Genomic DNA, 288,358 nt, shown 5'->3' on the forward strand with positions numbered 1-288,358 from the left:
AATTGGCATGCAGGAATGCATTCCGCAGCCCGCCTACCAGCGCGGGTATGAAAGGCGGAAGCAACGCATGCATAGTGCTTTTCGCTGAGGAGCCGAACGGTGTCCAGTCCTCCGCGAAGGTACAGCAACATGGCGAAGGGACGACACGTCTCCGTTCCCTGTACTCAGGGAACGAGGGTTACATACGTAACCGAGACGTTCCCTTTCGTCCTGGGAACTCCGACGTGTCGTCGGGGGAGTTCCCTGACGAATTGGGATCCCTAATAAAACGCTATGGTGCTGGCCCCTTCCAGCGCCCAGCTAAGCTACCCTGCAGCAGTTTCTTGTAATAAGTTGCGGGAGCTAGCTAGGAATCACACTGCTGTTCCACAAGACCCGCTCAGTGGATATTGGATAACACTGGGAAAACGTGCCCTAACCCAAAAAAAAGGGAAAGGGAACGCTGCGGAAGCCCCAGCCTGCCTGAGGAAGGCCTGGAATACACATATGTACTAGCCCAGTGGGATAGTGAAACATATGGCAGTCCCTGAGGTGGTCCCATCCTAGGAGTGGGAGCGAACTCAACAGGGACGACAGAAAGAGTCTGCCAAGGGGAAGACACGGCTGAACTGCACGTGGCATGATGGGTCACAGTAGAGACCACTAGAGAACACCCAGTCTACTAGCAACTCGATTAGAGGTAGCAGACCTGGCGCTGGCGGTCCGCTACGCCAGGCACCGGAGGGTTGATGGAGGAACTCACGAGGCTCACCAACGTTGGCGCCAACGGAGCAAAAAACGCACGTACCTGGCCGAAGCGCAGGGTGGCGTAGCAAGCCGACACAACCTATTCCCTCGCACCACTGGCCGTAGCGAGCACTCGGGAGGAAACAGGTTCCACACGCAGGCTATAAAACCTAGCGAACGTGTTCGGTGTCGCCCAGCCCGCAGCTCTACAGATGTCTGTCAGCGAGGCGCCTTGAGCCAAAGCCCAGGAAGCGGCAACACCTCTAGTGGAGTGAGCGCGCAACCTGGGAGGACAAGGCTCACCCAGAGACTCATACGCTCGGGTGATAGCATCCACTAACCAGTGAGCCAACCTCTGCTTGGAGACAGCCTTCCCCTTCTGCTGGCCTCCATAACAAACAAATAGCTGATCTGAGGTCCTAAAGCTTTGCGTTCTGTCAACATAAACCCGCAGGGCGCGGACGGGACAGAGAAAAGCTAGAGCTGGGTCTGCCTCCTCCTGGGGCAGCGCTTGCAGGTTCACTACCTCATCCGCGAAGGGAGTGGTAGGAACCTTGGGCACATATCCAAGCCGGGGTCTCAATACAACGTGAGAAGGCCCGGCCCGAACTCTAGGCACGATTCGTCGACCGAAAAAGCTTGCAGACCCCCGACCCTCTTGAAAGAGGCCAATGCCAACAGGAGCGCTGTCTTATTGGACAGGATATTAAGCTCCACTGTTGACAAAGGCTCAAAGGGAGGACTTTGAAGAGCTCTGAGCACCAGAGCTAGGTCCCAAGAGGGTACAGGGTGCGAAACACGAGGTGGATTTAACCTACTAGCACCCTTAAGGAATCTGATGATCAGGTCATGCTTCCCCAAAGATTTACCCTCTACTGCATCGTGATGTGCGGCTATTGCAGCAACATACACTTTGAGGGTGGAGGGAGACAGCCTTCGCTCCAACCCATCTTGCAGGAAGGAAAGCACGACTCCAATCGAGCAAGTTCGGGGGTCCTCCTGACGGGAGGAACACCAAGCGACGAACAGGTTCCACTTCAACGCATAGAGGCGCCTCGTAGAGGGGGCTCTAGCGGAAGTGATGGTGTCTACCACTGCCTGTGGTAGACCACCTAGAACCTCCGCGTCCCGTCCAGGGACCAGACATGGAGTTTCCAGAGGTCTGGACGCGGGTGCCATAGAGTGCCCCGTCTCTGAGAGAGGAGGTCCTTCCTCAGAGGAATCGGCCAAGGGGGGGCTGTCGCGAGGAGCATGAGTTCCGTGAACCAAGTCCTGGTGGGCCAAAACGGCACCACAAGAAGGACCTGCTCCTCGTCCTCCCTGACCTACACAGAGTCTGTGCAAGGCGGCTCACTGGGGGAAACGCATACTTGCGCCGGACCCGGGGCCAGCTGAGAGCCAGGGCGTCCGTGTCGAGGGTGCCCTCGGTCAGGGAGTAAAACCACTGGCAATGGGTCGTGTCTGGAGAGGCAAACAGGTCTACCTGTGCGGCTCCGAAGACACTCCAAATCAGCTGGACCGCCTGGGGATGGAGTCGCCATTCTCCTGGCAGGGGAGGCTGCCGTGAAAGCTCGTCTGCCACACGGTTGAGCGCCCCTGGAACATGAACGGCACGAAGCGACCTCAGATGCTTCTGACTCCATAGGAGGAGGTGGGAGGCGAGTCGCAACATACGACGGGAGCGTAGACCACCGGGATGGTTGATGTACGCAACGGTCGTAGTGCTGTCCGTACAGACCAGTACGTGCTTGTGTCTGAGAAACCCCTTGAGGCGACACAAGGCTAGGCGTACTGCTTGCAACTCTAGGCAGTTGATGTGCCAATGCAGCTGGGGTCCCGTCCACAGACCCGAGACTGCATGCCTTTGTACGTGGCGCCCCACCCCATGGCAGAAGCATCTGTGAAAACCACAGAATGCCTGGACACCTGGACTAAGGGCACTCCGGCCCGAAGAAACGCAGGATCTAACCATGGGGTGAAGGTTTGGCGGCAGTGCGGGGTCACTTTGACCCAGAACGTGCCGCTCTGCCACGCCCACCTCGGGACTCGATCGTGACGTCAGCGCTGAAGCGGTCTCATATGTAACAGGCCGAGCGGCGTTACTGCGGCTGCGGCTGCCATATGCCCCAGGAGCCTCTGAAATTGTTTCAGTGGAACCGCTGTCCTGCCTCGAAAGGACCTGAGGCAGGTGAGCACTGACTGGACGCAGACCTCCGTGAGGCGCGCAGTCCAAATGACCGAGTCCAGCTCCATACCGAGACAAGAGATCCTCTGCGCAGGGCAGAGTTGCTCTTGTCCCAGTTGACCTGAAGCCCCAACCGGCTGAGGTGCCGAAGCACCATGTCCCTGTGATCGCATAGCGAACGCCTAGTTCTCTCACGGGAACAATGGCCACCTCCGCGACTTTTGTGAAGACGCGGGGCGACAGGGCCAGCCCGAAGGGTAGGACCTTGTACTGACACGCTCGGCCCTCGAAAGCAAACCGTAGAACCGGTCTGTGTCGAGGATGAAACGAGACATGAAAGTACGCATCCTTCAGGTCGATTGCTGCAAACCAATCCTGGGAACGGATGCATTCGAAAATGCGCTTCTGCGTGAGTATTTTGAACGGGAGTTTGTGCAGGGCCCGATTCAAAACTCGCAGGTCCAGGATTGGCCATAACCCACCGCTTATATATTCCTTGGGTCAAATATGGACTTATTTTTTGGCTGAAGTAACATCAGGAGTCTTTGAGTACATATAGAAAGTTCAAGATTTACTATTATTTGGCAAAAAATATATTCCTTGGGTCAAATATGGACTTATTTTTTGGCTGACGTAACATCAGAAGGAGTATTTGAGTATGTATTGAAAGTTCAAGATTGACTATTATTTGGCCAAAAAATATGTTCCTTGGGTCAAAAAAGGTACTTTTTTTTTGGCTGACGTAACATGAGAAGGAGTCTTTGAGTATGTATTGAAAGTTCAAGATTGACTATTATTTGGCCAAAAATATGTTCCTTAGGTCAAATATGGACTTATTTTTTGGCTGACGTAACATCAGAAGGAGTCCTTGAGTATGTATTGAAAGTTCAAGATTGACCATTATTTGGCCCAAAATATGTTCCTTGGGTCAAAATATGGACTTATTTTTGGCTGACGTAACATCAGGAGTCTTTGAGTATGTATAGAAAGTTCAAGATCAACTATTATTTTGCCAAAAATATCTTCCTTGGGTCAAAATGGACTTATTTTTTGGCTGACGTAACAATAGGAGTCTTGAGTATGTATAGAAAGTTCAAGATTGACTATTGTTTGGCCAAAAATATTTTCCTTGAGTCAAATATGGACTTCTTTTGGGCTGACGTAACAATAGGAGTCTTTGAGTATGTATAGATAGTTCAAGATTGACTATTGTTTGGCCAAAAATATTTTCCTTGAGTCAAATATGGACTTCTTTTGGGCTGACGTAACAATAGGAGTCTTGAGTATGTATTGAAAGTTCAAGATTGACCATTATTTTGCCAAAAATATGTTCCTTGAGTAAAAAATTGACTTACTTTTGGGCTGACGTAACAATAGGAGTCTTTGAGTATGTATAGAAAGTTCAAGATTGACTATTATTTGGCCAAAAATATGTTCCTTGTGTCAAATATGGACTTATTTTTTGGCTCACGTAACATCAGAAGGAGTCTAAGAGAAAGTATAGAAATTTCAAGATCGAGGGCCATATTTAAGTTGAGTAGGTCAAAAGGGACCTCTTTATGGCTGAATTAACATCAGAAGGAGTCTCAAAATGTATATAGTTTAAATCCATTTGAAGACCATTTTACCAGAAATAAGTTTGAAAGGTCAGATATGGACATCTATATGGCTTATGAAGCATCATCAGGAGTCTTTGAGTAAGTATTGAAAGTTCAAGATTGACCATTATTTGGCCAAAAATATGTTCCTTGGGTCAAAATATGGACTTATTTTTGGCTGACGTAACATCAGAAAGAGTATTTGAGTATGTATTGAAAGTTCAAGATTGACCATTATTTTGCCAAAAATATGTTCCTTGGGTCAAATATGGACTTATTTTTTGGCTGACGTAACATCAGGAGTCTTTGAGTATGTATTGAAAGTTCAAGATTGACTATTATTTGGCCAAAAATATGTTCGTTGTGTCAAATATGGACTTATTTTTTGGCTCACGTAACATCAGAAGGAGTCTAAGAGAAAGTATAGAAATTTCAAGATCGAGGGCCATATTTAAGTTGAGTAGGTCAAAAGGGACCTATTTATGGCTGAATTAACATCAGAAGGAGTTGTGGTGGCGATTTTATGATATTCATTGATCTTTAGTAAAATATGGATGATTCAAAGTATGTCACATGTGTGACTCTCACTTGTAGTGAGAGAAGATTCTTTTTATGTACCTGGGGAGGCAGAAGGGAGAGACACTCCAGAGAACAGACGAACGAGGACCTCTGACCTAGATGTCAGAAGGCCATTTGGTGAAGGAGGGCTTAGGAGTTGGCCCTGGTGACGAATCGAAACTAGTGTTATGGCTTCCTGGTCTATGGAAAACGTCTCGGTTACGTATGTAACCCTCGTTCCCTGAGTACAGGGAACGGAGACGTGTCGTCGGGGGAGTTCCCTGACGAATTGGGATCACGCTAGGGAGACCAAATGCCTACGAGAGAATTAAAACGAGCCAATGAAAATTGGCATGCAGGAATGCATTCCGCAGCCCGCCTACCAGCGCGGGTATGAAAGGCGGAAGCAACGCATGCATAGTGCTTTTCGCTGAGGAGCCGAACGGTGTCCAGTCCTCCGCGAAGGTACAGCAACATGGCGAAGGGACGACACGTCTCCGTTCCCTGTACTCAGGGAACGAGGGTTACATACGTAACCGAGACGTTCCCTTTCGTCCTGGGAACTCCGACGTGTCGTCGGGGGAGTTCCCTGACGAATTGGGATCCCTAATAAAACGCCATGGTGCTGGCCCCTTCCAGCGCCCAGCTAAGCTACCCTGCAGCAGTTTCTTGTAATAAGTTGCGGGAGCTAGCTAGGAATCACACTGCTGTTCCACAAGACCCGCTCAGTGGATATTGGATAACACTGGGAAAACGTGCCCTAACCCAAAAAAAAGGGAAAGGGAACGCTGCGGAAGCCCCAGCCTGCCTGAGGAAGGCCTGGAATACACATATGTACTAGCCCAGTGGGATAGTGAAACATATGGCAGTCCCTGAGGTGGTCCCATCCTAGGAGTGGGAGCGAACTCAACAGGGACGACAGAAAGAGTCTGCCAAGGGGAAGACACGGCTGAACTGCACGTGGCATGATGGGTCACAGTAGAGACCACTAGAGAACACCCAGTCTACTAGCAACTCGATTAGAGGTAGCAGACCTGGCGCTGGCGGTCCGCTACGCCAGGCACCGGAGGGGTGATGGAGGAACTCACGAGGCTCACCAACGTTGGCGCCAACGGAGCAAAAAACGCACGTACCTGGCCGAAGCGCAGGGTGGCGTAGCAAGCCGACACAACCTATTCCCTCGCACCACTGGCCGTAGCGAGCACTCGGGAGGAAACAGGTTCCACACGCAGGCTATAAAACCTAGCGAACGTGTTCGGTGTCGCCCAGCCCGCAGCTCTACAGATGTCTGTCAGCGAGGCGCCTTGAGCCAAAGCCCAGGAAGCGGCAACACCTCTAGTGGAGTGAGCGCGCAACCTGGGAGGACAAGGCTCACCCAGAGACTCATACGCTCGGGTGATAGCATCCACTAACCAGTGAGCCAACCTCTGCTTGGAGACAGCCTTCCCCTTCTGCTGGCCTCCATAACAAACAAATAGCTGATCTGAGGTCCTAAAGCTTTGCGTTCTGTCAACATAAACCCGCAGGGCGCGGACGGGACAGAGAAAAGCTAGAGCTGGGTCTGCCTCCTCCTGGGGCAGCGCTTGCAGGTTCACTACCTCATCCGCGAAGGGAGTGGTAGGAACCTTGGGCACATATCCAAGCCGGGGTCTCAATACAACGTGAGAAGGCCCGGCCCGAACTCTAGGCACGATTCGTCGACCGAAAAAGCTTGCAGACCCCCGACCCTCTTGAAAGAGGCCAATGCCAACAGGAGCGCTGTCTTATTGGACAGGATATTAAGCTCCACTGTTGACAAAGGCTCAAAGGGAGGACTTTGAAGAGCTCTGAGCACCAGAGCTAGGTCCCAAGAGGGTACAGGGTGCGAAACACGAGGTGGATTTAACCTACTAGCACCCTTAAGGAATCTGATGATCAGGTCATGCTTCCCCAAAGATTTACCCTCTACTGCATCGTGATGTGCGGCTATTGCAGCAACATACACTTTGAGGGTGGAGGGAGACAGCCTTCGCTCCAACCCATCTTGCAGGAAGGAAAGCACGACTCCAATCGAGCAAGTTCGGGGGTCCTCCTGACGGGAGGAACACCAAGCGACGAACAGGTTCCACTTCAACGCATAGAGGCGCCTCGTAGAGGGGGCTCTAGCGGAAGTGATGGTGTCTACCACTGCCTGTGGTAGACCACCTAGAACCTCCGCGTCCCGTCCAGGGACCAGACATGGAGTTTCCAGAGGTCTGGACGCGGGTGCCATAGAGTGCCCCGTCTCTGAGAGAGGAGGTCCTTCCTCAGAGGAATCGGCCAAGGGGGGGCTGTCGCGAGGAGCATGAGTTCCGTGAACCAAGTCCTGGTGGGCCAAAACGGCACCACAAGAAGGACCTGCTCCTCGTCCTCCCTGACCTACACAGAGTCTGTGCAAGGCGGCTCACTGGGGGAAACGCATACTTGCGCCGGACCCGGGGCCAGCTGAGAGCCAGGGCGTCCGTGTCGAGGGTGCCCTCGGTCAGGGAGTAAAACCACTGGCAATGGGTCGTGTCTGGAGAGGCAAACAGGTCTACCTGTGCGGCTCCGAAGACACTCCAAATCAGCTGGACCGCCTGGGGATGGAGTCGCCATTCTCCTGGCAGGGGAGGCTGCCGTGAAAGCTCGTCTGCCACACGGTTGAGCGCCCCTGGAACATGAACGGCACGAAGCGACCTCAGATGCTTCTGACTCCATAGGAGGAGGTGGGAGGCGAGTCGCAACATACGACGGGAGCGTAGACCACCGGGATGGTTGATGTACGCAACGGTCGTAGTGCTGTCCGTACAGACCAGTACGTGCTTGTGTCTGAGAAACCCCTTGAGGCGACACAAGGCTAGGCGTACTGCTTGCAACTCTAGGCAGTTGATGTGCCAATGCAGCTGGGGTCCCGTCCACAGACCCGAGACTGCATGCCTTTGTACGTGGCGCCCCACCCCATGGCAGAAGCATCTGTGAAAACCACAGAATGCCTGGACACCTGGACTAAGGGCACTCCGGCCCGAAGAAACGCAGGATCTAACCATGGGGTGAAGGTTTGGCGGCAGTGCGGGGTCACTTTGACCCAGAACGTGCCGCTCTGCCACGCCCACCTCGGGACTCGATCGTGACGTCAGCGCTGAAGCGGTCTCATATGTAACAGGCCGAGCGGCGTTACTGCGGCTGCGGCTGCCATATGCCCCAGGAGCCTCTGAAATTGTTTCAGTGGAACCGCTGTCCTGCCTCGAAAGGACCTGAGGCAGGTGAGCACTGACTGGACGCAGACCTCCGTGAGGCGCGCAGTCCAAATGACCGAGTCCAGCTCCATACCGAGACAAGAGATCCTCTGCGCAGGGCAGAGTTGCTCTTGTCCCAGTTGACCTGAAGCCCCAACCGGCTGAGGTGCCGAAGCACCATGTCCCTGTGATCGCATAGCGAACGCCTAGTTCTCTCACGGGAACAATGGCCACCTCCGCGACTTTTGTGAAGACGCGGGGCGACAGGGCCAGCCCGAAGGGTAGGACCTTGTACTGACACGCTCGGCCCTCGAAAGCAAACCGTAGAACCGGTCTGTGTCGAGGATGAAACGAGACATGAAAGTACGCATCCTTCAGGTCGATTGCTGCAAACCAATCCTGGGAACGGATGCATTCGAAAATGCGCTTCTGCGTGAGTATTTTGAACGGGAGTTTGTGCAGGGCCCGATTCAAAACTCGCAGGTCCAGGATTGGCCATAACCCACCGCTTATATATTCCTTGGGTCAAATATGGACTTATTTTTTGGCTGAAGTAACATCAGGAGTCTTTGAGTACATATAGAAAGTTCAAGATTTACTATTATTTGGCAAAAAATATATTCCTTGGGTCAAATATGGACTTATTTTTTGGCTGACGTAACATCAGAAGGAGTATTTGAGTATGTATTGAAAGTTCAAGATTGACTATTATTTGGCCAAAAAATATGTTCCTTGGGTCAAAAAAGGTACTTTTTTTTTGGCTGACGTAACATGAGAAGGAGTCTTTGAGTATGTATTGAAAGTTCAAGATTGACTATTATTTGGCCAAAAATATGTTCCTTAGGTCAAATATGGACTTATTTTTTGGCTGACGTAACATCAGAAGGAGTCCTTGAGTATGTATTGAAAGTTCAAGATTGACCATTATTTGGCCCAAAATATGTTCCTTGGGTCAAAATATGGACTTATTTTTGGCTGACGTAACATCAGGAGTCTTTGAGTATGTATAGAAAGTTCAAGATCAACTATTATTTTGCCAAAAATATCTTCCTTGGGTCAAAATGGACTTATTTTTTGGCTGACGTAACAATAGGAGTCTTGAGTATGTATAGAAAGTTCAAGATTGACTATTGTTTGGCCAAAAATATTTTCCTTGAGTCAAATATGGACTTCTTTTGGGCTGACGTAACAATAGGAGTCTTTGAGTATGTATAGATAGTTCAAGATTGACTATTGTTTGGCCAAAAATATTTTCCTTGAGTCAAATATGGACTTCTTTTGGGCTGACGTAACAATAGGAGTCTTGAGTATGTATTGAAAGTTCAAGATTGACCATTATTTTGCCAAAAATATGTTCCTTGAGTAAAAAATTGACTTACTTTTGGGCTGACGTAACAATAGGAGTCTTTGAGTATGTATAGAAAGTTCAAGATTGACTATTATTTGGCCAAAAATATGTTCCTTGTGTCAAATATGGACTTATTTTTTGGCTCACGTAACATCAGAAGGAGTCTAAGAGAAAGTATAGAAATTTCAAGATCGAGGGCCATATTTAAGTTGAGTAGGTCAAAAGGGACCTCTTTATGGCTGAATTAACATCAGAAGGAGTCTCAAAATGTATATAGTTTAAATCCATTTGAAGACCATTTTACCAGAAATAAGTTTGAAAGGTCAGATATGGACATCTATATGGCTTATGAAGCATCATCAGGAGTCTTTGAGTAAGTATTGAAAGTTCAAGATTGACCATTATTTGGCCAAAAATATGTTCCTTGGGTCAAAATATGGACTTATTTTTGGCTGACGTAACATCAGAAAGAGTATTTGAGTATGTATTGAAAGTTCAAGATTGACCATTATTTTGCCAAAAATATGTTCCTTGGGTCAAATATGGACTTATTTTTTGGCTGACGTAACATCAGGAGTCTTTGAGTATGTATTGAAAGTTCAAGATTGACTATTATTTGGCCAAAAATATGTTCGTTGTGTCAAATATGGACTTATTTTTTGGCTCACGTAACATCAGAAGGAGTCTAAGAGAAAGTATAGAAATTTCAAGATCGAGGGCCATATTTAAGTTGAGTAGGTCAAAAGGGACCTATTTATGGCTGAATTAACATCAGAAGGAGTTGTGGTGGCGATTTTATGATATTCATTGATCTTTAGTAAAATATGGATGATTCAAAGTATGTCACATGTGTGACTCTCACTTGTAGTGAGAGAAGATTCTTTTTATGTACCTGGGGAGGCAGAAGGGAGAGACACTCCAGAGAACAGACGAACGAGGACCTCTGACCTAGATGTCAGAAGGCCATTTGGTGAAGGAGGGCTTAGGAGTTGGCCCTGGTGACGAATCGAAACTAGTGTTATGGCTTCCTGGTCTATGGAAAACGTCTCGGTTACGTATGTAACCCTCGTTCCCTGAGTACAGGGAACGGAGACGTGTCGTCGGGGGAGTTCCCTGACGAATTGGGATCACGCTAGGGAGACCAAATGCCTACGAGAGAATTAAAACGAGCCAATGAAAATTGGCATGCAGGAATGCATTCCGCAGCCCGCCTACCAGCGCGGGTATGAAAGGCGGAAGCAACGCATGCATAGTGCTTTTCGCTGAGGAGCCGAACGGTGTCCAGTCCTCCGCGAAGGTACAGCAACATGGCGAAGGGACGACACGTCTCCGTTCCCTGTACTCAGGGAACGAGGGTTACATACGTAACCGAGACGCTCCCTTTCGTCCTGGGAACTCCGACGTGTCGTCGGGGGAGTTCCCTGACGAATTGGGATCCCTAATAAAACGCCATGGTGCTGGCCCCTTCCAGCGCCCAGCTAAGCTACCCTGCAGCAGTTTCTTGTAATAAGTTGCGGGAGCTAGCTAGGAATCACACTGCTGTTCCACAAGACCCGCTCAGTGGATATTGGATAACACTGGGAAAACGTGCCCTAACCCAAAAAAAAGGGAAAGGGAACGCTGCGGAAGCCCCAGCCTGCCTGAGGAAGGCCTGGAATACACATATGTACTAGCCCAGTGGGATAGTGAAACATATGGCAGTCCCTGAGGTGGTCCCATCCTAGGAGTGGGAGCGAACTCAACAGGGACGACAGAAAGAGTCTGCCAAGGGGAAGACACGGCTGAACTGCACGTGGCATGATGGGTCACAGTAGAGACCACTAGAGAACACCCAGTCTACTAGCAACTCGATTAGAGGTAGCAGACCTGGCGCTGGCGGTCCGCTACGCCAGGCACCGGAGGGTTGATGGAGGAACTCACGAGGCTCACCAACGTTGGCGCCAACGGAGCAAAAAACGCACGTACCTGGCCGAAGCGCAGGGTGGCGTAGCAAGCCGACACAACCTATTCCCTCGCACCACTGGCCGTAGCGAGCACTCGGGAGGAAACAGGTTCCACACGCAGGCTATAAAACCTAGCGAACGTGTTCGGTGTCGCCCAGCCCGCAGCTCTACAGATGTCTGTCAGCGAGGCGCCTTGAGCCAAAGCCCAGGAAGCGGCAACACCTCTAGTGGAGTGAGCGCGCAACCTGGGAGGACAAGGCTCACCCAGAGACTCATACGCTCGGGTGATAGCATCCACTAACCAGTGAGCCAACCTCTGCTTGGAGACAGCCTTCCCCTTCTGCTGGCCTCCATAACAAACAAATAGCTGATCTGAGGTCCTAAAGCTTTGCGTTCTGTCAACATAAACCCGCAGGGCGCGGACGGGACAGAGAAAAGCTAGAGCTGGGTCTGCCTCCTCCTGGGGCAGCGCTTGCAGGTTCACTACCTCATCCGCGAAGGGAGTGGTAGGAACCTTGGGCACATATCCAAGCCGGGGTCTCAATACAACGTGAGAAGGCCCGGCCCGAACTCTAGGCACGATTCGTCGACCGAAAAAGCTTGCAGACCCCCGACCCTCTTGAAAGAGGCCAATGCCAACAGGAGCGCTGTCTTATTGGACAGGATATTAAGCTCCACTGTTGACAAAGGCTCAAAGGGAGGACTTTGAAGAGCTCTGAGCACCAGAGCTAGGTCCCAAGAGGGTACAGGGTGCGAAACACGAGGTGGATTTAACCTACTAGCACCCTTAAGGAATCTGATGATCAGGTCATGCTTCCCCAAAGATTTACCCTCTACTGCATCGTGATGTGCGGCTATTGCAGCAACATACACTTTGAGGGTGGAGGGAGACAGCCTTCGCTCCAACCCATCTTGCAGGAAGGAAAGCACGACTCCAATCGAGCAAGTTCGGGGGTCCTCCTGACGGGAGGAACACCAAGCGACGAACAGGTTCCACTTCAACGCATAGAGGCGCCTCGTAGAGGGGGCTCTAGCGGAAGTGATGGTGTCTACCACTGCCTGTGGTAGACCACCTAGAACCTCCGCGTCCCGTCCAGGGACCAGACATGGAGTTTCCAGAGGTCTGGACGCGGGTGCCATAGAGTGCCCCGTCTCTGAGAGAGGAGGTCCTTCCTCAGAGGAATCGGCCAAGGGGGGGCTGTCGCGAGGAGCATGAGTTCCGTGAACCAAGTCCTGGTGGGCCAAAACGGCACCACAAGAAGGACCTGCTCCTCGTCCTCCCTGACCTACACAGAGTCTGTGCAAGGCGGCTCACTGGGGGAAACGCATACTTGCGCCGGACCCGGGGCCAGCTGAGAGCCAGGGCGTCCGTGTCGAGGGTGCCCTCGGTCAGGGAGTAAAACCACTGGCAATGGGTCGTGTCTGGAGAGGCAAACAGGTCTACCTGTGCGGCTCCGAAGACACTCCAAATCAGCTGGACCGCCTGGGGATGGAGTCGCCATTCTCCTGGCAGGGGAGGCTGCCGTGAAAGCTCGTCTGCCACACGGTTGAGCGCCCCTGGAACATGAACGGCACGAAGCGACCTCAGATGCTTCTGACTCCATAGGAGGAGGTGGGAGGCGAGTCGCAACATACGACGGGAGCGTAGACCACCGGGATGGTTGATGTACGCAACGGTCGTAGTGCTGTCCGTACAGACCAGTACGTGCTTGTGTCTGAGAAACCCCTTGAGGCGACACAAGGCTAGGCGTACTGCTTGCAACTCTAGGCAGTTGATGTGCCAATGCAGCTGGGGTCCCGTCCACAGACCCGAGACTGCATGCCTTTGTACGTGGCGCCCCACCCCATGGCAGAAGCATCTGTGAAAACCACAGAATGCCTGGACACCTGGACTAAGGGCACTCCGGCCCGAAGAAACGCAGGATCTAACCATGGGGTGAAGGTTTGGCGGCAGTGCGGGGTCACTTTGACCCAGAACGTGCCGCTCTGCCACGCCCACCTCGGGACTCGATCGTGACGTCAGCGCTGAAGCGGTCTCATATGTAACAGGCCGAGCGGCGTTACTGCGGCTGCGGCTGCCATATGCCCCAGGAGCCTCTGAAATTGTTTCAGTGGAACCGCTGTCCTGCCTCGAAAGGACCTGAGGCAGGTGAGCACTGACTGGACGCAGACCTCCGTGAGGCGCGCAGTCCAAATGACCGAGTCCAGCTCCATACCGAGACAAGAGATCCTCTGCGCAGGGCAGAGTTGCTCTTGTCCCAGTTGACCTGAAGCCCCAACCGGCTGAGGTGCCGAAGCACCATGTCCCTGTGATCGCATAGCGAACGCCTAGTTCTCTCACGGGAACAATGGCCACCTCCGCGACTTTTGTGAAGACGCGGGGCGACAGGGCCAGCCCGAAGGGTAGGACCTTGTACTGACACGCTCGGCCCTCGAAAGCAAACCGTAGAACCGGTCTGTGTCGAGGATGAAACGAGACATGAAAGTACGCATCCTTCAGGTCGATTGCTGCAAACCAATCCTGGGAACGGATGCATTCGAAAATGCGCTTCTGCGTGAGTATTTTGAACGGGAGTTTGTGCAGGGCCCGATTCAAAACTCGCAGGTCCAGGATTGGGCATAACCCACCGCTTTTCTTGGGTACAATGAAGTAGGGGCTGCAAACCCAGACCTCATCTCGGCAGGAGGGACCGGCTCGACCTCGTCCTTCGCCAGCAGGACGTCGATCTCTTTCCCGCAAGACAGGGGTATCCACTGACTGCACACGGATGAGTGGATGCCGCTGAACTTGGGAGGCCGGCGTGCAAACTGAATTGCATAGCCGAACCGGATGGTGCGGATGAGCCATTGGGACAGACTCAGAAGGGCTAGCCAGGCTTCTAGAGACCGCCCCAACGTGCCCAACCGACCACCGGCGTACCCGCGGAGGGGCAGCGAGGTGGAAGACAGGGACCCGGCTCTGGTGGCGTTGTAGCGACCAAGAGCGGGGTCTGGGCGTCGAACTCGACACCAACCCGCTTCCACCGGGGGGCAGACGGCAGAGAAGGCCCGTGGGCGTTCTGCTGCGGGCTGCCCGGTGGCGAAGGGAGGGGGAGAGACGAGGAACGAGGCCCTGACTCCTCGTGTCCTGGTCTCTGCGCCTCCGGCCCCGCTGCAGACCGGAGCGACGCAGCCGAGGCTGCGTCACTGCTATCCGCGAGCTGGGGAGAGGGAAACGGGAGTGTCACCGTTCGGGGCGGCGCACACTGCCATTCTGACCCTCTCGGACGGAGGAGACAGGTCTTATTTTACTGCCAGTCTCGACCGTGAGGGGAAACTAGGAGCAAGGCCCGGGGGCCTCGAGTCCTGATTTCCGCCTCGTCGCCCAGCGAGAGACGAGAGTGACAAGGCCGTAGCCCTCACTGTCATCTAAGCGCTGGGGCCCGTGAGTGACTCAGAGGAAGTGAACTGCTCAAAATTTGGGTACCGCTGACTGGATGACCAGCGGCGGAACAGAAACGAAATTCTCCACCCGGCCCTCCTCCGGGGGAAGGAGTGGTGATAACACACACTCCCGAAGAGCAGATATCACATACTCTGGGTCGCTCGTCTCAGGGTCGTTTCCCATCCTCTTGCTGAGGGGAAACAAACCCCGAGCGGGCTGGTTTTAAGGCGCTTCTGGACCACCAGTGTGGACATCGTCTGCCCGAGGGCCAGCACTGTGACTAATCACGGCCAGTCACAAGCGCAGCTCCACCCCGAGTCAGAACTACCCACGTGCACTGAATGTGCAGGGGTAGTGAGAGAGGAAAACTTCTGCAGATTTAGGCATGTTTGGCTTGCCATATTGGCACCAAAATGCTTCCATACTGCCGAAAATTTTCACACTCACCCAGACACTTTAGAATAGCCCAGGAAAGTGTAGCTGTCAAGTCTGAATCTTCAGCATGAGAACATACTATTATAGTAGGAACGCAGCATCATTTTCAGAGTATAACAGCCCTCTCTCCGATGTAGCGATCGACATCTGTCCTCCCCTGGAGCCCCGAATGAAATGCTTGGTCCCCCATGAGAAGGACCAGAATCCCATCCGAAAGCCTCGACGGCACACGGCACGCTGAGCGGCTCAAGCCTTTACGTGAAAGGGGAGACGAACAACGTGCCGACGTGGTCATGCACTCCTGAGAGGACATGAACCACCCACGAACGTAGTCTCACACACTGATTTAGGCATGTGAAACAATGAACGTGGCCGTCAAATGAGGACAGGAAACGATCGCATCCAGAAACACACGAGTGAAACGTCATCCTGAAAAGGACGCGATCTTCACTCGTGTTGCTCTTTCAGGAAGAAAGTACTTTCTCTATTGTGCTGAAGCACACAGGGACCCAACGCGGCAGCACAGCGGGGAAACTGCAAGCCCGCTGTGCGCACTCAACCGTTTACCAGCTGTGAGAACAGCTTTTGAATTAACAGCGTGTAAACGCAGCCGGCAGACAGGAACCGCGCGGTCGCTGAAACGCCGTCTCACCAACACAGAGAGATCCCATCCCGAAACAGCAAACTCGTTGAGCGTAAGATACAATGTTAAAACTCATTCACTCAGAGAGGACACAACCGGTCGGCTCCGAAGCTAAAAGCACTATGCATGCGTTGCTTCCGCCTTTCATACCCGCGCTGGTAGGCGGGCTGCGGAATGCATTCCTGCATGCCAATTTTCATTGGCTCGTTTTAATTCTCTCGTAGGCATTTGGTCTCCCTAGCGTGATCCCAATTCGTCAGGGAACTCCCCCGACGACACGTCGGAGTTCCCAGGACGAAAGGGAACTACTGAATGGAAAACTACTGGGAGGATGGCTCTGGGGGGGGGGGGGGGGAAAGAAGACCTTGAAACTTAGATAAAAGGTGGTTCAGTCTGTCTGGGGGGGTGTCACTCTTCTGCACAGGGTAACAACTGTGTACTAGACTGCTCCTATTCTTGCAAGAATAAATACTTCTATTTTATAATTTGACTCTGAGTCTCCCTTACGCAGTGATGTTTGTTTGATGAATTTTTACCACAACAATTTGGTGTCAGAATAGTGGGATTCCTTGGACGATGCCTCCTGGACCTGAGATCGGACGGTGTTTGGCCACCTGGACTGAGTAAGTTCCAGCTCTACCTCGTAAACTTGAGAGAGAGAGGCCGGCCGATGTCAGAGCCCCGGGGGGATCGGCCACTGGAATCAAAAGAACTCAGGTGGCTCCGAACAACATATCTCTGGGTAAGGTATAATTAAATTAAGTTTAATTGGGGGAAGAGTGAAATTGAACCATATTGGCTGAGAACTGTTTCTGTGGTACGTAATCTGAAATTAATTGAGATCTACGTACAGATCAAGATATTTCAAACAGATACAAGGAAAATAATCTGAAATTAATTGAGGTCTGTGACAGAACAAGATATTTCAAGCAGATAAATAATCTGGAATTAATTGAGAACTGTGACAGACCAAGACATTTCATACAAATAGGTACCTGGAAATTAATTGTTCCACCACGGAGCAAGTTATTTTTGGGTACTGAGGCTAATTAGGGGGAGCCAAGAAAGTCGTAACAGATTTTTTTTGGTAAACCGTGATTAGGAGGACACTAATAGTGTAACCCGTCCGATTTGGGTTAAAAGAAAGATCGGGTTTGTCGGGGACGCCTGACAAATAAAGAGAACGCGCGTAAAAGAGAAATCCACAGAAAACAGATAAGCGGCCAATATGGGGATGTATCAAAAGCAAGCTTGCGAAATTTGGTACACCGGTGTTTTGTCAAATGAGAAAATTAAGGGCAGAAATGTATGATATTGAGAAACAAAAGATTAAAGATAGTGCGGGAATCAGTTGAACAGGGCAGTGAGAAACAGAAAGGTTGTTGTGTCTGCGTTCAGCGTGTGTAAAAGTGTGAAAAGACAATGAGTTGTTGGCTTGAAGTATTGCCATATAGTAAGATTGAATATAACTGATAAAAGGGTTTTTATTTTTCATCCATTAGATGGATGCATGACATTAGATGTCAGAAGATTTTTTGTAACAAGAGTTGAAGTAGCAAGCAGCAATAAGGCTGTCTTTGTGAAGGATTGAGATATGAGTAATATGATATTTTGGTTTCTGTAAAAACAGTAGAGATAAGTGGGACTGAGACAGTAATGATAATACTTGTTGAATCTGCAGACTAACCATCTTGAGAAGAAAACAACTGTAGAAAATGTATGTTATGAAAATAACATTTCTGATCAAATGTATGGAACTATTTATGAACGGCTGTTAAGTCAGATTAAGAAATGGTATGAAAAGTGAGGTTCAGAATAAAAATAATAATGATAAGGTATTGAGTATGATGAACAGGGATTAACATGATATAAAGATAATGAATGTTTCATTAAGCAAAAGGGGGAACAATTCTATATTTTAGTGGTAAAATAAAGAGTGAAATTATGTTTATTTTTAGTTTGACAACCATTTGAACATAAAGACTCCAGCTATGCTGGGAGTACAGCAACAGCGCGTGCTTATTCAGCCCGGCTTCCGGATGTTAAATGTGTACTTGCTATTGTAATCAGTGTTGTTGATGATAATAACGAATTAGAGAGATGTAAAGACAGATTTTGGAATTCAATGTAAAATGTCGGATATTTTGTTGATATTAAGTCATTGAAGAAAAGACATTGTCTGTTTTATAAAGGAAATTATGGGTCGGGGATAATTTTCCCTGGACAAGTGTTAAAGTTAAACAGAAACTTTGTGAAAACTTTGTTAAAACAATTTATGCATTTCCGTGCAGGAAATTAATGTTCTGCCAAAAATAATGATAAAAATAATGATTTGGCTAGTGTGATAGAATCTGCCACTGGTGGACTGTCAAAGAATAGAGAGAATTGCTTATCAGCTCTGTTTACATTCTTGATTGGAACACACTGCTTCAAGTGTGCAGTAAGTTGGAGCTGTTAGAAGCTCAAGATAATCGAACTATAGGCAAGGGGACAGAGAGTGTTTTAATTGTGGTCAGCTGCGTTTAGCAGTAACTGAAAATGACCACTCAGGAAGGTGTAAAAGAAAGTTGATGGAATGTGAAAGTGACGTGGATTAATGTGGGTTTGAAAGTAGAACAGTATTTGAATGACGATATTAAAGTTTTCGTCTGAGAAAGAACTAAGAATGTGAATGAAGTGCTAAGGAAAGTGATGGAAGTCGTAAGTAAATGAAAAAGAAAAAAGTTGATAGATGGAAGTCGTAAGTAGATTGAAAGAAAAAAAGAAAGTTGAAAGATTTAAGTCGTAAGGAAATCCTTTTAAAAAGGAAAAGGAACTAAAGTACCAGTAGATGTAAATTGCAGATAAGCAAAATATTTGTAAAATAGTGGTAACTAAAAAGATGATTGTCTTTTAATGAAACGCTTAAAAAAAGGTTTTGGAAGATCCTAATTGCAGATTGGTAAACCCCTAGAGAAAATATGGTAAGATATGGTAATTAATTGAGAAAGACAACTAAAATTTAGATGTGATAATGAAACGTTATTGAGAAATAGAATAACTATTTGTATTTAAGATCAAATAAGCAGAAGCAGTAGCACTGGGTTTTAGAGTAACTAAATGTAAAAATGTGTAGAAAGGGATCTGTTTGTCACAGTATCTGGTTTGTGTATTCCTGGTGTCCACTAGATGTCCTCTTCCCCACGGTGTCATCCACATCCTCACTACATTTCCCATGATCCTGTCTGTCACTTAGTGTTCATTGTGTTCAGCTGTTTCTTGTCACCTCATTTAGCACTTGTGTATATGTACCCTGTCAGTTTCAGTGTTTGTCACGGAGTCCTTGTTTAATGTCCCCACACTTCCGTTCCAGTTTCTGCCTGTTTCTTGTGTCTGTTGGATTGCTTTACTGGATTTTGACCCTTGCCTGGACTGTTTTGTGAGTACGGATTACCCCTAATAAACCACTGCAATTGGATCTACCTTTTCCTGTGTGTGTGTTCGTGACACTGTTTAAACAAACAGCTTGGTAGTGTTGACCATGAAGGAGCTAGAAGCTGATGTTTTGGTTTCAAAAGATAAGCTTGGGACTTGACTGAAACTGTATGACAGTCTCAATATGAGTGGAATTTGTAATGTCTAAATTCCCTGTATGAGTAAAAGACAACTATAAAATTATTTAATATTGAAAACGTATGTAATTGCTGGCAAAGGTGCCTTAAACTGGGCTAGAATTAAAAGATAAAGTAGATAAAGTAGAGAATGTTTAGTATGAGAAACAGGGTACCAAGTCATGAAGGCCTCAGAGTCTCTCTCTTATTCAATGTCAGAAGGCTGTTATCTTGGCCTGTCATGACGATAAGCTATTTATAGTAAAGCACAGTATTTCAGTTGAAAATTATAGCATAATGAGATGTTAAAAGAAATCATGTTAAAGGAAATCATTGCCATACAGAGGGCAATTTGTAGTTAAATATTTTAGATTGTAAAACTGAATGACTTTAAAGAAGTCTTTAAAATAATAATGTAGACCTGAATTGAGAAGTGACATTTTTGTACTTGTTATTTTAGGACCAGTAACGTCTTTGTCTGATCTTAGCCTTCAGCATGACACAGGACCTATGACCATGGCTATAGATGTACATTGAATAGATGTGAATAAATTTCACTGAGATTTTGTTGATTCGGACAGGTCTAACAGATTTGTTATTAAATACTGTTGTTATTAACCTGTCTCCCTTAACTTAGGCAGTCCAGATGGAGGTGACTCTTGAATGTGCCTTTCCTAAGCTCCAGAAAACAGCTGAGTTCTGTTGAAGAAACTGATTGTGTGATGGGAATGAGCGGGTCACCAGTGGGAGTGGCTACTCAACGACGAATAGATCTTCCTGGCCAGGGCAGGGCCGGATTAAGAGATCAGAGGCCCCTGGGAACAATGACTTGTAGGATCCCCCCCCCCATCCAGCGCCCTGTGCAAGCCTCTACACCTTCTTGCCTGGAAGGACGATAGGAGGCGGCTTACACAGAGTGAACCTGTCACTGTTGTTCCGTGATAACCCATACAGTGAGATTATTGGATAACACTGGGAAAGCGTGCCCGAACTGAAGGAGGGGAACGCTGCGGAAGCCACATTCTCAAGGAGTTAAGTGGAGACAACATATGGACTAACCCGAGGGTTGTACAGCATACGAGTAATGGGTGACTTAGCCCAAGGGAAAGAAACGGGCTTCCGTTTAGGAGCAGCCGTGGAGAATATACACATATGGGATCCCCGTAGGGTCACACATATGGGACCCAGCCTATATCCGGTTCTCAAGGATTCAGCGGATACAGGCCTGGCACCGGACGCTCCGCCATGTCCGGCCCGAGGGTGTTTGGAGGACTCACAGGTTTTTCACACTGGAGAATAAGGGTGCACAGTAGGGTGCAGCAAGCCGACAGAGCCAGGCCTCTCAGTGCTTCTACCCGTCTAGGGTGAGACACGGGAGGAGACCGGCTCTACACGTAGGCTATAGTATCTAGCGAACGTGTTAGGTGTCGCCCAGCCCGCAGCTCTACAGATATCTGTTAGCGAGGAGCCACGTGCCAGCGCCCAGGAGGATGCAACGCCTCTCGTGGAGTGTGCATGCAACCTAAGCGGGCAGGGCACGCCTTGAGCTTGGTAAGCCAAGGCGATGTCATCCACCATCCAGTGGGCCATCCTCTGCTTGGTGACATCCCTTTTGCTGGCCTCCGTAACAGACAAAGAGCTGGTCTGAGGTCCTGACGCTTTGAGTTCTGTCCACTTACATACGCAGAGCGCGAAAGGGACAGAGCAAAGCCAGGGCTGGGTCTGCCTCCTCCAGGGGCAGCGCTTGCAGGTTCACTACCCGGTCCCTGAAGGGAGTGGTAGGAACCTTGGGCACATAGCCAGGCCGGGGTCTCAGTACAACATGGTTGTCACCCGGCCCGAACTCTAGGCACGATTCGTCGACCGAAAATACCTGCAGGTCCCCTACCCTCTTGACAGAGGCCAGTGCAACCAGCAGCAAAGTCTTCATGGTGAGAAGCTTTAAGTCTGCTGATTGCAATGGCTCAAAGGGAGCATCCTAAAGTGCTCGAAGCACCAGGGAAAGGTCCCAAGAGGGTATGGAGGGGGGTCGAGGAGGATTTAATCGTCTCGCCCCCCTAAGGAACCTGACGACCAGGTCGTGCTCCCCAACTGTTTTGCCATCTATGTGGTCGTGATAAGCTGAAATAGCGGCAGCATGTACTTTGAGGGTGGAGGGAGACAGCCTTCGCTCCAACCCTTGCTGCAAGAAGGAAAGCACGGACCCTATCGAACATCTTCGGGGGACTTCTCGGCGAGAAGAGCACCACTCGACGAACAGGTTCCACTTCAAGGCGTACACACGTCTCGTGGACGGCGCCCTTGCAGAAGTGATGGTGTTAAGTACCTCTGGGGGTAAGTCACCTAGAACCAGGGACTGGTCCAGGGACCAGACATGGAGTTTCCAGAGGTCTGGACGCGGGTGCCACAGGGTGCCCCGTCTCTGAGTCAGAAGATCCTTCCTCAGAGGAATGGGCCAGGGAGGGACTGTCACGAGGAGCATGAGTTCTGGGAACCAAGTCCGGGTGGGCCAATAGGGAGCCACCAGAAGGACCTGCTCCTCGTCCTCCCTGACTTTGCACAAGGTCTGTGCAAGTAGGCTCACTGGGGGGAACGCATATTTGCGGAGGCCCCGGGGCCAGCTGAGTGCCAGTCCGTCCGTGCCGAGTGTTCCCTCGGTCAGGGAGTAAAACAGCTGGCAGTGGGTGGTTTCTGAGGAGGCAAACAGGTCTACCTGAGCCTCCCCGAACTCTCTCCAAATCAGCTGAACCGCCTGGGGGTGGAGTCGCCATTCTCCCGGGAGCACAGCTCGTGATAGCTCGTCAGCCACGCGGTTGAGCACACCGGGGACATACATGGCTCGAAGCGACCTCAGATGCTTCTGACTCCAGAGGAGGAGATGGCGGGCAAGTTGCGACATGCGACGGGAGCGTAGACCACCTTGTCGGTTGATGTACGCAACGGTCGCTGTGTTGTCCGTACGGACCAGCACGTCTCTGTCCTGTAGCGGCCTCTTTAGGCAGCTCAGAGCGAGATGTACTGCTAGCAACTCGAGGCAGTTGATATGCCAATGCAGTTGGGGAGCCGTCCACACCCCTGACACTGCATGCCCGTTGTACGTGGCGCCCCAGCCGGTGGCAGAGGCATCTGTGAATACCACAGCATGCCTGGACACCTGTTCCAAGGGCACTCCTGCCCGTAGGAACGAGGGATCTGACCACGGGCTGAAGGTCTGGCGGCATGCCGGTGTGATTGCCACCCGGTGAGTGCCGTGATGCCACGCCCATCTCGGGACTCGGCCGTGAAGCCAGTGCTGAAGCGGTCTCATATGTAGCAGTCCAAGCGGGGTTACCGCTGCTGCCGCTGCCATATGCCCCAGGAGCCTCTGAAAAAGTTTCAGTGGGACCGCCGTCCTGCCTTTGAACATGTTCAAGCAGTTCAGCACCGACTGGGCGCGCTGCTCTGTGAGGCGCGCTGTCTGTGCGACCGAATCCAACTCCATACCGAGAAAAGAGATCCTCTGCACAGGGGCGAGTTTGCTCTTTTCCCAGTTGACCTGAAGGCCCAACTGGCTGAGGTGCCTGAGCACGAGGTCCCTGTGTTCGCATAACTGATCTCGAGAGTGTGCTAGTATGAGCCAGTCGTCGAGATAGTTGAGGAGGCGAACGCCCTGTTCTCTCATGGGAACAAGGGCCCCCTCCGTGACTTTCGTGAAGACACGGGGAGACAGGGACAGCCCGAAGGGCAGGACCTTGTACTGGTATGCTCGACCCTCGAACGCAAAGCGCAGAAACGGCCTGTGTCGAGGAAGAATCGAGACATGAAAGTACACGTCCTTCAGGTCGATCACTGCAAACCAATCTTGGGGACGGATGCATCTGAAAATGCGTCTCTGCGTGAGCATTTTGAACGGTAGCTTGTGGAGGCTCCGATTCAAAACTCGCAGATCCAAGATCGGTCGTAACCCACCACCTTTCTTGGGAACAATGAAGTAGGGACTGTAGTGTCCTGACCTCATATCGGCTGGAGGGACCGGCTCTATCGCGTCCTTCGCCAGTAGGACTGCGATCTCCGCACGCAAGACATGGGCATCGGCTGCCCTCACTGTAGTGGAGTGGATGGCCCGAAACTTGGGGGGATGCCGGGCAAACTGAATCGCATAGCCGAGCCTGATGGTCCGAATGAGCCAGCGAGATGGACTGGGGAGCGCTAAACCAGGCTCGCAGAGACCGTACAAGCGGGACCAAAGGGACCGTAGGCGTACCCGGAGTGGGGCAGCGAGGTGGAACACAGGGACGCGGCCCGGGAGGCTCTCTTGGGGAGGCGGTCCGTAGCGTGGTCTAAGTGTGCTGTGCAGCACTTACCTGGTTCCACGAGGCAGGAGTTGCAGGAGGCGGCTTGGTTGCGTTCTCGAACCACACACTGCGCTGCCCGCTGGCGACAGAAGAGGCGGATGAGGGTGGTGAGGATTTTCTCCTCCCACTACTCCCCAGACCCTCTTCAGACCCAGAGATAGAGGATCTGCTCTTTTTTTTTTTTGAGAACTTGGGAACCACTGTGACTCCAGTGGTGGAACAGAATTTTGACTCAAAAGATTAGTTTCCCAGCCCTCTACTGGGAGAGAGCAGCTCCACCCATCTCCGGGTCACCCGTCTCCAGTGATGGTTTCACCGACCACTTAAACAGTGGTTGAGACGGGTGGTGTCATCCTCCTGCAGCGGACACAGTAGAGCAGGCTGTGCCGGAGTTCTCTTTTTTGCAGGGGATGACACCCTTGGCGACGAGTAGACTGAGGGGCAGCCCACGAGGTACTCTGGTGGTACGTCAGGGGAAGCGCTTCAGTCTGCTGCTGACTGTGGAGAACTGCTGGGCCAGTTCTCAACAGTGTCGCTGAAAAGGCCACCTTATGAGATGGAGCATCGAGAAAGCGTACTTTGACGAGCTCTCACACCTCTACAAGGACAGCCAGGGAGGCTTCTGGACCACCAAGGTGGACATCGTCTGATCGAGGGCCAGCACTGTGACTTGAACACGGTCAGTCGACAAGCGCAGCTCAACCCCGGCTCAGAACTACCCTCGTGCAATAAGAGTGCCTTGGCCTCGCATGCAGGGTAGAGGTGGCCTGCCAGAGGCACGGCCACCCCACTATCGAGGGTAGTGAGAGAGGTGAAAACTTTATGCAGAATTTGGCACTTTTGGCGTTCCATATTTTTGGCACCAATATAGCTCCATACTGTTAAGTTTTCAATGCACGTCCGAGAAAGACCCGGGAAAGCATGGCTGTCCGCTCTGAATCTGATTCAGCATAAGCACACACACTATTACAGTGGGAACTTAACATCATCCTCATTTCCAGAACGAAACAGCCCCTCTCTCCGATGTAGCAATCGACATCTGCCCTCAGCTGGAGCCTTGAATGAAACGCTAGGTTCCTCCATTTTTTTTTTTTTTTTTTGAAGGACCAGCAATCTCATCCAGAAGCTGCACAGCTTGTGATGCGCTAGAGAGAGAGGGGCCCTAGGGGGTTGGTTCCCCGAAGGAGAAGCCCTCAGCTCTCAGGATCACCCAAGCTATTCTACTGAAGTAGACCTCTCCTGGTGGCCACCAGGGAGGGCGCTACAACGGAGAATAGACATGGGGACCGCGCACCTAGAGCGCCGAGCGAGCGCTGGGTCGCCGTGACAACCCGCGCTGCAGCCCGGCAGCTCGACGGCACACGACACGCTGGTGTCCCAGAGTGTCGAGCAGACCTGCAGCTGTGCTTTCACACACAAGCAGCGGCTGGCCAACAACAGAGGGGACTCAAGCTTTCCGGAGAAAGCAGAGTCAACCGGTGTGCCGACGTGGTCATGTTCCCGTGCGAAAACATGAACCACCCACGAACACAGTCTCACATGTTTCCCAGGCATGCGAGACAGTGATCGTGGCCGTCAGTGAGGACAGGAAACGACCGCATCCAGAAACACACGGGTGGAATGTCATCTTTAGAAAGACGGAACTCACACCCATGTAAGCTCTTTCAGGTGAATGCTCTTCTTGGTACTGAAGCACGCAGGGGAACGGTCGCAGCGGACACAGACAGAAATGTGTAACCTGTCGTGCGCTGTCTCTCTTCACAGCGGTCTTACCAGCCGTAAGAACGGCTATTTAACGCTCTTGGCACACCGTTACCAGCTGTGAAAACAGCTTTTTTTTTTTTTGCTTAGTAACACAAAAATAAAAGAGAAAATAAAGTCGACCCCGCTGCCGCGCTGTATCGCCCGCACCAGACACGAGAGATCTTCCTGAAGAGCTTGCTCGTTGTTTGATCACTCAATATTAGATAGATTAAACAGCATCGGTTGGCTCCGAAGCAAAAAGCTACAGTGCAATCACCAGCTGCTCGTTATATACCCGCGCTGCGAGGCTGCGCAGCTGATGCAAATGATTGCACGCCAATGTGTATTGGCTCGTTTAGTTTCACTCGAAGTAGATCGGCTCTCTAGCGAGATTCCTATTGGTCGGTCACGACCTACGTAGTAGTGACCGACTGATAGGGAACCTTGTGTGTATTTGACAGTATTAGAGCAATAAGACTCGAAAGATAACTTAGTCCAGTAACAGGCGCTGTTAGACAGGCTTTTTAGTGCATGTGCGCGTCGGTGGGTGTAACGTTATTACGCTCAGAAAAGCGCCAGAACAGCGCATCAGCGAATGACATGTTTAACCGGCAAGGCTTTAAAGCACATGCAAATAATTTATTTTTATGAACTACAGTGTCCCGTTCCTCTGCATTTCATGTGAATATACGTCGCGCTGTATAGAGACGGAGGCGCCAGAACTGCAAACTGATAGAATGCACAATCCTACGATATTTCTTCAAAAGCAGATCGTGGAGACATTTTAATCGTCCACGATCAAAAATCGCAATATCGCACACCCCTAGTGCAGGATTTACGAAGCACCACAGACCTCGCCCTCCGCGCCACTAAATCCGCTGCACATGCCATCGGGCCAAATATGGCGAGACCGCGCTCTCGCTCAGCTGGACGGCGCCCTCCGCTGCGTGGGCCTCGGCCAAAGATTGCGATCAAGCCCGAGGCCTCCACGCCTTCCTAGCCCGCCTAGGAAAGCAACAGTGTTAAGTTCCGCTGCGGCCGGATTTTAACCAAAACGTTTCGCTCGCACAGTTCCAACACAGTGCCAGTGTATTCTGCAGTCAACTAACCGGCATCACGGCCCGTTTGCCTGCACATAAACGCCGTTTTTACGGCGTCCCAGGTAAATCTGAAAAGAGTGTATTTTCTGGTGCCATGGCCGATGGTGTTGTGTGTAACTGTAATGCCCACAACTTAATATCGACTTATGTCGATTGTGCATCACATGTAGTGAACGTGCCCGCTATTCAGTGCCCACAATCACTACACACTACATGTCTCACGGTTTCTGTAAAAACGAAACCAATGCACGGTCAGTCAGTTCTAATAGACAGTACTCCCAGTGCTATAAATGTGCCCGCTATCACGCACCCACATTTATTCCCAGACATGCCCCGCACGCTCTCTCTCAGCTGAGAGAGCTGAGCGCACGCGGGCTGCCCACTCGATTAAGCACGCCCCCCGCCTCAAACGCTGCAAACACGGCGTCCATGTTACAGCAAACGGTTGCTCTCGTGTCACCGTCATTTCGCGACCAGGGCCCAGATTTCATTTTACCCCTAGTTACTCATGCGAATGCGTGGGAAAAACTTCCCGGGGTTTTCAGAGTGGGTGCTGAACATTATAAAAAGAGGTTATTCACTACAGTTATCGCGACGCCCCCACCGTTACACGGCGAGGGTTGGAACTACGGTAAAAACAGAAGTAGCACATCTACTTCGAGCCGAAATAGCGAAGCTATTGAGCAAAGGGGCCATAGAGCCTTTATCTCAAGCTCAGAGCGAAACAGCAGATATTTCCTGGTGCCAAAGAAAGACGGGGGTCTCAGACCCATTTTAGATCTGAGGCAGCTGAACAAAGTGCTTATGAAGCGCAAGTTCAGAATGCTCACGACCAAAAAAATTCTCGACCACAATCGCCGTGGAGACTGGTTTATGTCAATAGATCTGAAAGACGCGTATTTCCAAATACAAAATGCGTCACGTCACAGGCGATTCTTGAGATTCGCCTTCGAGGGCCAGGCGTATCAGTATACAGTCCTCCCGTTCGGCCTGTCTCTAGCACCTCATACGGTTACAGTGTGCATGGACTGGCACCCTTGAGACTCCAAGGCGTACGAATTCTGAATTACTTGGACGACTGGCTGATTCTAGCCCAATCGCGATCAGAGCTTGTACAGCACAGGACCATATTACTCGATCACCTCAAGGTTTTAGGTCTCAGAGTCAACTGGGTGATATTTTCTGTCTCCCAGTCAGAAAATATATTTTCTGGGCACAGAACTGGACTCGCTGTCTTTGACAGCACAGCTGTCATCACAGCGCAGACTGGGTATTCTGCACATGATAAAAACCTTCCGCTGCGGCTCCATAGTTCCGCTCAGGAAGTTTCAGAGGATGCTGGGTCTCATGGCCTCAGCATCATCAGTACTACAGCTGGGCCTGCTGCGCAGTAATCTCTTTTTATAATGTTCAGCACCCACTCTGAAAACCCCGGGAAGTTTTTCCCACGCATTCGCATGAGTAACTAGGGGTAAAATGAAATCTGGGCCCTGGTCGCGAAATGACGGTGACACGAGAGCAACCGTTTGCTGTAACATGGACGCCGTGTTTGCAGCGTTTGAGGCGGGGGGCGTGCTTAATCGAGTGGGCAGCCCGCGTGCGCTCAGCTCTCTCAGCTGAGAGAGAGCGTGCGGGGCATGTCTGGGAATAAATGTGGGTGCGTGATAGCGGGCACATTTATAGCACTGGGAGTACTGTCTATTAGAACTGACTGACCGTGCATTGGTTTCGTTTTTACAGAAACCGTGAGACATGTAGTGTGTAGTGATTGTGGGCACTGAATAGCGGGCACGTTCACTACATGTGATGCACAATCGACATAAGTCGATATTAAGTTGTGGGCATTACAGTTACACACAACACCATCGGCCATGGCACCAGAAAATACACTCTTTTCAGATTTACCTGGGACGCCGTAAAAACGGCGTTTATGTGCAGGCAAACGGGCCGTGATGCCGGTTAGTTGACTGCAGAATACACTGGCACTGTGTTGGAACTGTGCGAGCGAAACGTTTTGGTTAAAATCCGGCCGCAGCGGAACTTAACACTGTTGCTTTCCTAGGCGGGCTAGGAAGGCGTGGAGGCCTCGGGCTTGATCGCAATCTTTGGCCGAGGCCCACGCAGCGGAGGGCGCCGTCCAGCTGAGCGAGAGCGCGGTCTCGCCATATTTGGCCCGATGGCATGTGCAGCGGATTTAGTGGCGCGGAGGGCGAGGTCTGTGGTGCTTCGTAAATCCTGCACTAGGGGTGTGCGATATTACGATTTTTGATCGTGGACGATTAAAATGTCTCCACGATCTACTTTTGAAGAAATATCGTAGGATCGTCCATTTTATCAGTTTGCATTTCTGGCGCCTCCGTCTCAACATACTGTACAGCGCGACGTATATGCACATGAAATGCAGAGGAACGGGACACTGTAGTTCATAAAAATGAATTATTTGCATGTGCTTTAAAGCCTTGCCGGTTAAACATGTCATTCGCTGCTGATGCGCTGTTCTAACGGGCACTTTTCTGAGCGCAATAGACCCGACGCGCGCACATGCACTAAAAGCCTGTCTAACAGCACCCGTTACTGAACAAAGTTATCTTATTGCGCTAATACTGTCAAATACACACAAGGTTTACATAAACAAAGTTGGTTATGTCTAAAGTGAAAGAACAATAGAAAAAATGAAGAAAAAATCTGCCTTGTCAAATGCGTGTAGACTCGTTGCGCGCAGATCTTAAAGTGACAGTAGCCCTAATAGTAAACATGCTGCCGCTTGTCCTTAAAGGGACAGTTACCCAAAAATAAAAATTCTGTCATTATTTACTCACTCTCTAATGTTGTTCCAAACCTGTATTAATGTATTTCTTGTGCTGAACACAAAAGAAGATATTTTGAGGAGTGTGGCTAACGGTTGCTGGTCCCCATTGATTACCATAGTAGGAAAAAACTATTATGGAAGTCTCTGGGGTACATCAACTGTTTGTTTACCCACATTCCTCCAAATAACTTTTATTTTCAACAGAAGAGGGAGACTTATTCGGGTTTAAAGCGGCTTGAGAGAATTACAATTTTTGGGAGAACCATCCCTGTTAATAAAACAACAAAATACAAAGAGCATCTCACTCACTCTTGACTGAGAACTTTAATAGTAGCTTTAATAAGAATCAATGTAAAATTTATTTAAGTCGATGTTGTGTTTTATTTTCATATTTGTTCATTTAATTACTTTCTTCAATGCTGTTAAATACACCTGTAGCTGAAAAAATAAAGCACTGGTTTTTTTATTTGTATATTAAGTTGTGTATGTGTATCTTTGTTCTTAATTTTTAATAACAAAGACAATGACAAATATTTTTTATCTTCGCCACTTTGGCCTAAATGTCTGCCATTCTTTTTTATTTTATATGTTGTTACCTAAGGCTTTGTTTTTAAAATAGGGACATTAGTTTGGCTGTGATGCTCAGTCACTTGCAAAATAGTAAAACCAACATGAAAAGGAATCGTGATAAAATCGTGAATTGTGATTTTCCTGAAAAAAATCGTGATATGATATTTTTGCCATATCGCCCACCCCTATCCTGCACGCAGATCGCTTCCGGGCCTTCCTCGTCGAGCTTACGGAGAAGGGTTGGCCTGGAAGATCTGTAACACCGCCATCGTGTTTTCAATGTCGACGCAGCTTGTCCAGCGGCGGTGTAGGTGCGACTGTTCAAAGCTGAAGACATGCGGAAGGCTTTAGCACTGGAGGGAGGGACTGGTATCCTCTGTCTCTAGCACCGTCCACCACGGAGAATGCTGCTGAGGTAGAAGTGCGCACCCTGACTAAAAATGGGGCTTTCCAGGACTTCGCGACTTCTTCGTGAAGCTCATGAAGAAAAGGCGTGAGTCGTGAGGACGGCGAAGTACGGTCCCCTGCAGAAAGCAGGCATCCAGCCTGTTAAGCGCAGGCTCCTTGGGCGCCGACCACTCGAGGCCGAGGCTCGCGACGGCCTGCGTGAGAAGACGCGGCAGCTCTGCTTCAATGCTGGCCTTTCCTCCTCGACGTTCACGAGCGGCGGGGGCGGGGAGGTCCACAGAGCTCGCCCATCCCTCGCTACCCGAAGCGAGGAGAGAACAGCAGTCATCCTCCACAGATGCGGCTTCACCCTCATCCTCCATAACGGACGCGGCGGCAGACAACGGCCGTTGTCCGTCGGTCAGAGAGTCCAGCAAAGCTGGCGGAGAAGCTGGCGGCAGCAGCAGCGGGCTCCTCGTGGTGGAGGGAGGTTCCGGGTTCCGCTGAGCACGACGCTTTTTACGGCGCGGCACTGCAGCGGGCGGAAGTCAGGCGAACGAAGCCAGGCGAGTCCGTAGAGTCACCATAGGCATCGTCTCACAGTGATGGCAGCCGCCATCGGCGAGAGCTAAAGCTGCGTGGTCCTCACCCAGGCAGGAAACACATATCACGTGGTGGTCCCCGTCGCTGAGTGGAGCACTACACAAGCCACAGTTGCAAGGCATCTTTAAAAAGAAGCTCGGCTCTTTTAGTGTGGGAGAAAATGTGTCCCGTTCATTGGGTCAAGCATCATGAGAGCCCTCGCATAGGCTGCTGCTTTTGCCGCAGAGCAGCCAATAGGCGCGCAAGCTGTTCCGCCTAACCCCCAATTTCCACCAGATGCGGAGCGGCTGCGGAACGGCTCCGTTGCGTGACAGCTCCGTGTTCCGTCGTCCGTCAATACCCACCAGGTCCGGATTTGTTGCAGAACGGCTGCGGCCGAGGACCAACGAGATCTCGCTAATTCACATGTGACCGCGCGATATGTAGTTTCGATAAACAGAACCACCAAACCAGGAACAGTTTTCCGCAATGATCATCATATTTTCCGCCAAATATGATCCGCCATGATCACGGTGTATTTTATTTTGAAAATTAAACGAATATTTTATTTTGTTTTGGTTGGTTCTGTTTTTTGCTCGACTTCCTGTCCTGCGTACTCTGCCCTGTAGTGCTGCGGAGCTCTCCGGCATCCGGCAAAAATAGAAGCTCTGCGTATCAGCTCCGGAGGGCTGTTCCGCATCTATTATATATTCCGCATGGAAATTGGGGGTAAGGCTGTATTCTGCCTGCTGCAAAGCTTTTTACATTATTACAAAATTAAGGATTAATTTTTTGGCTTCAATATCTCGAGAAAGAATCTTTCCCGTAGCGTCTTTCGACGCAGTACGAGATAACTCTCGCAAGAGAACTAACTTTAGCTGGACAATAACTTTATTCTAGAGCTGCTGTAAAGCCAAAACAAACGCTGTTACTTTAACTTTCTATTATCACTGTAAAGCTGCTTTGAAACAATCTATATTATTAAAAGCGCTATATAAATGAAGGTGACTTGACTTAAATTTACATTGCATCAGTTTTGAAAATATATATACTTTTAAAAACCTTTCTTTTTAGCTTTATTTGTCAATGACCCATTTAACAACGTTAGATGAAGATTTCTGTTAATTTTGAAATAAATATTTTATTATTTTTCCCATTTATTGTGTTAGAATATTAAAACATTAAAGGGGTCATGACATGAGAAACCAAATTTGCCTTGATCTTTTGGTATATAAGAGGTCTTTGTACCATTAAAACGTCCTGCAAGTTTCATAGCTTAAGACGTCCTCCCCCTTATAAACGAATCATTTATTTAATCAAGCTCTAAATACAGCTCGTTCTGGATCCATGGTAAGAAGTGACGTCACAGTACGAAGTGACGTACCAGCGTTTGCATATAGACCGCCTCCAGCACAAGACAAACTACGCTTAAAGCGCAAGACAACTACGCTCATTTCGTATCGTTGTCGCGCCCGCGCGCCTCACAAGTGTTCAGTCGACGGACAGCGAGTGGGTCTGTGTACAGGGAAATTACGATGCCACGCAGATGTGCTGTTCCTGGCTGTGGACAAACAACATCTTTGAATACGCTGCCGAAAGATCCAGTCGTCAGGGAAAAATGAATGCACTTTATTTTTTGCGGACGTCTCAGTCACGGCAGTGTTAGTTTAAGCGTTTGTTCTATACATTTGAAGGATGACTGTTTTGAGAACAAATCCCAAAAATGATGCTGGCTTTGCCAGAAAACTGTTGCTCAAAGATAAGTCCGTGCCAACTATTCTGGGCTCAACAACGACGACGCAAACTGTAAGTAATGTATTTAAAACTTTAAACAACTTTTTTAAATGCGCCGAATCCGCAAATGTTCTGGCTGGGGGCGTTAATAATTGATGCATAGGCACTGACGTTAGCCAATCATAACAATGGGCGTTACCACTGAACTCTTAAAGGGGAAACACCCCCAAAACAGACTGTTTGAATCAGAGGATGAGAAACAGGGTGGGGAAAGGTCATAAATCACTACATTTTAAAAGTTTTTTGTAAAAAAAAAACGTACTCGGTTACTGACGTAACCTCGGTTCTCTCTAGGAGAGGGAACGAGTACTGCGTCGAAAGAACGCTACGGGAAAGATATTTCTTTGTCGAGATTGAAGCCTAAAATTAATCCTTAATTTTGTAATATTGTAAAACGCTTTTCTGAAGCATACAACCTAGGCGGAGCAATACAGCTCACCCATTGGCTGCTCTGCCAGAAAAGCACAGCCTATGCGAGGCCAGAGACGCTGACCAATGAGGACGCTTCGCGCCCTTCTGCGTCACCTCCCGCCCAAACAGGCGTGGCCTAGGCCTATAAATACGAGCATAGCTGTCTAACACGCCGATTTTCGTCAATGAAGCGACGCAGCGTGGGCACGCACGGCCATGAGACGCAGTACTCGTTCCCTCTCCTAGAGAGAACCGAGGTTACGTTAGTAACAGAGTACGTTCTCTTACGTAGAGTTCTCTCGTACTGCGTCGAAAGAACGCTACGGGAACCCTATGTAAACCGCCGTGCGTGCTCTTGGACCGACACAGACACCTAAGGGCGCGCGCGCCCTGGTATACAAGTGCCTACCCCAAGAAGTATAGGGAGAGCGGCTAAAATAGCATCATCCCTTTATAGTAGTGCCTCTTAAGGCATAATAGCATATATATGTAAATATAGATATATATGAGGGGTAATAGCATGCTCATGGGACACATTGTCAGTGAGTGATGCTTAAACATTGAAGTGACCTGGGCCGCAGCGCGGGGCAGGAACACTTATACATATTAAACATTGAAGTGACCTGGGCCGCAGCGCGGGGCAGGAACACTTATACATATTAACATTGAAGTGACCTGGGCCGCAGCGCGGGGCAGGAACACTTATACATAGTCTTCTAGACCGAGAGCAGTTTAGCCTGCAACGCAGGAACCTCTAGGTTATAGAACCTAATAAATGTAGACGGGGAGGCCCAGCCTGCCGCCATACAGATATCTTGTAACGAGATTCCGCTATACCAAGCCCATGAAGAGGCCATGCCTCTCGTGGAATGTGCTCTGATGCCCAAAGGGCATTCCAAACCTCTAGATGCGTAGGCTAGTGCAATGGCGTCCACTACCCATCGAGACAGACTCTGTTTCGTTGCGGCTCGCCCCTTGGAGCGCCCGCTGAACGAAACAAAGAGCTGCTCCGTCTGTCGAAAAACAGCGGAGCGGGACACGTAAGCTCTTAATGCCCTGACCGGGCAAAGGGAGCTATTTCCGTCCTCTGAGGCCGGCAGGGCGGACAGGGAGATGACCTGAGCCCTGAACGGTGTGTTGAGGGACTTAGGCACGTACCCATGCTTCGGTTTCAATACGACTACAGAGTCGTTTGGCCCGAACTCCATACAAGAAGCTCTCACTGAGAGCGCTTGCAAGTCTCCCACACGCTTCACTGAAGCGAGAGCCAAAAGAAACACGGTCTTGAAAGACAGGTGTTTCATGTCAACTGAGTGAATAGGCTCGAAAGGGGCCCCTTTCATAGCGTTCAACACTGTAGAAAGGTCCCAAACGGGGACTGAAGGAGGCCTTGGAGGGTTTAACCTCCTGGCGCCTCTAAGGAAGCGGACCACCAGGTCGTTCCTGCCTAGTGAACGGCCAAGCGTTGGATTAACGAACGCTGATATGGCAGCCACATAGACTTTGAGCGTGGATGGGGTTCTTCCCTTATCCAATAGCTCTCGCAAGAAGGAGAGAATCTCCGGTTCTCCACACTGAAGTGGTGACAGACCTTGATCTGAACACCATCCAGAGAACACCGACCATTTGGAAGCGTAGAGTCGTCTAGTAGACGGAGCCCTAGCTTGTTCGATCGTGTCTAACACTCCTCTTGGGAGGTTAGCGGGTACCCGTTTATGGCCCATACGTGTAGGGACCAAAGCTCGGGGTGAGGATGCAGAATCGAGCCCTTGGCCTGTGAGAGGAGGTCTCTCCTCACTGGAATCGGCCACGGGGCAGTACTTTTCAGTCGCATCAAAGCTGGGAACCAGATCTGATTCGTCCAGTATGGAGCTACTAGTAGTACTGAGCATCCGCTCTCCTTGATACGCTCCAGCACTTGAGGCAGGAGTGAGACAGGAGGAAAAGCATAGAGCGGACGGCGGGGCCAGACTCTGGCCAGCGCGTTCGTGCTCTTCGAAAAGAATTCTGGGCAGTGAGCGTTTTCCTGGTTTGCAAACAGGTCTATTTCCGCTCTGCCGAACGTTTTCCACAGCAGACGCACTGTCTGTGTGTGTAGGGACCACTCTCCCGTAGGAACGTTGTTCCGTGAGAGTCTGTCCGGGCCTACGTTCAAGTGGCCTGGCACGTGCATTGCTCTTAACGAGCGCAGGTTGTGCTGGGCCCACACCAGTATGCGTTCCGCTAACCTGAATAGGTTCCGGGATCTCACGCCACCCTGGCGGTTTATGTAGGCTACTACCGACATGTTGTCCGAGCGGACCAGGACTTGGTGTCCTTTTATCCGGGGACAGAAGCGCCTCAGCGCAAAGTCCACCGCCATCATTTCCAGGCAGTTTATGTGCGGTAGTTTGGCCCGCTCTGCCCACTGGCCAAAGAGCGGTCTGCCGTCGAGCAGTGCTCCCCAGCCTGAGGTGGACGCGTCCGTGGACACCACCTTCAGGCTCGAGGAAGTCCCCAGGCTTACACCTGACCGGTACCAGTCTGACGCTCTCCATGGTGTCAGGGCTGAAATGCATTCCTGAGTGACCTTGAGGCGATAACGACCGTGTAACCATGCTCGGCGCGGTACGCGCGTTCTCAACCAGAACTGTAGTGGGCGCATGCGCAGCAGGCCCAACTGCAGCACTGTTGAGGCTGAGGCCATGAGGCCCAGCATTTTCTGAAATCTCCTGAGTGGCACTATGTGGCCGCTGCGGAAGGATTTCGCCATTTGCAGGGTATTTCGCCTGCGCTGTGATGACAGCCGTGCTGTCATAGACAGTGAGTTCAGATCCAGTCCTAAAAAGGAGATCCTTTGACTGGGAAACAGTGAACTTTTCTCCCAATTGACTCTCAGACCTAAGCACTCGAGGTGATCGAGTATTAGTGTCTTGTGGTGAGCGAGTTCTGACGGCGATTGAGCCAGAATTAGCCAATCGTCCAAATAGTTCAGAATTCGAACGCCTCGGAGTCTCAGGGGTGCCAGCGCCGCGTCCATGCACACTGTAAATGTACGAGGTGCTAGAGACAGGCCGAATGGCAGGACTGTGTACTGATATGCCCGGCCCTCGAAGGCGAATCTCAAAAATCGCCTGTGACGTGACGCAATTTGTATGTGAAAATACGCGTCTTTCAGATCTATCGCCATAAACCAGTCTCCTCTGCGAATTTGCGCGAGGATTCTTCTGGTCGTGAGCATTCTGAACTTCCGCTTTGTTAGCGTTTTGTTCAGACGCCTTAGATCTAAAATGGGTCTGAGACCCCCGTCTTTCTTCGGTACCAGGAAATATCTGCTGTACAGACCCCCTTCGCTCTGAGCTTGAGATAAAGGCTCTATGGCCCCTTTGCTCAATAGCTTCGCTATTTCGGCTCGAAGTAGATGTGCTACTTCTGTTTTTACCGTGGTTTCGACTTTTCCCGTGAAACGGGGAGGGCGTCGATGAAACTGTAGCGAATAGCCTCTTTTTATAGTCTCTAGCACCCATTCTGAGACCCCGGGAAGTCTTTCCCATGCATCTGCACGTGTGACTAGGGGTTGAATGTAATCTGGGCCCTGGTCGCGAAATGGCGGCGACACGAGAGCAACCGTGTGCTGTAACATGGACGCCGTGGCGTCTGAGGCGGGGGACATGTTTAACACAGTATGCGTCCCGCGCGCGCTCGACTCTCTGAGTTGAGAGAGAGCACGCGGGGCGAGCCCTACGGGGCTCGTTATGTTTGTGAATAAACGTGGGCGCTTGGTAGCGGGCACATTTATAACACCGGGGACACTGTGTTTGTGAACTGACTGACCGTTCGTTAGTTTCGTTTTTACAGAAACCGCGGAACGTGCAGTGTGTAGTGGTTGTGGGCACTGGACAGTGGGCACGCTCACTACATGTAAAGCACAATCGGCATGAGCCGATTTTATGTGTGCAAACCCTGTGTTGAACGGGGCTGTGCTTGTGTGAATGAATGGGCACTGGGTGGGCATTGCAGTTACACACATTACACCATCGGCCTTGGCCGGAACACCAGAAATTAAACTCTTTTTTAGATTTATCTGGGTCGCCGTGAAAACGGCGTTTGTGTGCAGGCAAACGGGCTTTACGGCCGGTTTGTTGGCTGCTAAATACACTGGTACAAACACGGAACTTAGGGCTGTACAAGCGAAAATCTTTGGTGGAAGTCCGGCCGCAGCGGGACCCGAACACCGTCTTTTTCCTAGCAGGGCTAGGATGGCGCCGAGGCCTCGGGCTTGAGTGAAATCTTGGGCCGAGGACCACGCGGTGGCGGGCGGCGTCCGGCGGAGCGAGACCGTGGTCTCTCTCGGGCCTGTTGCTGCTGGGCCGGTGCAGCGGGCGCGGGGCGCTGCTGAGTTCGGGCAGGCGGCTGTTTAGGGCGGCCTGTTGCGGAACTGGAGCGCTTTGGCAGGAAATGTCTCATGGCCTGTGAAGTCTTCTGTACCTCGGCGAATCGGTCCGCGAAGTCCTTCACGGAGGATCCGAAGAGGCCAGTCGGTGAAATGGGAGCGTCGAGGAACGCAGAGCGCTCCGACTCCGCCATTTCAGAGAGAGTCAGCCATAAATGTCTCTCGGAAACAGTAGCTGAGGCCATAATCCTGCCGATGGCGTGTGCGGCGGACTTTGTAGCGCGAAGAGCTAGGTCTGTGGCGCTACGTAAGTCCGGAACACTGATCGCGCCCGGGCCTTCCTCGTCTAGCTTGCAGAGGAGGTTGGCCTGGTGGATTTGAAGCACCGCCATGGTGTGCAGCGCCGATGCAGCTTGTCCGGCGGCGGAATACACGCGGCCGTTCAGAGCTGACGATGTGCGGCAAGCTTTGGATGGTAGGACTCCCTTAGCCCGCCGTCCAGCAGAGGGTGGGCAAAGGTGAGTCGCTACAGCCTCCTCGACCGGAGGGAGAGCGTGGTAGCCTCTGTCTCGAGCACCGTCCACTACGGAGAATGCTGGCGAGGCAGAAGTACGCACTCTGGCTGAAAAAGGCGCCTTCCACGATTTCGCTACCTCTTCATGAAGCTCAGGAAGAAACGGTGCGTGTCTGGAGGGGGGCGCAGCGCGGTCTCCAGAGAGGAAGCGGCCATCCAGCCGGTTGAGTGCAGGTTGCTCGGGCGTCGACCAATCGAGGCCGAGGCTCGACACGGCCTGTGTGAGCAGACGCATCAGTTCTGCCTCGATGCTGATCTTCCCTCCTCTGCGTTCCGGAACAGCGGGGGAGGGGAGGTCCACGGAGCTCGCCCAACCCTCGCTCTCCGAAGCGAGAAGCGAACAGCAGTCATCATCCCCCTCTGATACAGCTTGCTGGTCGTCCTCCATAACGGACAAAGCGGCGTGCTGCGGCTGTTGTCCGTCGGTGAGCGACTCAAGCGAAACGTTGAGAGGAGCTAGCGGCGGTGGCGGCGGCGAGCTCCTCGTGGAGGGAGGTTCCGGGACCCGCTGAGCGCGGCGCTTCTTACGGCGCGGCGCTACAGGGGGCGGTTGAGCAGCTTCGGCGAAAGATGCAAGGCGAGTCCGCAGAGTCGCGATTGGCATCATGTCGCAGTGATGGCAGCCGCCATCACCGAGAGCGATAGCTGCATGTTCCTCGCCCAAGCAGGAAACACATAGTTCGTGGTGGTCCCCGTCGATGAGCGCGGCTCGGCAGGAGCCGCAGGAAACGCGAGACATCTTTAAAAAGACACTCGTTGCTCTTTTGTGAGGAAAAAATGTGTGACGCGGTAGGCGAACACACACACAAAACACACACAAAACTGAAAAGGATATTCCACGCCGGAGAAGCGCAGCAGGGAACGGCGGCTGAAGGCGGCGATGACCAGCGGCTTCAGGTAAGGGCTCGTCCTGCTGAAGTGCTTGTTCCAAACGGCTGTGGCGGCTCGAATCAATCCAGCGATGCGTGCAGCTTCGTTGAATTTAAGAAAATCGGCGTGTTAGACAGCTATGCTCGTATTTATAGGCCTAGGCCACGCCTGTTTGGGCGGGAGGTGACGCAGAAGGGCGCGAAGCGTCCTCATTGGTCAGCGTCTCTGGCCTCGCATAGGCTGTGCTTTTCTGGCAGAGCAGCCAATGGGTGAGCTGTATTGCTCCGCCTAGGTTGTATGCTTCAGAAAAGCGTTTTACAATATTACAAAATTAAGGATTAATTTTAGGCTTCAATCTCGACAAAGAAATATCTTTCCCGTAGCGTTCTTTCGACGCAGTACGAGAGAACTCTACGTAAGAGAACTATAGTAATACTATAATTGGACCTAAGGGAACATAATAATAAAATAAAAAAACCCATGTCATGACCCCTTTAACTGAACTACATATGTCTGAATTACCCATAAACATTGGTTATACCTACATGTTCAATATTAGAAATGAGGATAGAGAATTAAGGCATTTAGGAACTGGATTGTTCATTATAACATTATAACCAGGATAAAAATGAAGAGGATTTAGTTTCTGTGACAGCATGAAAACAGTTTGCTCTGTTTTTGTTTGCTTGATTTTAGCATCCAGACTGTAGATTTAAAAATCGTGCTTCCCCTTGTTAATTGATTTCATGGAAACAGACACCAGTGATTTTGCCAAGATATCGAATTTATTTTACCATTTTATATAAGACATAAGGGAGAGAGCGGATCAGCAAAAGATCTTCATTGCATCTCAGTCAGTTTCTCTCTCTCTGCCTTAACAAAGGACTTCAGTTCATATAGGCTGAAACATGTGGTTTCCATTAACATAGCATAGGATGTATATTATGCTAGGCAGAAAAAACACTGCATGCATTTCATTCCAGACACACACTCAAAATCTCCCACTCTCACATATGCATTCAAAACGGTATGTGAACAGTATGATTCATAAAACACAATGATTACAAATGATTATGAACGTATATAAAAAGTATAAAAGGTATAAAACAGATACGTAATACTTCTGATTATGAATATTAATAAAAAATAATAATAATAATACTAAAAACAACATTAAAAATATGAGATGTAAGTCTTCAATCCCTCCTCTGGAACTACGGCCGTCAGTTCCACACCATCACCACCAGGTGGCCAACCTATTGAAGTGATAGTGAGGAGAAGAAATAACAGACCAAGACATAGACATAGAAGGACAAAAGAATGGAAACAGAAAAGAAAAGAAAACAAATAACAAACAACAAAGAACCCCAACCCATGTTATGTCCCCGCATACTATGTGTCATTTAACGTCTATGTGTAAGCATTTAAAATGAACCCCAATCATCTAAGAAAAGAAAAAACTAATAAATCTTCTGCCGGTGCCTTGACTCGTTAAATACTCCTCAAGTTCCCGGCTCCAAAATAATAAACTAAAATAAACGTTGATGTTAAAGGATCCTATCCCTTGGAGTTGAAAATCAGTAAGCGGGTGTTGAATGTTTGTGAGATTGTGTTTTGTAGCATGTGTAAAATCTCCTATTTCACACCGTATTTCCCATTCTCAGTTCTATCCATTTGGTTAGTAACAACCAATTTAACAGGTTTGGTACTTTTCTTCCTAATGATACATATGATGAGTTTTATTCCTAACAGAAACACAAAAACTCCTACCATAGTCAAAACTATCCATTCCAACCATGATAAATTCAATGGAATCCGAGCTAATTTCCTCTCAGACATCAATTTAGCTACTCCATTCGCTACGATAACATGACCCATTGCTTGAATTCCCTCCTCTTGAGCTTTCTTAACACTTCCTTTAACTCTCTTAACCATTTCAAAGAGTTCATAATTCCTCTCTTCCACCAAATCATTATTCCACCACTGTGGATCTAACTGCAACAATTGCACATGTGGAACATGAATTCCACCCAATTGAAGAGGATATAGAATCTCAACGCAAAATGGATCCGGAGGAATTGGACATAACTTCCCTCCGTATATCATATTTTCACTTATTCCATCATGTAATATGCACCACTGTGCTTCTGACACCTGCCATGCACCTGTGGCTTGATCTAAAGGAACTACTTCCCAAACAGCAGAACCATTTAGAGATAGACTAAACATTGTAGAGCATGAGCAAATTACCCACTCATGTTCCTCAACACAACAGTCTGTGGTAGAAATCATTGGTGTTTCGCCTTCAGCCCAATATCCATTCCTACCTAATCTAATTACTGAATTTCCTTGTCTAACCCCCATTGATTGGAATCGTCGAACTGTCATAATATTACGCTTCCCATATTGAGGCCATACCATAATCAAAGGTAACATCCCAGAACCTGACAACGAATCTTCATTAATTGCGATTTTAACTAATGGAACATGTTTAGCAGAAGTCAAATTAAGTTGATTACCGAAAACCACTAACAAAGATTCCCTAATTCGCTCAGGAACTTGACCCATTCGAATAACTTGAATGTCCTCTACCATTTGATCCTTTAAATTCTGTGCCAAAAATAAACACGCCGCACGATGTGTCTCAAAGTTAGATGATTGCGTTAATGCATCTGCCAATTCCTTCGCTGCGTTATTAAGATGCTGCCCCGCTGCTAGAATATGTAGAGAACCTTGAAGAGCCTCAGTGAGTCCTTTCCCTGTCATTGTTCCCACCCACTGAGTGTATTCGCTTAGTTGGTTAATTTGAGCAGTATTACTAATTGAATTGACAGAACCAAATACCCCCGCTATGTCTCCCCATACACTTCGAGGTTTACGATTTCGACTTCTCAGAGGATCCTTAGAGGTATAATATTTAACTTCTTTTTCCAACCAACTCCTTATTTTTGTGAAATTTCCACAATAGGACTGATCAAAAACGGTAAGAAGAGACATCAAGTTATAATTAATGCGTTGTCGCACCATGTGAGCTTCGTTTATCAAGGTTTTGGTTTCTTTAGCTAACAAGATACCATGAGCTGGTGCAATAGTTGTGCTTGGGCATGTTTTAGCTTTGTTTGTATTTTTCCCAGAAAGATAAAAACACCGTCCAATTTCCCCAGTTTCTAGTTCAGTCTCACAATATTCGTTCGAATCTTCCGAATGCCAAACTCGTACGTAATTTCCCTTGAATCTTGTTGTCCCTGAGGAAGTATCCCACAGAAACCCTTCACATGGTAACACTATGGGATAGATACAACCTTTGGCTAATGAATCCCATATTGTAAGCATGTGGGTACGATTCAAAACAAAATTAATTTCCACATTAGTAGAATTTATGAGGTTTAACCCCACAATTTCACATTGTTCTTTTGAACAAATTTCTCGTCTTTGAGCACTACCAATATACCCCCCATCTTTCACCGGCCAAATTACTCTGCTTGTGTAACATTGGTGGTGAAAGTTACATCCACCGTAGATGCCCTCACGATATTTAGCAAGGTCTTTATCATTACGTGGCACCCAATCCCATAATCCCCATTTGGAAATAAAGGGTAGAGTAAAACGTTGTCCAGATTTCAGAGTTGCATTCCTAGTGATTTCTTGAACTCGAGGGGTCCATAAAGCTTGGCTTTCTTGGTAAATGCCAAGTAAAATTAAAAACAAGCATACCATTGTCGTTGTGTATCGAGAATTACTTGCGACCATCTCTAATCAATGTCAATGGAATTGATTCCTGAAATGGAAGCAGAAAAATAATTAATCATCACTTCTTTGTTCCCAATCTTTAAAGTTAATGGATGAACATTGCTCAATCTCAGGCCATAAACCATCATCATTTTGTTCATTCACTAAGCAAGGTTTAACTTGTGACCAATGGTACCATCTATCTGTTCCTACACCCTTCCCTTTAAGACAAACACTTGTATCAGTTGTTAAGAGTATCTCATATGGTCCCTCCCATCTAGGCTCTAACCCTTTCCTAGAAATTCGTTTGACCATAACAAAACTGCCTAACTCGGGAATGTGTGGAATGTCAGTAGTGGTGTGTTTTTCGTCCCATTGCTGTTGAGCTTCTCGCACTTTCTTATTATTGTCTTTGGTAGCTTTGTCCAGCATTGTGAGATAGCGTCGTAACTTCTCTTGGAACAAAGTAGAATCTCCTCCTGTTCCCGCAGGTGGCGGAGCGTCAGGAGGTAGAACCATTGCTCTTCCAGTCATCAGTTCAAAAGGAGTTAGTCCTGTTACTCTGTTTGGAGTTGCTCTCAGGTTCCACAGAATAGCAGGTAACAACTTATGCCAACCTTGGCCAGTTTGCAGAATGGCTTTGGTAAGAGCGGTTTTCAACGATCTGTTCATCCTCTCTACCAGCCCAGAACTTTGTGGCCGGTAGGGAATGTGGAATTTCTGTTTAATCCCCATCAATTTCATTGCTTCCTTCATCAGTTTTCCAGTGAAGTGAGTTCCATTGTCAGAATCAAGTTCATATGGAAGACCCCAGCGAGGAAAAACTTCTTCCACCATTACTCGTGCTGCCGCTTCAGCAGTGCAAGTTTTCGTGGGGAATGCTTCCACCCACCTAGTAAATCTGTCCATGATTACTAGAATGTATTGGTACCCTCCACTGGGTGATAATGGTCCTGTGAAATCGATTTGGAGGTTTGTCCATGGACCTGTTGGTCTGGGTGCATGTGACATTCGCACCTTTACAGATTTTCCCACATTTGCTTTCAGGCAGATTAAGCATCTCCTGGAGTAATCATCAATGTCTCTCATCATTCGTGGCCACCACCACGTCTCGCTGATTTGAGCTTTCATTGCTTTTGCTCCAGCATGCACTTTTCCATGATACAGCTGCATTAGTTCTCTTCTTGTTCCGATAGGCATCACCACTTGTCCTGTTGGAATTCTCCAGATACCTTGATCATCTTCTTTCGCTCCTGCTTTTATCCATTGTTCTTTCTCTTCATCTGTCTCTGTTTGATATGACAGAAGATGGAGCTCAGGATTATCTTTGCTGTTTTCCTGTACCATGGTAACCGGAGTAAGAGTAAGTAGAGCTGCTTCTCTAGCTGCTGCATCTGCTGCCGTGTTCCCTTGACTTTCTTTGGACTTGTCAGATTGATGTGATTTTACTTTGATCACGGCTGCTTCTCTGGGTAAGTGACATGCTGCAATCAAGCGACGAATTATGGAAGCATGTTGTATTTCGCTCCCACTGCTGGTGATAAGTCCACGTCTTTTCCACAGGGCAAGGTAATCATGGACCACGCCAAAAGCATAACGACTATCTGTGTAGATGTTGACTCGATCTCCTTCCGATAGTTCAAGAGCTTCCGTGAGCGCCATGAGCTCAGCTACTTGTGCTGAAAATTGCCCAGAAAGAGCTCCTTTCTTCACAACAGTTCCATCAACTTCCACTACAGCCCATCCAGTATGTCGTTTTCCATCAACATAGTAACTGGATCCATCGACCCATAACTCCTTGTCTGGATTTACAAGAGGTATTGGATTAACAGGACCAAGACTTTCTTCTTCTACTTGTTTTTCACACTCGTGTGGTATTCCCTCATGTGGTTCCAGCATCATTGTTGCAGGGTTAAGGGATGTGTCTCTGATGATTTCCACTCTCAAATCCTTGTTCAACAAAGTTGCTTCCCATTTTGCTCTCCTTGCGTCAGTTATAGTCTTGATGTTTGTGTTATTCAACAACGTCACTATACTGTGTGGAGTGTGCAATATGATAGTTTGTGCTCCTATCAGATTTTCCACAGCATCCACTGCCCATGTGGCACCATCAAGAGCTTGTACACATCGTGGTTGACCAATCATTGTGACAGGAATCTTTGTGGAAAAGTATCCAACTGGTCTGTATCGATCACCTGGTTTTTGACACAGTACTGCTGAGTACGTCTCATCTCCCACCCTGGTCCACAAATGAAATGGTAATCGTCCATCGGGAAGTCCCAAGGCTGGGGCTGAAGTCAGTTTTTCTTTCATAGAAGTAAATGCTTCCTCAGCTTCCGGTGTCCAGTTTATCTGTTCCACTCCAGGCTTTCCTCCCTTGTACAAATCGATGAGAGGGCTAGTGATGCTAGCAAAATCAGGTACGTACTGACGACAATAGTTGAAAAGTCCCATCACCTTCCGCATTCCTGTAACTGTTAGAGGTTTTGGAAGTTGCCGTAATGCCTCTACACGCTCTGTTGTCATTCTCCTTCCCTCGACAGATATTTCTTGGCCCAAGTAGATAACCTTGGTTTTGGCCAACTGTGCTTTGTCGGGGTTGACTTTGAATCCTCCTTTCCTAAGGGCTTGTAGGACGATATTCAGAGCAAATATATGGCTGTTTTCATCAGGGCTTGCAATCAGCAAGTCATCCACGTATTGAATGCAAACACTTCCTGAACCCTCAATTTCAGTTTTTTTCTCGGTTAAGAACTGATCCAAAGTTCTATGAAATACCACAGGAGAAAGATTAAGACCTTGTGGGAGTCTGTTCCAAACATACTGTTTTGCCCCCACTGTGAAGGCCAGTTTCTCTTGAGATCTTTCGTCAATAGGTATAGACCAGAAAGCCGACAGTACATCAAGTACCGTGAAAATTCTTGCATTTCCTGGAATATCATTCAGAATGGTGGCAGGATTGGCCACAATAGGATGCGGTTTTGGTGTTACACTGTTAAGTCTTGTATAATCAATGGTTAATCTCCATGAGTTATCTGATTTCTTGACAGGCCAGACAGGACTATTAGTGGTAGATGAAGTTTGTCTGATGATCCCTTCAGCTTCCAAGTCTGCCACTATCTCTTCCACGGCTTGTCTTGCTTCAGGTCGGATAGGGTATTGTTTATGAGGGGCATGTATTGGTCCCTCAATAACAACGGGGTTAATGTTGGCTTTGCCACAATCCAATTTGTGTTTAGCCCAAACATCTGGATATAAACTGCACACAAGACCCCACACACCGTCTTTCCCCCAATCTCTGATGATTGGTTTTGCTGCACCAACAGAACTTAAATTACATGTGCGATCTTCGTGTGGTATTATCCCAGCTGTTGTAGCGATTTGACGACTGTCAGTGAAGATGATCATGTTCAACAATGGAAGAATGTCCATGCCAATGAGGCTTCCTTGTGAATTCGGTCCCACCCAAAAAGATGTCCATATGACTTCATCTTCATGTATTTGCAGTGGAACTTGTATACTTTTGTGAAATGTTGTGATACCTCCTCCAACTCCTTCAACTTCCATAGTTTCATCTGTTGTAGGTAGGCTCAGATCGGTTATTGAAATCGCTGCTCCTGTGTCGACCAGAATGTCGCATGGGTGGCCCCCTATTAATGCATTGATGAAAAGGCGATTGTCTCTTTTCTTACTAATACAGGGGGCCGCTGATTCCTATTGCGGGCGCATAATTCCCTCAATGAGCTGACGGACTTGTGCTTCAGTCCACGTCTTCCCTTGAGAGGTTTCATCATGATTTTTCACACTGACTTGTTTAAACGATGGACCTTGTCCTTCTGCTCCACCTCCTTTAGCCCAACAATCTTTTCTTGAGTGGCCACGCTTTCCACAGTTGCTGCAAACAACCATCCTATTCTTTGTGTCCATGTTGTATTGAGCTGTCGCCACTCCTCTTCGGTTTGTCTTGTTTCCTTCTTCCTTGTTTGATCTCATAGCCATCTCTAGACGGCCAGCCCATTGCATAATTTGGTCAAATGTTTCGCCTGGATTGACTCCAAGTGATAAGGCTTGTTGGTATTTAGAGCTAAGGCCATCCACAAGTGTGTCAGTGAACTGTACATCATCTCTGTCAGGTTGTTTCTTAGCACAGAGGGCCCATCTCTCATAAGCATTCCACTTACGCAGAGCATATTCATCTGGAGATTCATCATCCTTTTGCTTAATTAATGTCACTGATGTGAATGGAATTTTACCGCTCCCCAAGATTTCTTGGATTTCTTTTCGGAACTCATCTAATGCTTGCCAAAGACCCAGGGGTCGTCCCTGGCCATCAACCCACAAGTCTACCCATTGGGCTGTTGTTATCGACGCTGGCAAGCGTTCCCATCGGTCTCTTGGGATTTTAGCTTTCACAATTGTGTGAATGTCTCGTAGTGTCATTTGATGAGCTTCAACCAGAGAGTCTAATTCTCGCCAAAACTCTGTGTTTGGATCTTGTCTCTTCAGAGGAGGCAAGGCTGTGAGAATGGCTTGACGTTCTCCTGGTGTGAATGGTCTCTCTTCGGTCATCATTTCAGATTCTTCCCTTTTAATCGCAGGTGAAGAAAATTCAGGACCGATCTTATCAACTGTGATCATGTCGTCATCTCTTGTCTCATCATCCCAGTCAGACATATAATTACGAGCTGGTGTAGAACGCAGCATATCTCTGTTTGGCTGGACTGATTTGGATCTCGTTATTATTGGAGCTGCTTGTGCAGATGCAATATACATTTTGTCAACTGGACCTCCATTTGATCTTGAAGCTTGAAGCTGTGTCAGAGGTTTAGATGAACTTGTATATTGTTCAGGCAAAGTTGGATAGATTGGTTTGTAAGGAGGAGGCGTTACAGTTGTTGCGGATTCCACTGGTGCTCGTGAATATTTCCTTTCAGCTTCAGTTATTATGTTTGTCCAATCTGGATCAAATGAATCATCACTGGTTGTATTTTCTTTCTCTGAACATTTGATAGACATGATTTTGTTCAACTTGTTGTATGCTTCAATTTGAGGTTTCATTGCTTGAACAAGTGGAACTGGACCACCATTTAAATCGCAACAAATTCCACCTTGTTTCACAATCCAATGAGCTGCTAAAATTGGAAATGCTTTTGATTTGATCTTGTCTTTTTGCGACTTGAACCAGATTAACTGCTCATCGATAGATGCATTAATGTCCAATCCTTTTTTCAAAAGCTTAGCTTGCTTCTTTTTCTTCCGGTCTAGATACCAAGCAGATATTGTTCTGCTGTTACAGACACTTTCTGCCATTTTGCAAAGTTTTTGTCACTCTGTGTCTGTGCGCTCAGAACAGCTGGACAATGTATATGTGTGCGTGTATGTGTGTGTGTGAGAAGGTATAGCCAATTCCGAAGGGAGGGGCTGATTCACTCTCTCCCTTCTCCAACTTTATGTGTGTGTGTGTGTGTGTATAGAAGGTATAGCCAATTCCGAAGGGAGGGGCTGATTCACTCTCTCTCTTCTCCAACTTTATGTGTGTGTGTGTGTATAGTGAATTCCAAAGGGAGGGGCTGTTTTACTCTCTTTCCCTTCTTCCACTCACAGAACAAAAGAAAAGTTAACTCCAATGTTTCAGTATTTTCTGTTTGTTTTGTTTTTCAGTTCACTCAGAACAGTTTTTTCTTTCTTTTTAAATATTTTTAGATTTTATCAGATTGATTTCTTTGTTTTTATTTTAAGCCTATAGATCAGTATCCTCAAATCTTTGAACAGCTTTACGGTCAAAGTCAGAAATGCCCGCGATCCTAGCTAGTTACTTTTATACTTGTATTACTTCAGCGTGTTACAATGTTTTAGATATTTTTCCCTGCCATCGTTATAAACAGTATCGCCACACTTAACCGCTTCTGTCAATCAAGTATCGCTTGTGTCTCACTTTCCTCGTCTCCTTCTGAGAACGAATCTTCAAGTGTTGGATATGTTTTAGGGATTTTTAGTCTGCCATCGTTATAAACAGTCCCGCCACAGTCCAACCACGTGAACAGTCCTAACCAAGCAAATTTTCTAGCTTAACCGTCTTACAGCTAATTCCCCCAAATGACTAAATGGCCTTTTTTCTAAAAAAGATCCATCTCCATCCCAGCATATCAAATATTGTTAGAGGATTACTTTTCAGAGAAACTTAAATAAGCCAAATTAAATTGAATTATTAAATTTGTATTTATTTTTATATTTTTTTTAATTTTTCTTATGTCTTATATTCATTGGCAAAACAACTGGTACCTGAAATCACACAGTTCTTTTCAGCAGTTTCAGTCACTGTCTCTAATCATCAGGCAGACTTAAAACTTTTTTAGAAAGGAAAAAAGTCTTACCTGTAATGATTGAGACGAATGGCTGGATATGCGATCGTGTTCAGTGACGCCAAATTGTAGATTTAAAAATCGTGCTTCCCCTTGTTAATTGATTTCATGGAAACAGACACCAGTGATTTTGCCAAGATATCGAATTTATTTTACCATTTTATATAAGACATAAGGGAGAGAGCGGATCAGCAAAAGATCTTCATTGCATCTCAGTCAGTTTCTCTCTCTCTGCCTTAACAAAGGACTTCAGTTCATATAGGCTGAAACATGTGGTTTCCATTAACATAGCATAGGATGTATATTATGCTAGGCAGAAAAAACACTGCATGCATTTCATTCCAGACACACACTCAAAATCTCCCACTCTCACATATGCATTCAAAACGGTATGTGAACAGTATGATTCATAAAACACAATGATTACAAATGATTATGAACGTATATAAAAAGTATAAAAGGTATAAAACAGATACGTAATACTTCTGATTATGAATATTAATAAAAAATAATAATAATAATACTAAAAACAACATTAAAAATATGAGATGTAAGTCTTCACAGACCAGCCCAAATTATAAACTGACCCTATTTGAGACAGTGGTAGACTCTTCTGCAGAACCACTACATCTTAAAATTAGGTGGTTAAATCATTAAAACAATGCAAAGAGATTGAAAAACAATAATTTTTATTTTTCAATGAATTTAGCCAAGAACGGTTATGGGACCAAGCAACACAGTGTTGGACTCTGTATCTGAAAGGAGAAAAAAAACAAAAAAAAAAGTAATTTGTCAGAGCCAACGGTATTCATAGTATTCAATTAAAGGTAGCAAGGATCAGAGGTGAAATGTAGAAAATAAAGAGTTTTCCATGGTTTTTATGGTTGTAGATTAGCAAATTGTATGCAGAAAGAGGTGTATCTTCCGCTGCTTCTTGAAAGTTCTAATGGTCTCAACAGAAAACTGTATAAAACACATGGTACTGCCTTTTGTTGGAATGATGTGACCTGGTTAAACTTACCTCTACTGACTGACCTTTTTGGTAGTCTACTCCATTTGCCAATATGTTTCTGGTTGATGACATCACAAGTATTCTCACAGCATTCACAAACCTCATCCTTACCATCCACACTAAGCCACCTTCAGAAAGCAAGTCAACTTGAGTCAGACGACATCAAATATCAGATGTTATCAAATGCAAATACTGTATTTCAAACAATTATATTTGGAATTTTAGTTTTCTTATACCCTTAGGTTAATATATACAAATCACTCATACCTGTTTCCAGAATAGGTACAGGCCTTGTTCATGATATTCAACTCCATTTCAACAATCTTCAGCTGGCATGTAATATAGATCTATGGAGTAAAGATGGATTAATTTTGTGTTCATTTAGAATACTTTTTTTTCTATCCAAAGCAACTTGCAAATTAGAAGTGACAGGTCCTATCTGAAGTAAAAGTAAAAAAAATCAGTCGTACTTCTCTCAAAACACTGTTCTATAAAACCGAAGAGTGAAATGTTTTAGTTTATAGGACTCACAGCATTCCGGTGGTCTTCGTGGAAAAGGAAAGCATCCATCTGCATCTGAAGCACATTATTTAGTTTTCTGGGCATGAAACGGGCACTAGAGTCTGGGACTTTAGAGTCGACAAGACATCTACCACATAAGGGATAGAAATTCCAATTGTTAAGATTTAAATACAAATACTAGTTAATCATGTCATTAAAATATCATGCGACACTAATGATTTTTCTTAAGTTTTACAGCACCTCATGAGTGATATTGCAAAGTACATGTGCAATTCAGTTAAATTCAAACAATGCAACCATTCCAAACATAATAATGAATTAACTATTCATTCAACATTAATTGAAAAGAATGGTTTATAGGCCAAAGATATGTGTAAATTTGCTTATGATATCATTGTCTTGTTTTCATTGCACTGGAATCCCAAATCCCGACTGACCCATGGTTCTGAACGAACACGTAGCGCGGCACTGATGCGGCATTAGGCTCCAGAGAGACCACGCAACTGTCCATTACTAATCTGAAGGGAGCATGCTCAGCCATCAAGAAAGAAGCCTGGATATTCATCACTTCCCCAAGGTGGTACACATAGGATGACCTTTTAGTCCTCCAATCATCTAAAAAGAAGAAAGGGGGTAAATAAATACATTTTATTAAAAAAAAATTTTTTAAATGTTATTTTACCCTGAAAAAAAACACTTTTTTCAATTTAATTTAATCCTAAACATACCATTCATAAGATGAAAGGAAAAACCAATCAAATCCAGAGCTGATGTGGTAGGCCAGGAAGGCTTCACATCAATACTGCTTACAAAGTGGGTCCTGAGATATACATCGTGGCAAATATACAGTAAGAAGGCAGCAAGACAGCAGAAATGAAGCGGTATAAATTATTATAACCATACAGATAAAGTCCATACCTTTTGTAGCGACATTCAATAGGAATAGAAGCAGTGCTTGTCCTTACAATTCCAAATCTGTTCTGCATAGGGGTGTAGATCAGTTGGTTGGAATAAACCAAATGATCTCCATCAATCTAAAAATTTAATTATATGAATAAACCAAATGATCGCCATCCATCTAAAAATTAAATTGTATCAAAATACAAATATGCTGTCCTTTTCTTGACAAACACTGACAAGCTGACTTAATATTCAAGCTGACTTAATATTCAACAATATTATTGATCTGCCTGCATTGACACCATTATATGAGAACTAAACTGGGTCAAACGGATGCCATCGTCCAGCTCAAAGTGGCAGTATAGCCTAGATAAATGAACAAAATTAATGAACTAACTTTTTTACAACACAAAATAACTATCACTGAACTTACTTAAAGCTACACGGTGTAATTTTTTAAGTTGATTCTTAGCAAAAAACACTTTGTTCTTTAAAAATGATATGCGAGTGAGCACAGTGGGCTGTAGTACTCGACACCTGGTATTCGGACTCGGACTTGTCTCGGTCTCAGCCACTGGTCTTGCCAAATATGGCTTTTGGTCTCGACCAAGTCCAGGTGTCTTTATTATGTTCCCAGTAACGTATTATTGTAATATGCTTCCCGCAGACTTCCGCAGTAACCTCCGCAGATTATAGTGCCCGTCATTGACAAGTATACGACTTGCGGGTGTGAGATTAATTTTCTACTATTTGCTACAATGCCGGCGCATAGCTGTAATAACAGATCCGTCTATTCACTGCCGATCATAATACCAAATTGCTATATGGACTAGTAGTGACTGTGAATATAAAAGACTGCTATAAAAGTCTGAATGTTCAGCGAGTCTCTGCAAATGAGTGCCGCAGGTTCATGTACTACACATACTCAAGTGCACGTTCATCTTCAGCATTTCATCGCCAGATACGCTCAGAAACCCATCAAAATAAAAGTTTGGTTTAACGAAGAAATTATCACAGATATATTTTACTGGAGTGAAGCTATATTGTCCTAGCAGTGGTAATAGTAGTGGGTTGGTGTTTGTATATCAGTTTTAACACTGCTATTATGAGGTATCACCATGTCATCATTCGGTTTTCTTTAGATTAGAAGATTATGAGATATCAAGGGGAATGTCTATAGTTAAAAATCCTGGGTGTTGTGACACCGTTTTTGCTTTTAGATCAACAAATAACCCAAAATGATTGTCTTGATAATGTCATGCATAATACTTTTTTTTCCCTGTCCTGGACTCAGTCTTGACTCAGACCTTTTTGGACTCGGTCTTGTCCTCGAACCTCTTTGGACTTGGTCTTGACTTGGACTTGACAAAGGTGGTCTTGACTACAGCCCTAGTGTGTAATTACTTCCACCAACTAATAAAGTATTCTCGCAAGCGTAGAATCTACCATTCAGAATACAGAGTGAGTCGCTCGAAAGGTGGCAGCCATGTGGTGCCTCCATCTTGAAAATACATTAGCCAAAGAGATACCTGGAAATTCAAGCTTCGTCTTTCGTGCTTTTACACTCAGTGGCACTGTGACGAATTACTCGCGACTGCCGGCAGATTTGAAAGCCTGTTGAAGATGGAGGATCACGCCTATTCTCAAGGACATGTAATAGAGTCGCCAAGGAAGTGAAAGAGAATTAAAACGACAATGTGACAGGCAAATCAACAAGACCAAAGTCAATATTGGAGTGGCTTTTCCAAGATGGAAAGAGCTTGCCTGCTTTCTTCTCGACAGGTAATTCAGCCTATTGGTGTAAATTCAAAGTTTTATAGTTGCTTGGCTAACTATAGCATGGTTGTGCATAACGCTAGAACGACATCTAGGATACTTTTCCTCGCGTCAATGAACACTCATGGACGAAGTCGAAGGCATGTTAATCTTGGAATAATACGGCCACCGTAGGAGTTAAAACACCCTCGGAATGGGAGGGGCTAGAAAGTAATATTCAGTTGGTAGTCATATACAATTTCACCGCTAGATGGGAGAAAATCTCACACAGTGTAGATTTAAGCAGGACTATGACACTATTTTCTTTTAGATCTGCAGTACAGCCGAAACTAACTTTATTGCATTATTTTCCTGTTATCATTGTAAAGCTACTTTGAAACAATCTGTATTGTAAAAAGCTCTACATAAATAAAGGTGACGACTTGTCAAATGATATTTAACTTAATTCCCCTCAAAACATTTGGATCAAAACACACAAAAAAAATAAACTCTTACATACCGATAATTCAGAGCTGCACTGGTGCAAATCTGCTTTAATCAGATATTCAGTATCACTGTACTGAGAGGCTTTGCAGCTCTTGGTTGAGCACGGTTGACCGAGGCTAAACTCTTCAGCAGTGACATGACGGCCGTTGGAGTGAAGGTCCGCTCTGATGAGCACAATCATGCTTCGCTCAGTGCAAAGCACCTGCACAGGTGCAACTCTGCTCGAGGGCACGTCTGTACTATCATCTGTAGGATCCTCAGTCGGTAAAATTACAACTTTGTACTGTCTAGAATCTGGCCCTCTCATTGGACCTTCCTTTAAATTGCGAATGGCGCCTGCAACGCATATACTTAATATAACAAGTGTCCCTATAAGTTTACCGTATGGCATCGTCGTGGCCGGAAGAACCTGCATACAAGCGAAGCAGGAAGTAGGATTTCTCATTTAGATGCATTTTAACAGAGCCTATCTATTCAATTACACAGTTGTTCTTAATTGATTCTTAATTGATAATTAATTTTGATTGACCCAGTAATCTTTTGAATTCATTCACTAATTTTTATTTAAAAAAATGAAATAAAATAATTTAGTGACTCTTTCTGCAGGCGTAGGCGGCATGTTAGGCGACTGATTTTATATGCAAGGCCAAAACAAATGAGAGAGAAAACTATTTCTGCTGCTTATTTAAATTAAAAAGAGCTAAAGCAACACAATTGCTTTACATTTTTGTTCTACATTCATTCCATTGTTCAATCCACTTAGATGTTAAAAAGCAATTCCCCAGCGCCCCCTAAATTCTGCATGTGCATAGATCTAATGAGACTTGAGTCTTTCAACATCTAGCTGATTACAAACCAACAATTGCCATGGTTATAGTAAGGGTTGTTTGTGGTCTCAACTTATTTTGTATTTTATATAAATCATTCTGCCACCTTATACGAGCAGATGCTTTTGATCACTTATGTTGCCAAACTCTGCCAATATATATCTATATATATGGCAATATATGCATTGTTTAATCATTCTTTTTATTGATAATTGCGATTTAAATATTTTTTTTTAAACAATGACTTTGATGGTCTTCAGTATAACCCATGTAATAATATATACCACAGGCCTTCTTTCCCAAAACAACTCACTTTGAGAATAGCCTGTACAATTCAGAATCCAAATTAAACAACACCTTTATCTAGTGTGCTGCACCAATCTTAGTTATTGTGTATTCATAGCTTTCCTTTTAATCCAAGGTATTTTAAAAAATAAAAATAAATCAAATTACATCATGAGTGTCTCCACTTTTATTCCATAACAAAAACACAGACAATGAATGAAGACAATGAAAAATATATTTATTTATGAAACTAAATCAACACAAAGGGAGAAACTGCTCTTATGTCTTGTTTCCTGCTTGTGTGCTTTATGAACTAGATTTTCCTCAACCTCAGTGAGATCGTTTCATCTTTGCAAGCATTCATATCCTTTGGTTTAGAAGTTCAGGAGTCCTTAGGAGGGTGATAGATGTCAGCTGGCTCCTCTTCTGGTCGGCTTATACCCAATGTATGCAGTCCAGAGTCTTCCTCATTCTTAGAGGCATGAGTTTTGAAGAATTCCTTAAAATCTGCAAGATACAATCAACTATTCCATGAGCAAACATTAGTACCCCATCAAACAATGCTTCAATAAACAAATACTATGCCATTTTGTACCTTCTTCTGGCAATAATCTAGTCTTCCACATGCCTTGATCAGACTCTTTTGTCTCTCCTTTTCTTTTTTCATCGCCATGGCCTTCCTCTTCACCGTCATGGTCTTCCTCTTCACCGTCATGGTCTTCCTCTTCACCGTCATGGTCTTCCTCTTCACCGTCATGGTCTTCCTCTTCACCGTCATGGTCTTCCTCTTCACCGTCATGGTCTTCATTCTCTTCCTCTTCCAGCTTCTTGGATTCTGGTTCACTTTCCGTGATATTCGGTTGTACAGTGGGTTCCCATGAGGGTGAAGGAGTTACACCACCCACTTGGTCTGTTGGTGAATTTTATTTTAGGCTGCAGTTTTCAGCAATTGTAAGCATTTTAACTTCCATGACCTTTATTAACTTAATTACCATATGAATACTGAATACTTAACAAAAAATAAAAAAGGCCTCATTTATGAAACTTTGTAAATCCAGAGGAGAGTTTTAGATCCATTTTATGAAACACTGTAAATCCGGAGGAGAGTTTTTGGTCCATTTTATGCACAAATTACTACAAAGGTTTCGTAACCTTAAGATCACTGTGTTATTGTTAATGAATTCGAATCATTTTAAAAAAGGGCATGCATGCACACTTCCAAAAATTATCCCAGCCCATGAAACAATTATGTGAATCATATATACAGGAATGCTGTGGGATCTCCTGGGATCTCTCAGGTTTGGCTCCAAACTGGCCCAATGCCTAACAAAATTAGGCAATTAAAATAGTTAAGTCAAATAATACAGACGACAAATAGTATTGCTGCTCAGAATAATAGAAATCTAAAATAATAGGTGAAAACTGTCTACTTGGAGTTTTTCAATTATAAACAAATAGTTAAATGTGAAGAATTTCAGTTAAAGGCAGGGTAGGTCAGAATTGTCTAAAAAAACTTATTCAAATTTGTTTAAACTGTCTTTATATACCAATACATAATTAAAATGCAAGTACTCTGAAATAGAGAGTATAAAAAACTGATTGACTCGTGTATTTAATCTTCAATAAACACAGCTCATTAATTCCATTCACTCCCACCTAAAAACGGGTGCGGGACTGCGCGCACGTGGGCAGAGCCAATAATAGCGGCGGTAGTCATGGCGACGGAGAGTATGTACGGAGACGAAAGTAATTTTGTTATATTTTATGGTAATGTTATCAAAATGCAATGTCATCAGTTTTCCTAAAGAACAAAACATTGATATTTTATGTACCATTTACACGTAAATGGGAAAAGGTGTAAATATTTTGGTACCAACTAACACTTTTAAAATAAAAGATTCATGAACCCAAAAATGTACATTAGAATGGCCTTACGAACAACTTATACAAATTCATTCTGCTCATGTTTCACGAATGAGGCCCAATGCCTAAATAGCAGTTTGCAATCAGTTCACATTTTCCAAATGTAGGCATAGGTCATTTCAAAGGAGTTGGCAGAAAAAAAAAAAAAAAAAAGTGAAATCCAACTTCAAATATACTATTTTAAATTGCATTAAACTTGCATTTACGAAAAAAAACGAGAAAAAAAAAACTACTGTATGTCCTAGTTTTTGACCCAATTAAAGAGAGATTGTAACATGTTGAATACAAACCCATCTCAGCAGTGACCCCATTCTTCCATAGGCTACTGTGAGGCATCGGTTTCTTATCTTTACTGAGAGAAGGTAGAGGAACACCCTCCTTCACTCTAGGAGGAGCCAGAAATCCCATTTTGCTTTTCTTTGGAAAGATGGCCAATGGACCCACTGTTTTCTCCAGTTCCCACCCTATTGACACGGAGCGATATTTTTCAAAATGGTTAGTGCAAATATGCGTATGTGCAATTTTAATGTCAAAATATCAGCTTTAAAATACACCAATAGTTTAATTAGTGTTCTTGTTCTTTAAGATAAATTACACCAAGACAAAAATCACCAGACCTGGGAGTGCTTACCCACTGAACCAATTCCCTCATCCTCCTCCTGTGGGAGAATTAAGTTTCTCCAAGAGGGAATAGGCTCACTATCTGTTAGCAAGGAACTGAAATAACTTCCAGAACCCTCTTGAATTCTGGGCTGGAATTTGTTGTGCTTTGGGGAAGATGAGTTCTGGCCTGGTCTGGGAGCAGGAGGTGGCCCAGATTGTTGCAGTGTGGATTGGAAGGATGGAGCATAGTCTTTTGTTCCTTGGCAGTTGTAACAAGCCCAGTCATCTCCATCTGCAGCCTTCCAGCTTGTAGATTAAAGAGGGGATTGAGAGAAACTTGAGGTTGGTTCCCCAAAGAAACAGTATTGTAGAAAATACAGTTTGCATGGCGAGAGTCTGATTAAAATGTAAAACTTTACTAGACAATAAAAAATAAAAAATAAAAAGAGAAAAGCAAAGCTTCACACCTTCCATCGATAAAGGAGCATGCTTTATGAAAGGGGTTAACGGCATCCATTACAGGGTAAGCTTGAAGATTACAGGTGATGTACATCTGCACGACAAAATTAGAAGTATGTTAATTTGAACTCAAACAGAACTACTGACATCAGAATTAAATTTTTACAACAACCCGACTTTTCTTTTTCCATCTAATATTATTAACCTAAGCAAAAATAACAAACCCTCCACCACCATTTTATAATGTTTTGGGCCTGAGAACATGTTTTCATGGGAATACAGTATACACCTCTGGCCTCGTCTCTTGGTGGAACTTGAAGGCATCCAGCTGGAGTTGAAGTTTGTCATTTTGGATTCTGGGCAGGAAACGAGACTTTGAGCCCGTTATCGGTCCATCCATCAGACAACTAATTGGGGAGGGGGGGAAATTAAAATGTACTTATTGGTGATAAGCCAAATAATATTTCCAAAGAATTTCCATACATTTTTACTACAAGACACTAGAGATAGACTGATATTGACTTTTTTATAACCGATACCGATTATTTGCATGTTTATGTGCCTGATAACCGATAAACAGAACTGAAGCCTATATTATTTGTTTTCAACAGTTATAACAGCACTGAAAAGAACAAAACTCTTAACACTTTTCTATACTGTAAATTCTGTAATTTCACTCCCTCCTTGCATAAAACATTTCTACATCAATAAATAAAGGGTGCAAAAAAGTGCAGCATCACTAAAATGTCTCTTTAAAAAAAAAACTTGTCAGGTAAACAAACTTAAAAAAGAAAAAAAAGAAAAGAAAAAAAAAGCATTAAACATTCTAAACGGGTTGAATAATAAAAAAAAAAAACACTGCTACTTTAGTGGAGCTTAGTACTCCTAGTTGCATCTTTCTATAATTTATAAATAAATTCACGAAGTTTAACTAGTTTTAAAAGGTTTGTTATACGTAGAATAAAGAGTGAAAATTAATATTAGTACACATACATTAGTTGAAATATGCTTACGTTGTAATTGCGATTTGATGTATTCACGGTATAATTTTTCTGACAGTCTATCTCATCTGGCATGCTATCAGAATTATTAATGATTTTGTCCGTCTAGATTAATGCTGCAATGTCGTAATTACTGTAGTCTCGAAATGACAAGACATGATGTCTCTATGGCACCACTAGGGCTGTATCTGAAATGACCCCCTATATACCCTTAAATAGGGCACTACTTGAAGGGACAGCCATTTGTAGTGTACAAAACCATAGTGGATGAGAGTGCACTCATTCAATTCCACAATAATGTGTGTACATCCAATGTACGCACAATGGCTAGAGAATACCCACTATACACTGCACACACCAAATGAATTCCCGCGTCTGACCAGAAGATGGCGCCTGCAGCTTCAGATTCATTTAGGTGTTGATAATAGTTGTGTTCATCTTGAAGTAGCGCTCCACAGACCGATATGTTTATGACATCAAAGTACCACGAGAGCAATTAGATAGTAGACGGCTCCATATGCTTTTGAATCGCTCTCACGGTACTTTGATGTCAGCACCACTTCAATTCAAACACACCTGCCATCAAAGCCTAAATGAATCTGCAGCGGTCAGGTGGTACAGTGGTCAGGTAGTACAAGTAGAAGGTCTCGGAAATGTCCTACTTCCCACTTCTGAAGGCGTGATTATGAGCACATCGCATTCAAGTGCTGTGTTGTCTGAAATAACAGGAACAATGGAGGACACCAGGTTTATTCTTGCCAAATAATTGGGAATTTTTTTTATTAAAGTCTCATTTAACCACATTCATTGACAACCATATCTATATTCAGCTGGCTGAGGATTATGGAATTTCAGACAAATACAAGCTATTTTCAATATGTATAACACGTACAATACACTTCAAATGATTCATGCATGTAAATATGCACTACTTTAAAAGAGAAGGTGATGTAACTGAGGAAAAAAAACGGATAAAAAAAAAGCCACCGCAGCAATCCCCTCTGCTATGTTTAAAATTTGTGGCCTGCCCATCTCAGGAACTTACGCTGCCTTCACGTGCTATCGGAAATTTCCTAATTTTCCTTCTGAAGTCAAGTGCATTGTTGTTGGAAAAACAGGAATAATGGAGAACACAGACTGGCATTGCATAGCTGGTTTTATTTATACGGAGCTTTCGATTTAAGCAAGTAGTATTCTTAAAGATTACATAGCGTTACATGTAGGTATGTACATGACACTATTTGTTTTTCTCTTATATAGTGTAATAAATTATTGTCTTGTAATGATGTATTCACCTGATACATCCCCTGAAACAAGATATAATAATTAGTGATCGACCGATATTGATTTTTTAAAACCGATAACGATTATTTGCATGTTTACATGCCCAATAACCGATATGCAGAACCGATATTTATTTACTGTTATACTTCTGTTTTTGACACAATTATTACAACACAACTGAACTGAACAAACTATTTTATTTATAACAATCACTCCCTCCTGTTTCCAAAAAAATAAATAAACTTATTTATACACCAATAAATAGAGAAGTCTGAGGGCAAAAAAAATAAGTGCACTGTTACTAAAGTGTCTTTGCTTAAAAATAAAAGCTTTGATGAGGTAAAAAAAAATGATGAAGTGCTCAGCAATATGAACAAACTTTTTTTATGCGACTAATGGTGAGCGAATACAACAGAGAGAGAATTAAATTCAGCGCTTTTATTTACAACATGCACTCATTCACGTTGGTTTTATTTAATTCATGTAAAGATACGTCTTTATTGAGACTGGACACAACGTTTTAGGCTGACTCCGTGATTTTTTTTTTTAGAGCCGCCAAGCTGCATAAATAATTTACATATCAGGCATTTTTGTCTTTTTGCATTATGTCTGTTATGTAAAATAAGGTTGAATAATTGAAGCAAAGCAAGTAGTAGGCCTACATATAACCTACTTTACCTGTACTGTGCACGCAGTTGTTGTCTCGTCTCTCCTCAGACGCGGTGCTGCAATGGCGAAATTCTCAAAACGCCCACAAGATGGCGCCGTCTATCGGTGAATCCGATATTACAAAACCGATACCCGATTATGGGAAAATGCTTAAATATCTGTAAAAATATCGGTAAACCGATAAATCGGTCGATCACTAATAAAAATATGACAGACAGGATTTTTATGGATGATCTTTTAGTTGAAGATCTGGAAAGAGACCACGCCAGGAAGGTCCACAAAGCTGAGAAGGAAGAGAAGGCGCTTGCGAGGGCCTCCCGCTAAGACACAACTTCCACAAAATGAACTGATCTACTGAGGCCAACAGTTAATAAAAGGGATTATACAAGTTGAAAATTGTGTACAAAGTTAAAGGACCCTTATTATGGATTTTTGATGCTTGTATGAATTGTTGCTCCATGTTGTGGGAGCAGAGAGCTTCCAGGCTAGCTGTAGTAGAGGGACCCTTGACCCTCTGCAGGGAAAAGTGACTGCTAAGCAAAAAAGGGTGGAAGCAGTGAGTGTCTCCACCACTAAGAGACATAAGGAGACTTCTTTAGCCAATAAAATGGAGGTTTTGACCTCAGAGTTTGCCCAGATTAAGTCCTTAATACTAAATCTGCAACAGAGGTAGACAATCACTAATGTTGGAAAATCCCAGTAGGGAATTACTCATTCCTGAGGATGTGCCGTCTATGGCAGCCTTTCAGAGTTTCGTTAGGAAGGAAACAAAGCATTCTTATTGGAAATCAACTCTGTTCTCTCATGATTACTCTCAGAACCACAACACATGGTTCAGGGAAAGGAGTAGAATCAGAGCACGATGTAGTGAGACAAGCCCTCCAGATTGTGTTGGCACGCTTAAGGCTGGACACTGCCCTTACAGCGGCAGCTCCCGCCAGTGTCTTTTCAGAGGGACTGCAAGACTGTCTGCTCTAAGCATTCCCCCATCCAAAGATTATATTGAGGAGCTACAGAAGTGCTGGGCTAATCCTAAATCACTTACTCATAGCACAGCAAGCACAGGGGTGATCCCTCAACCCAAATCCTAAGCGATGCGTTATTGCAAGCATTCACACTCATGTCAAGAGAATTGGGTAGACTTAGGGCTGGACAATAATTCGATATCAATATGCATCGCGATATAATTTTTCTCAATAACGGTGATATGATTTTTAAACACATTTCCGATATTCCGATAAACACAGCAGGCGTGGGCTACGTTTACGTTTTCATTTTTAATGCGTGATAAATAGAAGCAGCACGGCACAACGGTTAATATGTTCATTGCCTCCAAATTGAACAGTCGCAAAGACCCGCCCTTTAGTTACTGTTGCTATGTCCAACAAGCTACACCACTCTCTCACGCCACACTGTTCTCACTCAGTGAAAAATACATCGTGGAGCAGGGAGCACGCTGACATCGCGAAGCAGAGAGCGCGCCGACAGATAGGACAGAACAGGTTACTTTAGTTGTGAAACAAAGTCTCAACTTACAAATTTGGCAATTTTGTCAGGAAATGTAAACAAATACCGTTCTGTGGCTCTTTAATGTGTCTGACAGATCGCTGTAGAGCATCAGTTAAAGCTGCTCATGAACCGATCATCTCTTCCTTTTAGTTTTTTAAAAAAAATTTTATAGAATCAAATAAACATGAATGAACTTAAGTAATCTTGTTTTAATCGCGGAAAGACGTCAGTAGTAGCTACACTCCGCTTCTCAAGTTCAAATCCTCCAACGTTAATCTACTAACTCTCCTGACTGCTTTATCAGACAAAAATGGCGGATTCAGAGAATGGAGTTATTATGTGCAAATAGCTGGAAACTATATTTGTGCCGTGGTGTGCGCATGTCAAAATATCTTCTGATTGATTTGAAGCTTGTGACAAACGCGCACAACAACACGATCACTTGTTTAGCGTTCATGTAAACACTACATTCAGATTCATCAATCAAAACGAATTCAGGGTGTCATCAACACTCAAAATGTCCCTCAGCAACATTTTTTTGGTTTGTTTTCTGCAGCAACTGAGCACTTTTCATATTCTTTATCCTGGCTGAAGCACTTTTTTCAATCTATAAGAATAATCAACCCATGTTAGCCTATAGCTTAAGTTAATAAGTCAACTTATTAATATCTTTAACTTTGTTTATTTGACAGTTATTTCACATTTTTTGTATGAAGGCTCAATATACAAATAAAATATTAACAATAATTTATTTGTACCATTTTTATTTCTAAAATATGATAGTTTTATAGGAGGAGGTTTCAGAGACTTGAAGTTTGTAGGTACAGACATTAATTGTGGGCGTTCTTGGCAGTTTTTATATTGTTCATATCGATATCGGAATTATATCGTATCGACCGAAATTAAGAAATATATCGTGATATAAATTTTGGCCATATCGTCCAGCCCTAGGTAGACTCATGTCAACACTCACTCAAGCACGCCGCCAAATAGTGGCTGGCACAGTCTCCACTATCAGAAGCTAGTAGGAGGACACTTTGTGACCTCCCCGGAGTCCCAGGCCAACTGTTTGTACCAGCGGCACAGCAAACTCTGGAACGCAGCATTTAGACAAATAAGACCAGACAGCGGGTGGCAGACCAAACAGGAACTCAACCATCACAATTTAGACAAGGGTATGCGGGTCGGTATCCTACTTGCTCTCAACCTTTAGTTTGTTCAAGTGCTGCTCATAGGAGCCAGCCAAGGCAACTAGATCAACCTGTGCAGTCCTCTAGAGCAGCGGTCCCCAACCTTTTTTGCGCCACGGACCGGTTTGATATCAGACAATTTTTTCACGGACCGGCCTTTAAGGTGTGGTGGATAAATACAACAAAATAAAATGATATGATCGGCATAAAAACTGGGGTATTATTTAAATATAATAATAAACGTGAATCCAATGTGTTGATACTCGCAATTTTATTAGCAGCGTCTTCGTAACATCGCGCCAACAACATAACATGAATAACATCCTCTCTTTTTTTATTTTAAAATGTTAAAATTTTATTATTTTAAAATGTATTCTTTTTCTAAATAAAACATCGTTCAGACTCAGATAATAAATAAAATAAATAGCCTAAATGTTTTTTTTTTTGTTTTTTTTTTGGGAAATAATGCAAGTTATTTATTCTTTTTGTGCGGCCCGGTACCAAATGATTGGTTGGGGACCGTTGCTCTAGAGAGCACTAGGACAACAATTAATTTGGGCAGGACATCAGGTCAGCTCCACGCATTGTCAACCAGTACGTCCTGCATGCGTTGGAATGGGGATGTAACTAGGAGTGCACGATATTGACAAAATGTGATATTGTGAAATCGATACTGAATATTGCAATATCGATATTAATTTCGATATTTCAATTCCGATCGCTCAAACCACTTCTGGAGGTCTGGTGCGCATTCCAGACAAAACTGGACAAGTGGTTGTTGAAAACACGTAAATTTTAATCCAAACAAAACTGCTAAAAATGTAATGTGTGAGAGCGTGTTATAGGCTATATGTCATGTTATAGCCAGATATGACGCCGCTACTACAGCACACATCACCGAAGCTGAGCATCGATTCATCAAGCCAACGTGCAAACTATCGCAAATCAAAGTGAAAGTCACAGACGCTTAACACACAATCATCTTCATTAAAAGTAAAGAAATTAAATGAAATGATCTTACCAGGGCTGTTGCCGCGCTCTCTTATTGCGGTCTTTGATTTAGAAATTTTAGCTTTCGGTGACGTGGACTCCATTAAATCTGCATATAGCGCGGGAATTGAAGATCGGATTTATATCGGTTTTACAAAAACACATTTATGTGCCCAGGTGTAAATGGAATCGTTTTGATAAATCAGATAGCTATCCGATCTGAGAAAACACATGAAGCGGCCAGGTGGCCTGATGTTTATACTTTTGCGCTGGTGTGTGTGTCGAGCCGGCAAGTGTGTGTGTGTGGGGACTGTGTGGTAGAGCGAGGGAGAAGTGAGAGAGTGACGGCGATTAGCTTTGGAGCGAGTAGCGACGAGTCATATTGAGAAAAACAGTCTTCTTTCTGACCATTGTGGGAAATCTGTAGCATGAAAAGTTAACCCTCTCCTTAATTGCATGTTTATGGAGAAGGAGAACCAGGAAATTAATCGGGGGGAAATGCAACGCTACCAAGCAACGTGTATTTTTCGAGAGGTGCATGTCAGACGCATAAAAAAAATTAAAAAAAATGATCGCGAAACTTTCGATATAATATCGGGCAACATGATATCGCGATAACGATATTGATTCGATATATCGTGCATCCCTAGATGTAACAATGGTGACATTGTGGCCTAACCCCTCATTCCTACCTAAAAGGCTCTCAACAATTTAGTAATCAACCAATTGAGTTTTAGTACTCCATTGTTCTATATCTGACACACAAGATGGCAATCAAACTGACCGATAATGTCCAGTGTGAGCCCTTCTGGGCTATCTGAGAACTTCAGAGAAACTGTGACAGTCAGACCAACTCTTTCAAGAAAAAGGGTAGCCTCTAGGTCAGGGGAGGGCAAACTACGGCCCGCATTAGGCTGTTTAATCCGGCCCGTCGAGTATTTAATTTTTTTTCTTAAAGATCGCATTAATTTTGCCTTTTTCCTGCAATACTTTGCGTTTTATTTATATATATATATATTAGGGCTGTCCGTTAAACGCGTTGTTAACTGCGTTAACGCAAACCCTTTTTAACGCCGTCAATTTTTTTATCGCGAGATTAAAGGATAATTCCGGTATTTAACACCTTGAGTCTATATTGTAGTTTGTTTTGGATGAACAAGAGTGGTGGACAACATTTTTTTGACAATGGTTCCTCTCTCGAGTTTTTGACTATAAAAGAATTGGCCATGGACTCATTTAACATTGGAGTCAATGTGCATGTCCGAAAATGTCATTAAACAGCCAATAATGTTCGTTTACAAAACTGTTAAACTCACCGAGTGGTTAGTGGTGTTCGTTGATGATTATAAACAATATATCGTCGCAATATATGAATCCAATCCGTTTACTTTGCTATAGTGGAACTATTTTTTCAGAACAGTGTAACTTCCGCTCAATATTTGAATCTGAAGCGTTAGCACACTCCCGACCACTTGATGGCGATAACCGATGTTTATGTCTCGCGGGACACTCACGGTCACAGTCGAGTTCAACTTCATATTGCACTGGTCAGTGGTCACGTCTTTCAATATGGTTAGAATTTGTGCGGTCAAAAACTGCGGTAAAGAGCTCTGCTCGCTAGCCTTATGAGAAACGGAAGCGAGCAAAAAGACTACATCGACCAAATGTAAACAGCCCCCTTTCCGTTTCCGTTAGCGCATTTATATTAACGAGCACTCACTCCAACAGAATTTAATGGGATTTTACAAAATGACGAATAAAAAACGACAGAAACTGTATTTCGCAACACTTTTTGTTTCTGGAACATCAACTAACATCACTAATCACTCGGTGAGTTGCACAGTTTTGAAAACTAATGTTAAAGGTTGTTTTAATGACATTTTCGGACATGCACATTGACTCCAATGTTAAATGGGTCCATGGCCAATTCTTTTATAGTCAAAAACTCGAGAGAGGAACCATTGTCAAAAAAATTTTGTCCACCACTCTTGTTCATCCAAAACAAACTACAATATAGACTCAAGGTGTTAAATACCGGAATTATCCTTTAACACCTAGCAAACTTTGTAGTTTTTTTCACATGCTTTTGCAACAACTAGTGACGTTATTAAAACTACAACACCACAACGGATCTAGCTAGACGAGAAACAAAACAACAGGCACGCTGCACACACTTGTTTGAGCTTGCGAACCGGCCAAAGAGTGAACGAGAAGCGCAGCGCCGAGCCGCGTCTAGGACAACTCGTATCGCACATCGGACATGCACTTCCTCAGTTTATGGCAAGCAATAAAAACGCAGAATGGCTCCGCCGGTGTGTGTACACTCAGATAATAATGCGTTCGAATTTTAAATACGAGGAGCTGTGCTTCTCGTCCGGTGTTCGACCCCCTTTACCGTTACGTTTTGAGTGGATGAATGATGAGCGCGTGACGCCAAAATGGAGGCCAATAAGATTCTGAATGGAAAGTTTACGTTACCTTGTAACAACTCGTCCGTTATCAAAGACAAAATGAAACAAAATTTGAGGGGGGAAATACCTCCAGATATAATTGCCAAACACCAGCTCAAAATGAACATCAAAATAATATATCACAGCATCAAAGCACTAATAGCAAACAATCACCCAAAACCCTGTCCCATGAGTTTTTCTTTACTAATTCAGTCCATCCCATGTAACCACAAAATCATACAATGATAATATGGATGATGTGATTATTATTGGATATAAATTAACCTGTAATCCAGCGTTGACGACTCAGAGGATCAGTGCACAATCCAGTTCAAAGTGAGTTCATTTATGATTACAGTCCCATCTCGGCAAAAACTCCTTTTGAGCGAAAATAGAAGTCCTTAAACAAAAAAAAATTAAAAGGAAAAAAAATATAATCCACTAAAGGTTTGTTGCTGGCTTAAAGTCCCAGTAGAAAACGGTGATCCCAGGTAGCACAACAAACACCCAACATTGAGGAAATACATCTATATGGACTACATAGAGCATTGTAAACATACTGTTCCTCAATTAGTCATCAAGAGAAGCATAAAAGTTGAGCCTCAACTCAAAACCTCTCTTTCTCAAAAACAGTGAGCCATCCTCAACTCGAACAACCACATGGCATCATAGACCGTATATAAACTGGACACAGCGACCCCATAGGTTTCAACGAAGAAAAGTGAAGTTAATTAGAAGCATCACTTCCTGATGGCTGGGCGAACTGCGCAGGCTCAAACTGAGCTTGACGACGTAGATGTGACGTGAGCAACCTGTCTGACAGCTGTAGGTCTTCTAGTAGCTGTGCCGAGAGAAATCTGAATCATTCCCTTCTGAATCTCGCAGAGACGGAGAGCGTGAGCATTAGCGGTCCATGAGCTAGCAGCAGGAGCAACTTTATCACCTTCTCCCTTGACTTTATGCATCCACGTCCCCCCGATTGCTTGCGAGCTTCTCTGCCTGTCTATACGGCAATTTCTCGACTTGTGCGACAGTCGCGTGGTTATGACGCAATCGTTAGCCTATTTTTACAAAAACTGCTTATACGGGGCCATGACGTAAGATACAAGGTAATGGAGCCTTTTATACATTTTCGTGTTTCTTTAGAAATAAAAAATGGACAAATGGAGTCTTTAAACGCCTCAGATGTAAAGTTATTCGCTGTCAAAGTGATGCCAAAATGAATGGGAATCAATGGAATGCTAACAGCAGGTGGGGGTCCGCTAGCCAATGGCGGCGCCCGGGGAAGCTTCAATGTCTTCCGGAACACTGCCCCCCTGCATGGCATTCGCTAGATTAGCTATTCTTCTTTATACGGGTATTCTAACCCCTTACCTGAGGGCGTTGCCCCCATGTAACTAGGAAGATAAATACAGCTATAATCATCAAGTAACAGTGAAAACACTCTAGAACTGTTACAACCTCGTCAGTATTTCTTTCACCCTTTTATTGATGGACAGTGTTACATTGTGTGAGAGATTAGATTTGCTCCAAGTGAGAATGTTAGTGTGAAATTTAACAGTATATGCCAATGTTGTTTTCAATAAAACAAATAATCTACTGCCCGCTAACATGTTTTAAAGCTATTTCTTATCCTTTTTCTGGCCTTCACACGTCTTGAAATGCATATATCAGAGAAATAAAAAATTTGAACCCCCTAACAACCTCAAATTTAGTACCTATTTGATTATAAAGCCCTGTATTAGGCTAGGCATAAGATCAATAATGAATGTGTAGCCTATATTGTGAATGAATTTAATAAAGTTATTTACCTAGCTTTCCTAGTCGCTTTCAGTTAATGAACGCGTAGAAAATTATGAAATTAAATTAAAATGATTCATAGGCTAAAAAAAAAAAAAGAGGGGAAGAGACAGGGCAAGATAAAAACAAAGAGAAAAAGTGTGATGCTGATGAGGAGAGAAAAATAATCAGCAGCTCACTGACATGGTTTTAAAGCTGTAATCAATTTTTTTGGCCTTCAAAACATCTTAAAGGGGTGGTAAAGTATGATTTCACTTTTCCAACTTTAGTTAGTGTGAAATGTTGCTGTTTGAGCATAAACTTCATCTGCAAAGTTACAACGCTCAAAGTTCAAAGCAAAGGGAGATATTTGCTTTTAAAGAAATCGTTTTTTTAAGGACTACAACAAATGGCTGGTAGGGACTACACGACATTCCTCCGGGTTTAGTGACATCAGCAAGTCTAAAATGTACATAAACCCCGCCCCCGGCAACACGCAGTTGAGGGAACAAGTCAAATATTTGTATTTGTAATATTTGTATAGTATTTTGTCACAGAAGTGAGTCAGCTCAAACTTTAGCATCCATCTTTTCACATGCAATCGAAAGTCACTCTGTGTGCATCTCACAACAGTTCCTATACGAGCGATTTATAGATTACCATGACAGAATATGCTAATTGAAGATAGTTAACGCCACATCAGCAACATAAATTCATCAACTAACCTTTCAGAGACGTCCTGTTGCATTCTACATGTTGTCTCTCCATCTTTGTCTGACTCCGTTTTGACATTAAAGACAGAACAGTTTCTGTCATTTAAGTGTGTCTGCGTGAGGTAATAGCAGCTGCTAACACACACAAGCTCTTGAAACCCTGCCCTCTGCAGCAGCTCATTTGCATTTAAAGGGCCAGACACAAAACGGTGCGTTTTTGCAAATCCTCAAAAAGTGACAACTTTAACATGCTATATAAAAATATCTGTGGGGTATTTTGTGCTAAAACTTCACACACACACTTCTGGGGACATCAGAAATTTATTTTACATCTTGTGAAAATGGCATTTTACCACCCCTTTAAAATGCACATATGTAGAAATCAATTTTCTTGGGGGACACCCACAAATCCCATAGCTAGCCTACTAACATTCAGGATCTCAGTGAAACCCTGCCATAATGTTAATGAAAAACTAGTTAATAGTGAGCATTAGACCCTAAACTAAAGTGTTACTTTTAAAAAAAATCATACCCTCATTGGGGGCTGAGCCCCACCAAAATTAAAATCCCCCAGAATCGCCCCTGTCTATAGCATAAAACTTTAATTGTCAGAACGTCACTCTGTTGTTGAATGCCGCACAGACTTTGCCACAACGTAAATGTGTTTGCTGCTACTGGGCCGGCCCTCTGTCAAATTTTAAAACCCAGTGTGGCCCTTGAGACAAAAAGTTTGCCCACCCCTGCTCTAGGTAGTCATACTGGGTGGTGGAAATCATTGTCCAGGCATGCAAGGCCAACAACCTTACATTGCCAGCCGGCATAAGATGACATTCGACATTTTGACAAGCTACATCCTTCATAGTTGGACCCTTCTGTGACTGGTTAGACATGCACACAATCATTAAATATCAAACAATCTGTAACAATGCAATACTATCAGATTTAAATAATATTATTAATTTTACTCACATAAGTGGCACATAGAAGGCACAGCATCGCTTTTTTAATCTTAATTGGTCAGCAAATCTAGTCTCAACCTGTGTCTTGTTTACAAAACAATCCTCGGTGAAATGAAGCGACCAAACGCGCAATGTTTTACCCACGTCAGCTGGAACTGCATTACAAATAACGTTTAACCACTCATTCCTAATATTGGAAACCCGAAGGAAGCTTATGCAGCGACTGTCTTCCACAACCAGGCACTGCACAATATTTCATAAACGGCATGTTTATTGCTTGGTTGCTCGATCTGGTTTAGCAATTATCACCTCATAGGCCTGTTATTTAGCTATTGCATGTAATGCTCGGTGGGCGGGGCTAAACAGGCAGTGTTGAAGTAGGCGTTGATCTTCTGCGGAGGCGGTGTTTGATACCCTTTAACTAGGGGTGGGACGATACAGGTACCTCACGATTCAATTCTGTGGCGATATGTGGTCCACGATATGATATCACGATTCGCGATATCTACGATATTTAATATATTGGAAGAAATTTCATCAACTATATATCACGATATATGTGACTGAAACGAAAAAAGGAATAAGGAAATTTTATGCATTTATTAATGCCAACATTTCCAACATTGTACAAAGAAATATGCATTTGCATAATAACTCACTGCCTTGACGATATCCATATGGGGCTATACCTCAGTGGCAGCAACCATTCAGCGTGCGCATACACTGTCACACACACACACACACTCTCTCTCTGTCTCTCTCTCTTGTTTTTTTTTTATGAACGGAATGGCTACTGTTCTCTGCTTTTCAACAAATCATTTGCACACACATTCTGTCATTTTTCTATCTGAAGCTATTGCCTTCAACATTGAAAGCTCCGGTCTCTGTGTTTAGTGCGAATGCTCACGTGATTGCCGCCGGCTCGGGATAAAATTTGTGCAGGACAGTCGTGCCGTGTACCAGCTGCTTTGACGCGATTATCAGTTTAACTGACTCGTAATGTGTGCAATATCTCACGACCTCCCGAGTGTCCGAACTCGCACAGTGTACGTCCCGTTTATATACTGTCTATGGTACGCCCGCGCCTTTACTTTTGTTCTTCACCGGCTGCTGTTTGCGCCACTTTACCCCTATTTACTCGAACAGCGCCCCCCGCAAACAAAATGGTAGATATTGGGTAGTGACAGTGACAGACAACAGGTAAATTAATCATTTTGTGTTGTAATAAAATATCGATATTGGGCGTTAGTGTATCGATTATTTATTGCGACAGAGCACAACAATATATTGCAATATCGATTTTTTTCCCCACCCCTACCTTTAAAGTCATAGATCCCCACTTTGAAAAACCTGTCATTCGCAGTGCCTGGTGTCAAAAGCTTTTATTGGACTAAGGAAGTTTTCATTTCTGAAACTTACAGGATATTCTTATGGTATTGAAGGATAACAAAATTTAAGAATCTTTTTCAGATATGCTTTCTTACCTAAACATCACGTTGAAGAATACTGATTTTAGTATTTAAGTTATAGATGAAGATTAAGTCAAGCAATTCAGGAGTCTGACATTAGCTTTTGTCTTTATGCACTTCCTGACCATTAAGCTCAAGGTACAGCGGTGGCTTTGTCTCTATGATAATGTTAAGGTTTGAGCAATCAAGTCAGGATGATTGGATTAGCAATACAATAGAGTGTTATATGCTGATTGGTTTGGTTTCTCTGGAGCAATCCAGATAACCTGCAATACAGATTTTTTGCTAGATAGAATCAACTCCTCCCTGCTTTCGTATGATTTGTCGTATGAAGTCTCCTCCTCTATGTAATCCCTCCCCTCTTTAGAATGTATATAGACTACAATGTATACTCCCCTCTTTGGAATGTATATAGACTACAATGTATACTGTTTAGATTTAGACTGATTTTGGAACTTGCAGCCGCGCTCAAAGAAGAACTTCTAATTTGAACGTGATCCAAACTGTCTCCTGGTTCCTGCTTCGATGAAAGAAAACTGTACAACAGAATGATGCCCTCTTATATGTCAAAAGCTCTAGGAAAATTGTATTTATCAGTTCATCACCCCTTGAAGTATTTTGGCACAACAAGCAGAGTGGTCACTTGCCTCTCAGCTCATTCAAAATAATAAATATGTTTAAAGCTTTAAACGTCTAAATATTTTATAAATGTTATCGGATTATGTAATCTATATGAAACAGAGACACAGAGGACATACTCAAACATGTTTAGCTATCATGTGTTTGAGCATGTCCCAATGAAGAAAGGACAACACAAGAGTGAAAACCTTACTCTAATTAAACGTAAATCGCCCTGAAATCATTTCTTTGTCGAAATGTTTAAGTTCATAATTATTCTATAAATGTTGTTCAATTTAATTAATCAATGAATAATACTATTGATTAGCATTACCAAACATGGACGTTTTATTATTATTTTAATTTAATACTGTGAAGCTGCTTTGATTCAATCTGTATTGTTAAAAGCGATATACACATATTCTTGACTTGACTTATTTAGTTTAACAGCAGGACGAAATAGCCTACCCACTGTGGTTCGAGATTTATTTGAATAATTAAAAATAACCGCCCTATGCTTAATTCACAAATTGCACCCTGGTAATAAGGATCCAAAGATCCCTGTGGAATTTAAAATTTAGTTGAATTTTCATTTTCAATTTGTTTTTCATGACAACAAAATGAACATTTGAAAAAAAAAATTGTTTAAAAAAATAAAGGATAGCAGAGCTGAGATTCGAACGCTTGATGCACCGCAAAGGCATGTTAAAGCGTTGACCACACAGCTATCGCCTGAACTCTGTTTTACGAGCTTGAGCTTACACAAAGCCTAATTGATGTGACATTTTTCTATTGCAATAATGTTTGATTAAATGTTTTCATTTATTAAAAGAAAATTATGCTAATCATAACCTACTGTACACCCATTTAATTCTTAATGCTAAAACAAATGCTGCCGACTAACATCGGTTATCAAGTCCTGGCAATGTTTTAATTTTACGATAATTTAGTTTAAATTTATTTCATGGTTATGTTTCAGTTCATAAATCTAGGCATACTAACAAATTTAAATAAAGTATAAGACACATAACCTTGACATGCATAGCCTTTCTAAATTAGCCTATAGAAAAACTGTGCACACAATGTTAACGTTTAGTCTACTTTGCTTAAAAATGCCGCAAAAATAGAAGGCTACATTTGTTTCAGTTCTAAATGTGTAATGTAATTTCAGTATAGGGGATTATGAATTCGTTTAACAATATTTCCACTTGAATGTATATGCTACCAGTTCTCAACGAGCCGCGGCAGATTATGCAATAGAGAATGGGCCTAAACTTTTCAAAGTCTGTGATTGTAAAACCTCTTAGCAGTAAAAGGCAGCAAATAGCATCTCTTAGCAGCAAAATGCAGCAAATAGTGTACTTATTTTGTGATTTAAAGTCTTGTAGCATCTCTTAGCGGTAAAAGGCAGCAAATAGCATCTCTTAGCGGTAAAAGGCGGCAAATATGGGAAAGGCGGCGGCAAAAAGTATTATTCTGGTTGAGTGCCAACTGTATGTTAACGCATATTGCTGATTATTACCTTTAATTCACGTAAAGTCGGCATGAAATCAAAATTGACCCCATTTACTTTGTTAGCGGATATTACTAGTCTTGTGGTGAACAATTAATCCGTGCAAGTTAAAGGTTGTGTAGGTAAGAATTGTCTAAAGAATTTTTTTTCATATTGGCTTAAACTGTCTTTATATACCAATACATAATTAAAATGTAAGTACTTTGAAAAAGAGAGTATAAAAATTGAGTAACTATAGTGTATTTAATCTTCAAAAAACACAGCTCATCAATTCCTACCGGGACGAAACAAGTGATTGGCTTGCGCGACTGTCACTCTCTGTCGCCATGACTACCGCTGCTATTACTGGCTCTGCCGACGTGCGCGCACTCGCGCACCCGTTTTTAGGTGGGAGTGAATGGAATTAATGAGCTGTGTTTATTGAAGATTAAATACACTAGAGTCACTCAGTTTTTATACTCTTTATTTCAGAGTACTTGCATTTTAATTATGTATTGGTATATAAAGACAGTTTAAACAAATTTGAATAAAAGTTTTTTTAGACAATTCTGACCTACCCAACCTTTAATACAATGAAAAAAATAGTTTGCCAAAGTTATCTTTAATCAAAGTCTGAAAAGTTACTTCCGGGTCTGGAATGGGTCTTTTTCTGATGACATAGGCTTGACAACTTGGGTTGGTTAAACGCTTAACCACTTCCCTCAAACCGCTACTCTGCTATGGGCGAGAGATGGAGAGGAGGGCGCTGAAGTAAAACCCTGCCCTCTGTTCAATATTCCCTTTCACTCGGAAATGCGTCAACACTTGAGAAAAGTCGTTTGCAACTTCCGGACTTTAAGTTAATGCTGTTTGTTGTCATTGTTTCCTTCCGTGATCCTGGATAAGTTTACTACAAGTCTACTCCGATAGCACGTGAAGGCAGCGTAGCCTAATGAGCACAGGCAACGGAGAGAGATAATTTAGCGGTTTTATTTTCAACATGCACTCATTCATTGCAGTTTTTTTTATTTATGTAAAATTACGTCTTTATTAACACGATATATTACGTGACTTGAGTCCGTCTATTTATAGTTTAAACTACGTATCAAGCATGTGACATCTAATTTGTTCATAAATGGCTGTTATATTAAATAAAGTTTAATTAAGGGATGTCAATTATTTTACCTTTAATGTCTCATCTCCCCTCAGACGCAAATGCTTTAATGGCGATCTTGCACACAATTCTCAAAACAACCACAAGATGCCCATTTATCGGTATAAGAAACACCAATAGACTACACAACTATTGAATGGTGCTTGCCTTCACAAAACTCTGATGCTACTACAGTGGTTGCCAGGACATTTCTATGCAGTTGTTAAGATCTTTTGAGTGAAAAAAAGAAAAACACCCTAAAGAATGTACCCACCCATGATTTTCAATAAACGTGTATCTGGGAACAGAGTTGATATCTGGAGTCACTGTGGCAACACAGCTCTCAAAATATATGCGGAGGTTAATGTGATGACCCAGACGAACTGAGGCTTCCATGTTTATGTCGTCACCCAAGAAGTACACAGCAGAGGCCCGTTCAGAGCGCCAGTCACCTGCACCAGAAATAATGCAAACCAAGTATGACCATTCTACAACCATCTACTTCAAACACTCAGGCAAAGTCAAAATAAAGAGTCCTGTAATTACTAAAGACCCCGCACATACTTGTCATTAGCTTTAGTGAAAACTGCAAATCCTCCAGTGCAGATTGCGTTGAAACGTAAGGAACCCATGTTGGTTTGACGGGGTTACTGGTAATGTCAAATCTCCTGAGAGACAGAGGACACAAAATAAATGCCCAATCTTTATACCCATCCTGAAATAGTAGGGGGGTAACATGGTTAGTTAAATACACTTACCTGCTGTAATAACACTCAATAGGAACTACTGCCTGCTCAAGGCGAACCACTCCATCTGGAGAGGGTTGCGGAGTGAAGATAAGGAGGTTGGTGTATATAAGAGAGTCATCTGTAATCTGAACAAAATAAAGGCTTAACTGATTAAAATTATTAAATTGATTAGCCATGCATTTAAGTGGTTGTCAAGAACTAGACTTTATTAATTAGGCTTTGGTTTGATGTGAAATGAAATGCTGCATACAAGCGGCTTTGCTATTAGGCTATGTTCAGACTGTCCAAATTAAATACTTGAAAGTGTGAACCGCAAAAAAAGAAAAAGGAAAACACACGGAATGCTATTTTTACAAATGATTCGAGCTTCATTCATACATGGTTAGAAAATTTAACCATGCGGTCAGAGCGGAAAATTTAACCATTTAATCAGAGCGGTCAGACTGAAACGGATTTCCAGAAATGTGATTTATTCAAATCGCATTTCTGGAAATCCGTTTCAGTCTGACCGCTCTGATCGGATTTTGCTTGGTTTGTGACTCACGTTGTTATAGAAAACATACAGAAAGTCAATGCAGAAACAAGGTTGTGTTGTTGCAAAGTGCCAGTCGAGCATAAAATGACAATACAACAGACATATTTTGAAACTGACAGCACGGAATAAAGCTGCTCATACCAGCCTCCTACAGTTCTGCCTTAGCCTCAGAAAATGCACTAGCCAACACGGCGTCTACACATGTTGCAAATCAGACAGCATCTGTATTGCAAACCCCTCTATGTTTCGGTTGTTTTTGGTGTATGCCTACTAGGGTTGCCAAATTCAGAAAAGAAAAATACGGGACAATCGTGGTTCACAGGAAAATAAGAGACAAAATATTTGTACTGTATCACACAGTACATGTCATTTCAGGTTTGTATGGGTTTAAAAGGTTCTCAGACATAAACCTTTATTTTTCTTAACCTATTTATGTAGCCTACAATTTAATTCTAAAATGAATTTTAAGGTCAGAAAAAAAAAAAGTCACATAACACAAACCATAGTTCAAAATAGCATTTATCTGAATAGAAAGCCTTTGTAACATTATACACTACATTTAAAATAAATTAAAGAAAGTAATGGCCTACTTTTATTCTGCAAGGACGCATTAAATTAAAAGTGACAGTAAAGACATTATGTTACAAAAGCTTTTTTAGATAAATCTCCTTTGAACCTTCTACTCAAAGAATCCTGACTTTTTTTTTAAACAATAATCAGAAATGTTTCTTGAGCAGCAAATCACATCAGCATATTATTCCCTCAGGAAGATTTCATGTTTTCTTGCGTGGCTGGATGGTTGTTGGGACTCATGAACAATAATCACGTTGTTTGATTTCGCCAAAACTGATTTGCCGAAATCAAAACCCGGCCGGACAGTGAAAGGGATTTGCCTTTAGCACGAGTCCGGATCGAACATGGAGCAACCAGACGCACAGGATTCGGTTCACAAATCAAACAATGATTTGTCCCAAAAGAATAATTAATTCTAAATTTAGAGTTTATTCGAAGGGTTGCCAACTGTGGGACTTCAGCTGGAGTGAGACTCACCAAATTTCAGTGCGAGCGCGCAGAGAAAAAATTTGGTAACCCTAATGTTAAAAATGTCAGTCCTTGTTTACTTCGTATAATTCCTGATTTATACAACAAAAAAACAAAAAAAAACAACTAATAGAATGGAAACGAAAAAAATTGTTAAATAAAATTACATTTAAATCAATTAAATTAATAAGTTTCAAAAATTAGGCCAGTTGTATGCCACAGTGGCAGTTTTGGCCTGCTTCACTACCTCTGCAGGATGTTCGTATCTGAAGCAGCGTTCAAGGCTGCTCATTCTCATTGTCATGATTGATGACAGGGTGCCATCAAGTGACGGTCTGTTCCTGGTGTCAGTCTTGTTTAGGGCCAATAACTGAAAAGGTTCGCTCAGCATTTGCATTTGAGTGTGGCAGGCTCAACACAATCTGGGCAACCTTTGATCATTTGGGGAATTTTAAAACGCCACTTGCCCGATTTGCCAAAACGCAATTTGTACCATGATCCTATTTTATTGAGCAATTAGCTTGCCCACATAACACACATCAGACAACGTTTGCAACTATAGTTGTCTGTACTCTCGGCACAGAGACTGATTAGGCAAGGCTACGTCTGTAGTGACAAAGCACACCATTTTATTATCTGCTTACCTTGATTGACCTTGATGAAAAATTTCAGTCAGGATTCAGGCCTCATCACAGCACAGAAACTGCACTCGTTAAAATTACAAATGATTTACTTTTAGCTTCTGACCAAGGGTGTATCTCGATACTAGTTTTACTCGATCTTAGTGCTGCGTTCGACACTATAGACCAGGGGTGGGGAATGTTGGTCCAGGAGGGCCATTGTCCTGCTGAGTTTAGCTCCAACCCTGAAAAAAACTCACCTGATTGTAGCCTTAGTGATCCTGAAGACATTGATTAGCTTGTTCAGGTGTGTGGTTGGAACTAAACTCTGCAAGAGAGTGGCCCTCCAGGACCAACGTTCCCCACCCCTGCTATAGACCATAAAATACTCTTAGATCGACTTCAAAATTACACTGGTGTTCAGGGACAGGCATTAAACTGGTTTAGATCGTACCTATCAGACCGTTACCATTTTGTCCATTTAAATGGGGGAAAATCAAAGATAACGTCAGTAAATTATGGGAGTGCCGCAAGGATCTTTATTAGGCCCTCGGCTATTCTCAATTTATATGCTGCCACTTGGTAATATTATAAGAAAACATGGAATAAGTTTCCACTGTTATGCTGATGACACTCTATATATTTCATCACGACCAGATGATAACACTAAATTATCTAAAATGACAGAGTGTGTTAAAGACATAAAATATTGGATGACGTGTAATTTTCTTCTATTAAATTCAGATAAAACGGAGGTATTACTGATTGGTCCAAAAAACTGCCCACAAAACCTCTTACAATACAACCTTAACCTAGAAGGATGTCCTTTTACTTTATCCTCTACAGTAAAAGACCTGGGTGTTATACTAGACCGCAACTTGGCTTTTAAAAATAATTTCAAATGTCACAAGAACAGCCTTTTTCCACCTTAGAAACATTGCTAAGCTACGTAACATGCTATCAGTTTCTGATGCAGAAAAGTTAGTTCATGCATTCATGACCTCGAGACTAGATTACTGTAATGCTTTATTAGCTGGTTGTCCTGCTTTCTCAGTAAACAAGCTACAGTTAGTCCAAAATGCAGCCGCTAGAGTTCTTACTAGGTCAAGAAAATCTGATCATATAACACCAATTTTATTATCTCTACACTGGTTACCCATTAAGTTCCGTATCAATTACAAAGTATTGCTACTGACCTATAAAGCCCTAAATGGTTTAGCTCATGTGTATTTTTTTTATAGATATATTAAATAAGGTTTAGATGTCTGAGTGAAAATGTAATTATCATTAAAATGATTACTGTAACTGCCCTACAATAAGCTTTATAGCCATTTCTGTCAAGATCATATTTTTAAAACACAGCTGAGCTGTGACGTCATATGAGGGAGACGTGCCAACAAAATTCTATTCAAGTACGGAGAGTTTTGAGTCTGAGGAGATGCAAAATCCCCCTCAAACCTATACGATGGCCCACAGCCATACAATTTTGAGCCTCCCAGGCGGGAGACAGATGAGGAGCCAAACAGAAATGTAAATAATTCCTATCGAAGAAACAAATATCTGGTGTGAAGAAGAGAACCAGTGGAGAGTTGGTCAGGTGTCTGGTAAGTAGGCCTATAGGATTAACGGTATATGTATTCGTATTGAACCGAAACGGTACGGGCGTCACGGTTCGGTGCATGAATATACACGGAGAATACACGGTATAAAAATAAATAAAACTCACGTGCAAATTAATTCATGCGGAACTACTGTTATACGCGGGTTATTTAGGGACACCTAATCTGTAGCTCCGCCTTAGCTCTGAAGCTCCGTGGCTATAATGAACAGGCTGCGATCGATGTCAATATTGCAATGCTGGAATATGTTGGTTGGTGTGTGTGTGTGTGTGTCTGTGTGTGTGAGTGTGTGAGAGTGTGAGAGTGTGAGAGTGTGAGAGAGAGGGGCGCGGGTGCGATCGACTGCTCCTACTACAGTAGCATACACCGTAGGCACCGCATCAGCTACCAGTCTCACTCGGGTTTTAAATCCCATTTTATAACTCATGAGATCTCCAACCGCGTAGTCCTTCTCAGTGAAATGGGCGCTGCAAATGACCGAAGTCTTGGATACCGAAGCAGCACTGAAGTCAGCGCGTTTGGTCCGAACAAAGTTGACCCAGGCACGGAACACAGTGGACTCTGTGACTGGTTTTAACAGTGTTTTTGCACACAGCACAAACGCAGTAATTCACCATCGTGAAAATACGCCTGCGTATACTAACTACCTAACTTAAATAACTAACTAAATCACTAAATAAATGTCCTAATCACTAATTCTCTCGCTCTATCACTCGTACAATTATCAACACAGCTCAGCAAGCTGGGGGAGACGTCTCCCTCTTATGACGTCAAACGATTCCTTTGGAAGGAGGAGCAGTTTTAAGGGAGGACTGAAAATAACGAACTTTTTCATCTTATATTCTGCCTTTAGGTATCGAAAAACATACAAAACAATACATCAACTTGTCAAACGTGTATTTCCCCTAACTATTTTGTGTTAATCATAATTACAAATTTAACCTGACACACACACTTTAAGGGATCTTCTATCGCCCTACAATCCATAGCGCTCTTTAAGATCGCTAAATTTAAGGCTTCTGGTCGTACCTAGGATATCTAAGTCCACTAAAGGAGGGAGGGCGTTTTCACATCTAGCTCCTAAACTCTGGAATAGCCTTCCTGATATTGTCCGAGGCTCAGACTCGCTCTCCCAGTTTAAAACTAGATTAAAGACGCATCTCTTTAGCCAAGCATTCACATAATGCATCTCATACCTTTTATACTACAGTTAAATCACATCAAATGCATTCATATAATGAACAGCAGCTACGCTAATTATTTCCCATCTGCCTTTTTTGTTGTCGGACAGGCGCCCCGAGATAACTCAAATAGAGTTCGACAGCTCCAGTTATGTATCTAGCCTCTCATGGAGACTTCAGATGCCCCAACGCCTCTGAAGAGACGACTCGACGCCTGTGAAGAGACGACCCAACGCCGGCGATATGTTATGCCCTAAATTTATACATGATTAACTAACTGTATTTTTGTATGTACATTTCTGAAATGCATTTACTGTAAAGCCGCTTTGAAACAATATGTATTGTGAAAAGCGCTATACAAATAAATTTTAATTGAATTGTCATCCAAACGCGCATCAGTGGGCCCAAAATACGGGACGTCCCGGCTAATACAGGACCGTTAGCAACCCTAATGCCTACCAACCTAACGTCATTGTCATACAAACCAATGCAGATATTCCAGAAAACGAAGGTGCGGCATGGACACACAATTCTGATCTGAAAAAAAAATGCGATACACAATGTGGGCATCAATAATTTTAGATCAGATTCCAATCGGATTTGTCGGTCCAAATCCGATTTGTGCACATGTGGTTTGAAAACCTATTTAAATCAGATATCTGGAAATCGGTTTGTCTGACCGCTCTGGGGTGCATTTCCCAAAAGCATCATTAGCCAACTTTGGTTGCAAGTTCCGTCATTATTATTGGGGAATTTCATTGGTCTCATGCAAAAAGTCTATATTTTTATAAAAAGTCTAAATTTGTGCAGATGGAAAAGCACACAAAATCCTGTACGTTAATCATATGGGAATGGTTCAGGTAGTGGAAGGCACTGAAAAACACATACAAGATGTTTTTTTTTTTTTTTTTTTTTTTTTTTTTAAATGGTATGCTCAGAGATTTTCCACCAATAAAAAGGACTCAGGAAAGATGTTTTTAAGGTGGCGATATCACGAGGAAGGCAAAAATAAAAGATAGTGCTAGGTACCCACTGGGCATCCTTATAGCTAAGAAAAAGGTATAAGACATGAAGTCTGGCAATGGTAAGATCAGATGAACAGCTGCCATCTCACTTTATTGCTTGTAAAGCTAATTCTTCTGAGACCTGGAACTACGACTCTAAGAGCTTTCTTTGAGAAACCGAAACAAAGAGACTTTAAATCTGCTACAACATCAGCATAGTTCAACGAGTTGATGTTTACCAAACCATAGTTCCAACAAACATTCGCAAACAGCTTTGCAAAGCTGTGTGGTTGGAACAACGTCTCTCGAACTGTGGTTAGAAGCATAGTTTGTTTGCATGACATGTGAACTTAAATCCTTATCTTGAGAAAAATAAGCAAGCTGACATTCAGTACAATCTAGAGGTTTTATTTTGAATACAAAACGTAATCTACGTTTTACTTTTAAAAACAGCACTTTAAATGTCTTGACAGAGTGTGCATGTAACAAGCCTATATGATTGAATCTAGAAAAAGCTAAATAACTGAAAAAGAAAAGAAAATGAGTCCTCAGATGCCATGTAGATATATGCCTAAATCCAAATGCAAAACCTAAAGCAATTAAATCATTGTCTGAAAGCAATGTACACAGCTATGTTTATACATTTATATATAGGGCTGTACATCCATCTAGTGGTCACACCTTGGTATTACAGCTGATAAATGGTTCATAATAATCTTAACAGAGTTTACGGACTTCATGTCATCCGTTATTAATTTTGAAAAATTATTAATGGTAGGGGATTTTAATTTTCACACTGAAGTTGCTGATAATCATGCTGCAAAAGAGTTCCTTAGTATTACGGATTCACATAATCTAAAGCAGCATGTTCATGGACCCACACATACTGGTGGTCCTACATTAGACCTGGTTTTTACTTTAGGTTTGGATGTTGATGCATTATGTTGTGAAGATATGTCGATTAGTGATCATAAGTGCATCTTTTTTAATCTTTCTACTATTGCAGACCCGCCTTGTCAGAATCGTCTGATAAAATCACGCATTATTACGCAAACAAATGTTGAGCAATTTAGCTCTCGATTTGACTGTGATTTTAATTTGATGGGTTGTAAAAATGATGTTGAGCTCTTAATGCAATCTTTTAATAATGTCTGCTCTTCCGTCTTGGACGAAGTGGCCCCTTTAAAGATAAAAACTAAACCCATCTGTAACACCACGCCTTGGATGACGGAAGATGTGCGTTGTTTCAGGAGGAGGTGCCGTACCACCGAACGCCTGTGGAAATCAACCGGGCTTGAAGTGCACCGCCTGTATCTTAAGGAACTTAGTTGCGAAATGCAGGGCTGCCTATTTTTCTAATCTAATTTCCTCTAAGCGTAACCCTAAGATATTATTTGATACCATACATAATATTGTATCACCCCCAGCAGCTGTGACCACAATAGATCCTCAAAATGATTGTGATCGACTGATGTCCTTTTTTATTGATAAGGTGCAGTCTATTAGATCAAATATTCTGCATAGACCACACTTTATCGTTGATGGTATTCGTTCAGCTAGGCCTATTACCGTTGAGTCTTTTAAACCAATCACTCTTCCTGATTTGCTAAATTTGACTAATAAAATGAATATATCCTCCTGTCCACAAGATATTATACCGTCTTCTTTATTCTTAAAAGCACTCCCTGCAATTGGTACTAGTATAGTAGATATCAATTGTTCATTGGCCACAGGCTGTGTTCCGTCTTATTTTAAACATGCTACTATTCATCCTATAATAAAAAAAACTAACTTAGATCCAGCAGTTTTGAAGAACTACCGGCCAATTTCAAAGTTGCCATTGCTGTCCAAAATTCTTGAGAAAGTTGTTGCTAATCAACTTACTGCTGTCCTAGAGAACTTGGAATTGTATGACAAATTTCAGTCAGGTTTTAGGAAGAGACACTCGACTGAGACCGCTTTAGTGAGAGTTAATAACGACCTTCAGATGGCATCGGATGCAGGCCTATGTTCAGTGCTGGTACTTCTGGATCTGAGTTCTGCTTTTGATACTGTGGATCACAATATTATGATTATGAGATAGCGCGAATGGGTCGGCGTGTCAGGAGTGGCCTTAGATTGGTTTAGCTCATATCTTACAGATAGAAGTTTTGACGTATCTATTGGTGATTTTAAATCTGCCTCGTCACCCCTGCTTTGTGGTGTTCCGCAGGGTTCTGTGTTGGGCCCAATTTTGTTTATCTTATACTTGTTGCCCCTGGGTCAGATCATACGAGATTTTAATATTTCTTATCATTTTTACGCAGATGACATTCAGCTTCACTTTACCTTCCGGCGAAATGAGTCATCCAAACTTTCGAGGCTTTTAGATTGTATAGATGCCATAAACAGCTGGATGGCAGAAAGTTTTTTGCAATTGAATCCAGATAAGACTGAGGTTTTAATTGTAGCATCAGACAACGCTATACCTTTGATTATACAGGACATTGGACCTTTGGCATCTGCTGTGCGGCCTAGTTTAAGGAACCTTGGGATTATATTTGACAAATCCTTATCTTTTGAAACCCACATTAAATTTTTGACCAAATCTTGTTTTTTTCATTTACGTAATATTAGTAAATTGAGGTCTGTGGTCTCTCAGTCGGAACTGGAGATGCTCATTCATGCTTTTATTTCATCCCGTATTGATTACTGTAACTCACTTTTTTCTTCACTCAACAAATCTGTTCTTCATCGACTACAATCCATTCAAAATTCTGCTGCTAGGTTACTTACCCGATCAAATAGGCGCACCCATATCACCCCAATACTCTGCTCCCTTCATTGGCTTCCTGTAACTTACAGGATCCAATTCAAAATTCTCACCATAACATAGAGCCTTATATGGCCAGGCCCCTTCTTATCTTGCGGATTTAATTCATTCTCATACACCTCTCCGGTCCCTTAGATCTAATAATCAAAATCTGCTAGCTACGCCACGTACTCGCCTAAAGACATGTGGGGATAGAGCTTTTGCTGCTATCGCACCTCGTCTATGGAATGCTTTACCGATCAGTATTAGGTTTGCTGAGAATGTGGACAATTTCAAGAGACAAGTGAAGACTCACTTGTTTAAGTTAGCCTTTGGATGATCTATGTTGTAGATGTTGTTAATTTTATCTGTTTTAATTGATTTCAAAGTGTTTTATTATGTTTTATTGTCTATTGTAAAGCGCCTTGTGACCCACTGTGTCTGTGAAAGGCGCTGTATAAATAAATTGTACTTACTTATAATTTGGTAAAATTATAAGAGGTTTTACCTCTATTAAAAGGTAAAACCTTTTACGTCTATTAAAAACCCAGCAAAGATTGAATACCTCACTCGAATAGCCATTACTAGTGACATTTATTTTATCACTAATATTTATGATTAATTTTAGTGATACATGTACATGAATCATGCTCATGTGTTTGTATTGGGTGTGCGTGCGCAAACATCCCACCCTGCAAAAACACTTCCAAGAGATGGCACAACTACAAAACCCTTAATCATAACATTTTTTTTTTTTTTTAAAGGCTACTATTATATTCATTCGCATGAGCCACCTAACATGGGTTCGTTTATTTTATAGCATTCATGCACCGAAAGCGATGTAGTTGAATATGATGGAAAAAAAGTTGAGTGTCTCCACAAAATCTGAAAGCAAGTGTTCACAGAAGACGCATTTGAAACATGTGATAATACCAGGTGTAATGGTAATGCCACTTGGCTGACCATCTTAATACCAGGAGGAAACAGGCTTTCTAGGGGCTCTTTAGGGGCTTTAAAAATCCCTGTGGTTAGGGTCCTGTGTAGACTTTAATCTGCCCCTGATCACACCGAACAGGTAAACTCAGTCCGCTGTTACACTTGTTATGCTTATAATTGTGCTCTTATAAACTATTAAAACTCAAACTTTTTGGGAATTTTTTTTTTTTTTTAGATAACTGATTTGTTGGCTTAGTGATGTCGCTGAAGTCATAGGATCATGGATAGTTTATTTGTAGCCTACCTTTAGCATTTTACTTCTGGACACTGCATTTAGGTTTCAAAATTCATAAAAGTTGCATTCATCTGAAAATTCTCTTGATGAATTCTCTTGAAAAAAGTACGATAAACTTTTGTTGATCACGGAGCTTGTTTTTTCAAATAATCCAAAAGTCTATGGAAGATCCTATTGCTTTTGTCGAGGTAACCAGTGTGATGCTAACTGCCGGTTGGCCTACAAAGTGTCACTCTATTGAACGTTACAAGTCGCAGTGGACTTATTTTTATATAGATTTATATTTGTATAGTGGACAATTGGTGCATTCAAGTCATGGCGGAAAGATCGTATTTACGATACAGTATTTAAGTTGAGCACACATGAACGCTACCATAAGATCGTGAAGAGTGGGAAGCTCTGGAATTGTTGATTGTACTAAAGCATAAAATCTCCAACTTGTGTGAGAATCCAGTAGGGGACGAGGTTAAAACTTTTACCAATATTTAGAATTTGGACTGCAGTAACCATTTCAACCGCTAGCTAGCTGTCAATATTACACACTGCATTTCACTTCTATCGGAAATATCCTACCTCCCACTTCTGAAGTCGTGATTACAAACTCATTGAATAGAAATCATGGAGGACATCAGGTTTATTCTTGCTTATTTCTTGCGGAAACATTAAAGCCAAAATGTAAAGATATTCAGTTTTGAATCAAATGTAGGCCTAGCATCCCATTCGTTGACAACCATATTCACAAGCTTCCCAGAGGTAAATACGACGAGGGGTTCATGTCCAATTTTCAACAAGGAATCTTTATTTACGATAATTGGGGGCGTGTCAATGAGAAACGTGGCAGAATACCCACAATTAGGGGTGTAACGGTACATGTATTCGTACCGGACCGTTTCGGTACAGGACTTTCGGTACGGTTCACATGTGCACCGGATGCAATCTTTCACGTAAATTAGGCTAGCTTTGTGTGCGGAACATGCGTCAATTCCGATGTTTCCACACGAACATATTAAGTGTCGGAAGTCTCCGCGTTGCACTGATTAAATCTGATTAATCGTTTTTGTGATTCAAATACATGTAAAATATTACCATAACATCTGTCTTCCTGTGTGCGGAAATTTGTTTATGTTGCTGTGACAACGAAACGAGAGCATGTGCGCCTGTGTTAAGAGAGCTTGTTGCTCCATGCACGCTGATGTGCTCATCTGTTGGCATTTCCAAATGCCTTTCAGTTGCTTAATAAAAGCGGGCTTTCCACACAAACAAACGTACATGTGTCATTAGTATGAGAGAAAAAAAGGGATTTTAACTCTCGGGTCGGGCTCGGACATAAATATCTTCATGCCTGTCGGGCTTGGGTCGGGTTCAGTTACTGCTGTCTAAAATCTACTGCCTAAAATTCGGCCCGATCACCACATACACGGCACGCTCCCTTTAGCCCAGCCTCTCGCTAGCTAGCGTCATGGCCAATATTGGTTTAAGAGTATTTTATTTAGTGGAGAACTTTGCAGCAGTATTTTATTTCTTATTCTTTTTTTTATTTTATATATTTTTTATTAATTATATTTTATTAAAAAGTGTTTTTTAAAAAAAAGTGTAAACAAATTGTTAAAAAAAGTTTATAGTAAACAACCAGCAGTTTAATGTTTTGCATTTCTTTCCCTTACTGTACCGAAAATGAACCGAACCCTGACTTTAAAACCAAGGTACGTACCGAACCGTGATTTTTGCGTACCGTTACACCCCTACCCACAATATTTAGCAGTGACCAGTGTTGGAAAAGTTTCTTACAGTATGTTACAGATTACATGTCACCCTGTTTAAAATTGTTAAAGGACAAGTTCGGTATTTTACACTTAAAGCCCTGTTTTCAGATCGTTTCTGATGAAATAGAACGGTTAAGATTGAAATTTGTTTCTGTGGTAGCAGTGTCTTTTTTCATATTTTACAGCAGATTCCAAAGGGACAAAAGCTCTTGCCATAGATATTCTTGTTATAACATGTCACGTTAAAATACGAAGTATAACATTATTCTCATGATGCCTGAAAATAAATCATGAAGGAAAATTGACGGTTCAGTCAAACTGACGGATCAGCTTTATTTGTAGGGCAACCTTGTGATTTGAAATGATTCGTTTCAGCATTTTAGAATGGAAGTTCCCCAAACCGGAAGTGCCACCCATAATTCAAAACGCAGTAAGGTCGTCAGGAGGAATAAGCATAGACAGTAAAATAAATGGAAACAGCGTATGGAAGCCCCATATGGCGCTTTTCCACTACATGGTACGGTACGGCACGCTTTGGCGCTTTTCCACTGCATGGTACGGTACGGCACGGCTCGCTTCAAATGGTACCAACTCTGTTGAGGTTCCAAGCGTACCGTACCGATACAAAATGTGACGTGAAAACACTGCAGATCACTGATTGGTCAGACAGAATCGTCACTTCAGCGTCATTGTATTTGCGATACGAGACACTAAACTTGCTAGATTTAAATAGCCAGACAACAGCCAACGCGGTAGCACCTGTTTTTAAAGTATTTACTTGACAAAAGTAGTAAAAAAAAAGAAAAAAGAAATGGCTGAATCGTGGTCAGTGGACGAGGTGCAGACGTTCCTGTCGTTGGTTGCCGAGGAGCGGATCCGGTGAGAGCTGGATGGGGCAACACGGAATGAAAAAAAGTGTTCCAAGAAGTAAACAGCTCTTAGCCGCACACGGCTGTGTGACCTACAACTATTAACGATCAGTCCCAGCCACTTTGAAGCGGTACTAACTGCAGTGGAAAAGCAACCGAGCTAAAGCGAACCGAACCGTACCACGCAGTGGAAAGCGAAGCGAGCCGAACAGTTCCGCGCCGAGCCGAACCGTACCATGCAGTGGAAAAGCGCCAATAGACTTCAACGGAGAAAAGTTAAGTCAATTAGAAGCACTCACTTCCTGATGGTTGAGCATACTGCGCAGCCTCAAACTAAGCTTGACGACGCTCGTGAGCAACCTGTCTGACAGCTGTAAGTCTCCTAGTGGCTGTGCCAAGAGAAATCAGAATCATTCCCTTCTGAATCTCGCAGAGACAGAGCGCGAGTATAAGCTGTCCATGAGCTATAGCAGCAGGATCAACTTTATCACTCTCTATGGGCTTCTTCCTTGACTTTATGCCTCCACATCCCCTCGATTGCCTGCGAGCTTCTCCGCCTGTCTATACGTTAATTTCTTCACTGTGCGACAGTGTCGAGAGGTTATGACGCAATCGTTAGCCTAATTTTACAAAAACTGCTTCTACGGGGCCATCACGTAAGATACAAGGTAATGGAGCCTTTTATACATTGTCGTGTTTCTTTAGAAATAAATAATGGACAATTGAAGTCTTTAAAGACCCACTCCGATGAAAATCATGTTTTTCTAGGTGTTAACATGTTCTTGTGGCATTTTTCTGATGTTAGAGAACATATCTTGAGAAAAATAAGCTCAAAGTTGTATTTCTGAGTAGTTCTACATTCAAATGACTGTGAATCAGTAGCAGACGCTAAAATGCCGTCTAAAATAGACTGGAGTTGTGACGTAGTAACTCCACTGGGCGGGGCTAGTTAGTTAAAAAAGTTAACTCCGTTAACTTAACTTCATCTGTGTTAAAGCGATGTAGATTATAATGTAATGTAATGTAATGCGTTTTACAGGGGCTTTTTTGAAGTTGTGTTTTGTTTTTAATTTTACTCTCAGCAGCAGGGTCAGATACACACACACAAGCCATTGCATGTCAATGTCATTGTGAACAGAGCTCCGATAGTGGCGCTGAAATTGGAACACATACTGTAACAATAAGTCACTTTCACCGTCGAGTTTTGCCTGTCGCAGTCGTTTGTCCCCTCGTGTGTCAAGCCCATCACTCGTGAGAGAGTCAGTCAGTTTTTCAGATTTAGCGGTGACATTACCATCATAATAATCCCAAAATTCCAAGCAATCCACTGATACAAAATATGTCCTTATTGATCACTGTGGGAGGGATGAAATATCGAGGCGAAGTCGAGCTGTTTTTTACCGCGACGTCTCGGAGTAAAATAATGATCGCCGATCAGAGCTCTCAGCAACGGGGAGAGGGAGGGTCGTCTCCGTGCCAACGGCTCCGCCCACAACGCAGAGGCGAATTGCTAATGAGCTACTGCTCTGCTGAAGCGAAGTCCCAGAAAACAGCACAGGTTTTGAGATTTTGGCTAAAAATGGCATAATCAATTTAAAGACCACTGGGAATGTTTAAAAATAGCTAAAAATATGATCGGAGTGGGACTTTAAACGCCTCAGATGTACAGTTTTTCGCTGTCAAAGTGACAAAATGAATGGGAGTCAATGGAATGCTAACAGCAGGTGATGGTCTGCTACAATGGCGGCCCCCGGGAAGCTTCAGTTTCCGGCGGATGCATTACCCCCTTGGTCCCAAAGATATGCATAAAGGCTAGATGTCTCTTCCGCTTGCTGGCCAAAAGAGGTCGAAGTCCGCACCTGGCAGCCATCTTGTCACAGTCAGCTCGCTCACTCGTAACATTGTATGTTAATGGTGCATGTACTTTTTAAATAACCATAACTTGCTCAATTTTCTAACGATTTTCAAATGGTTTGATATAAACGTCAGAGTTGTAGTTATGACACTGCATACTTGTGAATAATTATAACCATGGACTTCCATATGAAAATAACATTGAACAGAACAGATAGGTGCAATGAATATACACACGCACAAGGTATTTATGTTATTTGTGTGAAATCAATATACAAGCTAAAACTCAGTGTACAGAATGGCAACATGATTTTATTTATTTATATATATATATATATATATACTCTTTTATAGAATATCGTTTTTTCTTTCTGCCGGATAACAAGCATCTCTGAACTGACCACATTTCAGCCCAGGTCACTTGATATTTATTTTATTTATACGTTTATTTGTATAGGGACAGTACAAAAAAAACATGATCCCAGTCAAAGCTGGAAAATATGTATTGCACATAGAGAGTATAGCGAAAGCTAATTTGCATCTCAGGTCCCTAGAAAGGCTTTTCTAGACAAAACAAAAACTAAAAAATAAATTTAAAATTTGTTACATTACATTACACATTTAAAAATGCGTGCAGTTCTGGTTTATTTTAAACCACCGCTTTACCTTCAATGTAAAAGACTTCATTTCAAATATTGCCTTAAACTCATTTGGCAACAGGTTCCAGAGTTTGGAGCCCTGAACAGAAAAGGCTCTTTGCCCTTGTGTAGTCCTACGGAAAGTAATCCTACAATTCCCACCTGCCGAACTCCTAGTGATTCTACTTGTATCATCCTGTCTCTTTATCAATTTACATAAAACAGATGGTGCCTTATTGTGCAAACATTTAAAAATTAATTTTATATATGACAGGTTTTTTTAAATTTATAAAACTTAGCATATTCAATTTTTTTAAAACATTGCAGTGATGCCATCGAATTGGCTTTTTATCCATTATTTTTATAGCTCGATTATACAACATTTCAATTTTTTTAATTAAGGAATCACTTGTTTGAGTCCAAACTGTAATACAGTATGAAATGCGGGACAAGATCATTGCATGCATAAAAAGATGTGCTGCCTCAATTGAAAAATATTTTCTAATAAGTCTGAAACAATTTAGATTAATCCTTACCATTTTTGTGAGCTTTTTTATATGTTTGTCAAATTTAAGTTGTGAGTCTAAAACAATACCTAAAAAGTTAAAGGAACACTCCGACTTTTTGGGACTTTAGCCTATTCACCTTATCCCCCAGAGTTAGATAAGTCCATAAATACCTTTTTCATCTCCGTGCGTGCTATAAGTCTGTCTGACGCACCCACCGCTAGCCTAGCTTAGCACAAAGACTGGATGTAAATGGTTGCAGCAAGCATACTAATCCAAATAAGTGACAAAATTACGCAAACATTTTCCTATTTACATGTTGTGATTTGTATAGTCACAGAGTGTACAAAAAACAAAGTCACATGAGACACAGACATATTTTAACCGTATAAATACTGGGAACTATATTCTCTGAAGGCGAAGCACTGCTACTTGGGCGGAGTGATAACCGCAGCACCTGAGAAGCGCCGTTGTTTCTTCTGTCAACAAAACCAACGTGACTAACTATCTATTAGCGGACGTGAATGGTGATCATGGCATAATGTCCCTTGATAATCTCTTTAGGTGTGTTTGGATCAATATCCAGAGCAAGTAGCCATTTCTTCAACCGGTCAGCGTTTTTAGTTGGAATTCTATGAAACATCATGGTATTACCTGGTCTGGTCTCCCATGTTTATTGTCACAGCTCTTTACAATACAGCGAAAACCCATGATTGTAAACTACGCTTTTACTATTTATAAATTGCTGACTCTGTTACCCAAACTCTGAACGAACTCTCTGCTCCTCACCACGGCGCGTCTCAGGTGCTGTGGTTATCACTCCGCCCAAGTAGCAGTGCTTCGCCTTCAGATATAGTTCCCAATATTTATACGGTTAAAATATGTCTGAGTCTCATGTGACTTTGTTTTTTGTACACTCTGTGACTATACAAATCACAACATGTAAATAGGAAAATGTTTGCGTTATTTTGTCACTTATTTGGATTATGCTAGCTGCAACCATTAACATCCAGTCTTTGTGCTAAGCTAGGCTAGCGGTGGGTGCGTCAGACAGACTTATAGCACACACAGAGATGAAAAAGGTATTTATGGACTTATCTAACTCTGGGGGATAAGGTGAATAGGCTAAAGTCCCAAAAAGTCGGAGTGTTCCTTTAAACTCATCTACCTCCTCTAGCCTATTTCTTTATTATTTACTAGAATTATTACTTTTTCTTTTTGCTTTCTATTAGAAAAACACATAAAGACAGTTGACTTTCGACAGTTTCGACTTTTTTTTACAGTTGACATATGACTTTAGAAACACAACTGAGCCCTAACACCAGGGGCCTCATTTATAAGCGTTGCGTACGCACAAAACAGGCCCCAAAAGAGGTGTACGCCACTTCCGACGCATAAGTTGTGATTTATAAAAACAAACTTGACGGGAAAATTTGCGCACATGCACGCAAACTCTGACCCATGCTTACAAACGTTTTGGAGCTGGAGTTAAATGTCTTTTTGGTCACTTTTAGACAGAAAATCTAAATAAAATTATATATATATACAGAAAGATAATACAAATATAATTTCACTCACCAAGCCTATCACTTGAAACAAATATCCACACCTTAAATGTCCGCGCCAGCGAGCGTGCTGGGCCGTTTAGTGAAACTGACGCATAACTAACGGCAGATGAAGTAAAACTGTAAATCTTCATTATGAGTCCTAATCATAAATAGGCTACAGTGCATGTTCAAAATAACTGTTTAAATAAAATAATTATTTAAACTTTTACTTCTGATAAACATTTAGATTAAATATGCCAATCTCATTAATGGAGTTAAACATTTAAACTACGGTACATGAAATTTACTGAAAAGTTAAAAAATATAGGCAATATATATATTCAATAAATAGCCTATAGATATTTGTTGTGGAAGCAATGCTTTTGAACACTTTTCCCTTGGCATGCTGCGTTTTAATGTTTTAACTACAGAGATAATTGCTTATGATAATAGCAGATTGTGCAATATAATCAGTTTCCATTACAAATATAAATCAATTAAAAATAATATTTGGTCAGTGTAAAAGATTGAGAACTTTCTCTGAAATGTATTTTACACTATTTGATTTATTTATTCAAAAACAAGGCAAGGATAGGCTACTAAATGATTTTTATTCATGTAATGTGACGGCACATGTTATCACGTGGATGAATAATCATATGCAAATGATATGCAGATGAGGATATGTATAGTAATTTACGCATACATGTGCACAATCTTCCGCTGACTGGGATTTATAAAGTGAATCCTGCGCAGGTTCTGGCGTATGCACGGTTTTAGAAGTCTGAATATTTTTTTTACGCACGCCATTTTTGGCTTTCGGGAGCACATACACTTTTAGTAAGGATCCTACGCACAGTTTTATAAGGCCCCAGGTCTTGTGAAGCTGTGTGCAACAGCAGATCAATATAAAATGAAATATGAGTAGGCCTACTTTAGAACATTATTAGCCAGCTAATAACTACAACCACATCCACAAAGATTGTAATTTAGACAAAAGATTAGTTGTCATAAAATAGTTATTGGTGTCTAAAATCTAATTGAACAGCTCGAGCCTCGATTGTGGTCTCAGCCTTGATAACTTGCGCAAGTATAGCCGTGATACACAACTAGGCTGCACGATTAAGTCGTTTTTCGAAAAGAAAAGCTGCAATTTCAACATGTCCAAGAATCCAGAATTATAGCCACGTTAATAACGTTTGTAAGAAACCAAACCGTTTGTAAATCAGTCAAGATTTCAGCGAGATAAGAGTATTTGTGTGTGCAGATCACTCACCTTACATCAGGTACCACAGAGCCCACCAGAAAGCTTGCCTGTGACAAGATGGCCGCCAGTGATGACGTTAGAGACTCCGCCGTAAGACATCTAGCCTTTATTGTGTACATCTATGCTTGGTCCCAAATGGCAGCCTACAAGTCGGCACTTTCGTGACGTAACGCCGCTTTGACTGTCGGAAAGTCGTCTGCCGCGGAGCTCGCATCAGTGCGGACTCGGCAAAAGTGCGTATCGAGGGCGCGAGCACCCGTCTAATGACAAATGGGACACTTTGGTGAACTTAACGGCGCGCAAACGCGGCAGCCAAAGTCCACAAGACCGAAAGTGCATATGAAGTGTGCCATTTGGGACAAGGCCATACACTAAGCATGATAAATTATACAATCGATGAAATTACAAAGCTGACACGCACGGTCACACGGAGGCTACAATTACGGCATAAAGTCTTTGTTGTTGTTATTGATATTATTTAATAAAGTAACATGTAAGATAAAAGTAGTTTTTATTTTAATTTTATATTAAACAATTTTTTTATATTAAGTAGTTTTTCACCAGAAATGTCGTTGTTAATCACGATTTTAAAAAGAACATATGAAATACGAAAGGGCTTTTTACGAAAAAAAACTCCAAGGACTAACGTTACCCTTAAACATACCCATGTATTTCATATAACCTGCTTTCTGGAATAACCCTCAGATGAATCGCTGTTTAACATGTTTTTACTCAAATATCTACAAAAAAGCTTGAACTGCTCATACCCAGTGTTGAGTGCCACAGTCAGTCAGCTCAGCTGCTATGATGTACTCGTTATTGGAGAACGCGGTCACTTTGCACGAAGGAGTGAACTGACTGTCGGAACCAAGCCGCAGCTCTGAAGCATCCACAGGCAAATCAACGTCAAAGAGGTCAACCTTAACCGCGATCTCCATGTAATTCTCGTGGCAAATCACGGCTACTGTTTTGACACGTGTGATCTGTCTGCTGGGCGAATCTTTTGCTTGATTCGAGAGATGCTTGATTGGGAAAGGTTCCCTCGTTTGCGACCGATCGGATGGATAGGGTATCGGAGGGTTGGAGCTCAGTTTAGAGGCCCTCACATCACTAAACTCTGCTGTCAAAGTCAGGATCAAGAGATGCAAGATTAAACTTTCCGTCATCGTCCTCAATTAACTTAGAGAGCCAACTCTGCAATCTCACCCCGCATCACCTAGCAAGCATCCGGCCTACTTCTGCTTCTTTAAATGGACAATTAACTAATTTTTGTATGAGTTCCATAATCACGGGTTAATTAGGCGTTGCACTGCTGAAAGGCAGGCAATAATTAAAGTGACGAGAAAACAACCCCTCCCACTTTTGCAACAACAAAAAAAAGTGGAGAAAAAATATGTCAGCAGAGCTGAATAATTAACTTTTCTTTATGTATTTACATCCTCCTTTGTCACATCGTTTCTCCCATAGCTCACACTCCCACACAAATTATGTAGTTGGTATGTATCTTTTGTTACATTTTTACCTCTGTTGTTCTGTTTACATATAGGCTATGTGATTTTGACACACTATGATCTTGTTTTAGAAACGTCCTTTCTTATGAATTTGCTTTAGTTTGGCATGAACAAATATTTCAACAAGTGAATATAAATAATTTATCTAAAATCAAATATTATTACACTTGTGGGAAATGGGTGTTGATTATTATAGGCATGAGTAGATGTTGATAGCGGTAATCATAGATTCCTCATTCGACCGCTCCCGATTTATGCGCGCCCGCCATCTTGCAACGGTCTGCGTGTCGTCAGTCATCATAGCAAGAATCAATGATGCCTCATCATTGCAGCTTCTGGTTGTGAAACCCGTTTATATACTGTCTATGGTGAAACCGCCAAGATTTAAATTCCCGTAGAAATGGGATAACCTTCCATGGTGGGAATGTGTTGACTTGTGTTTTTATATTCAATCAATAATACATGTTTTTACTAATGTAATTGGAATGTTTTTACTTTTACTATGGTAACTTAGTTATGTCAGCTGACGCCTTTGTCTTGTTGTATTGTGTTATTTTGACAAAACCATCTGCTAAATTATATTTATTATATTATAATATATTCATACATGCGTCTAACTATTGTAACTGACGCTCTGTCAATTTGCTCTCGAATGTTCACGGACCGCTCCAATATGGCGGATATACGTATATGTCTAAGGCGGAAATCTTCGACAGACTGGCTAGCGGATGAACGAACCAATCGATATCATGAAAGATGCATAAGAATATAACCTATACACGTTGTTTTTTTTGCATAAAATATTAGCTATAGTTGTTAATAAATTGTGTGTCAGTTTCTTTATGAAGTTTATTAAATGACATGATACTAAAATGTGTTTTTTTTGTAAATACATGTATATGGGATTACGTTTCGATCCTTCATTTGCACTCCCAGGACCTTCCAGTAAATTCAAAATGGCGGAATTTCAGAAAAATGGTTCGGAGCTAAACAGGACATACCAAGTATAAATATAAAATTAAATACAGGGGAAAAATAAACTATTAGCTGCACAGCCATAAAGTAAGCAGTTATCAATAACGGATTTGCTTTTTTTTATTCGTTTTAATCGTTTTAACATTGCGGCATCCTCGTTTTAAAGGTAAGAACGACATGCAGTTCAGTTTTGGTTTTTGTGCAATTTTATTACAGGAAAATTACTATGATTAACCCCAGTTGTATATAAATAATGGGCCTAATGAGTTTTAAGACACTTGAATATGTGCATAAACTACTTTTTGTCAGCGTAGTATATCAGTATTTGAGTAACTTAACAGTTACTCAATCCCGCATTAAGTTTGCTTAAAATTGTGGTTGAAAACTCATTAACTCATTTCAGATGGTTAAACTTTTCCGATCGTCAGGGGATATTTTCTGTAGCACAATGAAATCTGACAGACCTTATAAGAGTTTAACATTGGAAGAAGTGTTGGTGCTGCTTGATCCATTACGGAGAAGGAGTGTTTTGGATTCCTGTAAAACAAATAACTAAACTAAGTAGTAGACCCGTAGTTCTTCTCAGTTGGAATCTAATGATTTTTAATAGGATACAATGCTCTGGAAAATCTCACCATTCTAGTTATAAACATTTTTGTTATGTTTTCAAATAATTGTTATTGTTTTTTTACGCATGTAGCTATCATTTCCTATCTTTAAATTTGATTGTGTGTAATATATTTGCTTCATTTCTGCCACCAGTCACACTCCACTGTGAATATTTGTTTTGGCATCAGCCATAAACGATTAATATCAGTACACTACAACTAAGGAATAACTTGCTAGCAACTAGATTCCATTTTCTATGACCTTTGTGAACAAATGTACAAATCATCTTGCCATAAACCTGTGGCCAAGTAATACACAATGAAATATAACACTCAATAAATCAACAATAATGTGAATTCACACTGACCATTTTTTAAATATATATAGCCTATCTTTAGAAAATAACTTTTTTTTTTTAAATGAAATATTATTTTAAAGTATTTGGACTAGTTTTTTAAAAGTTGTGATAATAAATATAGAATAGATGATAAACGATGCAGCTATATAACTCCATGGCAAATATACATTCATTAACATAAATGTGCTGTAAAAGATGGTGTTAATTATAAACATTACAATTTTTAAAAACGTATTAATGCCTTCAAGACTATTATACGTTTTTTTTCTAGAAAAAATTAGAAAGCCAAAACAATCTCTATTACTTTAATTTCCTATTATCACTGTAAAGCTGCTTTGAAACAATCTGTATTGTTAAAAGCACCAGGCCTACAGTATATAAATGAAGGTGACTTGACTTGACCATTCTTAAAGTTAGGCTATCTAATTCTTTTGCCAGTGGAAATGGATTGAAAGATTTACTGATGTACTTTATTTACTGATGATGATGATGATGATGACAATTGAATATATATGATTTATGTAGTTGTTTTTCTGCCATAGAGTGAGACATGGCAGAGGAGCGTAGACAGAAGCTGTGTTCAGTGATCCTCCCTACTGAATCCATGAAGGCGATGGCGGAGTCAGTGGGTGTGGGCTCACTGCAGGAAGACAGCTGTCTGGCCCTCAGCGAAGAGGTTAGCTACAGGATTAAAGAGATTGCACAGGTATTTACAATTGCAATTAACAATTTTGTTTATACTTGCAGTGTTAGCTTATACATAAATAAACATGTAGAAAGTATGATTTTCATTAAGGTTTTAAGAACAAACATTGTTCACAGTACACAGACATGAATATTTAAAATGTTTATATATTACATGTTGCCATTTTTTCCCCCTTTTTGGTCCAATAAAATTATCAGGGTAATTTACGACTTCGTTAGAGGAAAACAACAAATCATTAAAAATATTGAATCATAATCTATGACAAATATATCATGAACTAGGTGAATCTATAATTCAGAAGCAAAAGTATTTCTAAAAAAAATATTGGGTGCACAGTAAATTTATAAAATCTAAAAAAAAGCATTAGAAAAGAAGTCAACGTAAAGACTAAAGACTACTAGGACAAAATCTGATAAAATATAAATTAAAAAATCTATTTGTATTATAAAATACATTCATGAAATAGAATTTGTTGAAAAATTAAATACTATGAACTTAAAAATATATATTTTAAATGTACTGCACAGCATTTTAACGGGGAAACAATATATGATATATACGACAGAATAAGATAGGTTATTAATAACCTTTCAGTGTGCAACACTATCATAATATGAAAGGCTTAAAGGTGCAGTAAGCGATTTCTAAGAAACACTGTTGATATCAAGTGAACTTGAACTAAGTATGTGCTAGCTAGATACTGTTACCGTTGTGGATGCGCTCTTCCCATTACAACGTGCTGAAACACGGGCAATTAAAGCACAAGGACTTCTCAACATTCTATAGTGTTCTTGTTATAATGTTATTGCAACAAGGTTAGATGCTGTGGGATGGAGGCGGGAACTGGCAAACATTCAACAATTTTAATAATAAATAAATAAACAAATAGGCCTACAAAAAAATAGGGCTGAACGATTAATTGCATTTGCGATAATATCGCGATATGATGAAACACGATTTTGTAACCGCAAAATATGCGATTACACTCTGGTCACGTGACACGCGATAGTAAAGCAGTCTGCACTGCAGATGAAGCATCAACTTGGCACGCTACACATATAGTCCTGGCATGGGCTACAGGAAAGAACAGTTTGTTTAATTTATGTGATTGTGTTATAGATTCTCTTCAACGATTCTGTATGGATTCAGATAATTTCAGAGTCTGAGCTTAGTTTTAAACACAGATGCGTGATGACGCTGCGTGTGCTTTATAAACAACTGTATTCTGCTTGCTTCTAATTCCTCTGTCTCACACACGCACACACACACGCACACACACACACACACACACACACACACTCGAACCTTCCGGAAAATAGTCTTTCATACAGTTCGGAAAAGTTTAAGCGAATTGAACATTCGCGGGCTTCATTGCACTACTAGATCATATGGCACTAGAAATGCGCTGTGAAATACTCGCGCTTTGCTTGATGTTACTCTAGTAGTGCGCGGTCTCGCCCGCCGGTATTTTCCTTACAAATGCTCTATAAAGGCATCATATGTCTTTTGGAATGCAGTTGGCTTATATATTAAAAATAAAAATATGAAAACCATCGACAGAAGCTGCTTTCAATTTCAAATACTCATGCCCGCTTTGTGAAGAGCACTCTCACATGCGGCTGTGAGCGACTCTGTCTACGTGGTTAAATGTACTTGTATCTCAAAATGCGTTTATGACGCAAAATTATTGTAAACAGTCAGTTATGTCTTAAGTTATCAAACAGACAGGACAAACCACATCTTAAATTAAAAAGAGATCTGTGCATTAGTGTGAAGGAGCATATCGTATCTAAACTGAGAAAGAAAAATCACTTAATCACAGCTCTTGAATGGAAAACATTCAGACTACTCATAAATACTGAAAGCACTCTTTGTTTATTGCTTGTAATGTTTTTTCCCCTCTTTGTTATTGATAGCTTTTATGTTTTGAAGCTATTCGTTTATATAGCCTATTTAAAATTCTTAACATGTAATTGTATTAATTTCATTTTTTAATGTGTAATTATCTTTTAAAAGTAGCCTACTTATAATTACATATGTAATTAAATAAATATTTAAAGTTTTATTAATAAGATTAATAAATCTTGCTGTCCTAACGCCAACCAATCAGACCTCAGGTACCATCCAAGTCACAGCGATCATCTTTTTCTTGATTGATCGTCGCTGTCACGTCCGAGTACTCATGTACTTATGTACTCATGCACATCACTACTGTTTTACGTTTACCTGCCACTGGCAGTCCTTTCACAAACTTGCTTCATTCGTATTTTTATACGGTTCCCTGCAGTGCACAATATTGATTCTTCAATCTGCCTTCAATCAGTCTGTTATTTCACAACAACAATAGCTGATCAACTGCAGACATCCCAAGTCTCCTGGAAGTTCCGGGAGTCTCCCGCATAGTGATAGCGGCTCCCTGATGCCAGCAAATTAGTTAAAATCTCCCGGAATCTAGAGTGAGCGAGCAAGAGCACGCATGCGTAGCGTGCGCACGGCAGAGAGAAGGAGCAAGAGAGACCTTGCGTGTGTGTGCTTGTGTGCGTGTGTGCCTCACGAAGTGCATGTAAGGACCCAACCAATCAATTGTCAGTGCGGATGGGCTTTTATCTCTACTCCCGAACCGAATTAATCAGAACCAAATAATTCGAGCCTGAATCTGATGCAGATGACCAAGCTGATCGATCAACTTTGTCAGCGCGTCTGGAACAGAACTTATCAGATTGGTAAGGTTCTATTTCATTGGGGACATAATTACTGATTATAATGACTTATACTATCTTTTTAAGCGGTGTGCCGCGCTAACGTTACAGCGGGGAGAAAACGATGTAAACATAAAACCCTGTCTGCATTTGTAATCATAGAAACGACAAACAAGCAGTACTCTATACTGCTCAAAACTCGCGTTTGAATAGTCAGTAGCAAATTCTTAAAATACGAAAAACATACTTACAGGCTGTGTCTGTGAGTCAGAATGTACTTGCAAAGAAGGAATTGCCTTTGTGAATCAGCCTTTGTGCACAGCCGGCCTTGTTCTCTCACAGGTTCTGGAAACAGCGCAGCACATAGTCGAATATTTTGGTTGTACTGTTCTGGAACAGTGTTGTAAATAAAGCTGAAGTACTGTTTTATAATTTTGTCCTCTTTTTGGAAGGCCAAACAAAGTAGTTTGGCTTTCTCAACAAAAAACACATCGTCTCCATGACATGGTGGTGCCGGTGTCAACAATAATACAGCGAGAATGAAAGTTACGCCTTCTTTCTTTGCGTATACATTTGGCCGGTGTTATGAAACTCTGCCCCCACATACTGATGTAGATTTGTGGGGGCGTGTTTGAACAAAGCATTTTAGGAAGGCGTGGCTGAGCCTTAACTTTTACAAAGAATATCTCTTTAGGTTTGAGATAGAGATGTCAATTTTCACAAATTCCCATGATCGATGGTCGTTTAAATTAACGATCAATTAATCGATTAATCGCTAGCCTTAATACTGCAATATGCGTCTGCTGCAGTCGCATGGCCAACAGCATGACAGGGTCCGCAAATCCTGCTCAAAATGCTATGTTCCTCACCAAATGAATGAGAATGGTTTTTAATCTAAATAAAGGGCTAGTAGGATTGTAAAATGTTTCGATGTGATTGATAATTTAATTAAATGAATTATTTAATCATGAAACATAATGACTACGTGTCACCAACGCCACCTCAGATGCGTGCAGAATGTGTGACTGTTGTCTCCCTGGAACAACGCACTGAAGACGGCAACTAAACCCAATGCATTCACAACGATTTAATACAATAATGTTCTCATGTTATGTAATATGTCAGTCCCAAATTATTCATCGTTATTATTAGTTGAGCATTTCTGTTTGAGCTGCGTGCGCTGAATGAATAGGCTACCGTTAAACTGATGCCATTAGTTTGCTAGCGCTGTTATTTAACTCAAAGAAACGCATCCTATATGAGATTAATCAGATATATTCAAAATAAACATAATATTACAAATTATTTCTGCACAAAATGACGCGAATGCACAACAAGTGAACTTGAACTAAGTTACGTGCCATTCATTCAGAATGACTCATGTTGTGGACGCGCTCATCCTGGAGCAATGCGACACGGCAACTAAACTCAAATAATGCACAATGTTTTATTACAATATTGTTCTCTTTATAATGTTATGTAATATGACAGTCCTCCCAATAGTCATTATTAGTCGTGCAGTCAGTGCCGTTCGAGCTGTGCGCGCTGAAGCTGATCACGCTTTAAGTTCAAGTTCAAGTTCAAATGTTTATTGCCATTTGCACAGGTACGTTTCAGTACAGGTACATTGTCTTTACTACAGCGTTAAGTCAAGGGATACAAAATTAATGCATCCAATATAAGATAAATCAGATATAGATAGGCATACCGTATTTTCCGGACTATAAGTCGCTCCGTAGTATAAGTCACATCAGTCAAAAAATGTGCCATGAAGAGGAAAGAAACATATATAAGTCGCACTGGACTATAAGTCGCATTTATTTAGAAATTTATTTCACAAAATCCAAGACCAAGAACAGACATTTAATTTGGAAAGGCAAGTTGTTCAACTACACAATATCACACAGAACAACAGGCTGAATGGGTGTCCGGCATGTTAATGTAACACAGGGTTTCCCGCAGCACTTTGGAACTAAGTCGGCCGCCTAAGCAACACACGCCTGCCACCTTTACGTCGTCAAAAAAAATTTACATGAGCGATATCCGCTGCATTACTCTGTCCTGTTTAGAGCTTAGATTCTCTGCCCGAGCCCGATATTTTTGCCGCCGTTAAACTCGGGCCGGGCCCTTGATCTAGAGACATGCGGCGCGGGACTAGACTTGATGCCCGAGTGCGAGCGCGGGCGGTAGCCTAATGCACTCACTCTGTGTGTGCGGGCTGCGGGAGAATAAAACGATTAAAGGTGCTGTATGGAGTTTTTCTACTAAAATTAACTTTATTCTATCACTTGGCTTAGTTGTCAAGGACATTATCATTGAGGACTTTGTGTTATCTGACCATAATCCAATTTTATGTACTGTTTCTCTTCCCTGTCAGCTGAGAAAACTGTGTCCAGCTAAAAGATCGTATCGTCCTCTAATACCTAACTCACATGTAGATTTCAATGTGTCTTTTATGGAGAAGTTGTAGTGTATGAAAGTGGACCTTTCCAGTTAAGATTAGTCGCTAAAATTAAGCCCTTTGTAACACGGAAGGACCTGGAAAAGATAGTTCATGCGTTTATCTTCTCAAGATTGGACTATGGTAATGCATTGTACTATGGTGTTTAACACAAAAGCTTAAACAGATTGCAACTAGACCAAAAAACGGCCGCAAGACTTTTGACAGGCACTCTGAAAAATTAGCATATTACTCCTGTATTAAGAGAACTACATTGGTTGCCGGTTTTCTACAGGATTAATTTTAAGATACTTTTATTTGTTTTTAAAGCACTACATTGCATTGCTCCGACATATAGCTGATCTAATCCAGGTGAATAAACCAAAGAGAGCACTGTGCTCCGAGTCATTAAATCTCTTGGTAGTCCCGCGGACGTACAGGAAAATGAGAGGAGACCACTCCTTTGCAGTGGCTGCTCCCAGGCTGTGGAATAGTTTACAGTACCTCAATATATCAGGGAATGTTCCTCTCTTACAGAGTTTAAGCGACACTTAAAAACTTATTTTTTCACTCTGGCGTTTGATCATTCATGAGTGCTGTGCAGTGGTGGAATAGGTTATTATTAATGCCGCTTGGATTTCGAGGTTGTTTGTGGCAATGTTTAGAACTTAAATGTGATTTTATGATTGCTATCTTATCCTATGTACTAAAAGGTGGTCAACTTTTGTTGTATTAATATGTGCTTTATAAATAAATTGAACATTGAAAATTTAAACATTCGCTTAAGCAACATTAGCCAGACATAACTGAATCAATAGGCAACGCAGGACTAGGGTTGTGTCGATAGACGAGTGTCGTGTATCCACTAAAGCCAGAGAAATCGCAGATGGCGATATTACCAAGATGATAATTGGCTCGTTATCCCATTAATGTATTAAATTATTATTATTATCATCATTATTATTATACGGTTAGTATTATTATTATTGAATGAATATTAAGACCTACAATACATTTTTCTTCCCTAATTTCATACTAATTTAAGACGCATCATTCTTATAAAGTTGTTGTTTGAGCCAAGATGAAAACTCCATCGTTATTCCTCAGCAGTTTGTTTCCATAATACTTTAACAAAACATTTAATGACACTGATAACACTAAACACAACACAATTACAAATTAATAATATCACTAAAATTATATAGGCCAAATAACAGTCTTTAGGTCCGAACACAGCATGTCATCTTTGAAAATCAAAAGCCACTTCAAACACAGACTTGAAAAAACAACTTGTTTAACAAGAAATATTGATTCTTCTAATTTTTCTGTGTTATTAATATATGTTCCTCAAGAGAAATATTAAGCCAGTAAATTAAAATAGGCAAGTTGATAGGCTACCGTTACCAGCTTTTGTTGAGAGATTCAACTCATCTCTCTCTAAAAGAATGTGCTGTTAATGCAGCGACAGATGCTAAAGCTCCGTATGTTTTTGGTTTCACTTTCAGGGCGTACATGCACGTTCTTAACGCAATTATGCTTAATAAGCCGACAATGCACGCGGTCATGTAAACGCGATTTGCAGGGAGGGTTGGATCATGTGGTTTCAATGCTAGCAGGCTAGATTAGCATTTCCCAGATCACCTATTGCACCTTTAAGCGTATTCTTGTTGGATGTTGATATAGGAACTGTTCAAGTTTGAACAGAAGTTTATTCATAAAACTAAAAATACAGCAACAATTTTAATGTGCAAAAAAGAAAGAATTGTAAACAACTAGTATTTCCAAGTCGACTAGCAGCAGCAGTATCATGCACATCCCCACTGATTTAGAGGGTGCTGCCTTTAGCCTCTAAAATTATTTAAGAGCTCTTTGGATTCATTCATTCCGTATTTTCCTCATCTGTTTGAAAAAATAGATATATTATATCGGTACATTTAAAGGGATAATTCACCCAAAAATTTAATTTATTTTTTAATTACTCACGATCGAGTTCCAAACCTGTATGAACTAGCCTACTTTCTTATGCTGAACACACAAAAAATATATTTTAAAGGGTTAAAAAGCTATTATGCTTTTTAAAGTTTTTAAAGCTATTTTAAAGTTTCCCAATGTTGTTTTTGAGTCTCCTACAACAGGTTTACATGCATCAAAGGTCAAAAAAACGTTTTTTTTTTTTTCATTTTCTTAATTTTCTCATAATATACATTTGCACATCACCAGATTTTCAATGATCCTCAAACGACTCCCCAGATGAATCAATCTCTCTAAATCCCTCTTTTCCCGCGAGCAACTCTGCTCTGATTGGCCAGACAGCTCAGTCTGTTGTGATTTGTTTACCGCGTACAGTGTGCGCGTCGAAAACAAAAACTCCCATTGCCATAACAACATCAGCTCTGCGTGTCCTGAGGCTTCCTACACCAACCAAACACAGTAACGAGCAATGGCGTCGATTTTACCATATCAATCCGAGCGCGAGTCCGATGATGAAACATTAGAGGAACTATACATTCAACCCGAACCTCCATCACAAGGACGACTCGAGCAGGACGTTTCTCAGTGATAAGCTACTCAGTTTGAGGCAGCCTACATTATGAGATGTTGCAACTGTAATTCCTCAGCATCAGCATTAACAAGTGCATGTCCATCAACCGATTATTTTACTTGTACTAATTTATTTAAAGAGTATTTTTCTAGTATATTGCGGTGAACACCTGGAAAATGTATCAATAACAGTGCATGTAGGCAATGTAGGCTGATACATTAGCCGAGCTCTAGCTTGAATGACTGATGTAACACAAACGTTGGTAAAACAAATCTTGCTCCATGCTTAAAGGAACACTTCACCTCTGGAAAGATGAATGTGTATTTAAAATGGGTCATTTATGTAGAAGAAATGTGAAATTATTTTTGAATTTGGAGCCTTCTAGACTGAGAAAAGCCAGAAAATGTATTTTTGGCTTATGGGGATGAAAGACAACAACTCCCAGAATGCACTTGCTTCGCTGCCCTAGGAGGCCACGCCTACCGGTAAGAGATCGCAGTAAACAACAAGGCTATGCTACTAGAGTCTCCGTGAGTCTGCCCAGTATTTTGATGTCGCCCAAAATGTCCAGGATTCGGCTTTTGCGTTCTTCAGTCGCCATTCCTCATGTTTACTGTGACGAGCAGGAACGAGACTGACGGCCGCGGAGAACGATGCGAGCCCGGTGGCGTGATTACTGATGAGCGGCGCCGGCGCCTGTGAGACGCACCGGTCTCGTATCTCTCACGGAGGAGCGGGAATTTTCCTAGCAATGTTAAAACGCACATCAAACGATCACTTGTTTAGCGTTCATGTAAACACTACATTCAGATTCACCAATCGGAATGAATTCAGTTAACGTTAGATTGAAACAAAAGGTGTGCATGTAAACTATGAATGCGACTGCAGAAAGCAAAAGCCGAATCCCGGACATCTCGACGGCCGGACATGTCCGGGAAAAAGAGGATGGTCACCGCTACTACTCAGCTTTCTCCACAGAATAAGAATCTGTTAGCTTAGCTTCCAAATAAAGAATGGCTGACACTATATGTACATTCTGTGAGTGAGATCCCTCTATGGGCGGGTTGAAAACATGCGGAACAGCGCCTTCTACTGGATAAATGATGAGCTAGTGTTTGTAGTCTTACCCTTATTCAAAGAAATTTGACTTCCTGCTTTTTATGACGCAAAATGACGATTTTTGCGTCATAAAAAGCAGGAAGTGGAACATTTAAATCCTTATTTCTCCCATCTCAGGGGAAAATAAGGGAATAAACCATGACCATTCGAAAATGTGACTGGGTTTCTAAAGATACAAAGTCTAATGCAAATGGGTGAAGTGTTCCTTTAATCTTTCCTCAAAGTATTGAGAACGACAGACAATCTGCATTAATAGTACGGCTGGACCCGAATATTCGTTGGTATTCGATTTGAAAATTTGACATTCGAATAAATTTTTTTTTTTTTTTTTTTGCAAACCTGGCATCCCCCTCGAAACAGTTCTCATTCGCGCTTGAATATGTTTTACACTATAAAATCTGGTGAAATATAATACTTAACATATAACTTCGTTATAGCTACTTAATAATTATATTAGCTTCTTCTTAGACTACTAAAGTGTTCCTGCAACGGGAGTATTCTCTGGCTAGAGCGCAGAACAGTATGGAGAGAAGTGCATGCCTGAGCTTGTATTTTGGGTTAAGCTGCGTTGCTTTGACATTGTGTAAAATAAAATAATAGAAACCAAATGTATTATCCTTTTTACCCGTTATTATCAATCTAAATTAATCTACTGCGAAATATAGGAGACTTTGAGATTTTACTGGGACGTCACAAATTTAGTTTTTATTTATTTAAATATCGTTTTTATTTATTTAAATATCGTTTTTATTTATTTAAATATCGTTTTTATTTATTTAAATATCGTTTTTATTTATTTAAATTTCGTTTTTATTTAAGTTTCGTTTTTATTTATTTACATCTACCCTACTTTGTCAGTGAGAAAAAATATTATAAGACTACCTTATTAAAATATAGCTTAAGTTAAAAGACTGTGTGTGTGTTTTATATTATTAATTCTGAATGTGTCGCGTCTCGCCTGTCTATCTATATTGCACCAAATACAACACTGCACTCCCTTGTGAAGTCGTTTGGATGAACGGTTCTCAAAATAATCAAAATGCAAACGGACAGACATACAGATAGAGATTCCTGCCTTTATTAGAGATAAGAATATGTTCAGCCCCCTCTCTCCGTATATTCGATGTTCATTACTACCGAAGCTTCGAAGCTCAAAAAATGGTATTCGGACCAGCCCTAATTAATAGACACAGTTTTAGGTAATAGTGGCCCACAGCTGATTAGCAGAAGTATTTCAGTTAGACAGTAATAATGTGAGTTAGCCAGTTAGCAGGAGACCTACACAATATAAAACTCAAAACTAAGTATTTTGAACATCATCTTTCAAGAGCAAGCGGTTTGCGAATCCTGCATAGAACTCCGAGATTTGAGAAGCAGTCATCAGTAAAATAAAGGTAACACAGCAAAAGTTTAGGATTATACTGCTGTGGTATCGTGGTAAAGATGAATTTTAACCACTGATTCTTCACATGCTCGTCCTTGAGCAGTAAAAAAAAAAAAAAAATGTACTCTGTTACGAACGTAACTTTCGGCTCCCTGAGAGTAGGGAACGAGTATTGCAAGTGCAGTGTTATGTTGCATCATGCAGTATTTGTCCTGAAAAGTACTGAGTAAATGTGATGTTTGTTACCTCAATACATTTAAGGTCATTCCTATTTTATTTGTGTACATTTTAATAGTTAACATTAAAAGCACACTCTTTTTACGACTTAAATAACAATAAAGGGTAAAAAAACCCTGAATTCCCAAAAATTTTAACGGAAAAAAGGAATTAGCAAAATATTTAACGGAAAAAACGAAATTTGGGAAGAAATAAAATGGAATTTGTGTGTTTGAAACATGGTCTTTATGTGCTTTATTTGTAAAAAACAGCATTTGTTTGTAGGGGCAAGCGCAGTACAGCGGCCCAATCTCTACAGTAAAGAAATCTCCAGCCGCCCGAGCTGAACAGGGAGCTGGGAGATTTATATGAGTTCTTTTCGAGGGCAGTCCGGCTAGCGCGAGACTCCGACCCTCTCTTTTTCCCACTGTTGCTAGGAGGTCTTCAGAGGCCTAGGGTCCAACACAATGCTGGGTCGGGGGCCCTGCCGCGAGGCAGCGGGTAGCGCTTAGCTGGCCGTGAGTGGCGATGGGTATCAGCCGCAGGGCGGGGCTGAGGGACCCAAGGCGCTGGCTTTGCTGGCTGAGAATTAGGAGTGGTCTTTGGCAAGAAGTGTCGCATAGCTTGGGATGACTTCTGCGCTTCAGTGTACCTCTCTGAAAATCCCTTCACCACCTGACCGAAGAGACCGGTTCTGGAGACAGGAGCGTCGAGGAAAGCTGTCCTGCCCGCTTCCTTGATGTCGGTGAGGTTCACCCAGAGGTGGCGCTCGAGCACGACGAGGTTAGCCATGCATCTGCCGATAGCCTGAGCGGTAGCCTTCGTAGCACACAGTGCTAGGTCTGTGGCGCTGCAAAGGTTGCGAAGGCCTCAGGGTCCTGGCCAGGCTCGTCCATGGTTTGGAGAAGTTTGGCCTGGAAGACCTGCAACACCGCCATGGTGTGCAGAGCCGATGCAGCCTGACCGAAAGCTGAAAAAGCACGTTCACATCCAAGTGAAGTGTTACGGCAGGGCTTTGAGGGGTGAACCGCTCTGGATCTCCAACCAGCAGCAGTGGGCGGGCAGAGATGAGCGACGTGGCTGGCATAAGCTCACTTACCTCCTTGTGCTCAGGCTGCCATTGGCTGCGGTGCTTCTTTTTCCTCGGCTGAAGTAGAGAGGGAAAAGAAAGAACGGGAGAAGCGGTGTCACCGTCTTTACAGATAGCTTGCCGCGTCCACAGCACTGAAATAGGCAAGCTCTCGCAGTGAGAGCAGCCTCTGGCAGAGAGAGCAGCTTTAGCATGGGCGGTTCCCAGGTATGTGACGAAACTCCGTGTGCCCGTCGGCTTCTTGCAGAAGGCATCCGCACCAGTTGCATAAAGAGCGAGGCATTTGAAACAACACTCACAAAATTTCCCTTTTAAACTGAGTGTCGCAGAAGCAAGCACACAGTAGCAGAAAAGGAGAACGGCCGACAGAAGAGAAGCGGCTTCCATATGAGTGAAGGCGCTGTCCGCTGTACACAGTTGGCTCGTTCTAGCTGCAAAAAGACTTGTTTCCACGGTGATGGCTTCAGAGGAGACAGACGTGAAGTGTCGCTGAAGGAGAGAAAATCTGCTATAATAGCGAATTTGTGCTCTCTTATAGCCATAAGCGCCGCCTGTTTTGGCGCCTCGCCACTGAGTGTGCAGTTGCTGCAGCACAGCCAATGGGCAAGCTAGTGCAGCTGCACTGCGTTTTAAATATAGGAGTTTCTACGCAATGCGAAGTGACCGTTCTCGAAATGGAACTGGCTTTACCTTAACATTGTAGAGCCCAGCGTCTTCTCGATATGATGCTATCCAGTATCCACAGGAATCCGCTGAAGTGTTTAAGGGTTCAAGTTTTCCCTGGTGTCTGTGCGCGCAATAAGTGGGCGGGCAATATGCTAATTTCGTGTTGACGTCACAAAGAAACGGCTTTTGACTCATTTGACTCGTACTTTTGAAAGACAATAACTTTACATACGGTGCACTTTCAGATTTAAACCTTAAATGTTTTCATTCACTTAGAGCTATGTTACACACTACATGAAAAGTAATGTTCAAAAATACATAATGGGGGCCCTTTAAAGAATGTCGGTAATCAAACATTTGATGGACCCCATTGACTTCCTTAGTATTTTCGTTCTACTATATATAGTAGTTATTATTATTATTATTTAAATTGTAAAATGGACCTCGTGGACGGTTCGAGGCTCACCGACCATAGTCTCAAACATTTTGTGGAAAATATTTCAAAATGTTTCAATCACCCTTGAAATCACCCAAATATGCAGATTGAATTTAAAATGTATTTTACTTTTAGATCAAATAATCATATAGCTGGTTATAATAATCAGGTGATAGTGTAATTGTTTGCAGCAATGTGCCTTTATTTCCATTTGAGAGATTACACAGAAAAGCTGAAGGTGTTGTCTAAGTGTTGATGTGATATCTCCCACAGGATGCACTAAAGTTTATGCACCATGGGAAGAGACGCAAACTTATGACTGGTGACATTGACCATGCTCTTAAACTAAAAAACGTGGAGGTAAGAAAACTGAAATGAAGTGAGAGTCATTTGTTTCCTCTGTCTAACTCATGCTTGGTGAACTACAAAATTCAGTACCCTTTACAAATGATTTATCCTATGTAAAGCAAGTTTTTTCTTTGTTCTTGTCTACTTTAGCCGTTGTATGGATTCCAGTCTCAAGAGTTCATCCCATTTCGCTTTGCAAGTGGTGGCGGCAGAGAATTGCACTTTTATGAAGAAAAGGAAGTGGATCTTAGTGACATCATCAACACACCCCTCCCTCGAGTTCCTCTTGATGTTTCACTCAAAGGTAATAACGAGCATTCCTCATATGAAACTATTTAGATGCAAACTCTATACCAAACCTAGTGAGTTTCTTACTTAGCATATATACCATTATAGACACTGTCCTGACTTAAAAGCTGTCCCAAAAGGAACAGCATAAGTTTTCTTGCCTTTTAGAATACCTTGTTTTTGCTAAATACTAAGGTAGCATCAAATGTGTCCTTCCCAGAATGCATTGTAAGTGAGCTCAATGAAAAAGGTTTCAAGATAGTAGATGAGTGGAAAATTAAATAATATATATTTTTTAATTAAATGCTGAAAATCTAATTAAAAATAGACTATATAGCCCATTATGTATTGCCCTGTTTACTTTTGTTTATTACAAGTGTTTATAGTGAGCATTTTATCATTAGCAACATGCTAACATCAGACTGAATCAATTGCAAGTCAAGTCTCCAATGTGCTTTGTGTGAGGAGCGCTATTTGCATGCTACGTTTGTTGCCTGTAAATGACACTGTTTCCTACATTAGCAAAAAAAGCCTGTCGTCTCTGTCTTTCAGCTCACTGGTTAAGTATTGATGGTGTCCAGCCTGCAATACCAGAGAACCCACCTCCAGGTAAGAGTTTTTCAGCCCTTTCTTTCATTTGCATTATGTTGGTATAGAGCAGAGGTTGGTAGAGTATCCAAAAACTGTACTCATGTAAACGTACAAGTACTTATAGAAATATTTACTCAAAGTAAAAGTAATAGTTTTAATAGTTACTTGAGTAAGAGTAAAACGTATCCAATGAATATACTACTCAAGTAGCTAGTTACTAGTTACTTCGGATCATATATAGGCCTATATATGTATATATACTGTATCATAGACTGTAAGAAAAGATGGACGACGCCCCTTCGCTGTGAAGCCGCCAGTGTCCCGATATGGCGCTGACATCTTAGGACCTGAGTCTGCGCAGTAGCGATCTCGGGACCTGAGTCTGCGCAGTAGTGAGCAGGAAGTAAAGCTGCGAAATCAAGGCCCCGCCCTCACTCTCGCAGAATCAATTTCGATCGAGACGATTTGGCTTCACTTTTCAGGGCAGAAATTTATTTCACAAAATCCAAGACTAAGAACAGACATTTAATCTGGAAAGGCAAGTTATTCAACTGCACAATAGCACACAGAACAACAGGCTGAATAGGTGTCCGGTATGTTAACGTAACACATCAACAGTTATTCAACTACACAATAACATTAATAAAATATACCTGTGAGGTTGAATAGGCTAAATGAACATTAGCCAGCAAGTTCAACAAGCAGGTTACCGGTAAGCAAGTTCACCAAGCTCCCGCAATATCATTCCGCAACACTGAATCCATTGAATTCTTCCTCGGTGTCGCTTCTGAACAACTCCGCCAACTAGAGCGCCCTCTCGCGGCTGTAGACGGTAATGTCTTCTCTTGGTTCATCTCAGTCAGTATGAATAAATTTTGATATATTCTACAAGACTACAAGTCGCAGGACCAGTCAAACTATGAAAATAAAGCGTGACTTATAGTCTGGAAAATACGGTATATATATATATATATATATATATATATATATATATATATATACATACAGGTGAAACTCGAAAAATTTGAATATTTATTATAATATAATAAATATGTATTATAATACATATAAATTCATTTATTTCAGTAATTCAACTTAAAAGGTGAAACTAATATATTATATAGACTCATTACATGCAAAGTGAGATATTTCAAGCCTTTATTTGTTATAATTTTGATGATTATGGCTTACAGCTATGAAAACCTTTTCACAATATTCTAATTTAGAATTTTGGGTTTTCATAAGCTGTAAGCCAAAATCCAAAAAAATGCTCAAGTAAATGTAACGAAGTAAATGTACTTTGTTACTACCCACCTCTGGTATAGAGTAAGGGAATATGTTTGGATTATTGTACTGCAATAAAGATAAAGCTCATCGCTATTATTGCAGTATACTGTTTAGTGATCAACAAGAAAATAATTATTCAATGTTCAGAGTTCAATGCACTAAAAAGCTGAAGTTAGTTCAGTGTTGATTTGATTCCGTTGTAGAGATCATCAATTGTTAAATTAGTTCAATTGGGCTATAAATCAGCTCTGCAGAAAACAGTGATGTCGTCGTCCAGCTCAGTTTAGTTCTAATGAAATGGTGTATGTAGTCAGATATCATACTTACTTACATACTAGTAACTAGTTAATACTATTCATATTAACTAGTTTTAACTTGCATACTATTTGTGAATTTGACCGTATATACTGTGCAGGTTTGCTGTAGTACACTAGTATCCCATTTCTAGCTTATTGGATTAAAAATACATGAAATAATTTTGTGATTTCTTTATCCTACTCAGCCCCTAAAGAGCAGCAGAAGGCAGAGTCTACAGAGCCGCTCAAAGCTGTCAAACCGGGACAGGAAGAGGACGGCTCTATCCAGTCCAAGGGTCAGGGTGCAACCTCTGCTGAAGTCAAAGGTCAGAAATTAGTTGAGTTAAAAAAGTACAGTTGCAATCAAAATGATTGCCCTGCAAAACATTCTGGTAAATTGTATGAAAACACTTAAAGTAAAGCATCAGTTAACCATCATAGTAAGTTATTAATACACATGTGTGATTCTAAGAATGTTAGGTTGAGTTACTGAGTTAAAATAAAAAATCCAATATGTATCAAATATGGCTGTAAACATCCATATACAAACTTATTCAACCCCCAAAATCTAATTTTGTAGAGAATTCTTTACTCTTTATAACCTAAAATAAACATCTGACATCTCTTTACTGAAATATTATGCTAGTATAAATGTTATGTGTACAAAAGCTTCCAGCTCACTGACATTCTTTGGATCCCGCACTGTCACTGCTTTCTTCAAATCTCACCAAAGATTCGACCCTTGAACCAAGCTTAGGTAGATTTAGATATATACTTGTCCAATGATCCAGTAAAGCTACAGTTTACACATTGAAGTCATCACAAACTTTGACAAAATAGCCTGATACTTCAAAGAATCCATTACGCTGGTTACATGGTCGAAATTTTCAGCAAAGCACCCTCATAACAAGACTGACACACCTCCATGTTTGACCTTAATAATTGTGTCTGGTCATAAACCATGCCTTTTTTGTACCAGACATACTGCTGATACATGGGTATAGAAAGAATCTCATCACTCCAATCTTCCAGAACTCCACAGGCCTTTCCTAATTCCTTTTGGCATATTCAAGTTAGCCTTTTATGTTCTCTTGTTCATGAGTGGCATTTGTCGAGGTGTCCGGGCATGAAGTCAAGGCTTGTTTAGTTTTCTTAGTCTGCACTGAAATGTTTTCCCTGCTTTTATCAAGTCATCTAGCCAGTCTTTGGCAAATAATCAAGGTTTGTTTTTTCCTCAGCTGCTCTGATTAAACTTATTCCGATGAAATTGTCTTCTTGCTTCCATGTCCTGGAAGGTTTGCTATGGTACCATACATTTTAAACTTACAAACGATGCTGCCAACTGTCTCTTGCAGTGTTGGGGAAGTAACTTTTAAAAAGTAGTGTTTGCTCGTTACTTCTTAAAAAAGTAATCAGTTACTTTAGTTACCCCCTTTGGAAAGTAACTTTTTACGTTACTCGTTACTTTTATGTTCCTTGAGTTTGGGCAGAACCCAATATCTGTTTCTAAATGTGTAGGCCTACATAAAGTTCTACTATGAACTCTACTTATTGAAAAACTAGAAGAAAAAAAAAACTAGAAAAAGAGAGATTTTGAGATATAAAAAATATATATTTTTGTTTAAATAACATTTGAAAAACCTGTATAAACTGAACCCCAAAGAACAATTAACTATTGAACGGTGGTGATGCGTTCATGAAAAATGTCACAATTTAACAACCGGCAAAAGTAATGATTATGAATAAGTCAAATATAGCAAGGAGACATTTGTATTGTTTATTAATAAACAAGTGTTTTCTGTCAGTGTCGGCTGCAAAAATGAAGTTGACGCTGACTCGCGATCTTCGCAGTAGTGAACGCGCCAGAGAGAAATGCACATTTCATACAGATTACATAAGCAGAGAGTAGTCTGTTTTCTTTCGTTTTGAAGTTTTGTTTAAAAGTACACATTTCAAGCTTTCTATATATGTCTCAGGTATTTGAGGCAAATCGCTTATAGGCCTACGCTGAGTTTGGGTTCATTTATGAGACGAGCTCCAGTTCACGCACCGGCACGGAGCTCCTGAGAAGTCCTGATTATATTGCCTGCTATATTTACTTCTTATTTATTAAATCCAGGCAATTTGTTGATGAAACAATGATTAAAATTAAGATGGAATTAATACAATTTTTTTTTACAAAAACAAACTTAATGGAGTGGTCAAAATCATTTATGCCCATTCCATTTGTCTCCCTATTGTGCATTCAATGATCTTACTCATGCTTTTCACTTTAAATCAACATAGATGAAATTAAAAAAATATTTTATTTAAACCTAAACATGAAACTAAATCGTTTTCTTTAATGAATAGGCTACAACACGTAGGCCTATTAGCCTACAGTACAGAGAAATGTAATGTCGGAGCGGGATTTTGAGCGAACGCCGTCTTACTGGTGAGCATGTGGGAGGAGAGGTACAATTTTTGAACAATCATCAAATAATATTTTGCTTGATATGCCAATCCTTAATATTTGGTGTTTTAAATGCCAACCCTTCTTCATCCGGTGGGTAGTATTACTTTTGGTTTGCGCAGAGTAATTAAAAAAACAAAAACAAAAAAAAAACAGCCTCTGTCCACGTGTGGAGCTTTTGACTACAGCAAGCGCGCAGCTGAGAAGACAGTGTCGCTGTCAAATCTGTCCCTGGGAAATGTAACATTGTGGCGAATTGAAAAAGTAACTACGTTTCGTTACCAAATTTTCAGTAGTTATACTACTTTTTACCCGAAAAACGTTTTACTTTGTAACGCGTTACACACAACACTGGTCTCTTGGAACTTTTAGTGTCTTGGAAATGTTCTGTAGCCATAGCTTTTTCACAGCTTGTGTGAGTGCTCTTCATAGCTCTCATAGCTTTTGTCTTGGCCATATTTGCCAATTAACTTCACACATTTTAAGTTAACTTCATAACTTTTTACACATTTTTGTACCCTACCATACTAGTAAGTGATTTAAAAACAACAATGTTGGATAATTATGACATAGCTGCATTATAAAAAACTAAAAAATATTACATTATATATAGTCATTATCTATCTATAAATTACAGAAAGGTATGTCTGTCTGTCTGTCTGTGTGTCTGTTATTCGCATATCTCTCGAACCGTTAGTCCGATGGATTTCAAACTTGGCAGGTGTCTTGCTACGCGCACAAGTAAGTGCAGTGCCAAGTGTGACGTTGTTTGGATTAGAAATGCAAAAGATTGTTATATATCGAATATATCGGTAAAAGAAGCACACCTTGAAGTTGTGGTTTAAAAACAAACATTCTGACATAAACACTCTGTCAGCTAAACATTCAGGCGAGACACTACAGGTGAATAGGGTAAAATTTTAAAATAATAGATATCACCATGAAACTTTGTGATTTGTTAACAAATCCCTCTGGAAATATCTTCAGAATACTGCTAAGTGTATAACTGGAAAGTTTGGTGTACATAGGTGCTACATAGGCTGAGATGTTTATACTGGAGAATGACAAAAAACTCATTTTGAGAATAAGGCATTTTAAAGATTTGTAATGTAAAAATTCATACTTTTTTAGTGGAAACAACTATTTACAGACACAATATCTCATCAATTCATTAGCAACAACAATACAAACCACCTAAATCACATCAAAACTTATAAACACATTATTTATGGCCTTTAACTGAACAGAAAAACAGTCAAAAACACGCATCTAAATGTCAGAGCACGTCACGTGATGCATCTGAACGAATCACGCTGTCAGAAATTGACATCAGCCAATGAGATTTCACTTTTAGAGTTAAATGCCCATTGTACTTTCATGATTGGTTGCTGATAAAAAGGAAATGACCATATTTGGATCCGACAGCATTGTACAGCAGAGAGAGAGAGCTTTCCAGCGATGTGTGAGATTAAAGGAAGCAGAGAGATCGCGGAGCAGCGCATTGATTTAGAACGGCAACTTTTGTTGAATTTCGGAGAAATCTACAGACGCAAATAGACAAAGTTTAGTAAAATAAAGACCTAAATGTGTATTTTGGACTTTTTTTCACCACACGTCTGAAAGAAGACAAATATGTTATTGAAGACAAATAGGCCAAAATCTCAAAATTGACCAGTGGAAAAAAAAACGATATTTTTGCCTGCCGTGTCTCGCCTTAAGTCAGCTACACTGTTTACTCCTTTTCTGAATATTATATTTTATTCACGGCCATCATTTGTAGTAGCCTATTCACAAACTGTTTGCTCAAGCGTAGCGTTTTTTTTTTTTCCGGAAGCCTGCTCCCTGAATCGTTGAGCTTATTCATTTGTGGATGTTAACTGAATCTGTAAGTCAGCTATTAGCTACACTGTTTACTTCTGAATATTATATTTTATTCTGATGTGCTTAACATTATCACTACTGTGTAATAATAGCCTATTTTTGCACTTCTGGTTAGCCGCCAACTGCTTTTCATTGTCTCTATAATTGTTATCTGCACAATGACAATAAAGTAGTTGAAACTAATGCTAATCTAATCTAATCTTATCTCCTGCTTGTACACAGATACCCAAATACATGTCACCTAATCACCATTATAAATAGTTATGCAACCATGTAGTTAAATTTTCCATATTTATTGTATGTCATTATGTCAGTATCAGTATTTGCTTTCTACCATGCACAAATAAAAATGTCACTAAACTTTTGCACTGAACACTTTTGCTGTGTAATTGTAACAATGAGCACTCAAACAGATCAAACCAACAATTACTAAAAACACACACAAAAACTGATTTTGCACAGGCACTGCACTAGTCTGTCTGTCTGTGTGTCTGTCTGTTAAGGGGGTCGAACACCGGACAAGAAGCACAGCGCCGTGTCGCGCAGCGCCACGTTTTTAAAATTCGAACACGTTATTTTCTATGAGTGTACACACACCAGCGGCGCTATTCGGCGTCTGTCCGTGGCACCCAGCAACGACTCAGGACCGTGTTCAAAATCCTGCTGCACCACAGAGCGCCATTTACACAGTTTTATATTAAATTTACATTTATTTGTCTCAAATCGTCGTTAATGTATATACTGACTTCACTCTGTGCTGCAATATACATTAGTTTTACATTCATTCACAAATCAGCTGCTTGAATGAAAATTGCTGATGTTATCGGATTTTCAGGTGATATTCTCAATTCATTCAGTTAATGGACGACGGCGAGGTGTGAACCGGCCGACGCACAGCGGAGGTTTAAAAATAAACATTCTGGCATAAAGACTCTGTCAGCTAAACATTAAGTCAGCTACACTGTTTGCTTCTGATTCTGAATATTATTTTATTTTATTCACGGCCTTCATTTGTAGTAGCCTATTCACAAACTGTTTGCTCAAGCGTAGCATTTTCTCAGCGTTTGTGTGTAGCCTGCTCCCTGAATCGTCGCGCTTATTCATTTGTGGATGTTAACTGAATCTGTAAGTCAGCTACACAGTTTAATTCTGAATATTCTATTTTATTCTGGTGCGCTTAACGTTATCGCTACTGTGTAATAGTAGGCTATGCTATTCACCAAGTAAACATACTATTCAATGCGTTCACAGTCTCTTTCACGGCCATCATTTGTAGTAGCCTATTCACAAACTGTTTGCAAAGTGTAGCGTTTTCTCGGGTTTCACTGTGTAGCCTGCTCCCTGAATCGTATAGTTCAATTTTCCATATTTATTGTATGTCATTATGTCAGTATCAGTATTTGCTTTTTACCATGCACAAATATTTTTTTTGCTGTGTAATTGTAACAATGAGCACTCAAACACACCAAACCAACAATTACTAAAAACACAAACAAAAGCTGATTTTGCACGGGCACTTTGCCCTATTCACTATTAATATGCCACTAGTGCTATATATATTTATATATATATATATATTTTTTTTTAACTCTGGATCTTTAGAAAAGCTTATATTTTATAAATTGTTTCAGTCTCTGTGGGGTTGAATTATTTTGATTGCAATTGTACATCTGGTGTTTGTTAATTTTATTCTACTGATTTTCCAATCTTACTCACACCATTCTCTCATGGTGTTTCAGGAAAGGAGAAGATGCGGATGAAGCCGCGTAGCACACACGAGCTTTCTGTGGAACAGCAACTGTACTATAAAGAGATCACTGAAGCCTGTGTGGGATCTTGTGAAGCCAAAAGAGCGGTATGTGTTTGTGTGTGCAGTGTCCACTCCAAAATATATATATTTTTTCTAAATGGTGGTTAAAGCGAGAAAATGTATCCGCCATTAAACTGTATTTTGCATTTATTTCCCTAAAATGTTTGTCCCTGTGATATTTAGCTGTATTTTGAATATATTTCTTCATTATGATATACAAGCAAGTTTGACAACACACCACCTAAACAAAAACATTGAAACACATTGTAATTGACCGTTCGCAAAACCCCGCCCTCGAACGGTTCTCGTCCAATCCTAGCTCAGCAACTGTAACTAAGGAGAAGGACCTCCGTCAAACATTCCGATTTCAGCAAGATAGTGAAACGATGCGCCTATGGCAGTGAGGTCTGCACGGGCTTAAAACTTGCTGTATTTTATGATTGCTTGCAACTATTATAAAAAAAAATAGGCTACATGTACAAACACCGTTTCACTACGGCACTGCGGTCCCTCATTAGTCAGCAAACAAGAGAAAAAAAAAGAGAAAGAGCACGGACTTACGAAACTTTGATGTGGTTGAACAGGTACACAGTCACAAATTCCTCTGGAACTCAAACATTAAACTTCAAAACAAAGTTCGCGCAGTTGCACAACTATTTACACAAATATATCCTTCTCAGTCAGCTACGAGTTATGAATGAAGAGAACAGCATCGAGAGTTGATGGTTTCAGCGCGTCCTCTGATTGCAGTGTTGTGACTGAAATAGCGCGCGCGGGAGCACATGCGCAAAACAGTTTTGTAAAATGATATATGATCAAATAAAAATGATTGATATATAATTTTACAAAACTGTTTTGTGCATTTGCTCCCGTGCGCTATTCTGTCTATACTTTCTGTCGTGCCCTGGAGGATATGTCTGCTGCATTACTCCAAAACCAATCACTTAATGTATGGATCTCAACCCAGCCATGGCTATGGTTCTCAATTGTTTGACGGGCGTAGTAACAATAACTAAGAGGCGTGGCTTTTGCGAACGGTCAATTGTCTTTCAGCCCTGTCATTTCGTCATTTGGTGCTTTGTGATTTTTGTACCCTCGGTGTGCATGCTTGTAGGCTATGATCCATTTTTTGTCTTTACTTCCACATGTTGTATAAATGTTGCTGTAATTATACCACCAGGAGGCACTGCAGAGCATAGCAACAGACCCTGGCCTGTACCAGATGCTGCCAAGGTTTAGTACCTTCATCTCCGAGGGCGTGAGTACATTCATGGACCACTTATATCTGCTACAACTGCTTTATTAGCCAGTGTAAAATGGCTGAAACCAGTAAAATAGGTGGTATATTAAACTCTTAGCTCTCTCATGCAAATACACGCATAAAATTAGGCCACTTTTTATTTTGATTTAAGTGTTAGTTCAGGCCCAGATCCAGAATCAAATCACTGAGGCTGCTTTTGAAATGAGTGAAGGTTGTCTTCTAAAACAGATGTAATGTGTTATTAAGGCTACTAAGCGCCACTATAACAAGAATAGCAATGTACAATTAGAAATTTGCAAGGTTACAATATTTACAGATATTTATTTAAGTAATGAAGTCATTACTTAAATAATTGCAACACCATTTCAAAAACATTGTATAGGCTTGAACGTGCTGCTGGCTTATTAGCAAATACTTGTCATCATAAAATATTGACCATTTTTCTATTTATCTATTAGTCTACATTTAAATGTTTTTGTCCTGTCCATTGTTATAGTTATCACTGTGATAATCATTGCAATTTTGAGAGTGAATCCCGCTTTTAAATATATATGTAATTCCCGAAACTTTGCAGTGTGTATGTGACTTGCTTTTCATGCTGCTAAGAGAACCAATATTTGTATTAAAAGTATGAATAATTAATAACTATATATAGAAGGTGTATATACAGTACTCGGCATAAATTAGTACAATGAGTACCCCTCTGAAATGTAACTAATTCGGCAGTTACTCTTTACATAAAAGACATATTACGGTTCTTTGAATATATAATGTTCCAGCAAGTCTGCTTGATTAATTACCAAAGAAGCATGTCAATATTAATCAGGAAAATAAGATTTTCTTATCACAGTGATAAAATGTTGTAGCAAAAATGTATTTGAAATGAGAACCTCCTGAAAGTTTCTATATTTATTTATATAAATAAAACTAAATAAAATCTGTCTGGTGCAAGCTAAAGGCACAGTATGTAAGATTTTTGGATTAAAAAAAACCCACTAAAACAATGTTATAGATTTTGTTGACCTGTGTACTTACATTATCCTAAATGTTTTCAACAATCACTGTGTTTACGTGCATCCTCATATTGCGATTATGGCAAAATTGCGATTAAACTTTACCTCATGTAAACGTAATACTTCAATCAAACCATTACGATTAAGCTCACAATCGCAATAACCATATTCGCATTAAACTATGTGGAGTATGCCGATTTTAATTGCAATAAACAGGCATGTAAACACCTTAATCTCATTATTACCTCTCTGACCAAAGTGCGCATGTGCTCCGTTCTACATCGATGCCGTGTGTTGTTCCAACAACTTGTTGAATTAACTCCGTGACATTATATTGAATTTTTCTCTTCTCCAAATCGACCAAAATCTGTCGACACAACTTGCTGTGCAGTCTCTGCTCCGTATTTTCATCCAGACAGCACAAAGAACACGACGGCAGTGTGGGCAAACCCAACATTGCGATGTTCATCACGGCGCCGAATAATATTCAGTACGTCCATAAAAATGTATTTTGAATTTGATATGAGTAGATTAAACAATGCATACTGTATGCCTATCTGAGTGTGGTATAACCATACTTGATAGCGAATAATGAAAATTGCATGTAACTGGAGTGAAGAGTTCTGCTCTTGTCATGTAAACATCTTACTGCGATTAGTTAGTAGTTCAACTAAAAAAATTTATTCAGTCATTAATTACTCACTCATCATGTCGTTCCAAACCGTAAGACCTTCGTTCATCTTCGGAACACAAATTAAGATATTTTTTTATGAAATCTGAAAGCTTTCTGTCCCTCCATTTCCCTTCATGCTGTCAATGGAGGGACAGAAAGCTCTCAGATTTCATCAAAAATATCTTCATTTGTGTTCCAAAGATGAACGAAGATCTTATGGGTTTGGAACAACATGAGGGTGAGTAATTAATGACAGAATTTAAATATTTGGGTGAACTAACCCTTTAAGACCTTACTCTGATTATTAGTCAGTACTGATACCTTACTCAATGGGTCTCATTCACTAAGCATGCATATGCACAAATCTGTGCCTGAAATGTGCGTACAAACGATTTTAAGAACATATCACGATTCACCAAAACTTTCGTAAATTAATAATTAATTTGCATGACATAAGTATTTGATCACCTATCAACCAGTAAGAATTCCGGCTCTCACAGACCTGTTAGTTTTTCTTTAAGAAGCCCTCCTCCACTCATTACTAGGGGTGGGAAAAAAAATCGATATTGCAATATATTGTTGTGCTCTCTGTCGCTTTCGATATTTTATTACAACACAAAATGATTAATTTACCCGTTGTCTGTGTCACTGTCACTACCCAATATCTACCATTCTGTTTGCGGGGGGCGCTGTTCGAGTAAATAGGGGTAAAGTGGCGCAAACAGCGGCCGGTGAAGAACAAAAGTAAAAGCGGGCGTACACGGTGCGAGTTTGGACACTCGGGAGGTCGTGAGATATTGCACACATTACGAGTCAGTTAAACTGATAATCACGTCAAAGCAGCTGGTACACGGCACGACTGTCCTGCACAATTTTTATCCCGAGCCGGCGGCAATCACGTGAGCATTCTCGCTAAACACAGAGACCGGAGCTTTCAATGTTGCAGGCAATAGCTACAGATAGAAAAATGACAGAATGTGTGTGCAAGTGATTTGTTGAAAAGCTGAGAACAGTAGCCATTCCGTTCATAAAAAAAAACAAGAGAGAGAGACAGAGAGAGTGTGTGTGTGTGTGTGTGTGTGTGTGTGTGTGTGTGTGTGTGTGTGTGTGTGTGTGTGACAGTGTATGCGCACGCTGTATGGTTGCTGCCACTGAGGTATAGCCCCATATGGATATCGTCAAGGCAGTGAGTTATTATGCAAATGCATATTTCTTTGTACAATGTTGGAAATGTTGGCATTAATAAATGCATAAAATTTCCTTATTTCCTTATTCCTTCTATTTCTTTTCAGTCACATATATCGTGATATATCGTTGATGAAATTTCTTCCAATATATTGAATATCGTAGATATCGCGAATCGTGATATTATCATATCGTGGACCACATATCGCCACAGAATTGAATCGTGAGGTACCTGTATCGTCCCACCCCTACTCATTACCTGTATTAACTGCACCTGTTTGAACTCGTTACCTGTATAAAAGACACCTGTCCACACACTCAATCAAACAGACTCTAACCTCTTCACAATGGCCAAGACCAGAGAGCTGTGTAAGGACATCAGGGATAAAATTGTAGACCTGCACAAGGCTGGGATGGGCTACAGGACAATAGGCAATCAGTTTGGTGAGAAGGCAACAACTGTTGGCGCAATTATTAGAAAATGGAAGAAGTTCAAGATGATGGTCAATCTCCCTCGGTCTGGGGCACCATGCACAATCTCACCTCGTGGGGCATCAATAATCATGAGGAAGGTGAGGGATCAGCCCAGAACTACACGGCAGGACCTGGTCAATGACCTGAAGAGAGCTGGGACCACAGTCTTGTGTACTTTTACCTCACACAGACATGCACTGAAAAGTTTTATGTTCTAACCGAAGTCAGAAAGATGGAGAGACTCAAGAAGAAGTGACAACATGTAGACAACATTTCTGAATGGTTAGTTGGTGAATTTATGTAGCTTATGTGTAGTTATCTTCTAGTCATTGATAAGCTTCTGTCTTGATAATCTATAAATTGCGTTCCCGGGGGTGGGGTTTATGTAAATTTTAGGATTGGTGATGTCACTAGCCCGGGTAAAATGTTGTGTAGTCCCTACCAGCCGTTTGTTGTAGTCTTTAAACATTTCTTTAAAAGAAAATATCTCCCTTTGCTTTGAACTTTGAACTTTAAGCGTTGTAACTTTGCAACAGCAACATTACACACTAACTAAAGTTAGAAAAGTGAAATCATATTCAACCATCCCTTTAATTTTTGTTGTATAAAAGTAATTCATTTAGTTAATTTATCTACAAGGCCACTCTGGAGTAAACAGTGATGTCATCGTCCAGCTCAGTTTAGTTCTCATACAATGGTGTCAATGCAGGGAGATCAATAATATTGTTGAATATTATTCAATTTTAAATTAATTTTATCTAGAACTGGCATGAAGCTGGCAGAAACCAATCTTTAAAAAAATTAAATAAAACCCCAGCTTTAACTTAAGTTAATTCCTTAATTGATTTACATGAAATTTAAAATATTAAGATTCATCAATAATAAAACCACTACTTTCTACCATTACCTCTATTTTCCACTGCATGGTACGGCTCGGTACAGCTCAGTACTGGTCGTTGCGGCGCGGAACGGTTCGGCTCGCTTTTCCACTGCGTGGTACGACTCGGCACGGCTCGGTTCGCTTTAGCTCGGTTTGCTTTTCCACTGCAGTTAATAGGGCTAAGTACTGCTTCAAGGTGGGTGGGATTATAGACTGATCGTTATAGTTTATACGCTCCTCGGCAACCAACAAGAGGAACGTCTGCACTTCGTCCACTGACCACGATTCAGCCATTTCTTTTTATGGATTTTTTTTTGGATTTTTTTTTTTTTCAAGCAAGTAGTTTAAAAACTGTTGGCTTTTTAAATCTAGCGGGTTTGGTGTCTCGTGTCGCGCAAATATAATGACGCTGGTAGGGATGATTCTGTCTGACCAATCAGTGATCTGCAGTGTTTTCACGTCACATTTTGGTATCGGTACGGTACTCTTGGAAACTCAACAGAGGGTGTACCATTTAAAGCGAGCCGTACCGTACCATGCAGTGGAAAAGCGCCACAAAGTGAGCCGTACCGAGCCGAGCCGTACCGTACCATGCAGTGGAAAAGCGCCAAAGCGTGCCATACCGAACCGTGCCGTGCCATGCAGTGGAAAAGCGCCATATTACAGTACACTGTAAAGTGCTAACCAATAATAGATTTGCTGCTTGTTTCTTTGAATTAGAAAAAACAAACAAACATGGCTTTAGTTTTATTAGCATGGAAAAGCTTTATTAGCTTTTTTTACACAACACGGAAAGCAGACTGTAATAAAGACAGAAATTGAAGTAATTTGGGTGCACTACAATAAACCACTGTCATCATCATAAAAATGAAAACTAGCATTCCTAATGTTAAATTCAAGATTATAATTATAAATAATAAAAAGTATAGGCCCCAGAACAGACCTCTGAGGAACACCCCAGGTAATCAGTAAAGGTGCAGATGAGTGACCTTCCATTGTGTCCTGTCCATTAAATAAATTTCAAACCAGGATAAAGGGTTATTAGACATTCCTATTAATTTGAGCCTAGATTCCAATATGCTGAAATGAACAGTGTCAAATGCCTTAGATAAAACAACAAAGTTCTGCACAATGATAGTGTTGGAAACTCGGAAGCGAAGACCAGGAGACTTGGTTGTATCTTCAGCAGGATTCTTACACGAGCTGTCGGTAGCTGCAGTCATCAAGTCTAACTAAGGCAGTGGACATTGTAGTTTATATACCTTACAAGGGGGAGGGATTACATAGAGGTGGCAATATGACACTTAAAAGTTAATTCTTGTAACCTGTGATCATTACAGGCACATAGCACATGCTCTGTGTTGATTTTCTGTAATTGCATGCTGACGCAGAAACAAAAATGCTATTAGGGTCCGTGAAGTTCTTACGGATAATGGTCTTTTCTGGTTGGAACTGTCATTTTCTTGTGAGAGGCGTGAGTCTCAACTTCCCTGACTATATAGCGGATGAAACCCTTCCCTGGCAAAGCAGAGGATAAACTACTGTTAACACACTGTAGCTGTTGTTAAAAGAATACTTCACCTCTGGAAAGATGAATGTGTATTTAAAATGGGTCGTTTATGTAGAAGAAATGTGAAATTATTTTTGAATTTGGAGCCTTCTAGACTGAGAAAAGCCAGAAAATGTATTTTTGGCTTATGGGGATGAAAGACAACAACTCCCAGAATGCACTTGCTTCGCTGCCCTAGGAGGCCACTCCCAAGCCACGCCGGTAAGAGATCGCAGTAAACAACAAGGCTATGCTACTAGTGAGTCTATGTGAGTCTGCCCGGTATTTTGATGTCGCCCAAAATGTCCAGGATTCGGCTTTTGCGTTCTACAGTCGCCATCCATTATGTTCACTGTGGCGAGCAGGACGAGACTGACGGCCACGGGAGAACAGCGGAGGCCGGTGGCGTGATTGCTGATGAGACGCACCGGTCTCGTATCTCTCACGGAGGAGTGGGAATTTTCTTAGCAATGCTAAAACGCACATCAACCGATCACTTGTTTAGCATTCATGTAAACACTATATTCAGATTCACCAATCGAAATGAATTCAGTTAGATTGAAACAAAAGGTGTATGTGTAAACAATGAATAGCGACTGCAGAAAGCAAAAGCCGAATCCCGGACATTTTGGACGATCTCGACGGCTGGACATGTCCGGGAAAAAGAGGATGGAACCCCTACTACTCAGCTTTCTCCACAGAATAAGAACCTGTTAGCTTCCAAATAAAAGATGGCTGACACTATTTGTACATTCTGTGAGTGAGATCCCATAGCCTGACTACGTCAGACTTCCTACTTCCGCTGATTTCATTTCGCTCCTGTTGTTAGTCTGAGATAGCAGCCTATCTTTCAGTTTTCCAGCGGCCTTCGGACGGCCGGGCCAATCAACGAACAGAGGGCGGGCTGAGAGCCGTGACGCAGACGCTAAGCGCCGAGTTTTACATACATTGTAGGTAAGAGAAATCGAAAACCGAAACGGCCGCGGAAATGGGAAACGAGACACGGGATGCAATTCGCTCTGTTATGGAGAACCAGTGCCGCCGCTCCCACCACGCGCATCACGCGCAGTGCTGATACCCGCGAATTAGTTCAAATCTCCGGAATCTAGAGCGATCGCGCCCGCGAGACAGAGACTGCGCTCCAAACCTCGTAGCGCGTGCACGGCAGAGAGGGAGAGAGAGCAAGAGACCGCGCGCGTGCCTCATGAAGCTTCTCGGGGTAGAGGGTATCATAAAGGAATTATGCTTAGGGCACCAAAATGGCTAGCAGCGGCACTGGCTGTGTTTAAAAGATCTATCTAATCTTAAATTTGAGAGTTGGCTACAAATATTTTCTTGTTTCACTCTGTTAAAAATAAGTTTAGAGGCCGTGATTGTACCGTGGATGCGTAGATTAACTTCGCATAATCTGCAAAAGTCGTTTACAGCCATGTTCCCTCCGGTATTTCGCTCGCATCATCATGTGTTTACAGTGGAAGTTCGATCATAGATTTGAGTTCGATGCATAATGTACAGGTTCGATGCGGCTGTACAGGTGCATAACATACGTCCTAACTAAACTTATCTGATTGGCTTACGGGTAACCAATGATTTTAAACTTCAGACAAGCGCCCCCTAGCGAGAGACAAAACACTTCTCTATTATGCCATTCCAGACTCTGTCTACGAAGCAAAGTGAAGTAGCAGAGTCTGGTATTACCAGGCTTAGAGATCCCACCCTCTATGGGCGAGTTGAAAACATGCGGAACAGCACCTTCTACTGGCTGTAGTTTTAAGCCTCTGGCCAAAAAATCCTCATATGACGCAATATGACGATTTTTGCATCATATGAGGATTTTTTCCAGACTAAAAATACATAAATCTCATCTCAGGGGGATTTGAGGCAGGGGGAAGCACGGTAATTCGAAAATAATACTGGCTTTCTACTGATACAAAGCTTAATGCTAAATCCTGAAGTATCCCTTTAACCTTCCCTGGTTGAACAGAGGACAAATCTTATCTGACTACACAGAGGATAAACGAATATTAACATGTAATGCTAATCTTCCCTGCCTGAACAGAGGATAACTTTCTTCTCTAAAAGAAAACTTTAGAGGATAACTTAGTTAACCAAACCCTACAGCTGTCTGTTAACTCTTCTCTGATGGCACAGAGGTTAACAAATTTGTACTGGTCTTAAATGTTCTTTTGGATAGTGGCACTCACCAACCCTTGGTTGTACAGAAAGATTCAGTCTGGAATGCAGTCAGATCTTTGTTGAGCTTGAAGTTTCAATCTGGATACAGGTGATTAGCTCTATCCGGGTCACGGCGCCAAAACTTTTGGAAACTCAAAGCGAAGACCTGGAGACTTGGTTCAGCAGGATTCTTTATTGAGGACTTCACTGTGCGTCACTGTAGTCATCCACGTCTAACTAAGGCAGTGGACATTGTAGTTTATATACATAGAGGTGTAAATGAAGTACAGGAGTCAGCATTACCTGATCTCATCAGCATAACAGTGTCATTCAAATGCATAGATGCTAATCCAATCAGCCTAACTATTCAACGACTGGGCCAGAGGCTCCCAGAGCAATTAAAGACAAAGGGTGAGAGTCTCAGTAATCTGACTAATTTAACTTACAATAGAGAGAACATGACTGGCAGGAATCTATTGCTGGACACTCTGCATAACCTTAAATGCTAAACACAATGTACAGAACTTTCTCAGTTTATATACTATTGTATTATAACCTAAATTAAACATTTTAAAAAGAACAAAATATCAAACTAAGTGGCATATGCAAACAGATTTTAAAGTACAAATACAATATTTTTGTCATAACTTTTAACCAACTAATAGCCTTTAAGTGTCTCAAAGTCAATTATGTAATTTTTAGACCTTAATTGCAGCTGTAGTTGTGCATGTTTTTTTTTAACCTGACTGATTGTTATAAAATGTGTTCTTTTAAATATGAAGGCAATTTTTCACTAATAAGAGTTTCAAAAACCTTTGACAAAATATTGTCAAAAGTCTGCCTATAGTTATCCATGTTTGTGGCATATCTTCCTTTTAACAATGGAATAACAAAGGCAGATTTCCTGATTTTTGGAATGTAAAGAGCTGAATAAGTTTCATGTAGGAACAAGCACTCACCAGTGATCGGGTCCAATTTACATGCCCGGAAATCAGATCCCAATCAGATCCAGTCACAAGCGACAAGCCTTGAGGTAGAGACCTGCGCGGGACACAATTTTCAGTCCCGCTCCCGCAGTGTTCAGTCCTGCTCCCGCCCGCTCCCGCAAAGATTTGTAATTTTTAGTCCCGCTCCCGCCCGCATCTGTGATATTATGTCCCGCTCCCGCCCGCAAATTCCCGCAAGATGGCAGGCATGATGGATGTTCACTTTCTGTCTCATGAAAGGTCTTGGAAAAAAAATGCGTGCGCTCATAATTCCTTTCCAATACTTGGTAACGTATTTATTGCTAAGCCATATGTTCAACCATACATTACAAAACAAGAAATAGGCCTCCGTAACAATAAAGATAAACATAAATCGGCCCAAATTCCAATAGGCTTAATTAACGTGTAACACAAAAACAGCCTAGATAAAATAAAATAAAAATAAAAATAAATAAAAAGTAAAAAAATAACAGCCTTAGGTATGGCCTACACATAGGAACATTTGTAAAACGGATCATTCTTATAGCCTTGACTATAGACTATATAACAGGCCAGTTAAACATTTAAAATGTGATCACAAAACACGAAACGGTCCCATATTACGAATAGCATAATCACAATAGGCTAACCAAAAAATATAAAATCAATTCGATTAGGTAATATTATTATCTATCTAATATATATAATTAAATATTAGCCTAGATAATGTTTTGGTCACATTATAAGCTAGCCATGAACATTCGAAAAAAAATTAAAACGATTTGGGCTTTGAGCCTCAGTGCAGGTGTTAAACTGAAAATAGCCTGGGCCTACCTTTTAATAATAATAATAATAATATTAATAAAAATAAAAACTCAGCAGGTCGCTACCAGCATGTGTAGCCTAAATGAAAATGATCAAAATAAAGGTAAAAAAAGCAGCTGCTCCTTAGGCAATCGGGTTCTTTGAATAGGCTAACCATGAAGGAAAAGTAGGTCGTTTACTGATGAGGGCTTCAGCACACTGCGTCTTTGCTCCAGTATGCGACCACAAATGCTGAAAGCCCGTTCGGACGGTGCGCTGGAGGCTGGGACACATCGTCCATGCTGTCTATTTTGAACTTGAAGCTTGCCGGGAAGGAATTGTCTCTAAACAAGTGTGCGTGAGATTAGGCCCCGCCCTACCCCAAACGCCAACATCCACAAGTTTAGGCTGTTTAAAACTTTTTTATTGCTGCCAAACATAATCTCCCTCACAACTACAAATTATGTACGCTACTTTAATCATTTATATATTTTACTTTACACTCATATTTAATTTGCCTGAGTGCAGCGTATCATCCCGCCCGCCCGCACCCGCAAGTGCACCTCCATCATCCCGCCCGCTCCCGCAATGACCTTTCAAAATTTGTCCCGCGCCGCACTGTTTTGCGTCGCGACCCGCGGTTCCCGTGGGACTCCCGCGGGAGTGCAGACCTCTACCTTGAGGGTGCTCTTGCTTTCATTTGAGGGTGTTTAGCTCCTGTAGAATCAGGCCTGTGTTCGTTCCTCTATATGGGTGTCACAGGAGTAAGTGTGTTCTGTTTCTCTTTTTCAGGTGCGTGTAAATGTTGTTCAGAATAACCTGGCTTTGCTGATATACTTGATGAGGATGGTGAAGGCTTTAATGGACAATCCCACACTATATTTAGAGAAATATGTGAGTTATTCACACACTACATACTAACAATAACATACACATATTTACTTCCCTTATGAAAAGCTACTTTTTTTAAAGGGGTCATTTGTTTTTTAACAAACCCCCGACCTTTAGAATTAAGACCGTTGATTTGTTGTGCTGCTATACCCCTAAGGCTTCCATGTAAAGATGTTTTCTGGTTGGCTGACTTCTTTGGATGTGCAATAATGTTATTTTTGGACTAGAAAAGGACATTTTTTGTTTTTAATCTTACTGTATGTTTTCATAGTACTAACTGTTTTATCTAAAAGATTCAAGGCAAATGCTATTTTTCTTAATGTGACTGCTTTAATAGAAACTCCCTTTGTTTTCTGCTGTCTTTCAGCTCCATGAATTGATCCCGGCAGTGGTGACGTGTATTGTCAGTAAGCAGTTATGTTTGAGGCCTGATGTGGACAATCACTGGGCTTTGCGAGACTTTGCTGCTCGGCTGATGGCTCAGAGCTGCAAGACATTCAGCACAACCACCAACAACATTCAGTCTCGTATCACCAAGACATTTACTAAGGTAGTAGTGTGGCTGGTGTGTTTACAAACTATTATTTGTTTTATCCAATTGAAACAAATACACCTGACAAGCAAAAACACAGAAATTAGTCTAAAGCCCCTTTTACACAGAGATTCCGGAAAATACACGGATAATGTGTCCCAGGATCGTTTGATTTTTGGTTCATTCACACCGCCAGTGATTTTCCGGAATCTGTGAGTACGTTCACACTAGGGCTTGTATAGACTAGTCGAGTAGTCGAGAGATCGACTACTTCCACCAGTAGTCTGCGCTGTCGGAAACAATCGACTACTCGAGCGTGCATTAACCATAAATTAATTTAAAATGGCGAACAGACACCACACATCAGATGTGTGAAAGTATTTTGTCAGATGACAAAAATATCGTAATTTGCCAACTCTGTAAGGGGTCGTTCACATATCGCGTCTAAAAACATGTGGAAAGCTCGGCTGCGTTGCTGTCTCCTTCTTTCCACAAGTGCTTGCACTCCCATGGCGTCTGTCGTTGCTATGCAACCATGAACTGTGTTCTCCATGATGACGAAGTATCAGCAAAGGATTAATTGATTTCTAGCCCTTGCATTATCTTTACTACTAGATATATATTTCTGGAGATGAGAAATAAAAACCCGCCCTGTACAGCTATGATCAGCTGTTTGGCCGAGCTTTCGATGTTGTTACAGAAAGGCCGAAGGTGATCGGTTGGTTTTTGTCACATGACCTGCAGTGCGCTTGCGGCATTCTGAAAAGTTGAGATGTTTTCATCTCGCCGAGGCAATCGGTGCGCCTGGAAAAACTAGCGCACCGCGCTTGCTACGCGCCTACATTTGAAATAACGAACTTGAGCGTGCAAAAGACGCGACATGTGAACGGCCCCTAAAAGCGGACATTACATCTGAAATGAAAGGCAAGAATGGCTATTTATTTGGCTTTACTCTGTTACATGAAAATGAAAATATGTAATGTCATAATTATAATGTTTTGAGAGTTTACATTACATACAGAGTGCATTAGGCTATAAATTAATAAGTATTTATTGATGATAACTATTTCATGTCGAGTAACTCGAGTATTGTTTTGATAAGAAATCGACTAGCAGAAATCAGTAGTCGTGCAACCCCTAGTTCACACACATCCTGTAAAGATCCCGTAAAGCAGTGTTAATTTCGTTGACGAATCATTTTCGTCATTATTTTCGTCAACAACTTTTTTTCACAGACGAAAACGAGACGATAACTAAATAAAAACGTAATTTTAAATGACGACAACAATGACAAAAATGTATTGACATTTTCGTCAACGAATAAATACTAGACGGAAATGTTAGGGAGGGACGATTGGGGAAGAGATCCAGTCAGAACTGATTTGCGTTTGTGGTAGATGCGCACATTTGAATTGTAATAACGTGCTGATCTACCGGAAGCACACGAGTTGGCATGCGCTTGATGCATGTCTCATAAATCGTTCAAAAATGTAAACGTCTGGGAGAAAGAGAAGAGCAGACATATGGTTAGATCTGAATAAGAGTGATGATCCGAAAGAGAGCTTTATTCTGTATGTTTTTCTTTGCGAACACACACACACGACCCAAAGTGTGCGGCCTTGCACACAGACAGCTATACAGCGCGCTGCGCGCAAGGACTGAATTGAGCTCTCTTTCGCGTCTGAATGGACAAATACACACAACATTATGTCTAAATGTCTGTTTTGGAGAGTATTCACGTAAGCTCTGTCGGTTATGTCTTTACAGAACGTACAGTTGTGAGAATATCGGATGTGCATGAGCAGTAGGGCAGCAGAATTAATCGAATTTTAATCACAACCACAATTTTGGCTTCCCACGATCAAATTCGCGTGATCGTGCGATATTTAAAATGCGTCATTCCGTTCATAGAATGCTCCGTATTAAAGTTTTTTTTTTTTTTTTTTTGCAAAGCCAATCTAGCGCTCCGTAAACCACTGTCTGATCACGTGACTCCATGAGCCAATAATCAGAGTTGTTCCCTGCACCGCACAGCTTAGTTTCTAGATGTAGACTGAGGCACCGGACTGGACAAAAGCGAAGCGAACTGGGCGAGAGAGACGCGAGCAATAGTGCGCGAGAGAGACCGAGTGTGTCTGCGCGCAAGCGATAGTGCGCAAGAGACTTCAAATAACAAGAGACTTTTCAAATAACAATGAATTTTATTCACGGACATCGGGATGTTGTCTTGTCAGTGAAATTATGGTACCACGAGAGCTGTGGAGAGGATAATGGCATCTGTGAGGAAGATGGTTATGTCTGCAAAGACTGCCTTTGAAGAAAATGCAGCAAAAGATCTAACTAGCCTGACTAGGCCATGTGACGGTATAGTTACAGGAAATGTGTTTTTGTGTTTTGTTTTGTTTTTTTGTCAAAGATGTTATAATCTTTAACAAAATGTTTGACATTATTTGACAAGCATACGCACATACATGCACACAAAAGACAAGTCTCGCGCAGTCGGATAATAGGTAATAATAATTATAACAGAAGATAATATATCTAGTCTATCCTAATATTAATTATAAATACAATGTATATAAAATATAAACATATTTGTACATTAGCAGGAAATGTAGCACAATATGGATGTGAAAGAAGTTATAATTAGCCTATGTGACAATACAATTTGTTTTGGTTAATATCAACAAAAAATCGTGATAATTAATCGTGATCTCAATATTGATCAAAATAATAATTTTGGCCATAATCGTGCAGCCCTAATCAGCAGTGCAATTGGATCTGCACACTCGGTCTTAAAGTGACAGTGCGTATTATAAACCTAATGCACTTAATATTGATCCAGAATCCAGAATCGGTCTGTCTTCGCCGGCCAAAGATGGTCAGCGCAGACCACAACGATCTGCCCAGGTCTGTCGGTCCTGGGCCAGCCCCATCCAATTGTGTCCCAGATCTTGTCGTAGCGAGTCGCGCCATCGTGTTGCAGGGCGTCCACGTGGCCGCTTGATGTCGATCGGCAACCAGATGGTGACTTCGCGCGTCCATCTTTCGTCCGTCCGCCGCATCAGGTGCCCGGCCCAGCGCTTCTTGGCCTTGTTGGCCAGGTCCACCGCGTCGGCCACCCTGGTCATGGCCCGCAGCTGCTCGTTGCGGACGTGGTCGATCTGTTGGACCCCGATCATGCGGCGCTCGATTGCGCGTTCAGTCACGGCCAGCTTTAGCCGGTCGGCCGCCGTCGTTGTCCAGGTCTCGGCCCCATAGAGCATGGCCGGCAGGACGGTGCTGTTGAATAGGGCGGCCCTGATGTCTGGGTCAATGGCTCTGTTGGTGGCCGTCTCGGCAATTGAGCCAAAGCTGACCCAGGCTGCTCGGCGTCGTCGTGCCAGTTCTCGGCCAATCTTGTGGTCGGTGGTCAGCTCCTGGCCCAAGTAGATATAGCTGTCTACTTGCTGGAGCTGATACTGGCCGACATGAAGGGTAGTGTCGGCCACCTGGTCGTTGCACATCCACTTAGTTTTGGCCAGATTGATTTTGAGGCCAACCCGGGCGCCAGCCTGATTGAGCTGGTCGAGCCGCTTCTGTACATCGACCGCCGAACAGCCTATCAGCACGATGTCATCGGCAAAGCGCAGGTGATTGAGCCAGCGGCCGTTGATCTTGATGCCGACCTCGTCCCAATTGAGCTGCCGGAAAATTTGCTCGAGGCAGGCGGTGAAAAGCTTGGGAGAGATGGTGTCTCCCTGCTTGACCCCGCGGCCGACCTCGATGTTAAGCGGCCGGTCGAACAGGGTGATGGTGGTGGCGCAGTTGCGGTTCAGCTCCTGCAGCAGGGCCACGTGCTCATCACGTATTGATATTGATCAAACAACAAAATAAAAAGAGAAAAGCATTCACTGCTCTTTAATAAGGATTAATTATATTTAATTTATACAAATAAATATATCTGCTTGAAAGAATAAAGAATGATGTATGTAAGTTAAAGACTGCATAATCATTCATTGAAGAAAAAAAAGACTGTTCTACTTTAGGAGAAGTTTAAGATATTATTTTGTCACAGTGCTAAATCTGTGTCTGTATTGCATGTTCAAACTTTAATTTTTTTTTATATTAACAGGTTAATAGATGTTTTCTATGGGAATATATAATGGATTTGGAAATTTTAGAGAAATTCTAAATTAATGCATTACAATTTAACTAAACCCATTCGATTTTAGTCGACTAAATCTACTGTAGATTTAGTCGACTAAAATCGTATTGTATTTCGTCGACTAAAACTAGACTAAAACTAAAACAATTCAGGTGACTAAAATATGACTAAAACTAAAATGGCACTTTAGTCAAAAGACTATGACTAAAACTAAATCAAAATTTGCTGTCAAAATTAACACTGCCGTAAAGACACGTGACGTCAGGATTTGATAACTCCTGTCAGATGTCAGTTCTGCTGATAACTCCTCTTCGTCATTTCTACACAAAGACAAGTCTATACTCCCCAGTAGCGCCACTTGGTTTGCCGAGTAGCTCGTTCGTTGTAGAATAGGTTAAAGGTTGTAGAAAGGTATCACTACATCACACCACTTACGGCATTGGTCCTAGCTTTTGTTCACACAGGGCGCATTCCGGGACTAACCCCGACAATGTTACTAGGTCCCCATCCCGGCATCAATCCTGGGACGTGTTTGCGTTCACACAGAAGGCAGTCTAGCAACTGTACGACAATTTACCGGGATCAACGCACTGTGTGAAAGGGATTTAAGAAAACTTAAATTGTCCATAATTTTTATATGACTTTCTCTAATTGTCAGGCATTGTTGGATGATCGGACTCAGTGGACAACTCGTTATGGCTGCATTGCTGGACTTGCTGAACTTGGGCATGACGTGAGTTTCCTTCATTCACTGTCTACTATAACCATATTTAATGCTTTGGAAGCACATTTATACTTAATATATGTCATTTTTCTTCTGGTCTTAGATGCTAATTGGTCAGCATCAAAAATATTTATCTGAAATACCCAATATAGTAAACGCTGGTTCAGCATATTACTGAACAGCACTCATTAAGCCCAACTGTGCCTCTATTATGCTATTTTAAAGGTTCTTAATTAGTTTTGGAGGTCTCCTACAATATGTTTACATGGATCCAAGGTCAAAAAACACTTTAATTTTCTCATAATATACATAGTACAACACCTTATTTCTACGAACGATTGCGTTGGTTCAAAAAGCATTATCAGGGCACTTTAGCTTTAGTTTAGATGTCAAGATTGACACTTAATGAATAATGAATTTGCTTACTATGCCTTATTGTTTTACTAAGCATTAAAGGGATACTCCACCGTTTTCTCATATTAAACTATGTTATTCCCTTAACTAAGACGAGTTGATACATACCTCTCTCGTCTCAGTGCGTGCACTTAATCGCTCGGCGCGCCGCGACACTTTGATAGCACTTAGCTTAGCCCAGTTCATTCAATAGGTGCCAAGCAGAGAAGCTACCAAACACCTCCACGTTTTCCCTATTTAAATACAGTTAATCAAGTATTGTAATTCGACCTAGGATGGTGACGCAAAACAAAACGTTGCGCTTTTCTAAGCGTGTAAAATGGATAACTATATTGTATGGCGGAATACCATAGCAAGTGCTTGGGAGCACTTCGACTTGGCGCAGTAATATCTTCACTCGTGAAAAATCCTCTCACCGGCCCCCGCTCCCTCTCCCAAAAGATATTACTGCGCCAAGTCGAAGTGCTCCCAGGCACTTGCTATGGTATTCCGCCATACAAACACTGAAGGTGTTTTCGGTATGATTAAGGCCCGACGGTGTCTGGTCTTGTCTAAAAATGCTACTGTGCACAATCACATGCATATATATATAAAACCCGCTTTGGCTGGTTATTTTTCCCATACTAATAGTCCCGACGGTGTCTGGGTTTATTAGTATATTATGTTGGTTTTATTACTGACACATATATATTATTTTAGACCCGACGGTCGGTCTGTTATATATACAGTGCTGGTCAGAATGATTTGACGGCTGTAAAAAATAAATCTGCATTGTTAATCCTTTTGATATTATATTTTAAAAATTTGCAAAAATCTAACCTTTCATTGAAGTAAAATAATTGAAAGTGGGGTAAAAATAACGTTATGAAATAAATGTTTTTCTCCAAAACACGTTGGGAACAATTATTTGCCCCCCTCTTATTAAATATCTTTGCAACTTTTTTTTTTTTTTTTCATCTGACCATAGAACCCGTCCCGTTTGAAGTTCCAGTAGTGTCAGGTACTTTTCAAACGTTCTATGGACAGATGAAACAAACAAAAAATTGCTTTTTTGGCAGCAAACGCTTCAGATGGGTTTGGTGCACACAAGGATAAAAAAGTACCCCATGTGTAAAATGAAATACTCTGTCAGGTGTTCTCCAAACTCATCAGGCATTATAGGAGAAAACTCAAATCTGTTATCTTGGGAAAAGGAGGTTGCAAACATTTAATAAAAGGGGGCAAATAATTGTTCCCAACGTGTTTTGGAGAAAAACATTTATTTCATGTCAAGTCAAGTCATCTTCATTTATATAGCGCTTTTAACAATGTAGATTTTTTTTAAAAAGCTGCTTAACAGAGATAAACGTATAATTTAAGGTAACAGATTGTTTTGGCTTTATAGCGGTTCTTGAATAATGTTATTTTCCAGCTAAAGTTAGTTTTGATTGATTCACTTCCGTCGAAAGGATAATTTGTTATTAAATTAGGGGCCGCTAAGACGACACCGTTCTCTCTACACAGCCTTTAACCCTCTGGAGTCTAAGGTGTTTTTGGGGTCCTTGAGATGTTTTGACATGACCTGATATTTGTATTTTTTTCAGTTGCTTATAAACATATTAATGGCAAAGGTGTAATTACACTCTATTTAGCACGAACATGACTATCATAATATGTGAGCAACATGTATGTACATGTTTGCATTTTTGAGAGAATATTATTTATGCGTGGTTATTCAAAAAACTCAAACTTAAATGTTCTGATATAAGACCACAAACGACCAACTTCACATATTCCCACAATACTTTTGACTAATGGATCTTGTCGGCTAGAGTATTTACTTCAAAATGATCTGAAAATCATCCGGGCTAATCGTTCACATTAAACAATAGATTGATTTAAATTTTGTAAGACACTTTTTGTTTGGAAAGGCAATATGCAGGTGGGCGTGAATGATCCAACAAGGTCATGAATAATGTCCTCATTCACACCTGGAGACAAAGAAGACCTGCTAATGCTGCATACTAATGAGCCTTTCACTGAGTGTGTCACTGAGCCACACAGAATGCAAAGAATGCAAAGACAACACACACACACACACATATATATATATATATATATATATATACACATACACACACACATCTACAGAATTGGTTCAGAGTTGGAAACATCTTGAAAAAAAAGTGTATTTTTCCACAAACTGTGTAGGCCTATGCTTGCAAATTGTATAATATCCAAGGTAAACATTTCTAGTAATTGTGCAGTTAATTCTCATTTGTATTTTCAGAAAGTTTTGGATTATGTAGGCTATCCTCTCCCCAAATTTGTCACTAATAAAACACAAAAATAATTTAAAGAGAAGGCTTATATTGACCTTTTAAGATTTTGTTTGCACCTTGGAAATTAGGTTTTGATGTGGCAGTAAAAGCTTTATAATTTATCCAAAACGAAATGTTGTCTTTCATATTTCGTCTGTAATATCGTCTTTTATAATATAGCCTATATTAGGGCATAAATGTTAATTTGCAGTTTAAAATGTTGCTTATACAAAGACATTTTATTTCAACGTATTCAGTCGATTTTTACTCATCTCAGTAGGCAATAGATATTTCATTCACACACAGACACGCGAGCTGTAACGTAAGTAAACAAACGCATGCACATGCGCCGTGCATTTATTCAAACACAGAAACGCGATTCAAATTTAAACAGTCTTTTGCGGATTACAGACACCAGTTCATATCGCGATTAGAACAAAGCACTTACTGATGATCTGCAGCTGGATCCGTTGTTCGGCTACTCCAGCACGTTTGAGGTAAAATTTCCAGGATAATCACGATATTATTAGCAGAGCTATTCCTCACAGCGAGTGTGTTGTCCAGCTGTTGTGGGCGTTGACTGGTTTGCATGTGTTGCTCCAGATAATCTGCGTTTGAATAGCGCGCGCTCTCGATGGGCGTGTCACATTAGCGGAGTAATGAGGTGCCAGAACGATAATGAGCACAGCTGATCTCTCGCTCTTTTTATATAGATTACATAAACAGAGAATATTTGTTTTAGATTTGAATTAGATAATTTAAAACTACACACTTAAATGATTATAGAGATATATAGCTCATGTCTGAGTGAATAGTATTCGCTGAGTTTTGTTTGAGTTTAGAGAAGTGCTTCAGAAAAAAAGTTCACGGAGACGGAGAGGCATAAAGCACTCCCTGTTTACTTTCTTTATTTTACAAAAGCACAATGTTTTATTTCGATTGTAAGTGGACACATAAAAAAGTAGACATTTAACAGCTTATTTTTTCATATTTCTTAAGTCTGTATGACCAAAACCGACTGAGTATTTTAGGTCTATTTTGCTGCTATGTAAAAAAAAACGAGCAAAACGCGCCCACGCGTTTGCCGACCTCAGGGGGTTAAACGCGAACCTGTGATAAACACTGATGGCGCTCACGTGCGCATCAAGAATTAATTCTATAATTATGTGCGTTTGAATATGTGCGCATGTTTGTAATTCTCTACAAACCAAGCCTAAACAAACTACTTGTCCTGCCTATAAATTTGATACAGAATTTTATTTTATTTTATCACTACGGGGGAGATACGCGAAATTTCCAGAATGCTTTATCTGTAGAGTGATAGAGGGATCCTCCATAGGGAGAGGCTAGTTGGCACTTCAGCACTGCGTTGTCATCGGGTCCAGGCGAAGGTCCTTCGTCAGATCTGGATACGGCCTGGATCCGGCAGGCTGCGGGAAAACCTCGGGATAAACAAAGACACTAAAATTAGCGTTGATGCCATTCTTCTTATGATGTAACGAGTACATCAGGATTTAAGGGAAGTGTTCCCATTTTGGCCATTTCATAATGGCCCTCATTTATCAATCTTGCGTCGAAACGGGCGTATGTTGGCGTAAGATTATGCTTACACTCCTCTCACCGCCTGATTTATGAGCTGTGCGTACCTTTGAAATTCAGGTGTACGCAATACCTGCCTCTTGATAAATGCCGCGGCTGAAAACGATCGTCATTAGATTAACACACCCCTATGTATTCACGTCTCCGCCCCCCCGACGCCCTCATTTTACGCCATGGACACACGGAATACGGCAAAGAGGAGAAACCTCTCCGGTGGAAATCCAGTTTAAATCGCTGGTTGGTTGAGCAAATTACCTATCACAATGCATTATTTTACAGCACGTGTTTTGAAACTGTTAGCGTTGAATTTCGCATGACGTCACATGTAATGGGGTGTATAATAGTGATGATGATGTGAATAATTGCATGACAATTTGTAATATTCTTCTTATTAGTATTATGATTTTGATTATTAATGACGCTTATTGTTATTTAGAAGAAGAATGTCTTTGTTATTATTATTATTTGTATTATTATTATTATTATTTAAAAGAAGAAGAATGTCATTTTAATTTTGTCAGTCTGAATTATTTTTTGGTCATTGAAAGCCTTTCATTACTGAACCCAGTCCGTGCGCGCCTGCCGGGCTTAACTCACAAAAGTAAACTGAAGTTTATAATTTCTATTTTTTTTTTTTTTTTACATGGGTCATAATATATAATATCTTTAGTTTGTCAGTGCGTTTTGTGGTGTTAGGAATTGTTTTTCTGCGCATTTCAGCACTAACTCAAAACGTGCGTACATATACACCACCTCCTGAGCTGGCGCAGGATTTGAGCGTGCCGTACACCAACGTCCATATGGTGGTTGAGGAGATTCCCCCCTTCTATGTAAAGCGCTTTGAGTGTCCAGAAAAGTGCTATATAAATGTAATGAATTATTATTATTATTATTATATTGATAAATCGCAAAGTCACCGTGGTTTTGGGTGTACACCAGGTGTACGCTGGAAATTTGGTGTACGCACTTTTCATAAATGAGGGCCAATGTGATTTTTCCCCCCACTTTCAATTCTTTTACTTCAATGAAAGGTTAGATTTTTGCAAATGTTTTAAATATAATATCAAAAGGATTAACAATGTAGATTTATTTTTTACAGCCACCTTTGATCATATTTACCAAGGGGGCAAATCATTCTGACCAGCACTGTATATACTGGGTTTTCTGGCTTGTTTTGTGAGCTCAGGGGTCCTGAGTTACAGTGGCAACCAGTTACTTATGGTGCAGCGTTTTGCCGTTCGAAAGTGACCGTTCGAAAGGGACCGTTCGAAAGGGACCGTTCGAAAGGGAACTACTCAGTTACTATCGTAACCTCAGTTCCCTGAGAGAGGGAACGAGTATTGCGTAGCCGGCCACACTATAGTAACCTGGAGAGTTGTCGCTTCTGTCGTTAAACCTGCTATAATGGCGAATTCGGGGGACTATTATAGGCTAAGGCCACGCCCCCTTGGAGGGCTCTGACATGTAATGACGTAGGGCTAGCTCATTGGTCCACGTCAGAGGCGCCCGCACCATTGAATGTGCAGTTGCTGGAGAAAAACATTTATTTCATGTCAAGTCAAGTCATCTTCATTTATATAGTGCTTTTAACAGATGAGCGAGCCAGATGCTCAATGTGCTAGCTGTGCAGCTGCAAATGCGTTTTACATATAAGCTTCAGTAAATCGAGGAAAAGGAGTTTCTCCACTGCGTATAGCAACGCAATACTCGTTCCCTATCTCAGGGAACTGAGGTTACGATAGTAACCTAGTAGTTTTGCTATGGTTTTCTATGTACTTCTATGGACCTTTACTCTGCTATAGTTAATTTAATGCCAGAAATGTCCAGGGTGATTTTGTGTGTGGCCGAATTTCAACACTGTTGCATAGAAGTCGAAGTGATGTGCAGGTCTTAAAATGTTTTGGTAAGGTCTTAAAAAATATTACATTGGAAGTGCTGATACCTGCATTACCCTGTATAAGTTTTTCAGTAAACTATTTTGAATCACTTCAGTCAGTGTGCTGGGGTCTCATTTATAAAACTGTGCGTAGGATCCTTACTAAAAGTGTACGTGCGCTCGAAAGGCAAAAATGGCGTACGCAAAAAAATATTCAGATTTATAAAAGCGTGCGTACGCCAGAACCTGCGCAGAATTCACTTTGTAAATCCCAGTCAGCGGAAGATTGTGCGCACATGCGTCTCCTCCCTGAAATAACCATATATGGAGCTTACAACGCCTAGTTTTACTATGCATATCCTCATCTGCATATCATTTGCATATGGTTATTCATCCACGTGATAACGGTACAAGACATTAGGGAAAATCTGAAATACGGATGTGCTGTCACATTACATTAATAAAAATCATTTAGTAGCCTATCCTTGCCTTGTTTTTGAATAAATAAATCAAATAGTGTAAAATACTTTTCAGAGAAAGTTTTTCTCAATCTTTTCCACTGACCAAATAGTAGGCTATTTTTAATTGATTTATATTTCTAATGGAAACAGATAGACCTTGTTGTGCATTATATTTGCACAATCTTCTATTATCATGATAAGCAATCTCTGTAGTTAAAACATTAGGCTAAAACACAGCATGCCAAAGGAAAAGTGTTCAAAAGCATTGCATCCACAACAAATATTTATAGGCTATTTATATATATATTTTAACTTTTCAGTAAATTTCATGTAGGCCTAGTTTAAGTGTTTAACTCCATTAATGAGAATGTCATATTTAATCTGAATGTTTATATCAGAAATAAAACATAGTTTAAATCATTGTTTTATATAAACTGTAGCCTATTTATGATAAGGACTCATAATGAAGATTTACAGTTTTACTTCATCTGCCGTTAGATATGCACATGCGTCAGTTTCACTAAACGGCCCAACGCGCTCGCTGGCGCGGACATTTAAGGTGTGGATATTTGCTTCAAGTGATAGGCTTGGTGAGTCAAATTATATTTGAATTATATTTCTGTATGTATATATATAATTAATTCGAATAATCGAATAATTTCGATTTTCTGTCTAAAAGTGACCAAAAAGACATTTAACTCCAGCTCACCATCGGTGTCGCCAATTCCCTTTGTTTCCAGAATGTGCGTACGCACGGTTCAAAGTTTGCTTAAAGGTGCGCACATTCTCCCGTCAAGTTTGTTTTTTATAGATCACAACCTTTGCGTGGGAACTGGTGTACGTACGTTTCCAGCCCCGTTTTGTGCGTACGCACGCTTTATAAATGAGACCCCTGATCATTCATCGAGAGTAAACTTAAGTCTTTTACTTTTCATGTAGGTGATAAAGACATTGATCATCCCTCGACTGTCTGTAGAGGGTGCTCGTATTAAAGCTGTGATGGATGGGCCAGTGGTATCTAACATTGATAAGATTGGAGCAGATCATGTCCAGAGTCTGTTACTTGTAAGTACCTTACAACAACACGGTCAGTCATTCTGATGAGCAGTAGTTCTAGTTCTGGTGCTGCCAAGTTTGTTCATATTACTGTTGTTATTTATGCAAATAAATTTACATTTTAACCCCTTACACTCTGTAGGTATTTTTAATGATTTCATATTTTTATTGTTCATACTTGAAATAATGACTATTAGAAAGTATGTATGAAAGATCATTAAAAAAAAGCCATTCACAATCATGTCAATTGTACCTGAAAAAATGTTGTGTTGATAGCTCAAAGCAATAAAAAGTTGTGGCATTTGGAGCCATGGTCGCCTTTTTATCAGAAGTCCAAAAACTTCTCCAAATAAGTGATCTGATTGTTGTAAGAACTGCTTGCACTTGTAAACACAACAAACCAAAACAATACTATTATGTAGAATAAATAAATTATAAAATCTTGGTGGATGACAGATGATCTTCCAGTGCTGTCTGTCTACCTCAATATTGTGTACTCCTATTCTATGACGCATGGGAAATATTAGACCTGTCAATCTGAGCAACCAAGCGTTGCTGATTGGTCTCTACATCATCCCTACCCACTATATCCTAGACCAAGTTTACATTAGCCCCTTTCACACAGAGATTCCGGAAAATACACGGATAATGTGACCCGGGATTTGTCCCGGGATCGTTTGATTTTGGTTTATTCACACTGCCAGTGATTTTCCGGGATCTGTGAGTGCGTTCACTCACATCCCGGTAAGATCCCGTAAAGACACGTGACGTCAGGATGAGACGTGTAACGTACGCTTCAAAAACATGTACACTAACGCATTGCGTACCGTTCCACAAAGCTGGCGAACGATCCCAGCTTCAGCGTGGATAGTAAGGAGCTCCCTGGTCTCTGCTTCGTTCCAGTTTGCAGACATTTTTTTCGTTCTTTCTTTGTTGATGACGAACACAAACTCATCAAAGTCATCACTACGACACACCCCCTTACGGCATTAAACCTGGCTTTTGTTCACACAGGGCGCGTTCCGGGAATGATCCCGGCAATGTTACTAGGTCCCTAACCCGGGATCGATGCCGGCATCAATCCCGGGACGTGTTTGCGTTCACACAGAAGGCACTCTGGCAATTTCGCGTCAATTTCCCGGGATCAACGTGCTGTGTGAAAAGGGCTATTGATTGGACTTTGTGGAATTTTTGCCATGAAAATAGCTTTGAATGCTGACATGTCATTAAATAAAATAATCTGAATCTGAATCGGACTTTTAGCTGGGACACATTCACACTCAGAACTAATAATAATAATATTTATTATTATTATTTGTATTGATGTTGTATAATCCTATTGAATTGGAGTTTCTTCTTTTTGTTCTTATCTGGTAAAAAAAAAAAAAAAATACTTCTCTCTCTCGTTCTGTTTAGAAACATTGTGCAAGTGTGGTTGCAAAAACTAGGCCACTACCAGATTTGGTGGATCAATACAAGGCAGATTTTGGCTATCTGGGCACCATGCTTTGTTCACATGTGATCAAGGCCCGTGCACAGGCTTCCTTCCAGGCCCAAACTGTTAACAGAACCACACTCACTATCACACAGGTGAGTAAATCTGAAATAAAGCTTTTGTCAAGCTGGTTTAAATCATACCCAGTAGTTCTTTTCTAAAAATACCTTGTTAAAATCATTCAAATCAAACCTGAATGCTCACTCTGTCCCTCTGCAGCCACGGCCAACTCTGTCAATGTCTCAGAGTGGATTGTCAGCGTCAGGTGGTTCACGCACACCCAGCATCATTAAAGTACCGAGTTCGCTCACCCTCATGTCCACTCGCCCTGGAACGCCCACTCAGCCATCACCCCCAGCAACCAAGTATATTGTTATGGCAACAAGTGCAGGGGCTGCATCCACACAGCAGGTAAGAGTTTTAAAGGAATTTGTGTCATGATAGTTGAGCAAAAAAAAGCTGTGCATATCCAAAACCCAAATTCGGCTCTGGTGCAGGACAATAAGATAACAATAAACTAACAGGATAAATAATGTCCGCACACTGAAAAATGCCCCAACGAGCGCAACGTTTTGAATATGTCAGGTAGATCATCAGACACAGTACCCTTGTGGAGTGAGATGCAACTCTTTATAAGAACAGTCAACTCACCACGCTTATATAGCGCTTTTTACAGTACAGATTGTTTCAAAGCAGCTTTACAGCGATAACAGAAACAATCTGCAATAAAGTTCAGGCATGAAAACTCCTCACCTTTCGGCGAAATTCGCCGTTTTAAAACCTAAAAGGGTCACCTACGTGATTTGTGCAGATCCGATGAGAAAATATTTTGGGGGGGGGGGGGGGGGGGGGGGGTGTTCGAGGTCGAGGCCAGCATTTATCCCCTATAAAGTTACCATAAACTAGTTACCATCAGAGTAACGTTAGGGCAGAAATGTTTTCAAAGTCTTTTACACCGCGAGTCTGAGAACTGGACACACTGCCGAACAAAGAACCGCACGTCGGAAAGCAAGCCTGAGGTAAGTTAGCTTACAATGTTAACTGTCCTGTCAGATACAGACAGCGATGTTGCCAATGTCATTATTTTTTATTTTGACATAGAAGTGGGCGAGATAATATCGCGAGTGGGCGCGGGCGCCGTGAGCGCTGAGCGAGCAGGAACAAGTATTCATTGCGCGGCTCGCGAGCCTCATGCGGCTCGCCAAGCTTTAATTTGTGGCTCGCAGTTGCATGGCGGTAAATAATACGGTGATATGATAATGCATTCACTATAGATATTTTATAAAAACATAACAAGTAGGGCTTTAACATAACCCGTTAAAAACTCAAAGTGTCAGCTCTATTACAAATTATTTCGATCGGATTGAAAGGGGTGGTTTATCGAGAGAACGTGAAAAAACTTGATCGATTGAAAACCGAAACTGAAAGGACGACGTATGACGCGCTGAACAAGCTGTTCTCCTGATTAATAAAGTGTCATATAAATGAATATCCTTTCATTCTATAATTCTCCTTTCACTCAGCATCTGTGAAGTGAAGCAGGACAACGGCTCACCAGTGCTTGTTTCAGATTATCATACAGACGACTGGTTTGGGGCATTTTTGGGATAAATAGTAGTAGTAAATAGTTTTTTTTCTCTGAGACCCGATAAAATACGTAGATCAGCGGCCCATTGGTTCTTTTCTTGATTGACACTGGGCTAGCCCAATCACATCTTTAATGTGAAGTATAGAAATATACTCTTTCAAGTATAGAAATTAGTACAAAACTAATTATGAAAGTTTCCTTTATTTTTCAGTGCATTTGTTTTACAATAGGCTATATGGCTATTACTATCATGGGATTAATATTATAACTATTATTGTAGTAGTAATGTAGACAGACACTGTAACTAAAAGAGTTTTGAAATTTTCTTTGTTTAATTTGCACCAGATTGATGAATTTCACATTAAAAAGCACAAAATTTTCTTACGGGGGACCATGCCCCCGAACCCCCCTAGAGTGGCAGAGGACCACTCATCACAGTGATCCAAAAATCCTGTGAGAAACACTGGTAGCCTACTACAATGCCAATGCAGATTACAATTTGTTTTTTTTGTTGTTGTTGTTTCATTTTTTTTTTTTTTTTGGGGGGGGGGGGGGGATATATGCCGCATCCTTCTCACCTTTTTTACCCCTGACCTGTTTTCATGCCTGAAAGTTTGTTTCGGCTTTACAGCAGATCTAGAACAAAATAGTGTCATAGTCCAGCTTAAAGGGCACCTATTATGCCCCTTTTTACAAGATGTAAAATTAGTCTCTAATGTCCACAGAGTGTGTATGTGAAGTTTTAGCTCAAAATAACCAACAGATAATTTTTTTACAGCATGTTTAAATTCTCACTTTTTGGGACTTAGAAAAACGTGCTGTTTTAGTGTGTATTCCTTTAAATGCAAATGAGCTGCTACAGAGGGCAGAGCCTCACAAGCTTGTGCTCAGTGGCAGGACAATCTCATCTCACGGAATGATAATATCTAAACAGAAACTCTCAGTAGCGGTGTTCATTTCGACCCGGAGTCGGACAATAATGCCCACAGAGCCAGAGAATATATGCTGTATAGAGATAGAACTGGTATAGTTTAGTTCAATTACGGTTATAACTTATTTTTCATCTTGCTTTTATCCACTATTAGTACAAGCCTGTTGTAGCGGACCGCGTCCGAATGATGGGCAAAAATGTACTGATGAGTTTTATAAAGTTTATTTAACATCACACAAAATATGAAGTGTCAGTTTTACTCCAGAAAATCACCGTAAGAGCTGAACAAATACAGTATAAGAAGTGCGAATTAAAGTCTTATAACGCTCTCTCCCTTTCATTATCATCAACATACACAGCGAATTCACTCATTACAACTAACAGTAAACTAATTTATACACAGCTTTTCAGGGGGTGCTTAATAAACGGGTAAACTTTATATCCATAAAACGACTGTAATAAAGTGCGTGGTCTCCCTTCCATTAACCCTCTGGGGTCGGCAAACGCGTGGGCGCGTTTTGCTCTTTTTTTTTTTTTTACATAGTCAAGTCAAGTCATCTTTATTTATATAGCGCTTTTTACAATACAGATTGTATCAAAGCAGCTTCACAGTGATAACATGAAAATAATACAAAAAATAATTTCATCATCGTCCACCTTTAAGGCAGATCTATAATATTGTTGAATATTAAATGTCCCCAACTAAGCCAGAAGGTAAGGCAACAGCGGCAAGGAACCAAAACTCCATCAGGTGACAGAATGGAGAAAAAAACCTTGGGAGAACCCAGGCTCAGTCGGGGGCCAGTTCTTCTCTGGCCAATGAGTGAACAGTGTATGAAGTTCAGAATGAATCAGAGTATTTGTCCAGTTCCGGTTGGTTGAAGTCGGAGTGGAGAGGAGGAGAGTAGGGCTGGGCACCGAGTCTCGATACTTTTTAGGTACCGACCGAATTGCCTCGATACTATCGAGTATCGAAAAATGACATGTTGTTCGGTTCCAGATTTCGATACGTAAGGAGTTAACTCGTCAACGTCAATGCTCAAACAAATACATATGAAATGCACAACGACACACATAAAGTCGCTCACGGACATACACACAAACTCTATTCACACGAAACACGCGGAACTCTCCGCGCACACTCATATGAGATGCGCGCGCGCACGCACAAACTCTCGACACGCATACTTATGAGCCGCGAGCGCACACACACACACAAACTCTCCGCGCACATATTCATATGAGATGCGAGCACACACACATAATACCTTAAAGATGTGGAAAAATCGATCAAAAGTGTGGGTACATTTCTCCAGGCTCGATGCCAACCGCGCGCGATGCAGTATTTGCGGTAAAATAATTGCTGCAAAGACCGGTACCACGACAAACACGATGAAGACCTTGACAGTGCACGGAGTAAACATAAGAGCAGAAAGTTGCTCCGTCTTCGACTGGTAAATGAAGAGATATCTTGTTGATCACTCGGACAGTGTTTATATTGCAATAAATAATAACCTACTGAATGTACACTGCCGTTCAAAAATGTGTTGGTTAATGGTTTAGTCAGAATTTTTTTTCAGTAAGGATGCATTAAAGTTATCAAAGGTGACATTAAAACATGTGTAATGTTACAAAATATTTCGTTTTTAAATAAATGCTTTTCTTTTGATTTTTTTATTCATAAAAGAATCATGAAAAAAATTATCATAGTTTCCAAAATATTAAGCAGCAAACTGTTTTCATATTCTGAAGGGTCATGTGACACTGAAGTAATGATTTTGAACATTCAGCTTTGACATCACAGGAATAAATTACATTTTGAAATATATTAGATACGATTTTAAATTGTAATACTATTTCACAATATTACTAAAGTTTTACTGTATTTTTTTATTTAAAAATTCAGCTTTGGTGAGCATGAGCGCTTTATAAAACATTTTTTATTCCTTTGTGCACTGGCTAAGGAGCATGAGTCAAACTGAAAAAATAAAACTAAATACATAAAAAATAAAAGTTTTTCTGAGGTAATGTGTTATGTAATCTTGTTAAAATGGATTTCATAAAATTGGTATCGAAAAAAGTATCGTTAGGAACCGGTATCGAAACTGAGGTATCGAAATTGGCACCGGATCGAAAGATTTTGAACGATGCCCAGCCCTAGAGGAGAGACTGGTTGACACTTCAGGTCAGCGGCGTCGTCGTCGTGTCCTGGCGCTGGTCCTTCATCAGATCTGGATACGGCCTGGTTAGTAAACCTCGGGATAGACAGAGAGACTAATATTAGCGTAGACGCCATCCTTCTTATGATGTACCAAGTACATCAGGATTACGGGAAGTGTTCCCGGTTAGCAGCAAAATAGACCTAAAATACTCCGTCAGTTTTGGTCATACAGACTTAAGAAATATGAAAAAATAAGCTGTTAAATGTCTACTTTTTTATGTATCCACTTACAATCGAATTTGGGCTTTTGTAAAATAAAGAAAATATACAGGGTGTGCTTTCTGCCTCTCCGTCTCCGTGAACTTTTTTTCTAAAGCACGTCTCTAAACTTAAACAAAACTCAGCGAATACTGTTCACTCAGACATCTAATTCAAAACTAAAAGAAATATTCTCTGTTTATGTAATCTATATAAAAAGAGAGAGAGATCAGCCGTTCTCATTATCGTTCTGGCAGCTCATTACTCTGCTAATGTGACACGCCCATGGAGATCGCGCGCTATTCAAACGCAGATCTGAAGCAACACATGCAAACCAGTCAATGCCCACAACAGCTGGATAACACACTGAGCCTACTTTACGTTGAGGCGCTGTGAGGAATAATAATATCGTGATAATCCTGGAAATTTTACCTCAAACGTTCCACCCTAGACCTTTTGTCTAAAGCTTGCCTGTTAGCCAATTTAAGTGAGTGTGCAGAATTTGTAGCACAGATTAATCTTATTCTCAACAAGCCACTGATTTAACAAAAAGATGTTTGTGCTTTGGATAAAAGAGCCTGCTAAATGAATAAATCTAAAATGTATCTCTGCATTTGGTTTAAACTTTGAAGGTTTGAAAAGTTTTCCTAAATAATCCTAAATTAACGTGCATTTTTAAGGAAGATCCTAAACTAGTTTTTAGACATCAAAATCTTCCGTGACATGCTTGTAGATCAGAATTTCCTTCTCATCTAGGCCCACGAGGCATTCCGACTCTTCCTTGTGGTAATTATGCTCAGTGTGCTTTTACGCATAAATGCAATTATTTTAGTCATCCACACACTGGATGCAATATTTTTATATGTGGAACTATTACCTGTTCTTTTAGTCTTATAGCATTACATTTTAAACAAGTTGACCATGATGTTAGTGCCCTTCAATACATACGCATTGACAAGGAACAGGAACCTTCAAGAGGAGATCATTTAGAAAATAATTTATTACAAAGAGAATGTTTTTTGATACATACTTTAAACACTATGTCACCATCAGGGTTACATGACGAGTTCGATATAAAGCCTTTCTTGGAGTAGCCTTTATTATGTTTTTTTTCTTTCATTTTTTAAAATTATAAATATAACATTTATTTATTATACTACTTTTTAATTATTATATATAGCCTGGTAGTAAATTAAATGCGTTGCATTATTTACTGTAAGGGGATTTACAGTCAAAGACCCAGAACCAGAAATGATTAATTAAGACAAGTCAGAATTATAATAAATTAAAGTTTTAATGAAGATAGTTTGCTGTTTCATTAGGCAGAAGTCAGCTTCAAGACTCTCACAGAATTTGTAGGCAGCCCCGCTTACAGTTACAAAGATCACAGCAATTATACCCTTCACCAAGGTCTAAGTTACGTCCTAAGCTTCAGGTTGAATGATTCTTATTGGCTAAGAAATAGATACTCAGTAATTTTCCACACAAATATAAATAGATTGAAGCATCTCCATCGATTATGCAGCTGACACTCGGACCTTATACACGACATGACCTTTCAGGTCGCAGATTTGGGTTGGGCGCCAGCATGTCCAGAACAACAACTCAGTCAATCTCCAATAATGCCAGTGGTGCCTTAAACTGTAACGAAAAAGACTAACGCACACATCGACACACAGCTTTTCCAAGGTTGGATTTGGCAGGCTCTAGCTATAAACAGGTGAGTCCTCTCAAAACATCAAGATAGTATGTTTTTTTTTCTCTCAAGGAGAGGACACTTTAAACTAACACAGTAAAGTAAAGACTTTAGCTACAAAATGGTCACTCAAACTATTGGTTCCAATGACCCCTGTGACCATAGTTGTCAGAGTACCCTTGAAAAACAGATGTATGTATTGATGTTAAAGAAAGGCACACTGTTGTGGCAAAACAATATTTAACAAACGCAGCATTCCCAGGCAAAAGAGACGTCAAGATTCAAATTGTATTTAAAAGAAAATATACATTTATTCTTGCAAGAATAGTTCCCATTCTAGCCACACAGGCCAGCTGCAGGCTGGGGTGAAAAACCCCAGCCTTCACAGACAGTCTGCAGGCAGAGTGAGACCCAGATAGGTGTTCTTTCTGGAGTCTTATAATGTTCTCATCAAAGCATTCTTTAAACACCCACCCCAGAGGGCAGGAACTGAGGACCCCCCATGGTTGCATCAACCCCTCCCTAGCCTGGGGTCTTCTCAGTGTCACACATACAGCTGTATCAACGTTACAATATAAAGCTCAAAATACAGAACACATGGCATACATATTTTATCATTGAGAAAACAAAATAACAAAGAAAAGATTAAAATTGCTACTACACACACTATGCAAGATTTGTACCTTAATATAACAGCTTCAAAGTCATTTCGATTTCAAAACCAGCAATGCAGTTTGAGAGGTGGCGGCGCCCCACCAAATCTCGCGAGAATCAAGACTTGCTTTACGGCACAACATATACAATTAAGCAGTAGCCTAATATTTGTATAAAATCATGAAACATTACCTGGTCAGTAGACATCTTCGGAGTCTATCTGTGCCTGTTCGATGTCTGACACTTCCATCCTACTGAACAGGTACCGGTATACAGGGGGGAGGGGATCAGGCCGTGAGTGCAGATACAGCTCTACGTGAGTTATATTTACGACAGTAACATTAAATACAAGTACTCCACAGTGACTCTAGGGGTCGCTGTTTGAAAAAACTGAAATCTTGCATAGTGTGCTTTTAAAGAAGTCCATACGTAATTTCTGGAAGCTGGGCTAAATGAGCAAGCACTGTTAATGCATTCATATCAAAGACAGACATTAGAGAATACATGAAAAGAACATTTCAGTAATCACACTGGTAACTTCTATAGTCAAGTCAAGTCAAGTCATCTTTATTTATATAGCGCTTTTTACAATACAGATTGTATCAAAGCAGCTTCACAGTGATAACATGAAAATAATACAAAAAAAACAATTTCATCATCATCCACCTTTAAGGCAGATCTATAATATTGTTGAATATTAAATGTCCCCAACTAAGCAAGCCAGAAGGTAAGGCAACAGCGGCAAGGAACCAAAACTCCATCAGGTGACAGAATGGAGAAAAAAACCTTGGGAGAACCCAGGCTCAGTCGGGGGCCAGTTCTTCTCTGGCCAATGAGTGAACAGTGTATGAAGTTCAGAATGAATCAGAGTATTTGTCCAGTTCCGGTTGGTTGAAGTCGGAGTGGAGAGGAGGAGAGACTGGTTGACACTTCAGGTCAGCGGCGTCGTCGTCGTGTCCTGGCGCTGGTCCTTCATCAGATCTGGATACGGCCTGGTTCCGGTGGACAGCAGTAAACCTCGGGATAGACAGAGAGACTAATATTAGCGTAGACGCCATCCTTATTATGATGTGCCAAGTACATCAGGATTTACGGGAAGTGTTCCCGGTCCCGGCTGTTCTAAACTATGCAGCCTAATTATATAAGTCTATAATGTGTTATGTGTATGCTAGGCCGAAGAGATGTGTTTTTAGTCTAGATTTGAACTGACAGAGTGTGTCTGCTTCCCGGACAATGGTAGGAAGACTGTTCCAAAGTTTTGGTGCTGAGTGGGAAAAGGATCTACCGCCAGCAGTCGATTTTGATATTCTAGGTATTATTAACTGGCCGGAATTTTGAGATCGCAGTAGACGTGAAGGACTATAATGCGTTAAGAGCTCGCTCAAGTACTGCGGAGCTAAACCATTTAGTGCTTTGTAAGTGATCAGCAATATTTTAAAATTTATACGATGTTTAATAGGCAGCCAATGCAGTGTTGACAGAACGGGGCTAATATGGTCATACTTCCTGGTTCTAGTAAGAACTCGAGCTGCTGCGTTTTGAACTAGCTGTAGTTTGTTTATTAAGCGTGCAGGGCAGCCACCCAGTAGAGCATTACAATAATCTAGCCTTGAGGTCATAAACGCATGAACTAATTGTTCTGCATTATTCATTGAGAGCATATGACGTAATTTAGATATATTTTTAAGATGGAAGAAAGCGGTTTTACAGATACTAGACACATGACTTTCAAATGAAAGATTGGTATCAAAGAGTACACCCAGGTTCCTAACCGACGACGAAGACTTAACAGAGCAGCCATCAAGTGTTAGACAGTACTCTAGGTTATTACGTGTGGAAGTTTTTTGTCCAATAATTAGAATCTCTGTTTTTTCTGAATTTAGTAGTAGGAAATTACTAGTCATCCAATTTTTTATATCAGCTATGCATTCCGTTAATTTTGTGAATTGGTAGGTTTCGTTAGGTTTTGAAGAAATATACAGCTGAGTATCGTCGGCATAACAGTGAAAGCTAATTCCATGTTTCCTAATGATATCTCCTAATGGTAGCATATACAGAGTGAACAGCAGCGGTCCTAGTACTGAGCCTTGTGGTACGCCATACTGAACTTGTGATTGATAAGACATCTCTTCATTTACTGCTACAAACTGATAACGGTCAGATAAGTATGATTTAAACCATGCTAGTGCAATTCCACTAATGCCAACATAATGTTCGAGTCTATTTAAAAGGATGTTGTGGTCAATGGTGTCAAATGCAGCACTAAGATCCAGTAATACTAATAGAGAGATACAACCACGATCGGATGATAAGAGCAAATCATTTGTGACTCTAACGAGAGCTGTCTCGGTACTATGGTACGGTCTAAATCCGGACTGAAAATCCTCGCAGATATCATTTCTTTCAAGAAAGGAACACAGTTGTGAGGATACTGCTTTTTCTAATATCTTTGACAGAAATGGCAGATTAGAGATCGGCCTGTAATTGACTAGTTTTGTAGGATCAAGTTGCTGTTTTTTAACAAGCGGTTTAATCATAGCTAGCTTAAAGGTTTTTGGTACGTATCCTAGAGACAAAGATGAATTAATGATATTAAGAAGAGGATCTATGACATCTGGAAGCATCTCTTTCAGCAGCTTAGTCGGTATAGGGTCTAACATGCACGTTGTGGATTTAGATGATTTGACGAGTTTGCAAAATTCTTCCTCTCCTATAGCAATGAATGAATCAAATTTTCCCTCAGGGAGACTACAATGCACTTCCTGATGTGATACTGTATTAGACGGTTGCATAGTTATAATTTTGTCCCTGATATTATCGATCTTATAAGTGAAGAAGTTCATAAAGTCATTACTGCTGTGTTTCTTGGAAGCTTCTGGGCTTGAAGCTTTCTTTTTCGTTAGTTTAGCCACTGTTTCAAATAAATACCTAGGATTATGTTTATTTTCTTCTAATAGGGTTGAAAAATAAGCAGATCTAGCAGCTTTTAAAGCCTCTCTGTAAGCAATCGAGCTCTCCTTCCATGAAATCCGAAACACCTCTAGTTTTGTTTTCTTCCAGTTGCGCTCCATTTTTCTGGCTGCTCTCTTAAGGGCCTGAGTGTGCTCGTTGTGCCACGGCGTTGGACTATGTTCTTTAATCTTCTTTAAGCGCAGCGGAGCAACTGTGTCTAAAGTGCTGGAAAAGAGAGAGTTAAAAGTTTCTGTTGCAATATCAAGTTCTTCTAAGCTATCCGGGATGCTGAGATGATGAAACTGATTAGGAAGATTATTGATAAAGCAATCTTTAGTAGCAGAAGTAATCGGTCTAACATATTTATAACACGGAGTCGGCTTTGCAGCCTTGGCTAAATGTAATTTACACGAGACTAGATAGTGATCTGAGATGTCATCGCTCTGTTGCAGTATTTCAACGGCATCAACATCTATTCCATGTGATAGTATTAGATCTAGAGTATGATTACGACAATGAGTCGGTCCTGACACGTGTTGTCTAACTCCAAGTGAGTTTATAATGTCTTTAAATGCCAATCCCAATGCATCTTTTTCATTATCTATGTGTATATTAAAGTCACCAACAATTAGTACTTTATCTGCAGCCAATACTAATTCTGATAGAAAGTCCGCAAATTCTTTGATAAAGTCTGTATGGTGCCCTGGTGGCCTGTATACAGTAGCCAGCAGAATTTTCAAACGTGATTTATCGTTTACACTATATATTTTTACATTAAGCACCAACACTTCAAAAGAATTATATTTACAACTAGATTTCTTAGTGGTTTTGAAAATATTACTATAAATTACAGCAACACCTCCTCCTTTGCGTTTCAGACGAGGTTCATGTTTATAACCGTAATCTTGTGGGGTTGACTCATTTAAAGCAATGTAATCGTTTGGTTTTAGCCAGGTTTCTGTTAAACACAGCACATCTAGGTTATAATCTGTAATCATATCAATAACTATTAGCGCTTTTGAAGTAAGAGATCGAATATTCAGCAACCCAAGCTTTATCATTTGCTCATTTGTATTACATCTATTTTTTATTTGTTGAAGATCAATTAAATTTTTAACCTTAGATGGGTTTGAACGCATTTTTGATTTCCAAGTTTGGGGAACAGACACAGTCTCTATATGATGATATCTAGGTGAAAGAGGCTCTATGTGATGGGATTTATCTGACCTTGGTGACGTGAGGCCGCTAGCAGACGGTCGGTTAAGCCAGTCTGTCTGCTTCCTGACCTGAGGCCCAGATTGTCATGTTTTATCTCTAAGACTATGAGCCAAATTACTAGAGAGAAGAGCAGCACCATCCCAGGAGGGATGAATACCATCTCTTTTCAACAGGTCAGGTTTGCCCCAAAAACTTTTCCAATTGTCTATGAATTCTATATTATTTCGTGGACACCACCCAGACAGCCAGCCATTGAGTGAACACAATCTACTAACTATCTCATCACTCCGGCGAACAGGAAGGGGGCCAGAGCAAATTACAGTGCTTGACATCGTACTTGCAAGTTCACACACCTCTTTAATATTAATTTTGGTGATCTCCGACTGGCGGAGTCGAACATCATTAGTGCCGACGTGAATAATAATCTTAGAGAATTTACGTTTAGCATTAGCCAGCACTTTCAAATTTGCTTTGATGTCAGGCGCTCTGGCTCCCGGCAAACATGTGACTATGGTGGCTGGTGTCTCTATTTTCACGTTCCGTGTAATAGAATCGCCAATAACTAGGGCACAATCAGAATAATTCTCAGTGGGTGTTTCACTGAGCGGGGCAAATCGATTTGTTATCGGAACGGAAAAGTGGTTTTTTGATCCGCGACTAGAGCGATCCCTCACTGTCACCCATCTGCCCTGCTGCACGGGCTCTACTTCAGCCGGAACCGACTCATGTAAAGAGTTCACTAGGCTAGGCGCATCCAAAATAGTATCTAAAGCTCTAGCACTCTTCTTACTATTCTCGATTAAAGTTTGGATGCGTGTCTCTAGTTCTGAAATCTTCTCTGTCAGCCTGACTGTCTCCTTGCATTTATCACATATAAATCCTATATTGCCGACAGAGAAGGCTATGGTAAACATGTGACATGAAGTGCAGGTGACAATAACAGGAGAAGACATTACTCACCGTGTTTGTTGACTGATTCTTACTCACCTGGGCTTTTATGAACTCAAAGGCGCGGGCGCGCGAGAGAAAAATAAATAACTGAGCGCACGGGTGGTGCGTTAAAAGGCTAGCGAGTTAGCGTGTTGTGCTGACAATAACGGAAGCTAGCAATGTCAGGTTAATCTGAGATGTTGAGTAAGCTGTATTTAGTAGTATAAACAACTAGAATTTATAATAAATGATGGTTCAAAACAGAAAGAAATACGAAGCTAATACGAGACGCAGCAAACAAACTCACAGCAGCAGCAGTCACAGCGAGGCAGGGCTGTTAATTTGTTTCTATAACAAATTAAAATCTCATAAGCCTAGAGAAGTCATTAAACTCGTGATGTTTAGAAGGAAAAATACTGATTGATACCTTGATTATAATATAATCACTCATTAGATAAACATTGAAGCAGCATTGGATTCCAAAATCCATCCCCTTCATTACCCTTAGTGTAGTGTGTACGTAACAGTGATTTATTTTGTTTTTACTATTATTTGTGTAGTTCAGGGGTAGGCAATAGGCCGGGAGCCAGGTCCACTCCTCAGGATGTTTTTTGCTACCCTTTTTTTACTATTATTTCCTATTATCTTATACCTTGGGCCATCACAAGTTGATAATGACCACCTCCAACTCGGCCCTGTTTGGTCTCAGGGGCCAAAAAACTCCCTTTTTGGGAAAAGCTTTTGACGGAATTATGTAATTGTGAATATTAAGCTACTGCAGCTACATAAATGGTCATATAACCCTAAAATTTTGCATGGTGTATCCTGACACATAGGGGAAACTAGCAGAAAACGATTCTGGGGATTTCTGCCTTTTTGCTGTCAAATATCACCCTCAACATACCCCAAAAGACCAAAAAATGTCTGTCCGCCTGACAAATGGATAATTTTCAAGCATTTTATTATACATATCACCGCCTCAAATGTACATGAAAAACTTCCCAAGTTTATAAGCTTCAATTTAAGACCAAGATGACATTTCTGTCTAGTGGATTACAGCTGGTGTAACCAAAGTTCTCCCCCGTACCCCAAATCGGAGAAAACAGAACTTTCAAGCATTACCATTCCAGATATGGGATTAACCCCTTATATTGGCATCAGTCATTACATATTTAAAACAGTAATATTCTAAACTAAACCTAAACTAATCTTGACAAACTATATATCATTTGAAAGCTTACAATCTCTAGTTTACATGTTTGGTGACTGATTTTCAAAATAAATTACAGAGCCGTAATTTATCAATTTGCAACAAGAATATTTTCATACTCCTAAGGCGTGTTCAGACCTTTATTTTGAAATAGTGACGAACATGAAAAGTCATGAAAGAATGGTAGAAACCTCAGATTGTTTTCATGCCAAGAGTTCAAAAGATAGCATCCATTCAATTATTTTAGAAAAAAAGGTCTGAAAATGTTTTGAATATAAAGAAAAAAATATAATAGATTCAGCATTTGTGATGTGGCAGCGAGCTATAATGCACATACGGGATCTTTTTATGTTTCTTAGAGGTTGAATTAACTTCAAAATCTGCCAAACATCCAACACTACTTCTGAATAGGATGTCTACTTCATAAATTGTATGAAAATTGTAAAAATAATGGTTCAGATCACTCAAACAACATATGGAAATGGAGGCGCCCTTATCTGCGCAGTAGGAAAAAAAAATACTATGGAAGTCAATGGGTTTGGTTACTGACATTCTTCAAAATATCTTTCTTTGTGTTCAGCAGAAGAAATAAATTAATACAGGTTTGAAACAACTTGAGGGTGAGTAAATGATGACAGAATTTTAATTTTAAAGTGAACTATCCCTTTAATATCCTATGATTTTTGGCATAAAAAAAAACCTGTGACACTTGTGACCTGTGGTTTTGTGATCTAGGGTCACACAAAATCCACAAAGTCCTCGCAACACAAGGAATAAAGATGACTAGTGTGTAGTATGTTATCAAAAAGCCAACCTTCAATAAAGTAAACGTTAGTAACCTTCTGTACATAGTAAAAATAGAAAACATTTATTTGGTTCTTAGACCTTTTTGCTGCTTATCCATGATGTCGCCCTCAGACCATAGTGGTTCTAGCTTGCCTGTCTGTGTGTTTATGTGAAATCCATGGTTGGCGTTTTGATAACGGACTGCACACTAGTCATCTTTATTCCTTGTGTTGTGAGGACTTTGTGGATTTTAATAAATCTCACATTTGGCCCCTCCTTGAACTACCACCTTACCGTGGTGGAGGGGTTTGAGTACCCGAATGATCCTAGGAGCTATGATGTCCGGGGCTATATGCCCCTGGTATGCCCCTATATGCCTCTGGGAGGAGTGCTCTGACTGGGGACTCGTTCTACTGGGGGACTTCAACGCCCACGTGAGCAGCGACAGTGACACCTGGAGGGGGGTGATTGGGAGGAATGGCTCCCCTGATCTGAACCCGAGCAGTGTTCTGTTATTGAACTTCTGTGCTAGTTACAGCTTGTCCATAACGAACACCATGCTCATCAGTGCACGTGGCACCAGGACACCCTAGGCCGGAGGTCGATGATCGACTTTGTGGTCGTTTCATCTGGCCTCCGGCCCTATGTCTTGGGTAAAGAGAGGGGCGGAGCTGTCAACTGATCACCACCTGGTGGTGAGTTGGATCCGATGGCGGGGGAAGAAGCTGGTTAGACTCGGCAGACCCAAACGTACTGTGAGGGTCTGTTGGAAAAGAGTCCCGTCAGAGAGATCTTCAACTTCCACCTTTGGCGGAGTTTCGACCGGATCCCGAGGGAGTCTGGAGATATTGAGTCCAAGTGGACAATGTTCTCCACCTCCATTGTCGAAGCGGCTGCTCGGAGCTGTGGCCGTAAGGTCTGTGGTGCCTGTCGAGGCGGCAATCCCCGAACCCGGTGGTGGACACTGGAAGTAAGGGATGCCATCAAGCTGAAGGAGTCCTATCGGGCCTGGCTGGCTTGTGGGACACCTCAGGCAGCTGACTGGTACTGGCAGGCCAAGCGGACTGCAGTCCGGGTGGTTGTGAAGGCAAAAAATCGGGCCTGGGAGGAGTTCGGTGAGGACATGGAGAAGGACTACCGGTTGGCCTTAAAGAGATTCTGACAAACCGTCCGGCGCCTCAGGAGAGTGAAGAAGTGCCCTACCAACACTGTTTACAGTGGAGGTGGGCAGCTATTGACCTCAACTGGGTATGTCGTCGGTCGGTGAAAGGAATACTTAGAGGGGATCCCACCTACACGTATTTCATTGAGAATGTTCATTCTCTGGATGTTGTGGGGCTGTCTTGGCTGACACGCCTCTGTAATATCACGTGGCGGTCAGGGACAGTAACTTTGGGCTGAGAGACCGGGGTGGTGGTCCTTCTTTTTAAGAAAGGGGACCGGAGGGTGTGTTCCAACTACAGGGGGATCACACTTCTCAGCCTCCCCGGGAAAGTCTATGCCAGGGTACTAGAGAGGAGAATTCGGCCGATAGTAGAACCTCGAATTCACGAGGAACAGTGTGGTTTTTTCGTCCTGGTCGTGGAACACTGGACCAGCTCTACACCCTCTCCTGGGTGCTGGAGGGTTAATTGGAGTTTGACTCCAATGAACATGTGCTTTGTGGATTTGGAGAAGGCATTTGACTGTGTCCATCACCGTGTCCTGTGGAGGGTGCTCTGGGAGTATGGGGTCCGGGGCCCTTTGCTAAGGGCTGTCCGGTCCCTGTACGACTGGAGCAGGAGCTTGGAACGCATTGCCGGCAGTAAGTCAGACTTGTTCCCGGTGCATGTTTGGCGCAGCCAGGGGCCGGAGGGGGTCCGGTTTGGGGACCACACGATTTCGTCTCTACTTTTTGTGGATGAATTTGTCGTGCTGGCCCTATCAGACCAGGACCTTCAGAATGCACTGGGACGGTTTGCAGCCAAGTGTGAAGCTGCCGGGATGAGAATCAGCACCTCCAAATCCGAGGCCGCCTTGGTTCTCAGACGGAAAAGGGTGGCTTGCCCACTTCAGGTTGGTGGAGGAGTTCAAGTATCTTTGGGCCTTGTTCAAAGGTGAGGGAAGGAGGGAACAGGAGATTGACAGACGGATCAGTGCAGCTTCTGCAGTAATGCGGTCGATGTACCGGTCTGTTGTGGTAAAGAAGGAGCTGAGCTGCAAGGCAAAGCTCTCGACTTACCGGTCAATCTACGTTCCTACTCTCACCTATGGTCTTGAGGTGTGGGTCATGACCGAAAGGAGAAGATCCCGGATACAGGTGGCCGAAATGAGCTTTCTCCGTAGAGTGGTTGGGTGATCTCTTAGAGATAGGGTGAGGAGCTCGATCACTCGGAAAGAGCACAAAGTAGAGCTGCTGCTCCTCCACATCGAGAGGGGCCAGCTGAGGTGGCTCGGGCATCTGTTCCGGATGCCTCCTGGACGCCTTCCCGGGAAGGTGTTCTGGCGCGTCCCACCGGGAGTAGACCCCGGGTAAGACCTAGGACACGCTGGAGGGACTATGTCTCCTGTCTGGCCTGGGAACGCCTTAGAAGTTTTGTTCATATGCAAAAAATATGCTTAACCCCTTAAGCGGCACCCCTCTTTTTTTTATAGACATGAAATGCACATTCCGAACTTAAATGGTTGTAATTCAAGAATGCTTTACATCTGAATATAGATGTAAGATTGGTCTTGTTTTAAAGAAGACATTTGGCAGATTTTGAAATAAAGAAGTGAAATAAATCAAGAAAGTTAAACAGAAAAAAAGTTATAGAAGTTTGAGTTTATGAAAATGTACAATGTTAAAAAAGTTATTATTCATATTTTATATAAAATATATATTTTCAAAACCTGTTGGACTCTAAAAATGCAAAAAAAAATCAAAGCCAAAATTCTGAACATGTTGTGTTTAAAATTTTAGGTTGATATCTCAAAAAACAAGCTTTCAGTAAGATTTTGTTTGGTCGCAGTACCAGACTTTTCCACTAGTTGACATTACTGCCCATATAGAGCGCCTCCATTTCCATATGTTGTTTGAGTGATCTGAACCATTATTTTTACATTTTTTATACAATTTATGAAGTAGACATCCCATTCAGAAGTAGTATTGGAAGTTTGGCAGATTTTGAAATTTATTCAACCTCTAAGAAACATAAAAAGAGCACGTATGTGCATTATAGCTCGCTGCCACATCACAAATGCTGAATCTATTATATTTTTTCTTTATATTCAATACATTTTCAGACTTTTTTTCTAAAATAATTAAATGGATGCTTTCTTTTGAACTCTTGGCATGAAAACAATCTGAGGTTTCTACCATTCTTTCATGATTTTTCATGTTCATCACTATTTCAAAATAAAGGTCTGAACACGCCTTAGGAGTATGAAAATATTCTTGTTGCAAATTGATAAATTATGGCTCCTCTGTAATTTATTTTGAAAATCAGTCACCAAACATGTAAACTAGAGATTGTAAGCTTTCAAATGATATATAGTTTGTCAAGATTAGTTTAGGTTTAGTTTAGAATATTACTGTTTTAAATATGTAATGGCTGATGCCAATATAAGGGGTTAATCCCATATCTGGAATGGTAATGCTTGAAAGTTCTGTTTTCTCCGATTTGGGGTACGGGGGAGAACTTTGGTTACACCAGCTGTAATCCACTAGACAGAAATGTCATCTTGGTCTTAAATTGAAGCTTATAAACTTGGGAAGTTTTTCATGTACATTTGAGGCGGTGATATGTATAATAAAATGCTTGAAAATTATCACTTTTGATGACAATTTGTCAGGCGGACAGACATTTTTTGGTCTTTTGGGGTATGTTGAGGGTGATATTTGACAGCAAAAAGGCAGAAATCCCCAGAATCTTTTTCTGCTAGTTTTCCCTATGTGTCAGGATACACCATGCAAAATTTTAGGGTTATATGACCATTTATGTAGCTGCAGTAGCTTAATATTCACAATTACATAATTCCGTCAAAAGCTTTTCCCAAAAAGAGAGTTTTTTGGCCCCTGAGACCAAACGGGGTATTGTGCCACACAGGTATTGTGCCCCAAGGAACACCTGGCTGTTCAAAACGTTGCGCTCTTTAGTACATAATTTTTGGCGCTGCAATTTCAATGTGTAGACATTATTTATCCTTTGTTCATTAGTTTAAATTAAATAAAATTAAGTAAGGCATTGAAAGAGCGCTACATCCATCCACACCATTCTGACACTTCTCCCATCCGCGCGGCCTCCGGTTCGTCCATATTTTCCTCCACAGTCACGGCACTGGCTAATGGTTCAAATAGATAGGGCAGAGGAATTCAGGAGGAGAGAAGTCCTCCACCTCCACAGAGCCCTGCGTACTGCTGCCATTGTACATTTCGATGTCACTGTCCATCTTTATTATTGGGGTTCAGGGGGCGTGTATATCGAGGCTATTCACGGAACGTTTATTTTTTTTAAGCGGAAAAATGTATTATTTTCAAATATATGCATTTATATTGTGTATATAAACAACTATATATTTTATAATGACATTATAATTATACATGTACATTTAATATGTTTTATTCGATAGAAATCGATTACAGGGCGTTTAGTTGCTTTTGAAAGGACAAAAAGGACAGAAATAAGGTGTCAGTGTATTTCATTAGACTTTAACTTTGCCAGCTATAAAAAAAATCACGCATTTTTTACTCACGTTTTACCACAGATTTTTAATGACAGTCAATATGCATGGGCCACTGGCCAATGATAGTTATCCCTGCCGTGCCATACCACACCCACTCCACTCCCTCCTCACAGTCATCCACGCCCATTTAAGTTGCATTTTTCAAAAATATTGTGAGCTAGACTTGAGCTGAAAGAGGGGGGTTTCATGACCCTTTAAGGACCACAGAGAGTCAGGACCTCGGTTTAATGTCTCTTCTGAAGGACGGTGCTTGTTACATTATAGTGTCCCCATCACTATAGAGGGTATGCATTGAGGTCACTTTCCCACACCCCCCTCAGCCGGACTGAGTGGCAAAAGAGCTGCTGCGTGACTGGATTTAATAGGGGAAACTGCGAAAACACAAGTAAAACAAACGATTATCAGTTTAAACTAAAGGTTGGACTCAATATAGTGTTTCTTACAACTTACCAAAGATCCAGTGATCCATGGATATTGACATGCAGACAGGAATTGTGTTTCCTGACATTTATATGTGCCTGATTTCGATGCCAGGGAAATGCATAAAGCAAATTTGCCTGTGAACGGAACGCTATATATAAATACAATATCGGTAGGTCTAAATCCATGTGATCACTTATATCAATGTTATATACACTATATTGCTAAAAGTATTGGGACATCCCTCCAAATCATTGAATTCAGGTACTCCAATCACTTCCATGGCCATAAATCAAAGGCATGCAGACTGCTTCTACAAACATTTGTGAAAAAATGGGTCGTTTTTTGTCAGTTATTATTTAAAAACCTGCAATTATGCATAATATACGATGGTAAATATTTAATTGATGAGTTGTCAATACATTATATAACTTTAATATCAAATAATAATAATAATAAACTTTGAAGCGCCTTTAAAAGTAGGAGTGGCTCGATACCACTTTTTCTTGTCTGATACCGATACCACAGACTTGACTATCTGCCGATACCGATACAATACCATATTTTTCTCCCTCTTAATTAAGTTGTTAATAACACATTCGTCAGGAGGATGCACTGTGCTTAACCTACCCATCTAAAAAGCGTCATGCTCAAACAGTGCAATAAATGTTCTACTCCCCTAAAGAAAGAAATGCGTAGCCCACAACAACATGACTCAGTTGTGTAATACTGCTGCTTAATTTTTATTAAAACAATTTTTAAACAGAACTTGAAACAGCATTTTTAATTATTCAGCACCATTCAATGAATTCAATTTAAAGTGCAACTGCAAATAAAAAAATATATAATTCCAGTGCCAAATACTGGATGTAACACAAAATTCTATGTAGTCATAACTTAAATAAGTATAACCTAACATAAAAAATAATGGTATCTTCCTTATAAAATTTACAATAGAACACGGTACAATAAGGCACTCACAAATTAAACTCTAAGTCATTACACCTGATAAAGGAAAAAAAATCTAGGGTAGACAGTGCAAGCTCTAAAGTTTTTTCACATGATGTAACATCTGGGAGCATTAATTGACATAGTTAGATGATCTAGCGCTAAAATGTGTTGTTTTTTAAATCAAGCTGAGTGCTCGTTGCCGCTGCTATCAGGTGCATGGATACAGTGTGTTCTCTTGTGGCTCGCGCACAGTCTTCACTCGGACGCGCTCTTCAATATATCGCTATTTGCGGAGACTCTCTATTCGTTCCTTGTGAAAACAAAATGCACACAAACGTGTCCCTGCTTGGAATACAACCACTGATGAACATATTCGGATTTGATGAGGAAAAAAAACTACGAGTACGGAGTAGAACCCGTAACCTGTGACACGCTTGGCAAAAGATCTGCCACTAGACCATTAAAGAACTCAAACAGAGTCTGCGGATCTATGCATTTATTCACGTGAACATTCTCGGCACTAACAATATTAGTAGATCTCATTAAAATAATAATTAAACCCAATGTAACGTTACTATTGAAATTGATTTCTAGACATCGTAATGTTTTTTTTTTCCTAAAATTGTTATTGTACATATATCTGATTTATAATAACTCCGCACAGCTGACATGATAATTCTTAAGTTTCACGTTCTAGCTACCGTTCACGTGACGTTATGCCAGTGTTGCCAAGTCCGCGGTCCCTGTCCCACCCCGAAACGCGATTGGCAATTTTTTAAGAAGCAATTGGGCGGGTTTTGTACCCTGCGTGACGCATGTTGCTCATCTCTCTTCACGGCATGTCTCTCAGGTGTTGTTAAGCATTCGTATGACAGTTTAGGACTAAGGTCCGTGATCGGATCGGATTGGATTATAATACCGCGATTCACACAATATCCGATCCAGTGATTTTGGCCAGTATCGGACTAATACTGATACTGAATATCGGATCGGTGCACCCCTATTTAAAAGCAAAGCTCTAATAATAAAAGTAACATCAACAATCAAATGCTAATTAAAAAAAATGTCTTAAGTCTACCTTTAAAAATGTCATAGCTCTGAGCTTCCCTAAGATCAAGAGGCAGAGAATTCCAAAGGAGCATATGAAGAAAATCATATATAGGGTATAATTTTACTCCTAAATTCAGCATATTGACACAAAATGATAACTGCAAATCCACCTTTTGCTTCCTGGAGTCCAGTTGTGTCTATGAATTGTAGCGATCCAGCATAACATCCTTTTATTGCTGCTACTGCTGTTTAACTGCAGTCACTCCAGCCGATGGTGACTTCACGCGCATACCCACGCGTAGGACCCACACAGACCAAAGGGTGGGCATCCCCTGCTGGCCTCTCTAACACCTCTTTCAGCAGCAACCTAGCTTTCAATCAGGCTCAACCCTTGCTTTACCTTCAGTGGGCAACCAGTCTTATGCTACAGGGTGATATGACTGCTGGTCTGGTTGAACTAGTTGAAACAAATCTCACAAAGAAATGGTCAGGCCCCCAAAATGTAAAGAAAACAATGTAATTATACTATCTAAATTTTAGCTAAAGCCTATTTTAACCATGTACTTTTAACCAGTTAATTTTGTCATGGCGATTAAGCACATTTTCTGAAGCAACTTCTCAAAGCGCTGTACACAAAATAAGAAATACAAAGCTCTAATAATAAAAGTAACATCAACAATCAAATGCTAATTAAAAAAAATGTCTTAAGTCTACCTTTAAAAATGTCATAGCTCTGAGCTTCCCTAAGATCAAGAGGCAGAGAATTCCAAAGGAGCATATGAAGAAAATCATATATAGGGTATAATTTTACTCCTAAATTCAGCATATTGACACAAAATGATAACTGCAAATCCACCTTTTGCTTCCTGGAGTCCAGTTGTGTCTATGAATTGTAGCGATCCATTTGCTTCTCTGTTCTGTAGCTATTGGCAGTCTGTAAAAATATACATCCGATTTCTTGTCAAATCTAGTTGTACAGTCAATCGCAAAGCTCTTTCCCATTTCGGATGTGTTTTGTGTCTTTTTCACGCTGAAAACAAATGCTGACGCTCAAGTCTTTTTGCCACTTAGACTTAGGAGGTGTAACTGCATCTTACTTTAGATAGAGCTCTGTGCCTCCATACTGATCTGCTCATTAGTGAGAGAGCATTTCAGTTTAAGTTTACCAATTTGGCTCTAACAATCCAACAAGTTTTGTCTGATGTATATGAGCTCTCTGCTAGGGCTGAGTATTAATACAGATGGTGTCATGATCCGATTCCGATTCACAAGTGTATGTAAGGAAGTGTTTTTTTCTGCCATGGAACAACTTCCTTTAAGAATCCGGCTATCAGTAGCCTATTGATTTAAATACTGTATAAGAAATCGTTATTGTCAATCCAGCATAACATCCTTTTATTGCTGCTACTGCTGTTTAACTGCAGTCACTCCAGCCGATGGTGACTTCACGCGCATACCCACGCGTAGGACCCACACAGACCAAAGGGTGGGCATCCCCTGCTGGCCTCTCTAACACCTCTTTCAGCAGCAACCTAGCTTTCAATCAGGCTCAACCCTTGCTTTACCTTCAGTGGGCAACCAGTCTTATGCTACAGGGTGATATGACTGCTGGTCTGGTTGAACTAGTTGAAACAAATCTCACAAAGAAATGGTCAGGCCCCCAAAATGTAAAGAAAACAATGTAATTATACTATCTAAATTTTAGCTAAAGCCTATTTTAACCATGTACTTTTAACCAGTTAATTTTGTCATGGCGATTAAGCACATTTTCTGAACATTTTGCATTATTGTAATGTAAGAAAAATCATATTCTCATTACTCTCATGCAAATCTTAGAAAAGTAATAAATAAATAAAAATCCCATACATTTACATTGAATGAGATTTGTAAATTCAAGCCATATGTATGTCCAGAATGTCAGAGACATAGAGGTGGGTTTGATTTGTAAAAGTAAGCAACCACCCAGCAACTACCCCTAGCAACACCTTAGAAATGACAATGCAATGCCTTAAAACCACCCACAACATCATAGCAGTGAGTTTTGCAAGTGGAACCTGAAATTCACAATTTCTTCAGAAAGTGTCAAAATCTAATCTATATATCTGTTGTAATTGTAGATGTAAACTCTTCCTCCAGGTAATCACTCTCAGCTCTTCCCAGTCTGGATCTCCTGTTACAAGTACAGTCCCCAGCACCCCCACGTCTTTACAGCCACTTGTCAAACTTGAGTCTGGAAACACAGGTGCTGTGGGCGGCTCACGCCCTCTCCAGAAATACATCGTGGTGTCTTTGCCTTCATCCTCTTCCTCACTGGAGAACAAGGGCTCAGGTGTCCTTCCTTCCTCTACCTCACCCATCAGCATAGAGTCTGCTGTCAAGCTAGAACGTTCGGAATCACCGGCCGCAAGCACACAATCGCCACATTGAAACTCACACAGTCGCTTATCCCACCAAGATACAGAAGAACAATAAATGTAGCTTGAGACTCGTCATAGTGCTTACTGAGTACTTTCGGACAAACTCACACGTGCTTAGAATTAGGAAAGCGAGCAAATAGCTATGCACACTTGGACCATAAGACATATTCACACACTGTTTACATACGATATATATACGTCAAAACATTAACACTGAATAATGTATACACACAAATACATGTCTGAAATACTGTATGTACATTTAAACACAAACATAAATGCTTGCATAATTGCCATTGTGGCTGCCAGCATAGAGAAGCTGTAACAGTGACAAACACACACACATGGCAGAAAAATACAGGATGGAACTTGATTGTGATTTGAGATTAAAGGTTCTTTGTTTGAGCTCACAGCTTTAACAATGTTTCATTAATAAACATAAAGATATGGTTGTATTTATAATGGGAGAAGGAATGATAGATGTGCATTTTGTGTGTAGAAAGCCAACAAACAAGCAAACAAAAAGAGACAGTGGGTCCATCACTGTCTATTATACGTGTGTAATTTTGAGCACGTGTGCATGACCGAAAACTGGGCATTTATAGGATTAATGAACAATTTATTTGATTTACTATTTCATGATCTTTTTTTTATCGTCTATAATAAAGATGAGTTTTAAATGTGGTTGTCATTTCTTTTTCTTACAAGACTTTGCTGTTTTCCTTGTGTAGAAACCTTAGTGGCTTTTGTTGTAAAATATTTGGCTTTATCAGTTTAATTTCTTTCTCCAAACTAAAATATTATTAACTATACATTTTCTAAGTACACGGTAGCCTGAACACATTTAGCAATTGATGAAAATAAAGTATATTCCTCATTCATTTAATAAAATTTTATGTACACTGGGGTCCAGAGGGTACTAGGGGAATATCCTTTTTTGCTTTATTTAATTGAATTATTTAAATAATTGATTGGAATACTTTGCACCATTATTACTATTGATTTAATTTTGTTGTGAATGTACGTTTCCATACTTGTAGTGCCACTATAGTGAAACAGCAATAGTGAAATGTGTGTATACAGTGCATGCATAATTATTATGCATGTTGACATTCTTATATGTTTAATTCCAAACCACATCAATCTTAATAACTACTCTTAATTTTGTATTTAATCATTTATAAGTGATATATAATAGTTAAGGAAGGCTGGAAGTGAAAAAACGCTGTGGGGAGAATACAATACTAGAAATTGCAAAATTAAGGTGTGACCAATGGTCAGCAAAATGAGAAAATAAGAAAAGACACTAGTATTTAGACAATAGTATAAGGTGAAGAATTAGGTGAGAAACCATCAGGAACCCTGTGGTCTCCAGTGCCACCATTTTCCAGAACTGCAATCTACCTGGAGTCTCCAGAAGTTCAAGGTGTCGGGATCTCAGAGACTTTTTTAAGGTAAAAAAATCAGGAAATATGACCCACACTTAATAAGTATCACAAGTTGAAGTGTTGTGAAACACGTGAAGACTGTTTTTTAAGGCTTTATAGATAGACAGATAGGTTGGGAGTGATTCTTGAAGGACCAGCACAACATCCACTCGTACCTCTGTTTGAAGAAATTATCTTCCAGAAAAGTTTTGGGAGTTGATTTTAAGTCCATCTCCTACCCTGAAAGGTCTATCTTGCTCATTGTTAGTAGCAGCTCACAACACGACTCCCTCGCCACAGTTCCTTCTGTCTGACTTGAACTGGTGGTGGTCCTTCAAGAGTAACTTTCAACCTCTCAAAAGCCTTCAGACAGATAGATTGTCTATCTACAGTCATATTTCAGGATTTTTTACCATGGCAAAGTCCCTGAGATCCTGACACCTTGTACTGCTGGAGACTCCAGGTAGGTTTCAATTCTGAAAAATGGTAGCGCTGGAGACTAAAGAGTTCCTGATGGTTTCACACCTAATTCTTCACATTAATTCCTATTTAAATTTTTTGCAGTAAACAGTAATATGTGTATTTTCTTCTTTTTCCTGTTTTGTATGACCCTGCTGAACCAATGACCATTTTGCTGTCCATTGGTCACACCTTAATTTGCAATTTGTAACTTGCACTTGCAATTTCTAGTATTGCATTCTTCTCATGAGCATTTAATTATTTATTTATTTTTACGTTTCAGTGCAAGGTAAAATCTTTTTAGGTCCATTTTAACTGTAAAAGGAAACCTGCTTAATAATTATGCACAATAAGAAGTTTTTCACTTCCAGCCTTCCTTAACGTCCCATTTTCACTGTTGCACAATGGTTTCCTGAGATTACATTGTATCTCCTTATAGCTTTGCTTTTAAACTCTATTTTCTATTTTTTATATTTTCTACCTGCCTTTTATATTGCTTGATATAATTTAATCATCACAATATACATGTCCATCAAACAACTGTGGTGAGTTGGATCAGTCAACAAACACGGTGAGTCATGTCATCTCCTGTTATTGTCACTTACACTGCCTGCCACATGTATAGTATAACCTTCTCTGTCAGCGTTGAAAGCTACACATGTGATAAATGCAGGGAGATAGTCAGGCTGATGGAGAATATATTTATTTTTATTTTATTTAACCCTTATTTAACCAGAGAAATCCTTTGAGAACAAGTCTCTTTTGCGAAGGAGCCCTGGCCAAGAAAGCCGCAATAAAAGTTCCACATAGAATACAAAATATAATAAATACAATGAACATACAAGACATAATATGTTAACAATGAATTACAATGAATCGACCAACGAAGAAAAAAAAAAAATTAACATACAAGACATAATACGTTTACAATGAATCGACCAATGAAGAAAAAGAAAAAAAAAAACTTTTTATAGACTTATGCTAATTTGGGAAGCAAGGACAGGTGCCCATTGTGCCTGCTTCCCGGTACTTTACTAGCCTCTTAAATTGACCAAAAGAGAACAAGTTATCAAGTTTTAAGTCATTCTGTAACAGAAATTCTAAATGCTTGCTTCCCTAACTCTGTGCGAACCCTATTGGCACAACCAGGTGGAGATTATCATTAGGCCGCAGAGAGTGAGTGCTGGCCTTGAAGGACATAAGCCTACATAAATAAGGGGGCAATGTCCCAATGATGGATTTATATATAAACAATCGCCACCGGGTTAGCCTGCGCTGAGCAAGGGAGGGCCACTGGACTAGATTATACAGAGTGCAACAATGTGTAAAGGGTTTGCACCCTGTAATAAATCTCAGTGCACCATGATAAACTGAATCCAGTTGGTGCAAATATTTATTCGGGCCGAGCATATATAAAAAATCAGCATAGTCCATAAGAGACAGGAAAGTGGCCTCGACCAATTTCTTCCTTGTTGCAAGAGAAAAGCAGGCCCTATTCCTAAAATAGAACCCTAGCTTTAACCCAAGTTTCCGGGCTAACTTTTGGATATGAGCCTTAAAAGTCAAATGGTCATCAAGTAAAAGCCCTAAGTACTTATACTCAGCCAAACGCTCTATTAGATTTCCCTGCAGAGTAACAATGTTTGGAGGGATAGCTGTGGAGTTCCTATTATTTGAAAACAGGACTGTCTTGGTTTTATTTGCATTCAACACAAGCTTCAAGTCAGATAGCCCAGATTGTACAGTGTCAAAGGCATCCTGCAGGTACTGAAAGGTCTGGTGAAGAGTTTCTCCACAGGTGTAAATGATTGTGTCGTCAGCATAAAAATGAAACAGAGCATTGTGGACATTTGAACCAAGGTCATTTACATAAATGGTAAATAAAAGTGGGCCCAGCACTGATCCCTGAGGAACCCCTGATACAACTTGTAAGAAACCTGAAGAGATACCGTCAAAGGTGACGCACTGAGTCCTATCTGACAGATAATTTTCAAACCAACCAACTGCCTTCTCAGAAAGACCAATGTTGAGCTGTCTCTGTTTTAAAATACAATGGTTCACCGTATCAAAAGCGTTGGAAAGATTGATGAAAAGAGCTGCACACATCTTTTAGCTGTCCAGTGCCTCAATGATGTCATTCACAACCTTCAGTGAAGCAGAGATGGTACTATGTTCCTTTCGGAAACCCGACTGAAACTCTGAGAGAATATTATTAACACTCAGCAAGTCTTTCAGTTGTTCACTTACTAGTCGTTCTAAGACCTTTGACAGCACAGACAAGTTGGAGATAGGCCTATAGTTGTTTAGCAAGGTAGGATCTAAAGGGTTATTTAGATTGTCTGTAGTAGCCGCTAGATAGTATTCAGATTTGCCATGTCGGACAGCTGCTGTGAACTGGTTTCGTAGTCGTCTGAAATTAATCCTATCGGCCTCCACCCCAGATTTCCTAGCCTTTGCCCAAGCCACATCCCTCTCATGAAGAATTTTGCTAAGCTCCGTCGAAAACCAAGGGTTGTCTCGTCCCTTGACTCTAAACTTACGCAAAGGAGCATGTTTATTAATAAGTTGCAAAAATCCATCATGAAAGTATTTCCAGGCTATTTCAACATCATCAATAAGCCTAATGCTGTCCCAATTGAAATAAAATAAATCATGTGTAAAACCTTGTAAGGAGAAATGTTTCATATCACGTTTTTCAATGCATCGAGGCCTGGATTTTGGAATTTTGGCATTTCTAACTGCAGCAATCGTGCAATGATCACTGATGTCATTAGCAAACACACCAATTTCAGAAAATGTATGGGGAGCATTTGTCAATAGCAAATCAATTAGAGTAGATTTCTCTGGGTGTTTTGGATTTGGGCGAGTAGGAGACTCAATTAATTGTGTAAGATTTAATTCACTGCAGAACTAGAGACACGCATTCAAAATTGAATCGAGGATAGTAAGAATGCAAGGGCTTTATATACTACTATCTCCCTAGTCGTGTGTGTGTGTGTGTGTGTGTGCGTGTGTGTGTGTGTGTGTGTGCGCGTGCGTGTGTGTGTGTACGAAGGTTTTCAATAAGCTTTGAATCAATTGAACCAATTCGCAAAATGATTCACTGTTTCAGTGTTTGAAAAATTATACTCGTTAACTAGGCCTAATTGCCGTGAGACCGGGTTGTGAAAATGCAACAAAAACTCAGGCCAAAAAAAAACACTTTTTGCCAACATATTGCAAATGTTTTAGTGACAATAAAATATGTGCAATTAACTAATCTAAAAAGAAATGTCAAGTGTCTGTGTAATATGTGTTCTTTTATCAATTTGCAGGGCTTGTTTTGTTTGTTACATGGATTGCTCAGCTAAACAGGCCGTATACTAATGTCTAATTAAAACGTGTACAAATGTATAAAACTGATCAGAGATCATGTAAAACCCATAGACACTTGGTTCGGCACAATCTGCATGATTAATGGACTCACAAATACATTTACAAAAATAAAAATGCAATAGATACAAAACAATGAAAAAAAAAAGACATGTGTAGTGGCGGTTTTATGATATTCATTGATCTTTAGTAAAATATAGATGATTCAAAGAATGTCACATGTGTGACTCTCACTTGTAGTGAGAGAAGATTCTTTTTATGTACCTGGGGAGGCAGAAGGGAGAGACACTCCAGAGAACAGACGAACAAGGACCTCTGACCTAGATGTCAGAAGGCCATTTGGTGAAGGAGGGCTTAGGAGTTGGCTCTAGTGACGAATCGAAACTAGTGTTATGGCTTCCTTGTCTATGGAAAATTACTGAATGGAAATCTACTGTGGGGGGAAGGCTTTGCGGAGAAGGCCTTGAAGATTAGGATAAAAAGCTAGTTCAGTCTGTCTGGGGGGGTGTCACTCTTCTGCACAGGGTAACAGCTGTGTATTAGACTGCTCCTTCTTGCAAGAATAAATACTTTTAATTTTATAATTTGACTCTGAGTCTCCCTTACGCAGTGATGTTTGTTTGATGAATTTTTGCCACAACACATGGTAAAGAAATATGACATGAAGGCATACAACTGTATTGATACACTAACATTAAGCTTTTAAGTGCATGTATTTTCTTAAAATATTTCTTCATAATATTTAATAAATCTTAGGGATTGTTTTATTATTTATTTAACGAAAATATTTAAGAAGTGAGATTAATTTAGTGTCAAAATAAAGATATAACTGTCACGGTTTTGTTTTGTTTCATGTTCTTGTTTCATCTGTCATGTGATCCTTTGTTCTAGTCATGTGATCCTGCCATGTGTTTTGTGTTTTCATGGTGTCATTGGTTCATTGTTCACAGGTGTCCCTTGTCTAGTCATTAGTCTTGTGTATTTAAGGCTACACGTGGACGGCTATTTTCATAGATGGACATTTCATGCCTCTCCGTTTTCAAAAATAACATCGTTATAACAAACCTGTCAGTTTTCAGAAAAGTGTTTGTTTACACGGACCCGTGTATATGCCCGTCAAGAGCATGCAAACCTGTAGGTGGCAGTGTAACGAGAAGCTCAAGCCCACGTTAGCCAATCAGAATTATGAAAATAGTCACATACTGTGACGTCGGCTGCCTAAAACTCAGTTTTTCCAGAGAGGATAATAAGGACAGGCTCTGGTTCTGGTTTTTCAAAATCTCCACTCTGGCTGGAGTTTTTAGAAAGAATCATTTTCATAGGCGAATTCTCTGTTTGCGTGTGAACGAAGGGCACAAACGAAGGGAAATGTCTCAGTTTTTCAAAATAACCATGTACGTAAACTACTCGGTTACTTTTAAGTATTGCGTAGTTATACGCAGTGGGGAAACTCCCTTTCCTCGATTTACTGAAGCTTATATGTAAAACGCATTTGCAGCTGCACAGCTAGTACATTGAGCATCTGACTGCTCATAGGCTGTGCTGCAGGAACTGCACACCCAATGGCGCGGGCGAATTTCTGGGGCTATTATAGGCTAAGGCCACGCCCCAGAAATTCGCCATTATAGCAGGTTTTAACGACTGAAGCGACAACTCTCCAGGTTACTATGGTGCGGCCGGCTACGCAATACTCATTCCCTATCTCAGGGAACTGAGGTTACGATAGTAACCGAGTAGTTCCCTTTCGAACGGTCACCTCGTATTGTGTAGCTATACGCAGTGGGGACGCATGCAAAACGCATGCAGGACCCCTGAGCACACAGAACAAGCCAGAAAACCCAATATATATATATATATACAGTATATATATATATATCAGACCAGACACCGTCGGGTCTAGAATAATATACATGTGTCAGCACTAACACCGACATAATATACCCAATAACCATGACACCGTCAGGATATAGTATGGGAATCTTTAACCAGCAAAAGCGGGTTTTATATATGAATGTGATTATGCCCGTCGGGACACCGTCGGGCCTTAATCATACCGAAAACACCTTCGCCTGAAGGGAAGGCACCTCCAATTTATAAAACTTCATAAAGGTGGAAGGCGAGGACCAGCCGGCCGCATCACAAATATCTTGAATGGGAAAACCAGATGACCAAGCCCATGACGAAGCCATGCCTCTGGTCGAATGGGCCTTGATTCCTATGGGGCAGACCTGACCCACTGAGGTATAAGCCATAGAAATGGCATCCATTATCCATCTAGACAGTCTTTGCTTAGTGACCGGATCCCCCTTGGATCGGCCACCAAAGCAGACAAAAAGCTGTTCTGAATGTCTGAAAGACGCAGAACGCTCCAGATTCTCAGTGCTCTGACAGGGCAGAGAAGATTAACCTCCCCATCCTCGGCAGAAGGGGGAAGGGCTAATAATGTGATAACCTGTGCTCTGAATGGTGTTGAGAGCACTTTAGGTACATAACCATGTCTGGGTTTGAGAGTGACTTTAGAGTCCCCTACTCCAAACTCCAAACAGGAGGGGCTCACAGAGAGCGCCTGCAGATCACCTACTCGCTGATAGATGCCAATGCCAACAGGAGAGCAGTCTTTAGCGAGAAAGGTTTAAAGTCAACCGACTGGAGTGGTTCAAAGTGCGGACCCTTCAGAGCCCCCAAGACTGTGGAAAGGTCCCAAGGAGGCACAGAAGGAGGTTTGGAGGGGTTAATCCTCCTAGCCCCTTTCAGAAACCGTACCACCAGGTAATTTCTTCCTAATGATTGGCCAGCTACCAGAGTATGATGCGCTGCAATAGCTACCACATACACTTTGAGCGTGGACGGGGAACGACCCGCATCCAACAGCTCCTGTAGGAAAGAGCACCACAGGTACCTCACATGACTCTGGGTCAAAACTATTTTTCAAGCACCAGCTGGATCAGAGATAGTGCTTAAGACCTTTTCAGGAAGGTCCCTGGGTACCCGTAAAGGGCCGTACATGGAGGGCCCACAATAGTGTTGCCCCGTGATAGAATATCCGCTCCCAGATTCTGAATGCCTGGGATATGTGTTGCTCTCAGAGAGCTCAGATTGGTCTGTGCCCATATGAGAAGGTCCCTCGCCATAGCATGTAGGCTGCCTGACCTGATGCCACCCTGGCGATATATGTAGGCCACCACCGACATATTGTCCGTGCGGACTAAGACGTGGTGACCCACTAGGTCTGCCAGAAATGTTTTGAGGGCTAACCCAACTGCTTTCATTTCTAGACAGTTGATATGTAAGCTCTGCTCCGTGTTCGACCAGAGGCCGGAGGCAGGCTTGCCCTCGTTCAGCGCTCCCCAACCTAGGTTGGAAGCGTCTGTGAACACCACTTTCCTCCTGGAAACCACTCCCATGGTCACACCCTCGCTGTACCAGTTCTGAGCCCACCAGGGAATCAGTGTTCTCAAACACTCGTGATTCACCGTGATGCGCAGGCTGCCTGACTGCCATGCATGGTTTTACACAGCGCTTCAGCCAGTGCTGCAGCGCAGTAATCCCATACGGAATACTGATGATGATGCTGCCGCCATGAGGCCGAGGAGTTTCTGAAATGTCCTGAGGGGCGGGCGCTCTGAACGAGGCTGCTAACGTCTGCACCGAGAGTGCGCGCTCTCGTGTGAGCCGCGCTGTCATGGTTACAAAGTCTAGAATCGTACCCAGAAAGACCACGCTCTGACTGGGGAGCAGTTTGACCCAGGCATTTCAAATGGCCGAGAATCAAATCCCTGTGCGCTAGAAGCTCGGTTCTCGACTGTGCTAGCACCAGCCAATCATCGAGATAATTTAGCACGCGCACTCCCTGATGTCTCAGGGGAGAAAGCGCTGCATCCATACACTTCGTGAATGTACGGGGCGCTAACGACAGACTGAACGGCAGAACGGTGTATTGATAAGCCTGACCCTTGAAGGCGAATCTCAAAAATGGCCTGTGACGAGGGTTTATCTGAATGTGAAAGTATGCATCTTTCAGATCCGTTGTGACAAACCAATCCCCAGGACGAACTTGCGCGAGGATATGTTTGATAGTTAACATTTTGAAGGGCTATCTCATGAGAGTTTTATCGTCTCAAGTCTAGAATGGGTCTGAGACCGCCGTCTTTTTTCGGGATTAGTAAATAGCGGCTGTAGAAACACGAATTTATTAGCACTGGGGGGATTATCTCTATTGCCCCTTTTGCTAATAAATTCTGCACTTCGGTGCGAAGCACGTGGTCCGCAAACTTTGGGGGTCTGCGAGCAAATTGGACACAGTAACCTCGCTTTATAGTGTTTATGACCAAACTCGACACATCGGGGATGGCTTGCCAGGCCAGCACCCGTGTGGCTAGGGTTGTACACACTGATTGGGATGGGTCACCTAATTTATGGGGACCTAGCACCCTTATACTGTGATTTGTGCACATACTAAGTATTGGAGGGGAAGTCAGTGTTACAACAGGGAAGGGTGGAGGGGGACTGTAAACCCATGAGTTGTGATTGTGAAACATACTCTTTTTGTGCTTTATTTGGGTCGCCGTGAAAACGGCGTTTGTTTGTAGAGACACGCTCACTGCTGCGGACCTGTTTACAATAATAAAATCCCCAGCCGCCTCAACTGAACAGGGAGCTGTGGGAAGTTTTGGAGGTCTTTTCGAGGGTGGTCCGGCTAGGATGACTTCGGCGGCACCACATCGAGCACGGCGCTGGGACACGGGACGCGTTTCACAGGGCGTCAGCCACAGGGTGGGGCTGAGAGACCAGTTTCGCCGGCTTGGCTTGCAGCGTCGATAGCGGTGCTGGCTTGGGTCTGCTGGACGCTGAACTCGAGCACTTGGGCAAGAAGTGTCGCATGGCCTGGGGCGCCTTCTGTGCCTCAGTATACCTCTCCGAGAACCCCTTCACCGCCGAGCCGAAGAGGTGAAATGCAGCTTGCGTGTTCGTCGGCCTCGTGCAGCTTGCCTCCACACGTGGCACAGGATGAGCGAGGCATTTGAAACAACGCCTAGCACGATTAAGACAGTGGAAAAAGGATATAGCGTGGTCGACGGATTGCCACAGGTAAGACGGCATCAGGAGAAAACGGCTGAAAGGCGTAGTCTGCTGAAGATGCTGCTCGCTCAGGCTGAACGGCTTGTTCGACAGCGAAGTTCAGTAAACTTGTTGTTTCACTGCCCCACTCAGTGAAACACCCACTGAGAATTATTCTGATTGTGCGCTGGTAATTGGTGATTCGATCACACAGAACGTGAAAATAGAGACACCAGACACCATAGTCACATGTTTGCTGGGAGCCAGAGCGCCTGACATCAAAGCAAATTTAAAAGTGCTGGCTAATGCTAAACGTAAATTCTCTAAGATTATTATTCACGTCGGCACTAATGATGTTCGACTCCGCCAGTTGGAGATCACCAAAATTAATATTAAAGAGGTGTGTGTACTTGCAAGTACGATGTCAAGCACTGTAATTTGCTCTGGCCCCCTTCCTGTTCGCAGGAGTGATGAGATAGTAGATTGTGTTCACTCAATGGCTGGCAGTCTGGGTGATGTCCGCGAAATAATATAGAATTCATAGACAATTGGAAAAGTTTTTGGGGCAAATCTGACCAGTTGAAAAGAGATGGTATTCATCCCTCCTGGGATGGTGCTGCTCTTCTCTCTAGTAATTTGGCTCATAGTCTTAGAGCTAAAACATGACAATCTGGGGCTCAGGTCAGGAAGCAGACAGACTGGCTTAACCGACCGTCTGCTAGCGGCCTCACGTCACCAAGGTCAGATAAATCCCATCACATAGAGACTCTTTCACCTAGATATCATCATATAGAGACTGTGTCTGTTCCCCGAACTTGGAAATCCAAAAAACGTTCAAACCCATCTAAGGTTAAAAATTTAATTGATGTTCAACAAATAAAAAACAGATATAATACGGATGAGCAAATGATAAAGCTTGGGTTGCTGAATATTCGATCTCTTACTTCAAAAGCGCTAATAGTTAATGATTTGATTACAGATTATAACCTAGATGTGCTGTGTTTGACAGAAACCTGGCTAAAACCAAACGATTACATTGCTTTAAATGAGTCAACCCCACAAGATTACGGTTATAAACATGAACCTCATCTGAAACGCAAAGGAGGAGGTGTTGCTGTAATTTATAGTAATATTTTCAAAACCACTAAGAAATCTAGCTTTAAATATAATTATTTTGAAGTGCTGGTGCTTAATTTAAAAATATATAGTGTAAATGATAAATCACGTTTGAAAATTCTGCTGGCTACTGTATACAGGCCACCAGGGTACCATATAGACTTTATCAAAGAATTTGCGGACTTTCTATCAGAATTGGCTGCAGATAAAGTACTAATTGCTGGTGATTTTAATATACACATAGATAATGAAAAAGATGCATTGGGATTGGCATTTAAAGACATTGTAAACTCAATTGGAGTCAGACAACACGTGTCAGGACCTAATCATTGCCATAATCATACTCTAGATCTAATACTATCACATGGAATATATGTTGATGCCGTTGAATTTAAAAATATTGCTGATCACTTACAAAGCACTAAATGGTTTAGCTCCGCAGTACTTGAGCGAGCTCTTAACGCATTATAGTCCTCCACGTCTACTGCGATCTCAAAATTCCGGCCAGTTATTAATACCTAGAATATCAAAATCGACTGCTGGCGGTAGATCCTTTTCCTATTTAGCACCAAAACTTTGGAACAGTCTTCCTAACATTGTCCGGGAAGCAGACACACTGTCAGTTCAAATCTAGACTAAAAACACATCTCTTCGGCCTAGCATACACATAACACATTATAGACTTCTATAATTAGGCTGCATAGTTTAGAACAGCCGGGACCGGGAACACTTCCCGTAAATCCTGATGTACTTGGTACATCATAAGAAGGATGGCGTCTACGCTAATATTAGTCTCTCTGTCTATCCCGAGGTTTACCGCTGTCCACCGGAACCAGGCCGTATCCAGATCTGATGAAGGACCAGCGCCAGGACACGACGACGCCGCTGACCTGAAGTGTCACCAGTCTCTCCTCCTCTCCACTCCAAATTCAACCAACCGGAACTGGACAAATACTCTGATTCATTCTGACTTCTGACCTGTAATGCTCCTGAATCATAATCATACACTGTTCGCTTGTTGGCCAGAGGAGAACTGGCCCCCGACTGAGCCTGGGTTCTCCCAAGGTTTTTTTCTCCATTCTGTCACCTGATGGAGTTTTGGTTCCTTGCCGCTGTTGCCTTACCTTCTGGCTTGCTTAGTTGGAGACATTTAATATTCAACAATATTATAGATCTGCCTTAAGGTAGACGATGATGAAATTGTTTTTTTGTATTATTTTCATGTTATCACTGTGAAGCTGCTTTGATACAATCTGTATTGTAAAAAGCGCTAAATAAATAAAGGTGACTTGACTTGTTAGGCTGCATAGATTAGGTCAGCCGGAACTGGGAACACTTCCCTTAAATCCTGATGTACTCGTTACATCATAAGAAGAATGGCATCTACGCTAATTTTAGTGTCTTTGTTTATCCCGAGGTTTTCCCGCAGCCTGCCGGATCCAGGCCGTATCCAGATCTGACGAAGGACCTTCGCCTGGACCCGATGACAACGCAGTGCTGAAGTGCCAACTAGTCTCTCCCTATGGAGGATCCCTTTATCATTCTACAGATAAAGCATTGTTGAAAATTTGCAGTAATTACACTACCGTAGTGATAAAATAAAATAAAATAAAATTCTGTATCAAATTTATAGACAGGACAAGTAGTTTGTTTAGGCTTGGTTTGTAGAGAATTACAAATATGCGCACATATTGTGACGAAGAGGCTGAGGCAGTCGGATCCATCTGCAGTATTTTATTAACACAGGTAAGCCAGCAGAGATAAGCAGACATAAAACTCAAAACAGCACACAGGTAAGTGTAATCCAAGAATGGTCAAACAGGCATGAGTCAGGGGCTGGCAGCATAGGTTCATAAACGAGATCAGAGTCCAAGTCAAAAACACAAGAGCAAACACGGGAAAAAGCTAGAGACAGAGTTTGGGTAAAACAAGACTTCACAAATGAACAATGAACAGAGCAGTCCAGATAAAGGGGAGCTGAGTGTACACAGGTGATAATGATATGATGAGGAGGTTAATCAGGAGATAATGAGCAGGAGTGGATAATGGGAATTGCAGTCCTTAATATGCAGGAGAGAGCGATCTATTGAAACCAGGAGGAGGCGTTGTTGAGCGTTCCGTGACACATATATTCAAACGCACATAACTATAGAATTAATTATTTATGCGCACGTGAGCGCCATCAGTGTTTCTCACAGGTTCGCGTTTAAAGGTAGGGTAGGTAGGATTTATATAAAAACTTTTTAGCAAATTTGATTAAACTTTCTATATATATCAATGCATAATTAAAATGTAAGTACTCTGATAAAAAGAGTATAAAAATCGAGTCACTCGTTTTTTTTTACTCTCTATTTCAGAGTACTTGCATTTTAATTATGCATTGGTATATAAAGACAGTTTAAACAAATTTGAATAAAAGTTTTTTTTAGACAATTCTGACCTACCCTACCTTTAAAGTCTGTGTAGAGAGAACGGTGTCGTCTTAGCGGCCCCTAATTTAATAACAAATTATCCTTTCGACGGAAGTGAATAAATCAAAACTAACTTTAGCTGGAAAGTAACATTATTCAAGAACCGCTATAGAGCCAAAACAATCTGTTACCTTAAATTATACGTTTATCTCTGTAAAGCAGCTTTGAAACAATCTACATTGTTAAAAGCGCTATATAAATGAAGATAACTTGACTTGACTTAAACAGTCAGAGACGTGAAGTTGTCGCTGAAGGAGTAAGATCTGCTAATGGTGAATTTCTGGGGCTATTATAAGCTAAGGCCACGCCCCTCGGGCGCCATTGGACGTTCGAAAGGGAACGGGTCGGGGCCTAAGCCCTCATGTTTGCTATGTGTCTTTGTCAAGTATTGTTTGTGTCACCACTGTTTGGTAAGTGTCACAGCCATGTTCACGTCTAGACTTTATTTTATGTTTGATCACATTTTGTAAATAAACTGCACTTGGGTTCTTTTCAACCTTGCCTTCAGTGGAGTATCATTACAAGGAAATAATACCATTTGCAAACTTTTGTTTATGAATGAAGAATTTGTCATATAAAATAAAGAAATTACTCTAGGGGTTTATTTTTATCGTCATTACAATAAAAAAAATATATATTTTAAACTGAAAGAATGTGTCACACTAGCAGAATCAAATAGCCCATGTAAGAACCAAGGTCAGAAATTGTTTGGATATCGGGCAATCACAAAACAACAGTTCAAATGTCTCCTCTGCTTGTTTACAAAAAGCACATGAGCTGTCAATGTCCAGATATTTAGAAATATTAGAGTTGACAGGATATATTTTATGTAAAATTTTGAAATGTATTTCCTTAGCTTTACTGGACATACAAAGCCAGGCCCTTTTCCAATCTATATTCTATCAAAAATCTTCAATAGAATTTTCCTCTTGAAGAAACTTTTTTTCTTAAATTGAAAGATTTGGCGTACATATCTACATTTCTTGTCCAAAAGATCAATTCCATCTAAGATCAAAGTAGATTGTATTGTGACTGTTGTTCTTGGAATATAAATGGAGTGGTTTTTAACCAGATGAATTAACCCAGGTGAGATTGCTTTAACCATTATATTAAACTATTTTGGAGGAATCTGGAAATTGTGGTAAATCATATTTTGCTCATAAGTAAAGAGGTTAAGAAGAGGATACAGTTAATATAATTTTTAAAACCATCTGGGAAAAACATAAATATGTATTTATGACAGTGATGTACTGTTATTCTATGACAGTGTTTTATGAGGTGAAAACTATGAACATAACACCGCTTCCAAGCAAGAAGACACTGTTGATGAAATTTGGACAAGGCAATTGTCACGAACACACACAGGAAAAGGTAGATCCAAGCGCAGTATTTATTAGGGGTAATCCGTACTCACAAAACAGTCCAGGCAAGGGTCATAATCCATAAAGGCAATCCGAAGACACAAGACAAGAACAAGGTACAGGCACCAACAGGAACGGAAGTGTGGGGACATTAACAAGGATTCCGTGACACATACTAAAACAGACAGGGTTATATACACAGGGAAATGACAATGCTAATGGGGAATTGGCTGAGTGCAATGATAGTGACAAGGGACAGCTGAGTGTAATGAGAAGACAAGGATCGTGGGAAATGTAGTTCAATAGTGTGATGGACACCGTGGGGAAGGAGGACATCTAGTGGTGACCCAAGGAACATAAACCAGACACTGTGACATAACCCCCCCTCTACGGAGCGGCTACCAGACGCTCCAAGACCCACAAAAAACAAACAAAGAGTCCAGGCAGGAGGTGGAATGGAGGATCAGGGGGAGGGATGGAGGGCCAGGACCATGAAGGGGAACAGGAACAGGGGATGACAACTTAACCGGCGGCCGTGGCGAAGCAGACAGTCCATCGGGCGGCCAGGGCGGGGACGACAGTCCATCTGGAGGCCAGGGCGGAGACGACAGTCCATCTGGCGGCCAGGGCGGAGACGACAGTCCATCTGGCGGCCAGGGCGGAGACGACAGTCCATCTGGCGGCCAGGGCGGAGAAGACCCCTCGGGCGGCCAGGGCAAGGAAGACCCCTCGGGCGGCCACGGCGGTGAAGACCCCTCGGGCGGCCACGGCGGTGAAGACCCCTCGGGCGGCCACGGCGGTGAAGACCCCTCGGGCGGCCACGGCGGTGAAGACCCCTCGGGCGGCCACGGCGGTGAAGACCCCTCGGGCGGCCACGGCGGTGAAGACCCCTCGGGCGGCCACGGCGGTGAAGACCCCTCGGGCGGCCACGGCGGTGAAGACCCCTCGGGCGGCCACGGCGGTGAAGACCCCTCGGGCGGCCACGGCGGAGACGACCAGGGTGAATACGACCACTCGGGCGGCCATGGCGGTGAAGACCAAGGCGGGACAGGGACAGACCCTGGCTCGGGAACAGTCACAGACACCACCGGCTCAGGAACTGCAACAGACACCACCGGCTCAGGAACTGCAACAGACACCGATACCACCGGCTCAGGAACTGCAACAGACACCGATACCACCGGCTCAGGAACTGCAACAGACACCGATACCACCGGCTCAGGAACTGCAACAGACACCGATACCACCGGCTCAGGAACTGCAACAGACACCGATACCACCGGCTCAGGAACTGCAACAGACACCGATACCACCGGCTCAGGAACTGCAACAGACACCGATACCACCGGCTCAGGAACTGCAACAGACACCGATACCACCGGCTCAGGAACTGCAACAGACACCACCGGCTCAGGAACTGCAACAGACACCACCGGCTCAGGAACTGCAACAGACACCACCGGCTCAGGAACTGCAACAGACACCACCGGCTCAGGAACTGCAACAGACACCACCGGCTCAGGAACTGCAACAGACACCACCGGCTCAGGAACTGCAACAGACACCACCGGCTCAGGAACTGCAACAGACACCACCGGCTCAGGAACTGCAACAGACACCACCGGCTCAGGAACTGCAACAGACACCACCGGCTCAGGAACTGCAACAGACACCACCGGCTCAGGAACTGCAACAGACACCACCGGCTCAGGAACTGCAACAGACACCACCGGCTCAGGAACTGCAACAGACACCACCGGCTCAGGAACTGCAACAGACACCACCGGCTCAGGAACTGCCTCTGGCTGGGCGGAACTCAAGTGCTTCCCCCAAGCGTGCAGAACCGCCAATGAGTAAAACCCAAAGACAGCTCTCCTGGCCGTGGCAGGACTGATGGTGGGCTGTTCGGGGACGGCCTCCGGGACGACAGCGGGCTGTTCCGGCACGGCAGGCGTGACGTAAAGCTCAGGCTCGGCAGGCGTGACGTGAGAAGTTTCTGGCTGGGCGGAACTCATGTGCTTCCTCTGTGCATGCAGTACAACCACCACATAAAAAAGGAAGACAGCCCTCCTTGCCGTGGCAGGACTGATGGTGTACAGCCCCGGGACGGCCTCCGGGACGACAGCGGGCTGTTCGGGGACGGCCTCCGGGACGACAGCGGGCTGTTCGGGGACGGCCTCCGGGACGACAGCGGGCTGCTCAGAGGGGACGGCCTCCGGGACGACAGCGGGCTGCTCAGAGGGGACGGCCTCCGGGACGACAGCGGGCTGCTCAGAGGGGACGGCCTCCGGGACGACAGCGGGCTGCTCAGAGGGGACGGCCTCCGGGACGACAGCGGGCTGCTCAGAGGGGACGGCCTCCGGGACGACAGCGGGCTGCTCAGAGGGGACGGCCTCCGGGACGACAGCGGGCTGCTCAGAGGGGACGGCCTCCGGGACGACAGCGGGCTGCTCAGAGGGGACGGCCTCCGGGACGACAGCGGGCTGCTCAGAGGGGACGGCCTCCGGGCCATTGGGGAGGCAGGAAGTCTTCCTCCTCCGCCGTTTTCGATGCAACCAACAGCAACCCAGAATATTTGTCACAAGCATTGATTAAAACAATGATGACAATAATCACATGAAAAAAAAAAACGACTTAAATTTTGGACCTTAGGCAGTGAGGGGGGGGGGTTCGTTCGAACCACCCGAACCCCCCCTGCCTTACGGGCTTGCTTGCATTTTTTTGCACAAAGTGCAAATAAAATGTTATGGCAAACTTGTGTTTCCTTGTTGTTTACCTGTTAAAAATAGTTTCAAATATTAACAGTATCATATAGCTGTAGCCTAACTATTAAAAAATCACTGCTGTAAATATGTGCAATATAACAGTAGCCTACTTCAAAAATTAAAGTCAAGTCAAGTCAACAATGCAAACCATGAATACAAAATGCCTGTGTCTCCTGGAGATTATACCAAAGTCTTTGGAGCAATCTCTTCTGGTGTCTGCATGTTATATAGAGCTCAACCAAGATTGGACACACAACAACTAACTTTGTTATCGCTGACTGACACTTCAGTTGGTAAGATTTGTTTTTCTTGTAACAATGTTAAGAACAATAAACTAATTAGATCCCTGTTCAAAACAGATATTGTCACAGTCCCATATGTGGTTCCATACTGGAATAAATTTGTGCAAAACATTGACTGGAAGAAGGTCTGGCTCTTACCCAACCGATATTTGCTGACCAACAAAATTAGAGAAATATCATTTAAAATAATTCATAAGTTTTACCCGTCTAATGATCATATTGTTAATTTTTTTTTAAAAAGACATTGATGTAATGTGGACTTTCTGCTCTATGAGTATTGAAACAGTTACCCATTTGTTTTGGCACTGCCCTTTTGTCCAAAGTTTCTGGTTTGACATGTAATTTTATTGCATTAAAAATTTAGAAAGATTTTCAATTTGTTTTGGAAGGATGTTCTTTTTGGCCTTTATGACCTCAACAGAACTAAGACTAAGCCTAATGAAACTTTCATTATTAATCTCATTATTCTCTTGGCAAAATTTTACATTCATAAATGTAAGTTTGCCCATTCCAAAACATCTTTTATTGCTTTTAACATTGAGGTCAAGCAATATGTCAACACGATTAAGTATTCTCTTAATCAAAAGGCAATTTGATATTTTTTTGTAAATCCGTACTTCCCCTGGCAAAATGTGATGATGTGAGTCTTTTGTTTATGTTTTGTTTATGTTAAAACACCTGCAATGTTGGAAACTGCACAATATGTTATTTTTATAATGGAGATGAACGTTCCTGTAAACTGTGCAATTGTTGAATAAAGTGTAAAAAAATAAAAAATAAACATAAATCTCATCTCAGGGATGAGGCGGGGGGGGGGGGGGGGGGGGTAATTCAATTCGCACGGTAATTCATAAAAAATACTGGCTTTCTACTAATACAAAGCTTAATGCTAAATCCTGAAGTATCCCTTTAAATTACATCAAGTTTATTAGCAACACCGTGCACGAGCGAGAATCCCGCGACATCCGCCTTCGATCTCGTTGGTGTCTGATCTACTGCGAGAAGAGAACTGTCCGGCTAGGGCTTGCCTGCACTTTTTTCACTCCTCCCATCACTGCAGCCGCCTACTCTGGACTACATTTCTCAGGCGAGGCAAGGCGCATCTCAAACAAGCCTATTAGCCTAATGATCACAGGTCACAACAATTATCACAAGTAGCCTAGGCAGTCTATACTAATACTAACAAAAGATACATATGGTTCAAATTTATTTTATTAAGCTACATAATATTTTACTGCTCCGCCTTAATGCCTTTTGTCCTTTCCTGCTTGTCTTTTTGTCCTTTTCCATCTCTCCAATCCTATCCAGCCTCACAGGTGATCGGAGACGAGTGCGTGCCCTCCGTTTTGTTGCAGTTCGCTGATTTTTTATTTGTATTTTTTATTTAAATGTAAAAAAAAACTTTTTTTTTTTTTAAACTACTCCTTCTCTAATAAAGGATTAGTTTCAGTTTAATATGTTGCAGACTCATTTATTGGCAATAAATAATAAATGATATTGCTGAAACTAAATAATGTAATAATTGGGCTTGTTTTTGTGCAGTTGCTTCTCGCGAGAGTTAGCAACTATAGTAAGACCAGTTTCCGCTTTCACTTTGTCTCTCGGAATTATAATAACAACCACTGATTCAGGAGTTTTTTTTATAGCTTTGGTAAGTAGCTGAAGTTTTTCTCTTAACTTTGCTGAAGGTTGTCACTGCTAACACACGACCCGTCAATTGTTTTTCGGCCACAAAAAGTTTTCGAACAGTGTTTTGGGACAAGATAAAGACAGCTGGACATTTGAACCCACTAAAGCGTTATTTAACACGTATCATTAAGTTGCCATTTCCGCGTTCACACAAGATGCCTTCAATTGTTTTAGAACACTAGATTCGCTGTTTAAAGATTTCACTCGCGAGTCTACCACCACCAAATTATCAGTAACGTTACGTATTGAGGAGCCAGTTGCATTAACATAGCCATTATGTTAAGACTGTAGGCTATGATAACTAGTACAAACAACTAGCAGCTAGTTTGGGTAATCAGTCTTACTTTTCGTTATCAAATTAGACCAATCTACGTTTTTATTAGGCTACTTAAAAAAGTTATCACTAACTTTTAAGACCATTCTTAGTAGTTTATTCAACGGGCAGTTGGTTCTGTTGCATTCTTCTTCCGTTTGTTTGTAGTTTACTTAACTAGCTATGTTAATATTTCTTCAATATTTGGCCTTTGTTTTAGGCTACAGTCCAGAAGATCTTATTGCATTATTATGACTGATTGTGTCTGTTAGATAAATTCTAAAACGTATTTTTAATTTCTTTTTTAATATCAGAGGCACATCACTGTATATTCTGTTTTTACACTTCGTGCATGAGTTTGTTCAAGTGCTTTGTTTTGTTTTACAAACAGCGTGTTTTCTAACAGGCGCTGGATGTGCTGTAAGCATTTTGTATGTTCCTGGGATGGGTGTGTAGGCTATTCAGCCTGTGGATGCTACCTCATGGTACTATGTCATGGCACCACATCTAAAATAACAGAATAATAGGCAACTAAAAACGTACTCGGTTACTAACGTAACCTCGGTTCTCTCTAGAGAGAGGAACGAGTACTGCGTTGTCGTAGCAACGCATTGGGGAAAATCCTTTTCCACGAGAATACTGAAGCAAAAAATTATCCTTAATTTTGTATCTATGTAAAACGCTTTGCCACAGCATACAGACCTAGGCGAGACAGCTCGCGCACCTATTGGCTGCTGTGCGGCAAAAGCTTAAGCCAATCGAGCGAGCCCTTGAGTGACGTCACACCCAGTGAGGGCGCTTCGCGCCCTCCCGCGTCACGTCCAGCCGAAACGGGCGTGGCTTAGGGCTATATATTTCGCTCACAGGCTTATGAACTCTGATTTTTAACAGCGAAACAACCAGAGCGCATACACGGCAGGAAACGCAGTACTCGTTCCTCTCTCTAGAGAGAACCGAGGTTACGTTAGTAACCGAGTACGTTCTCTTACGAGAGATACTCTCGTACTGCGTTGTCGTAGCAACGCATTGGGGAACACCCTGTAAGACGCCGTGTGTGCAGTGATCCGACACCATAGACCCAGAGCACTGAGCTGGGGTTCATATAGTACATAATCACCTGTAGGACTCACAGAGAATCCTGAAAGAGGTGGGCTCTAACCACCATCTCTCACAAAAATGACTGCCTTAGCAGATCAGTATAGAATTGACTGCGCTTAGCAGATCAGTACAGAATATACTGCGCATAGCAGATCAGTACAGAATTAACTGCGCTTAGCAGTTTCAGCATAATAATGCCATAATTGACGATGAAATGTCAGTCTAACAAATACGGTTATTTAAACCGATAATATCTTGGCCTGTAAGGCGGGTACCTCGAGGTTATAAAACCTGATAAATGTAGACGGTGAGGCCCAGCCTGCCGCCATACAAATATCCTGTAAGGCAATCCCACTCGACCAAGCCCACGAAGAAGCCATACTTCTCGTGGAGTGCGCCCTAACACCCAAAGGGCACTGAATGCCTTTGGATGTGTACGCTAGAGCTATAGCGTCCACTATCCATCTGGATAGGCTCTGTTTCGAAGTGGCCAGTCCCTTGAGACGCCCACTAAACAAAACGAAAAGCTGCTCTGTCTGTCTGAAAGCAGACGAGCGCGACACGTAAGCTCTCAATGCCCTCACTGGGCAGATGAAATTTTCGTCCATATTATCCCCGATGACCGGAAGGGCAGACAGGGAAATAACCTGCGCCCTAAACGGTGTGTTTAGGGATTTTGGAACGTAACCATGCTTAGGTTTGAGCACGACTCTGGAGTCATTAAGCCCAAATTCCATGCACGACGCGCTCACTGAGAGCGCGTGTAAGTCCCCAACGCGCTTCACTGAAGCGAGAGCCAGGAGAAACACCGTCTTGAGCGACAAGTGTTTCATATCAATCTCCTGAAGAGGCTCGAAAGGAGGACCCTTCATGGCGTCCAGCACCGTGGAAAGGTCCCAAATGGGAACTGTGGGAGGTCTGGGTGGATTAAGTCTCCTAGCTCCTTTAAGGAACCGAATGACTAAATCGTTCCTTCCTATGGACTGGCCGTGTGCGGTTTCAGAAAAAGCCGCTATAGCCGCCACATATACCTTGAGTGTGGAAGGGGATCTCCCGCTATCCAACATCTCTTGTAAGAAGGACAAAACCTCTGTCACTCCGCAGTCTGGGGGTGACACGCCGCGAGACGTGCACCAGCCAGAAAAAACAGACCATTTAGACGCATAGAGCCGTCGTGTAGACGGAGCTCTAGCTTGTGTGATCGTGTTTAACACTCCCTGAGGGAGGTCAGCAGATACCCGTTGATGGCCCACACATGAAGGGACCATAGCTCCGGGTGAGGATGCCAAATCGAACCATTCGCTTGAGAGAGGAGATCCCTCCTCAGAGGCACTGGCCACGGGGCGGTGCTGGCTAACTGCATCACAGCTGGGAACCAGGGTTGATTCGACCAGAGCGGCGCTACTAGCAGCACTGAGCATCCTTCCTCCCTGATCCTCTCCACCACCTGGGTCAGGAGGGAGACAGGGGGAAAAGCATATAGGGGGCGGCGTGGCCACTGATGAGCCAGCGCGTCCTTGCTTTTCGAGAAAAATTCTAGACGGTGAGCGTTCTCTGGGGACGCAAAGAGGTCCACTTCCGCTCTGCCGAATTTCTTCCACAACAGTTGTACTGTGTGTGGGTGTAATGACCATTCTCCTGCCGGAACGCGGTTCCTGGACAGTACGTCTGGTCCAACATTCAGGTGCCCCGGCACGTGCGCCGCCCTTAGTGAAAGGAGGTTGCAGCGCGCCCATATCAGAAGGCGTTTGGTCAGCCTGTATAACGACAGGGACCTGAGGCCGCCCTGGCGATTTATGTATGACACCACTGACATGTTGTCTGAACGTATCAGTACATGGCAGCCCATAATCAGGGGACGAAAGCGAGTGAGCGCTTTGCACACCGCTAACATCTCGAGGCAGTTTATGTGGAAGAGCTTCTCTCGCTCTGACCAAAGGCCAAACAGCGGTCTGCCCTCGAGCAGCGCTCCCCATCCTGCGTTGGATGCGTCCGTAGACACCACCCTCAGACTCGAGGAAGTCCCTAGGCTTACACCTGACAGGTACCAGTCTTTTGACCTCCATGGTTTCAAAGCTGTAACGCAAGCTTGATTGACCTTGAGGCGAAGCCGACCGGTGGCCCATGCTTTGCATGGCACCCTCCCTTTGAGCCATATCTGCAGCGGGCGCATGCGCAGCAGACCCAGCTGCAGTACTGCAGATGCTGAGGCCATCAGACCTTGCATTTTCTGAAAACTCTTTAGAGGGAGAACAGCGCCGCAGCGAAAAGAGCTGACTGTGCGCTGGATGCGCAGCGCGCGCTGTTGTGACAGCTGCGCTGTCATCGACAGCGAGTTCAGTTCCAGTCCCAGAAAATAAATATTCTGACTGGGGGACAGCGAACTCTTTTCCCAGTTTACTGTGAGACCGAGACTCTCGAGGTGACTCAGCAGCAGGGCCCTGTGCGCCACTATCTCTGAATGAGATTGGGCTAGAATGAGCCAATCGTCCAAATAGTTCAGCACTCGAACACCCTGCAGTTTGAGGGGAGCGAGTGCTGCGTCCATGCACTTCGTAAATGTACGGGGTGCTAGAGACAAGCCGAACGGCAGGACTTTGTACTGGTATGCCTGGCCCTCGAAGGCGAATCTCAAAAATCGCTTGTGACGTGACGCAATCTGTATTTGAAAATACGCGTCCTTTAGATCTACTGACACGAACCAGTCTCCTTGGCGAACGTGCGCGAGGATTTTTCTGAACTGGCGTTTCACAAGCGCTCTGTTCAGTTGCCTCAGATCTAGTATGGGTCTGAGACCCCCGTCTTTCTTGGGTACCAGGAAGTATCTGCTGTAAAGCCCCCCTTCGCTCTGAGCCTGAGATAAAGGTTCGATAGCCCTTTTTCTCAGAAGTTTCTGAATTTCGGCTCGAAGTAGATGTGCTACATTCGAATCTACCGAAGTCTCGACGCGCGCCGCGTGGCGGCGAGGGCGTCTGCGAAACTGTAGCGAATAGCCTTCTTTTATGATGTTTGTCACCCATTTTGAAACCCCGGGAAGCTTTTGCCATGCATCTGCACGTGTAGCTAGGGGCTGAGTGAAAAGCGCGCTCTGATCGACTCGCGATACAGCGGCTTTCGTGAGCTGCGACATTTGCAATGTCTCACTCGCAACATCTGAGGCCGGGGCCGCGCTTATGAAAGCGGGCAGAATGTCCGCGCTCGACCCCTCGACAGCCTTCAGGCGGGAGAGGGAGGGCTGGACGGGCTCCGTAGGAACCATGATGCTTGTGTGGGAACGCGGGCACTGGGGACCGGGCACGTTTACCACCTTTATAGCATCGCTCGCCGGAGTGGAGCGCCTGCACGCAGGTTTCGTTTTTACAGAAACCGTGCGATGAGCAGGAGGTAGCATTAGTGGGCACTGGGTAGTGGGCACGTGTGCTACTTTTAACGCGCAATCGAACTGAGTCGATTTTATGTGCGCGGGCCCTGTATGTGGGGCCGTGTTTGTGTGTAGGGATGTGCACATTACAGCGGGCAGATTTACTACACAAGAAACACCATCGGCCGTGGCTGGGACACCAGAAAATGCACTCTTTAATGGATTTATCTGGGTAGCCGTGAAAACGGCTGTTGTGTGCAGGCAAGCGGCCAGTGAGACACGCCTGTTGGCTGCAATGATCGCAGGTACAATCGCTTCGCTTGGGACTGCACGAGCGGTGAGCTTCGGTGAGGGTCCGGCCGCAGCGGGACTTGAACACCGACGCTTCCCTAGCAGTGCTAGGATGTCTTCGGGGGCTCTGGCTTCAACGCTACCTTCTGTCGCGGGCCACGCGGCGCGGGGCGGCGACCGGCAGAGCGAGAGCGCGGTCTCGAGCTCTGGGTCTGGCGGCGTTGAGATGAGGAGCTGGGCGGCGGTCTCGGCTGTGAGCTCTGAGCGGGCGGTTTCGCACGGCCTGCTGCAGAGCTGGAGCGCTTCGGCAGGAAGTGCTTCATAGCCTGGGTCGCCTTCTGCACCTCCGCATACCTGTCGGTGAAGTCCTTCACCGAAGTCCCGAAGAGGCCAGCAGGGGAGAGCGGGGCGTCGAGGAACGCGGTCCGTTCTGCTTCTGGCATGTCTGAGAGCGTTAACCAGAGGTGCCTCTCAGACACGGTGATCGCCGCCATACTGCGTCCGATGGCTTGGGCTGCAGACTTCGAAGCGCGAAGAGCCAGGTCTGTAGCGCTTCTCAGGTCCGCCACGCAGATCGCATCGGGTCCGTTCTCGTCCAGCTTGCGGAGGAGATCGGCCTGGAAGATCTGCAGCGTCGCCATGGAGTGCAGCGCTGACGCGGCCTGTCCGTTGGCGGCATAAGCGCGACGGAGCAGGGATGACGTCGTGCGGTAAGCCTTTGAAGGCAGCGCCATCTTAGCCCGCCGTCCAGCGGAGGGTGGGCATAAGTGGGCCGCGATAGGCTCTTCGACCGGCGGGAGGGAAAGGTAGCCTCTGTTCTTAGCGTCGTCGACCTCGGAGAACGCTAGAGAAACAGATGACCTCGTCCTCGTAGAATACGGGGAAGTCCAAGCTCTCGCGACCTCCTCGTGAAGCTCAGGAAGGAAGGGGGCGGGCTTTGAGACAGGCGTCGACTTCTCCCCGGGCAGAAAATAGCCATCCAGCTGGTTTTTAGCGGGCTGCTCGGGCGAAACCCACTCAAGGCCAAGGCTCGCCGTGGCTTGAGTGAGAACGCGCATGAGCTCCGCCTCGATGCTCGCTCTCTTTCCTTTTGGCGTGGGGGCAGGGGGCGCGAGATCCGCAGAGCTCGCCCAATCCTCGCTGCCGGAAGCCAAAACCGAGCACGAGTCCTCGTCCCTCAGCATGGCGTCGATGTCGATGTCATCGATGTCGTCGACGGAAGCGGCGGCAATCTGCGGTCGCTGTCCGTCGGGTATCGACGCTGAGGAAGCCGGAGACACAGTTTGCGGGCGCGCCGGCGAACTTTGGTGGCTTGTCGGAGGTTCTGGGTTCCGCTGTGCACGGCGCTTTTTACGGCGCGGCACAACAGCGGAGAACACGGGCTCCTGGAACGACGCCAGGCGAGTCCGCAGAGTCGCCAGAGGCAGTAGTTCACAGTGATGGCAGCCGCCATCCGCAAGAGCGATAGCCGCGTGTTCCTCGCCCAGGCAGGAAGCGCAAATCACGTGGCGGTCCCCGTCGCTGAGCGTGGTCCGTTTGCACGAACCGCAAAGAGGCATCTTGAGAAAGACGCCGCTTCAGATACAAACAGAGAAAATAAGTGTGAGTCGCGCCGGCGACCTCACACACACTCAATAAGTGAAAGGATATATAGGCGCCGGAACGCGCAGCTGGAAGGCGACGAAGGCGGCGGTGCCAGCAGCTTGTCGTGACTTCTCCCGCTGAGGTGCTCTCTCGACGGCGCAGCTTCTTCACTCGGATCAGTTGTCCTCGCTGAAGGATAAAAAATCAGTTCATAAGCCTGTGAGCGAAATATATAGCCCTAAGACACGCCCGTTTCGGCTGGACGTGACGCGGGAGGGCGCGAAGCGCCCTCATTGGGTGTGACGTCACTCAAGGGCTCGCTCGATTGGCTTAAGCTTTTGCCGCACAGCAGCCAATAGGCGCGAGCTGTCTCGCCTAGGTCTGTATGCTGTGGCAAAGCGTTTTACATAGATACAAAATTAAGGATAATTTTTTGCTTCAGTATTCTCGTGGAAAAGGATTTTCCCCAATGCGTTGCTACGACAACGCAGTACGAGAGTATCTCTCGTAAGAGAACTGTCTTTAATTAGCCAATGAATAGGCCTAGTAAATTCAATTGTACAATTTTAGTCGCCTGTGATTGAGTTAGAGCAGTGTTTCTCAACCCCTGCTCCCGAAGGACCCCCAACACAAAACGTTTTCTTTGTCTCCCTAATCAAACACACCTGATTCAACTCATCAGCTCATTATCACATAGTTACACTGAGTTAGAGGCTAAATATCTTTCACTTTCTCTTACACGCGCATTCACAGTGAGAGAAAGTTTACACGTGCCACTTGAAGAGAATTGATGCGCTAAATCTAAATGCAGGGCTCGACAGGACTGCCCGATGCATGAAAGTTTTTTTTTTTTAATGATTTTTTTTTTTTTGAACACTGTGTTTATTATTTTTGAATATACAAGACAGGTAATGGAGAAACTCTTTTCCAATTCGTCATTATTTTCCCCAGCCCAACTAGAGAACTCATCTCTTTTCCCTTATAGAAATACACAAAAGTCTCAGACAAGAATCAATCTAATTGCAAAACAGTTATTGCACAGTACCCAAAAACCAAATATACATTACTGTACTTTACACATAAAAGTTAAATTTTCCAACAAAAACAAAAAACACACTAATACATAGTTACACCTCCTGTAATAAATGTTTTAAAAAAAAAACATTTTTTTTTGCAAATAGATTATTATATGAATTCGTAAAGCAGACCCCCAGGTATCTGAAACCATCAGGCGCAATCTTGAAGGGAAAGAGTGATTGTGGAAGTTCTTTTGCTTCAGAATTAACCAAAAAAACTTCACTTTTTTGTAAATTTATCTTGTAGCCAGATAGATGACTAAATTTGTCTAGGATATCCAAAACTGGGGGTAGAGAGGCAGCAGGGTTTGAGACATATAATAAAAGGTCGTCAGCATAAAGAGAGAGCTTGTGAACTAAACCATGTCGAGAAATTCCCTCAAAGCCATTGTGGCTGTGGAGCCAGATAGCTAAAGGTTCTATGGCTAGATTAAAAATTAAGGGAGAAAGGGGGCATCCCTGTCGTGTCCCACGCTGAAGTGAGAAATAGGGTGATCGTACACCATTAGTATGTAAAGACGCCATAGGGGAGGAGTAAAGAAGTCGGATCCAGGAGATAAAATTTTAATCAAACCCAAACTTTGCCAAAATAAAAAACAAGTAACCCCATTCCACCCTATCGAAGGCCTTCTCAGCATCCAGAGACACAATAATTTCAGGTAAGCCAGATGGGCGGGAGGAGAGAATGTTGAGAAGCCTTCTAGTGTTAAAAAAAGAGTGTCTTCCTGGGGTGAAGCCTGTCTGGTCATGGAAAATTAAACATGGTAATACACGTTCAAGATGGAAACATAAAACTTTAGCCAGAATTTTAAAATCTACGTTCAGCAGTGATATTGGTCTATAACTACCACAAGAGATAGGATCTTTATCCTTTTTTAGGAGCAAAGAAATAGAGGCCTCCGATAAAGTAGGAGGAAGGCAGCCCACCTTAAAGGAGTCATTGAAAAGCTTTGCTAAAGTAGGAACTAGAAGGGGAGCAAAAGCTTTATAAAACTCAACAGAAAAGCCATCCGGGCCAGGAGATTTTCCCGGTTTCATAGAATTAATTGCTACCTGTATCTCTGATTCTGTGATTGGGTCGCCTAGATTCTTAGCAGTGTTTTCATCTATTGTGGGATATTCAAGCGAGTTGAGAAGATCTAAATTTGTATTATTGGGAGAGCTTTCTGAAGTGTACAGTCTAGCATAATAGTCTGAGAAAACCAGGTTAATTTCAGCCGGTTCCGTCACTAATTCCCCTGTTGGGGATCTGATACCAGAAATCCATCTTGAAGCGCTAGCCGATCGAGCCTGGTAGGCCAAGAGCTTACCAGCCTTGTCTCCATGTTCATAAAAAAGCTGTCTACATTGCCTAAGCTGTCGCTCTATTAGATCTGTCAACTGAAGGTTGAACTCTGAATGCAATTGAACTCTTTTAGCATAGAGGGCAGGCGAGGGGGAGGAGGCATAAGAGACATCTAACTTAGACAGTTCGTCAACTATTGTAGATAGTCTAAGTTTTTTGGCTTTCCTCACTTGTGAGGAATATGAAATTACCTGGCCACGAATGAATGCTTTGAAAGCCTCCCATAAGGTGTGACTGCTAATGTCTGGAGTCTGATTGAGTTCAAAGTAAAAATTAATCTGTGAGGAAAGGAAATCTTTGAATTTGCTATATGATAGTCTGAAGGAGTTGAATCTCCAGGGTGGGGGTGACGGTCTGTTAGGTGGCAAAGTTACGTCAATAGATACTGGGGCATGATCAGAGACCACTAATGTGTGATAAGTGCACGTGGTAATAGAGTTTAACAATTTATTATCCACCAAAAAGAAATCAATTCTAGAAAATGAATGATGAACATGAGAAAAGAATGAAAAGGCTTTGCCTTGAGGGTTTTTAAATCTCCAGGGATCAGAGAGCCCCAGTTGAGAGGCGTTGTTTAACACCACGTTGGCTGATTTTGTTAGAGTAGACTGTTTAGAGGAAGACCTGTCCATGGATACATCCTGAACCAAGTTAAAATCCCCTCCGATAATTATATGATGTTCATCTACTTTGGGTAAGCTTGAAAAAAACTTAACGAAAAACTCATCATTGTCCCAGTTGGGGGCGTATATGGAAGCCAAAATTACTGGTATGTTATGGAGCTTGCCCGAGACCATAACAAAACGACCATTTGGGTCTATAATAGTCTCAGTGTGTTCAAACATAACTCTTTTATGAATAATGATAGCAGCCCCGCGAGCTTTCTGAGAGAATTTAGAATGAAACAGGTGACCCATCCATGATCTCTTGATACGGAGTATATCTACCGTTCGCAGGTGAGTTTCTTGTAGAAACATAATATCTGCCTTAAGATCCCGTAAATGTGCTAAAATCTTAATAGCTTTGACGGCACTGTTCATCCCCTTGGTGTTCCAGGACACAAGGCGCAGGTTCCCTTCCCCTAACATGCTGGTATTAACCACTCTGCGAGGTTAACGAAACAGAAAGGAATTGAACTGGCAGAAAGCATTCTGGATCCAAATATAGGAGAGAAAATAAGACAAAGAAGAGAAGAAGAAGAGAGAGAGAGAAAAAAAAAAAAAAAAGAAAGAAAAAAAAAGTGAGAGAGAAAAAAAGATGAAAAATAAGGGAGACCAAATTCCCCAGCACCCCCCGACCCACAACTAACCACCCCCCACCCACCTTTAACAACTAACTTGCCTGAGTACTTAGTCTCGACTTCCGCTAACGCTTCCATCCTTCTGAATCTAATTCCCCCGTTACAATAGTAAGCCCTATAAAACTTGAATAAGTTCAAAACATAACTTTTTATAGTATAAAAATACAAATGGGAAGAGCCTCAACACACCAAAATAAATAAATAAAAATTAGTTGAGTAAAAATAATTATATATAAAACAAATATATAAATAATAGTTTTTAAGGTGCAATTGTCAGCTTTGAGGCAACCAAATGATTTTGCAATACAATAGAATGAAGAAAAAGAAACCTTAAGATAAATAAATAGGTCTCTGCATACGCATGGACATTCAAAAGTTTGCCCACGACCCATTCCAGAGAGTAAAAGAGATGAATGTAAAATGATATAGTTTAACCATAGTTTAATATGAAACAGTCGAACAAAATGTCAAAAATAATATCAATGCCTCTGTAATTTCAGGCATGCAAACATAAATACGGTAACTCAACGGAGTCATCAATGCAATATGCATGTCTTAAGCCAAAACGCCAAATAGACCGCGGTTAGAATAACTAATATGATTTCCGGCTTTCTGGTGTGACCGAAAGAGGAAAAAAAAGGAGAGAAAAAAAGAAAAGAAAAAACCCCGCCTTCAATACAAAGGGAAACATTTGAAATAGTTCCTGCAACTTGCATCAATTTACCCGCTAGCAAACAGAAAACAGCCGCCGGCTGACTGTCCGACAGGCTATGGCACATGATCCGAGGAGCTGGCAGATGCAATAAAGTTCTCGGCCTCCGTCACCGAAGATAACATCTTCTTACCTCCGTCTTTGGTCCAGATGGAGAGACGTGCAGGGAAAAACAAAGTTGGCTTATATCCAAGGTTATATAGTTCTGCCATTACCGATCTGTATTTAGCGCGTTCAGTAGCCACTTCAGGCGCGTAATCCTCGTAGATTGCGACTGGGTTGCCTTGGTAAACCAATTTGCCTCTTTTGGCTCGAGCCTCACGGATGATCAACTCTTTTTGACGGTAGCGGTGGAGCCTGATGATGACTGGTCTCGGTCTCTTCCCGGTCGCTGGTTTACTGACGAGAGCTCTGTGCGCCCGGTCAATCTCCGGCGGAGAAGGTAAAATGTCTTCTCCCAGAATGTCTGCGAGTACTTGCGCGAAGAAAGCCGAAGGACGCGGCCCTTCGAGCGATTCCGGTAAGCCCACGATCCGAATATTGTTTCGGCGGCTGCGTGATTCAAGGTCCACGACTTTATCTTGTAACTTTGCATTACACTCAGCCATTGTGGCGCAGGTCGTTTCCAATGCCCGCACCCGTTCGCCTAGATCATTGGCACTCAATTCGAGCGAGGCAATTTTATGTGTGTGATCCGACAGCGTGGTCTGAATGTGATCAATCTTCTCCTCGAGTGTCGAGATGACTGTTTTGAATTCGGCCGATAAGGCCTGGCGGTGTTGTTCCAGGAGCCTGGTCATCGCCGCCATGTTAAGCTCGCTAGCAGCGTCATCTACAGAGTCCGTTTTCGTTTCTTTTTTGCTCTGCTTAGCCGATTTAGAAGTCATGTTTAGACAGAATTATAGCGTGCGTGGTAGATTTGTTTGTTTTGAAACAAAATAAACGATCGAATGGGCTTAAAATGTTGGGTTAAACTGAAAGGTACGGGAGCAAAAGACAACACGTCTACTCCATTAGCCCTTTAACCGGAAGTCTCCGTTTTACCACCTTTTAATGCATTTATAGCCTCCATAATTTCAGCTGCAGTAAGCTCACTATCTAATTAAATTTTTAGTTCCTCTGATATTTTAGGATTGTTGAGATTATAAAAAAACGCAGAGAGGGCATCAGTCGTGGCCTTATAGTCAGAGCAATATAGCTTTTCGTAGAAATTTCTAAACGCTTTATTAATTTCCACCGGATCTACAGTCATATTCCCTTTGTCATCCTCAATACTAGTAATGGCTCTTTCTGATTCCTGTTGTTTTATACGCCAAGCAAGAAGTCTGCCTGGTTTTTCTCCCTGATCGTAAAATTGTTGCTTTAATCTTAATAAATTGGCTGCTGCTTTTTCATGTTTTTTTCGTTATATTGGGTTCTTAACAATAGTAATTCTTTTAAAACATTATCAGTATGTTGGCCTGCTTGTAAACTTTTTTCCTCAAGTAAGCAAATTTTTGTTTTAAATGTTTTAATTTCCCCCTGTTTCTCTTTTGTCTTCCTAGTATAGCTTATCATTTGTCCTCGTATAAAGGCCTTAAAGGCTTCCCATCTGATTATAGCTGAGGTTTGGGTGGTGTTATGTTCAAAATAATAATCAATTTGTTCCCCTAAGAACTCAAGAAATCTTTTGTCTTGCATCCAGTGCATTTGAAATCTCCATTTAGTACGATTATGAGTCAACATTGGTTCAACATATGTCAAAGATACAAGAGCATGATCTGATACAAGAATACTACTGTATTGACAATCTCTGATACATGAAATTAGTTCAGCTGTTATCAGAAAGTAATCTATTCTTGAGTATCCTTTAGAAGTACTCGACCAACAGGAATATTCCCTTTTTATTGGGTTTTGCACCCTCCATATATCCACCAGGTTGAGTTCCTTTATAAAATGTTGTAAAACTTTCCTAGACCTTACATGAGTGTTATCGATACCAGATGACCGGGTTTTCCGGGCATTGTGGAAATTTTCCAAAATAGATCATTATAAAAATCTGCGTTATTAGGTCCATATCATTAGGTCCATATACATTAACCAGATTAATCCGAGTTGATAGAATATTTCCCTGTACAATCAAAAATCTACCTTTGGGGTCTTTAGTTATTTTATCAATGCGCAAAGAAACAGACTTGTGTACCATAATTATAACCCCTCTGGAATTAGAATAGTAAGCTGAAGACAGTACCTGACCTGGCCATCTACGCTTAATTTGATTATCTCATGATCTAGCATGTGTGTTTCCAGCAGGAACACAATTTTGGCTCTTAGCTGTTTTATTCTACCAATTACTTGGTAATTTGTTGTTTTGGTACATTATCTCTTTCTGTATCCGTGCAGCTTTCAGGATATTTTCTCTGTACTTGTAGTTTAAACACTTGATGATGATAATAATAATTAATAATAATAATTCATTACATTTATATAGCGCCTTTCTGGACACTCAAAGCTCTTTACATAGAAGGGGGGAATCTCATGATCTCATGAATCTCATTATCTCATGATCTAGCATGTGTGTTTCCAGCAGGAACACAATTTTGGCTCTTAGCTGTTTTATTCTACCAATTACTTGGTAATTTGTTGTTTTGGTACATTATCTCTTTCTGTATCCGTGCAGCTTTCAGGATATTTTCTCTGTACTTGTAGTTTAAACACTTGATGATGATAATAATAATTAATAATAATAATTCATTACATTTATATAGCGCCTTTCTGGACACTCAAAGCTCTTTACATAGAAGGGGGGAATCTCATGATCTCATGAATCTCATTATCTCATGATCTAGCATGTGTGTTTCCTGCAGGAACACAATTTTGGCTCTTAGCTGTTTTATTCTACCAATTACTTGTTTTTTAGTAAGTTTACGTAAGCCTCTACAATTCCAAGATACATATTCAACCAAAACGTCTGTCATTTGTTCTAATGTCATGGTTACTATAAAAAGATGTAAATAACCTTAGTGCAAGAATAACAAAACAAAAGAAACAAAAAAAACTATAAAGGGTACCATTTGTAATATAACCCAAAAAGAAAAGGAAGAGAGCGACCCACCCAGAACCCAGGCCTGCCTCGCTAGAACATACAGGCTCCCCCAAATCCCTAAATAACTTCCCTCCATTATCGAGAATAGGTCCACGCTATACTGAGGAACTATTCTCCTCCTATAAATCGAAACTCAGCTCAATTGCTTGTCTATATACAAAAAATAATCAAGATAAGCTAGTTTATCTATCAACTGAAAATAAAATGTGCCCCCTATGCACACACTTTTCAGCACTCACTTAAGAAGCACCTAATTGCACTTTTAAAACGAAAATAAGAAGAACAAAATAAAATAAATATTTAAACAGGGCTTATTAATACTTTATGTTAGTATTTTAAAATAACCAAGTCTGAAAGTTGTACGATGTCTAGTTTCCAGCAGAATTAGGCCCTACATACCTCTTTTGCAGCCACATCTAAAGAGATTGTAAGTTTAATAAAAGTTCTCATCAATCCTTAATTTAGTCATCCTCAGTCACTGTCTCCAGTTTATTGATGTACTTGTTCACGTCCGCTGGTGTATTGAAGACGACAGTGCGGTCATCGTTGGTCAACAGGAGCCGTGCAGGGTATATTATCCGGTGTTTGTCCAGACCGATTTCACGTAGCCGCTTCCTCACGCCGTCGTTGCTCCTCTGTTGCTTATACACCTCCGTTGGCAGGTCAGGAAGAAATCTTGTTTTGTTGTTTTGGTACATCATCTCTTTCTGTATCCGCGCAGCTTTCAGGATATTTTCTCTGTACTTGTAGTTTAAACACTTGATGATGATAATAATAATTAAATATATATATATATATATATATATATATATATATATATATATATATATATATATATATATAAAAAGCCGCCAACCCGTTGCCTTTAGGGTTCCTGTGCACGACGGGCAATAACGTAACCCCGCTTTGACTGTCGAGAAGAAGTCTGCTTTAGAGCTTGTATCGGTGTGAGTCTTTCTGCTCCCCTCCAAACACACACAGAAAAGGGGGGGCTGTCTGTGTGTGTGCCCTCCCTCCCCCATTTTTCTTGGAGGAGTATATCAAATTCCAGGGGCATGCGTTTTCATACAACCCATAATAGCCGACTTCCTGTTGGACTGGCGTAAAACTTAAGAGTACGAAAGTTGTTCGGCCCGATGATATCTAAATGTGTACCGAGTTTCATACTAATTCATGCAAGCGTGTTTGATATATGGACAAGTGTTCGAATCCCATTCCAGGGGGCGCTGTCGAGCCCCCATGCCACGCCCAGGTACCAGCTTCAACCCGGCCCTGATGGCCGTGGGTTCTGACCTGTGTGCAAAGTTTCAAGAGTTTTTGAGCACGTCAAGGGCCCCATAAGTGCCCGAGAAGTCGCACACAGCAGAGAAAGGGTTAACAAAGCCCCCCTCCTCTCACACACACAGACACTGAGAGAGACTGGCAAAATTCTCAGATTTTCTCTATAAAGTTGACTCACAATAGTCACATCCATGTGATCGGCCTCTTACAGCGAACACAATGCTGAAGTTTCATCAAGATCAGTTAATGTATGAGGATGTTATAACACACTTCCTGTTTCCAATATTCGCCATAAATTATTTTCCTCGCCACGGCCAAACCGTTCGAGATATCAAAAATCCCCTGGCAATTTTTCATCCTCAATGTCTTGACTTCATGCTGACCGAGTTTCGTGGTGTTTGGATTAATTCTCTAGGAGGAGTATTTCAAATGTCAGAACATGCGTTTTTATACTACCCTAAATAGCCGACTTCCTGTTGGGCTGGCGTAAAAAGTAAAAGCACGAAGGATATATGAACCGATGAGATCTATAAGTATATCGATTTTCATATTATTACATGCAAGCGTGTTTGATTTATGGACCAAGTTTTGGGACCCCGTTCCAGGGGGCGCTGTCGAGCCCCCCTGCCACGCCCGGGTCCCAACTTCAGCCCGGCCCTGATGGCCGCGGGTTCTGACCCATGTGCAAAGTTTCAAGAGTTTTTGAGCACGTTAAGAGACCCAAAAGTGCTGGGCCCGTAATCGCTGCTTGCAGCTATATTTATTTATATATATATATATATATATATATATATATATATATATATATATATATATATATATATATATATATATATATATATATATATATAAAGCCGCCACCCCGTTGCCTTTCGGGTTCCTGTGCACGACGGGCAATAACGTAACCCGCTTTGACTGTCGAGAAGAAGTCTGCTTTAGAGCTTGTATCAGTGCGAGTCTTTCTGCTCCCCTCCAAACACACACAGAAAAGGGGGGGGGGGGCTGTCTGTGTGTGTGCCCTCCCCCCCCCCCCCCACACACACACACACAGAGAGAGAATGGCAGGGGGAACTCTGTCAGAGAGAGACAAAACCACATTCAAACCAAAATATCTGACTTCCTGTTGGTCGGAGCTTATGACTGTAAAGAGAAAGTTGTCCGGATCGATAAGCACAATATACAGACCGAGTTTTGTGACTGTAGGTAAAAATAACCCCCCCACTTTAGTCAAAAGTATCTTGAAAGTAACACACTTCCTGCTGCCAGTTGGTGGCGCTATAACTTTGACTCACAATAGTCACATCCATGTGATCGGCCTCTTACAGCGAACACACTGCTGAAGTTTCATCAAGATCAATTAATGTATGAGGACGTTATAACACACTTCCTGTTTCCAATATTCGCCATAAATTCGTTTCCTCGCCACGGCCAAACCGTTCGAGATATCAAAAATCCCCTGGCAATTTTTCATCCTCCATGTCTTGACTTCATGCACACCGAGTTTCGTGGTGATTGGTTGAATTTTCTAGGAGGAGTATTTTAAATTCCATTGCATGTGTTTTTTAAACTACGCCAAATAGCCGACTTCCTGTTGGGCTGGGGTAAAAAGTCAGAGCACGAAGGATATATGAACCGATGAGATCTATAAGTGTACCGTGTTTCATATTATTACACGCAAGCGTGTTTGATTTATGGACCAAGTTTTCGGACCGCGTTCCAGGGGGTGCTGTCGAGCCCCCCTGCCACGCCCGGGTACCAGCTTCAGTCCGGCTCTAATGGCCGCGGGTTCTGACATTTGTGCAAAGTTTCAAGAGTTTTTGAGCACGTTAAGAGACCCAAAAGTGCCCGAACAGTCGTAAGAAAAATAATAATAAATATAGCTGCAAGCAGCGATTACGGGCCCAAGCCGGTGGCACCGCCACCCCGGTGCCTTTAGTGTAACTAAAGGCACCAGGGTGGCGGTGCCACCGGCTTGGGCCCTCCATCGCTGCTTGCAGCTATATTTATATATATATATATATATATATATATATATATAAAGCCGCCACCCCCGTTGCCTTTCGGGTTCCTGTGCACGACGGGCAATAACGTAACCCTGCTTTGACTGTCGAGAGGGCAATATAGCCCTATGTATCACTCGATTTTATTTAACCAAATGTTTTTTTAACAAAATATGTTATTTATCTGATTCATCCAACCCTATACTGCACTCTTTTACTAATACTATATTATATTTCATCGTTTTCATGTCTTGCCCTCAAACATATCTGTTTAATCTGCTTATTTTTAAGTTACACATAATACATTGATTGAAAAAGAAACTCAAACTTTTTGTTTATGGTAATATTATTTGATACAGAAAGAAATAAGTGAGACTGTGGGAGTGAGGGGAGGGTAATGACAGCCAAAGGGAGACCGAGACAGATAACTTTTGAAACTAAAAAAATGACATCCTAACTTTGATAATGTTTAAATATACATAAAAATGCAGCATATCATTAATTGAAATTAGTGTACTTTAAAACACTTGTTTAAAATAAAAAACACATTTATACATAGTATAAAACACTAGATGGCACAATTGTTCATAGTCTTTCTGCTCCCCTCCCCACACACACACAGACAGGGGGGCTGTCTGTGTGTGTGCCCTCCCTCCCCTCCCCACACAGACACACACACACACACACACACACACAAAGAGAATGGCTGGGGGAACTCTGTCAGAGAGAGACAAAACCACATTCAAACCAAAATATCTGACTTCCTGTTGGTCGGAGCTAATGACTGTAAATCAGAAAGTTGTCCGGCTCGATGTGCACAATATACATACCAAGTTTTGTGATTGTAGGTAAAACTAACCCCCCCACTTTTGTCAAAAGTAACACACTTCCTGCTGCCAGTTGGTGGCGCTATAACTTTGACTCACATTAGTTACATCCATGTGATCGCTCTCTTACAACAAACACGCTACTGAAGTTTCATCAAGATCAATTAATGTATGAAGACGTTATAACACATCGTGTTTCTCTTTTCTCGCCATAATTTCGTTTCCTCGCCACAGCCAAACTGTTCGAGATATCAAAAATCCGTCAGCAATTTAGTATCCTCAATGTCTTGACGTCATGCTGACCGAGTTTGGTTGCGATTGGATGAATTTTCTAGAAAGAGTGTTTCAAATTCCAGGGGCATGCGTTTTCATACCACCCACAATAGCCGACTTCCTGTTGGGCTGGCGTAAAACTTAGAGCACGAAAGTTGTTCGGCCCGATGAGATCTAAATGTGTACCGAGTTTCATATTATTACATGCAAGCGTGTTTGATATACGGACAAGTGTTTGAATCCCATTCCAGGGGGCGCTGTCGAGCCCCCCTGCCACGCCCGGGTACCAGCTTCAGCCCGGCCGCGGGTTCTAACCTGTGTGCAAAATTTCAAGCGTTTTCGAGCACGTTAAGGGCCCCAAAAGTGCCCGAGATTTTGCACACAGCAGAGAAAGGGTTAAACTAAACTAGCCCCCCTCCTCACACACACACATACACAGATCCCCCCTCCCCTCCCCACCCCACACAGACAGACACACACACACAGAATAGCAGAGAGACAGAGAGAGACACAATTCACATTCAAACCACAATATCTGACTTTCTGTTGGTCGGAGCTAATGACTGTAAATTAGAAAGTTGTTCGGCTTGATAATATCAATATACACGCTGAGTTTTGTAACTGTAGGTAAAACTATAACTAAGTTATAACACACTTTATGCATCATTTTTTAATCATAAATTCGTTTCCTCGCCACGGCCAAACCGTTCGAGATATCAAAAATCCCCTCGCAATTTAGCATCCTCCATGTCTTGACTTCATGCACACCGAGTTTCGTGGTCATCGGATGAATTCTCTGGGAGAAGTGTTTCAAATGCCAGAACATGCGTTTCCATACAGCCCATAATAGCTGACTTCCTGTTGGACTGGCGTAAAACTTAGAGCACGAAAGTTGTTCGGCCCGATGAGATCTATATGTGTACCGAGTTTCATATTATTACATGCAAGCGTGTTTGATATATGGACATGTTTTTGAATCCCATTCCAGGGGGCGCTGCCGAGCCCCCCTGCCACGCCCGGGTCCCAGCTTCAGTGCGGCCCTAATGGCCGCGGGTTCTGACATTTGTGCAAAGTTTCAAGAGTTTTTGAGCACGTTAAGGCCCCCAAAAGTGCCCAAAAGGTAGTAAAATAATAATAAATATAGCTGCAAGCAGCGATTACGGGCCCAAGCCGGTGGCACCGCCACCCTGGTGCCTTTAGTTACACTAAAGGCACCGGGCTGGCGCTGCCACCGGCTTGGGCCCTCCATCGCTGCTTGCAGCTATATTTATTTATATATATATATATATATATAAAAAGCCGCCACCCCGTTGCCTTTCGGGTTCCTGTGCACGACGGGCAATAACGTAACCCCGCTTTGACTGTCGAGAAGAAGTGTGCTTTAGAGCTTGCATCAGTGTGAGTCTTTCTGCTCCCCTCCAAACACACACAGAAAAGGGGGGGGCTGTCTGTGTGTGTGCCCTCCCTCCCTCCCTCCCTCCCTCCCCACACACACACACACACACACAGAGAGAATGGCAGGGGGAACTCTGTCAGAGAGAGACAAAACCACATTCAAACCAAAATATCTGACTTCCTGTTGGTCGGAGCTAATGACTGTAAATGAGAAAGTTGTCCGGATTGATAAGCACAATATACAGACCGAGTTTTGTGACTGTAGGTAAAAATAACCCACCCACTTTAGTCAAAAGTATCTTGAAAGTAACACACTTCCTGCTGCCAGTTGGTGGCGCTATAACTTTGACTCACAATAGTCACATCCATGTGATCGCCCTCTTACAACAAACACACTGCTGAAGTTTCATCAAGATCAATAAATGTATGAAGACGTTATAACACATTGTGTTTTTCTTTTCTCGCCATAACTTCGTTTCCTCGCCACGGCCAAACCGTTCGAGATATCAAAAATCCGTCCGCAATTTAGCGTCCTCAATGTCTTGACTTCATGCTGACCGAGTTTGGTGGCGATAGAATAATTTTTCTTGGACGAGTATATCAAATTCCAGGGGCATGCATTTTCATACAGCCCATAATAGCCGACTTCCTGTTGGACTGGCGTAAAACTTAGAGCACGAAAGTTGTTCGGCCCGATTAAATCTATATGTGTACCGAGTTTCATATTATTACATGCAAACGTGTTTGATATATGGACCAAGTTTTTCGGACCACGTTCAAGGGGGCGCTGTTGAGCTCCCCTGCCACGCCCGGGTACCAGCTTCAGCCCAGCCCTGATGGCCGCAGGTTCTGACCTGTGTGCAAAGTTTCAAGAGTTTTCGAGCACGTTAAGGGCCCCAAAAGTGCCCGAGAAGTCCCACACAGCAGAGAAAGGGTTAAAATAAAGCCCCCCTCCTCTCTCACACACACAGACACTGAGAGAGACTGGCAAAATTCCCATCAAATCACATTCAAACCAAAATATCTGACTTCCTGTTGGTCGGAGCTAATGACTGTCAATTAGAAAGTTGTCCGGCTCGGGGAGATAAATATAAATACCGATTTTTGTTACTGTAGGTAAAACTAATACCCCATTTTTGACTAAAGGTGGCGCTACTGAGCCCCTTACCACGCCCGTTTCTGAAACTTTGCACAAGTGTACTAGGCAATAAATGTAAAGTGTCTGTCGAGTTTCATGCAATTTCAAGCATGTTAAGAGTCTCAAAAACTTTAAAAAAGAATATTAAAGTTTGATGCGTTGCCATGGCAACAGTATTTAAGATATCAATAATCCTTTCACAGGTCTACATCTGTCGTGTGTTTACATTATACAGATGAAGTTTGAAGCAAATTGGGTAAAAATAAGAGGGTGATTTTAAAGCATTTTGAAAGTGACACACTTCCTGCTGCCAGTTGGTGGCGCTATAACTTTGACTCACAATGGTCACATCCATGTGATCGGCTTCTTACAGCGAACACACTGCTGAAGTTTCATCCAGATCAATTAATGTATGAGGATGTTATAACACACTTCCTGTTTCCAATATTCGCCATAAATTCGTTTCCTCGCCACGGCCAAACCGTTCGAGATATCAAAAATCCCCTGGCAATTTTTCATCCTCCATGTCTTGACTTCATGCACACCGAGTTTCGTGGTGATTGGTTGAATTTTCTAGGAGGAGTATTTTAAATTCCATTGCATGTGTTTTTTAAACTACGCCAAATAGCCGACTTCCTGTTGGGCTGGGGTAAAAAGTCAGAGCACGAAGGATATATGAACCGATGAGATCTATAAGTGTACCGAGTTTCATATTATTCCACGCAAGCGTGTTTGATTTATGGACCAAGTTTTCGGACCCCGTTCCAGGGGGCGCTGTCGAGTCCCCCTGCCACGCCCGGGTACCAGCTTCAGTCCGGCTCTAATGGCCGCGGGTTCTGACCCGTGTGCAAAGTTTCAAGAGTTTTCGAGCACGTTAAGTGACCCAAAAGTGCCCGAATAGTCGTAAGAAAAATAATAATAATAATAATCCGGAGAAAAACAATAGGGCCTTCGCCTTTTCAAGGCTTGGGCCCTAAATATAGCTGCAAGCAGCGATTACGGGCCCAAGCCGGTGGCACCGCCACCCTGGTGCCTTTAGTTACACTAAAGGCACCGGGCTGGCGCTGCCACCGGCTTGGGCCCTCCATCGCTGCTTGCAGCTATATTTATTTATTTATATATATATATATATATATATATATATAATATATATATATATATATATATATATATATATATATATATATAAAGCCGCCACCCCGTTGCCTTTCGGGTTCCTGTGCACGACGGGCAATAACGTAACCCCGCTTTGACTGTCGAGAAGAAGTCTACTTTAGAGCTTGTATCAGTGTGAGTCTTTCTGCTCCCCTCCAAACACACACAGAAAAGGGGGGGCTGTCTGTGTGTGTGCCCTCCCTCCCTCCCTCCCCACACACACACACACACACACGCACACACACACACACACACACAGAGAATGGCTGGGGGAACTCTGTCAGAGAGAGACAAAACCACATTCAAACCAAAATATCTGACTTCCTGTTGGGCGGAGCTAATGACTGTAAATTAGAAAGTTGTCCGGATCGATAAGCACAATATACAGACCGAGTTTTGTGACTGTAGGTAAAACTAACCCCCCCCACTTTTGTCAAAAGTAACACACTTCCTGCTGCCAGTTGGTGGCGCTATAACTTTGACTCACATTAGTTACATCCATGTGATCGCTCTCTTACAACAAACACGCTACTGAAGTTTCATCAAGATCAATTAATGTATGAAGATGTTATAACACATCGTGTTTCTTTTTTCTCGCCATAATTTCGTTTTCTCGCCACAGCCAAACTGTTCGAGATATCAAAAATCCGTCAGCAATTTAGTATCCTCAATGTCTTGACGTCATGCTGACCGAGTTTGGTTGCGATTGGATGAATTTTCTAGAAAGAGTGTTTCAAATTCCAGGGGCATGCATTTTCATACCACCCACAATAGCCGACTTCCTGTTGGACTGGCGTAAAACTTAGAGCACGAAAGTTGTTCGGCCCGATGAGATCTAAATGTGTACCGAGTTTCATATTATTACATGCAAGCGTGTTTGATATACGGACAAGTGTTTGAATCCCATTCCAGGGGGCGCTGTCGAGCCCCCCTGCCACGCCCGGGTACCAGCTTCAGCCCGGCCGCGGGTTCTAACCTGTGTTCAAAAGTTCAAGAGTTTTCGAGCACGTTAAGGGCCCCAAAAGTGCCCGAGATTTTGCACACAGCAGAGAAAGGGTTAAACTAAACTAGCCCCCCTCCTCACACACACACATACACAGATCCCCCCTCCCCTCCCCACCCCACACAGACAGACACACACACACAGAATAGCAGAGACAGAGAGAGACACAATTCACATTCAAACCACAATATCTGACTTTCTGTTGGTCGGAGCTAATGACTGTAAATTAGAAAGTTGTTCGGCTTGATAATATCAATATACACGCTGAGTTTTGTAACTGTAGGTAAAACTATAACTAAGTTATAACACACTTTATGCATCCTTTTTTAATCATAAATTCGTTTCCTCGCCACGGCCAAACCGTTCGAGATATCAAAAATCCGTCCGCAATTTAGCATCCTCCATGTCTTGACTTCATGCACACCGAGTTTCGTGGTCATCGGATGAATTCTCTGGGAGAAGTGTTTCAAATGCCAGAACATGCGTTTCCATACAGCCCATAATAGCCGACTTCCTGTTGGACTGGCGTAAAACTTAGAGCACGAAAGTTGTTCGGCCCGATGAGATCTACATGTGTACCGAGTTTCATATTATTACATGCAAGCGTGTTTGATATATGGACATGTTTTTGAATCCCATTCCAGGGGGCGCTGCCGAGCCCCCCTGCCACGCCCGGGTCCCAGCTTCAGCGCGGCCCTAATGGCCGCAGGTTCTGACATTTGTGCAAAGTTTCAAGAGTTTTTGAGCACGTTAAGGCCCCCAAAAGTGCCCAAAAGGTAGTAAAATAATAATAATAAAGAATAATAATAATAATAATAATAATAATAATAAATAATAATCCGAAGGAAAACAATAGGGCCTTCGCCTTTTCAAGGCTTGGGCCCTAATAATAATAATAAAGAAGAAGAAGAAGAATAATAATCCTTAGAAAAACAATAGGGCCTTCGCCTTTTCAAGGCTTGGGCCCTAATAATAATCCGAAGGAAAACAATAGGGCCTTCGCCTTTTCAAGGCTTGGGCCCTAATAATAATAATTCATTACATTTACAGTCATGGCCAAAATTGTTGGCACCCCTGGTAAATATGATCAAAACTGGCTGTAAAAAATAAATCTGCATTGTTTATCCTTTTGATCTTTCATTCAAAAAATTGCCAAAATTCTAACCTTTCATTGAAGCAAGAGAATTGAAAGTGGGGCTAAATCACATTATGAAATAAATGTTTTTCTCCAAAACACGTTGGCCACAATTATTGGCACCCTTTTATTAAATACTTTTTGCAACCTCCTTTTGCCAAGATAACAGCTCTGAGTTTTCTCCTATAATGCCGGATGAGTTTGGAGAACACCTGACAAGAGATCAGAGACCATTCCTCCACACAGAATCTCTCCAGATCCTGCAGATTCCCAGATCCATGTTGGTGCTTCTTCTCTTCAGTTCAGCCCACTCATTTTCTATAGGGTTCAGGCCAGGGACTGGGATGGCCATTGCAGATCTTGGTTTTGTGCTCAGTGACCCATTTTTGTTTTGATTTTGATATTTGTTTTTGGATCACTGTCCTGTTGGAAGATCCAAACATGGCCCGTTATAAGATTTCTAGCCCCGGCTGTTAGGTTTCGATTTTTTATCTGTTGGTATTTGATCCAATCCATGATGCCATGTATCTGAACAAGATGTCCAGGATCTCTGGCAGAAAATTAGGCCCACAGCAGTAAAGATACAGCAGAGTATTTCATTTTACACATGGGGTACTTTTTTATCCCTGTGTGCACCAAACCCATCTTAAGTGTTTGCTGCCAAAAAAGCTATTTTTTTGTTTCATCTGACCATAGAACCCGTCCCGTTTGAAGTGCCAGTAGTGTCAGGTACTTTTCAAACGTTCTATGGACAGAGGAACCAAAAAAATAGCTTTTTTGGCAGCAAACACTTAAGATGGGTTTGGTGCACACAGGGATAAAAAAGTACCCCATGTGTAAAATGAAATACTCTGCTGTATCTTTACTGCTGTGGGCCTAATTTTCTGCCAGAGGTCCTGGACATCTTGTTCAGATACATGGCATCATGGATTGGATCAAATACCAACAGATAAAAAATCGAAACCTAACAGCCGGGGCTAGAAATCTTATAACGGGCCATGTTTGGATCTTCCAACAGGACAGTGATCCAAAAACAAATATCAAAATCAAAACAAAAATGGGTCACTGAGCACAAAACCAAGATCTGCAATGGCCATCCCAGTCCCTGGCCTGAACCCTATAGAAAATGAGTGGGCTGAACTGAAGAGAAGAAGCGCCAACATGGATCTGGGAATCTGCAGGATCTGGAGAGATTCTGTATGGAGGAATGGTCTCTGATCTCATGTCAGGTGTTCTCCAAACTCATCAGGCATTATAGGAGAAAACTCAGAGCTGTTATCTTGGCAAAAGGAGGTTGCAAAAAGTATTTAATAAAAGGGTGCCAATAATTGTGGCCAACGTGTTTTGGAGAAAAACATTTATTTCATAATGTGATTTAGCCCCACTTTCAATTATCTTGCTTCAATGAAAGGTTAGAATTTTGGCAATTTTTTTAATGAAAGATCAAAAGGATAAACAATGCAGATTTATTTTTTACAGCCAGTTTTGATCATATTTACCAGGGGTGCCAACAATTTTGGCCATGACTGTATATAGCGCCTTTCTGGACACTCAAAGCGCTTTACATAGAAGGGGGGAATCTCCTCAACCACCACCAATGTGCAGCATCCACCTGGATGATGCGACGGCAGCCATATTGCGCCAGAACGCCCACCACACACCAGCTTACTGGTGGAGAGGAGACAGTGACGATGATGGTTCTCGGATACGTGGTGGAACTTTGGCTTGCTGTTATCCGGTGCGCTCTCTCCAAAACCGGTGGCGTCATCTTCAGAGTATCCGCTATCCACTTTTCCATAAAGGAGAATGTATCATTGCCTTCTACTTTCTATTGTGTTCCTGCTCGAACGGTTCTCGTCCAATCCTAGCTCAGCAACTGTAACTAAGGAGAAGGACCTCCGTCAAACATTCCGATTTCAGCAAGATAGTGAAACGATGCGCCTATGGCAGTGAGGTCTGCACGGGCTTAAAACTTGCTGTATTTTATGATTGCTTTCAACTATTATTAAAAAATAGGCTACATGTACAAACACCGTTTCACTACGGCACTGCGGCCCTCTCATCAGTCAGCAAACAAGAGAGAAAAAAGAGAAAAAGCACGGTACAGGTACACTGAACAGGTACACAGTCACAAATTCCTCTGGAACTCAAACATTAAACTTCAAAACAAAGTTTGCGCAGTTGCACATCTATTTACACAAATATATCCTTCTCAGTAGGCTACGAGTTATGAATGAAGAGAACAGCATCGAGAGTTGATGGTTTCAGCGCATCCTCTGATTGCAGTGTTGTGACTGAAATAGCGCGCGCGGGAGCACATGCGCAAAACAGTTTTGTAAAATGATATATGATAAAATAAAAATGATTGATATATAATTTTACAAAACTGTTTTGTGCATTTGCTCCCGTGCGCTATTCTGTCTATACTTTCTGTCGTGCCCTGGAGGATATGTCTGCTGCATTACTCCAAAACCAATCACTTAATGTATGGATCTCAACCCAGCCATGGCTATGGTTCTCAATTGTTTGACGGGCGTAGTAACAATAACTAAGGGGCGTGGCTTTTGCGAACAGTCAATTATCGGTAAATATTGACGCATAATGTACATTGATTATTACGCTGACACTTAAATTCCTTACATATAATAGCATTTTTTTTCTGGGGAGTAGCAGAAACACAGCATTAATACGTTTTTGTGTTTAATTTTGGTAGGAAATGGGGTGCTCCCATAACGTAGAATACATTTACAGCAACGGCCATTTGCGGCAAATTCTGTATATGGAGAGACGGCATACGTTAACAGTGTGGTCAGTTGAAATGAAAATGGAGATATGGTTACTGAGTGGAATATGTTCAACATTAACGTTACTGTTAACGGGATTAATTTCAGTATACATGTACACATAAAGGATGTAGGGGTACATAAGCCATACTAAAATGAATCCTTTAACAGAAACGTTTATGTTATGGATCGTATTTAGGAATCTAGTTATTTCACTCAGTAACCTGTCACTTTTGATCAATTTAATTAATCCTTGATGAATAAAAGTATTGATTTATTTCTCCCCCCCAAAACAAATAAAATAGAAATTCCTACTGACCCCAAACGTTTGACCGGTAGTGTTTAATGTTACAAAAGCTTTCTATTTCAGATTAATGCTGTTCTTTTTAACTTTCTATGCATCAAATAATCCTGAAATAAAAAAATATATAATTTTTTTTCAACATCGATAATAATCATAAATATTTCTTGAGCATCAAATCATCATATTATACTGATTTCTGAAGGATCATGTGACACTGAAGACTGGAGTAATGATTCTGAAAATTCAGCTTTGATCACAGGAATAAATTACACTTTACTATTCACATAGAATCAGGTGTTTGAATAATATTGTAATATTTCACAATATTGCTGTTTTTCTTTTTTTTTTCTTCTAATCAAATATATGTAGCCTCGGTGAGCAGAAGAGGCTTCTTTTAAAACATAAAAAATCTTACCGATCCAAAATTTTTGACTTGTGTACACACACACACACACACACACACACACACACACACACACACACACACACACACACACACACACACACACACACACACACATTGTTCTTGAAACTTTCATGTCAATAAAGCCCTTTGAATTTAATACTTTGTTTGTGCGTTTAACTTTGGAGGGAAGGGGGACTGCTCCCATAAGGTATAATACATTTACAGTATTTACTGTGTTATGTTAAAATACATTCACATAAATCTGCACAACAAGTGAATATCAATTAAAGCTGCTCAGTTTAAGTCAAGAAAGAAGTTTGGTCAACAGTAAAAAGTATACAAGGCAACCAATTGCATTCAACAAAACATTTAATTATATAATATATCTAGGGAGAGGGTAAGTTTTCCTTGAATGTTCTGTCTTCAAAGAAACTTGTTCGACTTCCTACAGGGAGATAAAGATGGCAGAAAGCAGGCCATATATATATATATATATATAAGAAATTGTGGAAGAAATTTGGGATGGGAGAAAAATATTTTTAAAATCTTTCGCGTTTCCCAGAGAAACTTTGCGTTCCCTCACAAAAATATTTGCGTTCCTTCGCAAAACTTGTTGTGAGCTCGGAAAAACACTAATTTCCAGCTGGCAGTGTTTCAGACAGCTCCGTACTTTAACAATGGAACTGCTCGAGCGGTTCATAGTGTTTGAACTTGTACTCCAGTATAAAGAAATGTATAAGCACGGCCAGTGCTTAACTCAAGGAGTTTAGTAAAGTTAGCAATATATTCACAGATTCGAAATTCCCAGATCAATAACTTGTGAGCTAAACATTGTTAAAACACAATGACACCTATTTCCAATCATAGTAACGTATACAACGAGCTTCAACCAAATTTTTCTTAAAACAAGCTTTATAATATAAATTGATCTCTATGAACAGGCGGCTGAGAGACAAGTGCAAAACCCCAAAAAACATTAATTAGTCAACTTCAATGTTACACACTGTAGTGTCACCAAATTTAGTTTACACATCAATGGTCTCCTACTAGTCATACTACAACTCTTAGTTTGATAATATCTTTACACTATGAAAAATATTTAATAACTTCACTGTAACACACCAAATTCAGTTTACACATCAGTTTACACAGCAGCTCTCCTGCTGGTTATACAACACTTAATTTGGCAAGTAATAGCACATAAAAATAAGTAGGGCAACTAACAGGCTACTAGTTACAACCATAGCTTTTGCGGGATAATTGCTTACTGAATTTGAAAGCATCACACTGTATAACATTGTAAAGTTATTGAATAAGTTATTGATTGTGTTTCATAATATATAATTCATAATAAAATGATTTGTTATCAAATTAAGTGTAGTATTAGTATAACCAGCAGGAGAGCAGTGATGTGTGAACTGAATTTGGTGACAGTACAGTGTGTCACAGTGAAGTTATTGAATATTTTCATAATATAGTGCAAAAGGGTTTTGCACTTTGCAGACAGTCTCTTATTCCGACTTGTCTCTCAGCCGCCTGCTTGGAGACCAATTTAGATTATAAAGCTCATTTTAAAGGGAAAATTGGGTTGTTGCTCGTTGTCTGCGTTACTATGATTGAAAATGGGTGTAATTTGTGTTTTAACAACGTTTAGCTCATGAATATTGATCCGGGAAGTTCGAATGTGAATATATTGCCGACTTTACTGAACTCCTTGAGTTAAACACTCACTGACTGCATTTCTTTATATTTGAGTCAAAGTTCAAAAACTATGAAACGGTCCATTGTTAACGTACGGAGCTGTCTGAAACACTGCAAGCAGGACATTAAACCGGAAGTGTCTGTCCGAGCTCACAACCGTTTTTGTGAGGGAAAAGCAAATATCTTAGCGAGGGAACGCACAAGATTTGAAAAATATTTTTTTCTCCCATCCCAAATTTTTTCCACCACGACGTCCCTTTGGGGGCTCCGTAGAATTGTCAAGGAATGACTCTAATGTAAAGAAAACCAGGCTGATTACTTTAGAGGTGACAGAGAATAGTGACTTGTGTTCAGGGCCAGATTAACACTTTGTTGTACCCTGGGCAACAATATTCAAGGGCCCCATCATCTCGACCCCAGGATCACCATAATATGGTCATATACAGAAGATATTACTGTAATATACAGTAAATATACTCAAAACTTCAAATTCCCAAATCGGTCGTGACACAGAAATGGCGACACAGAAAAATATCATATACATGTGGTAAAGTCTTAAATATGATTCCCTTTGGAAAAGTCTCTTGGTGTGTGTGTGTGTGTGCGCTTCTTTGTGGAAGACAGTGGGTGTCCGGTTACGTGTGTCTCTTGGTGGGAGGAATGTTGGTGTCATGTTACGTGTGTCGAAGTGTGTGTGTGTGTGTTGGAATGGGAGAAAGAGACAAAGCTCTCGTCTGTTCAGACAATGAATGAAGTGTTTGCGAGAATCACGATTCACTAATTTGACAAGCAGCTGGCCGGATGTCATTGTCGCTACAACATCATTGTCAAATCAGATTTTTTTTTTCATGAATAATTACTGTGTCTGCAAATTAATAATTTGAAATATATTTATGGTTAAACCGAATGACTTTTTTGGTGACCAATTTTTTCCATCTTGTAAAAAATTACAAAAGCACTGTTAATTGGTTGCAAAAACCACATAATCTAATTAACACTTGGTAAAAAATAAATAAATAAATGGTTTCAAAATTAATTATATCTCCATTCAATTTTGTTTACACTTTTAAAAAGCTTATTCGTCAATGACAAAAGAAGAGACTGGAGCTGCATTCCAATCAACAGGGTCCCTATGCAGTGATATTAAATCCACTTGACAAAATGCGTTAATTTAGAACACAGTATTATGGCCATTTTGCAGGTGTACCAGGCCGACCTGTTAAGAGAGATAGACCAGGGCGAGGGTCCCACTGTTGATGATATCGCTGAGTTTCGCAAAGCCACAGATTTGTCTCTCTGTGTTACCAAGGAGACGGCCCGTGCCATCGGCCGCTTCATGTCAGCACTGGTAGCCACGGAGAGGCATCTGTGGCTTAATTGATCAGGCATTAAGGAAAAGGACAGGGCCTTCCTCCTTGACGCGCCCGTTTGTACCACTGGTCTGTTTGGTGACGCCGTTAATGCAGTCGTCGACAGATTTCAAGAGACTAAAAAACAGAGCGAAGCCTTCAAGCAATATCTCCCTCGCCGATCAAAGTGCTTGGGATGCTAGACAGCGCTCTCACCCACAGCCTCCTGAGAGGGTGGATCTGAGGACCGTCCTCCAGGCCAAGAAGGCAAAGGGAAAGAGGTCCTAACTACTATGAGACCTCCGAGGGCATCCTCTGCTTCAGGATGCCGTCAAGGACTTGCACAAAACACCGGTTTACCAGCCCCGAGGAAGGGTTCCCTTGGCGAATTTTGCTGAGGCATGGCAAAACCTTGCAAATATTTCTCCATTGGTCCTGCGCACTGTAGAAATTGGGTACAGACTGCAGTTCCAGGTCCGCCCACCAAAATTCAATGGGGTGGTCTGGACTTCAGTGCACCCAGATCAGGGTCTGGTGTTAGAACAGGAAGTTCACTCGCTGCTGGAAAAAGGGGCCATAGAGCATGTTCCCCCACCAGTCAGGGAGTCCGGGTTCTACAGCCGGTACTTCATGGTTCCCAAGGAGGATGGAGGGTTTCGTCAAATTTTAGATCTAAGGCACTTGAACCGGTCTCTGAGGAGGTTCAGGTTCAAGATGCTCACTATTCTAATCATCGGGAGTCAGATCCAATCCGAGGATTGGTTTGTCAAATGTCTCCTGCACGTATCGAATCCATATTGACCACACTAACCAGGGTGAAGCTGGGCCACACCATCACAGTGAAACACTTCCAGAGAGTGTTGGGTCTCATGGCAGCAGCGTCCAGCGTTCTCGTGAGAACTGACAATACGTCAGTGGTGTCCTATTTAAACCGGCAGGGGGGTCTGAGGTCGCGCCCTCTGTGCAGACTGGCGCACCAGATCCTCTTGTGGTCCCAGCGGAGACTGTCGTCTCTCAAGGCGATTTTTGTCCCGGGGGACCAGAACCAGGGAGCAGACATGCTGTCGAGGCAGGGGCTGAGGCCCAGGGAATGGAGACTCCACCCTGAGACGGTGGAGTTAATATGCGAGAGGTTCGGCCCAGTGGAAGTGGACCTTTTTGCGTCTCGAGAGACGACACACTGTCCACTGTGGTTCTCCCTCACGCATCCAGCCCCACTGGGGTTGGATGCCATGGTACAGACGTGGCCGAGGCTACATCTGTATTTCTTTCCCCCAATCGCTCTGCTCCCGGGAGTTCTGGAAAGGGTCCGTCGAGACGGGGTTAGCCTACTATTAGTAGCCCCGTTGTGGCCAGCCCGAGTATGGTTCTCAGACATCATATCACTCCTGGCAGGCCCGCCATGGCAGATCCCTCTGAGGAGGGACCTGCTGTCCCAGGCAGGGGGCTTAGTTCTCCACCCTCGGCCCGAGCTGTGGAAACTGTGGGTCTGGCCCCTGAGGGTGCACAGTACCTAGAAGCCGGCCTATCAGCGGGAGTGGTTGAGACTATTCTCAGTTCAATTCAATTCAATTCAATTCAAGTTTATTTGTATAGCGCTTTTCACAATACATATTGTTTCAAAGCAGCTTTACAGAAAATGCATTTCAAAAATATACATACAAAAATACAGTTAGTTAATCATAAAATTTAGGGCATAACATATCGCCGGCGTTGGGTCGTCTCTTCACAGGCGTCGAGTCGTCTCATCACAGGCGTTGGGGCATCTGAAGTCTCCATGAGAGGCTGGATACATAACTGGAGCTGACGAACTCTATTTGAGTTATCTCGGGACAGGCGTCCCGAGATAACAACAAAAAAGGCAGATGGGAAATAATTAGCGTAGCTGCTGTTCATAATATGAATGCATTTGATCTGATTTAACTGTAGTATAAAAGGTATGAGATGCATCATGTGAATGCTTGGCTAAAGAGATGCGTCTTTAATCTAGTTTTAAACTGGGAGAGCGAGTCTGAACCTCGGACAATATCAGGAAGGCTATTCCAGAGTTTAGGAGCTAGATGTGAAAACGCCCTCCCTCCTTTAGTGGACTTAGATATCCTAGGTACGACCAGAAGCCTCGAATTTAGCGATCTTAAAGAGCGCGATGGATTATATGGCGATAGAAGATCTCTTAAATACACAGTAGCTAAACCATTTAGGGCTTTATAGGTCAGTAACAATACTTTGTAATTGATACGGAACTTAATAGGTAACCAGTGTAGAGATGATAAAATTGGTGTTATATGATCATATTTTCTTGACCTAGTAAGAACTCTAGCAGCTGCATTTTGGACTAACTGTAGCTTGTTTACGGAGGATGCAGGACAACCAGCTAATAAAGCATTACAGTAATCTAGTCTCGAGGTCATGAATGCATGAACTAACTTTTCTGCATCAGAAACTGATAGCATATTACGTAGCTTAGCAATGTTTCTAAGGTGGAAAAAGGCTGTTCTTGTGACATTTGAAATATGATTTTCAAAAGACAAGTTGCGGTCTAATATAACACCCAGGTCTTTTACTGTAGAGGATAAAGTAACAGGACGTCCATCTATATTAAGGTTGTATTGTAAGAGGTTTTGTGGGCAGTTTTTTGGACCAATCAGTAATACCTCCGTTTTATCTGAATTTAATAGAAGAAAATTACACGTCATCCAATATTTTATATCTTTAACACACTCTGTCATTTTAGATAATTTAGTGTTATCATCTGGTCTTGATGAAATATATAATTGAGTGTCATCAGCATAACAGTGGAAACTTATTCCATGTTTTCTTATAATATTACCAAGTGGCAGCATATAAATTGAGAATAGCAGGGGGCCTAATACAGATCCCTGCGGCACTCCATAATTTACTGACGTTATCTTTGATTTTTCCCCATTTAAATGGACAAAATGGTAACTGTCTGATAGGTACGATCTAAACCAGCTTAATGCCTGTCCCTGATCACCAGTGTAATTTTGAAGTCGATCTAAGAGTATTTTATGATCTATAGTGTCAAACGCAGCACTAAGATCGAGTAAAACTAGTATTGAGATACAGCCTTGGTCAGAAGCTAAAAGTAAATCATTTGTAATTTTAACCAGCGCAGTTTCTGTGCTATGATGTGGCCTGAATCCAGACTGAAACTTTTCATAGATATCGTTTTCTTGCAAGAAAGAGCACAGTTGAGCGGACACAACTTTTTCTAGTATTTTAGACATAAATGGAAGATTTGAAATGGGTCTGTAATTTGCTAGGTTATTTGGATCTAATTGTGGTTTCTTAATAAGAGGTTTTATAACTGCCAGCTTGAATGTTTTTGGAACATGTCCTAAAGATAGAGACGAGTTAATAATATTGAAAAGAGGCTCTTCCACTACAGGTAACACTTCTTTCAGTAGTTTAGTGGGTATTGGATCTAATAAACATGTTGTTGTTTTAGATGCAGTGATAAGTTTATTTAGCTCTTCCTGTCCTATAGTTGTAAAGCGCTGTAGTTGTTCTTGAAGGGCGATAATTGAGGCTGAATCATAAGACGCTGTCAAAGATTGTACATTTACAATTGTGTTTCTGATGCTTTCTATTTTCTCAGTGAAGAAATTCATGAAATCATTACTATTAAAATGTAACGGAACATTTTGTTCAGGTGATGTCTGTTTATTTGTTAATCTAGCCACGGTGTTAAATAAAAACCTTGGATTGTTTTGGTTATTTCCTATTAGTTTGCGTAGATCCTCAGCCCTGGCTGCTTTTAGAGCCTTTTTATAACGTGACATACTGTCTTTCCACGCGATTCTAAAGACCTCTAAATTTGTTTGTTTCCATTTGCGCTCTAAGTTACGAGTTTCTCTCTTGATAACATGCGTAGCACTGTTGTACCATGGTGCTTTAGTTTTCTCTCTAACCTTTTTTAATCTAATTGGTGCAACAATTTCTAATGTACTAGAGAAAATGGTGCTCATACTGCTAGTCATTTCCTCTAGCTCATCTGTTTGTTTGGGTTCACTGAGAAGCTGAGATAGATCAGGTAAGCTATTCAAGAATCTATCTATAGTAGTTGGAAGGATTGTTCTGCCTGGTCGAGAACGCGGCGCAACATGACACATTTCAGCCGTACGTAGTATGCAAGTTACCATGTAATGATCAGTGACATCATCACTTTGCGGTATAATATCTATATCGGTTGGATCGGTTCCATATGATATAATTAAATCTAGAGTATGATTAAGACGATGAGTGGGACCACTAACGTTTTGCTTGACCCCAAAGGAGTTTAATAAATCTGTAAACGCAGCCCCTAACGCATCATTTGTGTTATCAACGTGTATGTTGAAATCTCCAACAATTATTGCCTTATCGACATTGACCAATAGATCTGAGAGAAAATCTGCAAACTCTTTTAGGAAATCAGCGTAAGGCCCTGGCGGTCTATATACAGTAGCCAAGGCTAGAGATAATAGGGATTTCTTTCTTACATCTAGGAGCGTAACATTTAGCACAAGTACTTCAAACGAATTAAACCTGTGGCCTGTTTTCTGAGTAACATTAAGAGTATCTCTATAGATTGTTGCAACACCGCCGCCACGACCAATCAGACGGGGCTCATGCTTATAACTTGAGTTCCAGAGCTCCTTCCACGAGGAAATTGTACGGCCTGAAGTGGAATGTATTTTCCATTTGGTGCAGAGAGTGTGAATTGGACCATTAACTGCCCGGTCACTTCAGTACTGGAGTTTCTCCAAGACTGCTTCTCTGCTGGGCTTACCCCGTCCACACTCAAGGTGTATGTGGCTGCCATTGCGGCTGTCAACGCTCCTCTGAGTGATGGGTCTCTGGGAAGGCATCAGCTGGTCGTACGCTTCCTCCGTAGCACCTGGAGGATGAGACCTGTGACTCGCACCAGGGTTCCCACCTGGGATCTGGCAGTGGTCCTCAAAGGGTTGGCTGAGGCCCCCTTCGAAACCCCTGGAGTCGGCTGAGGCCAAGAACCTGACTCTCAAGATGGCCTTTCTCTCTTAAGAGGGTAAGAGATCTCCAGGCACTCTCGGAATCTCCTCAGTGCCTGGAGTTTGCTCCTGGGAGAGTCAAGGCCATCCTGCACCGCAGTTTGGGCTACGTCACTAAGGTGCCGGCCAATATGGCAAGGTCTATGGTTCTGCAGGCGTTTCATCCCCCACCTCATGTGACAGCAGAGGATGGAATACTTCATCTGCTCTGCCCTGTCAGAGCACTGAGCATTTATGTTCAGAGGGCTTCACAGTGGAGGAAGGCAGACCAGTTGCTGGTGTGCTTCAGGTCCCCCAAGAGAGGGCTTCCCGCTCGTCCTAGTTGTGCCTGGAGACAGCTTCACACTGGGACAGGTGGGTTTCGTTGTGGCATAGCGGGTATCTCGTTCCCATAGTGTCATCACCGACGCAGTTCGAGTTCCCTCGAGACACTGCGTCGGTTCGCCACGACCTCACCCCGCCTGGAGCGACTTGGTTCATAGCAAAAGCTAACTCTGCTGTTTGCCGGCGTGACTTTGTACACATCCGCTTATGCCGTCACACGCTACGTCATCACGCAACGCCAATAGGATTGGACTAGTTTCATTCATGAATTCAGACGCGCTACGCTGAAGGGCGTTCCCATAGTGTCGTCACCGACGCAGTGTCTCGTTCCCTTTCTCAGGGAACAAGGGTTACAGTTGTAACCAGAGACGTTAATCATATGATGAATAACCATGGTAACTAATGACAAACAGGAACATAGAACAAAGGAAACAGGAAAGCAAAATGAAGCAAACTAAAAATCCTTGATAATGAAACTAAAACTATGACTGAGCGTGACAACTCACCCACTCCACACCCCCTCAAGAAGGCAACACCTAGTGCCGTAAATAAAAAGTTTAAATTAAAGTTCAGGAGTGTAAAGAAGCAGATAACTTCCATGGTGGAGCAGAGGACCACCACAGCCGGACTGAAGATCCCCACGGAGAAGCTGAAGACCACCACAGCAGGACTTATGACCCCCATGGAGGAGCATAAGACCACCATCGGAGCCAGGGCGGAGTTAGCAGTCTGACAGCCAACGGTGGAGCCTGGAGAACTGAAGACCCAGGCACAGCTGAGGAGATGGTGAGACCAGACGACACCTTAGGTTCAGGATAAGAAGCCAAGTTGGAGCCAAGATGCCGGTGGACTGAGGCGGAGACGGTGCAACCAAGGACAAAGCCGGAGGGAAGGCAGAGCCAGACGGAACCAAAGGGGTAGAGAGATGAAGTGCAGCTGATGTCCCGGAAGTCTGTGGCGCAGGCAGAGCAACATCTGACCAAGGTGAAGCTGGAGGGACGAGAAGCCAAGGTGAAGCCAACTGGTTGACGGGCCGAGGTGAAGTTAAGAGCTCGGCGGCCCGAGCCGAATCCAGGGACTCTACTTTACAAGGCAGAGTTATTAACCGAAAGACCTTAGGCGGATTCGACTTGTAGGGTAGAGTCAACAGAGGCGAAGACAAGGGACTGGAGGGAGCCAGCGTAGGCAAGGCGAAGGGCTGGTTGGCTTGGGTAGAGGAAGTGGGAGAGGTTAGCTGGGTTTTCGTTCCCCACAAGGATTTCACCTCAATTTAATTAGTTTGTGAACTTGAATGTGAGATTCGCTGCATTGATCATAAACTGCCTGATTTGGAAATGACCTCAGTCTGCATTGCTGCTCACATCGCTGCATTTTTGACACAGGACTCGATATGATTCACTCTTCATTCATCTCTGAAAGTCTTCACGAAGCTAAGCGAAGTTCCTTTTTAATGCTCATTGCTAAAAGCTATCAGGGTATTGGCAACATGGTTGTTGCTAATGCTATCTGTGTTGCTTGGGCTTATCTAGTCGTTTTCATTCAAATGCTCTTGCTAGGCTAATGCGATCATATTGGCTATGTGCATTGAAGATGAAGAACGCACTGAATCTGATTATAACAAGACTGAAGCAAACAAGAAGTAATTGTGTAGAACACAAATTCGTATTACATTTTTTTTTTCTATAGGAATGGGAATACGACGCCTACCACTGTATTCATATACAGGTGAAACTGGAAAAATGTGAATATCGTGCAAAAGTTTATTTATTTCAGTAATTCATTACATGCAAAGTGAGATTTCATGCCTTTTTTTAAATATAATTTTGATGATTATGGCTTACAGCTTATGAAAACCCCAAATTCAAAATCTCAGATTATTATTTTTTTGAATATTACATAAAAAAAAAAAAAAAAGGATTTAAAATACAGAAATGTTGGCCCTCTGAAAAGTATAATCATGCATATGTACTTGGTTTGGGCCCCTTTTGCATGAATTACTGCCTCAATGCGGCGTGCAGGGCTTGAAGTATTCCGGCACCGTGCCGGAATAAAAAAAAAGTTTAATATTTTCGAGTCAATTGATTTCACCTACCAATCATATGAGTGGAACGCAGCTCTAACTAACGTTACAAGCCTATCAGAAGCAGAGCAGGGCACCCGCCTGATGCAAGCCTGGCAACACAGTGTGATTGAGATCCATCCGTCACGTTAGCGTTGTCGGTGAAATCTGTCCTACCCACGGGCGTAATTTCCTATGGGGACAGCCACTTTTCAAAATTATGTTTGTGTTGTGCTAAAAAAACATTCTGTGTTGGTCTACCATGAAAACGAATCACACACACAGGACGCACAGAAAGACGCGCGCCAGTATCGAGTTCTCTTTCGCGCTTGAACGAACAATAATACTCAAGTATCCTCACAAGAACAGTCTTAAGTGAGTTAACTTAAATGGAAGTAAAGAGTAGTGCGAGAATGAGATGCGTGAGATTGTCAGCAGCGGCAGATCTTAAAGAGACAGTACTAATTCTCTCTGTCAGTAAAGTTAACCAAAGAACAAAGGGAACAGAGAAAATTACTAACAGCTCTTGACATAAGAACGCTTGTAGCTTTAATAAGGATTAATCTACATTTCATTTATAATTGATGCAGTGCTGACTGTTTTATAACCTTGTTCAATTTCTGTATATTTTCATACCTGTTAGACAAGACTGGTACAGGGAAATATGACATTTATTATGGGTTTAAGTGAGGATTGTTTTAAGTTCACTTAAAAATAAAAGTAGTTTTTTATTAAGCCTAATAAATGTTTAATCAGTATTATATTAATATCAGTTATACTGGCCTTTATAAAAACATGCCATTAACATATAGCCGTAATACTTGAAAATAAATGGTGCCATTTGAAGATAAGTCAGTCTGTGTAGCAGCAGCTCCAGGCCCCAGGCAAGTTCAGGCTCAGGATTTTTTTTTCACTTTTATCCCTGGGCGTGGCATAGATGCTATCAGCCTGTGGCACTGCTGAGGTGTTATGGAAGACCAGGATGCTTCAATAGCGGCCTTCAGCTCTTCTGCATTGTTCGGTCTCATGTCTCTCATCTTTCTCTTGCAATGCGCCATAGATTATATATGGGGTTCAGGTCAGGCGAGTTTGCTGGTCAATCAAGCACAGTAATCCCATGGTCATTGAACCAACCAACCATTGAACCAGGTTTTTGGTTCTTTTGGCAGTGTGGGCAGGTGCCAAGTCCTGCTGGAAAATGAAGGCAGCATCACCATAAAGCTTTTCTGCTGAAGGAAGCATGAAGTGTTCTAAAATGTCCTGGTAGACGACTGCGTTGACTCTGGACTTAATAAAGCACGGTGGACCAAACCGCATTTGTAAACACTGACTCGTGAAGCGTGACCTTTTCAAAGTAATTGCGTATTACGTGACGTCACGAACGCGCATCACAGAACAGAGCAAGGCGAGCATTTGTGGTTATAAAACTTAAACTTTTTTATTTATTTTTTAACCTGTTAGCCTTCACCAGAGCGAGGACGCTCTGAAGCGGTTTTTTTTTTAAATAGTTCAAAGTTACTATCAGATTTAATGTTATTACCTTGACAAACTATACATCATTAAAAATATATAAGTCTCACGTTTCAGTATTTGACCACTATTGTATTCTGAGAAACTTATAGTGACAGTTATGTCTTAATTTGTGTCAGGATTTATGTAATGAAAAAATGAGTCGATACCTTTAATGTGAATTATGAGCATCAGCGCGTCCATTCATAAAAAAAACTCCGGTGGTGTTGTCATGAGAACGCGTGACAAAACAACGTTCCTCAGGGCTTTTGGCTCAAAAATTTACAGATTTGGAGAAATATTGATATATTCTCATAGGTTTACATCAGATGTCAATAGACAGGAATAATATTTATTGAATTTATATGAAAATGCGTCCATGTAATCATATGCGCGCTGGATACTCTGATGTACTGTGTTTTCAAACCATACAGAAGACTGAGGGCGCCAGAGATACACAGAATAATCCATATACGGATGCACTGCACATGAAGAAGAGCCATACCATGTGACCTTCCAGGACGTCACTTACATAAACACAGCTAGCTTTCAGAGATCGTTGTAACATGCAGATAAAGATGTTTTGAAGACAATAAACATGATTGCAATGATATTTGATTTACCTGTGTTCTTCGAGCCATGTCAGGTATTTTTATAATAATAGATTATATGTATAATGTAATGCTAATCTATATAGACTTTACAATAGTGCAGAATAACATAAACTCATTTATTTTCTGTCTGATTTTCTTTTCTGAAGCCAAATAAGCTCATAGAAGATTATTTAAAACACTCGACTTGCGCTTTAAAGTAAGTTTGGAGCACAAAAACAGTTTTAATCTCATAAATTGTCGTGTATTGATGGTGTGCTAAGCTAACATGCTAGCTAGCTCTCTAGTTGCACCTGCCATCTAGCTGTTATTTTTTATGATTTTTTTCTAAATCGGAATGCTTACTGAAATATTTATTTATTTAAGAAAGGCATTTGATACAGTTATAAATGTGAAAGGTGAGAACTATGAAAGAAATTAGGGGGTGAAACGGCGTGAATAGCCAGATCGTTAGCCATTATAATGGAGACAAGGGAAAAGCATATTTATGGCCATAAGCCGGCTGGAAAGGTGTAAATGTGAGCAGGAGAGACTGACACTGAATGGGGCTCGTTTGCACCACAAAAAATAGAGACAATAGACTGAATAGATGCTAATAGATGACAATAAACACAAGTTTGCATTTTAGAGTCAATTCAAAATAAAGTCATTTGAGATGATCTTGAAAAACATTTAACAAAATACAGAGTTTTAGACTTATCACCTTCAAATTTTAAATATAACATGGTCAGACATGTGTCTTTAGCTGGAGTGCATTTCTAGAGTGCTGACGGGCCAACTTCAATTTAATTTTCATGAAGATGTTTCATAAAAATAAATTTCTAATAACTTACACAACTTTGAAGCTATTCATAATTTTTTTTTCATTATGACAATAATTCATTCTACATTTCCAATAAAGTGCCAGGTGTCAGCTTTCAAATGAGATCATGCTTGTGCTTTTAGGACAAAGGGTCAATTAACTGAATCTGTTTTAGGTTCAGAATGCAATTTCTGGGGATTTTTCAAAAATGGCGCTGAAGGCTAACAGGTTAAATGACCGAACGTTTCGATAGATAATACCCTTATTCATCGTCTGGTATAGTTTAAAGCCATTTGAAGCGGCACTGACACTGGCATTTGGACCTTGAACCATTTGGTCCCCAGTGAAGTACATTATATGGAGAAATGTTTTCATCAAAAACCTTAATTTCTTTTCGACTGAAGAAAGAAAGACATGGACATCTTGGATGACATGGGGGTGATTAAATTATCAGCAAAAGTTTTTTTTAAAAGTGAACTAATCCTTTAAGGTCTTTATACTCCCTAAATCCTAGGACACTTTCCCTCTCCCCAACTCTGAATCTCTGACATAAACGTCTGACCGCTGCATCCCCATATTGAATATCTAGAGATGCAGGCCAGGAGTCAGACTGGAGGACCTTGATGTCTGAGAAGAGGTCACTATCTGTCTTTTCAGATGAGGTTCTACTGACATGTGAGGAAGTTGTTGGAGTCATCCTGCACTTAACATTTTCAGCCAGGCTACGGAAAAATTGCCCAGGGTTGATTTTTATAACCCTGTGATTTTCATGCAGGCATACATTTCTGAAGATTTTCTTCTTTTCAGCTTCAATGGTAGTTTGTGTGTACGGACCAGGTGTGGATACCATTGACTCAAACACCCGGATTTGTCGGTCCAGCTGCCTGTCAGCTTGATCCAAAGCATTCTTGAGAGGTCACTGAGTTCTGTGAGAGCGTCATAGATTGCCAAGATTGACCACAAAAGAAACAGAAGTGAGAACATCATTGAGTCCTTTGTATTTTGCTCTCTCTCTAGAGTCCCTGCTGGTATCAGCAGCAGCACTTGTAAAGTGTACCCGCAGAGCTTGGTAGTTCTCCCATACTGCTTTCACTGTTCTCTCACTTAAAGCAACCCAATGCACTGATAAAACATGGCCTATCACAAGGAGACGCTGTCCAACATTGTGAGCACTCTCGGTTAACTCCCTTTGTTTTTTTGGGGATGCATGGTAGAAGGAGTAAAGCTGATCTAAAAATATTTTAAAGTGGTTGATTCCTCCTACCTCCTTCAAAACATCACAAACTGCCAGTTCCAGTCTGTGATTAGAACAATGGCAGACAAACAGGTAAGGGAATTTGGAACAAAGCTGTGCAGCAACTCCTGCTTTTCTCCCAAGCATCACTGAGGCTCCATCACAAGCAAATGCCAACAAATGTTTCTGTAGGTAGTGAGGGTCAAAGCCATTATCATAAAGACATCCTAACAGTGCTTCAGTGATATCCTTTGTTGTGGTCCCCTGCAGCTCAATCAGTTAAAAAAAAATGGTGTCTGGCTTTTTACTGGAAATAGCTGACCGCAGGCACACGACAAGCATAGACTTTCCACTTATTGTAGTGGATTCATCAATGAGCACACACAATTTTCTTTCATTCATCACTGTCATTGACTACCTTCTTTTTAATTTCAGCTAAAATGTGATCCAGTATATTTGCACATAAGTGATTAGAGTGCAAAACCATTTAAGACTTGCAACTGGACATCTATTGGCATGTCTGTAAAGGGACGCCCATGCTTGCCAATCTTATAAACTGTTCTAAACACATAGCAAGTTGAAACGTAGTCAGCCTTTCTCATATCTTCAATGTGTTTTTGCATTGTATTTTGTGTTGCCTTCTCTTTTATTTCAACTGCTTTCTTGTGATAAATTGAGTCTCTGTGCTCTTTTATTTTCTTTTTCGTAGTGAGTTTTGTTGTGCAGCCTTGTCCCTCCAAAAGACGAGATTAAGCACCCACTCCACTCCTGCGACACTCTCTGCCCTTGCTGCATGTCAACGCGAGCACAAACTTGACTATTGATTTCTGCTCATCAGCCACTTGTAATTTGTGGAGAAATACTGGACTTGTGCTTGGGACCAACATTCTGGCCACTCATGCTCGCTAACGCGGCTGTTGTCATCGGTAGAAGTGTTGTCAATCTCCTCGTTGCCACTTGTGAAAACCTCATCGACCGCAGCACAAGTGCTGCTTTCATTAGCTTGCGTCTGACCTGCAGCGATATCATTCTGGCTTGGTGGGGTGTCAGCCAGCGAGTCCTCTGATTCTGACCTTGTTCTTTTACTACTCAGAGTCTGAAGCCAGGAGAGAATATTAAGTGTTCATTGTATTTGTATTTTAACCGAGCAGCTATGGTTGCGCGGTTCACACACCCTCTCCGGACCACGTTAAGTTGTCACTGACAGCGGCAAAAGCGACGCATGCGCTTTTCACTTGTAAAACTCAAGGGTGTATGGGTAATGTAGTCTCTGCTCTCGGTGGGACGAATTAGGAAGCGTGCATTGTGAAGGGCGCTCTGAAAAGCGGCAACGCAGCCAAAGGATTAAAACAGTGCAAATGAGCGTACCGGTACGCTAAAAGCACGTTCTGGGCGCACGTAGAGGTGGCGGTACGCTCAAGAGCTATATTTGGAAGTGGCGGTACTGAGTACCGGCACGTACCGGCCCACTTAAAGCTCTGGTTCTGTTCTGTTTACCCTAAGTGGGGTTATTAATACTGCTCTCCCTGCTCTTATCAATGCTAGGCTGCATAGATGCACATGGAGTTCTTGCCCAGAACAGAACCAAACCGCCAATCCAAACTGTATGCTAACTGTCAATCATATTTGAAGTCTACAGAGGATAGAGCAAAACAAAACAAAACACCACCAGTCACGAATTAGAAGTCTAAAACTACATTTTTTAAAGAGTAATGTCGGAGGAGCTTGAGTTTGTTACCCAGCCCTGTTTGTTTGAACCGTGAGGGGTGTCTAAACTTCCGATACTCCTACATCCTACGTCATACATGCGTCATTATGGTGAAACTCACCGAGTGGTCAGGGGTGTTGACTGATATGCTCTATGTTGACTAAAATCGCTGCAAAAGATGCTTTCCAGCAGGTTTTATCGTAGATTTTGTCCAACTCCATTGACTTGTATTGGATGTGCTGTGAGGTACGGTATTACTCTGCCACCTCCAACTGGGTTTGAGTGTCTATTATTCAAGCTCTCAACGGAAGAATGTACAGGTGTGTGGCGTTTGGAAAAATAGGTCCATAGTTTTACAACGAATTGTAAAACACCTGTTGGAAAGCATTTTTTGCAAGCGATTTTTGTGTGAACATATCAGTGAACACCCCTGACCACTCAGTGAGTTTCACGTCTTTGTAAACGAAAGTTTAATGCGTTTTAGGAAGGATTGTTCCAGTGCACCTATGCAGCCATTGTGGAGGTGGAGGGGTGCTGCCACAGAAACCGAAAATTCTTGGGCCAGCAGCATGTGTCCAAATTTCAATCTTAACCGTTCTATTTCATCAGAAACTATCTGAAAACAGGGCTTTAAGTGTAAAATACCGAACTTGTCCTTTAAATGTAGAATCACCTAATTAAATTAAACACAGAAAAAAAGGAACAGAAAATAGCCCTATATTCAAATAATATTAAACTTCAATATATCAATATATTATTCTTCATTCAGTTCTATGCAACATACTCAGATTTAACAGATTATTTTTTTTTTACTAATTATCAAAATAAAGTATAGTTCTACAAAGCTATTATTACCAGAGCATGTGATCAGAGCAGGTGATTTTACCATTGTTGCCCAGCATGGCTATTCCAGCTCAGTAGGGCTATTGCAAACAGAAGTCTACTACTGAGAAGTTTTACGTTATTTGAGCGGACTTTGCTTTTCCAGTGCGTGATCGGTACATGATTGGAGCTTTTGGGCCGTGAATGACAGAGCAGCTAACGCGCAGCGCAAACACGGAGTGGAACATTGAGCAGAGAGTGCAGCGCACAGACACACACACACACACAGAGCGGAAAAGACCCACTTGTGAAACCTGATCGCCGAACACGGAGGGGCGAGACGGCATATTTTCGTCTTATATTTTCTGGCTTTTTTCATTTTTGGCCTAAAACAAAATTGCCATTTTCTGACGATAATTTTCAGGCGGCCGAAAATTCGGTGCATCCAGCTTCTATGGTATTTGAATTCAGCTTTGCTAATTGTACACAGCATCTTTGTTTTGTCAAATGCGCCATCGGGGAACTTTTTAAATGCAAACATTGCTCCTAAAACTCCATCCTTGTCAAGTCAAGTCAAGTCACCTTTATTTATATAGCGCTTTTTACAATACAGATTGTATCAAAGCAGCTTCACAGTGATAACATGAAAATAATACAAAAAACAATTTCATCATTGTCCACCTTTAAGGCAGATCTATAATATTGTTGAATATTAAATGTCCCCAACTAAGCAAGCCAGAAGGTAAGGCAAAAGCGGCAAGGAACCAAAACTCCATCAGGTGACAGAATGGAGAAAAAAACCTTGGGAGAACCCAGGCTCAGTTGGGGGCCAGTTCTCCTCTGGCCAACGAGCGAACATTGTATGATTATGATTCAGGAGCATTACAGGTCAGAAGTCAGAATGAATCAGAGTATTTGTCCAGTTCCGGTTTGGTGAAGTCAGAGTGTCCTTTTCCATCATGACAGGGTGACTTGGTTCTGCACACTCACTGTAGCAGCCCTAACAGGAAGTCATTAAAACGAGGCAAAAAAAAGTGCTGCGTCAATTGCGTTATTTTTTATTAATGTGTTAAACATCTCAAATGAATCGCAAAGATTAACGCATTAATTCCCCAGCCCTAAAATAAAGGCTTGACTTTACTTTGTGGAACCAGCGACAATGAAGAAGATTCAGGGCTAGACAGAAGCACCAGAGAAGGGAGACTCAGGGAACTGTCCAATTAAAAATCCTCATAAATATTAATAGAGGCCTTCTGCAGCTCACCCTCAGTAGTGGGAGTGTGTGGGGGATTTTCTTGCAAACCCTTGTACTCCATTAGCAATCCCACTGTCATGCACGAAGTTGCTCTGGCTCTGGGGCGATGGAGTTCTCAGTTCCTACCTTATATCTATCTATAGCCAGCAGCCATATCACCCTGTAGCCCAAGACTGGTTGCCCACTGAAGCTAAGCAGGGCTTAAGCCTTGTTTATACTTTCGCCTGGCTCCGCAGCGCGAGTCTCCGCAGACAACGCGCGCACCTCTCCAAACGGTCGAGGCGTTTATACTTGACGCGCTCGCCGCTGTACTATTCTTTGAAACGACAGGGGGCGACTCGAGTAATTGCCCTCTAAAACATCAGGAATCGGTGAGAAGAAGAAAGATAAGCACGTGACAATGTTTATTTTAGTATACCACCACCAATACAAAAATAATCATGTAAAACCCAGTAAACCCTGAGATTATTACGTGTGCCATTAGAACAAAATATTTGTAGGCTAGCCTATATTGGAAAACATGTATGTAGCCTATACAACTAAATTAACGATCTCTTAAAAAAATTCTAATTTCGCTAAACATTTCATTAACTTTCGTGTACAGTATTAAACATGGACCTTTATGTTCATTAAAAAGGCTTTTTATGCTATTGTATGCTCATTTTTTAGATGTAAGCAACTAATTTAGACGCGCAAACTGGGTGCTGGTGTGATGAGAAGGTCGTGCTCGGCCAGATTCGGCTCGAAGTCGTTCATCTTCGGATGCGGAGCCGCGCACGCTGTTACAAAATCTGCCGTGCACACCGCCAGGCGAAATGGGCCTTTGCGCACCCAACGCGCGTGACCGCCCACACCGCAATGACGTCATTTTTGCCGCGCGCACCTTCGCGAGTATAAACAAGGCTTTAGCCTAGTTAGTACCTGGATGGGAGACCTCCTGAGAAAACCAGGTTGCTGCTGGTAGAGGTGTTAGTGAGGCCAGTAGGGGGTGCTCACCCTGTGGTCTGTGTGGGTCCTAACGCCCCGTATAGTGATGGGGACACTATACTATCAAAGAGCACCGTCCTTCGGATGAGACGTAAAACCGAGGTCCTGACTCTCTATGGTCATTAAAAATCCCATGGCACTTCTCGTAAAGAGAAGGAGTGTAACCCTATATTATAAAAAATATATAATCAGGCTCTATCACTCTCTTTCCTCTCTCCACTATACAGTGTAGCTGGTGTGTGGTGAGCGTACTGACGTCGTTGTACTGTGGCTGCCGTCGCATCATCCAAGTGGATGCTACACACTGGTGGTGGTTGAGGAGAGTACCTGATATGATTGTAAAGCACTTTGGGTGTACAGTAGTACACATGAAAGTGCTATATAAATGCCTCTATTCTATTCAATTCTATTCCTTGCTATGGCTCCTTCATCGCAAGAGGCTCAGGCTCTCCGTCTGCGATGGGAGTTGGCTGGCTGGACTCTAGATCTGCTGCGGTGACTTTTGCGAGGTGAGGCTGGATGATAGAGATGGTATTTACTTTACACCTTCAACTACTGTAACTGAGGACCCATTCACCCACGGGGCGAATAATGGAGATGGAACCCTTTCAGCTTCATCTACTGTAACTGAAGACCCCACTGAGGGAAGTTGATGCACTCTTCTAAGGTCCAGCAGGAATCTCCCTTCGGAGTCAGGAAGCATTTCTCATCGTCCAGCGAGGAGCAAGGGCGAGGTTATCGCATTTGGCGCGGTGGCAGATGTTAACAAACTGCTCCACATAGTCCTCCTGATCTCAGACGTTTTGATCAATAACAACCATATAGTCCCCTCTGGTCCATGAAAAGTTCCTTCTTGAAATATGTTAAGTGCAGCAATCTCCAAATTCTTTCTCATGGGCCTGGTGTTCTGTCACGGGCAGGCCCGCAAAGGTTGATGAAGATGTAGTTGAAACAATATACTTTTCTTTAATAAAACAAAACAAAATCAGTAATCCAACAAGAGTATACAATGCAACAGTGCATAAAAAAAAAAAACAACAGAAAAAAAAAAAAAACTGAAAAGCTTATAAACAAGATAAACTCAAATGCCAACAGGTGTGGTCTAATATTAATCAGATAATGGATGGTAACTGATAATAAACGGGAACATAGAACAAAGGAAACAGGAAAACAAAGACACTGATCCAAAATATACATCTAAATCAACAACAGAATGGCTTTAGCAAGGAACGATTAATGTTTTAGAATGTCCCAGCCACAGCCCAGACCTGAATATTAAGTATTGCTTAGTAATCCTTCAATTAAGTATTAGTTAAGCACATAGGTTGTATTTGTATTGAGAATTTCCACGACAAAGATATCTATCTTATCTATCTTTATACTGGGAGTAGTGAAAAAGCATTTTTCGTAAGGTGTGCTTTTAGACCCGTTGTTCCCAAGTCAGAGCATTACAGCCTGAGTGCGCTATAGTCTTCCTATCACTGTCCTTGCTGTGTTCCTCTGAGCGTAGAATCTTTATTAATTATATTCCTCATCTGTGCAGCTTACAGTATACCAGACACGACTCCCAAGTTGCTCTTTGCAGGAAAAAAGTTTTATTCACGGCCGGGAGATCACTGGTCTCAACAACCAAAAGAGACTCTCTGAACTGAAAGATACATAAATCTTACAGTTGAGTAAAAATCAATGTCACTCAAGTCTTCTTCACTGTGATTGGTTATACTGATCTGGTTATTGGTTTGTAATGATCTGCTAATCATATGACTGTTAGTTCTACTGTGTTGAGCACTTTTTTGGTGAGTCTATTCTTTGATCATGTGATGAAAGATATACATTGGTCTTTTTTGTCACTTTGTTTTTTAGTGGCATTTCAAAGTTTGTAGCCTAATTTTTACATCAAACGTGCACAAGTTCAGATATGATTTACCCTAGTTTAATTTTTTTACATCACAAAATCCAGCTCTTGAGTGGTTCATAGACTTTTTATATCCACTGTCGCTTTTGTAAATCTACCCCCAGTTTCCTCTGCAAAATATAAGAAAAAAATATATATATTTCTGTTCATCTTTATTGTGTCTTTTTCTGTCAGGCCAGAGTGAAGTAAAGACGATGGAAGACGGAAGCTTATTGCAGAATATCCGCAGGCCTCCCAAACTCAGCACACCTGTTCTAAGTATTCCCAATTACTCTGTTGCTCTGTGTGTGAGTGTAATATGCTGATGTGATGCTTCATTAAATTATGTTATTAATTGTGATTCTCCTTTGAAAATGCTTTGACAGTTATAGGGAGCTACATAGCTAAAGTGTTAGAGCATTCATTGTAGGATATACAAACACAAATATTATGCGTAAACCTTGTTCAAGTATAGATAAAACGTACTCGGTTACTAACTCTAGAGAGAACCAAGGTTACGTTAGTAACCGAGTACGTTCTCTTACGAGAGATACTCTCGTAACGCTTTGGGGAACACAATGTAAAACGTTGTGCGTGCTGGGATCCGACACCATAGACCCAAGGCGGCCAGCCGGGGTTCATACAGTGCATAACACACTATACAGATATCCTGCAAGGCAATCCCACTTGACCAGGCCCACAATGAAGCCATGCTTCTCGTGGAGTGCGCCCTGACACCCAACGGGTAGTGTATGCTAGAGCTATTGCGTCCACTATCCATCTGGATAGGCTCTGTTTCGAAGCGGCTAGTCCCTTAGAACGCCCACTAAATGAAACAAAAAGCTGCTCCGTCTGTCTGAAAACAGACGAGCGTGACACATATGCTCTCAATGCCCTGACCGGGCAGAGAGAACTTTCGTCCGCATTTTTAGACACCACCCTCAGTCTCGAATAAGTCCCCAGGCTTACACCTGAATGGTACCAGTCTTTCGACCCCCAAGGGTTCAAAGCTGTGATGCACGCTTGATCGACCTTGAGGCGAAGATGACCGGTTGCCCCACACACTGTGAGGCACTTTCTCTTTGAGCACATGCGCAGCAGGCCCAGCTGGAGGACTGAAGATGCTGAGGCCATGAGACCCAGCATCTTTTGAAATCTCTTGAGAGGGGCTACAGCGCCGCAGCGGAAAGAGCTGACCGTGCGCTGAATATCCAGTGTACGTTGGGGTGACAGCCGTGCTGTCATCGACAGCGAGTTCAGTTCTATCCCCAGAAAGAAAATAGTCTGACTGGGAAATAGCTAACTCTTTTCCCAGTTCACTGTTAAACCGAGATTGTCGAGGTGGTTCAGTAACATGGCTCTGTGCTCCACGATCTCTGTGTGAGATTGGGCTAGAATGAGCCAGTCGTCCAAATAATTCAACACTCGAACGCCCCTGAGTTTGAGGGGTGTGAGCGCTGCGTCCATGCACTTCGTAAATGTACGGGGTGCCAGGGACAAGCCGAACGGCAGGACTGTGTACTGATAAGCCTGACCCTCGAAGGCGAATCTCAAAAATTGCCTGTGACGTGACGCAATCTGTATTTGAAAATACACGTCCTTTAGATCTATTGACACAAACCAGTCTCCTTGGCGAACATGCGCGAGGATTTTTCTGGTTGTGAGCATCTTGAACTGGCGCTTCATAAGCGCTTTGTTCAGTTGCCACAGATCTAGTATGGGTCTGAGACCCCCGTCCTTTTTGGGTACTAGGAAGTATCTGCTGTAAAGACCCCCTTCGCTTTGAGCTTGAGATAAGGGTTCTATCGCCCCCTTGCTCAACAGTTTCTGAATTTCGGCTCGAAGTAGATGTGCTACATTCGAATCTACCTTGGTCTCGCCGCGTGCCGCATGGCGGCGAGGGGGTCGGCGAAGCTGCAGCGAATAGCCTTCTTTTATGATGTTTAGCACCCATTTCGAAACTCCAGGGAGCTTCGCCCACGCAACTGCACGGGTTGATAGGGGCTGAAAAGCGCGCTCTGATCGGCTTGCGATACAGTGGCTTCGGTGAGTTGTGACGTAAGCGCCATGCTCGTAACATCGGAGGCGGGGGCCGTGCTGATGACAGCGGGCAGAATGTCCGCGCTCGACCCCTCTACAGTGGTTAACCGGGAGAGGGAGGGTTGAACGAGTTCCACTGGAACTGTGATGCTTGTGTGTGGGTGTGGGCGCGGGGAAGCGGGCACATTTACCACCTTTATAGCATCGCTCGCCTGGGCAGAGCGCCTGCACGCCGGTTTCGTTTTTACAGAAACCGTGAAACGTGCAGGAGGTAGCATAAGTGGGCACTGAGTCGTGGGCACGTTTACTACATTTAGTGCACAATCGACCGGAGTCAATTTTATATGCGCGAGCCCTGTGTGTGGGGCTGTGCTTGTGTGTAGGGATGGGCACATTACAGTGGGCAGTCTTACTACACATGAAACACCCACCGTCGTTTTCCTAGGAGTGCTAGGATGATTTCTGTACCTCTGGTTTCAACGCGATCTTCGGCCGCAGGCCACGCGTTGCGGGGCGGCGGCTGGAAGATTGAGGGCGCGGTCTCGAGCTCTGAGTCTGGCGGCGTTGAAAGGAGGCGTTGGGCGGAGGCTTAGGCTGTGAGCTCTGAGCAGACGGTTTCGCACGGCCTGCTGCAGAGTTGGAGCGCTTCGGGAGGAAGTGCTTCATAGCCTGCGTCGCTTTCTGTACCTCAGCATACCTGTCGGTGAAAACCTTGACCGAGGTTCCGAAGAGGCCAGCAGGGGAAAGCGGCGCGTCAAGGAAGGCGGTGCGCTCCGCATCCGGCATGTCTGAGAGCGTGAGCCAGATGCTCCGTCCGATGGCCTGTGCTGCAGACTTTGAAGCGCGGAGAGCGAGGTCCGTAGCGCTCCTTAAGTCCACCACACAGATCGCGTCAGTTCCTTTCTCATCCAGCTTGCGGAGGAGATCGGCCTGGAAGATCTGTAGCGTGGCCATAGTGTTCACTGCTGACGCAGCCTGTCCGTTAGCGGCGAAAGCGCGGTGGAGCAGGGATGACGTCATGCGGCAAGCCTTAGAGGGCAGCGCCATCTTAGCACGCCGTCCAGCGGAGGGCGGGCATAAGTCCGCTGCTATAGGCCCTTCGACTGGCGGTAGAGAAAGGTATCCTCTGTTTTTAGCGTCGTCGACAGTGGAGAACGCCAGGGAAACAGAGGACCGTGTCCTGGTCGAGAACGGGGAGTTCCAAGCTCTGGCGACTTCTTCATGAAGCTCAGGAAGAAAAGGCGCCGGCTTGGAAGCAGGAGATGTGCGCTCCCCGGGCAGGAAGTAGCCGTCCAGTCGGTTGTGGGCGGGCTGTTCGGGCGACACCCACTCGAGGCCAAGGCTCGCCGTGGCCAGAGTGAGCACGCGAATCAGCTCCGCCTCGATGCTCGCTCTCTTTCCCGTAGACGAGAGGGCAGGAGGCGCGAGATCCACGGAGCTCGCCCAATCCTCACTGCCTGACGCCAGGAGAGAGCAGGAATCTCCTTCCCTCAGCATAGCGTCGACCTCATCCTCCTCGACGACAGAAACGCCGGCAGGCTGCGTCCGTTGTCCGTCGGGAATCGACAGAGATGAAGCCGGTGACGCAGCTCGCGTGCGCACCGGCGAGCTTTGGCGGCTGGGGGAGGGTTTCGCTGAGCACGGCGCTTTTTACGGCGCGGCACAACAGCGGTGAAGACGGGCTCTTGAAATGATGCCAAGCGAGTCCTCAGAGTCGCTAATGGCAAAAGCTTGCAGTGTGGGCAGCCACCGTCCGCGAGAGCAAGAGAAGCGTGTTGTTCACCCAGGCAGGAAACGCAGAGAAAATGGCGGTCCCAGTCGCTGAGTGTGGCTCTGCACAAGACGCAGGATTCCATCTTTAAAAAGACGCTTTGCTCTTTTAGATGGAGTGTGTGTCGCTCCGGCGAGCACACACTGAGGTTTCTTAAAAGGATATGGGCGCCGGATAGCGCAGCTGGCAAGGCAGTGAAGGCGGCGTGGCCAGCAGCTTCTCGACTCGTCCCACTGAGTTGCTTTGTCGACGGCGCGGCTTCTCCTCGGATCCAGCGATGTGATGTCTTCGCTGAAGAATTAAAAATCACAGAGTTAAGCCTGCGAGCGCAATTTATAGCCCCAAGCCACGCCCGTTTCGGTGGGACGTGACGCGGGAGGGCGCAAAGCGCCCTAATTTGGTGTGACGTCACTCATGGTCTCGCTCGATAGGCTTAAGCAGTTGCCAGCATAGCAGCCAATCGGCGCGCGAGCTGTCTCGCCTAGGTCTGTATGATGCGGCAACGCGTTTTACATTTATACAAAATTAAGGAAAATTTTTGGCTTCAGTATTCTCGTGGAAAAGGATTTTCCCCAAAGCGTAGTTCCTACGCAGTACGAGAGTATCTCTAGAGTAACTCATTATAAAACTGAGAAGTGTGTGAAAAAAAACATTTAATTAACTGATTTAATTGTTTCACAGTAATCTCCAAACTCTTTGTGACTGTCCTGCCCATCGCTCAGGTATCAATTGGTATGTATTTATTATTCCAGGTCTTTATAAACATTAGTTAATTTTGGGCATATAAAAAAAGCCTATCATCTCCCTTCTTTTTCACAGGTGCAATACATCTGCAAGACTGTCCAAAGCAGCCCTATATTCCCATTTATCTGCTGGTGTCAGGTGTGTTTGCATTGCTCCTCGGTCTGCTGTCCTGCCTTCCATGCACTCAGGAGCCAGAAGATGGCACTCAAACTCCTCTGAGTAGTCTCTGCACTGCCTGGAATTCACTGGTGTCCCTTTTCCTCTTTTGCTGGTTCATCGCTGGTAAGATGTAATGTTTTTTTATTAAATTGGTTCAAAAATAGAGTTGTAATAGCTGCATAATCTGAATTTCACATCAGTGTACAGGGTACAAAAAAGTTACTATTCAAGACGATATGCAAGTGAATATTGGCTTTGATTAGTCGATAAAAAATCATTTGTTTTTTAGAGATTGCCAAATAATGTTATGATTGAAATCACAATAAAGTATTGCTCTGTTGTTGTTTTTTTAATATTATTATTATGATATTTTGATGTGAACAAATAATTAAAACCGATAAAAAACTGAAAATTGCACATACATAAATTACATGCACATATACAAAATACATACAAATATATTTCATAATTTTAAGGCGCATTAAGTAATGTTTTGTTTGATTTTGTGGATGAAATTACAGTGTTTTGAACATTATACTAACTAACTGTTTGTATTACATTTAGTATAACATTTGTATAACTAACTTTAAAATACATAATATATGCAGTACCTGTCAAAAGTTTGAAAACATTAAAAAAGTTAATGTTTTTGAAAGAAGTTTCTTATGCTCACCAGGGCTGCATTTATTTAATACAAAATACAGTTAAAACAGTAATATTGTGATTTTTAATTATTTATTTAAAAATGTAATTTATTCCTGTGATGGTAAATCTGATTCAGCAGTCATTACTCCAGTATTCAGTGTCACATGATCCTTCAGAAATCATTATAATATGTTTTGATACCATTCAAGTATTTGTGCTAAGATTTTTTTTTTTTTAAAGAGAGCAATTCAAACTTTTATTAATCAATGATGCATTAAATTGATAAAGGTGACAGTAAAGACATTTATAATGTTAGAAAATATTTTTATTTAATAAATGCTTTAATAAATTAAATAAATATATTTTAATAAATGCAAACAAATTATGTTCACTGAACCTTCTACTCATCAAAGAATCCTGAAAAAAAGTATCACCATTTCCACAAAAATGTTAAGCTGCAAAAAAAAAAATGTAAAAAAAAAAGAAAAAAGATTTCAACATTGATAATAATAATAAGAAATGTTATCTGTCATGTCTAGTTTTGAGTCTTGTTTCATGTCTTTTATTTTGAAGTTCTCCCATTGTCATGTTCCCGGTTTTGTCATGTGTTCCCCTTTGTCATGTGATCCTGCCATGTGCTCCCCTTGTCAGGTGTCCTATGTTGTCATTGGTTCATTCATTCACGGTTGTCCCAATTCGCATACTATCTGTCCTAAATAGTATTCGGAAATAGAATAGGCCCTATGCACAGCTTCACTACTTCCTGAACTTAAGCAGGGTCCTTTGTTTCCTGTCTGCCAGGATTGGCCAAACTGATTAATCCAGGTGTGTCTGATTATTGTTGTTGGTCAGACACACCTGGATTAATCAGTTTGGCCAATCCTGGCAGACAGGAAACAAAGGACCCTGCTTAAGTTCAGGAAGTAGTGAAGCTGTGCATAGGGCCTATTAGTATGTTCCAAATCATAGTCGGTGACATGTGACATTTAATTATATAATTATACTTCCATTATAGTTAACTTTCTTTCCAGTGCAAAACAATAATACATAAAAAAAACATTTAATATATTTTATATATATTAGCTGTTTTTTTATGTATTATTGTTTTGCACTGGAAAGAAAATTTTGCACTCAAATACTGCATTAAAGCAATACAACACCTGTACATATGCACATGGAAAATGTCACAGAAACAAATAAACCTCCAGACTAAGCACATTGTGCAGCTGTTTTCCCATTCAATTCTATATTTTTGTGCTCTTTTTCGCCGGCTGCTCGGAGGTAACGTTAGTCATTTTTACATTTCTTGCTGTTGTCACTTGTCATCGTTGTTACGATACATGACTCACAATGACTGAAACGACCAATTAAAAGGGCATTCTCTGATGATGTTCCAAGATGTTTGCCTCTGTCAAGGAGACAGCACTATAGAGGACTATGTTGAGGAATTTTTTGGACTTTGCTATCAAGTAGATTTTAATGATGTTGTGTTAACAAGGAACTCCCGCACACTATCGGTACTTGCAAATTAATATTAAAAAAAAATGTATTTGCAACTTTTCGGTCTCACGACCTTCATCAGGCACAATAATGATGTTGTGTTAAAAGGCAGCTTTTGTAGTTCAAGTGATTTCTTGAACTACCTGAAGCCTGAGAGTAATGTTGCGGGGACCTTAGAAGAGTATATTGACTATGCTTTGTTATTAAGCGGCTCCCCATTTACAGTGGGAAGGTCCAGTATCCCAGAGTCTCCAGCCAAAATGGCCCCCACGCCAGAGTCTCTAGCCAACATGGCCACCACGCCAGAGTCTCCAGCCAACATGGCCACCACGCCAGAGTCTCCAGCCAACATGGCCACCACGCCAGAGTCTCCAGCCAACATGGCCACCACGCCAGAGTCTCCAGCCAACATGGCCACCACGCCAGAGTCTCCAGCCAACATGGCCACCACGCCAGAGTCTCCAGCCAACATGGCCACCACGCCAGAGTCTCCAGCCAACATGGCCACCACGCCAGAGTCTCCAGCCAACATGGCCACCACGCCAGAGTCTCCAGCCAACATGGCCACCACGCCAGAGTCTCCAGCCAACATGGCCACCACGCCAGAGTCTCCAGCCAACATGGCCACCACGCCAGAGTCTCCAGCCAACATGGCCACCACGCCAGAGTCTCCAGCCAACATGGCCACCACGCCAGAGTCTCCAGCCAACATGGCCACCTCGCCACACAGCAAAATCCCCAGAGTAAAATTCAGAGTAAAAACTCTGCTCAGAGAACATTTGGTCCCTCTCTATAGAGAGTTAAAATAACTCTTAATCAGAGTTAAAGTTAATGATATACTTAAGTGATTAATTAAGTGATGATTGGGCATCACTGAAGGAAAGAGAAACACAAGAACTAAAACTGACTTCCAGCCACAGCCTTAGATGAAATCAACTGAAGACAAAAGAAGACATTAAATCTGTGAAGATCTCAGCAGAGGAGGATTAAACAACTCCACAAACAGCATGACCAGCTTCACTTATTACTAACCAGACTGACTTTATTTCTGTCATAACTCTACAGAAACTCTTAGTGAGAATGGACAGAGGTTTAGATGTTGACGATTTATTGAACATTATTTATCACCATACTGGTGACCAGTGTTTCCTTTAGTTGGGCAGTTTGTAACTTAGCATTTTTTGTGAGTTTGTCGCTTTTGTAACAGTTTTTACCAAAACACTTAATTTGTTACAAAGAATGCCAGAAAAAGACGATCAGGTGATATAGTTTTCAACAACAAAAAGTAGAATAATGCATTTATCTCATCACTGTCCAACAGTGATTATTTAGTGTTAATAGATTGTATTCACTAACAATACTCTCTTGCCACAGATCGGACAATCTGAATTTAGATTTTCATAATACATTATGGGGATTTTTTTTTTTTAGAAACAGACATCAAGAATCAGCATATGAATCTCATCATTGATAATCTCATCAATGTTTCATTCTGCAATGGATGCTGGGAGCCTCAATAGTATAAAACCCACGGCTCCCAGGATGCATTGCGGCATGAAAAATGTCACCATTGTTGAGATTCATATGCTGATTCTTGACAACTGTGTCTTAAAAGAAAAAATTCCCTGTAGTGTTTTAAAAATTCTAAATTCAGAATGTTCAATCTGTAGCGAGTATTGTTGGTGAATATAATCTACTAATATCCAATAACCACTTTTGGACAGTGATGAGAGAAGTGCATTACTTTGCTTTTTGTAATTGAATATTATGTCACCTGATCTTCTTTGTTTTTGGCTTTCTTTGTAACAATTTACATATTTTTGGTAAAAACTGTTACATAAACCACAAACTCAAACTAAAAAGTAAAGAGTAAAACTGCCCACTGGTCACCAGAATGGTAACCAAAAAATTTCTATAAATCGTCAACATCTATACCTCTGTTAATTCAAGACCTTCTGTAGACGTATGACAGAAATAAAGTCAATCTGGTTATTGATAAGTGAGGTTGGTAATGCTGTTTGTGGAGATGTTTGATTCTCCTCTGCTGAGATCTTGCTGTGACTGGAAGTCAGTTGTAGTTCTTGAGTTTCTCTTTGGCTGCGTTTACACTTGGCATTAACATGCGATCACCATGATCCGATCAAGCAGATCGGATCATTAGCCAATCAGAACGCCGTGCGTTTACATTTGTTCATATTAAGTAGCCTCTGTATCTGGATAACCGATCGGATTTCCTGCATAATATTTAAATTAGGTCTGTAGCACGACATCAATAAGAGTAAAGATTATACAAATTAAGCAATGTCCCAATTGCTTTCACTCACTCACTTTACTTTCTTGTGAAATCTCCATCCTTAAATCAAATTACGTTTTTTGAATGAAGGAATATTTCAATTGTTGATCATACAAAAATAACCATGGTTAAGTCACATCATCGATCATTTAAGGTTATAGCATGCAATGACTATATTAACAGAAATGGGAGATTAATAAACATGCTGAAACAATAAAAACATTCAACATTTAAAAAATAAGAAAATAAAATGTTTATTCCTATTATTCCTCTGGCAAAGCAGCGCACGCTCTTCATTAAGATCTCATGCCTCACAGCTGTGATTGTACAGGCGATCACCTCGTTCAAATAATGTTGCACAATTAAAATGAAAAATGACACACACAGTATCATGTAAGTCTAAATAAACTGTTTTAAGTATGACGTTTATTGTAAGGTTCAAATAAATTTAATTTATTGTCTAAACTGCGTCTGGCCGTTATTCTCCGGCGCAGTTCTCCGGCGCATGCTCTGCTGCGACGACACACATTCTGCCTGTGATCCATAGCGGTCGCATGTCTCTCTGTCTCCCGTTTGTTTTGGTTGTATAACTACCTAGCGTTTCGTGCTATTGTGAAGTCTTTTGTGAAACCTGTCTCCTGTCTAGTCTCGTCTATCTACAATGTTTGATCTATTCAAAGCAATTGGAATCGCACTTATAATATTTTGGACTATCAGTATCCACTCGGTGCTGGCTCTAGAAACCAGCGACCGAGGATCACTTACCTATAGCCGTGAGGATCTTTTACAGCTACGGTCCTCCATCCGGTGCAAACAAAAGCCTGCGATTACACTACCGCCGGAGGTAAAACTGAGGCGAAGAGGCAGACGAGGCGGAGTACGAACCAGACTTCGGAAGCGTCCCTTCAGACCCCCTCTCCCCTCCATCATATTGGCGAATGTCCGCTCCCTCCGGAATAAAATGGATCTGCTGCACGCTAAGTGCCTGACGGAGAGAGCCTTCAAAGACGCCTGTATCATCGCTCTGACTGAATCCTGGTTGGACGAGGAGACCCCAGACACTGAGGTCAGTCTTGATCATTTCACCATCATAAGGGCCGATAGAACTAGCCAGTCAGGCAAGGGGAGAGGTGGCGGGGTCTGTGTTTACATTAACAACAGGTGGTGTGAGAACATCAAAGTCCATAATAGGGCCTGCACACCAGACGTGGAGATACTGACCCTGTCCTTGCGCCCCTTTTACCTCCCGAGGGAATTCCCGCTGTGGTTATCATCTGTACGTACATCCCTCCTAGTGCTAACACCAGGGTAGCCGCGGAGACATTAACCGAGGTGGCTAACTCCATGCTAGCCAAGTACCCCGAGGCACCGGCGTTTATATTAGGGGATTTTAATAAATGCATCCTCGGTGATGTACTGCCGTCCTTCCAACAGTACGTGGATGTCCCCACAAGAAAAGAGAACACTCTGGACTTGTGTTATGGCAATATAACTGATGCATTCAGCGCTCGAGCTCACCCTCCACTCGGCTTCTCTGACCACAATGTCGTGTTCCTCCTCCCGCAATACAAACCGGAACTGAAACGCATCAAGCCACAAACGCACAGCATCACCCAATGGTCGGAGGACGCAATTACACAGTTGCAGGGCTCTCTTGCATGCACTGACTGGGACGTTTTTCAGGGAAGTTTGGATGAGCGGACTTGGATGAACATCACCAGATACCCAAATTCTAAGCCCTGGATAACCCCCCATATCAAGCTCAGTCTCAAACAAAAACAAAAAGCTTTTAAGCAGAAGGACTGGGCCACTCTCAAACTACTCAATAGACAGACAAAAAATGACATCACCAAAGCCAAAATGAAATATAAAGATAAAATGGAGCAAGAATTCAGTAACATGAACACAAAACAAGCTTTTCAAAGAGTCAAAATATTAACTGGACAGGAACAAAAACAAAAACAGAACCACATCACAGTACCAGACCCATTAACCTCCTCCAACACCCTAAATAACTTTTTTGCTCGGTTTGACACCCATGACTATTCTACCATATGTGAGGACTTGCTCAGCGCCCTCCCCCACCAAGAACCCACACACCCCCCCTTCACAGAGGAGGATGTCAGACAGCAGCTGGCCAGGTGCAAACCTGGCAAGGCAACAGGGCCAGACGGCATCCCAGCAAGGGTGCTTAAGCTCTGTGCCATGGAGCTCTCTCCCATTTTCCACACCATCTTCTGTGAGTCATATAGGACAGCCTCAATACCCATCCTCTGGAAAACCTCAACCATTGTACCTATCCCTAAGAAACCCCGCCCATCAGAGCCTAACCACTATCGACCAATTGCACTCACACCCATAATCATGAAATGTTTGGAAAAATTAATCCTCCACCTCATCTTGCCAACTGTCAGACAAAACCTGGACCCACATCAATTTGCATATAGACCCAGACGAGGTACGGAGGACGCAGTGGCATGCCTTCTCCATCCTATTCTTCAACACCTACAGACATCTGGAAACTTTGCTTCAGTCCTCTTCATTGATTTCAGCTCCGCTTTCAACACAATCCAACGTCACCAGCTCATCAAGAAATCACATTACCTCAACATCTCCCCACTTCTCATTCACTGGATTCATAACTTCCTCAGCAACAGACCGCAGACCGTTAGAATTGGCTCAACAACATCATCAACCATCATCACCAACACTGGTGCCCCACAGGGCTGTGTTCTCAGCCCCTTCCTCTACACCCTGTACACCAACGACTGCAATAGCCCATCACCTGTCACTACTTACTACAAATACGCTGATGACATTGCCATAGTTGGATTACTCAACAACAACAACTCCATCACAGCATATCAGGACTCAATTTCACAGTTTTCACAGTGGTGTCAGAACAACTACCTCCAACTAAACACAGATAAAACAAAAGAGTTGGTCATGTACACATCCAAATCACCACCTGGACTGAACCATACCCACATTCACGGACAACCAATCGAACAGGTTAGCAGCTTTAAATACCTGGGACTAATTATAGATAATAAAATCAACTTCAAGGAACATGTCACTGCCATCCAGAAACGTGCACAACAAAGACTTCATGTAATACGCAAACTGAAAGCCCTCTCTGTTGCCCCTCATCTCCTGCTCCTACTTTACAAAAGCATCATTCAACCCACCCTGCTGTACTGCTCAACCTGTTTCTACACAATGCTAACTGCCACCTGTAAAAACAAACTCACTAAAATCACACATATTGCCTCCAAGATTATCAATCTTCCCACACCCAGCTTATCAGACATGAATGACACAGCCATCACACGCCTAGCACGCGCAATAGCAGCCGACACAGACCACCCCCTGAACAAATTCTTCACACTACTCCCATCCGGTCGCAGATACAGAGCACTAACCTGGACTAAAGCGCACTTCAAAAAAAGTTTTGTCCCCACCGCCATCACAGTGCTGAACAAACTGTAATACTGCCCCCTCACCTCAGTTGCCTTGTTGTTGTTGTTTTTGTATATGCACTTGGATATGTGTTATATGTTCTATATGTTCCTTATATGTTTTATTTCTGTGCTATGGAGAATGGAAAAATGTGTGAAAATGATTATCCCTATGGGACAATAAAGACTCTATCTATCTATTTTCTGACAGCCACGTGGGGAGACTGGGCGGGGATTTATATGACGTCCACCTGTGAATGCAGACACGATGGCTGGATTGCGTTTACATTACACTGAGATCTGATCACAATGCGTCCTCGACTACCTCCGAAACTGGACACGCTGATCGGATAACATTCCGATCAGAAGCGCGTTTACACTTGTCTTTTCAATGTGTATGTAGACAACATCCAGACACAGGTTGCATTTTAATACCAAGTGTAAACGCAGCCTTTCCTTCAGTGATTCTGTTTGTTGACAGCAGGTGTTCATCATTAATGACCAATCATCACTTAAGTATCTCATTAACTTTAACTCTGATTCAGAGTTATTTTAACTCTCTGTAGAGAGGGACCAAATGTTCTCTGAGCAGAGTTCATTTAACTCTGGGGATTTTGCTGTGCAGAGTCTCCAGCCAACATGGCCACCACGCCAGAGTCTCCAGCCAACATGGCCACCACGCCAGAGTCTCCAGCCCCAGAGTCGTCTTCAGAGGCCCTGTCCCAAATGGCGCACTTGATGTGGACTTTCGGTCTCGTGGACTTAAATTGCGCGTGCTCGCTGAGTCTACGAGTCCGTAGGCTGTCCCATTCATCACTTTAAGTGTGCTCAGAAGTGTGCTCAGCAGCGCCCCCTTTGTACCCTTGAAGCGGTCTTCCGCGAAGCCCGCATAGATGCAGGCTTCACGCACTTTAACTACCCAGGAATCCTTGCGAATTTGCGAAAGGCCAATCAGACAACGAATGGGAGGAGCTTTCGCTCACGTTAACATGGATGAGAAAAAAATATTTAAGTGTAAATATCATTATGGTTTTTATGACCTATGTGTACATTTTACCAGTTATTACCTACAGTTTATACAAACATTATGGTCATCAACCAGTGGTTGATATCTCAAACATAAATATAAATATATATTTATATTTTATAAATAGCTTGCTGAATAATAGGCTACGATCGCATTATGATTCATTAAATAAATAGAACCGAATATCAGGGCTTTACTGAGTCATATGTAAATGTAGAAATATAATATTTAAACAACAACCGGACAGTCTTCCTATTTCCGGTGTGACGATCAAGTCTGTCCCAAAAATACCTCTCAATGCGCCCTCGTGCACTCGCGCCAAGGGCCCCATAGGTCTGCACTACATGACGTCACCAAAGTGTGGACTCTGAGGAAGTCCACAAGTCCGGAGTGTGCCATTAGGGACAGGGCCAGAGTGTGCAGCGCTGACAATTGTGGCCACAGCTATCTTGTGTGTCTGGGCAGCACATATATCGGCTCCAGCCACTGACCAGAGCCCAGTTATGGCTCCAGCCCATGACCATAGCCCAGTGATGGCTCCAGCCTGTGAGCCCGCTCCAGAGTCCAGTGATGGCTACAGCCCGTGAGCCAGCTCCAGAGCCCGCTCTAGCCCACTGGAGTTCACAACCCCATAACTCCCTAAGGGGGAGGGGGGGGGGGGGGGGGACCATGCCAGGCCATGGTCCAGATCCTGTACCCCTATATGGGCCTGGGCCTCCGTCCCTTCCAAAAGGGAAGTAAATGATCCTGCCTTGTGCTCCCCTTGTCAGGTGTCCTATGTTGTCATTGGTTCATTGTCTTGATTATGTTCACAGCTGTGTCTTGTTTAGTCATAGTCCTTCTGTATTTAAGCCCTCATGTTTGCCAGGTTACTTTGTCCAGTATTGTTCCCTTTAACCTCTGTTGGTGAGTTTTCTGTTTAGGTGTATAGTTCCATGTCAAGCCAAGCCTTTGTATAATTTGATTTTGTTCACATTTGTCTTCAATAAATATTGTACATGGGTTCTTCAAACTTGCCACCAGTGGATTATCTTACATTATCTGAAAACCAAATCAGCATATTAGAACGATTTCTGAAGGGTCTGGAGTAATGACTGCTGAAAATTCAACTTTACCATCACAGGAATAAATTACATTTTAAAATATTTTCAAATAGAAAATGGTTCCTTTAATATTTTGCCATATTACCATTTTTACTGTATTTTTGATTAAATAAATGCAGCCTTATTGAGCACAAGAGACCACTCTTAAAGGTCCCATGACATGGGGTTATTTTATTATTTTATAATGTTTCCTGGATTGTCCTTATAATGTTAGTATGTTTTTTAGATCAAAAATAGTCCGAATTTTGAAATAAAAGGCTTTTTTCCTAGCCTGATTTTAGCCTCTGATTTGAACGCTCTGTTTGAAGGGGCATATCTGCTGTGGGATTCAGTGTAACCGACCACTGCTGTGATTGGCTGACATGCTTGCATATGAAATAGCTATGTATTACATGTGAAACTCTCTCGAATACTTTTACTACAGCTATTATACGTTATTACTATTACAGCTATCGAGATTAACGAATCGTGAGAAGTTTTTAAAGTATTTAGATCTATTCCCATCACACAAAATGTTGCCGTGATGAGCATTGAGCAAGCAGATGACAGTATGTTGATCGCATTCGCAAGAATGAAGATCTTATCGTTGCAATGCAGTTTCTGCACTCTCTCTAATGCTTTCACCAATGCAAACATGATTATGTAAATACAGTAGGAGCTTCGTTGTGCAGTGTAACGTGCGTCATTGATTTCATAACGAGTTTGGCAAGTGTCCAGATAAACTCGCGCTGTGTGGAGAGATTGTTTTTTGATCGCTTTCTGCATATAATTTATTCACAATTTATTTTAGATTATTTTCATCCTACTAAAAGAAACGTGTAGAAACTATGTGAAGTTGATATTTTAGTCACTGGCTTGACTTACTGATGCATAAACAGTATTGAACGATTTTGAGAGAAAGATTACCTGAACTTGAACAATTACACATCAGAAATTGTTGCTTGGTAGCTCGATCGATTTATTTTCAGACGTTCATCGAGGCCAGCTCTGTATTGGCCCAAGTTGAGGAAACAGTCGTCGGTGAAATGTTTGGACCATACAAAACTTTGGGAAGTTGTGTCGGCACATTTCCAAAGAAAATTAAATTAACCCATTGTTTCTTCAGAGGCTCGGATGAAGGAACTAAAAAATACTTTTGTGTTCATTTGTACATCCAAACACTGAGCAACTGCCATGCTTCGCTCGTTTGCAAGCCATGATGTCTCTCGAGGAAAAAATAATATCGTGCTCGCATAGCTCATTTTCTCATGGGTGGGCCAAATTCAATGGGCGGGCAAAGCTGAGAAAGGGGAGGTAACCTTTCCCCTGTATGACGTCATACGGGGAAGATTCAAGATCAGCCCGTCTGAGATTTCATTTTCTCAAAGGCAGAGAAAGAAAGCCAAATCTCGGTTTACACCGATTTAAATTTCTAGCCACTGGGGGACCATATACAGGCTAGGTCAGGGCTAGGCAAGTTCGGTCCTAGAGAGCCGCTGTCATGCAGAATTTAGTTCCAACCCTAATCAAACACACCTGAACAAGCTAATCAATGTCTTCAGGATTACTAAGGCTATAGCCAGGTGAGGTTTTTTTTCAGTGTTGGAGCAAAACTCTGCAGGACATCGGCTCTCTAGTACCGAACTTGCCAACCCCTGGGCTAGGGGAACTAGTACATTAAAAAAAACTCAGAAAGTGAAAATTTCATGTCATGGGACCTTTAAGTATAATAAAGCTGCTTTCTTGGCCAGGGTTTTTCAACCTTGAATGTGCAGAAAAGTGCAGACTAAGTGCAGACCAAGGATGCTCGGGTCAAAGACCATGTATATCTTTATATATCACATGATCACATTTATATCACAAGATCATATTATACACCACATTTATTAAACAGATTTGTCAAAAGTACTATCCAGTTCAATTTAAAAAAAATATATATTTACCCTGTGAAGTGCTTCCTTCATATCACCCTTGTCTCCCCTTTCTACAGGTAATGTATGGATCTACTCCATTTACCAGCCTAATTACGACATTAGCATCAGCACCGATTATTGCAATAAGACACTGTACCTATTTGCTTTCTGGACCACCACAATAGTCTACATATTGCTGGGCATTGTCTTCTTAGGAGGTTGCTGTATGTTATTCTGCCTGTGTTTGTGTGGAAGGAGTGGAAATGTGGATGATGTATGATGGACAGGGCCAGCAACAGTCAACAGTAATATTCCTAATAATAACACACTTGTGGACTTTAGCCGTTTCTAACTTTTTCTTTTCTTTTTTTTAAATGTTATGCTACTTACTCTCTATAATCTTGTGTATAAATGTATTGTTGGGCACCAGAAGCTTTTTGACAAGAAATATTGGAAGTTTATTAACTGGACTGATTTACTGTCTTCTATAATGTGTTAGATTTTGCAATTGAGAATTTTGTGGAATACTGAATAAAAACAAAAAAAGATGAATAAATTGGTTACCTATTATCACTTTTTCATTTATGTATTTTTAATTATTTCACTGTTTTCTGGAATAATTGATTGATGAAAAAAAAATGTGCACAAATATTTTTTTACACTGACACTAAATTGTATAATTAACGTTGGCCCTGGCACCCTGTTTCCTTCATAACTGTGCTGCTGTCATGTTTTTTCTCTTATAAAAATAATAATAAAAAATCAATCAATTTAGATAAATTTTTCATGTTCTTTCTCTGGTAAATACTTGTGTATAAAATCAGGATAACTCACAGTCAGCTGGTTAATCGCAGAATAAATCGCAACATGGTGATCTGGATTCATAACAATAAGCGAATGTACATACTCATGAAATTAATTGTGGTTCCGATAGAGCTTGGGGCTGGGCAATATGGCCTAAAATATTATCACAATATTTTTTTTCCATATCATAGGTATTGATATTTCTCATTTTACATATTTGTTAGACCTTGAGAATGAATTGCAAAAGTTGTAAACAACTTTTTTTTTTTTTTTTTTAAACAATTAAACTCCACAGAGTAAGCTACCTTTTAATTTAGGGTCTCATTTTTTTCTGTTTTATGATTTAATACAAATTTATCATCAAAAGTTATGTAAATTAATTAATAAAACTAACAAGTTATTATCAAATGAAAATATAACAATTCATTTACAACAAAACGTTTATTTTATTTTATTTTTTATCAAATAAGATAAAATTATAAATTTAATTAAAAACAAAGAATCTTGGTTGTACTGTATTTTTTTTTTAAATACTTAAATTACTTTACGAATTACATTTTAATATACAATAGTAAAATATTTCTGTCATAATTTAAATCGTACTCGGTTACCATTAGCCAATGGGCGTAACCTTGGTTCTCTCTAGAGAGAAGAACGAGTACTGCGTAGAATACGCTAGGGGAAAATCCTTTTCCACGAGAATACTGAAGCCAAGAAAATTATCCTTAATTTTGTATTAATGTAAAACGTGTTGCCGCAGCATACAGACATAGGCGAGACAGCTCGCGCGCCTATTTGCTAGTCTGCTGGGAACTGCTTGAGCCTATCGAGCGAGGCCTAGAGTGACGTCATACCCAATCGCGCCCTCTGCGTCATGTCCCGCCGAAAAGGGCGTGGCTTAGGACTATAAATGTCGCTCGTGGGCTCATATCTCTGATTTTTCACAGTGAAGCAACCAGAGTGCGTGCATGCACGGCAGGATACGCAGTACTCGTTCCTCTCTCTAGAGAGAACCGAGGTTACGTTAGTAACCGAGTACGTTCTCTTACGAGAGATACTCTCGTACTGCGTAGAATACGCTAGGGGAACCTAATGTAAAACGCCGTGCGTGCTGTGATCTGACACCATAGACCCAAAGGGCGACTGCCCGGGGTTCATACAGTGCACAATCACCCATGGGATTCACAGGGAATCCTGGAAGAAGAGGGTTTTAGCCACTATCTTCCTAATGTGGCAGCTTAGAGCAGCCCTGCTATTCACAATAGCCATATAGCACAAGACTGACAGTGTCAGTTTAATGATTTGGCCGTACTAGACCAACAGTAACCTGGCTTGTAGTGCGGGAACCTCTAGTTGTAAAACCTTATAAATGTAGAAGGGGAGGCCCTAACCTGCCGCCATACAGATATCTTGCAAGGCAATCCCACTTCACTTGACCAGGCCCACGATGAAGCCATGCTTCTCGTGGAGTGCGCTCTGACACCCAATGGGCATTGCACGCCCTTGGCTGTGTAAGCTAGCGCTATTGCGTCCACAATCCACCTGGATAGGCTCTGTTTCGAAGCGGCTAGTCCCTTAGAACGCCCGCTGAAAGAAACAAAGAGCTGCTCCGTCTGTCTGAAGGCAGACGAGCGAGACACATAAGCTCTTAATGCCCTGACTGGGCAGAGGAAGCTTTCGTCTTCATTTCCTCCAGTGACCGGTAGGGCCGACAGGGAAATGACCTGTGCCCTAAACGGTGTATTTAGGGATTTAGGAACATAACCGTGCTTAGGTTTGAGTATAACCCTAGAGTCATTAGGCCCAAATTCCATGCATGTTGCACTCACTGAGAGCGCGTGTAAGTCCACTATGCGCTTCACTGAAGCGAGAGCCAGAAGAAACACCGTCTTGAACGACAGGTGTTTAAGATCAATCTCCTGCAAAGGCTCAAAAGGATGACCTTTCATGGCTTCCAGTAGTCAAGTCAAGTCAAGTCACCTTTATTTATATAGCGCTTTTTACAATACAGATTGTATCAAAGCAGCTTCACAGTGATAACATGAAAATAATACAAAAAACAATTTCATCATCGTCCACCTTTAAGGCAGATCTATAATATTGTTGAATATTAAATGTCCCCAACTAAGCAAGCCAGAAGGTAAGGCAACAGCGGCAAGGAACCAAAACTCCATCAGGTGACAGAATGGAGAAAAAAACCTTGGGAGAACCCAGGCTCAGTCGTGGGGCCAGTTCTCCTCTGGCCAATGAGTGAACAGTGTATGATTATGATTCAGGAGCATTACAGGTCAGAAGTTCAGAATGAATCAGAGTATTTGTCCAGTTCCGGTTGGTTGAAGTCGGAGTGGAGAGGAGGAGAGACTGGTTGACACTTCAGGTCAGCGGCGTCATCGTGTCCTGGCGCTGGTCCTTCATCAGATCTGGATACGGCCTGGTTCCGGTGGACAGTGGAAACCTCGGGATAGACAGAGAGATTAATATTAGCGTAGACGCCATCCTTCTTATGATGTACCAAGTACATCAGGATTTACGGGAAGTGTTCCCGGTCCCGGCTGTTCTAAACTATGCAGCCTAACATTGAATTATAGAAGTCTATAATGTGTTATGTGTATGCTAGGCCGAAGAGATGTGTTTTTAGTCTAGATTTGAACTGACAGAGTGTGTCTGCTTCCCGGACAATGTTAGGAAGACTGTTCCAAAGTTTTGGTGCTAAATAGGAAAAGGATCTACCACCAGCAGTCGATTTTGATATTCTAGGTATTATTAACTGGCCGGAATTTTGAGATCGCAGTAGACGTGAAGGACTATAATGCGTTAAGAGCTTGCTCAAGTACTGCGGAGCTAAACCATTTAGTGCTTTGTAAGTGATCAGCGATATTTTAAAATTTATACGATGTTTAATAGGCAGCCAATGCAGTGTTGACAGAACGGGGCTAATATGGTCATACTTCCTGGTTCTGGTAAGAACTCGAGCTGCTGCGTTTTGGACCAGCTGTAGTTTGTTTATTAAGCGTGCAGGGCAACCACCCAGAAGAGCATTACAATAATCTAGCCTTGAGGTCATAAACGCATGAACTAATTGTTCTGCATTATTCATTGAGAGCATATGACGTAATTTAGATATATTTTGAAGATGGAAGAAAGCGGTTTTACAGATACTAGACACATGACTTTCAAATGAAAGATTGGTATCAAAGAGCACACCCAGGTTCCTAACCGACGACGAAGACTTAACAGAGTGTTAGCCATCAAGTGTTAGACAGTACTCTAGGTTATTACGCGTGGACGTTTTTTGTCCAATAATTAGAATCTCTGTTTTTTCTGAATTTAGTAGTAGGAAATTACTAGTCATCCAATTTTTTTATATCAGCTATGCATTCCGTTAATTTTGTGAATTGGTAGGTTTCATTAGGTTTTGAAGAAATATACAGCTGAGTATCGTCGGCATAACAGTGAAAGCTAATTCCATGTTTCCTAATGATATCTCCTAATGGTAGCATATACAGAGTGAACAGCAGCGGTCCAAATACTGAGCCTTGTGGTACGGCATACTGAACTTGTGATCGATAAGACATCTCTTCATTTACTGCTACAAACTGATAACGGTCAGATAAGTATTGTAGATTTAAAAATCTTGCTTCCCCTTGTTAATTGATTTCATGGAAACAGACACCAATGATTTTGCCAAGATATCTAATTTATTTTACCATTTTATATAAGACATAAGGGAGAGAACGGATCAGCAAAAGATCTTCATGCATCTCAGTCAGTTTCTCTCTCTCTGCCTAAACAAAGAACTTCAGTTCATATAGGCTGAAACATGTGGTTTCCATTAACATAGCATAGGACAGGGGTCGGCAAGTAACTTTGGCCGCGGGCCAATATTTTTTTTATCCAGTAGATGGCGGGCCAGCTACATGGAATAGGCCTATTCGTTATGGTGAAATCACAAAATATAATGCACACAAACGTGTCCCTACTACTTATATACAACCACTGATGAGCATAATCGGTTTTGATGAAGAAAAAAAAACGAAAAAAAAAAAAACTATACAAATGCAGATTAGAAACCAGAACCTTTTACACACTTGACAAAAGTTCTACCACTGGACCATTTTAGCACACGAGAAAATGCTGCGGATACATCTTATTAATGATAAATTAAACCCCATGTACTATTTAAATCGATTGTTGGACATGTTATTGTACATATATCTGATTTAGCATTGTATTACCAATGGACTGTACAACTTTTGAACTTTATTCCTTTTTTTAATAATTATTTATTCGGGACACAAGAGGTCTGCGCGGGACTGTTTTTTTTCCGTCCCGCTCCCACAAGGTTCAATTCAGCAACCGCTTAAAATACTTAAAAGTAAAAGCTTAAAAGTGTTCACCTGCTTTAAAAATTTAGATCTCGTTTTCAGAATCTCAAATCTCAAAAACAAGTCGTTTTTCATTTTTTTATTTTTGGTTTTAATTTGGGGAAAAAAAACAATTGAACGAATGATACAAGGCGGCACTGATGCGCGGGTCAATGTATAAACCCGCACCCGACCGACGTTTTCAACCCGCCCGCAACTCGGACCGCAAACAAAAGAAAGAAAATATTGTACCCGACCCGCTTCCTGGCCCGCTTCCTGGCCCGCATATTGGGCCATAGACGTAGGAACTAGGGGTGCGCATTTTTCTGAATGCTGTGTTTTGTAATAAAGGCTTGATTTATTCATTTATTTCGTTTCATTTTCTTAACAATTAAGATGCTGCATGTGTTTATCCAGTCTAATCGAAGAAAATACATAAAACTCGCATTACTGAGCTATATGCGTTTAAAAGTAGCCTATTAAATAGGTCCCAATGGCATTGCTCAGTTCAACGTTTTGGGAAATCGGGCATTTTGTCCCGCTTCAGCTCTTATTCAAAAGTTAATAACGCGCTCAACATTCAGGTAAATAAGGATTTCCCACTGTCATCTCTGCAGACTGAGCTCGTGCGTCATCCTCGCGCAGTTATTCAGCCAATAAAGTGTAGACCTATGTATTTCATAGAACATTATGTCTAGTACTATATAAATTACAATGGTTTAATTGGCATCTTTATTTCAAACGACCCGACCGACCGCGACCCGAATATCATTAAAAATATTTTTGGATGACTCGTAACCGCCGGTGACCGCAGGCACTCGTCGCTCATTTTGGATCATCCCGCGCATCACTGATTCACGGGGCCTATTTGTAAACCGTTATAGTAAAAAAAAAAAAAAAACGGACTTCCAAAATAACCCGGCGGCCCAGAAAATATTGCTGGCGGGCCAGTTTTGGCCCGCGGGCCGCCAGTTGCCGAGCCCTGATTTAGATGATTTGACGAGTTTGCAAAATTCTTCCTCTCCTATAGCAATTAATGAATCAAATTTTCCCTCAGGGAGACTACAATGCACTTCCTGATGCGATACTGTAGTAGACGGTTGCATAGTTATAATTTTGTCCCTGATATTATCGATCTTATAAGTGAAGAAGTTCATAAAGTCATTACTGCTGTGTTGCTTGGAAACTTCTGGGTTTGAAGCTTTCGTTTTCGTTAGTTTAGCCACTGTTTCAAATAAATACCTAGGATTATGTTTATTTTCTTCTAATAGGGTTGAAAAATAAGCAGATCTAGCAGCTTTTAAAGCCTCTCTGTAAGCAATCGAGCTCTCCTTCCATGAAATCCGAAATACCTCTAGTTTTGTTTTCTTCCAGTTGCGCTCCATTTTTCTGGCTGCTCTCTTAAGGGCCTGAGTGTGCTCGTTGTGCCACGGCGTTGGACTATGTTCTTTAATCTTCTTTAAGCGCAACGGAGCAACTGTGTCTAAAGTGCTGGAAAAGAGAGAGTTAAAAGTTTCTGTTGCAATATCAAGTTCTTCTAAGCTATCCGGGATGCTGAGATGATGAAACTGATTAGGAAGATTATTGATAAAGCAATCTTTAGTAGCAGAAGTGATCAGTCTAACATATTTATTACACGGAGTCGGCTTTGCAGCCTTGGCTAAATGTAATTTACACGAGACTAGATAATGATCTGAGATGTCATCGCTCTGCTGCAGTATTTCAGCGGCATCAACATCTATTCCATGTGATAGTATTAGATCTAGGGTATGATTACGGCAATGAGTAGGTCCTGACACGTGTTGTCTAACTCCAATTGAGTTTACAATGTCTTTAAATGCCAATCCCAATGCATATTTTTCATTATCAATGTGTATATTAAAATCACCAACAATTAGTACTTTATCTGCAGCTAATACTAATTCTGATAGAAACTCCGCAAATTCTTTGATAAAGTCTATATGGTGCCCTGGTGGCCTGTATACAGTAGCCAGCAGAATTTTCAAACATGATTTATTGTTTACACTATATATTTTTACATTAAGCACCAACACTTCAAAAGAATTATATTTAAAGCTAGATTTCTTAGTGGTTTTGAAAATATTACTATAAATTACAGCAACACCTCCTCCTTTGCGTTTCAGACGAGGTTCATGTTTATAACCGTAATCTTGTGGGGTTGACTCATTTAAGGCAATGTAATCGTTTGGTTTTAGCCAGGTTTCTGTCAAACACAGCACATCTAGGTTATAATCTGAAATCATATCATTAACTATTAGGGCTTTGGAAGTAAGAGATCGAATATTCAGCAACCCAAGCTATTATTCAGATCTAATATTCAGCAACATTTGCTCCCCCTTCGCTGGACTCTCTGACCGACGGACCTCTCTGACCTCTCTGACTGTCTGCCGCCGCGTCCGTTATGGACGATGAAGGTGAAGCCGCGTCTGTGGAGGACGACTGCTGTTGTCTCTTCGCTTCGGGCAGCGAGGGATGGGCGAGCTCTGTGGACCTCCCCGCCCCCGCCGCTCGTGAACGTCGAGGAGGAAAGGCCAGCATTGAAGCAGAGCTGATGCGTCTGCTCACGCAGGCCGTCGCGAGCCTCGGCCTCGAGTGGTCGGCGCCCAAGGAGCCTGCGCTTAACCGGCTGGATGGCTGCTTTCTGCCAGGAGACCGCGCTTCGCCGTCCTCACGACTCGCGTCCTGTCATTGCAAATGACATTGCAAACACGATGGCGGTGTTACAGATCTTCCTGGCCAACCCTTCTGCGTAAGCTCGACGAGGAAGGCCTGTAAGCGATCTGCGTGCTGGATTTACGGAGCGCCACAGACCTCGCTCTCCGCGCCACTAAATCCGCTTTACATGCCATCGGGCGAAATATGGCGAGACCGCGCTCTCGCTCAGCTGGACGCCGCCCTCCGCCGTGTGGGCCTCGGCCAAAAATTACGATCAAGCCCGAGGCCTCCACGCCTTCCTAGCCCGCCTAGGAAATCAACAGTGTTCAAGTCCCGCTGCGGCCGGATTTTCACCAAAACTTTTCGCTCGCACAGTTCAAACACACGCGACCGTGCCAGTGTATTCTGCAGTCAACAAACCGGCATCACGGCCCGTTTGCCTGCACACAAACGCCGTTTTTACGGCGTCCCAGGTAAATCTGAAAAGAGTGTATTTTCTGGTGTCCCGGCCATGGCCGATGGTGTTATGTGTGTAACTGTACTGCCCACAACTCAGTGCCCATTCGTACACACAAGCACAGCCCTACACAATACAGGGCTTGCACACAAAATCGACTCATGTCGATTGTGCATCACATGTAGTGAACGTGTCCGCTATTCATTGCCCACAATCACTACACACTGCACTACGGAACTGGAGAAATACTCTGATTCATTCTGACTTCGGACCTGTAATGCTCCTGAATCATAATCATACACTGTTCACTCATTGGCCAGAGGAGAACTGGCCCCCCACTGAGCCTGGGTTCTCCCAAGGTTTTTTTCTCCATTCTGTCACCTGATGGAGTTTTGGTTCCTTGCCGCTGTTGCCTTACCTTCTGGCTTGCTTAGTTGGGGACATTTAATATTCAACAATATTATAGATCTGCCTTAAAGGTGGACGATGATGAAATTGTTTTTTGTATTATTTTCATGTTATCACTGTGAAGCTGCTTTGATACAATCTGTATTGTAAAAAGCGCTATATAAATAAAGGTGACTTGACTTGACTTGACTGCATGTCCCATGGTTTCTGTAAAAACGAAATCAGTGCACGGTCAGTCAGTTCTAATAGACACTACTCTCAGTGCTATATGGTGTCCCGGCCACGGCCGATGGTGTAATGTGTGTAACTGTAATGCCCACAACTCAGTGCCCATTCGTACACACAAGCACAGCCCTACACAATACAGGGCTTGCACACATAAAATCGACTCATGTCGATTGTGCATCACATGTAGTGAACGTGCCCGCTATTCAGTGCCCACAATCACTACACACTGCATGTCGCACGGTTTCTGTAAAATCGAAACCAATGCACGGTCAGTCAGTTCTAATAGACAGTACTCAGTGTTGTGGGTAACGCGTTATAAAGTAATCAGTAACTTCATTATTTAAAAAAAAAAGTAATCCGTTATTTTAAGGAAAGGAAAATCCCGACTGTAGCCTGTTTTTTGTCCGACAGTAGTATGCCTAGGTCTACTGTGCCACCTGCGGATGTATCAGCGGAGCCGAAGCGCTGTGATCATAAAGTCAATGGCTGTGATACGTCTGTGCCCTGCTTCTCCTGACCCTGTGTGTGTGTGTGTGTGTGTTTTCTTTTTCGAACTCCCGGCAAGATGGCAGAGAGGACAGCGTTTGCAGTATGGAAGTACGCACATTATTTTCAATTTGTCAACGAAAAGGAAAAGAACATAACGGTAAAATGCACACTCTGCGTTTGTGAAAAGCTTCTGTCGACCGCCAAAAATTCTACCTCAAATTAAAAAAAAACATCTCACATCCAAACACCAATCTAGCACTCTGGTAGCAAGCCTGCTGAGGAGGACGACGGTGGTGCACCAGCTCCAAAGTAACAGCGTTTGAGTTTTAACTCCTCTAAAACCATCAGAGAAGTTCACAAACTTGTGGCCGGTTATGTAGTTGAGGAGATGCTTCCAATTACAACTGTGGAGTCTCCATCTTTCCGTAGATTAATCAGTAAAATCCCAACTACACGTAACACAGAGGGAACAGTGCCTGTCCGCAAAACATTTGCAAGCTATCTGGACAAATCCTACACAGACATGGAGAAAGAACTGAAAAAAAAAACGTTTGAAGAACTGGAATTTGTTTCTACCACGGCAGATTTGTGGACAGCTAATAATAAGAGCTTCATGGGAATGACGGCACACTGGATACATCCATCCACTCTGAAGCGGGGGAAAGCTGCAATCGCATGTAGGCGGGTGAGAGGACGGCACATACATGATGTAGTTGCAGTGGAGATCGAGCAAATTCATACGTCATATGGCCTTGGTGGGAAAATGACAGCCACAGTCACTGACAATGGATCTAATTTTGTTAAGGCATTCAAGGTGTTTCACAAATCGGCCTCGGACTCAGAGGAGGAGGAAGATCGGAGTGAAAGTGTCACTTTCGAGGACATAAACGATGTGCTGTCAAGCTCTGATGGTGATGGCATGATCAGTCTCCCTCCTCACCACAGATGCGCGTCTCATACGCTAAATCTGATATCCACCACTGACATAGAAAAATGGCTGTCTTCCAACAGTGACACAAGAGCAGTATACAGGAGTGTTATTGCTAAATGTTCGGCACTCTGGACCAAAGCAAGCAGATCAGCATATGCATCAGAAACTGTGGAAAAATTCAGCGGGAGAAAGCTGCTGGTTCCCACGGCAGGGTCATGGACATCCCCATCACTGACCTGCACAACTTATGCACCCAGCTGGGCATCAGGTGCATTACTGACAGGGAGTACCAGTTTATTAAAGAGTACTGCGTGATTCTCAAACCGCTGGCCATGGACCTAGATATTCTTCAAGGGGAGGAAAACTGTTTTTATGGAACTATCCTGCCGACACTGGAGGCCCTGATGGCAAAAACGGTGGATTTAAAAGACAGTCTCTCCCGGATGACATCTGGCCTGCCTGATGTTATAGTTGAGGTAAAATTGTTTGTTCGTCTGTTTTTTGTATTTGCGCATATCGTAAGCTTTACTAAAACATTGCTAAGATTTACACTGCATGTTTTAAACTAATTTCGATATGCCTGCCTGTATCTTGCAGGCCATAAAGACACGCTTTGCATTCACGCTGGACAGCAAGGAGGCCCTGCTGGCTGCAGTGACCATTCCTGTTATGATTCTGGAGATGAACCCAAGCGCAGACAGGATGCTAGACACAGTTTATTTACAGACAGAAAAACAAGGAAAACAAAACCCACGAGGGGGCAAAACATAGACTGGGGAAGATGTAAGAGTAACAAAACTAGACAAGATAAATCTTCACAGAGAATGCACAAGGCAAGACTTACTCACAGGATGATACAAGACACAATGTATGAAAATGAACCGGCACAGGACAGCAAACATAAGGTGATTAAATAGGGAGAAACTAATAATGAGAACAGGTGACACAGATGAAACAATTACTAACGAGGAGAACAAGGGGGCGGTGTTGAGTAACGAGACAACACAAGCACATGGCCCAAACAAAAGGCCATGTGCTTGCACACAAAACCAGAGAAAATCAAGGACAAGGCAGCAGAATCATGACAGAACCCACCCCTTAAGGAGCGGCTTCCAGACGCTCCTCAAGAGGACATCAAACGCAAGACATGACAGACTGGGAAACAGACACGAACCAACAAAACATGACAAATAAAAGCAAAGGCACACAAGAATAAACAACAACGGGGTTGGGATGACATATCAAAAATAACATACAAGGAAGGGGTGGCGGAGGAAACACAGGGTTCATGGAGGGTGGTCCAGGGTGGATGGGGGGACTGGGGGTCTTTGGAATACGGGCAGAGGGCTTAGGGCGAGGAATCCGGGAAGACTTGGATGGGGAAACAGTCCGGGGCTTAGAGGTAACAGGGATGGCCGGGGAAACACACAGGGGAACTGCAGAGGTGGGCGCAGCAACAGACACCGACATAGAGGATACAGAAGACGGAGAAACAGGAATCCTGACCGGGGGAATAGCAGGGAATGGAACAGGGCACATGACAGGGGGTGTAGAAGGCGACTGTGGTGGAGCCGGAACTGGGTTCTCAGAAACAGCTTCAGAACCAGTGCTGCCCGAAGCAGACTCAGAACAAACGCTCCTCATCTCTGATTCGGTAACAGCCGCTGACTCTGGGACGGCGCTATCGGCAGCAGACCTCGGGATAGCTTTCCCTGTAGCAGGTTCAGGAACCGCTCTCCCTGCAGCAGACTCCGGAACCGCGCTCTCAGCAGCAGCCTCAGGAACAGCGCTCTCCGCAGCTGGCTTGGGATCAGCGCTCTCCGCAGCTGGCTTGGGATCAGCGCTCTCCGCAGCTGGGGCGGGTTGGGAGGTCAACACGGAGCCAGGGGAAGACAGAGACGGAGGACAAGAGGATCCCTTCTTCCTCTTCTTTTTCCTGGGTCTCGGAGCAGAGACCGTAGCCAGACTTGTGACCGGTAAGGGGGGCGTAGTGGAGGCTGTTGCTGGAACTGGGGAGCCCACCGCAGGCAAGAAGGATTCGGTAGAGGACGACTCCGACGCCGACTCCCACGACAGGCGTCTTCTACGCTTTCCGCGAAGACTGATGGATACGGAAGGTGTCTCAGGAGTCGTGGTGGAACCAGCCTGGTCCCCAAGCGTCGTGACGGCAAACAAACGACCCTCTGGAATCACTGGTAGTGTGGCAGGTGGTGAGGATAACCACCATTGTTCCCGGAGCTCCGATTGTCGCTTGAGAAGAGAGGACGCACTGTCTGCTGGGTTCTTAGATGGCCGGTTCATTCTGTTATGATTCTGGAGATGAACCCAAGCGCAGACAGGATGCTAGACACAGTTTATTTACAGACAGAAAAACAAGGAAAACAAAACCCACGAGGGGGCAAAACATAGACTGGGGAAGATATAAGAGTAACAAAACTAGACAACATACAAGATAGATCTTCACAGAGAATGCACAAGGCAAGACTTACTCACAGGATGATACAAGACACAATGTATGAAAATGAACCGGCACAGGACAGCAAACATAAAGTGATTAAATAGGGAGAAACTAATAATGAGAACAGGTGACACAGATGAAACAATTACTAAAGAGGAGAACAAGGGGGCGGGGTTGAGTAACGAGACAACACAAGCCATGTGCTTGCACACAAAACATGGGTCTGTCATGATCCTGCCTCAAGACCAGAGAAAATCAAGGACAAGGCAGCAGAATCATGACAATTCCTAAATTCAAACTGCGCTGGATAAAAGATGAGACTAGAAAAGACGCCGCCAAGGTGCTGCTTGCTGCCGAGTGCCGTGCGCTGGGGCATCCGCTGCTTGAGGAACTGCCACCTGCACCCGTCAGCGGAGGAGACGCCGTCGAGACCGACTTTTTTTCCATTTACAGAGGACAGACAGGTCTCAGAGACGTTAGACACTGAAATTTTAAGTCAGATGTCGAGATTGATATGTTGAACAAGTTCCCCAGGATCAAGACAGTGTTTCTGCACTTCAATACCCCACCACCCTCCAGCGCACCCGTGGAGAGACTTTTCAGCCTCGGGCTTTTTCAGCCTCGCTTAATAGCCGAACTAAATATTAATAAAGTGTAACAACGTTTGTGACTCACAAGCCTAAATTCGCTTTAACATAGTCCTCTTACATTTACTCTTCAAAGTAGTGATTAAAACGTAGAAGAAGCAGATTTTCGAAACGTTTGTCCGACAGTCGATTTCTCCTGGGAGTAAGAACGTCTCGTAAAACTGCATTCTTTCACCTATGCAATATTTCCAAACTGCGCCCCTCCCTCTCCCTTTCTGCTGCAGAGAAGCTCGTCCATGCTTTTGTCTCCTCCAGGCTGGACTACTGTAATGCACTCCTCATCGGGATTCCTGGCAGGAGCCTTCAAAAGCTCCAGTATGTTCAGAACAGCGCTGCCAGGGTCCTGATGGGGGTGCGAAAACATGAGCACATCACCCCCATCCTCCGTTCACTGCACTGGCTACCCATTCAGTCCCGAATAGAATATAAGGTCCTCCTTCAGACACATCACTGTCTGCTCGTGCGGCCCCCACTTATCTCACTGAGTTACTCTCTCAAAATTCATCAACCAGAACCCGGTCAGGCCAACAGCACCGTTTGGTCATGCCCAGGACACGGCTCAAAACAATGGGCGACAGGGGCATTCAAGGCCCTGTCTGTGGAACGCCCTCCCAGACCACCTCAGGGCCCCGCAAACAGCGGACACATTCAAAAAAAGGACTAAAAACCCATCTTTTTACACAGGCTTATTTTAACAGCTGATGCTTGTTTTTAGCCCCGCTATTTAACATGTTGTATTTTTATTGTATACTGTATTGATTTTTAATTATGTTTTACTGTAGCACTTTGAGATTTGGTGTCAAATGTAAAGTGCTTTACAAATAAAATGTATTATTATTATTATTATTATGATGATGCAGCTGACGAGCACTGCTCCATGGCCGATACCAGTGAGGAGGGACCTCCTCTCTCAGGCCAGGGGCTCGATCTTGCATCCTCGCCCGGAGCTTTGGTCCCTAGTATGTGTGGGCCATCAACGGGTACCCGCTAACCTCTCAAATGGAGTATTAGACACGATCGAGCAGGCTAGAGCCCCGTCCACTAGACGGCTCTATTCCTCTAAATGGTCTGTGTTCTCTGGCTGGTGCTCAGCCAAGGGTGTATCACCCCTGCAGTGCAGGGAAACGGAGGTTCTCTCCTTCCTACAGGAGCTGCTGGATAAGGGTAGGACCCCATTCACGCTCAAAGTTTACATGGCGGCTATAGCAGCGTTCGTCAATCCAACGCTTGGCCGATCACTTGGTAGGAACGACCTGGTTGTTTGTTTCCTTAAAGGAGCTAGGAGATTGAATCCTCCCAGACCTCCTTCAGTCCCCGTCTGGGACCTTTCTACGGTACTGAATGCCATGAAGGGTGCCCCGTTTGAGCCTGTGCACTCAGTTGACATGAAGCACTTGTCGTTCAAGACAGTGTTTCTTCTGGCTCTCGCTTCAGTGAAGCGCGTGGGGGATTTACAAGCGCTCTTGGTGAGAGCGTCGTGTATGGAGTTCGGGCCTAATGACTCTAAAGTCGTACTAAAGCCGAAACATGGGTATGTGCCTAAGTCCCTCAACACACCGTTCAGGGCTCAGGTTATCTCCCTGTCGGCTCTGCCGGCCTACGAGGAAAAGGATGACGCAAGCTTCCTTTGCCCGGTTAGGGCGTTAAGAGCTTACGTGTCCCGCTCCGCTGCTTTTGACAGACGGAGCAGCTTTTCGTTTCGTTCAGCGGACGTTCCAAGGGACGAGCTGCGTCGAAACAGAGCCTGTCCAGATGGGTAGTGGATGCCATAGCGCTAGCCTACGCATCAAAAGGACTCCCATGCCCGTTGGGCATCAGAGCACATTCTACAAGGGGCATGGCCTATATATATATATATATATCCTACAGGTTTTCTTTTCTTACTGGCTGAATGTTTTGTGCCCAAGATTTAATTAGATAGTTTTAAAGATTTATGAGTACATTTCTCTCTGATTTTATAAATACGTAAATACAATGTATTTATGTTATTTATGTTAAATCAATATAGGCTACTAAAACTCAGTGTACAGAATGGCAACATGAGATATGTATATATATATAGGCTATATATATATATATATATATATATATATATATATATATATATATATATATATATATATATATACATATATAGGCTACATACACTTTTATATAATATTGATAACAAGCATCTCTGAACTGACCACATTTCAGCCCTCTAGGTCACTTGATATGACTTTAGAAACACAACTACCCTAGCACCAGAGGGTTGTTCCATAAAACAAGATTAGAATACAAGCCAGGCTTATTTTGGTTAGTCATTAAGTCTTATTGTCGGTTGATTCTGTTTCATAAAGCTAACTTAAAATAGTTAACACAGATCCTCTTACACTGACCAATAGGAACACAATGACTGACAATCTCTCTACCATTATTTGACTTCATTAACCACTATCAGTCCAAAAATAAATATACCATAAAGAAAATCAACTTAAATAAGGCTACAATGATAAATGAGACAATATAGACAAACATGTTAAATTGTATATGAAATGTTTATGTTACCGATGTTATACACACACACACACAGACACACACACACAGACACACACACACACACACACACACACACACACACACACACACACACACACACACACACACACACACACACACACACACACACACACACACACACACACACACACACACACACACACACACACACACATATATCCTACAGGTTTTCTTTTCTTACTGGCTGAATGTTTTGTGCCCAAGATTTAATTAGATAGTTTTAAAGATTTATGAATACATTTCTCTCTGGTTTTATTTGGCAGTACATTTTTATGGTTATTAGAAGAACATTAGACCATTACAATCTAAAATAAAATAAAAAAGCTTATTAAAGCTGAAGTTAAAATCACAAAATTTTAAATAAATAATTACAAAAGAACAGACTACATTTTAACTGTAAGATGAATCTGAGCTATATGGCTATATTAGCCTACACCTGATTTAGTGTGTTAGTACCTTTACAGTTATTTCTATCATAAAAATACTCTAAATTGTAGGTTTAAAATTCTAAATAAGGCACATCTAATATCCAACAACAAATATTTTTGCATATATGTATGTACTTAAATTGTCTTTCAAATCAAACACATTTAACACAATTATACAAATGGACAGTTCCTTTAAAGACATAATATTTTCCCCCAATAAATCTTATTTTTCCTTCTACTTTTTTTCTTTTGTGATAATACCCACCAACACATAGCCTAAAAAACAAAATTAAACATTCACATATTTATATCAAACTCTTATAATGACACATAATTCCTAATAAGGTATTCAAGTAATATTATTTAAATATCAAATATTCAACATTAAATAAGTAAACAAATAAAATAACAAATAACTAGAATTAAAAGGGAGGGAATGTTATGTATAGTTAATGTAGGCTAATATGTATTCCTTTATTTTATGGAATATTCTTTGATTTTAGAATTGCACACATCTTTTCAAAACGTATACTTTTGCTCTCAATTTAATGTTATCCTCTCCATAATGCACTGTATAAACTAAATCTAACCAAACATTCTTGCTTTCTCCAAAAAAAAAACAATTATTGCTTTAAAAGCTGTAATTCTCAGCATTCTAAATTAGTATAAGTTATCTTTATTAAGTAGCTTAGGTCCTAAACCCAAAACTATATTTTGTATCTTTATTATATTTGGTTTCTTAAATTCTTCCCTGAATTACTTCTGTTAATTATTTTATTATTATTTTAAGTATAAAATATAGTATGAGTGTATTGAGCTATAAGTTCACTGCAACTTATCCAACATCCTAAAGATAAATTATTGTAATTATAAAGATATTTCTGGTGTTATAAAATATCGCATAGCCTATTAATTTTCCAAGCAAAATGTCTATTAGTCAGAATTACAGTATTGCAGCGCTCGTTTTGTCACAGTGTCTTGTGTGTGTTTCCCTGGGTGTCCACTAGAGGTCTCTTACCCATATCGTCACCCACTCATCATGAACTGCAATTCCCATAATCCTTTGTCTGCACTCATCATCTGTTCATTGCACTCAGCTGTTTCCCATCATCCTGTTAGTTCTGTGTGTCTGTCTGTGTTAGTCCATGTCACGGAGTCATTGTATTGTATGTCACTCGTCAACTCTAAGGTCTGTTTTCAAGTCTGTTCTCGGTTTTGTTCTTGCTTGTTTTGTTTATTTGTTATCTGACTGATTAAATGGTTTTCGACACTGGCATGGAGGACTACGATTCGGATTATTTGGACTATTGCATGGATGATGATTATTTGGATTGCCCTGATTACCATGTTGCTGCGTTTGGATCCACCCATTTCTCCGCTAGCGATCGTGATAGAATGACTCTGTGACATGGACTAACACAGACAGGGTATTTATACACACAGAACTAACAGGATGATGGGAAACAGCTGAGTGCAATGAACAGAGGATGAGTGCAGACAAAGGATTATGGGAATTGCAGTTCATGATGAGTGGGTGACGATATGGGGAAGAGACCTCTAGTGGACACCCAGGGAAACACACACAAGACACTGTGACACGTTTAATTTGATGTTTAGCAGCAAAATGGAAATATTTGCACGACTTCCTAAGATTTACATATATGGTCGTACATAAAATGTAAGTTTTGCAAACACCATGTCTCAAACACATAAAACAGCACAAAATATATGCTGTTTGATGGTGGATCGATTTGTTTCTATGATCGACCTAGGGCTGCTTAAAAAATGCGTGCACATGCAGTTATCTAAACCTGGATCAAATTAGTGGGATTACGTGAACTTGAATGACCTTTTATGAAACTGCTTCAGCCCCAACTTGTTTGTTTATTCAAGTCGGGTTTTGGAGTTTAATCCCCGCTTTTCTTAGCGCCTTTTATGGAACAACCCTCTGGTCTTGTGAAGCTGTGGGCAAAAGCAGATCAATATAGAATGAAATATGAGTACTTTAGACCATTATTAGCCAGCTAATAACTACAACCACATCCACAAAAGTTGTAATTTAGACAAAAGATTAGTTGTCATAAAATTGTTATAGAGCTCCGGACCCGACTACCGCTGTTCGGGCCACCATTTTGGCAGTAAAATGGCCAGCGCAAGCGCCGAAGCTTTCAAGCCATCGGAGTACTTATCTCCCTTTAATTCGCATGACATTGAGCTTTATTTAAAAAAATGTAATAGGTTAAATATTACCGACCCATACAATGCCCCCGGGGTGCTTTTCACAAGTATCTCCGCTGAAGAAGACGTCCCAGATCTGCAGTATCCGGATATATATAACTACCTGATAAACTTCCCATCTTCCTACTCGGGTGACTCTCTAAAAGCCTACAAAAGCCTGGAGGGTTACAAATGGACTCAGTCTGACTTTGTAACGAACATCCAGCTGTGGAATCTTCAAGCAAAAAAAATGCTGCATTATCACTGGAAGGGTAAGTGTTGATTAAAAAAGAAAAACAAATGTGTTTTTAATGGTAGTATTATTTTATACAGAAATAAATTATTTATGATTCAGATGAGAATAAAGTTCAAGTTAATTAAAATTTTAAGGAAACAAATATATTGATCTGAAACCATAACAAATTAATTTTAAATTCATTCAGTTACAATTACCAAACATTTGAGTGAGATGTTTTTATGTGGCTAATTGAGCAAAAATTTTCATCTATAATGTACTGCATGTGTACAATCTGTGCTAACTTAAAATGTTATGTGTACCCAAAGTCCCATAGTTTCACCAGTGAGGCTACCAGGTATTCATGAGCATAGAAGAGTTATGGTAAAATGGGGCATGCAGTGTGTAACTGCTCCTGTGTATAAAATTGTAATTTCCAGATGGTGTGCAATCAAGTGAATGTGATGTAAAAGAACAAGGAGGGTAAATCCAGGAAGTACTATTCTAAAAAGGCAGGAGTGTAAAACCAAGTTGTATCAATTTGAAAGAGCTGGGGCCTCATGTATCAACACTGCGTACGCACAAAAACACGGCGTACGCCAGCTTTCACGTTCACGGTCGGATGTACTAACAGTGAAATTAACGTAAGAATGTGCGTTCCTCCACGTAAACTTCATGCCTGGCGTACGTACATTTGTCGTGATTTTTGTCCGTTGGCAAACATTATACGAATTGTTCTATTGCACCACCAGCTGTCAGATATTGCTTATAATTTATAATTGATAAATGATTTGACATATTATTGTCACACGAGTCTTATTAAAATATTCAATTAATTATGCAATTAAGTAAGAACATATATAAAGCATGTGCAAATTGATACAACCCGTCTAGCAATGGCAGCGTTGGCTTTATTAGAGGACATTTTCAATGGACAAATCCGGAGAGAGCGAGTTTTTAGGGACCACAATGTTTTTCTTGCCCACGATGATGACTGGCTTATCAGCCGTTTCAGATTTCCAAGGGCTATACTCTTGGAGCTCTGCGCTGAGTTGGGTCCGAATTTGGAAAGAGAGACAGTGAGGAGCCACGCATTACCCGTTCCTTTACAGGTGCTTACCACACTTGGTTTCCTGGCAACTGGTTCTTTCCATAGAGAACTGGCAGACCGCTCAGGAATAAGCCAGTCGTGTTTGAGCCGTGCAATGCCAGCTGTAAGGGACGGGATCATCCGCTTGTCTACCAGGTATATAACGTTCCCATACGATGTAGGTGACCAGCCAAACATTAAAGCGCAATTTGCAGCGATAGCCGGTTTTCCTAATGTAATCGGAGCGATCGACTGCACACATATTGCTATAAAGGCGCCATTCTACTTCCTGCTCAGCTACTGTTCGGACGCTCTTGCTTACTGCTCCGCGCTTTGCTCTATCGCTTTTAAATTTTTTATATTTTATCTTCTTTTATCAACTAATTTTAACCTCAGCAAATCAGCACAGTGCTCAAACACTTGGATTACTACAAAAAAGCTGAATTATTTTATTCGACCAGCCTCCCACTGAAAGCTTACATTCCGGGGAAGAGAAAACACAACTGCATAAGGATAAGAGAAAATGCCTCTTCTGGAATCTACTTGCTGCACTAACTGCCACAGACTTTTACAAAGGATTGCAGTTCTTGAAACAAAGTTATTTGCGGGACCACCAAACCAGACGGAACACACAACAGAGCTCCGTCATGGACGCCCTCAGCATACAGCAGGTGAGCCCCATGAATCTACTGCTCCTCAACAGGCCATACTGAGTGTAGAGAAACAAGCCGATCGACTTACAAATCGATGGCACACACAGGGAGCGAGACCCAAAGGCACCCGAGACATCAGATTGTCATGAGTATCACATATTGCCGCAATAGCATCCTCTACCCCAGATACGGCTCTGACAAGGATTGCAAACACTGGTCTCCTACCACCGCCTATACATCTTGAGAACAGATTTGAAGTATTAATGAATGTAAATGAGGAATCTCCAAACGTGATGAATGTGATCGAACACAGACTGGATAAGCCAGTAGCTAACACTGATGCTAACTTGCGCTCAAGGTCGAGCAGACAGCGGCACAGAGCTCAGAGTGCAGCCGAGCACACGACTCTGATGGTGGGTGACTCCATTATCCGACACACTAGTAGCAGGGATACAACTACGTGCTGCCTTCCACAAGCAACAATTTCTGATGTAAACAGGGAACTTGAGAACATTCTGATGAAACATAAGACTGCAAATCGACTCATCATTCATGTGGGGGAAAATTATATTCATAAAGAGCAGTCAGAACTCCTTAAGAAGGATTTCAATGAACTTCTTGAAACACTTAAAAGACTGAAAGTACAAACATTCATCAGTGGACCACTCCCAGCAAGAGGAACAAACAGGTTTTCACGGTTGCTTGGGCTTAATACATGGCTCCAAAAAACCTGCAATATAAAAGGAGTGAACTTCATTGACAACTTCAATCTTTTCTGGAGTCAGAGGCAACTGTTCCAACAGGACGGACACCACCCAAACAAACTTGGTTCAAGAGTGCTAAAGGACAATATCTACTTCTCCCTCAACCATCCTTCTGCAGTGTGTGCCAATCCACTCAACCTGAATGGCACACACACACCTGGACACAGTATGAATGACCACAGGACTTCACTCCAGCACCTGAATGGACATGCGGTTGACACGTCACACAAGGACAATGATAACACCACTCAGCCACAACAACTTCTGCTCACGGACACAATCTCAGCTGAGCCCTGCCCACAAACAGACTGTGACATACTAGAGCTGCTCCAAGATTCAACACCCAAGGACGACTTCCTGGAAAACAGCCAGGGAAACCAGGACAGCATATTACAGCCTCCGATAACACCAGAACAACAACAGCCCCTCTCACCAGACACGCTATCTCTATCTCCAGCATCTCCACTTCTGTGCTTCTCAGAGAGAATGGAAAAACTGGTCTATGCTGGAACCAAACTATCCCACTCTTTTGCAAACCCCCAGATATCAACCAAAAAACGGCAGGCCCCAAAACCACCAAAGCCTGCGGGCCCCGCTCGCCCCCCCCCCCCCCCCTCCTCCTGCAAGAGTTCTTCGGGCTCTGCCACAACGACAGGGCTCACACCCTCCTCCTCCGGCTCGAGGTGAACTAAAAACAACTGATACCAGCTCTCATTGATATGTGCCGGGTCCCCGCTATGATAACAGTAACTTTCTCAAATGTTTACAGAACAAGCGGGAACCCAGTGTGCCTGTATCTTTCTCTATTGCTGTTCGATTACATGATAGAAAGTCTAAGGCCTTCAAAAGCCGTACAGCAAACCCATCTAATCTGGTGCCTATTACACGCCAAACTAAGACTGCTGTGCGGACAAAAAGTAAGACTGTTAAGTTAGCACTCTTAAACATCTGCTCACTTAAAAATAAATCACTTCTAGTCAATGACTTAATAACCACATACAACCTGGATTTTATATTTCTAAATGAAACTTGGCTAGAAGACAACTGCAGTGCAACTGTCCTCAATGAAACATCCCCTCCTAACTTTACTTTTATGAGTGTCTGCAGAGCGGGTAGGAGAGGTGGGGGAGTAGCTGCTCTTTTTAAAGATGTCTATCAATGTAAGCAAATATCATTTGGTAATTACCCGTCTTTTGAATATCTGGGTATTGTGTTAAAAGGTGCTCCACGCATTTTACTAATCATTGTTTACAGGCCTCCAAAATACTCTTCAGCCTTTGCTGAGGATTTTACAGAACTGTTATCAACCATTTCCTCAGAGTTTGACTGTTTTGCTATTGCCGGAGATTTCAACATCCACATAGACAATGCAGAAAACAATATGGCAAAAGAAATCAAAACTGTTTTAAAAACTTTTGATCTGACTCAGCATGTACATGGACCGACACACAATCGTGGACACACTCTAGATTTACTTACTGTATCAGTAAGGGTCTAAACATTTCATCGATTGTTATTAAGGATGTAGCACTGTCTGATCATTTCTGTATTTTCTTTGATATATTGATCTCTCCTGCCATTGAAGCTAGATCTGTGTCTGTCAAAAAGAGATGCTTAAATGAGAACACTAGTGTACTATTTATGAAGGCTATATCTTTAACACCAAGCATATCTGCTGACTCTGTTGATTTTCTCCTTGATTCTTTTAACTCAAAAGTTAAAAGTGTAATTGATGATATTGCTCCTGTGAAGGTCAGGAAGAGTGGTAGACAAAAAGCACCCTGGAGAAACTCAACAGCAGTGCAAAATATGAAAAGACAATGCAGAAAAGCAGAGCGCATGTGGCGGAAGACAAAACTTGTAGTCCATTATAACATCTACAAAGACACCATCCATGCTTTCAATATGGAACTAGGCAAAGCTAGACAGACTTTCTTCTCAAATATTATTAACAGCAACTTAAACAACACACGCACTCTTTTTGCTACTGTAGAGAGACTGACAAACCCCCCGAGCCAGATTCCCAGTGAAATGCTCTCAGACAGCAAGTGCAGTGAGTTCGCTTCTTTCTTCTCTGAGAAAATCAATAATATCAGAAAGGTGATCAGCACATCCTTGAGTTGCACTGGGGTCAGACAGATCAGACCACAACCTGAGAAAGTAGTTACTATGTCTGATTTCAAAGAAATTGATGGCAAAATTTTGGAAGAAACCGTACAGCACCTTAAAACATCAACCTGCGCCCTTGACGCTCTTCCCACATCTTTCTTCAAAAGTGTGTTAAACAGCTTAGAAGCAGATCTCCTAGAAGTGGTAAATGCCTCACTTCTCTCTGGAAGTTTTCCAAACTCCCTGAAAACTGCAGTTGTCAAACCCCTCCTAAAAAAGAGTAATCTTGATAAGACTATATTAAGCAATTATAGACCGATCTCAAATCTTCCTTTCATTGGCAAGATCATTGAAAAAGTTGTTTTCAATCAGCTGAACAAATTCTTAAGCTCGAATGGATACTTTGACAATTTTCAATCTGGTTTCCGATCGCATCACAGCACAGAGACAGCGCTCATAAAGATAATTAACGATATTCGCTTAAATACTGATACAGGCAAATTATCAGTGTTGGTACTACTCGACCTCAGTGCTGCATTTGACACTGTTGATCACAACATACTTCTTGACAGGCTGGAAAACTGGGTGGGTCTTTCTGGGATAGTCCTAAAATGGTTCAGGTCATACTTAGAAGCGAGAGGTTATTATGTGAGTATAGGAGACCATAAGTCTGAGTGGACATCCATGACATGCGGAGTTCCTCAAGGCTCAATTCTTGCGCCACTCCTATTCAACCTGTACATGCTCCCAATGAGCCAAATAATGAGAAAGAACCAAATTGCTTACCACAGCTATGCAGACGACACACAGATCTACTTAGCCCTATCGCCTAACGATTACAGCCCCATTGACTCCCTGTTCCAATGCATTGATGAAGTAAACAGCTGGATGTGCCAAAACTTTCTTCAGTTAAACAAAGACAAAACTGAAGTCATTGCGTTTGGAAACAAAGATGAAGTTCTCAAGGTGAATGCATACCTCCACTCTAGAGGTCAAACAACTAAAAATCAAGTCAGGAATCTTGGTGTGTCTCTAGAGTCAGACCTTAGCTTCAGTAGTCATGTCAAAGCAATAACTAAATCAGCATACTATCATCTAAAAAATATTGCAAGAATTAGATGCTTTGTTTCCAGTCAAGACTTAGAGAAAATTGTGCATGCTTTCATCACCAGCAGGGTGGATTATTGTAATGGACTCCTCACTGGCCTTCCCAAAAAGACCATAAGACAGTTGCAGCTCGTACAGAACGCTGCCGCCAGGATCCTGAGCAGAACCAGAAAATATGAACATATCACACCAGTCCTCAGGTCTTTACACTGGCTTCCAGTCACATTTAGGATTGATTTTAAAGTATTATTACTGGTATATAAATCATTTAATGGCCTAGGACCTCAATACATTGCAGATATGCTCACTGAATATAAACCCAACAGATCACTGAGATCATTAGGATCACATCAACTAGAAATACCAAGGGTTCACTCAAAGCAAGGAGAGTCCGCTTTTAGCTATTATGCCAGCCGCAGCTGGAACCAGCTTCCAGAAGAGATCAGGTGTGCTCCTACAGTAGCCACATTCAAATCCAGACTCAAAACACTTCTGTTTAACATTGCATTTACTGAATGAGCACTGTGCCACTGTTCGTCCGACTGTTTGCACTGTATTTTATTTTATTTTATTTTTATTTTTTACTCTAAACTGTTTTAATTATTCTTATTTCTTTTGATTATTTTAATTTCTTCTATGTAAAGCACTTTGAATTACCATTGTGTATGAAATGTGCTATATAAATAAACTTGCCTTGCCTTGCCTTGCCATCTGAAGAAGAATTTGCATATGTGAATCGGAAACATTTTCATTCAATAAATGTGCAGATTATATGTGATGCACAAATGTGCCTAACACATATTGGGGCAAGGTGGCCTGGGGCAACCCATGATTCATATATCCTTACAAACAGCATGGTTGGGATGAGACTCCAAGCTGGCAGGGTGCGCGATGGGTGGCTACTTGGTCAGTTATGCATTTAAATGTATGCTTATATCTAAAAGTAAAATTTTTGTGTGTAATTATTCAACTGCCCATTAGGAGACAGTGGTTATCCACTGAAGACTTGGCTGTTAACCCCCCTCACCAACCCACAAACTGACCGAGAGCGCAGATACAATGATGCCCATTCTCGCACTCGGTCAGTTGTGGAGCGGGCGATTGGGCAGCTGAAATGTCGGTGGCGCTGTCTTGACAGGACTGGGGGGATGCTGTTATACCGCCCTGACAAGGTTTGCCGCATCATACTGGCCTGTGGAGTGCTGCACAATGTCGCGCACAGGCATGGCATACACCTTGGTGAGGTGGGGGTACCGCCAGATGACCCTGACCCAGGACCAGTATATGTGCAGCACAATCAACAAGCCATTCAGGCCCGTCAACGTGTAATTGCGACAATATAAATGGTACTAAGACACAAAGTTCATTTTTTGACCAATTCCTTTAATGAATGGCTTATTTCTGTGAGTGCATCAGTGACATTTTTCAGGTGACTGTTCATTTCTCCAATGGCCCTAACAATTTGCTGTTGTGACTCCAGAACAGCATGCGTCAAGACGCGGCCAGATGGACGGGCTTCAGCACTGGGGGGGAGCATTAGAGACACTGGAGACTGGACTCAATGGGCTCTGGCTGCTCGGGTGGTGCGGACTCTGAGTGCGTGCCAGTGGACGTTCCTGCTGTTGTTCCTGCGGGTCCTAAGTACAAATAAACACAGGCACATGTTAACAGTAATTTGAGTCTGTTCCTTATTAATGGATATGCGCATTTGCAATAAAAGCAGTGTATACGTAAAATATCTGGTGTACTTTTTGCTACATTGCATGCATTTTAAAATGAAATGGTAACTGGTAGGCTGTATGTATCAAAGTTAAGGAAATAAATGTTTAATTAGTCACCTTCCTGGCAGTCCTGTAGTATATCCGAGTCTCCCACATCAACGGATACGATTCCAGAGATTAACGTGTCTCCTACAATAGAGGCAACTCTCTGATCAAAGGGTGTAAGTTCATCGGCCCCTGTGCCACCGCCTGTTCTGCCCACACTCTGTCGGTGCGCAGCAGTTCTCCGCTTAACTTCCACCTTTATGTCAGACCATTTCTTCTTTAGTTCACTTACGGTGCGACTCTCAGATCCCACCGCGTTGACGGCATCAGACAAACTCTCCCACTCTTTTTTCTTTCTTTTGTTATTAATTCCAGAGGACAAAGTTCCAAATAAAATATTTTTTCTAGCTCTGATAGTAGCACCTCTAATTCATTTTCAGTGAAATTTCGTTTCTTGCTTGCTTTAGCCATGTTCTTGCAGGTTTCGTTTGCCAAATTGGACTAATTACCATATTTAAATTAATTTAATTGAGGGAGGAGAGTAGTTATTACCAGACACCATGTGTCAAAAATGATTGATGGCTTCCGGTCCCGCCCCTTCCGGTTGTGCAACAGTTATCTATAGATAAGGATTGCGTCATTGAGGGTTGTGCAATTTGACAGTTTGTCCATGTGGTCTCTACGATAAGTGTTGAGCAATTTGACAGTTTGTCCATGTGGTCTCTACGATAAGTGTTGAGCAATTTGACAGTTTGTCCATGTGGTCTCTACGATAAGTGTTGATCAGTTGACAGTTTGACCATCAGGATTCTATTGATATGAATTGGGCAGTTGGCCTATCTATCCGATCAATCAAGTGTTTTGACATAAGCTCTGTGCATTTTTTTTATGTCAGCAAGTTTGAAGCTATTGTTATAGACCATGTCAGCATTCCAGAGTGCCCAGTGGTTTCCTGTGTAATCTGAGACGAAAAAATCACTGTCACAGGGGCTTCCCTACCCTCCCTCTGCAAGCCTGTCACAGGTGCTCCCCCCCATCCCTCTGCATGTGAGCTCTGACGTCTGAAACGTGCTGTTCGCTCACTGTGACGAAACGATGTTGCACAAATACACTCTATCCTTTAAAATATCATGCAAATGAAACTATAGTTGAAAAACATACTGTTCTTTATAAATGTATAAATGAAATGATTATACAATAATTTAAGTAAAGTTGAAAACATATATTTAAAAGGTTATAAATGAAATGATTATAAAATAATTTAACTATGGTTGAAACAAACTGTTCTTTTAAATGTATAAATGAAATGGTTATAAAACTATTTAAGTAAAGTTGAAAACATACTGTTCTTTAAAAGTATAAATGAAATGGTTCTAAAATAAAAAACTACTGTTTTAGATAAACAAAATAATATAATATTAAAGCACTCAGAAAGAGTGGTTCTCTTACAGCACCGTCTGACGGTCTCCGACTCCTAGGGTTTATTCAGCGATCAGAATGAGACATAGTGTTAGGGCTAAAATTAAGTTTAAAAATGTTTTAAAAGTTGTAATAATGTTTACAATAATGTGTGTGTGTCTGTGTGTGTGTGTGTGTGTGTGTTGCTATAATATGTCTTGGATCTTCCTATTATATACGATGAATGGTTTTTGATCGTTTGAAGTCAAGAATAGTTATATAGGAAGTGTGTGTCACAGCATTCCCCCACCCCTCCGCATTGGGGGTTTCTGGGCACTTGTGGAAATGATAAAAGAGATTTTCTATTTCTAATTTATTGTATACGTATAAAAAGTTTAAATTATATATTTTAAAAATAAAAAGATTGTTTAAATTCAATTCAATGAACTAATAAAAAACAAATGTTGTACATCGATGGTCTATGGAAAAACTTGACTTGAACTTAAAGTATATCTTTTTTATTTATCAGGTTGCATGTAAAGAACTTTGAAATGTTTGGGTTTCACAAGTCATCTCACACATTATGTGAAATGTTCAATAATTCCTTAAATAGTATCTGTGAGAAAATCACCACATAGGCCTATCTTTAGAGAGAGAGAGCAACAATGAAGACATTTTAGAATCTGTGATGCCTCAGACCGACCCCCATTGATCGGCTGCTCATAATGTCCTTCCGATCACCAGCACATCTTCAGAGAAATACCTTACTTGACAATAATGTTATCTTCAGGATATAGGGTGACAGAGCAGATGAGCCTCTATGCATCATGTAATGTTAGTCTGCTAACTCCTTTCCAGAGCCAAAGTTTTGTTCGTACTAAATTTATTTCAAAGCATAATCGTAAAAGTTTAAATATGATCTTTTAAAATGAAAAGATTGTTTAAATTAAATCTTTAAAGTTTTAATACATTTATATAATCTATTTGTCTTTTAGAAGATTACTGTAATGATTTTGTTTAACGGTGACCCTAAAGTATAATTGTTATTAAACAATGTCTGTTCAAAAACGTGTTGAAAAACTGTACTTAGTCGTCTTAAATTTGATTTATGAAAAGATTCAATCAGCATTTTTTGTCCATGTGGGGGTTTACATTTTTATGGTGAGGGCTTTCCACAGCCCTAATGATTTTTGTACCGTAACTGCGTATTCTATCCGTACACCTAAACACGACCATCACAGAAAATAATTTAATATCATTTTTAAGCTGTTTTGCACCCAGCAAAGTTGGTTCTATAAATTAACTAATCTCTATTTTTAAATGAAATAAATAAATAAAGTATATAACTCAATGAATAATAACAAATAGGCTATGTTACTAAAATTTATTCAAACAATTTATACATAGTTTTAGCTAAATGAATATATATATAAATAAAAATTATTTATATAAACACTTTACATTTTCATAGAGCTGAAGAAGTAGTTCTTTATGCAATGATAAAAAACAATCCAAGTTACAGGCCAGATGAGCCTCTCGGGCACAATGTCACAGTATATATACAGTTAGTCTGCGTTCCAGAGTTTTATTCATAGGCTACTAAATTCATTTAAAACCATAATCTTAAAAGTTTAAATTAGATCTTTAATTTAATTAGATCAAATCTTTGAAGTTTTATTAAAATCGTATCTTCTATTTATCTTCTTACAAGACTTCTGTATGATATATGTATCTGTATGATGTATGATATATATAAGGTATAATTTTTTACTAAACAACGTATGTTCAAAAATAAAATAAAAATATTCTATTTATCTTCTTACAAGCCTTCTGTATGATATATGTATCTGTATGATGTATGATATATATATATATATAAAGTATAATTTTTTACTAAACGTATGTTCAAAAAAAAAAAAAGTTTTAAAGCAAAAACTATGTGCTGTGGCGTCTTAGATTTTAAAAAAATTATTAAATCAGCACTTTTGTCCATGCGACATGAAACATGCCGTCAAAGTTTATCCCAATGTTTTTAAGAAATCCCAGGACTCTACATTTCTCTTATTTAGATTAAGTTGTATCATTTAGAAAACCACCACATATTTTCAGAGACGCGATGTGCCTCTGTGGCCTACGAGTAAAGTTTGTCTTGAGCGAATATTACATTTTACTCGTCTTAATTCAAAGCATGATCTTACTGGTAACACTTTACAATAAGGTTCCATTAGTTAACATTAGTTAATGCATTAGTTAACATGAACTAACCATGAACAACACCTCTGTTCAGCATTAGTTAATATTTGTTAATGTTAACTCACACTTGTACTAATGCATCAATTCACGTTGACAGAATGGTTAGTTAAACATTAGTTAATGCATTAGTTAACATGAACTAACCATGAACGGCACCTCTGTTTAGCATTAGAAAATATTTGTCAACGTTAACTCACACATATACTAATGCATCAATTCACATTAACAGCACAGTTAACAAACATTAGTTAATGCATTAGTTAACATGAACTAACCATGAACGGCACCTCTGTTTAGCATTAGAAAATATTTGTCAACGTTAACTCACACATATACTAATGTATCAATTCACAATAACAGAACAGTTAGTTAACATTAGTTAATGCATTAGTTAACATTATCAAATATTAACTAATGCTGAACAAAGGTGTTGTTAATGGTTAGTTCATGTTAACTAATGCATTAACTAATGTTAACTAACTTTTCTGTTCATGTGAATTGATACATTAGTACATGTGTGAGTTAACAATAACAAATATTAACTAATGCTGAACAGAGGTGTTGTTCATGGTTAGTTAATGTTAACCCACACATATACTAATGCATCAATTCACATTAACAGAATGGTTAACATTAGTTAATGCACTAGTTAACATGAACTAACCATGAACCCACACATATACTAATGCATCAGTTCACATTAACAGCACGGTTAGTTAACATTAGTTATTGAACTTGTTAACATGAACTAACCATGAACAACACCTCTGTTCAGCATTAGTTATTAATATTAGGCAACGTTAACTAACACATATACTAATGCATCAATTCATATTAACAGCGGTTAGTTAACATTAGTTAATGCGTTAGTTAACATGAACTAACCATGCACAATGCATGTTAATAGCTTTAATGTACAATTGTACAAATTGTACAATACACTGTACAATTACTGTACATATTATTCACATTAGTTTACGTAGCAGTTGACACACACACACACACACACACACACACACACACACAGTATGAACATTTCTAACTCACCATGTTACCCTGAATGTAAAAACACTGTTGTGTACCTTATCAACACACCTTTATATATATAAGGCATTGATTTGTTGGTAAACATATTCTACAGCTGAAAAATATGTTGTTCATGTTTATATGCACTTTACTATCATTACTTGCATTCAAATAAATATGTATTAATGGATTGAGTGAACCTTATTGTAAAGTGTACACTATTTCAACATTAACTGATGTACTCTTAACATTTGTAGACTCTTTTATTGACATGACTTACCATTAATAAATTGTTTGTTAATGGAATTTATGAACCTTATTGTAAAGTGTACACATTTCAACATTAACTGATGTGTTACTAACATTTGTAGACTCTTTATTGACATGACTTACCATTAATAAATCGTTTGTTAATGGAATTTATGAACCTTATTGTAAAGTGTACACATTTCAACATTAACTGATGTGTTACTAACATTTGTAGACTCTTTATTGACATGACTTACCATTAATACATCGTTTGTTAATGGAATTTATGAACCTTATTGTAAAGTGTACACATTTCAACATTAACTGATGTGTTACTAACATTTGTAGACTCTTTATTGACATGACTTACCATTAATAAATCGTTTGTTAATGGAATTTATGAACCTTATTGTAAAGTGTACACATTTCAACATTAACTGATGTGTTACTAACATTTGTAGACTCTTTATTGACATGACTTACCATTAATAAAGCATTTGTTAATGGAATTTATGAACCTTATTGTAAA

General features: G+C 42.0%; 4 protein-coding genes across 5 annotated transcripts; 2 read left to right on the plus strand and 2 right to left on the minus strand.

The window, feature by feature from the left end:
- Positions 1-49,988: 49,988 nt before the first annotated feature.
- On the minus strand, positions 49,989-54,455 carry LOC306995515 (zona pellucida sperm-binding protein 3-like). The gene is made up of 8 exons (XM_079607181.1): positions 54,030-54,455; positions 51,773-51,888; positions 51,583-51,674; positions 51,292-51,469; positions 50,864-50,981; positions 50,600-50,679; positions 50,342-50,460; positions 49,989-50,075 (listed from the first exon to the last, which is right to left on the minus strand). The coding sequence occupies exons 1-8, from the start codon at positions 54,429-54,431 to the stop codon at positions 50,026-50,028; spliced, it is 1,155 nt and encodes a 384-aa protein (XP_079463307.1). The 5' UTR covers positions 54,432-54,455; the 3' UTR covers positions 49,989-50,025.
- Positions 54,456-55,293: 838 nt separating this feature from the next.
- LOC306994928 (uncharacterized protein) lies at positions 55,294-95,907 on the minus strand. 2 transcript variants are annotated; one of them, XM_079605927.1, is made up of 11 exons: positions 95,811-95,907; positions 95,372-95,724; positions 76,148-76,263; positions 75,954-76,057; positions 75,664-75,841; positions 58,403-58,520; positions 58,122-58,207; positions 57,683-57,960; positions 57,342-57,515; positions 55,724-56,038; positions 55,294-55,635 (listed from the first exon to the last, which is right to left on the minus strand). In XM_079605927.1, exons 1-11 carry the CDS (start codon positions 95,815-95,817, stop codon positions 55,511-55,513), a joined length of 1,854 nt encoding a protein of 617 aa, XP_079462053.1. In that variant the 5' UTR covers positions 95,818-95,907; the 3' UTR covers positions 55,294-55,510. The 2 variants fall into 2 exon arrangements, with proteins under 2 accessions (XP_079462053.1, XP_079462052.1); XM_079605926.1 differs by lacking the exon at positions 95,811-95,907 and having other exon boundaries at positions 95,372-95,797.
- A 925-nt stretch (positions 95,908-96,832) lies between these two features.
- On the plus strand, positions 96,833-171,392 carry taf6 (TAF6 RNA polymerase II, TATA box binding protein (TBP)-associated factor). The gene is made up of 15 exons (XM_079605928.1): positions 96,833-97,256; positions 98,600-98,763; positions 111,629-111,715; positions 111,854-112,007; positions 112,544-112,600; positions 114,372-114,491; positions 120,238-120,353; positions 121,489-121,566; positions 132,080-132,181; positions 132,546-132,728; positions 137,516-137,590; positions 145,171-145,296; positions 146,704-146,877; positions 147,002-147,193; positions 170,428-171,392. Exons 2-15 carry the CDS (start codon positions 98,608-98,610, stop codon positions 170,716-170,718), a joined length of 1,911 nt encoding a protein of 636 aa, XP_079462054.1. The 5' UTR covers positions 96,833-97,256; positions 98,600-98,607; the 3' UTR covers positions 170,719-171,392.
- A 19,194-nt stretch (positions 171,393-190,586) lies between these two features.
- LOC306995272 (transmembrane protein 272-like) lies at positions 190,587-257,619 on the plus strand. Its single transcript, XM_079606738.1, has 5 exons — positions 190,587-190,690; positions 240,077-240,160; positions 244,374-244,424; positions 244,512-244,718; positions 256,591-257,619. The coding sequence occupies exons 2-5, from the start codon at positions 240,097-240,099 to the stop codon at positions 256,791-256,793; spliced, it is 525 nt and encodes a 174-aa protein (XP_079462864.1). The 5' UTR covers positions 190,587-190,690; positions 240,077-240,096; the 3' UTR covers positions 256,794-257,619.
- The last annotated feature ends 30,739 nt before the right edge of the window (positions 257,620-288,358 follow it).

Source organism: Phoxinus phoxinus (genome assembly GCF_949152265.1).
Source record: "Phoxinus phoxinus genome assembly, chromosome: 3".
NCBI lineage: Eukaryota > Metazoa > Chordata > Actinopteri > Cypriniformes > Leuciscidae > Phoxinus > Phoxinus phoxinus.

Coding starts and splice junctions, on each gene's coding strand:
- LOC306995515 (XM_079607181.1), bottom strand. CDS start 54,431: ATGCAGGTTCTTCCGGCCACGACGATGCCATACGGTAAACTTATAGGG. Junction 51,889..54,029: donor AGTGCAGCTCTGAATTATCG/GTATGTAAGAGT, acceptor TTAAATTTTTAG/ATTGATGGAGATCATTTGGT. Junction 51,675..51,772: donor ATTGAATGTCGCTACAAAAG/GTATGGACTTTA, acceptor TGTATATCTCAG/GACCCACTTTGTAAGCAGTA.
- LOC306994928 (XM_079605926.1), bottom strand. CDS start 95,770: ATGACGGAAAGTTTAATCTTGCATCTCTTGATCCTGACTTTGACAGCA. Junction 75,842..75,953: donor TTCACTAAAGCTAATGACAA/GTATGTGCGGGG, acceptor TTTCTGGTGCAG/GTGACTGGCGCTCTGAACGG. Junction 56,039..57,341: donor TGGGGTCACTGCTGAGATGG/GTTTGTATTCAA, acceptor ATTCACCAACAG/ACCAAGTGGGTGGTGTAACT.
- taf6 (XM_079605928.1), top strand. CDS start 98,608: ATGGCAGAGGAGCGTAGACAGAAGCTGTGTTCAGTGATCCTCCCTACT. Junction 111,716..111,853: donor TTAAACTAAAAAACGTGGAG/GTAAGAAAACTG, acceptor TGTCTACTTTAG/CCGTTGTATGGATTCCAGTC. Junction 112,008..112,543: donor TCTTGATGTTTCACTCAAAG/GTAATAACGAGC, acceptor TCTGTCTTTCAG/CTCACTGGTTAAGTATTGAT.
- LOC306995272 (XM_079606738.1), top strand. CDS start 240,097: ATGGAAGACGGAAGCTTATTGCAGAATATCCGCAGGCCTCCCAAACTC. Junction 244,425..244,511: donor CATCGCTCAGGTATCAATTG/GTATGTATTTAT, acceptor TCTTTTTCACAG/GTGCAATACATCTGCAAGAC. Junction 244,719..256,590: donor CTTTTGCTGGTTCATCGCTG/GTAAGATGTAAT, acceptor CCCTTTCTACAG/GTAATGTATGGATCTACTCC.